The sequence below is a fragment of the Lethenteron reissneri genome, chromosome 15 (genome assembly GCF_015708825.2).
Source record: "Lethenteron reissneri isolate LAM-NWPU_2019-01 chromosome 15, ASM1570882v1, whole genome shotgun sequence".
NCBI lineage: Eukaryota > Metazoa > Chordata > Hyperoartia > Petromyzontiformes > Petromyzontidae > Lethenteron > Lethenteron reissneri.
Genome location: NC_083793.1, coordinates 12,175,126 through 12,377,043, shown reverse-complemented (window position 1 = coordinate 12,377,043; position 201,918 = coordinate 12,175,126). Strand labels below are relative to the sequence as shown.

The 201,918-nt window shown below is 54.7% G+C and overlaps 1 protein-coding gene and 1 long non-coding RNA gene across 3 annotated transcripts; one reads left to right on the top strand and one right to left on the bottom strand.

The window, feature by feature from the left end:
- Positions 1–33,470: 33,470 nt before the first annotated feature.
- On the top strand, positions 33,471–200,415 carry LOC133342730 (receptor-type tyrosine-protein phosphatase gamma-like). 2 transcript variants are annotated; one of them, XM_061552071.1, is made up of 24 exons: positions 33,471–33,693; positions 35,212–35,278; positions 79,127–79,284; positions 79,761–79,902; positions 91,963–92,156; positions 108,355–108,472; positions 126,337–126,469; positions 134,890–134,981; positions 135,297–135,382; positions 136,183–136,267; positions 138,736–138,818; positions 138,970–139,110; positions 162,014–162,142; positions 163,997–164,184; positions 165,061–165,153; positions 166,927–167,080; positions 168,084–168,233; positions 170,322–170,424; positions 173,843–173,919; positions 184,733–184,861; positions 185,856–186,005; positions 187,762–187,904; positions 189,963–190,098; positions 199,774–200,415. In XM_061552071.1, the coding sequence occupies exons 1-24, from the start codon at positions 33,574–33,576 to the stop codon at positions 199,918–199,920; spliced, it is 3,018 nt and encodes a 1,005-aa protein (XP_061408055.1). In that variant the 5' UTR covers positions 33,471–33,573; the 3' UTR covers positions 199,921–200,415. The 2 variants fall into 2 exon arrangements, with proteins under 2 accessions (XP_061408055.1, XP_061408054.1); XM_061552070.1 differs by having other exon boundaries at positions 135,294–135,382.
- Positions 168,104–174,128, bottom strand: LOC133342731 (uncharacterized). Its single transcript, XR_009755181.1, has 3 exons — positions 173,827–174,128; positions 171,311–171,453; positions 168,104–170,383 (listed from the first exon to the last, which is right to left on the bottom strand). It is a non-coding gene; the product is annotated as an uncharacterized LOC133342731 (long non-coding RNA).
- Positions 200,416–201,918: the final 1,503 nt, after the last annotated feature.

The window sequence follows — 201,918 nt, the reverse complement described above, 5'->3', positions numbered from 1 at the left end:
AACTCCAAATGTACAGCAGCAGGCGTCAGGGTCGGGATCGAACCCGTGACCTCCTGTAACCCAGGCGAGGTAGTTAACATATCCTTTTCACCCCTCCTCATCGCCTGCGCCGGGCACAAAGACAGCAGCAGGCACTCATTTTAGGCAGATAATCTCCCACTGGTTAACGTGAATCATACTCGGTTCTCCAGGTTGTACTTGGCCTACTCTTCCCATACGTTGACCAAACGTGTTTTTGGAAGAGGTGGGAGTCCCCCAACTTGACCCTACCGCCACTACTCGCCCTGTCGATCGCTCATCGGCGTTGCTCCGATGTACTGTATCGCAACACGACTGGAGATCTGTGTGTGAGAGAGAGAGATCTCTATCGCTCATCGGACTCCTCGGGTATAAATCCCTCCAATATGAACACACACACACTCTCTGTGATTCTGTATTACTGCTCCTGGGTGCGCAGAGGTAGTGTGATGCTGAGAGGAGGGAAAGGAGAGGGGGGGCGGATTTAACAAACTCGCCCCATTCCTTCGACTGCCGCGCCGAGAGATAGACTGGAACCGGCTGAGGCACGCCCGTGGGTTCGTGGTGGACAGTCCGCACCACGGGAGGGTGCCGGGCAGCTCGTGGGGGGCCAGGGGGGTGTCGGAGTGCAGGGGGTGGGGGTTCGTGAGGCCACATGGAACGCTGCTGTTGTTGTTGTGCGGAGCGACGAGCTCACGGCGAGTGAGACACTGAGACAGCGAGACAGCGAGACATTGAGACACTGGGACACTGGGACACTGGGGCACTGGGACACTGGGACACTGAGACAGCGAGACACTGAGACACTGAGACACTGGGATACTGGGACACTGAGACACTGAGACACTGGGACACTGGGACACTGAGATACTGGGACACTGGGACACTGAGACACTGAGACACTGAGACAGCGAGACACTGAGACACTGAGACAGATAGATAGATAGATCGAGACACTGGGACACTGAGACAACGAGACACTGAGACACTGACACACTGAGACACTGGGACACTGAGACACTGGGACACTGGGACACTGAGATACTGGGACAATGGGACACTGACACACTGAGACAGTGAGACAGCGAGACACTGGGACACTGAGACACTGAAACACTGGGACACTGAGACAGCGAGACACTGGGACACTGAGACAGTGAGACACTGAGACACTGAAACACTGAGACACTGGGATACTGAGACAGCGAGACACTGAGACACTGAGACAGCGACACACTGAGACACTGGGACACTGAGACACTGGGACACTGAGACACTGGGACACTGAGATACAGGAACACTGGGACACTGAGACACTGAGACAGCGAGACACTGAGACACTGAGACAGCGAGATATTGAGACACTGAGACACTGAGACACTGGGACACTGAGATATTGACACACTGAGACAGTGAGACAATGGGACACTGAGATACTGAGACAGCGAGACACTGACACACTGAGACACTGAGACGCTGAGACACTGAGACACTAAGACACTGAGACAGCGAGACACTGAGACACTGAGACACTGAGACAGCGAGACATCGAGACACTGAGACACTGAGACACTGAGACAGTGAGACACTGAGACACTGAGCCATTGAGACAATGAGACATTGGGACACTGGGACACTGGGACACTGAGACACTGGGACACAGAGACACTGACACACTGAGACACTGAGACACTGGGACACTGGGAGACTGAGACACTGGGACATTGACACACTGAGACACTGAGACGCTGAGACACTGAGACACTAAGACACTGAGACAGCGAGACACTGAGACACTGAGACACTGAGACAGCGAGACATCGAGACACTGAGACACTGAGACACTGAGACAGTGAGACACTGAGACACTGAGCCATTGAGACAATGAGACATTGGGACACTGGGACACTGGGACACTGAGACACTGGGACACAGAGACACTGACACACTGAGACACTGAGACACTGGGACACTGGGAGACTGAGACACTGGGACACTGGACACTGAGATACTGGGACACTGGACACTGAGACAGCGAGACACTGAGACACTGAGACAGCGAGACACTGAGACAGCGAGACAGCGAGACACTGGGACCCTGCGACACTGAGACACTGAAACACTGGGACACTGAGACATTGACACACTGAGACATTGAGACACTGGGACACTGAGACACTGAGACACTGAGACACTGGGACACTGGGATACTGAGACACTGGGACACTGGGAGACTGAGACACTGAGACACTGGGACACACTGAGACACTGAGACACTGGGACACTGAGACACTGGGACACTGAGACACTGGAACACTGGGACACTGAGACACTGGGACACTGAAACACTGGGACACCGAGACACTGAGACACTGAGACACTGAGCCACTGGGACACTGAGACACTGGGACACTGAGAGACTGAGACACTGAGACAGCGAGACAGCGAGACACTGGGACACTGAGACACTGAAACAGCGAGACACTGAGACACTGGGACACTGAGACATTGACACACTGAGACACTGGGACACTGGGACACTGAGACACTGGGACACTGAGACACTGAGACACTAAGACACTGACACAGCGAGACACTGAGACACTGAGACACTGAGACAGCGAGACATCGAGACACTGAGACACTGAGACACTGAGACAGCGAGACACTGAGCCACTGAGACACTGAGACATTGAGACACTGAGACACTGAGACATTGGGACACTGGGACACTGAGACACTGAGACAATGGGACACTGAGACATTGACACACTGAGACATTGAGACACTGGGACACTGAGACACTGAGACACTGAGACACTGGGACACTCGGACACTGGGACACTGAGACACTGGGACACTGGGAGACTGAGACACTGAGACACTGGGACACACTGAGACACTGAGACACTGAGACACTGAGACACTGGAACACTGGAACACTGAGACACTGGGACACTGAGACACTGGGACACTGATACACTGGGACACTGAGACAGCGAGACACTGGGACACTGAGACACTGGGAAACTGAGACATTGGGACACTGGGACACTGAGATACTGGGACACTGGGACACTGACACACTGAGACAGCGAGACACTGACACACTGAGACAGCGAGACACCGAGACACTGAGACACTGAGACAGCGAGACAGCGATACACTGGGACACTGAGACACTGAGACACTGGGACACTGAGACAGCGAGACACTGGGACTCTGAGACAGCGAGACACTGAGACACTGAAACACTGAGACACTGGGACACTGAGACACTGAGACAGCGAGACACTGAGACACTGAGACAGCGACACACTGAGACACTGAGACACTGAGACACTGGGACACTGAGACACTGGGACACTGGGACACTGAGACACTGGGACACTGGGACACTGAAATACTGGGACACTGAGACAGCGAGACACTGAGACACTGAGGCACTGCGACACTGGGACACTGGGACACTGGGACACTGAGACACTGAGACACTGAGACAGCGAGACACTGAGACACTGAGACACTGGGACACTGGGACACTGAGACAATGGGACACTGAGACACTGGGACACCGAGACACTGAGACACTGAGACACTGGGACAATGAGACACTGGGACACTGAGACACCGAGACACTGAGACAGCGAGACACTGAGACACTGGGACACTGGGACACTGATACACTGGGACACTGAGACACTAGGACACTGAGACACTGGGACACTGAGAGACTGGGACACTGAGAGACTGGGACACTGAGACAGCGAGACAGCGAGACAGTGAGACACTGATACACTGGGACACTGAGACACTGGGACACTGAGACACCGAGACACTGAGACAGCGAGACACTGAGACACTGGGACACTGGGACACTGATACACTGGGACACTGAGACACTAGGACACTGAGACACTGGGACACTGAGAGACTGGGACACTGAGAGACTGGGACACTGAGACAGCGAGACAGCGAGACAGTGAGACACTGAGACACTGGGACACTGGGACACTGATACACTGGGACACTGAGACACTGGGACACTGAGAGACTGGGACACTGAGAGACTGGGACACTGAGACACTGGGACACTGAGACACTGGGACACTGAGAGACTGGGACACTGAGACACTGGGACACTGAGACAGCGAGACAGCGAGACAGCGAGACACTGAGACACTGGGACACTGAGACACTGTCCCACGCGTGTTGGGCGATCACCGGGCGGAGAGCCCTGAGAGAAGACACCGGGCGCTGTTGTTGCTGGATAGCGGCACATCACGATGACGGAACACGTGTAAGTGTAATCGATGACGTATTATCTCTCACGACTTGGGGATTAGAGGCACGGACAGTGACGAATATAGAGCGGAGCGCACGCTGATGAGCAGGAGCTGCGCAGGGAGGCGCTGAGGAGGAGGGACGGCTGGGGTGGCTGGGCTGGCCTGGGATCGGTTGGGTGGGGTGACGCGGTTGGGTTTGCCGCTCACTCCATCATCGTATTAAGTTACCGGATAATGCGAACGTCGCCGGTTCCCATTACGCGTTCACCCACGACAGCATCTATCAGGGAGCTGCCTCGTGCCGCGATGTCGCGCGGATTTGATGGCCGCTGGCGTCATGTACGTGTGCCAGTAATTAGGAACGCGCCCTGCGCGCGGCGGGCAGCTCAGAGACGACAGCGTCGCGCCAACGGACACGGGGAGGTTCGTGTCGAGGTCACGGGGCAGCCGACATGCCGGTTCGAGACCCCCCCCCCCCATCCACCGAGAGAGCGTGCCAACGCGACACCGCGGGCACCTGACGAGCAAGCGCTGGCGCTAACCGCTGCGCCACCGCTCCCCTCCTCCTCCGCCCGCCCACGTTAGCGCGACGTCGCATTATCTCAGAGTCTTTGGCATAATTTCACGGTGGATTAGCTTCTAAATATTGAAATGCAATTATTCTCACGGGGGACGGGGAGGGTGGGGGTGTGTATCGACCATGTTCTGAAGCCCATTTAGCCGGCCGAGCAATTGTTAATTTTCGACGTTCAATTTGCGAACACGAGAATTATTGTAAACGTGTTTTGTTGATAACGCGAGATTACATCGGCAGCGCCGCTCCACTATCGCCAATTAGGTGGCGTGGGGGGGGGCGAGCACAACGAGGCGCTCGGGACTCGTGGCTCGACACGCAGCGGCCATTTAAGATGATGAGCGGCACTTTGATGCGTCGCAGGAGAAGGTGGTGGCGGTAGTGGGGGAGGGGGGAGAGAGGGAAGCTGACATGAGCTGAGCAGGTGCCGGACTCCTGCTGCGAGATACACGGGGCGAGAGCGACCCCATTACAAACGGGGCCAGGACATTTTGAGAAACGGGGGAGACAAAGGCGGCCGGACGTGGTGCTGGCCACCCACCCCCTCGTGTACCGTTCTGGCCTTCGTAGGTGCTCGCTAACGGCACTTGCCCCAACAGTCTGTTCCGGCTATACGGGGGATCTTTGTCTTTGGTTGTGTGCGTGTTCGGTTCGGAGAAGGGACGGGTGATGCTGTCAGCGACGTAAGTGCGGGGTAGTGGCGACGCCAATCAGGTCGCGGCATTAATAAAGTGACGACGTCATTGCGAAACGACGTAAAACGGGGAGACGTCAATCGGGGTATCGCTGTATTTAAAAAGGTAAGGTGGGGTGGGGGAGGGGGCACACGCAGTTCCGTCGAGCTGGTGGTGTGGTCAAGGCTCAGAGATGTTTTGCAGCGTGATGCGCGATGTTCAGCGCGGCCGCTCGCGGCGCGGAGAGAGACACGTAGCGCGCCTCGGTGTGGCGGCCCCCCGCTGGGGTCACGGGGGGTCGCGGGGGGTCGCGGGGGTCATGGGGGTCATGGGGGGTCACGGGGGGTCACGGGGGGTCGCGTGGCGTCGTTGCCGGGGGAACGAACGCGGCGCGGGAGATTAAACCCGGCGGCTCTTCAAGACGAGAGCTCGGCCAAATTAAACACAATTAAAGTTCGCGATGATTTATTCCTTTTTCCCCTCCCTTCTCAAGAACAGCGGGGGTCCGCGTAATTGCCACGCAGGGCCACGTTGTGGGCAATTCTGAAATATCGCGCTTAATTTGCACGTTTCCCTTGGAATGAAACTGTAGATTTGTATCTAATTGTGTTTATCAAATGAGTACCTGGTGTCGTGCTGAAACATCACCACTGGGGAGACAAAGGCGGCCGGGCGTGGTGTTGGGCACCCACCCTCTCGTGTGCCGTGCCGGCCTTCATAGGTGCTGCTCGCTAACAGCACTTGCCCCAACAGTCTGTCACAGGCTACACGGGGCATCTTTGTCGTTGCGTTCCCGTACACACACACATATTCATTGATGGATGATTCATTGATAGATGAATTTGTGTGTGTCCGGGAGTATGTGTGTGTGTGTCCGGGAGTATGTGTGTGTGTGTCCGGGAGTATGTGTGTGTGTGTCCGGGAGTATGTGTGTGTGTGTCCGGGAGTGTGTGTGTGTGTGTCCGGGAGTATGTGTGTGTGTGTGTGTCCGGGAGTATGTGTGTGTGTGTCCGGGAGTATGTGGTTATGTGTGTGTGTCCGGGTGTATGTGTGTGTGTGTCCGGGAGTATGTGTGTGTGTGTCCGGGAGTATGTGTGTGTGTGTCCGGGAGTATGTGTCTGTGTGTCCGGGAGTATGTGTTGTGTGTCCGGGAGTATGTGTGTGTGTCCGGGAGTATGTGTGTGTGTGTCCGGGAGTAGTGTGTGTGTGTGTCCGGGAGTATGTGTGTGTGTGTGTGTGTCCGGGAGTATGTGTGTGTGTGTGTGTCCGGGAGTATGTGTGTGTGTGTCCGGGAGTATGTGTGTGTGTATCCGGGAGTGTGTGTGTGTGTGTGTGTCCGGGAGTATGTGTGTGTGTGTGTGTCCGGGAGTATGTGTGTGTGTGTCCGGGAGTATGTGTGTGTGTGTCCGGGAGTGTGTGTGTGTGTGTGTCCGGGTGCTGCACACATTAACATATGCATGTGTGTGTGTGACGAGGGGGAGATGGAGTATTTTCGCTCACGGCCAACAACTGGGATCTTTGTTTTTGTACAAACACACGCGTGTTGATTTACACGTGCGCTCAGGGAGGTCGTTAGAATCCCCCACACCCCCACGACGTGACGCGTCGTACACTCTTCGTCGTTACAAACGTTTTGCCATCATCGGGTAAATTCCGAGCGCTCATTAGAATTCGGCAAATCCCCAAAATGAGTTTATACTTTGCATTGCCTATCGCGCCATTAGCGGCCGTGAGGGAGTTCTGTGTTTACACGGCACGGTTTGCGGTGGCAGCATCGACAGCTGCTGCCAGAGAGCGAGAGTTGGTGTCGTCTTGCTATTCCTCCTCGACGTCCGTTGAAGCAGGGAACAGAAGCTGGAGATGGACACAACGTACAGGCAGGGAGGTGCCGACGCACACATGCACCACGACGCACACATGCACCACGACGCACACATGCACCACGACGCACACATGCACCACGACGCACACATGCACCACGACGCACACATGCACCACGACGCACACATGCACCACGACGCACACATGCACCACGACGCACACATGCACCACGACGCACACATGCACCACGACGCACACACACATCGCGAACTGCTGTCAGAGAGACAAATAAACCCCCCGTGTAGCTTTCACAAACTTGTGGGGAACGTGCTGTTAGCGAGTAGCACCTATGATGGCTGGCACGGTACAAGAGCGGGTAAGTGGCCAGCACCACCACGCACGGCCGCCTTTGTCTCCCTGTGGCGATGATTACACGCCGCATCAGGTTCTCATTTGACCTAGGCGAGGCCCAGGGCCGGTTCAAATAATCGTCACCGGTATTGGCCGTGAGCAAGAATCGAACCTGGGCGGCCAGGCTCGTAGCATAGCGCTAACCGCTACACCACCGCTCCCCACCCGTAACAAGACGCGCACGCACACCTAGGGGCGGACTAGCTTCCGTGGCGAAACACGAGGCAAGATCGAGGCCACGGGACATGCAACTTGGTGAGTGAAGCCCGCAGTGAAATAGCAAAATGTGAGTAAATTAATTTCGCTCATCCTAGCCCAGCGCTGCCTTGGTCAGGGCCCCGGAATCCATGCGGCCGCTCCGACTCTCGCCTCGCGTCTAATTAGCCGGGTTTTGATTTTTGCCTTCCAGCCCCCCCGCCCCGCCCCCCGCCTTCAATAATAAACTCAACCAGGAATAAATAACAGCGACAAACAATGATAATTATAAGAAGACTCTTCTTATATAAAACTAATTCTATACCCTTTTTTTAATCCACTGCTGGATGAACACCCCTCCTCTTACTCATGCCGTAAGAGTTGTTTGTTATTTTTCGATTTAAAGCTTTCGTGACTTCAGGGATTCATCTTCTTGGTTCTTTCGTCACGTAGAAGGGAAATAATAAAATAATAAAAATAAAACATAATCAATTAATTCTCTAAAAGATGTGGTTCCAGACATACAGTACCCTGGCGTCTACAAACTAAGTTGCCTCTGTGGTAGCAGTTACATTGGAGAAACCAAACGACATGTCTCGGACCGCATCCGTGAACATAAAGCAGACCTGAAACACGGTAGGACAAACACCTCAGCCGTGGCAGATCACTGTTACAATTCAGTGGGCTCACATGACATTGACTTCTCCAAAACAGAGGTTCTCTGCAAGCCATCTGGCTACCATGAGAGATTCGTTCATGAGGCGATCCACATATACAAACACAGAGACAATTTCAACCGAGAAGATGGATTCTGGCTCAGCAATCATTGGAGGAACGTAATAAACCATTTCGGATCTTAACTGATTGTGTTCACGTTTACAGTGACTTTCAGACCGCAGGCCACTCACTGGCATTGACTATATATATTTTATTCTCCGCAGGGAATGGATTCTTTGCTCCGCTGCAAGTCTCCTACCACCACGCTCCCATTGACATATTTCGTTGCTTCCTCTTAGTACCTTTCACGCGACGGTCAATGGTATAGGGTATAGCAGATTGTATAATAATAAATAGTATTAAACTGTAATGGTTAATATAATGTATAAGGTAATATATAGTATCGTAATTGTATAGTGAATATACAGCAGTGTGGTATAAAGTAAGGTGGGTAGAATAATACATAGTGTAATATTGCAATGTATAGTCTAAGGTGGTGTATAGTAATGCAGTATATAATTTAATGTTGGGTTTGTCTATGGCAGTATATAGTACGGGGTAGACCCGTGTGATATAAGAGAAAAAAGTTTAGCTAGAGGCATATTATTATTTTTTGCGACATAGAATTGTAATGTATGACTTACTGTTAGTAGCTCAGCTTATTGGAGAGTATATTTAGTATATTGATGATACTGATGTAGTTTGTATTTTAGTTTTTTACGTGGTGGTTTAGCTGCTGCAGCTCCATACTATTAACATCCCTTCATTATGCTAACCCTACTCCCTCCCTTTGATGCTGCTAATCCTGCACAATGCACGGGCATAATATGACTTTGAAAACCCCCCGCCCACCTCCTACACATTCCACAAGTAATGACTAATCCCATATCTGCATTTCCCATAAATATGCTAAATTCCTCTTGATATACAAATTCCTTTGTCAAGGCGCTCTTCCCCCTCCAACCCAACTTAAAAATACGCTGCCAAGCCTGGTGGTGTTCATTCAGACGCTGTTTTTCCGACAGACCTGTTCTTCGCCTGAGGACGGCTGCTTGCGTTGTGGCCGAAACGTCGTGAGAATGAATGTATTATGTTTTCTTTTTGTTATTTTATTATTTCCATTTTATGTGACTTTACCGAAAGAACCAAGAAGTTGTTTGTTATTGTTGTTATGATGATGATCATACTTCACGCTGGTCAATGCAGTTGTGTGAAAGTGTGTCACGGGGGGGGGGGGTGGGGGGATGTTAGCCGTTAGCCGTGGTATGCTAACCACTGCGCCGATATTCGCTAAAGCGGATGGTGATTTGCTGTCATGATGACAACAATTTACAGCCAAATTCACATTGACGGCACTGCTCTGATGAAGGCGTGGGGGTTGAGTGAGCGACACGTTGACAACAGAGAGCCCAATGCGGCTCCACCCTTCTCTCTCCCTCTCTGAATCCGAAATCCGTTCCGTGTTTTACACCGCCGCTAACGAAGGGGCTGCCCGCGTGTCGATTTAACCCGCCCAGGGACTCCAGACAGCCGCGCGTGGGGGGGGGGGGCGGCGCTACCGCATGCCACTGGGGAGACAAAGGCGGCCGGGCGTGGTGCTGGCCACCCACCTGCTCGTGTGCCGTGCCGGCCTTCGTAGGTGCTCGCAAACAGCACTTGCCCAGACGGTCTGTTAAGGCTATACGGGGGATCTTTGTCTTTGTTCGGTGGTGGTGGTTGGTAGTGGCGCGAGAGGATCCGGGAGGTTGCCTGAGGAACAAACAAAGCGGAGAGGGAGATAACGACGGAGATAATGAGCGAGGAGGAGAGGCCGCCCGAGCGGGTGCACGCGCGCGCGTGCGTCTCCGAGTGCGGGTGGTGAAGTGGAAGTCTCGCGTGAGACGGCCGGGGTTAGCTCGTTGTGATACTCCTCATGCAGCAGCAGCAGCAACAACAACAAAAACCCCACCCCTGTCATTTATATTTTAGCGCTTTGGCCTTGAATGCCGCGTGCCAGGAATTGACAGCGGTGGCTGTGGCGGCGATGGGGAGAGAGAGGAGAGAGACAACCGCGGTGCTGCGCCGCGCGTGCCTAACGACTGACCACTCAGCCGGGAGATTGCTGGCTGTGATGTGATGATGTTTGCACAGCATTGAGACGGAGGGGAGGGTGGTGGAGGTGGGAGGGAGGGAGGGAGACGACGTGGATGGGCGGGGGGGAGATGGATAGAGGGATTCATTATCGAATTAATTTCATTTCAATAATTAATTATCGCCGCCACAATTGCGCCGAGCTAGGGACGCTGTGACATCTGGCAAACAGCAACAGCAGTCGCCACCACTGCATCCACGCCGTGTGGGGGGAGCCAGTGGCGCGCGAGGTCACGGGGAGTCGGTGGCGCGAGGGGTCACGGGGAGTCGGTGGCGCGCGAGGTCACGGGGAGTCGGTGGCGCGAGGGGTCACGGGGAGTCGGTGGCGCGCGAGGTCACGGGGAGTCGGTGGCGCGAGGGGTCACGGGGAGTCGGTGGTACGCGAGGTCACGGGGAGTCGGTGGCGCGAGGGGTCACGGGGAGTCGGTGGCACGAGAGGTCACGGGGAGCCGGTGGTACGCGAGGTCACGGGGAGTCGGTGGCGCGAGGTCACGGGGAGTCGGTGGCGCGAGGGGTCACGGGGAGTCGGTGGCGCGAGAGGTCACGGGGAGTCGGTGGTGCGCGAGGTCACGGGGAGTCGGTGGCGCGAGGGGTCACGGGGAGTCGGTGGTATGCAAGGTCACGGGGAGTCGGTGGCGTGAGGGGTCACGGGGAGTCGGTGGCGCGAGAGGTCACGGGGAGTCGGTGGCGTGAGGGGTCACGGGGAGTCGGTGGCGTGAGAGGTCACGGGGAGTCGGTGGCGTGAGGGGTCACGGGGAGTCGGTGGCGCGAGAGGTCACGGGGAGTCGGTGGCGTGAGGGGTCACGGGGAGTCGGTGGCGTGAGAGGTCACGGGGAGTCGGTGGCGCGAGAGGTCACGGGGAGTCGGTGGCATGAGGGGTCACGGGGAGTCGGTGGCGCGAGAGGTCATAGGGAGTCGGTGGCGCGAGGGGTCACGGGGAGTCGGTGGCGCGAGAGGTCACGGGGAGTCGGTGGCACGAGGGGTTACGGGGAGTCAGTGGCGCGAGGGGTCACGAGGAGTCGGTGGCGTGAGGGGTCACGGGGAGTCGGTGGCGCGAGGGGTCACGGGGAGTCGGTGGCGTGAGGGGTCACGGGGAGTTGGTGGCGCGAGGGGTCACGGGGAGTCGGTGGGGTGAGGGTCACCGGGAGTCGGTGGCGTGAGAGGTCACGGAGAGTCGGTGGCGCGCGAGGTCACGGGGAACCACCGACTCGAGTCTGCTGCGAGCCGAGCCGCCGAATTTGCCCCTGCGGTAATTGCGATTCGCGCTCGTCTTTCTCTACCTGCGCCTGTCATCAGTTTTAATTTGTGAGCCAATGTTAGCGGGGATTCATTTAATTTTCGGCGATACTGCAATTGGACTTCTGTCCCCCCCCGCCTCTCCACTCATCCACACCCCTCCCGTATTCAACTATAATTGATGAAAATCAATTGCTCTTTGTTGTAAATTATTCCGGCTCTGCCTCCGCGGCACGCGACGGTGGTGGTGGCGGTGGCGATGGTGGGGGCGGTGGCAGTGGTGGTGGCAGTGGTGGTGGTGGTGGCGGTAGTGATGGTGGTGGTGGGGGCGATGGTAGTGGTGGTGGCGGTGGTGGCAGTGGTGGTGGTGGCAGTGGCGATGGTGGGGGCGGTGGCAGTGGTGGTGGTGGTGGCAGGGGTGGTGGCGGCGATGGTGGTGGTGGGGACGATGGTAGTGGTGGTGGCGATGGTGGCAGTGGTGGTGGCGGCGATGGTGGTGGTGGGGGCGATGGTAGTGGTGGTGGTGGTGGCGGTAGTGATGGTGGCGGCGGTGGCGATGGTGGGGGCGGTGGCAGTGGTGGTGGTGGTGGCAGTGGTGGTGGCGGCGATGGTGGTGGTGGGGGCGATGGTAGTGGTGGTGGTGGTAGTGATGGTGGCGGCGGTGGCGATGGTGGGGGCGGTGGCAGTGGTGGTGGTGGTGGCAGTGGTGGTGGCGGCGATGGTGGTGGTGGTGGCGGTAGTGATGGTGGCAGCGGTGGCGATGGTGGGGGCGGTGGCAGTGGTGGTGGCGGTGGCGGTAGTGATGGTGGCGGCGGTGGCGATGGTGGTGGTGGGGGCGGTGGCGATGGTGGTGGTGGGGGCGGTGGCGATGGTGGTGGTGGGGGCGGTGGCAGTGGTGGTGGTGGTGGCGGTAGTGATGGTGGCGGCGGTGGCGATGGTGGTGGTGGGGGTGGTGGTAGTGGTGGTAGTGGTGGTGGTGGCGATGGTGGTGGTAGCGGTGGTGGTGGTAGTGGTGGTGGTAGTGGTGGTGGTGGTTGCATCGAGGCAGCCACGGCCCGGGATGCGGACTGCCGCCGGGGGGCGGGGGGGGTGGAGCGGGGGGGTTGGTGGACCACGAGGGCGAATTGGTCCTCCTAGTCGGTGACCTGTGAGGGAGTAGCGGGTCCACAACAACAACACAACAACAACACAACAACAACAGGGGCCCCACGGTGGTGAGATATTAACTTCCTCGCCTGGTAGGTAGGAGGTGGTGGGTTCGATCCCGACCCTGACGCCTGCTGCTGTATATTTGGAGTTACATGTCTCTCTCTCCCCGTGGTCGCGTGGATTTTTCTTCGGGTCCTCCGGTTTTCCCTCCACATTTAGAATCAACATCACGCACTTAAGAGTATTCGGCCTGCGACAAATGTCCACGCGATGATCGTGGTTCCGCATTGCATTGCGCTGCGCGTGCGGTCCTGGCCTCCTTGTGCCCTGCAGACCCCCGTGTCAACCCAGTCCGGCATCGTCATCAGCCGTGGATTCGTGGCAAATGCAAAGGGAAGCGGGAGGGGGGGGAAGGGAGGAACGCCACCCCCTCCTTTGTTTCCCACCCACCACCCGCCTCCCTTCACCCGCACCCTTCTTGTGCTTTTGGCACCGCATGTTGAACTTCTTTCGCACCCTACGTAGCCAACTGTGCTCATCAGAGGTGCGGCGGAAGTACAACAGACTTATGGGTCTCTGTGTGAGTCTAAGGGTCTCTGTGTGAGTCTATCGGTCTCTGTGTGAGTCTATGGGCCTCTGTGTGAGTCTATGGGTTTCTGTGTGAGTCTATGGGTCTCTGTGGGAGTCTATGGGTCTCTGTGGGAGTCTATGGGGCTCTGTGGGAGTCTATGGGTCTCTGTGGGAGTCTATAGGTCTCTCTGGGAGTCTATGGGTCTTTGTGTGAGTCTATGGGCCTCTGTGTGAATCTATGGGCCTCTTTATGAGTATATGGGTCTCTTTGTGAGTCTATGGGTCTCTGTGTGAGTACATGAGTCTCTGTGTGAGTCTATGGGTCTCTGTGTGAGTCTATGGGTCTCTGTGTGAGTCTATGAGTCTCTATGTGAGTCTCTGGGTCTCTGTGTAAGTCTATACGTTTCTGTGTGAGTCTATGGGTTACTGTGGTAGTCTATGGGTCTCTGTGGGAGTCTATGGGTCTCTGTGGGAGTCTATGGGTCTCTATGTGAGTCTATGGGCCTCTGTGTGAGTCTATGGATCTCTTTGTGAGTATATGGGTCTCTGCGTGAGTCTATGGGTCTCTGTGTGAGTCTATGGGTCTCTGTGGGAGTCTATGGGTCTCTGTGTGAGTCTATGGGCCTCTGTGTGAGTCTATGGGTCTCTGTGTCAGTCTATGGGTCTCTGTGTGAGTCTATGGGTCTTTGTGGTAGTCTATGGGTTTCTGTTGGAGTCTATGCGCCTCTGTGTGAGTTTATGGGGCCTCTGTGTGAGTATATAGGTCTCTGTGTGAGTCTATGGGTCTCTGTGTGAGTCTATGGGTCTTTGTGGTAGTCTATGGGTTTCTGTGGGAGTCTATGCGTCTCTGTGTGAGTTTATGGGGCCTCTGTGTGAGTCTATAGGTCTCTGTGTGAGTCTATGGGTCTCTGTGTAAGTCTATGGGTCTCTGTGTGAGTCTATGGGTTTATGTGTGAGTTTATGGGTCTCTGTGTGAGTCTATGAACGTATGTTGAATTTCTCTCGCACCGTACGTAGCCAACCGTACTCATCGGAGGTGCGGGTGAAGGACAACAAACTGAACACACAGAAGGCTGTTCTGAAGAAATGAAACTGCTTTTTGCGTTTCCTTTCGTGCTTGATTAAAGTCTCCCCCAAGACGAGCCTGCGATGTTATACAGAGACATTGTATCCCCCGTAAAAATTGAAATCTCAAATAGCGCTGCACAAACGGGACGGAAATTCGTGCTTTGGCGATTGGTGCCCTTTAAAACGCGCCAGGGCTCAGGTCGGCCAGAGCAGTGCGGTGTGTGGCACACGTCGAACTAAAGCAAAGACGCAGATCCCCGCACAGAGGAAAGAGGGAGGAGTAGAAACAAGCGCGGCGCTACCCGCTATTTTACAAACGGCGCCTCACTGCGAGAGTCCGCGGGCCCCCCCGGCAAGGTGGCCTCTGGATAGCGGCGGCCTCTCCTGTCGCCCCCCCCCCCTTTCTCATCCCTCCGGGAGGGGGGGGCGGCGCTCGGCGAAGCGAGCCACGGGCCCAAGAGGGAAAAGGAGCTGGGAGCAAGGCGAGAGAGAGAACCAGAGACTTTGACTTGTTAAACAACTTTTATTGCCGTAAGCAGCAAAAGCACCGGAGGCGATTTCAATATGAAATACACAGTCACCAGCAAACAAATGAAAATAAATGCTACAAATCGACGCGCTGTGGCGCTAAAAGCACCCCGCACAACACAAAATAAAAGTGACGGGGTTGTGGTGTCATCGCGCACGCCACGGTGAAGAGCGAGCGCTTCAGAAGGTGAACACGAGGGTGCCGTCCACGCTGGTACAGAGGGCTTTTCCGGCTCCCCAGCGTTCGAAGAAGACGTGCACATCACCAACATGTGTGTGGTACATGGCGTGCTCCAGCCGGAGCCGCGCCTTAAACAGGCCTCTGAACACTGGAAGCACAGAGCAGCCGTCAGTGTCACCTTCCAGCAGAGCCAGAGAGAGAGAGCCAGAGAGAGAGCCAGAGAGAGAGAGAGCCAGTGAGAGAGAGACAGAGAGAGATAGAGAGAGGTGGTACAGGGGAGAGAGCCAGTGAGAGAGAGACAGAGAGAGAGAGGTGGGAGAAAGAATTGGTTTGCGCGGAAGGAGAAGGGAGCGTCGAGCGAGCGAAGAGGAGAGGGGCTGGTGGGAAAGAAACGGAGAGTGGGACAGGGGGTTGGGTGGGGGTAGAGGATGAAGTAATCGAGAGGGGCAGTGATGGAACCGAGAGATGTAAAGACGAGTCGAGTGTGGCGCGCTCTAATACGAGCTCTCTGTGTGTGCGATGTTGCTGTCATTGCCGTCGGGTTTCTTGCTCCTCCTCTCCGGGCCGTGGCGGAGAAGGATGGCCGTTGTGGGCACCGGAGCGAAACGACAGCTGACATAAAACACTACGCCATAATCAGCGCGGTGAGGGAGGAGGGGTGGGAGCGGAGGAGTCGGTGACGGGGGGGGGGGGGGTCCAGAGGGAGTTGGGCAGACAGCTCCGCGGAGGGAGGAACTGAGAACGGGGTGAGCGAACCGTGAGTAGTCAACAAGAGGCGGCTGAGAGCGGTACTATTTGATGTGGAGGGCGAGAACGGGGAGAGAGACGGACACGCGATGGGGAGGATGGATGGGAATCGAAGGATGGTGGGGAGGGCGGGCGGCGGAGGGAGACGGAACAGAAATTGAGATGCAAAGGAGCCCCCGCGACAAATGGAACCGGCATCACGCGGCGCCGGGGAGGCCCACGCGGGCGGCACTGCGGTGCCGAGACGCCACCGCCGCACAGACGAAATGCCGCTGGCTCAACCACTTGGCCGCTCCTCTGGGGACTTGGTGGGGAGGTGAAAGGAGGGAGGTCCTCTCGTCCGGTCACCACGCAGAGCCGGAGTCTCGTGGATTAAGAGGAGGTTTAGGAAGACGAGGAGCGGGAAGAGGAGGAGGAATAGTAAGACTAGGAATAGGAAGAATAGGAAGAGGAGCTATTGAAATATAACTATAAAGAGGAGTAAAATGAGTAGGAATCGGAAGATTGGGAGGAGGAATAGGAGGCGCGATGCGAGAGCGAGCGAGCGAGAAAAATGCTGCGGCGTCGCTAATGGCGAGGCCGGTGGCAGACACGGGGAATTGGAAACGAGTTTAAGCGATAGATGCATGGATGCAACATGAACAGAGAGAACGAATGGTATTGGATACCGACAAAGAGCTAAAAAGGAAATTGATAAAGGGACCAGGAAGAGGCAAAGAGAATTAGAGTGGGAATGTAGCGGCCAAGATAGATATTTGAGGGGAGGAGGGGCGGGGCTGGGTGGGTGGGTGTGGGGGGGTCTCGGGCAATCACGGTGGTGATGTCAGAGCAAGTTTCCTGGCCCTGCCGCTTGGTATGAGCGTCACGCGCCGCCTCGCCCCCCCCCGCTCACCGCCCCCCCCTACAGCGCGGGGTGGGAGGCGTGGAGGGGCGGGGGCAAGGGGTCACAGGGCAATGGGACGCGACCGTGACCCCCTCGTGACCTCACCATTGCGCGCGCGTGCGTGTCGGGAGCGGCAGGCGGAGTGGTTTTCCCCACTGCACTGCGGAACCCGGCGACGCGAGTTTGATTCACAATTCACGACCTACCGACATCGGTGAGTGACGGATAGCTGAACTGATCCTCCACTAGGTCGACTTGGCCTTAAGTCAGTGCCTGGTGCAGTGTGGTGCTGGCCACCAGAACGCCTTTGTCGCCCTTAATAGGTGCTCGCTAACAGCACTTGACCCAGCAAGATGTTAGTCTATACGGGGGATTTTTGTCTTTTTTGGCAATTCTTCCAAAATCGACAATGTTCCTGCAAATGTCTCAATGGGGAGCAAGAAAAATATGAAAAAGATCTCCCGTCTAGCTGGAACAGACTGTTGGGGCAAGTGCTGTTAGCGAGCACCTATTAAGGGCGACAAAGGCACACGAGGGGGTGGGTGGCCAACACCAGGCCTGGCCGCCTTTGTCTCCCTAGCGGCGATGTTTACACACCAGGTCCTCATTTGAGGCTGAGTCGACGTAGGGGAGACCCATGACCGGTTCGGATAATCCCCACCGGCATTGGCCGTGAGCGAGAATCGAACTCGGGTCGCCGGGTTCATAACGCAGCGAGCGATCCGCTACACCACCCCTCCCCCCCACACACTGCCAGACTTAATCCCCGCCCGCAGGCCAGCTGCCGAGTCAGTCCGTGGCACATGGGGACAGCTGCCGCTTGGGGTGCCCTGTCAAAAGAGAAGCGCTGTTGAGATGCGATGCGAGTCGCCGACCGCGTGTGGAGCGCGCTGGGACTCCGCCGCGCGTGCCGGAGGAGGGAGCGCCGCTTGCCGCTGCCGCTGCTGCTGCATCTCAAACGCCGCCCGTTAGTCACGCGTCAATCACCCGGCACTGACGCGTGGATGACACGCACGTAATGTACACACGCGGCAGGGGGGGGGGGTGTCACGGGGTGGAAGGGACGCCAGAGTGAATTGACGAACGCGCGTGTGAGTGGCACGTGTGGGAATGGACACGCGCGCGCGTGTGTGTGTGAGTGACACACGTGTGTGAGAGTGGGTACAGATGCAGCAGTTGTCGTAAAAAATATTACAAATATTACATATAAAACAGAGGAACATAGACATAGCGTAGGGAGAGAGGGGGTAGAGAGAGAGGGGGGGTAGAGAGAGAGGGGGTAGAGAGAGAGAGAAGGGGTAAGAAGGAGGAGAGCAGAGCGTGAAATCTGTTGTGAAATATATTATTTAAAAAGGGGGGGGGCACATAAAGCAAAGCATTGAAAAAAAAACGACATGATGAACGAAGCAAAGTGCCGACTACACCGAGCATTTTCTTGTTTCCTCTGATCGTAAAAAAAGAGAGAGACACACGTGTGTGTGTGTGAGACACGCGTGTGCGAGAGAGATACACACACACACACACACGTGTGTGTGTGTATCTCTCTCACGTGTGTGTGTGCGTTATTTAAGTCTCCCCTCTCCGTCTTTACCCGGTGCGTCGTGCCGCGCTAAGTGAGGAGTCGGAGCGCTTTGTAACTTGGACTTTTGCAAAACGCGACGCTTTGTCTTCATCATCTCAGGGAGAGGATTCCTTCATGATTCACCGCCGAGCTCCGCCGCTGTTGGCGCTCGGCTCCGTCGCGACGTCGGGACACAAAGCCAGAGCCGCTGCCCGCGCTCGTAATGAACACGGGAGCCCGCACTCTCCTGCTGTTCCGCTCAAGAGCAATTAGTTTTAATTACTGAAAAACTCTCACTCTCTCTCTGTGTCCCGGGTGCAGTTAATTCTGGTGGCTGTTTGCTCCAAAGCCACGTTTGTTCCCCCCTCCTCCCGATGCGAGCCAAGGCATCGGTAGGAATACACAAGAACGTGAGGTTTTTATTTTATTTAGACTCTCTTCACGACGTGGTTGGTTATCGTGACCCAGGAATCCGCTTCGCTCGTCTCGCGGAGCGGCGCGAGCCCAAAGCCAAGAGAAGGGTGCCCGCGGAAGTGGACGCCGCAGAGCGACCCATCCCGCGACTCCGTCGAGTGCCGTCCGAGTCTTCTCGCACGGCGGTCGCTCCTAGCGGCGCGGGACGGTGCCGGCAGCGCACCGACGGAAGCGCCCGCTGCGACCGGGAGAGCGCGGACGGGGAAATGGAACAATTACGGCGGGCTAGAGGGGAGAAACAGAGCAGACGCGACATTTTTACTCGGGGAGGCTTCGAAGGCAACGAAGCGTCTCGCCGCGACAGTTCCCCCCTTCGCCGTTCATCTGCGGAACTCCCGCGCCTGCCGAGGCCCTCGTTGGTCTCGCGAACACTACCACACACTTCTCTGCGTGTGTTTGTGTGTTTCTTTGTGTGTGTGTTCGTGTATGTGTGGGGAGCGGTAGTGGAGCGGTTAGCGCGCTGCGCTACAAACCCAGCCACCCGGGTTCGATTCCCGCTCACGGCCAACGCCAGTGACGACTTTCTGAACCGGTCATGGGCCTCCCCTAGGTCGACTCCGCCTCAAATGAGTAGCACGTGTTGCGGTGTGTGGAAACAGCAGGCGGCTGGCGACACAACCTCCGTTGGCATTGACAGCCCCTTAGCCCCAACAGTCTGGCGAGGCTGTACGGGGGAGCTTTGTCTGTGTGCAGTAGCGTGTGGCTTCACCCGCCACTGCAACGGAGCTCGATAACTGCGCCTCTCATTGCTCTTACCCCTCCACACATACACCCCCCCCCACACCCCCCCCCCCCACACACACCCCCCCCCACACACACCCCCCACACACACACACCCCACACACACACACACCCCCCCCCACACACACCCCCCCCCCACACACATACCCCACACACACACACACCCCCCCCCTCACACACACACCCCCCACCACACACACACCCCACACACACACCCCCACACACCCCCCCCACACCACACACACACCCCCCCCACACACACCCCCCCCACACACACACCCCACACACACACCCCCACACACCCCCCCCACACCACACACACACACCCCACACACACACACCCCCCCCCACACACACCCCCCCCCACACACACACCCCACACACACACACACCCCCACACACCCTCCCACACCACACACACACACCCCCCCCACACACACCCCCCCACACACACACCCCACACACACACACACCCCACACACACACACACCCCCCCCCCCACACACCCCCCCCCACACACACACACCCCCACACACCCCCCCCACACCACACACACACACACCCCACACACACAAACACCCCCCTATTGCTGTTGTTATTGTCGCTATTGTTGTTGTTATTGGTAAATTGCGATGCGCGCGACAGAGACGGGGGGGAGCCGAGGGATGGGGGGGCCGAGGGAGGGGGGGGGGCCGAGGGAGGGGGGGCGAGGGAGGGGGGGGGCCGAAGGAGGGGGGGGGCCGAGGGAGGGGGGGGGCCGAGGGAGGGGGGGGGGCCGAGGGAGGGGGAGCTGGGGGAGGGGGGGGGAGCCGGGGGGGGGAGCCGAGGGAGGGGGGGGCCGAGGGAGGGGGGGGCCGAGGGAGGGGGGGGGCGAAGGAGGGGGGGGCCGAAGGAGGGGGGGGGCCGAGGGAGGGGGGGCCCGAGGGAGGGGGGGGGGCCGAGGGAGGGGGGGGGCCGAGGGAGGGGGGGGGAGCCGGGGGAGGGGGGGGGAGCCGAGGGAGGGGGGGGGGAGTCGAGGGAGGGGGGGGGGAGCCGGGGGGGGAGCCGAGGGAGGGGGGGGAGCCGAGGGAGGGGGGGGGGAGCCGAGGGAGGGGGGGGGGAGCCGAGGGAGGGGGGGGGGGGAGCCGGGGGTGGGAGCCGAGGGAGGGGGGGGGAGCCGGGGGAGGGGGGGGGGAGCCGGGGGGGGGAGCCGAGGGAGGGGGGGGAGCCGAGGGAGGGGGGGGGGAGCCGAGGGAGGGGGGGGGGGAGCCGAGGGAGGGGGGGGGGGAGCGAGGGAGGGGGGGGGAGCCGAGGGAGGGGGGGGGAGCCGAGGGAGGGGGGGGGAGCCGGGGGGGGGAGCCGAGGAGGGGGGGGGAGCCGGGGGAGGGGGGGGGGAGCCGGGGGAGGGGGGGGGAGCGGGGGGGGAGCCGAGGGAGGGGGGGGGGAGCCGAGGGAGGGGGGGGGGGAGCGAGGGAGGGGGGGGGAGCCGAGGGAGGGGGGGGGAGCCGCGGGGGGAGCCGAGGGAGGGGGGGGAGCCGGGGGAGGGGGGGGGAGCCGGGGGGGGGAGCCGAGGGAGGGGGGGGGAGCCGAGGGAGGGGGGGGGAGCCGAGGGAGGGGGGGGGAGCCGAGGGAGGGGGGGGAGCCGGGGGGGGAGCCGAGGGAGGGGGGGGAGCCGGGGGGAGGGGGGGGGGAGCCGGGGGGGGAGCCGAGGGAGGGGGGGGGAGCCGAGGGAGGGGGGGGGGGAGCCGAGGGAGGGGGGGGGGAGCGAGGGAGGGGGGGGGAGCCGAGGGAGGGGGGGGGAGCCGAGGGAGGGGGGGGGGAGCCGGGGGGGGGGAGCCGAGGGAGGGGGGGGGAGCCGGGGGAGGGGGGGGGAGCCGGGGGGGGGGGAGCCGAGGGAGGGGGGGGGGAGCCGAGGGAGGGGGGGGGAGCCGAGGGAGGGGGGGGGAGCCGGGAGGGGGAGCCGAGGGAGGGGGGGGGGAGCCGGGGGAGGGGGGGAGCCGGGGGAGGGGGGGGAGCCGAGGGAGGGGGGGGGAGCCGAGGGAGGGGGGTGGAGCCGAGGGAGGGGGGGGGGAGCGAGGAGAGGGGGGGGAGCCGGGGGGGGGAGCCGAGGAGGGGGGGAGCCGGGGGAGGGGGGGGGGAGACGGGGGAGGGGGGGGGAGCCGAGGGAGGGGGGGGGGAGCCGAGGGAGGGGGGGAACTGAGGGAGGGGGGGGAGCCGAGGGAGGGGGGGGGGAGCCGAGGGAGGGGGGGGGGAGCCGAGGGAGGGGGGGGGGGAGCCGAGGGAGGGGGGGGGAGCCGAGGGAGGGGGGGGGAGCGAGGGAGGGGGGGGGAGCCGGGGGGGGGAGCCGAGGGAGGGGGGGGAGCCGGGGGAGGGGGGGGAGCGGGGAGGGGGGGGAGCGGGGGGGGAGCGAGGGAGGGGGGGGGAGCCGAGGGAGGGGGGGGGAGCCGAGGAGGGGGGGGGAGCGAGGGAGGGGGGGGAGCCGCGGGGGAGCCGAGGGAGGGGGGGGAGCCGGGGGAGGGGGGGGGGAGCCGGGGGGGGGAGCCGAGGGAGGGGGGGGGAGCCGAGGGAGGGGGGGGGAGCCGAGGGAGGGGGGGGGAGCGAGGGAGGGGGGGGAGCCGGGGGGGGGAGCCGAGGGAGGGGGGGGAGCCGGGGGAGGGGGGGGGGGAGCCGGGGGGGAGCCGAGGGAGGGGGGGGAGCCGAGGGAGGGGGGGGGGGAGCCGAGGGAGGGGGGGGGAGCCGAGGGAGGGGGGGGGAGCCGAGGGAGGGGGGGGGAGCGAGGGAGGGGGGGGGGGAGCCGGGGGGGGGGAGCCGAGGGAGGGGGGGGGGAGCCGGGGAGGGGGGGGGAGCCGGGGGGGGGGGAGCGAGGGAGGGGGGGGGGAGCCGAGGGAGGGGGGGGAGCCGAGGGAGGGGGGGGGAGCCGGGAGGGGAGCCGAGGGAGGGGGGGGGGAGCGGGGGAGGGGGGGAGCCGGGGGAGGGGGGGGGAGCCGAGGGAGGGGGGGGGAGCCGAGGGAGGGGGGTGGAGCCGAGGAGGGGGGGGGGAGCCGAGGGAGAGGGGGGGAGCCGGGGGGGGGAGCCGAGGGAGGGGGGGGAGCCGGGGGAGGGGGGGGGGGAGCCGGGGGAGGGGGGGGGAGCCGAGGGAGGGGGGGGGGAGCCGAGGGAGGGGGGGAACTGAGGGAGGGGGGGTGAGGAGGTGGGTGAGGATGGCTCACTGTGTGTGTGTATGTGTGTATGTGTGCGTGTGTGTATGTGTGTGTATGTGTGTGTGTGTATGTGTGTGTATGTGTGTGTATGTGTGTGTGTATGTGTGTGTGTGTGAATGTGTGTGTATGTGTGTGTATGTGTGTGTGTATGTGCGTGTGTGTGTATGTGTGTGTATGTGTGTGTATGTGTGTGTGTATGTGTGTGTATGTGTGTGTATGTGTGTGTATGTGTGTGTATGTGTGTGTATGTGTGTGTATGTGTATGTGTGTGTATGTGTGTGTATGTGTGTGTATGTGTGTGTGTATGTGTGTGTGTGTGTATGTGTGTGTGTGTGTATGTGTGTGTGTATGTGTGTGTGTATGTGTGTGTATGTGTGTGTGTGTATGTGTGTGTGTGTATGTGTGTGTGTATGTGTGTGTATGTGTGTGTATGTGTGTGTATGTGTGTGTGTGGGGAGCGGTAGTGTAGCGGTTAGCGCGCTGCGCTATGAACCTGGCGACCCGGGTTCGATTCCCGCTCACGGCTAACACCAGTGACGATTATCTGAACCGGTCCTGGGCCTCCCCTAGGTCGACTCAGCCTTAAATGAGTACCTGGTGCGGTGTGTAAACATCGCCACTGGGGAGACAAAGGCGGTCGGGCGTGGTGCTGGCCACCCACCCCCTCGTGTACCGTTCCGGCCTTCATAGGTGCTCGCTAACAGCACTTGCCCCTACAGTCTGTTAAGGCTATACGGGGGATCTTTATCTTTATGTGTGTGTGTATGTGTGTGTATGTGTGTGTGTATGTGTGTGTGTGTGTATGTGTGTGTGTGTATGTGTGTGTGTGTATGTGTGTGTGTGTGTATGTGTGTGTGTGTATGTGTGTGTGTATGTGTGTGTATGTATGTGTGTATGTGTGTGTGCTTATGACCGGCTCCAGTTTATCAGCAGAGGTCTCACTCCGAATCAGTCGAGCGGCAATATCTTTTCATCGGTTGCGTAACGCTGTGTGGAAGCTACCTGGTCTGTCGCTCCGCACGAAGCTTCAGGTCTTCTCGGCCACGGTCATTCCCTCCCTTCTCTACGCTTGCGAAACGTGGACCCCCCTAGTGGAGCATCTTCGCCGGTTGGAAACATTTAGGCTGGCCTGCCTACGATCCATCTTGGGTTTAACCAGGCTGGATTGTGTGAGGAGCTCACAAATCCTTGAAAGATCTGGGCAAAGTCCCATCAGTGAGCTCCTCCGGCAGGCAAGGCTGCGTTGGCTGGGTCATGTAGCCCGCATGCCCAGCCACCGCATGCCTAAACAGCTTTTGTTCGGCCGGATCGAGGGGGCTAGACGGGCGCGGCACGGGCTGGAGAAGAGATGGAGTGATGTGGTACAGGAGGACGTGGAGCTGAGTGGACTTGCCGATGACTGGTACCAGCGGTGTCAAGATCGGCCTCAGTGGAGGAGGCTCGTGAAGGACGCTACTGGGCAGTTGGAGGCAGTCGCCCTCCAACAACAACGGAGGGCGGAGGAGCGACGCTCACAACAACGAGCGGAGCGCCGGGTGGCTAAAGCACAGCAAGTTGGTACAGTAGGGGGCACAGGTGGTGCATCAGCCAGTCATCTCGGTCATCTCGGTCAGTCGACCCGTGGCACCTGCTGGGTCTGCCCCGTGACCTCCTGCCAGCGGGCGTTCGACACTTCACGTGGCCTCAAGGTGCACTTGGCCTGGCACAAGCATCGTGGTGACGTCACCGCCACTTAGTGGCGAATGGCGGTTGTTGTTGTTGTTGTTGTGTGTATGTGTGTATGTGTTCGTGTGTGTATGTGTGTGTATGTGTGTGTGTGTATGTGTGTGTATGTGTGTGTATGTGTGTGTGTATGTGTATGTGTGTGTATGTGTGTGTGTGTGTATGTGTGTGTGTATGTGTGTGTGTATGTGTGTGTGTATGTGTGTGTGTATGTGTGCGTGTATGTGTGTGTATGTGCGTGTGTGCGTGTGTGTGTGCGTGTGTGCGTGTGTGTATGTGTATGTGCGTGTGTGTGTGTGCGTGTGTGCGTGTGTGTATGTGTATGTGCGTGTGTGTATGTGTATGTGCGTGTGTGTATGTGTGTGTGCGTGTGTGTATGTGTGCGTGTGTGTATGTGTGTGTGTGCGTGTGTGTATGTGTGTGTATGTGCGTGTGTGTATGTGTGCGTGTGTGTATGTGTGTGTGCGTGTGTGTATGTGTGTGTGTATGTGCGTGTGTGTGTGTATGTGCGTGTGTGAGCGTGTGCGTGTGTATTTGTGTGTATGTGATTGTGCATGTGTGTGTGTGCGTATATGTCTGTGTGTGTGTGCGTGTGTGTATTGGTAGATGTGTCCCCAGCTATATGAATGCATCTGTGTACCCGGCTGTGTGTACATACCCGTGTGTAAATAGAGACGAGTTGATAGCTCCGTGCATTGCAGATGTGTTTTGGTTGTGTGTATGAGTCGGCAAGTGCATTCCTATCTGTATGAGTCGGTGTGTACATGGATGTGTGTTAGAATGGGTGTCTGTGCACTTTGCTATGGAGTTGTGAAGTGACAGGAATTGTTTTAAGTTTGTTGTATTTTCCTCGCACCTCGGATTAGCACGGTTGACTTCGTACGATGCGAAAGAAGTGCAACATACATGCGGTACATTCATATCAATGATCTTCATGTGTGTCCAATGTAGCACCCTCCCGTTCGCCGGAGAGTCTACAAACCGACTTCCATCATCACATCTCAACGAATGTGAAAGGGGCACCCCCAGTGACAGCAGTCCCTTTGGGCACACGACATGACTCTGGCCAGTGAACGTTGGCATGAGTCTGCCAGCAGGGGGCGATGATTTTCTGTTGTGTGTAAATACGCTTGAGTGGATCGGTGCACCTGCCTGTACGAGTTGGTGTGTGTTCACCTGGATGTGTGACTGTCGGTGCGAGTGGCTCTGGTTTGTGTGTGTACGTGTGTACGCGTGTGTACGCGCGTGTGTGGTAGTGTAGTGGGTAGCGCGCTGCGCTACGCTACGAAAGCCGGCGACCCGAGTTCGATTCCCGCTCATAGCCAACACCAGAGACGATGATCTGGTCGACTGAGCCTCAAATGAGTACCTGGCACGATGTGTAAACATCGCCACCAAGGAGACAAAGGCGGTTGGGTCTGGTTTGGCCATCCGCCCCGTTGTGTGCTGTGCCGGCCTTCATAGGTGCTCGCTTAACAGCACTTGCCCCAAAAGTCTATCAAGTCTATCAAGGCTATACGGGGGATCTGTGTATTTGCAGTGGTTCGCACTCTGCACTATGAACCCCCGGCGACCTGCCTTCACAGAGACAGAAAATATGTTAACCGGTCCTGGGGCCTTACCTTGGTCGACTCAATTTAAAATGAGCACCTAGTGCGGTGTTTAAACATCAGCACTGAGGATATGAAGGAGGCCGGGTGGGGCGTTGCCCCCCACCCACCCCCCCTTCGTGTGCCGTGCCAGCCCTTAATAGGTGCTCGCTAACAGCACTAGTAATAACAACGCAAAAAGATGTGTCAATAACACCGTGGTCTTACAATACCGCATATCGCCATATATCATACAAGGTAACGTGTCCGACTCGAATGAGCCTTCTACATCGCACGTCAACCTAACCCGACAGTCTGTTCAAAGGCTATACGGGGGACCTTTGTCTTTTGTGTGGCAACTCCACGAGCTTGGGTGGTGGCGGTGGGCGCGGGCCGCGCGCATTGCGAATCGTGAGCAAGGCTCGCGAGGTGGCCCAGAGATCACCGATCTCCCCGCCGCTCACGAAGGAGTGCTGTTCCCTGCCCACCCTCCTCCTCCCACCTCCAACCTCCCTCCGCTCTCTCTCTCTCCCCTATCTCTGGGGAGCTGTGCGCCACTGGATGACGATGGGTCCCATTGTGTTCGCATGCCGCTTGCTCGCGCGCGCCTCTCCCCGTCGACGCCTAATCGGAGGCTGCGTCCGCGCGTTTATGTCCTCATCCATAATGTTTAGAGCCGCCACGTCCTCTGTCGGAAACACACGAAAATAAATGTATTGCTATCCCGCGGGACAACGAACGAGGATCACAGAGAGCCGTGGTCTATCCACTGCTGGTGTGAGGGCTCCCCAAGCCCTCGCCCACTCTCCCGTGGTCTCGCGACGCGACGATTTTTCTCGCTGGTGCACGGGAGGCGATGCCATCGCTCCGTCTCCGTGGCGGACGTCAACTGCCGGGCTGTGTTTCCCGCTGTCCGCTGACGCTCTGCTGTTGATCTCCCCACCCCACCCATCTCGACGACGACCCTTCCAACGACGTGTCGCTCACCGCACGGCAGGTCACAACAACCAACACACCCACTTCACTCAGACTCACCCAACCACCCACTCACTCACTACCCACTCACTAACTCACCCACCCACTCACCCACCCACTCGCTCACCGCACGGCAGGTCACAACAACCAACACACCCACTTCACTCAGACTCACCCAACCACCCACTCACTCACCCACCCACCCACTCACCCACCCACTCGCTCACCGCACGGCAGGTCACAACAACCAATACACCCACTTCACTCAGACTCACCCACCCACCCACTCACCCACCCACTCGCTCACCGCACGGCAGGTCACAACAACCAATACACCCACTTCACTCAGACTCACCCACCCACTCACTCACTCACCCACCCACCCACTCACCCACCCACTCGCTCACCCACTCACTCACTCACTCACCACCCACTCACTCACCCACCCACCTACTCACCCACCCACTCACTCACCACCCACTCACTCACCCACCCACTCATCTACCCACCCACTCACAACCCATTCACCATCCACTCACCAACCGCACTGCAAGCCACCTCTCTTCCTGCTGTTTTGCTCGCTCTGCTTTGGATTTCCATCCAATTTATTCCTTTCCCTAACTCAACTCTTCAGATACCGCCTCAAACTCAAGCCAGCGCCGCGAATCGCGGATAACCTTCGGAGAAGATGAACCTCCCCCCCCGCCACCAGCCCACCCGGCCCCCCCTGCCACCAGCCCACCCGCCCCCCCCCCGCCACCAGCCCACCTGCCCCCCCCCCCGCCACCAGCCCACCTGCCCCCCCCGCCACCAGCCCACCCGGCCCCCCGTTTTCTGTGCGAAATATCCAAGCGCGCGCCCACGTGAGGTGCAAACGAAGTGCGCGCGTCCTGTGGCTGGGCCAAGTGCGAGTGGGGGGGTGTCAGGGGAGTGGTGGTGCGTGGACGAGGGAGAGGGAGCGAGGTGTGGAGGGAAGAGCGGCTCTGAGAGCGAGAGAGAGCGAGCGTGACAGGGAGATTTGGGGGGGGGGGAGCGAGGATGAGGTAGGGGAGGCAGGGAGGGAGGGGCTGGGGGATTTAGTGAAGGATGCAGACCGAGCGAGCAGCCGAGAAGACGGACGAGGTGGCAGAGAGGAGCGATGCCACGGAACGGAGAATAGGCACGGGGACATGGGGGGGGGGGGGTGAGGATGCGAGGGAGAGCGCGGGGGAGAGCGCCGACGATGTAAATGCGTGAGGGGGGAGGGGAGAGGCCCACTTTGTCTGACTAAACACGTGCCGTGGGGCTGTACGTGCAGGCGGGAAGCGGGGGGGGGGGGGGGATTTAGACGCTCGCGCTCTCCGTGAATATTACTCTTTGTCTCGCCGTTTGATGTGTGAGTACCGGGGGAGGAGGGGGAGGGAGGAGGGATGGGGGTGGGGGGAGGCCGAGGCTGAGAGAGGCGGACTGGAGAAGAGGGAGGGTGGTGGGGTGGTGGTGGTTTGTCATAGCTACAGTCCATATGAGACGGAGGGAAAATGGGGGGGGGGGGGTAGGAGTGGGGGGGCTGAGCGGTTGAAGGGCGACGCGGCGGAGGTGGAGGAAGGGGGTGGTTGGGCGGTTCTGTGGGTGGTGGGGGGGTAGCAGCGGAGTGAGATAAATGGATGTAGATGGATGCTGCTGCGGTGGTGGTGGCAGTGTCTTCACGGAGATGTACACGCAGAGCGCGCAGATAAAGACACGCGGGCACGTGCACGCGGCACGACAAGATTGAGGGTGGCGCGACACCAAAGGCAAAGCTACCCCTGTGTAGCTTCGGCACACTTTTGGGGCAAGTGCCGTTAACGAGAAGCACATATGATGAGAGCCGGCACGACGGTGCGAGTGGCCAGCACCACCACGCACAGCCGCCTTTGTCTCCTCACAATGGCGGCGTTCACATATCGCACCACCTAGACACTCGTTTAAGGCTGAGTCGAGCTAGGGGCGGCGCTGGAGCGGTTCAGTGTGTTGTCGCTGGCGCTGGCCGTGAGCGGTAATCGGACTCGGGTCGCCGGGTTTGTAGCGCAGCGCGTTAACCGCTGCGACAAAGACGAAGATTTGCCATGGAGCCTATAACAGACTGTCGGGGCAAGTGCTGTTAGCGAGCACCTATGAAGACCGGCACAGCACACGAGGGGGTGGGTGGCCAGCACGACGCGCGGCCGCCTTTGTCTCCCCAGTGCTCCCGATATTTAATACACACCGCAGCGGGTACTTATTCAAGACCGAGTCGGGGGAGGGGAGCCCAGGGGCGGTTCAGATAACCCGCCGCCACTTGTTATTCGGTGGTCGTGAGCGGGGGGCATCCGAGACTCGAGTTGGCCCGATTCGTGACGCGGTGCGCTAACCACTGCGCCACCGCTCTGCTCCGCTCGCCCGTCGAAGGAAATCCGTTCGCGTGCCGTCATTAACGCGGCGCTCCGCGCTCAGCTCCGTTGTCAGGACGCTGCCTCGGTGCGGGAAGGCCGATCGCAAATGACATCGGAAAAAAACGCGGCGGTTAAGCAGCAACAGCAGCAGCCGCCGCTCGCGGAGACGTCGAAGCCGCCGGCGCGCGGCGGGGCGGTCGTGAGCCCCCCGTGACCCCCCTCCTCCCCGTGCCAGGGTCACGTGGAGTGGGCCTCCCGTGACCCCCCTCCTCCCCCTGCCGGGGTCACGTGGAGTGGGCCTCCCGGGGGGGATCCGGGGCCGCGTGTCCCACTTTGACCGGCGTCCCGTGCACGTGTGAGTGTGTGTGTGCTGTTGCGGCGACACGTGTGAGTGTGTGTGTGCTGTTGCGGCGACACGTGTGAGTGTGTGTGTGCTGTTGCGGCGACACGTGTGAGTGTGTGTGTGCTGTTGCGGCGACACGTGTGAGTGTGTGTGTGCTGTTGCGGCGACACGTGTGAGTGTGTGTGTGCTGTTGCGGCGGCACGTGTGAGTGTGTGTGTGCTGTTGCGGCGACACGTGTGAGTGTGTGTGTGCTGTTGCGGCGACACGTGTGAGTGTGTGTGTGCTGTTGCGGCGACACGTGAGTGTGTGTGTGCTGTTGCGGCGACCCCTGTGTGTGTGCTGTTGCGGCGACACGTGTGAGTGTGTGTGTGCTGTTGCGGCGACACGTGTGAGTGTGTGTGTGCTGTTGCGGCGACACGTGTGAGTGTGTGTGTGCTGTTGCGGCGACACGTGTGAGTGTGTGTGTGCTGTTGCGGCGACACGTGTGAGTGTGTGTGTGCTGTTGCGGCGACACGTGTGAGTGTGTGTGTGCTGTTGCGGCGACACGTGTGAGTGTGTGTGTGCTGTTGCGGCGACACGTGTGAGTGTGTGTGTGCTGTTGCGGCGACACGTGTGAGTGTGTGTGTGCTGTTGCGGCGACACGTGTGAGTGTGTGTGTGCTGTTGCGGCGACACGTATGAGTGTGTGTGTGCTGTTGCGGCGACACGTGTGAGTGTGTGTGTGCTGTTGCGGCGACACGTGTGAGTGTGTGTGTGCTGTTGCGGCGACCCCTGTGTGTGTGCTGTTGCGGCGACACGTGTGTGTGTCTATTCAAGGCCTATGACACCATCAGTAGGCCTGGGCTCTGGGTTGTTCTTCGTGCTTTCGGAGTCCCTGACCCTCTGTTCACAATCATTAAGGGACCTTCATGATGGTGAGCAGGCCAGGATAAAACTACGTGGCCGGGAGTCGGAACCATTCCCTGTACACCTTGGGGTGTGACAGAGATGTCCTATGGCTCCCACATTATTTAACATTTATTTCGACCACGTAGTTCGTGAATCCTTCGATGGCTGTACCGGAGGAATTTCCATCTGGTACAGATACAATGGGGGGCTGATCGATGCCCAGGTGCGGTCAAGGGATGGCTCCCTAATGGTCAACCATGATACGTATGCCGATGATCTGGTAATTGCCGCTCACTCAGAAGAAGAGTTGGAGGCGCTGCTACTGAACCTGGAACCTGCCACTAAGAGGTGGGGCCTTACCATCAGGCCCACTAAAACTGAACACCTGCCTTGGTATTTTGTACCATCGGACACTCCACCCCCACAACTCCCAATTGGTGATGGGACAGTAGTGGAGAGAGTGGAGAGATTCCCATACGTGGGCAGTGTGCTTGTGACCGGCTCCGGTTTGACAGCAGAGGTCTCACTCCTGAATCAGTCGAGCGGCATTATCTTTTCATCGGTTGTGTAACACTGTGTGGAAGCTACCTGATCTGTCGCTCCACACGAAGCTTCAGGTCTTCTCGGCCACGGTCATGCCCTCCCTTATCTACTCTTGCAAAACGTGGACCCCCCTAATGGAAGATCTTCGTCGGTTAAAAACATTTAGGCTGACGATCCATTCTGGGTTTAACCAGGCTGGATTGTGTGAGGAGCACATCAATCCTTGAAAAATCTGGACAAAGTCCCATCGGTGAACTACTCTGGCAGGCAAGGCTGCATTGGCTGGGTCATGTAGCCCGCATACCCAGCCACCACATGCCTAGAGAGATTTTGTTCGGCCGGATAGAGGGGGCTAAATGGGCGCGGCACGGGCTGGAGAAGAAATAGAGTGATGTGGTACAGGAGGATGTGGAGCTGAGTTGACTTGCCGATAACTGGTACCAGCAGTGTCAAGATCGGCCTCTGTGGAGGCTCGTGAAGGAAGCTGCTGGGCAGGTAGAGGCAGTCGCCCTCCAGAAACAACGGAGGGTGGGAGAGCGACGCTCACAACAACGAGCGGAGCGCTGGGTGGCTAAAACAGCAAGTTGGCACAGTAGGAAGCACAGGTGGTGCATCGGCCAGTCATCTCAGTCAGTCGACCCATGGCACCTGGGTCTGCCCCGTGACCTCCTGCCAGCAGGCGTTCTACACTTCACGTGGCCTTAACGTGCACGTAGCCTGGCACAAGCGTCATGGTGACGTCAGCGCCACTTAGTAGCGAATGGCGGTTGTTGTTGTTGCGGCATCCCGTCCCGGGCGTGTGCGTTGTGGCGACCCCGCGTGGCGTCGGAGATCGGCCACGAGACGGGGGGGTCCGTTCGCGAGTCGCGGGAAGAAATGCGTCGCCTCCCCCTGAGCTGGACAACGGCACCGTGGACGCAGCTATCACGGAATTGCTTCAGAGATCTCATCAACGGAAATGTTTTGTACATATATTAATTCGTACACACGCCGATGTTCGAGATGTCAAGCCAAGTATTGCGCATGTGCGGCTGAACGGGCGGTGATGGGCGGTGCTTGATGACGTCATCGACATAATTGGGGCGTGGCATGTGGTGGGTTTCCCACATTTGTAAATGTTTGACCGGAGCCCCCAGCGTGTCATCGAACACAGAGGAGCTCATCGTGACATTGTGTTCGTGATTTGACTCGGTCCACAAATGACCCACGTTGACCATCGCGATCTCAACGGTGTGGCGAGGGGTCTCATCCAGCAGTGGATTCATCACGGCCGATGATGTTGACTATGCGGGGGTCTCAGCGGTAGAGCGAGAGGCTCGCGATTGGAAAGTTGCGAGTTAAAATCCTGGTTTCGGAGGGTTGGGGTGGGAGGGGACACGGCCCATCACCCTTCCGGAGCCGATAAAGTAGGTACTACTGTGTAGGGAAGTCAACAGCGGTTGTCCTATAAACAGCCTCGCTCGTGCTATTGGAAGGTGGAATTGTCTCTACTCTCTCAAGAGTGTAAATAGTAAATACGTGATCAGTACCTCGTTCATAAACTAAACTTATTTTTATTTATTTTACCAGGCACGGCCCACTGAGCTATGCAGCTCTTTTTCAGAAGCGACCTGGCCACAAATGATAGCTCAGCGAAGTGGCTTATCATCGTCACGTGGAAATGTGTAGCAGTCAAATACTATAAACGCGTGACGTTGATTCTAAATTTGGAGGGAAAAACCGGAAGACCAAGAGAAAAATCCACGCGACCATGGGGTCAGGCGTCAGGGTCAGGATCGAACCCACCACCTCTTGTATACCAGGCGAGGTAGTTAACATGTTGCCACCATTTTGCTGCGTAGTGCTCATTTGAGCAATAAATCACGAACTTTATTCACAACGATGATGATGACGATGGTGATGACGATGGTGGCGATGATGACGATAAAATGATGATGATGACGATGGTGACGATGGTGTGTCACGTGTCTCCTCCTCGCAGATGCAGATCTTTCTCCACGACACGAACCGGACGGACGCGTGGGGGGTGCCCCCCGCCGCCCCCTCCGCTACTGGCGATGTGGGGGGCAACAACGCGCACGCCCTCGCCGTGCTCTTCCAGGTGAGAGGCGCCAACGTGGCGGTCGGTTTGGTGCTGCTGCTGCTACTGCGTTGGCAGCGGTGCACAGACACAGACAACAACAGCAACAACAACGCGCCCGGAACATTCATCAATAACAACAACAGACCCGTAATGGAGGGTTTTGGGTGAGGTCGCGTCGATATAATTGTGTCGTTAAACCCGCAACCACCCGACACAGCCAATCAGTAAGGGTTGTCACGTGAACAACACGTGGCAGTTCGTTACTGGTACAGCAAACCGGTGTGTTGGAGGATAAACCCACAACATTGACGAGTAACGAATTGGCCTGTTTTGTTTACGTGACAAACCTGACTAATTGGCTGTCGGGTGGTGGTGAGTTTAAAACAACATTATACAAGTGAAATGACATTTTCCTAAAGTAGAAAATCACATCGATGATCCTCATACCATGCGTGACACTGCTGCTCCACCGCGGCTCGTCTTGGTATTTTAAAGACATCGCGAACCGCCGACTGAATGCCACGGGGGTAAAATGTCCCTTCATTGTGCATCATGCACACGAAGAAGCGTCACCTACTACTACAACAGTATTACCACTACAATACGACTACTGCAGTATTTCCTGGTTTATTCACGAACTTGCTCTCCGCGATTGTTTGTTGTCTAAACCGCGAGTCACGTCTGGAACTCTGCAAGCGACGCGTCCCCGCTCACGCCCAGAGAGGGAGATGAGAGCCGTGGCGACCGCGTGGTCCGCACGCCGGACGCTGCCGCTGCGATTTCATTAGCGGGGCACAGCACGCGGGGGTCGGAGGTCAAAAGGGCTCCAGGGTCGGACGCGCAATCCGTACCCCCCCCGCCTTGCCCCCGGAACGCAGGCCGCACCTGCACCTCCTCAGATCTTCCATCCTCTTACCCCTCCTCCTGCTCCTCCTCCTACATCGCCTCATCCGCCTCCCTCGTCCTCCACTCCCTCGATATCGCGCAGCAGGTAGCGTGGCTGCAGCGGTAACGCTTCGCGCTGCGCAGCAAGAAGTTCCTCTGTTCGATTCCAGCCGCGGAACGCCTGCCTTTGTGTCTGGCGAACGTATGTCCTGCATCTTTTTTCAGCGGAGAGTGAGTGTGCGTGGTGTGTGTGTGTGTGGTGTGAGTGTATGTAGTGTTCTGAGAGTCTGGTGTGGTGTGCGGTGTGTGTGTGTGCAGAAGAGTGTGTCAGTGTGAGTGAGTGGAGGTTGTATCTTCTCTCCTGCTATTCTGAATGTGATTTATCCAGTTTCCTCCCACAACTAAACACACCACACACAGAGTGGATCTGGTACTGGCCACAACAATATCCCAATGCTGAACAATTCCCCTGCAAAGTACTTCATTGTTAATATTCACCAGAAACAAATACATGGATGTTTTTGTTTGTTATTGATGGACCTCCCCCACCGCTCTACACCCCGTACGAAGTTTCTAGATCTACCTTTGACCGTGTCTCACTCACCCTCATCGCTCACCCTCGCCGCTCACCCTCGCCGCCCCCCTCCCCAGGTCTCCAAGCAAGAGAACCCGGCCTACTCGGCGATCATCTCCGGCTTGGCGAGTGTGGCTCACCACGGTGAGTCTCCCACACCGGACCCCCCCCCCCACAACCCCCCCCCCCCCATGCCCCACAGCTACGTGTGGGATTCAGAGCCTCCCCACCATCGCCCCCTTCCTAACGGGATATCGCGTGAAGTCCTCTCCATATGGCAGCAGTAATGAACCGATGAGTCGAGTCGTGTTCGACATCCGCCCTCCTCCTTCATGCCGGGGCGAGCGCTCGCATCCAATCTGGAACCATTGGGAATTGTGCATCCCCCAGTGGCAGGTGGCGCTGTGCAGCGCAAGGTCACTCGGCGTGCTGCCCTGCAAGGGGGCATTTGTCTGCCAGCATTGGGGAATTATGGCTCTGTGCGATCCCAAGTGAGTCATTTGCGGTGTCGTTTTTTTGTTTCAAACACAGAACATGTTTTAAACCGTGACGCCAGCACACAATGGCCGACTCGCTTACGAATGACGTCACGGGATCTATACACACGTACTCTATATATACTATACTTATACACAGTATGTACTGTATATATATACAATGCAACGGCCGCTGTGAAGCAGACGTCCGGCAGTGGGAAGAGCGCAACGATGCCTCGAGCAGAGCGCGTGGAGGACCGTCGCGTCCAGGGAGGCACGGGTTCAGCCATCGTGTGAGTTGTTACGTCACGGGCTGGGGGCGTGGGGGGACGTGTTTACCAAACATCGGGTGCGCGCGACACGTCACGGCGGAGGGGGATCCGGCGGTCACTGCCGGAGGAGGTTGTGTCCGCCCGTGGCGGGCAGAGCGCGAGGCGCAGAATCTCCTGCGCGGAGGCGTCGCGTTCGCTCCTGCCACGTGGCCTGCCTAGCGCTCTCGCGTCTCTCCGTGTGTGAAGATCATAGCCTGGTGCTGAGTTCGGTTTGAGGGTGCTCGGCCCCGCTAGCAGTGACCCGTGGCCAGCTTCCCTGATGGAGACGGTGATCTGGTCAGATCTCAAAGCCATGGACGGGAGGTCGCTCAGGAACACCGCGAGTTGTTGCCTTGAGCTGTCAGCTACACGGGAGATGACAGTGGAGCAACGAGATCGTTGAATCCGTCCTGCGGAGCTTTGAGTTTCGCCAACCTCGTGTGCGTCCCGCGTTTTCCCCCAGGTTCTCCGGCTCCCTCCGACACGCAAATCCAAGCTCTCATGATTTTAATGAAATTGGCCGAACATCCGAATGCCGCAGCACCCCCCATTCTCCAGCGCTGAATAAGTAAACACCCTGACATTTTGAGAATCGGTGTCTTAAGACGGACGCACGGAATGTCGTGGCAGGATAAGAGCGAAAGAGGTGGGCGAGTGCTGTCGATGTGATTGGGGCAGCATGGAGGGGCCGGGGGGCGGTTGCCGACACGGGCATTGGAGTCGTCTTCACGAGTCCGGCAACCAAAGACTGGCAGTGGTGCACAATTCCACGCGTTCGTCGATCACTACACCGCGTGACCTTCACAGAGGAAAACATTAATACATAGAAGGGCGATTAGCCGAAACGTCATCCGTGATAAATATACGCTCCGTTTAAGGCGCACACGCCGTGTTATTGACGGACGTGTGAGAATGTTTATGACCTATTAAGTCGCCATTCCGGCGTCAAAAGGTGTTCGCTAACGGCACTTTCACGAGAATTCCGCATGCCGATGAGGTGAGGGGGAGGGAGGGGAGGGGTGAGGTGTCTCTGAGTGCGCGCGTGATGCGGCCACTCACGCCACCTTTGAGCTCTCCACCTGAAACTAAAACTACGAACTATTTTTTTTACCAGGTGAGGCCCCAATTACCTATGCAGCTCTGTTTTCAAAAGCGATCTGGCGACCACAAATGCTAGCTCAACAAATTGACTTATCGTGCGGAAATGTATAGCAGCCAAACATTATAAACGCATGTTGTTTCTAAATGTGGAGTGGAAAATCAGGAGGACCTGGATAAAAACATGCACTGCGACCACGGGGAGAATACGCAAACTCCAAATATATAGCAGGCGTCAAGGTCGGGATCGAATTCACGGCCTCATGTATACCAGGTGAGGGAGTTAACATCTCCTAGCCACCGTGGTGCCGTAATGAGCGATGGTCAGATTCTGTTTAAGTTGGAGGCTGCTCCTGCCGCTCCTGCTGCGTGTCTCAACTGTGCAGCAGCAGCGAGCAGTGGCGGGTTGTGGCGCAGTGCCAGGCGCGGTGGCACAGGCGTTCGGCGGCGAAGACATGAAACGGCCGCGGCCGTGATGACACGGGGAGCTGAGTCATTAGCGTCATCGTGATTATTCCTGTCACCGGGGTCGCCCGGGCTAAACTGCCACCGCCCCCTGCGGCCCCACTACGGAGCCCGCACCACGGCTGCGCCTGCACCCCCCCCCCCCCCCGCTGTTTAGCATTCCCAGGACGGTCGGCACGGCACGGCCCGTCTCCCGTACCGGCCGCCCTCTCCGGCGCCGCCCGCTTCGTAAATCTCTGATTAACGCGTTACGGGGGGGGGGGGGGGGCTAATGACGCATTCATATTTCACGAGGCGCCTCCCGCCGAACGTCGCCGCGCGCCGGCAATTAACGCGCAGCCGTCGCGAGCGTCGGGGCAAGCGCGGGGGGGGGGGCGGTGGAGGGGGGGCGAGCGCGGTGGGAGGGGGGGGCGCAGTGGAGGGGGAGCGAGCGCGGTGGGAGGGGGGGCGCAGTGGAGGGGGGGCGAGCGCGGTGGGAGGAGGGGGCGCAGTGGAGGGGGAGCGAGCGCGGTGGGAGGGGGGGGCGCAGTGGAGGGGGGGCGAGCGCGGGGGGAGGGGGGGGCGCAGTGGAGGGGGGGCGAGCGCGGTGGGAGGGGGGGGCGCAGTGGAGGGGGGGCGAGCGCGGGGGGAGGGGGGGGCGCAGTGGAGGGGGGGGGCGAAGGCCCAGAGTGGGGGTCGCGTGGGCCGCGGTCGCGCACGCGGGTGGCGAGTGCCCCCCCCACCCCCCTCCCTCCCGCCTACGTCGCGAGCGGGAAGAGAATTCTCGCGCGCGAAATGAAGGAATATGGCAAACGGATTCGAGGGGAAAAAAATGTGTAGTTATTGTCTTTTAGTAATTGCGTCAATTAGCGGCACACGGATTCAAATTCCCCCCCTCCCCCAAATTAATTGGGCCTGAGCAGCGCGGAATGAGAGAGCGACATGAAGCTGAATGTAGCTGTGTGGAGGAGCTGTAGCTGAGGGGACACGGGGAGGCTGAGTGTAGCTGTGTGGAGGAGCTGTAGCTGAGGGGACACGGGGAGGCTGAGTGTAGCTGTGTGGAGGAGCTGTAGCCCAGGGGACACGGGGAGGCTGAGTGTAGCTGTGTGGAGGAGCTGTAGCCGAGGGGACACGGGGAGGCTGAGTGTAGCTGTGTGGAAGAGCTGTAGCTGAGAGGACACGGGGAGGCTGAGTGTAGCTGTGTGGAGGAGCTGTAGCTGAGGGGACACGGGGAGGCTGAGTGTAGCTGTGTGGAGGAGCTGTAGCTGAGGGGACACGGGGAGGCTGAGTGTAGCTGTGTGGAGGAGCTGTAGCTGAGGGGACACGGGGAGGCTGAGTGTAGCTGTGTGGAGGAGCTGTAGCTGAGGGGACACGGGGAGGCTGAGTGTAGCTGTGTGGAGGAGCTGTAGCTGAGGGGACACGGGGAGGCTGAGTGTAGCTGTGTGGAGGAGCTGTAGCTGAGGGGACACGGGGAGGCTGAGTGTAGCTGTGTGGAGGAGCTGTAGCTGAGGGCAGGGTTGCGATTTCCGCATGGAAAATGCGGAAGGAGGGTTAAAATCTTCCCGCATTTTTGCTAAAGTCAACCGCAAACGGTGGAAAGACTACTCCTGTGACCGCGCGCTTTTAATAACACGTTAATGCGTTCTATTGGAAAGGATACATGCAAGGCCCAGCATCACGTAGGGCTTTGAGTTACTGATTGGAATGAATATATGATTTCCGCATTTCCGCACAAGAACCACATACTTTATTCAAATGCGGAGCCGTGATTACGAGCACATGTACATGATGTATCCTTTCCAATAGAACGCATTAACGTGTTGTTAAAAGCGCGCGGTCATAGGAGTAGTCTTTCCACCGTTTGCGGTTGACTTTAGCAAAAATGCGGGAAAATTTGAACCCTCCTTCCGCATTTTCCATGCGGAAATCGCAACCCTGGCTGAGGGGACACGGGGAGGCTGAGTGTAGCTGTGTGGAGGAGCTGTAGCTGAGGGGACACGGGGAGGCTGAGTGTAGCTGTGTGGAGGAGCTGTAGCTGAGGGGACACGGGGAGGCTGAATGTAGCTGTGTGGAGGAGCTGTAGCTGAGGGGACACGGGGAGGCTGAGTGTAGCTGTGTGGAGGAGCTGTAGCTGAGGGGACACGGGGGGGCTGAGTGTAGCTGTGTGGAGGAGCTGTAGCTGAGGGGACACGGTGAGGCTGAGTGTAGCTGTGTGGAGGAGCTGTAGCTGAGGGGACACGGGGAGGCTGAGTGTAGCTGTGTGGAGGAGCTGTAGCTGAGAGGACACGGGGAGGCTGAGTGTAGCTGTGTGGAGGATTACAATATCAATCCTTAAATCCCCATGGCACATCACAAGGGACACGTGGTCACGTGACTTAGGGCAATGGAAGCATGAGACACGGATGGACAGTGGCGACCCCCCGCCCTCCCGTAGCCGTTCACGACATCCAGATTATTGCTCCGTCTTTTGGAAGGTGCGTGCTCCGAAGAGACACGTCTCATGAAATTTTGATGAAGCTTTTCTCGAGGGGGGGGGGGGGGGGTGTGGATGGGCTTCATAAATAATAATTATTATAAATGGGCACTTCAGGCAGATCGTACGGATGAACGATCCTTCGCTCGCTCTTCAGCGTCACGTTTGGTGTGCGGACGACCCTCGTCGCGAATCTACGACTCGGGAGGAAAATCGCTCCGGTGGCTCCCGCGAGTGCCTCCGCTGTTGGTGGGGCGGCGCGCGCGTCAAAGATCCCCGCCGTGTCGCCTCGAACAGAGGTGTCGGGACGAGTGCTGGTCAGCGAGCACCCCCTTAAGGTCGGAACGGCACACGACGGGGTGGAGGCTGGACAGCACCACGCCCGTCGAGACCCCAGTGGCGATATTTACACACCACTGTACAGAGTTCTTCATTTGAGGCTGAGTCGACCTAGGAGAGTGCCTAGGACCGGTTCAGATAAATCGTCACTGGTGATCGCCCTTGAAGCGATAATCGAACTCGGGTTGCCGGGTTCGTAGCGCAGCGTGCTATGAAGATGGACTACTGCCCGGAACGTGGCCTCTTTATTATTATTTTTACGTAGGCTACGAAGTGTTATTGACGAACGCGTTCAGATTCTCAGTCGATGCATTGCTATCGACCCTTCAGCTCGAGGTGCTGCTCATCGAATCACGTGCATGATAAACATCGACACTCTCTCAGATCTGTGCGTGGTGTGCGACTGGACTGGGAACGGAGGCCAGGGAATGGCAGTGCGGCCACCTGATTATTGAATCCATCTGTGTGGAGCTTTCGGTATCGCCCACTCGTGTGCAGGTATTCTCTCCGGGTTCTTCCCATTTCTCATCGCTCATGCACGTTTGCCAAACATCCCAGTGTAGCGGGGTACCCTCCCGGAACGAAGTCTTGAGGCTCCGAATCACTCTCCTGTATAGATTACAATATTACCGGAGGAGCGGTAGCCACATTCGTTAATCGCACTGTGCTATGAGTTCGGCTACCTGGGTTCCATTCCCGCCCACGACTAACATTTAAAAACACTTAACTAGTTTTTATTTTACCGAGGTAAGGCCCACTGAGCGATTAATATATCTTTTTCAGAAGCAACTTGGCTGACACATATTACAGCTCAACAAAGTGGCTTATCACGTGGAAATGTATAGCAGCTAAATACGCTGAACGCTCGTTGATTCTAAATATAGAGGGGAAACCGTGGGACCCGGAGAAAAATCCTCGCGATCACGGTGAGAGAGAGAGCGAGAGAGAGACACGCAAACTCCAAATATACAGCAGCAGGCGTCAGGGTCGGGATCGAACCCACGACATCCTGTATACCAGGCGAGGTAGTTAACAGCTGCGAGTGAGTTCGTAGCCGATCCTAGGGCGGTCGCAATGCCACCTAAGCCGCAAAATCGTCCGATCAGCCACTGCCCCACTCCGCCGTGCGTCACAGAAGGGTATATAATCTGCCAGTCGGGGTGGGTGGGGCGCGATGTTGCCACGTGGGTTATTTATTTTCTTCTTCTCCGAATATAAATATCAAATGATTTGCGAGTACAGCCATCGAACGCGTTCCGGCTAAATTCGCGACGCCTCGCGATCTTTTGCGACGTCCACGGCTGCAGGCGCGTCGTGTGTCCACGTTTCGCTTTCGTGAGTACACCGCCCCCCGCAGCACGCGGCCATCTACCCCGGGGGCCTGCCGCTGGTCTCGAGCCGCGCAGAATCCGCGGGGCCGCTCCAGGGCCCTGAGCGTGGCCCACGCTCGCCACCGCCCCCTCCCCAGCCCCCATCGCTCGTCACGGGAGGGAGGCATCCTTCATCATCCTGTCACGGATTAAAAAGCGGCCCCGCGTGCTTTGGAACTCCGCGGCTCCGTAGCCCTCACATCCCAACTCCCCCCTCATTACCGCCGCCTCGCTGCGGATTTGGTTTCGATAGGAGAGGGATTATCGAGGAGGGACGCGGGGGGAGCGGCTGAGGTGACGGCAGAAGAGGAGGGACGCCGGGGTGGGGGGAAGGAGCGAGCGGCGGTGCTGACTGATGGACGGGCGGCTGGGGGAGGGAATGGTGGAGGAGACGCGTGGGGGGGTGGGGTGCGTGGGGGGGGGGGCGCGTGGGGGAGATGCGGGGGGGGGAGCCGTAGGAGAGACGCGTTTGGGGGGGGGTACGACGGGGAGACGTGAAAGAGGGGTATGTGGGGGGTAGCGGGGGGGCGAATGGGGGGGAAGGCGCGTAGGGGGCTAAGGCGAGCAGGTGTTTCGCAGCAGGGGGTGGACGCCAATCGGAGGTGGAGTCGCAGCATACATCACAAAATCCTCCCTCTCCACCCACCACGTAACACATCCTGAGCGCACGCACACACATCTGTGAATGCAAAGACAAAGATCCCCCGGATAGTTTGTAACAGACTGTTGGGGAAAGTGCTGTTAGCGAACACCTATGAAGGCCGGCACGGCGCTCGAGGGGGTGGGTGGTCGGCACCATCACGCCTGGCCGCCTTTGTCTCACTTGTGGCGATGTTTACACAGCGCCACCGCTGCACCACCGGTACTCCGTGAACATTCACACACAATCACATCCGCGCAGCGGTGACGCTGTGCGCAGCTGGGGTCTATGGATCTCTATGTCAGTGGATGGGTCTCTATGTCTATGGGTCTCTGAGGCTGTGTGCGTCTATGCATCTCCAGAGTCTTTGGGTCTGTGTCTGAGTCTATGGATCTATGGTGTGAGCCAGTACAGTACAACACGGTATGGCTTTATGCGGCATGAAAGAGTAACCGCATCTCAAGAGCGCTGTGCAGAAACATTGGGCGTACAGCAGAGTTTTTATTTTGTTGAGAGACAGGCAGTCAGAGGCAGAGGAAACATCTTAGGCCTGGATTTTAACAGAGACTGCATGGGAATACCAAGAGGTATTCAAAGCCTGGTGCCACGAGGTGGCCAGGATATCGCGGTAGCATAGCAATGTGATTGTTGCATCTATCTGTGCAGAGCTTTTTTCAATTGTCACTCTCCTCCGTATACACGCTGGGTTTTCTCCGATCTCAAGCACCCCCTCCCCCTTCCTGCGAATCCACTCACTGAGCCACTCGCAGAATCCAAACATCCCAGATATGGCAGCCATAATCCTGAAACCTCGCCACCCTGAAGCCTTTTTAGGCTTTTACATTGGTGGGAAAATCACTGCCAGGCCCCGCGCCCGAGAAACAACACCGCGGCGAAATTCGCGACGGCGCTCGTGATTTTGCTACGGAAAGGCAGCAAGAAGCCGGCCGCTCTCGGGGGGGTCGGGGGGCGCAAAGGCAGTGGAGGTGGAGGCACCACCCGAGCGGATTCTTGGTGGAACGAGACGGCGGCGGTGGCAGCGGTGGGCAGATCGCGAAGCATTAAGCAGCGCCGCTGCAGTTGAGCACGGCGCGGGGAGCCAGGGATGGGGATTTAAAGTGAGCGGAGGGGTGGTGGTGGGGGTGTGTGGGCGAGGTCAAACGGTGGCTCCGTGCTGCTCACTTAAGACGGATTGATTCCCATGTCCGCGTGTCTGCCACATCGTTTATTTAAGCCGACGTCGCGGGCACGGTGCCGCTGGTGGCGAGCCCGCCCGACTGCCCGACCGCCCGCGCGGCCCTCCCCACGCCGATCGTTTGGTTCGTTAGCCGGGACAGCCAACAGTCAGCAACAGCCGGTACAGGCAGTCACTTTTGAAGGTGTGATAGATAAGACTTTACTATGTACGCTTCCTGGATTGAGACAGGATGTTTTATGAGCTTTGGAGAGGGAAAAAATTGACGTTGAGGGAGGGAGCCGAGCAGTGGGGATGAATAAAAATAAGAATCTAAGACTGGAGGAGCAGGAATCCGATGAGTTTTGAAGCTCTTTATACACAGATGTCCAGCAGGGGATGGGTCAGAGTTACAACAACAGATGGTACAAAAAAACACACGACGTGAGAGAAAAATAGAGAAAGTGGTAAGAAAGTCACGAAATATAAATACGTTAAATAAATAAAGTTTATAAGTTACATTTTTCAACACTGAAGGCAAGCTTGGGGCAAGGCAACAAACCGACAACAGCAGTCCCAGACCACAGCAAAACAAAACAACACAGTCCCTCAATAAAATTGCACGTAGAAAATGTTAACTCTTGATCAGGATCAAATAATGAAGGAGACAGGTGTTGGGTGGGACCTGCTGCGGTGTGGCGAGTGGGCGAGCGAGTGGGCGAGCGAGTGGGGTGGAGTTGTTGCCGTCTGCGGTGTCGGTGGTTGAGACGACACAGTCGGTGTCTGGAGGAATTAATGAGTCAAGTGGACGGGAAAAGGTAGCCATGGGAGAGGGATATCTGCTGTCGTCTCGCTCGGCTGCCAGCTGGGTTTTTATCTGTCGAGCATGCGTCTCCTGCCTCGGAAAAGGAAATACATTTAAAAAAGAATTCGTGCCTACAGAAAGGTGGTTGGAGCGGTGGCGCATTGGTTAACGCACCGTCGGCCATCGACATGGTCACGAGTGTCCTCCAGCAATGTCCCCCCCCCCCCAATCCCTCTTCGCTGACCAGCGTGGTGAAGTATGGTCAAACGACGCCCCATGACACCAACTCGGCGTGGGGAATGCCTTCATCCCACAGTGGATGGGGAAATCCGGGCACCAGCCTTGCCCTCGATCGAGGTCTTCGCACGTGATTGGCTCACGAGTGACGACGTCACGTCTACCTCTCTATCTAAGAGCGAAACAGGCGGTTGCCTGGTGATGCTGCTTGTTGTCATTACCGGCGAAATGTCACGGTACTCGAATTGAAAATGTTGTGGTTTTACTCTCCAACTCAGCGGTGTGCTAAACTAGTAACGAATTGGCATGTTTTGTTTACATGACAGACCTTACTAATTGGCTGTATCGGGTGGGGGTGGCTTTAACGACACATTTATGTTTACGCGCTTTAACCCTAAAAAAAAACTCTTATGGGGGCGTCTGTCTTTGGCAGTTCATGCGAGGAGTGGTCCCACTCTCTGAGGCCCTGTCAATATCAAAGGAAAGGAGGCTTGGAGGTGTTGTGAAGTTTGCAGTGTACGGGGGGGGGGCAAAGGGGGGAAAAGTAGAACACAGCCCTTTAAAGATTATCTGCCCAAGAGGTCCGTGTGGGATTAGCCCCGGGTCCCTGTGCATTTTAACGCCATTGATTTTCACGTCGAGATGTGGGTGGGGAGAGACCGGTGCGTGCCGCGTTCGTGTATGCGCACACACGCACGCACACAAAGACAGAGATCCCCCGTGTAGCCTGAACAGACTGTTGGAGCAAGTGCTGTTAGCGAGTACCTATGAAGGCCGACACGGCACACGAGGGGGTGGGTGGCCAACACCACGACCGGCCACCTTTGTCTCCCCAGTGTTGATGTTTACACACCACGCCTGGTACTCATTTGAGGCTGAGTCGACCTAGATGAGGCCCATGACCGGTTCAGATAGTCATTGGTGTTGGCCGTAAGCGGGAATCGAACTCGGGTCGCCGGGTTGGTTAACGCAAAGCATGTTAACCGCTACACTACCGCTCACCACATGCACACGCCAACATACACACATACACACACCCCCTGCGCACTGGCACACGTGTGGAATATACACACACACCCGCACTCGTGCGGCGGTGTGCGTCTCGCCGTGCGCCGTCGCATAGAAATTGAATATAATTTAAATTGACTTGATAAAAGGCGCGGAGCAGGGAGGCGATGTTATTAAAGTGAGGGCGTGCAGATCACGACCCCGGGCGTCCTCTCCGGGTTAGCGATGGCAGCACCACCGCCACCGCCACCGCCACCGCCACCGCGCCGTGAATTGCTAATGCGCCCCGTGCGTTGGAGGCCATCGGATAACCCGGGGGTGGACGCCCCCCGAGTCGAATCAAACCGCCCGCCACTCTCCCAGCCCTGTTCTCAGATCTTGACGATTGTCTGAACTGGTCCTGGGCCTCCCCGTAGGTTGACGCAGCATTAAACGAGCACCCGTCACGGTGTGTAACAATAAGCACCGGGCAGACAAATGAGAGTCAGAATGTTTACTTGGACTGCAGGGGGAATCCGATGAGCTTTGAGGCTCGTTTTTGCAGATGTCCAGCAGGGGCGGGTAAGAGCGTTACAACAACAAACAGCACAAAAACACGATAGTCGTGCAAAGCACAAGAAAGGTAAACAGTCTGCTTCAGCAGCAGACCATGCTTTCCCACCTGATGACAGACGCTTGTGTTGCGCCCGAAACGTCGTGATTTATTTTATTTTATACCTACGTGACTTTACCGAAAGAACCAAAGAGTATGGATTCCTGCAGTCACGAAAGCTTCAAATCAAGATTAAATCACCCAAAACATCATGGAATCTCCTTTGCCAGTACCAAAATACAAACAAACAAAAACACTAAAGCATCCCCATCCTACCGGGCATGGCCCACTGAGGTATTGACTTATTTTTCAAAAGCGATCTGGCCACAAATGATAGCTCCACAAAGTGGCCCATCATTTGAATATTTATAGCACCAAATTTATCGAAATAATCCGAATGAATGTTTCTAAATGTGGAGGACCCGGAGAAAAAATCCACACGACCACAGGGAGAACATGCAAACTCCAAATATACAGGCATCAGGGTCGGGATCGACCTCCTGCACACCAGGCGAGGTGCCGGCCACTCACCCACCCACACGTGCGTCATGTCGGCCTTCATGTAGGTGCTGCTCGCTGAGAACACTTTCCCCAATAATCTGTTCTCTCGTCTTATTGGGCGCGATGGCAGCAGTGATGGCTTTTGGGAACTCGATGTCAATGTGGAGGTCTGCCAGCCACGACGAGAGGGCTTCAGCAGAGAGAGAGACTGAGGGTTCGTGTAGTTTTGCTGTTCCTGCTCGTACTCCGTTGAGGAAGCGCAGGACACATAGTTTGCGATACGGTGCATTGCTTTGGGTTGCATGGCCACAAGCGCACCACTGTGGCTTGTCTTTAATGGCTATGTATGTAACTTTATGGGACTCCATGTATGATTCTCTGTGTACATCTACGTATGTCTACGTGTCTCTATGGGTTTCCTCTTTGGTTCATAATTTGGGTTGCATGGCCACGTTCACATTACTGCGGCTTGTCTTTGAATTATCCATTCATCGAGGAGATGTGCGCATCGGCTTGGAGAAGCGATGTCAAAGGCATGAAGTTGCGACGATTTTTGGGTCTCGAATGAGGTGTTTCACCAGCAGCGCAGCTCCACTCCCTCCGACCTCATGGAGCCCGGCGCAGTTTAATTACCTGCACACAAGGTAGCCATGCCACTGCCACGCATTACGGATGCACGAAATGTAGATATGCATGGTCATTATATAATTGTTTTACTATTTTTATATTACCAGGTAAGGCCTATTGAGCTATATACAATGAGGGGGAAAAGTATTTGATCCCCTGCTGATTTTGTACGTTTGCCCACTGACAAAGAAATGATCAGTCTATAATTTTAATGGTAGGTTTATTTGAACAGTGAGAGACAGAATAACAACAACAAAAAATCCAGAAAACGCATGTCAAAAATGTTATAAATTGATTTGCATTTTAATGAGGAAATAAGTATTTGACCCCTCTGCAAAGCATGACTTAGTACTTGGTGGCAAAACCCTTGTTGGCAATCACATAGGTCAGGCGTTTCTTATAGTTGGCCACCAGGTTTGCACACATCTCAGGAGGGATTTTGTCCCACTCCTCTTTGCAGATCTTCTCCAAGTCATTAAGGGTTCGAGGCTGACGTTTGGAAACTCGAACCTTCAGCTCCCTCCACAGATTTTCTATGGGATTAAGGTCTGGAGACAGGCTAGGCCCCTCCAAAACCTTAATGTGCTTCTTCTTGAGCCACTCCTTTGTTGCCTTGGCCACGTGTTTTGGGTCATTGTCATGCTGGAATACCCATCCACGACCCATTTTCAATGCCCTGGCTGAGGGAAGGAGGTTCTCACCCAAGATTTGACGGTACATGGCCCCGTTCATCGTCCCTTTGATGCGGTGAAGTTGTCCTGTCCCCTTAGCAGAAAAACACCCCCAAAGCATAATGTTTCCACCTCCATGTTTGACGGTGGGGATGGTGTTCTTGGGGTCATAGGCAGCATTCCTCTTCCTCCAAACACGGCGAGTTGAGTTGATGCCAAAGAGCTCCATTTTGGTGTCATCTGACCACAACACTTTTACCCAGTTGTCCTCTGAATCATTCAGATGTTCATTGGCAAACTTCAGACGGGCATGTATATGTGCTTTCTTGAGCAGGGGGACCTTGCGGGCGCTGCAGGATTTCATTCCTTCACGGCGTAGTGTGTTACCAACTGTTTTCTTGGTGACTATGGTCCCAGCTGCCTTGAGATCATTGACAAGATCCTCCCGTGTAGTTCTGGGTTGATTCCTCAACGTTATCATGATCATTGCAACTCCACGAGGTGAGATCTTGCATGGGGCCCCAGGCCGAGGGAGATTGACAGTTCTTTTGTGTTTCTTCCATTTGTGAATAATCGCACCAACTGTTGTCACCTTCTCGCCAAGCTGCTTGGCGATGGTCTTGTAGCCCATTCCAGCCTTGTGTAGGTCTACAATCTTGTCCCTGACATCCTTGGAGAGCTCTTTGGTCTTGGCCATGGTGGAGAGTTTGAAATCTGATTGATTGATTGCTTCTGTGAACAGGTGTCTTTTATACAGGTAACAAGCTGAGATTAGGAGCACTCCCTTTAAGAGTGTGCTCCTAATCTCAGCTCGTTACCTGTATAAAAGACACCTGGGAGCCAGAAATCTTTATGATTGAGAGGGGGTCAAATACTTACTTCCCCCACTAAAATGCAAATAAATTTATAACATTTTTGACATGCGTTTTTATGGATTTTGTTGTTGTTATTCTGTCTCTCACTGTTCAAATAACCCTACCATTAAAATTATAGATTGATCATGTCTTTGTCAGTGGGCAAACGTACAAAATCAGCAGGGGATCAAATACTTTTTCCCCCACTGTAGCTCTTCTTTCAGAAGCGACTTGATCACAATCAATAGCCCAACGAAGTGGCTTATCATGTGGACATTTCTAGCAGCCAAACACTCTTAAACGCACGTTTCTAAATGTGGAGGGAAACCGGAGGACCTGGAGAAAAAAATCCATGCGACCATGAGGAGAACATGCAAACTCCAAATACACAGCAGGCGTCAGGGTCAGGATAAAACCCAACGACCTCCTGCATACGAGGCAAGGTAGTTAGCGTCTCGCCATCGCGGCGCCCATCAGCATCAGGAGTCATGAACAGTCCACCGCTGGATGAAGGCCTCCCTCTTAAGTCGTCGCCAACTCACACGAGCCTGCGATGCAGTAGTCCACCCAGGACCTGCGGCGCGAGACGATTTCGTCGTTCCAGCTCCCCCGGTGGAAGCACTCTCAGGTGGAATTCCAATCCCAACAACTTTCTAGCAGCGCAATATCGAGCGAAGATGGCAGCGACGATGGCGACGAGACGACAGCGACGATGGCGACGAGACGACAGCGACGATGGCGACGAGACGACAGCGACGATGGCGACGAGACGACAGCGACGATGGCGACGAGACGACAGCGACGATGGCGACGAGACGACAGCGACGATGGCGACGAGACGACAGCGACGAATGGCGACGAGACGACAGCGACGAAGGTGACGAGACGACAGCGACGATGGCGACGAGACGACAGCGACGATGGCGACGAGACGACAGCGACGATGGCGACGAGACGACAGCGACGATGGCGACGAGACGACAGCGACGAAGGTGACGAGACGACAGCGACGATGGCGACGAGACGACAGCGACGAAGGTGACGACGACTATCTTGAGCAACACGACGGGGAACCCACTACCAGCAACAGCCACGAGGTCCCGCACAGGGGCCCTCTTACACTCCCAGCGTCACCTCGCTGCGCCCCGACCACGCCCCCTTTCTGGAATCTACTAGCGGATTCCCGGGGCTTCCCGATGGGCCCCCCTCTGTGACCTTTCCCCTAGATGTCCCCCTCTCGTATATATCGTGGCCTGCTGCCATACACCGCAGTTACCCTTTTCTGCCAGCAGCCAGCGCTATGCCACTACATAGGTAAGAGTTGACACGCGTCTTAAATTGAGCAAGGTTATGATGACAAGAGCTTGGGGAACAGGGGTGATGATGGGGGGGGGGGGGTGATTCCAAAGTGTAGTTGAGCGAGGGAAGATGCAGAGAGAGAAGGGAGGTGGCCTGCAGTGTGGTGAGTGGGTGAGTGGGTGGGTTGTTATGAGATGCAGTGTGGTGAGTGGGTGGGTGAGTGGGTGGGTAAGTGGGTGGGTGGGTGAGTGGGTTGATGTGAGATGCAGTGTGGTGAGTGGGTGGGTGAGTGGGTGGGTGTGAGATGCAGTGTGGTGAGTGGGTGGGTTGTTGTGAGATGCAGTGTGGTGAGTGGGTGGGTGTGAGATGCAGTGTGGTGAGTGGGTGGGTTGTTGTGAGATGCAGTGTGGTGAGTGCGTGAGTGAGTGGGTTGTTGTGAGATGCAGTGTGGTGAGTGGGTGGGTGAGTGGGTGGGTGTGAGATGCAGTGTGGTGAGTGGGTGGGTTGTTGTGAGATGCAGTGTGGTGAGTGCGTGAGTGAGTGGGTTGTTGTGAGATGCAGTGTGGTGAGTGGGTGAGTGGGTGGGTTGTTGTGAGATGCAGTGTGGTGAGTGCGTGAGTGGGTGGGTTGTTGTGAGATGCAGTGTGGTGAGTGCGTGAGTGGGTGGGTGAGTGGGTGGGTGGGTGAGTGGGTGGGTGGGTGGGTGAGTGGGTGGGTGGTTGTTGTGAGATGCAGTGTGGTGAGTGGGTGGGTGAGTGGGTTGTTGTGAGATGCAGTGTGGTGAGTGCGTGAGTGGGTGGGTGAGTGGGTGGGTGGGTGAGTGGGTGGGTGGGTGAGTGGGTGGGTTGTTGTGAGATGCAGTGTGGTGAGTGGGTGGGTGAGTGGGTGGGTGAGTGGGTGGGTTGTTGTGAGATGCAGTGTGGTGAGTGGGTGGGTGAGTGGGTGGGTGAGTGGGTGGGTGAGTGGGTGGGTTGTTGTGAGATGCAGTGTGGTGAGTGCGTGAGTGGGTGGGTTGTTGTGAGATGCAGTGTGGTGAGTGCGTGAGTGGGTGGGTTGTTGTGAGATGCAGTGTGGTGAGTGCATGAGTGGGTGGGTTGTTGTGAGATGCAGTGTGGTGAGTGCGTGAGTGGGTGGGTTGTTGTGAGATGCAGTGTGGTGAGTGCGTGAGTGGGTGGGTTGTTGTGAGATGCAGTGTGGTGAGTGGGTGAGTGGGTGGGTGGGTTGTTGTGAGATGCAGTGTGGTGAGTGGGTGAGTGGGTGGGTTGTTGTGAGATGCAGTGTGGTGAGTGGGTGAGTGGGTGGGTTGTTGTGAGATGCAGTGTGGTGAGTGGGTGAGTGGGTGGGTGGGTTGTTGTGAGATGCAGTGTGGTGAGTGGGTAAGTGGGTGGGTTGTTGTGAGATGCAGTGTGGTGAGTGGGTGAGTGGGTGGGTGGGTTGTTGTGAGCTGCAGTGTGGTGAGTGGTGAGTGGGTGGGGTTGTTGTGAGATGCAGTGTGGTGAGTGGGTGAGTGGGTGGGTGGGTTGTTGTGAGATGCAGTGTGGTGAGTGGGTAAGTGGGTGGGTTGTTGTGAGATGCAGTGTGGTGAGTGGGTGAGTGGGTGGGTGGGTTGTTGTGAGATGCAGTGTGGTGAGTGCGTGAGTGGGCGGGTTGTTGTGAGATGCAGTGTGGTGAGTGCGTGAGTGGGTGGGTTGTTGTGAGATGCAGTGTGGTGAGTGGGTGGGTGGGTTGTTGTGAGCTGCAGTGTGGTGAGTGGGTGGGTGAGTGGGTTGTTGTGAGATGCAGTGTGGTGAGTGGGTGGGTTGTTGTGGGATGCAGTGTGGTGAGTGCGTGAGTGGGTGGGTGGGTGGGTGAGTGGGTGGGTTGTTGTGAGATGCAGTGTGGTGAGTGGGTGAGTGGGTGGGTGGGTGGGTGAGTGGGTGGGTTGTTGTGAGATGCAGTGTGGTGAGTGGGTGGGTGAGTGGGTTGTTGTGAGATGCAGTGTGGTGAGTGGGTGGGTGAGTGGGTGGGTGGGTGAGTGGGTGGGTTGTTGTGAGATGCAGTGTGGTGAGTGAGTGGGTGGGTGAGTGGGTGGGTGAGTGGGTTGTTGTGAGATGCAGTGTGGTGAGTGGGTGGGTGAGTGGGTGGGTTGTTGTGAGATGCAGTGTGGTGGGTGGGTGGGTTGTTGTGAGATGCAGTGTGGTGAGTGGGTGGGTGAGTGGGTTGTTGTGAGATGCAGTGTGGTGAGTGGGTGGGTGAGTGGTTTGTTGTGAGATGCAGTGTGGTGAGTGGGTGGGTGAGTGGGTTGTTATGAGATGCAATGTGGTGAGTGGGTGGGTGAGTGGGTGGGTGAGTGGGTGGGTTGTTGTGAGATGCAGTGTGGTGAGTGCGTGAGTGGGTGGGTTGTTGTGAGATGCAGTGTGGTGAGTGGGTGGGTGAGTGGGTTGTTGTGAGATGCAGTGTGGTGAGTGGGTGGGTGAGTGGGTGGGTGGGTGAGTGGGTGGGTTGTTGTGAGATGCAGTGTGGTGAGTGGGTGGGTGAGTGGGTGGGTTGTTGTGACCTGCAGTGTGGTGAGTGGGTGAGTGAGTGGGTGGGTTGTTGTGAGCTGCGGTGTGGTGGGTGAGTGGGTGGGTTGTTGTGCCAAAACAGTGTCTGGTAGATCCGAGTCTTCAACATGGGGTAGAGGAATCGATGAGTGAAGTTTACAGGAACGGTCACCATGGTACGTAGTAGCTATATACGAGTAATAAGGAGGCAACTGACCGACGTTGAGCGAGTGATTAGAGTGAAATAATGAGTGCTGGATCACCAGAGTGTTTGTGTGTGTATGTGTGCAAGTGAGGAGTAGTAGCACAGTGGTTGGCACATTGAGCTCTGAACCCGTTCGCCTAAATTAGATTGCCAGCCATGGCTAATATCGTTGACGATTCGGTCCCCGGCCTCCCCTAGGTCGACTCAGCCTCAAATGAGTACCTAGTGCGGTGTGAAAACATCGTCACTATGGAGCCAAAGGCGCCTGGGCGTGGTGTTGGCCAGCCACCCCCTTGCGTGCCATGGCGGTCTTCTTAGGTGCATGCTCGCTAACTGCACTTGCCCCAATAGTCTGCTAAGGCTATACGAAGGATTTTTGTCTTTGCAAGGGAGGAGTGGTAGCGCAGTGCCTGGCACACTGAGCTTTGAATCCGGTGTCCTGAGTTCGATTCATGGCCATGGCTAATATCAGTGGCGATTATCCGTACCGGTCCTGGTGGACCTCTCCTCGGTCGACTCAGCCTCAAATCAGTTCCCAGTGCAGCATGTCAACATCACTGGGGAGTGAAAGGCTGTCGGGCTTTGTGCTGGCCACACTCCACCGGAGTGGCGCATCGTGCCGGCCTTCATAGGCGCCCGCTAACAGCACTTGCCCCAACAAATCTGTTAAAGGTTATCCGGGGAGTCTTTGTCTTTGTGCACGAGAGAGAGGTAGAGAGAGGGTGGGATGGCGGGGTAGTGTGAGCACATGAACTATCGTTCTCTTTGGGAAGGGTCACACAGTGGCCAGTGTCATCCATCGCCCCCCTGCACTCCAGAGGCTCCCTCATCGTCGCTCACAACAGAGGGAATCTTTCGTCGCCCGCGCGGTGATGCGTGGGGAGCAGGGGGGGAGGGGACACGGTGGGTGGGGGGGCGGCGGTCTGTGCGGTGATCATGACTCCTGCGGGAAACCCAGCCGCTGCCGTGAAGACAGACGCTTCTCATGTCTCCAATGACCACACCAAAACAATCAAGCGTCGCGTACAATTTGCTCCCGCACTCAAGTTGGCTAAAATTCCGGCTGAGAATAATTAAAAATATCGCTTTGATTGCCGTGCAGCGAGCGTCAAACCGTCACCACTGGCCACTGTCGCTATTTTAGCCCGTAAATAGAAATTCTAAACTCTGCAGCTAATAGTGCATTACACCGCAGTCAGAGAACGGCCCCAGAACGTGACATCGCAGAGCACCTGCACCCAACCCTTTTGTTTTTGCTGGGCCCTCTTGCACTCTTCTTCGATATCTGTGGGAAAAAAGAGCGTCATAGCTCATCAGATTTCTCCAGTGTAAGTGAATATTCAGATTCCGAGACTGAAATACGCATGGAGCTTGCTTGCACCTGCGCCTAACCTTTTTCCCGGCTCTTCTTGCTCTCTCGAACTGGTGTTGTCGACGCGCGTGCGGTGCATTTCGTTTACGGTCGTCGAACGCCTCGTTTGTTAGTTCTCGCAATATTCCTTCAGGGCCCGTGTACTCGCCGCTCTCTGGAACGTTGAGGTGTTTTGTCTACGCACCGCGAATCTCCCCCTTGGAAAATAGCCAGGCAACTGGCTTAACGGCACCGTGCGTATAACAACAAAAATCGAAGAAACTTAAAGTCACTTTAGTTGACCTATTCTCCCCACACTCGGGAGGGGGGGGGGGGTCCAACATCTCCCAAAACCCGAGGATGATTGTTCATCGCTTGCCAATTGAGAAGGGTAATGTTTTCGAGGATCGAAGCTGTAATTCATAACAAATTAAGCGGGGAACCCAAATTAAACGCGATGGTGTTTTTTTTTATATTGGTCCGCTGAGCTGAGACCATCAATTCTGTACACTTGAGATGCCGGTTTAATCACGGACGGCCAAAACCTGGATTGAATCCCAGAACCTCAGCGGTGCTGGCTCCCTGTGCCTGACCTCTGAGCCACCCGGTCGCCTCCGCCCGGGAAAGTTTTAATCTTGCGCTTGGATTGTTTCCCCTTCCCCTGTCCGCTGCACTATGCCATTTGTGAGCCACGATAGTTCATGTGAGAACTCTCAGCATAATCATCATCATCATCATCAACAACGGTCTCGTGTACGTACATCGACCTTCTTTCGCGCCGCACGCAGCTAACCGGGGCATTTCACGGAGTTGAAAGTGTCCCGAGAGGCAGCGCGAGAGTGATCCAGCGCAGCGTCGGTTATCCAAACGTCGCGTATGCGCCCCGACCCCCACACCCAGCGCGGTATTTGCCCGATGGTGCGACTGCCACGTGCTTTGTGCGCTCACGAGCTCTGCGCTTCTTGTGCACAGTCGCGAGATTTGTTCGCTCTCGCTCGCCCGCCCGCCTGCCCGTGTGTATAAGGGCCGACTTCCGCTATTCGTGTCCCGGTGACCTGATTTTATTTCGCTTCCACATGCTCGGGAGCTTCTTCAGCCATTTGGAGCGAAACGTCGGGACATCGTAGTGCCAAAACGTATCGGAGAGATGAGTTTTGTCTGGAGTTGGCTCCACGCGATGGGACGGACGGACGGCTACCCCGTGCCAGGGGACGCGTTGTCATTTGGAGGCCGCTCCTCGCTGGGCAGAGGATGATTAATGCCGCCCTGCGAATCGCTCTCCTCCGGCTGCATCCGTGTTTTATATATATGGAGAGCGAGAGAGAGCCACAGGATTGCGCGCCTGCCTTGTACATCACACGCTTGACCCCATCCGCCGCTCCGGGTCGCCTGCACTCACGTGACCCTGGGCCACTTGAGGCTGCGATCTCGGCGAGAGCCACGTGGGAAGTTAGCCACCACCACTGTCGTCACAATCATTATGATGGTTATCGCCGTTATAATTATTGCCATCGTTACCACTTATTGCCGCGATCATTCTCATGGGGATTCCTATCCATGTCACCGTCGTCATTGTCAGCGTCGTCATCATAATTATCATCAATATCCGTCATCACCAGAACGATCATCATGGTCATCACCTTCGCATAATCACCATCACCCATTGCCGTTGCTTTCAACATCGCCATCACGATCGTTATCATTTTCGCCCCTTGTCACCATCGCCATCACCACCACCATCACCAGCACCACCACCATATTTGTGACGCGCGCACGTCTGGGGTGTTGTACACACAGTCGTTGCTGTGACAACCACCAACGCCCCCTCCTAAACCAACCCATCACCATCCCCTCACCACCCTCTCACCAAGCTCCTGATCACTCCCTCACCACCCTCTCACCAAGCTCCTGATCACTCCCTCACCACCCTCTCACCAAGCTCCTGATCACTCCCTCACCACCCTCTCACCAAGCTCCTGATCACTCCCTCACCACCCCATCCAACACGTCGCCACCGCCCACTCGACAGACGCTGCCAAATGAGAAAACCTCGCGCGCGGTTTGATTCACGCGGCACCACCCGCGTGTTGGCAAAACCGTAATCCATTCAACACGCGCCCCCGGGGCCACAGAGCAGGTGGGAGAGCAGGCCGGTGAGTAGGTGGGAGAGCAGGCCGGTGAGTAGGTGGGAGAGCAGGCCGGTGAGTAGGTGGGAGAGCAGGCCGGTGAGTAGGTGGGAGAGCAGGCCACAGAGCAGGTGGGAGAGCAGGCCGGTGAGTAGGTGGGAGAGCAGGCCGGTGAGTAGGTGGGAGAGCAGGCCGGTGAGTAGGTGGGAGAGCAGGCCACAGAGCAGGTGGGAGAGCAGGCCGGTGAGTAGGTGGGAGAGCAGGCCGGTGAGTAGGTGGGAGATCAGGCCGGTGAGTAGGTGGGAGAGCAGGCCGGTGAGTAGGTGGGAGATCAGGCCGGTGAGTAGGTGGGAGAGCAGGCCGGTGAGTAGGTGGGAGAGCAGGCCGGTGAGTAGGTGGGAGAGCAGGCCGGTGAGTAGGCGGGAGAGCAGGCCGGTGAGTAGGTGGGAGAGCAGGCCGGTGAGTAGGTGGGAGATCAGGCCGGTGAGTAGGTGGGAGAGCAGGCCGGTGAGTAGGTGGGAGAGCAGGCCGGTGAGTAGGTGGGAGAGCAGGCCGGTGAGTAGGTGGGAGAGCAGGCCGGTGAGTAGGTGGGAGATCAGGCCGGTGAGTAGGTGGGAGATCAGGCCGGTGAGTAGGTGGGAGAGCAGGCCGGTGAGTAGGTGGGAGAGCAGGCCGGTGAGTAGGTGGGAGATCAGGCCGGTGAGTAGGTGGGAGAGCAGGCCGGTGAGTAGGTGGGAGAGCAGGCCGGTGAGTAGGTGGGAGATCAGGCCGGTGAGTAGGTGGGAGAGCAGGCCGGTGAGTAGGTGGGAGAGCAGGCCGGCGAGTAGGTGGGAGAGCAGGCCGTTGAGTAGGCCACAGATCAGGCTCCGATTGCAAATTGACTGAAGCTATTCTGATATTATGGTTATCTTTTAATTAATTTATTTTCTTAAACACCTCCCCCCCTCTCTTTTTATTAACATTTACCGGATTGCTTTCATTAGTCATCGGGAGATTAATGCCAATTCCGGTACACTCGAGACTTCCCGGGACATTCCAGGAGGGGTTTGGCAATCCAAGATCAGGCCGTCAAAACAGGCCGGGAATGGGCCGGGATTCAGGCCAGCGAGGCCTCGGCCGCGTGTGTGCGGGGCCCAGCCGTCACCCCGCGCCTTGCGTGGTGTTCCCTCCCGTGATCATTACCGCGCTTGGTTTGTGTGTGTGTTGTATTGTTTATCGTTGTAACGTGCTTGCCATGCACCTACTGGACATCTGTGAAAAAAGAGCTTCATAGCTCATCGGATTACTCCAGTTTAAACGATTATGATTATTCGGGAAAGCCTCACTAAGTCTCAACGCACATCAGTAGAGGGTGGAGGGGGCGATGTGTAATCCTGATTCAGTAATTTGCAGGTCATTTGCCAAACATTCGGGTGTTATTTTGTGCCAATGACAGTTAAATTGTGAAGGGGGTTTATTTGTAATCTATGGGAGAAACCCCCACGCAGAACAGAGAGTGAATATACAATCTCCGCATAGCAAGGCGCCCGAGTCGGTAATCGAGCCGAGGCGCTTCTTGCTCCGAGGCGCTTCTTGCTGCGAGGCTCGAGTGTTGTGTTTTTTATTTGCACCGCCGCCCTCTCGGTCTTAATCCAACCTCTCCGTCCTCCCTCCCTCCCACCCCTCTCGAGCCGCTGCTTTATGTCGCGCCCCCATTACGGCTCATGCGTCACGAGTGGTGCTCCGTTCCCCACAAACCCTTGGCCGTGGCCTCTCCCTCCCCCTTCTCTCCCTCACCCTCTCCCTCCCCCTTCTCTCCCTCCCCCTTCTCTCCCTCACCCTCTCCCTCCCCCTTCTCTCTCTCACCCTTCTCCCTCTCACCCTCTCCCTCCTCTCTCTCTCCATCCCCCTGCTCCATCTCACCCTCTCCCTCCCCTTCTCTCCCTCACCCTCTCCCTCCCCCTTCTCTCTCTCACCCTCTCCCTCTCACCCTCTCCCTCCTCTCTCTCTCCATCCCCCTTCTCTCTTTCACCCTCTCCCTCCCCCTTCTCTCTCTCCACCCCCCTTCTCCCTCTCACCCTCTCCCTCCCCCTTCTCTCCATCCCCCTTCTCCCTCTCACCCTCTCCCTCCCCCTTCTCTCCATCCCCCTTCTCCCTCTCACCCTCTCCCTCCCCCTTCTCTCCATCCCCCTTCTCCCTCTCACCCTCTCCCTCCCCCTTCTCTCTCTCACCCTTCTCCCTCTCACCCTCTCCCTCCTCTCTCTCTCCACCCCCCTGCTCCATCTCACCCTCTCCCTCCCCCTTCTCTCCCTCCCCCTTCTCTCCCTCACCCTCTCACCCTCTCCCTCCTCTCTCTCTCCATCCCCCTTCTCCATCTCACCCTCTCCCTCTCACCCTCTCCCTCACCCATCTCCCTCCCACTTATCTCTCTCACCCATCTCCCCCGCAGCCTATTTTCCTCCCTCCCTCTACTGACTTCTCTCGCTCCGTCTTAATTAAATGGATGGAGTGCTGAGCCCCTCCTCCCATCTCCCCCTGTCCCCCTCGATGCCCGGCTGCTGCTGCTACTGCTGCTGCTTTATATCTGTCATCTGTCACGGCTCGGCCATGCCGCCAGCACACGGCTACCAAACCAGAGTCCAAAAGACAAAGATTCCCCCCGTAGAGCCACACGCACTGTTGAGGTCCAAGTGCTGTTGGGCAACACCCAGTGAAGGCTGGCACGGCCCACCTAATGAGGGGGTGCGGGTGTTGCCAGAATCCACGCTCGGCTGCCTTTGTCTCCCCGGAGCGGATGTTTACACACCGCAGCAGGGTTTTCACTTGAGGCTGAGTCGACCTCGGGCAGGCCCAGGACCGGTTCACGTGGATATATGCCGACCAATGTTAGCCGTGGCCGTGAATCGGTACGTTACACTCGAACCAGCGCTCTAACACAACCACGGCGCTACCGCTCCCCGCGAACCCCCCCCCCGAGTTCAATACAGGTTACTCGGGACAGGGGGCGGACTGCGTGGTCGGCGTGCGTGCGTCTCGGCCCCCCTTAAAGCGTACATGATGAGGCCAGAGAAAACTACTGGGTGGGTGGCACGGCGGAGCGGCTCCAGACGAGCGCGCCCCGGACGCGTTGGGGAGGAGGCGAGGCGGTGATTGGGGCCGGGGCGCTATTATTCTGCGTCCTCTTCCACGGCGAGCCAAAATTGCATGCTGTGGAATAAGGCGACGCACTTTATAGGCATCAGGGGGCTCGCTAAGATGGCTCCTATCGTTAACACTGACTCCCATCTCTATCTCTGACTCCCATCTCTAACACTGCCCCCATCTCTAACACAGACCCCCATCTCTAACACTGATCCCCATCTCTAACACTGACTTCCATCTCTAACACTGCCCCCATCTCTAACACCGACCCCCATCTCTAACACTGACTCCCATCTGTATTACTGACCCCCATCTCTAACACTGACTCCCATCTCTAACACTGACCCCCATCTCTAACACTGACTCCCATCTCTATCACTGACTCCCATCTCTAACACTGACTCCCATCTCTAACACTGACTCCCATCTCTATCACTGCACCCCATCTCTATCACTGACTCTCATCTCTAACACTGACCCCCATCTCTAACACTGACTCTCATCTCTAACACTGACCCCCATCTCTAACACGACTCCCATCTCTAACACTGACTCCCATCTCTAACACTGACTCCCATCTCTATCACTGCACCCCATCTCTATCACTGACTCTCATCTCTAACACTGACCCCCATCTCTAACACTGACTCCCATCTCTAACACTGACTCCCATCTCTAACACTGACTCCCATCTCTAACACTGACTCCCATCTCTATCACTGACTCCCATCTCTAACACTGACTCCCATCTCTAACACTGACCCCCATCTCTAACAGTGACTCCCATTTCTAACACTGACTCCCATCTCTAACACTGACCCCCATCTCTAACACTGACTCCCATCTCTAACACTGACCCCCATCTCTAACAGTGACTCCCATTTCTAACACTGACTCCCATCTCTAACACTGACCCCCATCTCTAACAGTGACTCCCATCTCTAACACTGACTCCCATCTCTAACACTGACCCCCATCTCTAACACTGACCCCCATCTCTATCACTGACCCCCATCTCTATCACTGATTCCCATCTCTAACACTGACCCCCATCTCTAACACTGACTCCCATCTCTATCACCGACCCCCATCTCTAACACAGACCCCCATCTCTAACACTGACTCCCATCTCTAACACTGACCCCCATCTCTATCACTGACCCCCATCTCTAACACTGACCCCCATCTCTAACACTGACTCCCATCTCTAACACTGACCCCCATCTCTAACACTGACTCCCATCTCTAACACTGACTCCCATCTCTAACACTGACTCCCATCTCTATCACTGACCCCCATCTCTAACACTGACTCCCATCTTTAACACTGACTCCCATCTCTAACACTGACTCCCATCTCTATCACTGACCCCCATCTCTAACACTGACCCCCATCTCTAACACTGACTCCCATCTCTATCACTGACCCCCATCTCTAACAGTGACTCCCATTTCTAACACTGACTCCCATCTCTAACACTGACCCCCATCTCTAACAGTGACTCCCATCTCTAACACTGACTCCCATCTCTAACACTGACCCCCATCTCTAACACTGACCCCTATCTCTATCACTGACCCCCATCTCTATCACTGATTCCCATCTCTAACACTGACCCCCATCTCTAACACTGACTCCCATCTCTATCACTGACCCCCATCTCTAACACAGACCCCCATCTCTAACACTGACTCCCATCTCTAACACTGACCCCCATCTCTATCACTGACCCCCATCTCTAACACTGACCCCCATCTCTAACACTGACTCCCATCTCTAACACTGACCCCCATCTCTAACACTGACTCCCATCTCTAACACTGACTCCCATCTCTAACACTGACTCCCATCTCTATCACTGACCCCCATCTCTAACACTGACTCCCATCTTTAACACTGACTCCCATCTCTAACACTGACTCCCATTTCTATCACTGACCCCCATCTCTAACACTGACCCCCATCTCTAACACTGACTCCCATCTCTAACACTGACCCCCATCTCTAACAGTGACTCCCATTTCTAACACTGACTCCCATCTCTAACACTGACCCCCATCTCTAACAGTGACTCCCATCTCTAACACTGACTCCCATCTCTATCACTGCACCCCATCTCTATCACTGACTCTCATCTCTAACACTGACCCCCATCTCTAACACTGACTCTCATCTCTAACACTGACCCCCATCTCTAACACGACTCCCATCTCTAACACTGACTCCCATCTCTAACACTGACTCCCATCTCTATCACTGCACCCCATCTCTATCACTGACTCTCATCTCTAACACTGACCCCCATCTCTAACACTGACTCCCATCTCTAACACTGACTCCCATCTCTAACACTGACTCCCATCTCTAACACTGACTCCCATCTCTATCACTGACTCCCATCTCTAACACTGACTCCCATCTCTAACACTGACCCCCATCTCTAACAGTGACTCCCATTTCTAACACTGACTCCCATCTCTAACACTGACCCCCATCTCTAACACTGACTCCCATCTCTAACACTGACCCCCATCTCTAACAGTGACTCCCATTTCTAACACTGACTCCCATCTCTAACACTGACCCCCATCTCTAACAGTGACTCCCATCTCTAACACTGACTCCCATCTCTAACACTGACCCCCATCTCTAACACTGACCCCCATCTCTATCACTGACCCCCATCTCTATCACTGATTCCCATCTCTAACACTGACCCCCATCTCTAACACTGACTCCCATCTCTATCACTGACCCCCATCTCTAACACAGACCCCCATCTCTAACACTGACTCCCATCTCTAACACTGACCCCCATCTCTATCACTGACCCCCATCTCTAACACTGACCCCCATCTCTAACACTGACTCCCATCTCTAACACTGACCCCCATCTCTAACACTGACTCCCATCTCTAACACTGACTCCCATCTCTAACACTGACTCCCATCTCTATCACTGACCCCCATCTCTAACACTGACTCCCATCTTTAACACTGACTCCCATCTCTAACACTGACTCCCATCTCTATCACTGACCCCCATCTCTAACACTGACCCCCATCTCTAACACTGACTCCCATCTCTATCACTGACCCCCATCTCTAACAGTGACTCCCATTTCTAACACTGACTCCCATCTCTAACACTGACCCCCATCTCTAACAGTGACTCCCATCTCTAACACTGACTCCCATCTCTAACACTGACCCCCATCTCTAACACTGACCCCCATCTCTATCACTGACCCCCATCTCTATCACTGATTCCCATCTCTAACACTGACCCCCATCTCTAACACTGACTCCCATCTCTATCACTGACCCCCATCTCTAACACAGACCCCCATCTCTAACACTGACTCCCATCTCTAACACTGACCCCCATCTCTATCACTGACCCCCATCTCTAACACTGACCCCCATCTCTAACACTGACTCCCATCTCTAACACTGACCCCCATCTCTAACACTGACTCCCATCTCTAACACTGACTCCCATCTCTAACACTGACTCCCATCTCTATCACTGACCCCCATCTCTAACACTGACTCCCATCTCTAACACTGACTCCCATCTCTAACACTGACTCCCATCTCTAACACTGACTCCCATCTCTATCACTGACCCCCATCTCTAACACTGACTCCCATCTTTAACACTGACTCCCATCTCTAACACTGACTCCCATCTCTATCACTGACCCCCATCTCTAACACTGACCCCCATCTCTAACACTGACTCCCATCTCTATCACTGACCCCCATCTCTAACAGTGACTCCCATTTCTAACACTGACTCCCATCTCTAACACTGACCCCCATCTCTAACAGTGACTCCCATCTCTAACACTGACTCCCATCTCTAACACTGACCCCCATCTCTAACACTGACCCCCATCTCTATCACTGACCCCCATCTCTATCACTGATTCCCATCTCTAACACTGACCCCCATCTCTAACACTGACTCCCATCTCTATCACTGACCCCCATCTCTAACACAGACCCCCATCTCTAACACTGACTCCCATCTCTAACACTGACCCCCATCTCTATCACTGACCCCCATCTCTAACACTGACCCCCATCTCTAACACTGACTCCCATCTCTAACACTGACCCCCATCTCTAACACTGACTCCCATCTCTAACACTGACTCCCATCTCTAACACTGACTCCCATCTCTATCACTGACCCCCATCTCTAACACTGACTCCCATCTTTAACACTGACTCCCATCTCTAACACTGACTCCCATCTCTATCACTGACCCCCATCTCTAACACTGACCCCCATCTCTAACACTGACTCCCATCTCTAACACTGACCCCCATCTCTAACAGTGACTCCCATTTCTAACACTGACTCCCATCTCTAACACTGACCCCCATCTCTAACAGTGACTCCAATCTCTAACACTGACTCCCATCTCTAACACTGACCCCCATCTCTAACACTGACCCCCATCTCTATCACTGACCCCCATCTCTATCACTGATTCCCATCTCTAACACTGACCCCCATCTCTAACACTGACTCCCATCTCTATCACTGACCCCCATCTCTAACACAGACCCCCATCTCTAACACTGACTCCCATCTCTAACACTGACCCCCATCTCTATCACAGACCCCCATCTCTAACACTGACCCCCATCTCTAACACTGACTCCCATCTTTAACACTGACCCCCATCTCTAACACTGACTCCCATCTCTAACACTGACTCCCATCTCTAACACTGACTCCCATCTCTATCACTGACCCCCATCTCTAACACTGACTCCCATCTTTAACACTGACTCCCATCTCTAACACTGACTCCCATCTCTATCACTGACCCCCATCTCTAACACTGACTCCCATCTCTAACACTGACTCCCATCTCTATCACTGACTCCCATCTCTAACACTGACTCCCATCTCTAACACTGACTCCCACCTCTAACACTGATCCCCATCTCTAACACTGACCCCGATCTCTAACACTGACTCCCATCTCTAACACAGACCCCCATCTCTAACACTGACTCCCATCTCTAACACTGACCCCCATCTCTATCACTGACCCCCATCTCTAACACTGACCCCCATCTCTATCACTGACCCCCATCTCTATCACTGACACCCATCTCTAACACTGACTCCCATCTCTAACACTGACCCCCATCTCTATCACTGACCCCCATCTCTAACACTGACTCCCATCTCTAACACTGACTCCCATCTCTAACACTGACTCCCATCTCTATCACTGACCCCCATCTCTAACACTGACTCCCATCTCTATCACTGACCCCCATCTCTAACACTGACTCCCATCTCTAACACTTACTCCCATCTCTAACACTGACCCCCATCTCTAACACTGACTCCCATCTCTAACACTGACTCCCATCTCTAACACTGACTCCCATCTCTATCACTGACCCCCATCTCTAACACTGACTCCCATCTCTAACACTGACTCCCATCTATAACACTGACTCCCATCTCTATCACTGACCCCCATCTCTAACACTGACTCCCATCTCTAACACTGACTCCCATCTCTATCACTGACTCCCATCTCTAACACTGACTCCCATCTCTAACACTGACTCCCACCTCTAACACTGATCCCCATCTCTAACACTGACCCCGATCTCTAACACTGACTCCCATCTCTAACACAGACCCCCATCTCTAACACTGACTCCCATCTCTAACACTGACCCCCATCTCTAACACTGACCCCCATCTCTAACACTGACCCCCATCTCTATCACTGACCCCCATCTCTATCACTGACCCCCATCTCTAACACTGACTCCCATCTCTAACACTGACCCCCATCTCTATCACTGACCCCCATCTCTAACACTGACTCCCATCTCTAACACTGACCCCCATCTCTAACACTGACTCCCATCTCTAACACTGACTCCCATCTCTAACACTGACTCCCATCTCTAACACAGACCCCCATCTCTAACACTGACTCCCATCTCTAACACTGACCCCCATCTCTATCACTGACCCCCATCTCTAACACTGACCCCCATCTCTATCACTGACCCCCATCTCTATCACTGACCCCCATCTCTAACACTGACTCCCATCTCTAACACTGACCCCCATCTCTATCACTGACCCCCATCTCTAACACTGACTCCCATCTCTAACACTGACTCCCATCTCTAACACTGACTCCCATCTCTATCACTGACTCCCATCTCTAACACTGACTCCCATCTCTAACACTGACTCCCACCTCTAACACTGATCCCCATCTCTAACACTGACCCCGATCTCTAACACTGACTCCCATCTCTATCACTGCCCCCCATCTCTAACACTGACTCTCATCTTTATCACTGACTCCCATCTCTAACACTGACTCCCATCTCTATCACTGACTCCCATCTCTAACACAGACCCCCATCTCTAACACTGACTCCCATCTCTAACACTGACCCCCATCTCTATCACTGACCCCCATCTCTAACACTGACCCCCATCTCTAACACTGACTCCCATCTTTAACACTGACCCCCATCTCTAACACTGACTCCCATCTCTAACACTGACTCCCATCTCTAACACTGACTCCCATCTCTATCACTGACCCCCATCTCTAACACTGACTCCCATCTTTAACACTGACTCCCATCTCTAACACTGACTCCCATCTCTATCACTGACCCCCATCTCTAACACTGACTCCCATCTCTAACACTGACTCCCATCTCTATCACTGACTCCCATCTCTAACACTGACTCCCATCTCTAACACTGACTCCCACCTCTAACACTGATCCCCATCTCTAACACTGACCCCGATCTCTAACACTGACTCCCATCTCTAACACAGACCCCCATCTCTAACACTGACTCCCATCTCTAACACTGACCCCCATCTCTATCACTGACCCCCATCTCTAACACTGACCCCCATCTCTATCACTGACCCCCATCTCTATCACTGACACCCATCTCTAACACTGACTCCCATCTCTAACACTGACCCCCATCTCTATCACTGACCCCCATCTCTAACACTGACTCCCATCTCTAACACTGACTCCCATCTCTAACACTGACTCCCATCTCTATCACTGACCCCCATCTCTAACACTGACTCCCATCTCTATCACTGACCCCCATCTCTAACACTGACTCCCATCTCTAACACTTACTCCCATCTCTAACACTGACCCCCATCTCTAACACTGACTCCCATCTCTAACACTGACTCCCATCTCTAACACTGACTCCCATCTCTATCACTGACCCCCATCTCTAACACTGACTCCCATCTCTAACACTGACTCCCATCTATAACACTGACTCCCATCTCTATCACTGACCCCCATCTCTAACACTGACTCCCATCTCTAACACTGACTCCCATCTCTATCACTGACTCCCATCTCTAACACTGACTCCCATCTCTAACACTGACTCCCACCTCTAACACTGATCCCCATCTCTAACACTGACCCCGATCTCTAACACTGACTCCCATCTCTAACACAGACCCCCATCTCTAACACTGACTCCCATCTCTAACACTGACCCCCATCTCTATCACTGACCCCCATCTCTAACACTGACCCCCATCTCTATCACTGACCCCCATCTCTATCACTGACCCCCATCTCTAACACTGACTCCCATCTCTAACACTGACCCCCATCTCTATCACTGACCCCCATCTCTAACACTGACTCCCATCTCTAACACTGACTCCCATCTCTAACACTGACTCCCATCTCTATCACTGACTCCCATCTCTAACACTGACTCCCATCTCTAACACTGACTCCCACCTCTAACACTGATCCCCATCTCTAACACTGACCCCGATCTCTAACACTGACTCCCATCTCTATCACTGCCCCCCATCTCTAACACTGACTCTCATTTTTATCACTGAATCCCATCTCTAATACTGACTCCCTTCTCTAACACAGACCCCCATCTCTAACACTGACCCCCATCTCTAACACTGACTCTCATCTCTAAGACTGACTCTCATCTCTAACACTGACCCCCATCTCTAAGACTGACTCCCATCTCTAACACTGACCCCCATCTCTAACACTGACCCCCATCTCTAACACTGACTCCCATCTATAACACTGACCCCCATCTCTAACACAGGACCCCCATCTCTAACACTGACTCCCATCTCTAACACTGACTCCCATCTGTAACACTGACTCCCATCTCTATCACTGACTCCCATCTCTATCAATAGCTCTTATCTCGAATACTGGCTCCTATATTTAACACTGACTGCTACACTCACCCACTCATAAACACACTCACCCACCACGGTTAACATTGTGGGTTCTTAGGCCCCCATGCCCAGCAATTTTCTTAAAACACAAACAATGGAGTGACGAGATCGGGAGCTGGAAGCATTGTTACATCAGGCTCACTGTGACAGATGGTGACAGCTTGGGGAGGTGTCATTCATACAGCAGTATATTCCTCATGGCTGGTGACGACGATGACGGTGGTGACGGTTATGATGATTGTCCTGCCAATCAGCAGCTAATTCTGCGTGAAGAGCTCTTAACCTTACCTTGGTCGAACGCGTGGCAAGCGCGAGTTCGACTCTCCGGCTGGCATTCAATAGTAATTAGTTATGTCCACCCCTTGGCTATAGCATCACAGCCAAAATGCTTCCGAAATAAATGTCGTCCAACTTGACTTATTCTGGGTCACTGAGAATTAAAACGATGCTTAAAATTGTTGATTGGCTCTAGTTTTCAAGATATGCTACTGGGTCAGTATTTTAGACCTTTAACTAGGAAATAGCGGAGGTTAAGTGAGTTATAAAGGGATCTCAATTTAAACCAGAAATTACTAAAATACATATTTAACTGGATCTATGAATACATCTATGGACAGTATTTGCTTTTTGAGCATAACAATGAATGCTGCAATCTGAACCTGGTATTGCCTCATACATGATATGAATTGCATCACGTTATTCCTAGAAGTCATGGATGATGCTATCATAACTAGGCTTACATCCATCTGCTAAACAAATTGCCCGATATCAGCTCTAGAAAATCATACAGTGTCGTGCTCACTTATTTGTCAGTGTTTGATTTTGCAAAGGGACACATTTCTGTTGAGCCAAAGTGAGCAGAGATGTCTCGTACTTGTGTGAACAAAGCCGATAACTTCTGTTAAGTTTGTGGTGGAGTGACTTTTGCATCACAAAAGCGCAGTATAACCACTATGGTTAAGAATTTATATCACCTTTATTTTGGCTGCAAAATTGGAGATCAGGACAAGATGTGGGCCCCAAACATATGCTGCAACACTTGTGCAACAAATCTTTGCCAGAGGTTGAACAGGAAAAGGAAATCTATGCCTTTTCCAGTGCAAATTATTTGGAGAGAGCCAACAGATCATATCATTGCTACAACGCTGTGGGCTCTCATGAAATTGTCTTTTCCGAGACCAAGGTGCTCTGCAAACCTCCTGGCTACCATCAAAGGTTTGTACACGAAGCCATACAAATATACAAACACAGACATAATTTCAACCGTGATGATGGGTACAAACTGAGTAATCATTGGAACGATGTTATTAACCATGCAAAAAAGATTTAACTACACATATTTGGACCATCTTATTTGACAGACAACTATTCTTTAGTTACTGTACAGTTTACTGATAGACAGCCAGTTTTGTTTTATCATGTTTAGCTTCTTTTTTCACACGCTGGTTTCCTGCTTTAAGTTTTACCCACCAAGCAACATATGCAGGAGGCTGTTTCTTCCTGACCTGCCTTTTTTGCTTTTACCATCTACATGGCAGGGGCTCGGTCCCATTAGAGGCAGTTGCACTTTAACAACTCTGGCACCCCCCCTTCTCAGCCAGTCTACATAACAAAGGCTCAGTCCTTTGTTATGTAGACTAGCCGTAGTTTCAGCCGCATCAACCTTACCATAATAATAAAAAGGGGGCCTGTCCTGGCTCCTCCCCCCTCAACCAGTATATATACGGGGTCGGATCTCTTGGAATTTCTCATATACTTGATACAGCAAGTGTACTGTGACGGTTCCACCTGAAAACGGAAGCTTGTGTTGCCTCCAAAACGTCGTGATTTTTATTTTATTTTAATTTTACTTTTATTAATTTTAATTTTTTACCTACGTGACTTTACCGAAAAAACCCAAGAATACATCAGCAAGTGTTACTTCTGCATGGCGCCTCCAGTTAGGAAAGGTTTGTCAAAGAAGAAAAAGTGGACTGCATTCTCCAAACATTCCATCAGCTATATGGCCAGTACCCCACGGAGAAGGACTGCCGGTTCCTGATGCACCAGAATCATTCTCACTTGTCAGACAAGGAAGAGGAAGAAACTTCTGGCCCTGAACCATCAAGGTCACATGACTGAGATGTTCTCCCATCCTTCTCCTCTGAACCACACCTCATAACACAAGGTGAACTGATGAAAGACCTTGTCAGGGATTTGGAACTACCCAAGAGGAAGGCAGAGCTGTTAGGCTCCAGACTGCAGCAGTGGAATCTCTTGGCAGGTGATGTTGGGTTTCTATGTTTCGTGACCATCAAAAGGATCTTGTCCCATTTGTATTCATGGAAGATGATCTTGTAGCCTGCAACAACGTCGATGGTGTGATGGCAGACCGCAACAGCGTTCATGTTCCAGATGAGTGGAGACTTCATTGATTCATCGAAGATGAGCGTTAAAACTGTTTTGCTGCATAATGGAAATGTTTTGCCATCAATTCCAGTTGGTCATACAATCTATATGAAGGAAACCTATGACAACATGAAACAACTTTTGAGGTGCATAAACTATGACCAACATCAGTGGCAGCTTTGTGGCGATTTGAAGGTTGTTGCTCTCTTGCTTGGTCTGCAGACTGGATACACAAAGTACTGCGAATGGGATAGTCGAGTGAGAGATTCCTACTACATCAAGATAGATTGGCCACTCTGATAGTCATTGGAGCCTGGGAGGAAACGTTTTCAGCATCCACCACTTGTTGTATCAAGGAAGATTTTGTTACCACCCTTACACGTCAAGCTGGATCTGATGAAGAACTTTGTCAAAGCCATGGACAAAACAAGCATCTTTCAACTACCTCCGTGGAAATTTTCCAAGGTTAAGTGAAGCTAAGATAAAGGAAGGTGTCTTTGTTGGTCCTCAGATTCGTGAACTTCTTTGAGATTATGCATTTGACAGTGCACTGCGTGGCAAGGAAAAGACGGCATGGAAAGCCTTCCAGTTAGTGGCAACACATTTTCTCGGAAACAACCAGGTAGACAACTACAGGGAGTTGGTGGGGAACTTCCTCAAGGCATACAAAAGCCTTGGTTGCAACATGTAAAAAAAAGACATTTTTTGCACTCTCATTTAGATTTTTTCCCCACCGAACTGCAGAGCAGTGAGCGACGAGCGTGGCGAGCAATGTCACCAGGACACTGCAACAATGGAGAAACGCTATCAGGGCCAATGGAGCCCATCAATGCTTGCAGACTATTTCTGGATAGTGGCAGGAGATGCTCCATTTAATGAATACAAGAGACAAGCTAAGAAGCGCTGAGTAGACACTGAATAAGGACTAAACTACATACTTATATATACATAATAGTTTTTTGCCTTTTGTTTCATGATACATTTTATTTATATTACCCTTTTAATGATTTTTAAAGTGTTACATGAACAGGACAGGTGACATGTTATCATGTAAAGCAACCGTAAACAAATGACAAGACCTAGGTTTGCAATTTATGAGTTAAACTCTACTATGTACCATATACATAGACGTAAAATGTGAAAACTTAAATATCTTGGGTTGTTTTAATTGCCACATTTGAATTCAGCACATCAAGATCCATAATAAACAGCACATTTCATCTGAAGCAGATGACGTCTAAAAAATTGTAGACCAGTGTAATGGACAGCACCGTTGCACGTGCCGTAGTCGCGTACGGTCGTCATACTTAGTAACAACGCAGACGTTTGGAGTTATTAAAACAATGATTCGGAGCGGTGGTTCGCGTGCAATCGTTAGAAAACCCCATAGTTAGATTCCTGACCAGGGTTAATGCCAATGGCGAGTGTTGCGTGAACCGGTCCTGCGCCCCATCCTCTTTAGCACCATGCGACACTGACCAGCGCGGTGAAGGGGTTATCCTAGTAGTCGCCGTTGACTAACACGGCTTATGGAGGAGGCCTTCACTCAGCGATGCATTCAACAAAAACTTAACGATTTTTATTTTACCAGGAAAAACCCACTGAGCACTATAGCTCTTTTTCAGAAGCGAGCTGGCCACATGATAACTCGACCAAGTGGCTTATCATGTGGCAATTAATAGCAGCCAGATACTGTTAAACGCACAATTCTAAATGTGGAGGGAAAACCGGAAAACCCGGAGAAAAATTCACACATCTACGGGGAGAACATGCAAATTCCAAATATACAGGCATCAGGGTCGGGATTGAAGGCACGACCTCCTGTATACCAGGCTAGGTAGTTAACATCTCCCCACCGTGGCACCCATTGGTATGGGAGGCATGCCTGTGCTTGTCACTATTATGTAAACAGTAATCGTCGAGTGTTAATAACAAGCGCACGTACGTTTTACTCTTGGAACAAGGTCCCCTCTCCACGGCGATGTTTGGTGGCTGGGATAAAATCTATTACTTTCTGCCCGTCTGCAAAAGTGTCAGCAAGTCGTGGGAGCTCCCCAGTGAAAAGTTTGCGAACGTGCAAATTTCTCTGGCTGCTTCCACTACATGGGACACGCAGGGCCCTCGTGTCAGTCCGCTTCTGGACGAGGGCCTCCCCAAGCTGCGCGGCTCGTCGGGGCGATTTTACCGCACTTCACCGAGCTGGTCGGTGCAGGATGGTGCAGGTGGGTGGGGGCATAGAAAGTTGAAACAATGGGATTTTGTGTTTCCACGAAGGATGCCACGTTTCTGGGCGGCTCGACCAGGACACATGGTGATGTGCTCGTCGCCCCTTCCCTCTCTGAGCAACAACCACTTTGCATCGCCACAAAGATAAAGACCTCCGTATAGCCTGAACAGACTGTAGGGGGAAGTGCTGTTAGCGAGCACCTATGAAGGCCGGGGTACACGAGTGGGTGGGTGGCCAGCACCACGTCCGACCGCCTTTGTCTCCCCAGTGGTGATGTTGACACTGCACCAGGTACTCATTTGAGGCTGAGTCGACCTAGGGGAGGCCCATGACCGGTTCAGATAATCGTCACTGGTGTTGGCCGTGAGTGGGAATCGAACCCGGGTCGCCGGGTTTATCGCGCAACTTGCACCGGCCACGCGGCGAACGGATTGGCTCTGTCCGAAGCTGGCCCTGCCCACTGCTCAGGTAGGCCCTCCTGCCGATCAGGTAGCCCTCGCCCACTGCCTGGGTAGCTCCGCCCTCTGCATGAATGGATCATGAAAACAGACAATTCATATTTTCTAAAAAGTTTTCTGACACCGAGACGGATTTTGTGCAGTCGGCGTGCAGCCGGCGTGCGAGCGGAGGCATCCCGCGCACTGCAGCAGCCACCACTCCAAGGCTGCCAAACTTCTCCGTGAGACGCGCGGGGAAAGAGATTGCTCGTAGCACAACGTGCCAAGGTCACACGTCAGGTTGTGTTGTTTTCTAATCGGCGGCAGAGTGCATTTAACCAGGGGCTGAGCTCGGGATATTGGTGATCCTAATTAAAAGTGACTCTATTTATTTAAGTGAGGCAGATAGGTCGGGCGCACACACGCGCACACGCACGCGCTCATATCGACGGTAATTTTCAGAAGTGCTGACGCAAGGCGCTTGTCGTGCATGCTGCGTCCCCTCCCTCGTCCGCTCCCTCCACATTCCCCCTCGAGTGCGAGCAAGAGCGACGTCCAATCCAAAGCAGTCTTGGCCATCGCCACCACCTGCGCCAACCCGCAGTGGCCAGTGTGGTGAAGTATGGTCAAAACAAGACGAGCCTGTGTGGTTGTGTGGGACGGAAGGCTTCACTCGACAGTGGGTTGCCGAGTAAAGCCCACTGAGCGATCGGTTCTTTTTCAGAGGCGACCTGGCCCCGCGTGATGATAGCTCATTGCAGTGGCTCACGTCATAATCACACGTGGTAATTTATAAGTGGCGGCCAAATAGTCCAAATGCATTTTTCTAAATGGGGAGTGGGGAGAGAGAGATGGCACGAACTCCAGTAACACAACAGGCATCACCAGGCTCCGGGATCGAACCCACGACCTCGTGCGTGCCAGGCGAGGGAGATCACATCTCTCCACCGTGCCAAACGGCTGCTTGTAGAACTCTCGGAGCAGAGTCAAAACCGGGTAAGCCACACTCCTCGCTCTGCCACGGTGGCTCCGCCGGAATAGAATCTTGAGTTTTTGGGGAACGGTGGAAAATTCCTCGCGGCTCGATCGATGGCACGCCGCGCAACTCCGGCAGGGCGAGGGAAGAGCGTTGCGGCGCCAGTTGGGAAGGGGGGGGGGGAGACACAAAGACGGCCTCGCTCGGGGAAGGAAGACGAGCAGCGTCCGCGTCAGATGGCATTCGATCGGCAATGGCTTTTGCGCCCCGTGGTCACGCACCTCTAGCGCATCGCCCCCCACCGGACAACCCCCCCCCACCCACCTGGACCATCCAAATTTAAAAAAAATTTACATCGATCCTCAATGGTTTTAAAAAATGTAGTTAACAAGAGCGGGGTTCGATCGAGCGTTGAGTTGGGCCGTTAGCCTGATCAGTTTAATGGGCCAAGAAAGGGAGGGAGACAGGATGAGAGATTGTGGCCACCACAGCCACGGCGTCTCTCGCGCCTCTCTTAATTTCACTTTCAAACCGCGCCGAGAGAAGACCGCGGTGCTGCCGAGGGGAACGGGATGTAGGTGTGGCGACGAGGCAACGAGGAGCCGGGATGATGATGGTGCCGATGATGGTGACGATGATGGTGACGATGATGGTGACGATGATGGTGCCGATGATTGGGGCGATGATTGGGGCGATGTGCAAATGTATAAAAGAGTAAAGGCTCCCACGTGTCGTTTTTTTCCCCCTTTACCGTAATTTGGATTTGGAACGAAGCGAGATGTTTATATATACAAACGAGAAATTGAAAAAATAAGTGTCAACTGGGTAAGACTGCAGTCGTACAAAGCGAGGCATGCGTGCGTGCCCGTGTGCGTGCGTGCGTGCGAGTACGTGCACGGGGGAGTGCGAGGGAGTGCGAGGGAGTGTGAAATTTATGGCGTGTTAAAGGCGGCATATGCAGCCACTCTCGCAACACCCCCCCCCCCCCCTGCGCTCCGCGTTATTGAGTGTGGGAAAAATTGGTCTCGAGCTCTCTCTCTTGGTAGACATCGGGGTGACACCACCGCCTTTGTCTTCTCGTGGGAGGTGGGGAGGTGCACCCCCCCTCCCCCATTGGTGTGCGAGCATGAGTGTGGCACAGCTGCCACTGGGGATGCCCCTAAGCTAGAACGCACAGCAGCAGCGATCATCACCCTCTCCTACTGTGAACATTTGTGGCAGGACCATCCCGAATAGTAGTCTTGAGACCCTCTCCTGGAAAAAAGAAGAGGATATTAGCGCCGTGGGGCTGAGTGTGTGTCGTAATAATGATGCCGCACATCTCTTGTGCCAACAAGCACTTGCAGAGCTGCACCTTTGCCTTGTATTAAACCCAGGCAAGCCTCCTGCTCAGAACTCCTTCACAAGGAGGGTGCTGCTACATTGGGATATTTTGACCCATTTCCTTCAATGAGGGAGCCACACGACCCCCGAGCAAACCCACCACGCATACGTGGGGGGCTGGCTGCTCACGCCTCTGCACAGTTGGATTCAATACTCCATTGCAGTTCTGCCACGTTGACCACCTCAAGCCTACAACACCTGGTATTCACCACGTCTACAACACCTGGTATTCACTACACCTACGACACCTGGTATTCACCACGTCTACGACACCTGGTATTCACTACACCTACAACACCTGGTATTCACCAAGCCTACAACACCTGGTATTCACCAAGCCTACAACACCTGGTATTCACCACGCCTACAACACCTGGTATTCACCAAGCCTACAACACCTGGTATTCACCAAGCCTACAACACCTGGTATTCACCACGCCTACAACACCTGGTATTCACCAAGCCTACGACACCTGGTATTCACCAAGCCTACAACACCTGGTATTCACCACGCCTACAACACCTGGTATTCACCAAGCCTACAACACCTGGTATTCACCAAGCCTACGACACCTGGTATTCACCACGCCTACAACACCTGGTATTCACCACGCCTACAACACCTGGTATTCACCAAGCCTACAACACCTGGTATTCACCACGCCTACAACACCTGGTATTCACCAACCCTACGACACCTGGTATTCACCAAGCCTACAACACCTGGTATTCACCACGCCTACAACACCTGGTATTCACTACGCCTACGACACCTGGTATTCACCACGCCTACAACACCTGGTATTCACCACGCCTACAACACCTGGTATTCACCACGCCTACGACACCTGGTATTCACCACGCCTACAACACCTGGTATTCACTACGCCTACGACACCTGGTATTCACCAACTCTACGACACCTGGTATTCACCAACCCTACAACACCTGGTATTCACCAACCTTACGACACCTGGTATTCACCACGCCTACGACACCTGGTATTCACCACGCCTACGACACCTGGTATTCACTACGCCTACGACACCTGGTATTCACCACGCCTACAACACCTGGTATTCACTACGCCTACGACACCTGGTATTCACCACGCCTACAACACCTGGTATTCACCAAGCCTACGACACCTGGTATTCACCACGCCTACAACACATGGTATTCAACCCGCCTACGACACCTGGTATTCACCAAGTCTACAACACCTGGTATTCACCAAGTCTACAACACCTGGTATTCACCACGCCTACAACACCTGGTATTCACCAAGCCTACAACACCTGGTATTCACCAAGCCTACAACACCTGGTATTCACTACGCCTACAACACCTGGTCTTCACCAAGCCTACAACACCTGGTATTCACCACGCCTACAACACCTGGTATTCACTACGCCTACAACACCTGGTATTCACCACGTCTACAACACCTGGTATTCACCACGCCTACAACACCTGGTATTCACCAAGCCTACAACACCTGGTATTCACCACGCCTACAACACCTGGTATTCACCACGCCTACAACACCTGGTATTCACCAAGCCTACAACACCTGGTATTCACCACGCCTACAACACCTGGTATTCACCACGCCTACAACACCTGGTATTCACCAAGCCTACAACACCTGGTATTCACCACGCCTACAACACCTGGTATTCACCACGCCTACAACACCTGGTATTCACCACGCCTACAACACCTGGTATTCACCAAGCCTACAACACCTGGTATTCACCACGCCTACAACACCTGGTATTCACCACGCCTACAACACCTGGTATTCACTACGCCTACAACACCTGGTATTCATCAAGCCTACAACACCTGGTATTCACCACGCCTACAACACCTGGTATTCACCACGCCTACAACACCTGGTATTCACCACGCCTACAACACCTGGTATTCACCACGCCTACAACACCTGGTATTCACCACGCCTACAACACCTGGTATTCACCACGCCTACAACACCTGGTATTCACCACGCCTACAACACCTGGTATTCACCACGCCTACAACACCTGGTATTCACCACGCCTACAACACCTGGTATTCACCACGCCTACAACACCTGGTATTCACCACGCCTACAACACCTGGTATTCACCAAGCCTACAACACCTGGTATTCACCAAGCCTACAACACCTGGTATTCACCACGCCTACAACACCTGGTATTCACCACGCCTACAACACCTGGTATTCACCACGCCTACAACACCTGGTATTCACCACGCCTACAACACCTGGTATTCACCAAGCCTACAACACCTGGTATTCACCACGCCTACAACACCTGGTATTCACCACGCCTACAACACCTGGTATTCACCACGCCTACAACACCTGGTATTCACCACGCCTACAACACCTGGTATTCACCACGCCTACAACACCTGGTATTCACCACGCCTACAACACCTGGTATTCACCACGCCTACAACACCTGGTATTCACCACGCCTACAACACCTGGTATTCACCACGCCTACAACACCTGGTATTCACCACGCCTACAACACCTGGTATTCACCACGCCTACATCACCTGGTATTCACCACGCCTACAACACCTGGTATTCACCACGCCTACAACACCTGGTATTCACCACGCCTACAACACCTGGTATTCACCACGCCTACAACACCTGGTATTCACCACGCCTACAACACCTGGTATTCACCACGCCTACAACACCTGGTATTCACCACGCCTACAACACCTGGTATTCACCACGCCTACAACACCTGGTATTCACCACGCCTACAACACCTGGTATTCACCACGCCTACAACACCTGGTATTCACCACGCCTACAACACCTGGTATTCACCACGCCTACAACACCTGGTATTCACCATGCCTACAACACCTGGTATTCACCACGCCTACAACACCTGGTATTCACCACGCCTGCAACACCTGGTATTCACCAAGCCTACAACACCTGGTATTCACCACGCCTACAACACCTGGTATCCCCCATGCAGTCAGTCTCCACGCAACAGTCGAACCGTGCTCGAATGCTGCTTAGCACTGTGAGATCTTCCGCGTCGGGCCGCATGCAGGGGTCACTTTCGCATCTTGAAACCGTCGCCTTATTTTGGATCGCGCGCTGGGCAGCAATCATCAGCCCCCGACTAGCTAGCCGAATACCCTATTCGCAGTTTGTGCCACACAGGGCAAGCTGCCGTTAGTAGGGGGTCTCTAGGCTCTGAGATGTTTCGTTGCATTTAATTACGTTGAGTTGTACATGGGGCTGTTCGTGCATGTGTGCGGGGGGGCTGATGGAGAGGGGTGAGGAGCGGGTGCGGGGGGGCAAGTGGGGGCAGGGGAGCGCAAGGGTGGGAGGCATGCTCGTGTGCGTGCAAGGCAGTGCACGTGTTGGCACAGGAGGAGGTATAGCTGGGGCATCTGCCAGTCATCTCAGTCAGTCAACCGATGGCACCTGGCTCTGTACCGTGACCTCCTGTTGGCGAGCCTTCAACACTTGACGTGATAGCCTGAAAGTGCACCGAGCCTGGCACAGGCGCCGTGGTGACGTCACCGTTACTTAGTGGCGAATGGCGCGTATTAGTATTATGTGTGCAGGACCGTACTGGTTACTGTTCATGTGATCGCTGTTCATGTGATCGTCATTCCACTCGTTCACCTGGGGAAAGCCTCGTTGAGCCTCAAGATTTTTTCCGGGAGGGTCCTGCCAAGTTTATGGCAGTAAGAAGAGGTCACGACTGCTGTGTGATCCCAATTGAGTGATCTGCAGTGTCATTTATTGCCATTGCGAAAGTGTTCTTTTCGCCCAAAAAACGGTTACATCGTTGTTCTTTTTCGTTTTCTTTTTGCTATGGGGAGGGAAACCGGAAAACCCAGGGGGGAGAGAACAAACAAACTCCACACACAGAAAGACAGTCGCCTGGAATCAGGAATCGAACCCAGGTAGTGCTTGCTGTACTGCACCGCCGTGGTGCAGGTGAGGTGACCGTGACCCCGTGTCCCTGTGGTGTCCTCGTGTCCCGTGCACAGAGAAGTCGAGCGCCATGTCGACGCTGGTGCCACGGGCTCTGCTGCCCGAGGACACGGGGGACTACTTTCGCTACGCGGGCTCGCTGACGGCGCCGCCGTGCCGCGAGGGACTCCTGTGGACTGTGCTGCGCATGCCCGTGCCCATCTCCCGAAGCCAGGTGCGTGCACGCCTTGTCGTCGCTCCACACACACACGCACGCGCGTGCGTGTGTCTGTGCGGGTCTTTGTGTGTCTGTTTGTGTCGGTAGTGCAACGGTTAACGCGCCGCGTTCCGAACTCGGCGACTCGAGTTCGATTCCCTCTCACGGCCAGCACTAGTGACGATTATCTGAACCGGTCCTGGGCCTCCCCTAGGTCGACTCAGCCTCAAATGAGTACTTGGTGCAATGTATAAACATCGCCACTGGGGAGACAAAGGTGGCCGGGCATGTTGCTGGCTACCCACCCCCTCGTGTGCCGTGCCGGCTTTCATAGGTGCGACTCGCTAACCGCACTGGCCCCAAAAGTCTGTTTCGGTGATACTTGTGTGTGTCCCATTTTACCTATGACCCCGTCTCTTCCTTCTGGCCCCATCTCCCCTCTCACCCCCCCACTCCTTCCTGGAACCCCGCCCCCCACGTCTCTGCCGTGGCAGCTGTCGCGCTTCTGCGGGATCTTCACGACGGAGCGCTTGGGCTTCAGCAAGGTGGTGGACTACTTGCGCGACAACTTCCGCCCGGTGCAGGCCGGCTTCTCGGGCGCCGTGTTCACCTCGCGCGCCAACCGCACCGGCCCCGGTGAGCGAGCGTCCTCCCCGGGTCCCCTCGGTTAGCCGATCCCACGCGGGTGGGGTACGGCGTCGGGTAGCTCGCATTCCCTCACGTAGACGTCCAGCAAAGTGCGGAAGAGGAGGCCGAGGTGCCGCTCCTCGGGTGGCGGCGGCAGCACCCCCAGGACGAGAAACATCGTGGCTTGACTGAGGTCGAACGATGTCTGCGGCGGAAAGCTACAATGGTCTCTCCCAGGAGTCACGCCGTGTTGCAGACGGAGAGGGGAAGCTCCAGATGTCTCACCTGGAGACGGAGAGTTTCCCCTGCTGAGCGGGGGGGGGGGGGGTTGGGGGCTCTCGCACGCTCCAGCGGCGCTCGTCCGGACCGCGTGGCGCCGTCGGAATTCCGCGATCGCCGGGCGAGACGGGAGGGGAGCACCAATCAAACACCATGCGGCACGCTCGGTGGGGCGGCCCCGTGGGTGGGGGGTGGGAACCATGCACCACCCCCCCCCCCCCCACCGCGATGCCCCGTGTCGCCGCGACTTCTGTCGTAAGAGACGCTTCTCGGCTGCGCTCGCGAGCGGAGATTATCCACGTGGGATGCATCGCGTCCTTCTCATCCTCCTGCTCGCAGGAGGCAACGCTCGCCGTGAGCCCGGATGGGCGCGCGTGTTGGGAGCGGCGGTGCGGCAGTGAGCGCACCGCGCCACGAACCTGCCAACATGAGACCCGTTCCCACTCGCGGCCACAAGCACCGGTGATGAATATCCTTACTGGACCTGGCCCTTCCCCCAGGTTGACTCAGCCTTAAAGCCGAGAAGCTCTTGCGGTGCGTAAACATCATCGCTGACTGGGGAGACAACTGGCACTTGCTCCAGCTGGCTGAATGTTTACACGGGGGATCTTTACCTTTAACTTTGCACACCCTTAACTGCCCCTCTCAGAGCCTGGACTCGTCAGAGAGTACACATTTGCCTTGGCAAGAAACTTTACCAATTAAAATTCAATTATATTTTCCTTTAAAGTTTTGACAAAAAAATATATCGACATGCCTCCTGCCCGCGTCCAATTTCTGTGACAAAACGGTACGTGATTTTTTTCTAAAGTGGCATGCGAAATGGAAAAACCCCCCACCCACAACTCGCACCGGGAGAGTTTGCGGGTCGTTGCTCCTTGCGCCGAGAGCGATGTGGTGCCAGCAATCATCGACAACATCGGCCGGCTGCAACTCAGTCCCGGAGTCCTCGGGGGGGCTGAGGGTGGGTTGGGGGGGGCCCTTCTTGTCCCCCATGGGCAAGGATGCAGCCTCGGTGGGTATCGGTGTGTGGGTGTCGGTGTACGGGTGTGTGGGTGTCGGTGTGCGGGTGGGCAGGTGTGTGGGTGTCGGTATACGGGTGTCGGTGTGCGTATGTGTGGGTGTCGGTGTGTCGGTGTGTCGGTGTGTGGGTGTGTGGGTGTCGGTGTGCGGGTGTGTGGGTGTCGGTGTGTCGGTGTGTCGGTGTGTGGGTGTGTGGGTGTCGGTGTGCGGGTGTGTGGGTGTCGGTGTGTCGGTGTGTCGGTGTGTGGGTGTGTGGGTGTCGGTGTGCGGGTGTGTGGGTGTGTGGGTGTCGGTGTGCGGGTATGCGGGTGTGCGGGTGTGTGGGTGTGTGGGTGTCGGTGTGCGGGTGTGTGGGTGTGTGGGTGTCGGTGTGCGGGTATGCGGGTGTGCGGGTGTGTGGGTGTGTGGGTGTGGGTGTCGGTGTGCGGGTGTATGGGTGTGTGGGTGTCGGTGTGCAGGTGTGTGTGTGGGGGTGTGCGGGTGTGTGGGTGTGCGGGAGTGTGGGTGTCAGTGTGCGGGAGTGTGGGTGTCGGTGTGCAGGTGTTGGGATGGTGGGTGTGTCGATGTACGGGTGTGCGTGTGTGTGGGTGTCGGTGAGCGGGTGTGCGGGTGTATGGGTGTGTGGGTGTCGGTGTTTTCGGGTTTGCGGATGTGTGGGTGTGCGGGTGTATGGGTGTGTGGGTGTGTCGGTGTATGGGTGTGTGGGTGCCAGTGTGCGTGTGTGTGGGTGTCGGTGTGCGGGTGTGTGGGTGTCGGTGTATGGGTGTGTGGGTGTCGGTGTGTGGGTGTCGGTGTGCGGGGGTGTGGGTGTCGGTGTGCTGGTGTCGCTGTGCGGGTGTCGATGTGCGGGTGTGCGGGTGTCGGTGTGTGGGTGTCGGTGTGCGGGTGTGTGGGTGTCGGTGTGCGTGTGTGTGGGTGTCGGTGTATGGGTGTGTGGGTGTCGGTGTGTGGGTGTCAGTGTATGGGTGTGTGGGTGCCAGTGTGCGTGTGTGTGGGTGTCGGTGTATGGGTGTGTGGGTGTCGGTGTGCGGGTGTGTGGGTGTCGAGATGTGGGTGTCGCTGTGCGGGTGTCGCTGTGCTGGTGTCGCTGTGCGGGTGTCGATGTGCGGGTGTGCGGGTGTCGGTGTAGGGGTGTCGGTGTGAGGGTCTCGGTGTGCAGGTGTCGGTGAGTTGGTGTCGGTGTGCGGGTGTCGCTGTGCGGGTGTCGGTGTGCGGGTGTCGGTGTGCGGGTGTCGGTATGAGGGTGTCGGTGTGAGGGTGTGAGGGTGTGCGGGTGTTGGTGTGCGGGTGTGAGTGTGATACCATCAGTAGGCCTGGGCTCTGGGTTGTTCTTCCTGCTTTCAGAGTCCCTGACCCGCTCCTCACAATCATTAAGGACCTTCATGATGGTGAGCGGGCCCGGGTAAAACTACATGGCCGGGAGTCAGAGCCATTCGCTGTACACCTTGGGGTACGACAGGGATGTCCTCTGGCTCCCACATTATTTAACATCTATTTCGGCCACGTAGTTCGGGAAGCCTTCAATAGCTGTATCGGAGGAATTTCCATCTGGTACAGATACAAAGGGAGGCTGATCGATGCCTGGGTGTGGTCAAGGGATGGCTCCCAATTGGTCAACCACGTTATATATGGTAATAGCTGCTCGTTCAGAGGAGGAGTTGGAGACGCTGCTGCTGAGACTGGAGCGGGCCACTAAGAGGTGGGGCCTTACCATCAGCCCCACCAAAACGAAGCACCTGCCTTGGTATTTTGTACCATCGGGCACTCCACCCCCACAACTCCCAATCGGTGATGGGGCAGTAGTGGAGAGAGTGGAGAGTTTCCCATACCTGGGCAGTGTGCTCATGAGCGGCTCCGGTTTAACAGCAGAGGTCTCACTCCGAATCAGTCAAGCGGCAATATCTTTTCATCGGTTGTGTAACGCTGTGTGGAAGCTACCTGGTCTGTCGCTCCGCACGAAGCTTCAGGTCTTCTCGGCCACGGTCATTTCCTCCCTTCTCTACGCTTGCGAAACGTGGACCCCCCTAATGGAACATCTTCGCCGGTTAGAAACATTTAGGCGGGCCTGCCTATGATCAATCCTGGGTTTAACAAGGCTGGATTGTGTGAGGAGCTCACAAATCCTCGAAAGATCTAGACAAAGTCAGATCGGTGAGCTCCTCCGGCAGGTAAGGCTGCGTTGGCTGGGCCATGTAGCCCGCATGCCCAATCACCGCATGCCCAAACAGCTTTTGTTCGGCCGGATCGAGGGGGCTAAACGGGCGCGGCACGGGCTAGAGAGGAGATGAAGTGATGTGGTACAGGAGGATGTGGAGCTGAGTGGACTTGCCGATGACTTGTACCAGCGGTGTCAAGATCGGTCTCTGTGGAGGAGGCTCGTGAAGGACGCTACTGGGCAGTTGGAGGCAGTCGCCCTCCAACAACAACGGAAGGCGGAGGAGCGACGCTCACAACAACGAGCTGAGCGCCGAGTGGCTAAAGCACAGCAAGTTGGCACAGTAGAGGGCACAGGTGGTGCATCAGCAAGTCATCTCAGTCAGTCGACCCCTGGCACCTGGGTCTGCCCCTTGACCTCTTGCCAGCGGGCATTTGACACTTCACGTGGCCTCAAAGTGCACGTCACTGCCACTTAGTGGCGAATGGCGGTTGTTGTTGTTGTCAGTGTGAGGGTGTGCGGGTGTCGGTGCGGGTGACGGTGTGCGGGTGACGGTGTGCGGGTGACGGTGTGCGGGTGACGGTGTGCGGGTGTCGGTGTGCGGGTGTGCGGGTGTCGGTGCGGGTGACGGTGTGCGGGTGTCGGTGTGCGGGTGTCGGTGTGCGGGTGACGGTGTGCAGGTGACGGTGTGCGGGTGTGCGGGTGTCGGTGTGCGGGTGTCGGTGTGCTGGTGTCGGTGTGCGGGTGTCGGTGTGCGGGTGTCGGTGTGCGGGTGTGCGGGTGACGGTGTGCGGGTGTCGGTGTGCTGGTGTCGGTGTGCGGGTGTCGGTGTGCGGGTGTCGGTGTGCGGGTGTCGGTGTGCGGGTGTCGGTGTGCGGGTGTGCGGGTGTCGGTGTGCGGGTGTGCGGGTGTGCGGGTGTCGGTGTGCGGGTGTCGGTGTGCGGGTGTCGGTGCGGGTGACGGTGTGCGGGTGACGGTGTGCTGGTGTCGGTGTGCGGGTGTCGGTGTGCGGGTGTGCGGGTGTCGGTGTGCGGGTGTCGGTGTGCGGGTGTCGGTGTGCGGGTGTGCGGGTGTCGGTGTGCGGGTGTGCGGGTGTCGGTGTGCGGGTGACGGTGTGCGGGTGACGGTGTGCTGGTGTCGGTGTGCGGGTGTGCTGGTGTCGGTGTGCGGGATGTGCGGGTGTCGGTGTGCGGGTGTGCGGGTGTCGGTGTGCGGGTGTGCGGGTGTGCGGGTGTCGGTGTGCTGGTGTCAGTGTGCGGGTGACAGTGCGGGTGTGCGGGTGTGCGGGTGTCGGTGTGTGGGTGACAGTGTGGGTGTGCGGGTGTCGGTGTGCGGGTGTCGGTGTGCGGGTGTCGGTGTGTGGGTGACAGTGTGCGGGTGACAGTGCGGGTGTGCGGGTGTGCGGGTGTCGGTGTGTGGGTGACAGTGCGGGTGTGAGGGTGTGCGGGTGTCGGTGTGCGGGTGTCGGTGTGCGGGTGTCAGTGTGCTGGTATTCTTGTGCAGAAAACGCCGTGATGTGGAGACCCTCGCAACATTTCGGATTAAAGATCCGGCGGAGTTCGACTCCGCCACAGTTCGACTCCGCCACGTGTTTTTCTCTCCCTTCATCTGGTGGACGTGCCTGTGTCCGTACCCACTCCCGAACCATAAACCCCCCCGCTCCCCCCCACCACTGTGAGCAAACAACCACAACGTTAGCATAGCTAACCCCCCGCCCCCGCCTACCCCGTCTACGCTGCTCCTTCTTCTTAGCACAGCACTCAACGTACGCGCCAGCTATTGGCCATCGATGGCCAAGCTGTGGGCCAAGCAGGGCCACACCCAGGCCCAGTCCCCCCATCCTAACAACCCCGACCGATCCCCAATCGCGACCCTCGCTGTGCCAATCCGTGAGCTGCTCGGGGCACCTTCGCCAATCGGCCCCCAGGGGGTGTGGAGGCCCGGCCGGCTCGCTACGCCAAATTGCTCACTTAATTTGATGTTATTTGATTTCGACTACGGCTCTCTCTCTCTGTGTATATATAGAAAGAAAAAAAGTACAAATGTATTTAAAAATATACACACGCAAATATATATTCCGTCTCTTTTACTGTTTATATCGTGGAATAATTCTGGAGGATTCATACATATTTAATAATGCCAGGGCAGAGCCCAATACATCATCGAGCAAACAGAAATGTCAGCTCATTTTCACATATTTAATGACTTGATGTAACGTAACCTTTTCCAATATTAATGTGCCGTCACCACTTCTGATATTAACGCCACTTTATATACAGCACAAACTTCCCGTTCGCCACACACACACAAATATATATTTATGAATTAGTTGTTTGGACAATCATGCGATTGTTATTACGATGATGGAAAAGGGCAAAATGGTTTCTTCCTTGGGCAAACGTCGCGGCCTGGTGAGTTCAACTCAGTGGATACTTGTAGCCTGCGTGTGGTGCGGTGTGTGCGGTGTGTGCGGTGTGTGCGGTGTGTGCGTGTGGTGCGGTGTGTGCGGTGTGTGCGGTGTGTGCGGTGTGTGCGTGTGGTGCGGTGTGTGCGGTGTGTGCGGTGTGTGCGGTGTGTGCGGTGTGGTGCGGTGTGTGCGTGTGGTGCGGCGTGTGCGGTGTATGCGGTGTGTGCGGTGTGGTGCGGTGTGTGCGGTGTGTGCGGTTTGTGCGGTGTGTGCGTGTGGTGCGGTGTGTGCGGTGTATGCGGTGTGTGCGGTGTGTGCGTGTGGTGCGGTGTGTGCGGTGTGTGCGTGTGGTGCAGTGTGTGCGGTGTGTGCGGTGTGTGCGGTGTGTGCGTGTGGTGCCGTGTGTGCGGTGTGTGCGGTGTGTAAACATCGCCACTCGCGAGACAAAGATGGCCAGGCGTGGTGGTTGCTGGCCACCAACCTCCCTCGTGCGCCGTGCCAGCCTCCATAGGTGCTACTTGCTGAGAGCACCTGCCCCAAAAGTCTGTTAAGGCTATACTTGGGTAGATCTTTGTCTGCGTGCTTTTGTGGGAAGTGGTTGTGTAGTTGGCGAGCTGCGCTATTAACCTGGTCACCCGAGTTCGATTCCCGCTCACGGCCATCAATGCCAGTGATGATTATCTGCACCAGTCCTGGGCCTCCCCGATGTCGACTCAGCCTCATATGAGTACAACACCAGGTGCGGTGTGTAGTAAACATCTTAGTTTTTCTGGTGAGCGGTCGTGTAGTTGTTTAGCCCACCATGCTACGAAGCCGTTCACGACCAATAACAGTGGCGAAAGTTTAAACCGCTGCTGGGCCTGGCCCTCGAGGTGCGGTGTGCAAACATCAGCACTGGGGAGACAATCGGCCGGACGTGGTGCTGGCCAGACCTCATCGGTCCTCACTAACCGCACTTGTCCCACACAGTCTGGTAAAGGCTATCCGGGGGATTTTAGTCTGTGTGTGTTGCGTGCCGCCTGTACGTTCAAGTACAACGTTTGGTTTACGAGCGGATGAAGGAAGGTGCCATTTGAAGGGACAGCATCGAAGAGCGTTACAGCTGATGATAATGGAGGATAGATGGAAGGGAAGATAGGAGAGGGGAAACGGTGGCAGAGCGGTGCTCTTCATGCGACGCGCTGAAGATAGGCGATAGATTGAGAGAGAAAAAAATCGGTCCTGGACATCGACCCAAGGGCAACGAGGACACGACGAGGCGGATGGGAGATTCTGTCGTCCCGCAGGGGTCATGAGGCACTGTGCACGGATCTCCCTCGTTGACCACGCGAATGCCGCATGACGAACGCTCACCCCTCCGGGGGGGCTAGTGCGCCTCTCTGTTTTTTGCGCGCCACGTGGATTCTTAAATCTTAAACTTCGCCTCGAGGTGGTGCAGGCCAGATGCGTCCAATTACGCGTCAAAGTTAGGGATTTAACACGGACGTTGTACACCGAACGCTGTCCGATTTTAATTATTTTTTTGCAGGCCATAACCGGGCCAAATTGAGGGGACGATGGCCGCCTCTGCAAGGCAACAGAGCCCCTCTCTCTCCCCCTCCCTCCCGCCCCCCCCCCCACCCCGGGCCATAGACCCGCCCCCCACTGATGAGGTTTTACCTCCCGACGCAAATGTGCGCACGTGTTTTTGTCGGGTTTGTTTTTAATTCAGGACGTGGCGCAGAGGTCAGAGAGAGCTTGGGTTCGAATCTGGGTTTCAGCCACTGCCCTTGATGTGACCGGGTTCGCAAGCATGGCGAGTGGTCTCAGCCTGGTCGCAGAGAGTCCACGGGAGAAAAAAATGCATCGCATTAATTTGGCTTTTCACTCACAGAATCAAAATATATCTGACTGCCGTTGCGACGAACATTTCCCGTACCGGGCGCCCGCACGCACGTGTACATGTGCCAGCAGCGTGTTGTTACAAAGAGGTCACGCAAAGGGATCTCAGGAGTAGTTCTGTGACACCTCCTTACGCGAGATGTTTCCGAACGAAACGGTAGCGGCGAACGTCGTGTGACCCTGGGCCCCTCTGTCCCGTGCCCCCCCCCCCCCCCCGCCCTGATGGCTATGCTCACGGCAACCTCCCAAGTGAAATTGGAGCGCCGAGGTCATCGTGGCGTGGAGCCCCGGCGGCGAAGGCAGCGGCGTAGCTGGCGAGTGCACAGGCCGGTGCAACTGTACCCCCCCCCCCCACCGCCGCCGCGTGGCCCACGGAAGGGCGCAGGTGCCGGGGCTGTGACGAGAGAGGGAGGGGGATGAGGTGGGGGATGAAATGAGGACATACATTATAATGAGGTCGCACTCATTACATGCAACGTGCTTGTTGCAAATTAAACACAATGCCTCGCTGATGTCGTCCAGGAACAGAAACCGTCATCACGCAAACTCCGGTCATCCTCGCAGCAGCGGCTTTTGGTTGGCCATCGAACAAAGACGGTCACTGCATTACCGCGTGCTTTCAGATGCGCTTCTGCGGCCGTCTGGAATGCCTCTTCCGATATTAGGAAGCCACTGAAGCTACGCACTTTTAAATAATCTGTATTGAACACTCATTTCGTTACAACAGCTTTTTGTGTTTAGTTTGTTGTGCTTCCCCATGCACCTCCAATTAGCAAGGTTGTCTACGTACGGTGCGAAAGAAGTTCAAAATACATAGCACGGTTGGCGGCACCAGTTGTAGTGGATTCAACTGAGTCGCAGGCGTACACCAACACATAACACAAATGGGTTACTGCCCCTGTACCAGATAACCTATGGTGGTGGACCACCAGGCTAACTACGCTAGTTACTGGGAGTAGCTACAATGGACAGGACCCGAGCTGGGGTCCTCGTCCACATGTTGGTGACTTCTTCTTGGACGTAGAACGTAGATCGTAGATCTTCAGATGACGGCAGCAACACTGAACCCCGGTCCCTGTGGGGACCCGGTTGATCTGCTCCCGGGTCGTGGCTGGCCCCGCCCCTGGCCACGCCCACCTTCGAGAAACCTCTTGTTGTTTCTCGGATCTCACCCTGACACGTGACCACCCCCTAGCCCCCACCTGGGGCCCTAGTGTAGATCTTACTGGTCACGTGCCTTCCGGGGTCAACCAGAGTGCCACGGCCCGGGGTAGCCTCACCCCATGGCTGACACTCTCACACTCCCTCCCGTAGGGGTCGGCACTGCACGCCACGCGTGGTGCCACTGAGCGCTATCCCACCCACCTACGGGGTGTCCGCGATGGCGATGCATCGCACGTCGTGCCTCGCTAGGACAGGCATTACCCAGTGACATCCACGATGTCGCTACACATACGGTGCGAAAGAAGTTGAACATGCGTACATAGCAAGGTTGGCTACGTATGGTGTGAAAGAAGTTCAACATATTTAAATATCACTGTTGGCTACGTACGTCGTGAAAGAAGTTCAACATATGTACATAGCATGGTTATCTACGTACGGTGTGAAAGAAATGTAACATGTACATAGCACGGTTGGCTAAGTACGGTGCGAAAGAAGTTCAACACACGTACATAGCAAGGTTGGCTACGCACGGTGCGAAAGAAGTTCAACACACGTACATAGCACGGCTGGGTACGTAGGGTGCGAAAGAAGTTCAACACACGTACATAGCACGGTTGGGTACGTAGGGTGCGAAAGAAGTTCAACACACGTACATAGCACGGTTGGGTACGTAGGGTGCGAAAGAAGTTCAACACACGTACATAGCACGGTTGGGTACGTAGGGTGCGAAAGAAGTTCAACATGCGTACATAGCACGGCTGGGTACGTAGGGTGCGAAAGAAGTTCAACATGCGTACATAGCACGGTTGGGTACGTAGGGTGCAAAAGAAGTTCAACACACGTACATAGCACGGTTGGGTACGTAGGGTGCGAAAGAAGTTCAACACACGTACATAGCACGGTTGGGTACGTAGGGTGCGAAAGAAGTTCAACACACGTACATAGCACGGCTGGGTACGTAGGGTGCGAAAGAAGTTCAACACACGTACATAGCACGGCTGGGTACGTAGGGTGCGAAAGAAGTTCAACACACGTACATAGCACGGTTGGGTACGTAGGGTGCGAAAGAAGTTCATCACACGTACATAGCACGGTTGGGTACGTAGGGTGCGAAAGAAGTTCAACACACGTACATAGCACGGCTGGGTACGTAGGGTGCGAAAGAAGTTCATCACACGTACATAGCACGGCTGGGTACGTAGGGTGCGAAAGAAGTTCAACACACGTACATAGCACGGCTGGGTACGTAGGGTGCAAAAGAAGTTCAACATACGTACATAGCACGGCTGGGTACGTAGGGTGCGAAAGAAGTTCATCACACGTACATAGCACGGCTGGGTACGTAGGGTGCGAAAGAAGTTCATCACACGTACAGGAAGCGGCCCCACTCCGCTTGACTCCTCTTCGCGCCGGGGCCCGTGCCGAGCGCGCGGCACCCCGGGGCGACGAGCAGGAGTTTCTCTGTGAGAGGATCCGTCACCGCACCTGTGCGGTGACGTTGTGGTGGTGGCGGTGGTGACGGTGGCGGCGATGGGGAACGGAGCGAATAATCAACGGGGGAGAGAGAGAACTCCGGTCGCGCTGGCGGTGGTCCGTGCGGGGTGGGGGGCAGCTGTTATGAGAATGGGGGGCGTGGGGTGATGAAGGTGGTGGTTGTTGGGCGGGGGGGGGGCGGTGGTGGTGGTAGGAGCGGTGGCTGTAGCGGTCGGCGTGGACTGGGCTCAGGAGGCAACCCGGCGACAGTTTAATTTCCGCTCGCGATCAACACGATCATCTGAGCAGATCGTGGACCCGGTGCGGCGGTGTGTAAACATCGTCACTGGGGAGACAAAGGTGGCCAGGGGTGGTGCTTGGCCACCCACCCCTCGTGCATCGTGCCGGCCTTCATAGGCGTTCGCTAACAACACTTATCTGTCGAAGGTTTTACCGGGGACATCTTTGGGGGCGAGGGGCAGCGGTGGTGCGGGCGAGGGGGTATTTGGTTTTGTGGGGGCCGTTGTGGTAAGAGGGGACGATGTGGTAAGTCTGTGTGTGTGTTGACCTTGTTTCTCACCGTACAAATCAATTTATAACATTTTTGACATGCGTTTTTCTGGATTTTATTGTTGTTATTATGTCTCTCACTGTTCAAATAAACCTACCATTAAAATTATAGACTGATCATTTCTTTGTCAGTGGGCAAACGTACAAAATCAGCAGGGCATGAAATACTTTTTTCCCTCACTGTATGTGGTAAGTGGGGGGCGATGTGGTAAATGGGGGGCTATGGGGTCTGCGTAGAGATGGGTACCAGGATGGAGTCTCGCTGCTGTGGTGGCCCCTCCGCGTCCGTTGATCGCACCGTGGATTCATCGATGGCGCTGATTGACGGGCGGCACTGGCAGGAGGCTGATAGAGGCATTGATGAGTGCGATGATGTGAGCGATGGAGTCTTGAGATGGCGATGGTGAGCACTGTGACAATATTTGTTTATTTATGATGATGATGTTGACATGATGATGCATTCAAGGACGATGTCCCGTAGATGATAATAATTTAGTTGATGTATTATCCAAATAATTATTTGGATAATCATGATTTTGATGCTGAGTGACACGATTATGTCGATGATGATGAGTGAGATGATGATGATGGTGATTGAGATGATGATGATGATGGTGGTGGCAATGATGATGGTGAGTGAGATAATGATGGTGGCGATGGTCGTGACGTAGACGACGTGGCTTGGATAGTAGATGAGGACCGTGAGTTTAGGCACGTGAGCGAGCAGCTCTCGATTGAAAGGTCGCGACTTTGAACGCTGCCCATTGGTCGACTCATCGTCCCTCTGGGGGTCAATGCAATGAGCACCACTTGTGGGGAGGTCATCAGTGGTTGTCCTGCAGATGGACTCGCCATTGCCACATTAATGTGGAATTTCCATCAATGGCTCAGGGTTGTTAATGGGGGAGAATTACCACCTCAATGCTAATTGGGGGAGGAAATCAGCTGTATGTATTATGGCGATTATGATTTAAATAATAATGATGACGATGGTGATACTGGGTACAATTATCATGATGATAATGATGATAGTGATGATGATGTAGATGACGGTGGCAAGGCTGATGGTGATGGTGACGATGGTGGCGAGGATGATGATGACGATGTGTCTCCGCAGTCTGCACGGCCGTGCCGCAGCGCGTGTGGGTCGAGGAGTCCGATTGGTCCACGGTGCGGGTGCGCTGGGGACGAGCACGTGTCGTTGCCGGTGGCGACGCCGCCTCCGTCGCTGTGGTGATGTACGCCGTGTCCATGGAGCGCTCCGGGGAGGGACGGAGACTTACGCGGCGCACCCACGGAGAGACCGATACGGTGAGACACACGCACAGGCACACTCACGTGCAGGCACACAAACTGTCTAACACGTAGGCTTTCGTGACCAATATCATCCATTATACAGGTTTTTTGGGTGAAATCTCGTAAATAAAAATATGTCGTTAAACCCGTCACCACCCGACACAGCCAACTAGTAAGGTTTGTCACATAAACACAACGTGCCAATTCGTCACTAGTACAGCACCGCACCGGTTGTGTGTTGGGGGGCAAAGCCACAACATTGACAATCTGAGTGCCGTGACGTGTCGCCAGTAATTGCAACGAGCTTCATCAGGCGACAGCCAGAGTTGTGGAGAAGTCCTCCTTTTTCGTTCCTTAAATAAAGGCGCAGGTTTGATGACAACACGTTTGTGCTCTTCTTGCGCGAAGTGGGGGAGGGAGTTAGTGAATGCATGAAGATGACTTTGGGCATCCATTGCCGTTTGGGTTATTTATGGTAATCGGCGAACATTATGCGAGCCCATTGTTCTTGTACTTCCTGTTGATTGTGTGAACTAAAATAGCAGTACCAACGGCAATCCCTGTTGAAGTATGGTGACCTGTATAGACATGCATTTAAATAATGTATTATTTGATGATTCGCTTCCAAGCAGCACTTATCCTGTAGCTATCCGAATGGTTAAAAATATATATTTCTCTCAATTTCGATACAGTAAATCCTCTAATTAGTCTTGGCCAATAGTAACTAGTTTTGCACAGAACTTCAACATTATCAAAACCAATTGAGTGTCCTTGTTGGCGCACAAGTGTTGTCATTACATCTACGCAATGGCGGAGCCAGGATTTTCAGGTAGGGGGGGCAACCCCTCCAGCAATGACAAATGACAGAGGAGTTGTTAGTAAGTAAGGACTTGTCCCTTGCTTTTTATTCGACGCGTGTGCGGCGATGGCGCAGCCATCGATCGAGGGTCGAATTCGAACCACGTCGTGTGATCGGCATCGCGCTCGCTGAAGGTGTTTGCCTTCAGGGAAGTCGTGTACTGTATACACAACTGTGCACAATTATATGAGTCACATAGAACTGCTTTGCCGCTACTTATTGCCAGTTATGGACTCAGACTATTGTCCTATGATCTCATAGAGTCCCTGGCATGTAATAATATGCTACACAGTGGCAGTGGGTGTCGCAAGATGCCGATTTATTACTAATAAACCTCATGGGGGGGGCACGTGCCACCCCACCCCCCACTGCAGTACATCTACGCCTCTATTTGAGGAACGAAACAGGTGGACTTCTCCACAAATCTGGCTGTCGCCTGATGCTGCTCGTTGTAATTACTGGCGAAACGTCACGGTCCTCAGATTGTAAACGTTGTGGCTTGGCTCTCCAACACACAAGCGGCTAGTGCTGTACTAGTACACTACACTATACACTAGTGCTGTACTAGTACACTACACTATACACTACTATACACTACATTATACACTAGTGCTGTACTAGTGACGAATTGGCACGTTCTGTTTACGTGACAACCCTTACTAGCTGGCTGTGTCGGGTGGTGGCGGGTTTAACGACACATTTTATATATTTTCGCGATCTAACCCAAACAACCTGTATAATAGAGGCACACACGCACGCACGGAGAGACAGAGACCGTACGACGCACACACGCGCGCTTGCACTCACTCACGTACAGACGCACACACGTACGGAGAGATGGACACGGTGAGATGCACACACCGCGCACTCACTCATGTACAGGCACACACACACAGGCACACTCACGGATTCATGTACAGACACACGTACACACGCACTCACGTACAGACACACACGCACTCACGTGCAGAGACACTTACACAGACGCACTCAGGTACAGACGCACACAAACACACGCGTGCACGGAGAGACGGACACGGTGAGGCGCATACACACACACATGCACTGACTCGCGTACAGATTAACGTACACACACGCGTACCCACGCATTCACATTCGCGCTGGGTTAGGATAAGTGTCGCGAACACATAGCTATGAGGACACTGAGACATGTGGGATTAGTGTTGGGAGGGAGGGGAGCTGCCGTTTGGAAATGTGTGAACGAACAGAGGAGAGTGGAGCTGCCACCTTTGCGGTGTGAACTCGTAGCCAGAGGGCAGAGGGAGGGAGAGGGCTTGTGTTGTCAAGACCCTCCACCGCCCCGACGCAGCCACACACGTGTTCGTTGTCGCTCGCTCACCGGGTGAGGTGAAGAGCGACCCTCACCGCCGGAATTGGGCAGCGATGAGATCCGCAACGTTTCACTTGAAACCCGCGCTAAGCGTCCTCCAGGAAATCCGAATCACCAAGTGGGAACGAGGTATCTTAACGGCAAGGATTTGCCTGGATACCTACGTGGCCTGACCCAAAATCCAACGATGAAACGCACAACATTGGCCCAGAAAACGTACGCGTCAAACGAGGTGCCAACACGTGTAAGATGCACACACATCCTCCAGGGCGTGCGACGTTTTGCCAACGAGGAACCGTCAGGCAAACTTTGGCTCAACGTTGGTCCAACGTTCCACGTGAACTGGCACAGCATTTCCTGACAATGTGCATTGTCGTCCTCTTGCGCTGCCTGTCAGTTGGCAACATTTGCTTTGTTTAAAATTTGATGTGAACGCGGTGCCGTTTTCCAGGATGATTTTGGGCACCATGGTGGCTAGGAGATGTTAACTACCTCGCCTTGTATACAGGAGGTCGTGGGTTCAAGCCCGACTCTTACGCATGTTTATTTGGAGTTTGCATGTGTTTCTCTCTGTGGTCGCATGGATTTTTCTCCGGGTCCTCCGGTTTTCCCTCCACATCTAAAATCAACGGCACACGTTGAGAGTATTTGGCTGCTATCAATTTCCATGTGATGATAAGCCACTTCGTTGAGCTATTATTTGTGGCCTGAAAAAGCGCTACGTAGCTCAGTGGGCTTTATCTGGAAAAAATACATCGTTTTTCGCATAATACACAGAGGCAGTGTGCTGTTTACACGCATTTCCAGCCTGCGCTATCATTCACGTGTGATGATAGGATTTTTTCTTCATTAACAGTCTTGATTTTTGAACCATACATTTAGTTAGTGTTCCCTGTGTTTGTGTTTGTATGCAGTGCCAGATTATCCTAGTAGCAAAAGCAGCATTTTCAAGGGCCCCGCGCTAAATGCTTTCAAGCTATCAATTCCGGTTCAGTGGTTCTGCACTTGCTCTATTACTATAGTACTATACGGCCTTCAACTTTTATGAACGACTGGGTGTTTAAGTTTAGCGATTTGTCGTATTATATGGCTGTATAGCAAATACAAAAAATACAATTACTTTACTGTGCAAGTAAAAAATGTGTTAAAATGAAAATTTTATTTATTTATTTAGGGCCCTTTTATAACATATGCTACAGGCCCCTCCCTAGCTTAATCTGGCAGTGTGCATGTGTACGTGTGTGTGTGCGTGCAAACACAACCTCCTACCTCCTCGTGGTGCTGGACGGCAACGCTGTGGTGGGCAGTGCCTTGGGGGGAGGGCCAATTTAAATTGGCCTTTCCCCTCATGGCGTTTGTAACTACCACAGCGGCCAAATGGGGGCTCTAGATGGGTGCGAGGGGCTGATAACCCCTCCACCTTCAATTAATTACCACTAAACCACGTCTGAAAAATGTAATTAATAAGCTTTTGCCGGAGGCCCCGGGGGTACAGGCGTCTATGACGTCTCTTGGCCAAACCCCATTTGGCGGAGCCAGGAGACTGAATCCTTATCCTCGGGGCTCCTCCAGAAACAACAAAAAACCACTACGTGTGGCCATGTGGAATGTTCGAACGCTCACTGCGGAGGAGAGGCTGCCACTCCTCTGTCGGGAGCTGGACCGGTACTGCCTGGATCTCTGTGGTATTCAGGAGGTCCTGGACCTCCCTAATGGAGCATCTTCGCCGGTTGGAAACATTTAGGCTGGCCTGCCTACGATCCATCCTGAGTTTAACCAGGCTGGATTGTGTGAGGAGCTCACAAATCCTTGCAAGATCTGGGCAAAGTCCCATCGGTGAGCTCCTCCGGCAGGCAAGGCTGCATTGGCTGGGTCATGTAGCCCGCATGCCCAGCCACCGCATGCCTAAACAGCTTTTGTTCGGCCGGATCGAGGGGGCTAAACGGGCGCGGTATGGGCTAGAGAAGAGATGGCGTGATGTGGTACAGGAGGACGTGGAGCTGAGTGGACTTGCCAATGACTGGTACCAGCAGTGTCAAGATCGGCCTCTGTGGAGGAGGCTCGTGAAGGACGCTACTGGGCAGTTGGAGGCAGTCGCCCTCCAACAACAATGGAGGGCGGAGGAGCGATGCTCACAACAACGAGCGGAGCGCCAGGTGGCTAAAGCACAGCAAGTTGGTACAGTAGGGGGCACAGGTGGTGCATCAGCCAGTCATCTCGGTCATCTCGGTCAGTCGACCCGTAGTACCTGGGTCTGCCCCGTGACCTACCAGCGGGCGTTCGACACTTCACGTGGCCTCAAGGTGCACATGGCCTGGCACAAGCGTCGTGGTGACATCACCGCCACTTAGTGGCGAATGGCGGGTTGTTGTTGTATGTGCGGAGAGGTAGTGCAGTGGTTAGTGCACTGTGCTACGAACCGGGCGATCTAATTTCGATTCCCGCTCACGGCCAATACCAGTGACGATTATCTGAACCGGTCATGGGCCTCCCCTAGGTCGACTCAGCCTCAAATGAGGACCTGTTGCGGTGTGTAAACATCGCCACTGGGAAGACAAGATGTCTGGGCATATTTGCTGGCCACCCACCCCATTGTGTGCCATGCTGGCCTTCATAGGTGCTCGCCAACAGCACTTGCCCCAACAGTCGGTTAAGGCTACACAGGGGATCTTTCTCTTTGTATGTGCATGTGCGCCGTTACTTGTGTGTTTTACGCGTGACATTTCACCACATGGGAGTCAGCCGAAGGTTTTGCTTTGCTCTACCCTCTCCTCTCACCTCTGCCTCTCTCCCTTTTATCATCCTCGGCTCTGCACTCACAGTCCCTGCGTGTGCGTGTGTGTGAGTCAGTGTGTTTGTTTTGTGTGTGTGAGTGTATGTGAGTGTGTGTCTGGGGAGCGGTAGTGTAGCGGTTAGTGCTGCGCTACGATCCCGGCGAGTTTGATTCCCGCTCACAGTCAACAGCAGTGACGAGTATCTGAACCGGTACTGGGCCTCCCCGAGGTCGACTCAGCCTCAAATGAGTACCTGTTTTAGTGTGTGAAAACATCTCCACTAGGGAGACAAAGGCAGTCGGGCATGGTGCTGGCCACCCACCCCCTCGTGTGCTGTGCCGGCCTTCATAGCTGCTACTTGCTAACGGCCCTTTCCCCAACAGGCTGTTAAGGCTATATGGGGGGGGAGGATCTTTGTCTTTGCAAATGTTTTGTTCACGGTGAGCATTCTTTGTTGAGGGTCTGCGTGGGAATGCGTGCGTGAGTGAGCGCCGCCAGTGTAAATGAGTGTAAATGAGTGTGAATGCGGGAGAGTGTGAGTCGACGGTGAGTGCAAGTGTGAGTGTGCGAGCGACACTCCGTGTGGTGTGGCATACATTGTGTGCGAGCATCCTCTGGCGCTAAGGGCTCCCTCTTGGGCCGAGCTCCTATTCACAATCCCTCGAGTGGATGTTAGCTCGCCGATGGCAACATCACCCACCCCCTCCCCCGCTATGCGCGGATCTCCCAAGCTAAGAGGTTTCGAGGCCGGTCACCGCTTGAATGGGCGGCCACCGCCATGCATAAAGAACATGCGTTAGCGGTGTTACAGCTGCTGTGTACAGGCCGCTGTGGCCGCGACACTGCTGCCATCGGATGGCGGTGCAGCAAAATCCATCGTTGTCCAGCGCTATGCTCCCCCACCTTCGCTCACCAGCGGTGAGCAGCGCGGTGAAGGACGGTGAGATCACACCCCACGGCCAGCGGGGGGGGGGGGGGGGGGGGGGAGGAGGGCTGTACGCTGTGAGTCTCGTTCATTTTTCACTCCAGTTGTGCGTTTTTTTTACCGTGACCTCTGTTTGGTTAAAATGGCGAACGGCGGTTTAAGCGAGGCCCTTAAGCAAAAAAATTAACGATTTTAATTTCTTATTTTATCGCACGCTTGGAATTTACGCCAAGAAGCAGAGAGAGGAGCACACAGATTGGAGAAGGGATGCTGGGTTCGCTACGCAGCTCTGAGCGCGTGTAAAAGCTGAGCGGGACTTGCCCCGAGGGACGCCGGTCGAGACGTACAACGGAGTGGCAGCCAAGGAACGGAGCACATCCATCAAAGGATGTGCACCGAGGAGACGGAGCGATTAAAGCCACGTGAGCATCACGGGCTATGTGGACCATACCCTCGCATGCAGGATCAAACAGATTACTATTATTGTACCAGGTAAGGCCCACTGAGCTACATAGCTCTTTTTTAGAAACGACCTGGCCACAAATGATAGCTCAACAAAGTGGCTCATCATGTGGACGTTTATAGAACCAAATACTCCAAACGCATGATTCTAAATTTGGAGGGAAAAACCAGAGGACCCGGAAAAAAATCCATGCGACCTCGGGGAGAGTATGCAAACTCCAAATATACAGTAGGCGTCAGGGTCGGAATCCAAGCCACGACCTCCTGGATACCAGGCGAGGCCTTCATCCAGCAATGGATTGATCGTCGCTGACAATGATGATGATGTCGGTGCTAATTTCATCTTCGTGACCACCGTTGCGTGTTTTATTCGCCCTTGAATACGTTATCTTTCTTGCACAATACTTATGAACTAACGAGCTCGAGATTTAAAGTTGTAAGTAGACAGCTATTTAGCATCCAATCGGTGCTTTGCTCGATGGCATTTTTGAGGAGTAATTGACAGCGCGATGGATGTGCGAGGTCGTCGCGCTCGCCGTGCGGTCGATGAGTGAGCTGCTTATCGTGTGGGTCGCGGAGCTACGGGGTTCGTAAAACTCGCGCTGCAAGGGTAGGTACCTTGCGTCGGGTGACACTGAAAGCCTAAGAACCTGCAAGGCATCGCGGCTCGAGATTTAAAGAGGAACAAAAAGCGCGCCAGCTGTGCGATTCAACCATAAAGGTGATCAAGTCAACCCCGTTGGCACGCTCGGCTTTCTGCGCCACGGGACGGCACCGCGGTTCCCGGGCGGTGGGCCGTTGATGGCTGTGCGTCTCCCCCATTGAGTGGTCGGTAGGCACCCTGCTTGAATCAGAATCGTAGTCAGAAGTTGTATTCCCCACCGAGGAAAGTCCGTAGAGCTAAGAAGCTCTTTTTTTGTCAAGGGCGACCCGGCCAGCAGACGACGTCGCGGCGTTGAGCGTGACGCTGACGCGGGGGGGGGGGGGGGGGGGGATTCCGCTCTCATGCGGATGCCGACCAACGGGATTCGCTAACGTCCACCGCTGCGAAGCGGACGCGGCACTCACTAGGCGCGTTGACACGCACGCCGCGGAAGTCATTCACCGGGGCGGCCACTCGCCCTGAACCGCGAGCCTCTACAACGATCAGCGACCTCCCGGACAAGCCCAGGCTCGGCTGGGCTGGGCATGGTAGATTTATTATTTATATAAATTTTAATTAATATTATTTAAACTAAACTAAGCCATTTCTATTTTACCATGTAAGGCCCGCTGAACTACAAAGCTCTTTTTATGAAGCGACCTGGCTTGTCAGGTGGAAATTTATTGGAGCCAAATATTCTAAACACATGATTCTAAACGTAGAAAGAAAAAACGGAGGACCCGAAGAAAATCCATGCGACCACGGGGAGAGATACACGCACACTCCAAATATACAGCAGCAGCAGGGTCAGGGTCAAGATCCAACCCACGACCTCCTGTAGAGCAGGCCACAGTGGCACCCTGACCTGCCCCTTATTTTACCCAGGAAAGCCTCAGTGAGCCTCAAGACTCATTTGTGTAATCAAAATTGAGTAATATACATCTACTTTTTCAGGATTTGGTTTGTTTGGTTGATACCAGTTACTACACAATAATTACACATTCAGGACCGCACCGTGGACGTGCCAAGATTTTCTCTCTCTTACGACGGCTGTGGACCACACTGGACCGTGCTTGCACGCAGCATGGCAGATATGTCTCGTACATGTTCCATACATTTAAAATTGAAGATTCACCAATCTGCGACTGTGGTAAAGCCCAAACCATCAAACGCGTCAACGCCATCCACGCACACCCTGGCGATATCGCTGCAATCCGTACAGCATCTAAATGCAAAGGAAACTCTTGCAGGATATTACGAAAGCACCCGAATCAAGAATCATACCCAGGTGCTTCCTGCTTCGAGGCACGAGTGCCGCCACTGTGCCATCACCTTGTCACCCCAGTGTGGCCACAGAACGTTTCAGTTGTTAGGAGTCAGGCGGGCGGGCTGAATGGCAGGTGGGCTGGCTGGTGCGCTGGTGGACTGGGGGGATTGGCTGACTGGTGGGCTGCGGGGACGGCTGAATGGTGGGAAGGAGGGCTGGTGGGGGGCAGCGGTAAGCCCACACAACATCCCACAGCTGGGCTGGGATCGCTTTCATCTCGGCACGCATCTCTGCGTAAATGCGGCTCCGCTGTGCATTTCACTCGGACCATTAGCATGCCCTCCGAAAACAACCCGTACACAAGTGAAAGGGCTGTACAGAATGCTTTGTGTGTATTACAAGCAAACAGCGAAATGCATTTCATGTCCGGGGCTTTTTTGAGACATCACAAAAATTAAAGCGTTTGTGTTTGACATAAGGACTTTCAATCAACAATGAAACCGAGCAGCATTTGATTTATTGATGAATATTCATACGCTCTTGATTGAACATTCATGCACGGGCCTCTTAATATTCATGAGGTGATATTAATAATAACTATGAATATGTATGGGACATTGCACTCCCATCACAGCCGCTGTCGTCTGGTCGGCTTAATGAACACCGGGGAGTGTTTCATAGCGAGAGGTGGGAGGAGCGGGGGGATGTGGGTCACGGGGTAAACTGCAGTGCCAGTCATGAGAAGAACAGAACAACACAACACACGTACACACACACACAGATCCCCGGTGTGATGCCTCAACAGACTGTTTGGGGCAAGTGCTGTTAGCGAGTAGCACCTATGAAGACCGGCACCGCCTTTGTCTCCCCAGTGCTGGTATTTACACACCACACCAGATAATTAATTTAAGGTTGAGTCGACCTAGTTTGAGGCCCAGTACCGGATCAAATATTCGCCATCGCTCTTATTGGTCGTGGGTGGGAATCGAACCCGGGGTGGCCGGCTTCGCAGCACAGCGCACGGACAACAGTGCCACGCCGCTCCAAACCACGGAGGCGGAGAAAGATCGCGACGGATCGCGATGGCTCGGAGTGTATTCCTCCATCCAACAGTGTATAGACCATGGCTGATGACGACGACGATGATGACCCAGTTAGATTTGGTCGACTTTTTTTTATCCCATTAGTTTCTTTTGTTTCCCCACACTCTGTGCTTACTGCGAAGCCGCTATGTGTGTGTGCACGCGTGTGTTCCCGAGTGTGTACACACACAGAAGGATGCGATTAGAAAGTCAATAATCATCATTAATTGTGGCCTTAGACGGGGGGGGGGGGGGGGGGGCGGGCATGATGAGCGCTAATCCGGATTACGAATGTTCTCATTAGGAGCGGCCCGCAGCACCTGGCGCTGAGAGACCCGGCCACACCACGGCTTCCACTCCCGCTCCATTAATTAATAATCGTCGAAATTGTCGTACTGAGACATGGTCTATCCACTGCCAGATGAAGGCCTCTGCAAGCCGCAACGCGGCAATGCATGTACGTTGAACTTCTGTCGCACCGTGCGTAGCCGACCGTGCCAATCGGAGGGGCGCTGCGTCTGATCTTCTTCCGCACACGCAAGCTGATTCCATCACTCCATCTCTGCAGTGGGGACGTCGCATCAGGCCTTCCTTCCCTCTTTTGGCTGCCGCTAAATAATTCGTCTCGACCACCAACAAACATCTCCTCTCACGTCGCGTCCTGCGAAGCCCACTCACCCTTCCTAGGCGGTCAACGCGATGTCTCGAACTTGCTCGCGTTGTCTCAACCCATCATCACCACCACCACCATTGTGAGACATGGTCTGTCCACTGCTGGATGATTGGCCTCTCCATGCCACCACGCACAAACCCTGCTGGTGGCTTCCGTGATGGCCTCTTCATCGTCGTTGTCATCTTGACAATTGGTCTATCAGCTGCTGGATTCCAGGTAATTCGCTCAAAGCTCAGTCATCAAATAGGTTTCATTTTGTATGTCATTCAGCGTAGCTTTGGCTCTGACACTCCGACCCTGTAGCCGTAACCTAGTCGCGTGAGCACGAGATGGGTCACAGAGGCGGCAGGGTGGCTCTGTCTCTGACAAGTCACATGACCTGTGCTTCGCGTGGCTGTGCCTGTGTGTGTGTGTTTGATATAGCGGAGAGCTGGGGAGCTGCGGTTAGTGCATTGCGCTACGAACCCGGCCAACCCACTCACGGCCATCACCAGTGACGATTATGTGAACCGGTCCTGGGACTCCCCTATGTCGACTCAGGCTCAAATGAGTACCTAGTGTGGTGTGTAAACATCGCCACTGGGGAGACAAAGACGGCCGGGCGTGGTGCTGGCTACCCACACCCTTGTGTGCCATGCCGGCCTTCAAAGATGCTGACAGTACTTGCCCAACAGTCTGTTTAAGGCGATATTGGGGGTCTTTGTCTTTGGAGCGGAGGTGGAGCGGTTAGTGCGCTGCGCTACGAACCCGGCGAACCAAGTTCAATTACCACTTACGGCCAATGTCAGCGACGATGATCTGAACCGGTCCTGGGCCTCCCATAGGTCGACTCAGCCTCAAATAAGTACCTGCTGCTGCGTGCCGTGCCGGCCTTCATGAGTTGCTCGCTAACAGCACTTGCCCCCACCGGTCTGTTCAGGAGATCAGGGCGGCATCTTTGTCTTTCGATGGGAAACACGCAACAGATGTATTGGCTTCTCGAAGAAGGCCAGTCAACATACGCATAGATTCTGCAGTGCCTTCGACCGTGCGTATGTCCTTTTAGCACTGTTGTTTTTTTATTTCCCCTTTCTCTCAGCACTGGGTTCTATATTTCACCAAGTTTCCGCAGGTGATCCTTTGGTCAACATTTGTATTTTTTTTACACATCGCAAGTCCCTAATAGTGGCAAATCTCTACAGCGAAGTCCCCATTCGTTTCGGATCATCTGTTGCAAGAGTCACTGTGACCGCCTGCTCCTGACGGACGAGCGGGCGGGCAGACACAGCTGATGCATTCACACACGTCCAACTTTACTCTGAGAGTGAAAAATAACCTAGCAGGAGTTTTGTTTCCTGAGCAAGGACCAGCTGGCTTGTAAGACTCTAAATCCCTCCTTGTCTACACAAGTAAATATTCTCCTTTAAAAAAAGTAAACTCTTTTTCAATCGGCCTTGGCTCAAATCTCCAGAGCAGCGGTGGCGGTCTAGTTACACACAATGCCTCCACGCGTGGGCGGCCTCGCCGTGATGCCTCCCGTCATCACCTGCACGACCCAAAACAGCCGTGCGCGAATCATCTTCCCCCCTAGCGGCTCCCCTCCACCCCCCCCACCACCATTCCCCTCCCTCCAGATTGTGGGCTCGCGCGGGGTCATCGGCACGACGCACAGAGCGCTCGGGGGCGACTTGCCGACCCCGGAGACGTGAGGTCACTCGTCCTCGTGGACGGGACGGGCGCTGGTTGTTGCTCCGTGCGGGACGGGACAGCGGCGAGTTGGATGGGCGCGGCGGTGGCGAGATGTTATCTCCCTCGCCTGGTATGCAGGAGGTCGTGAGTTCGATGCCGACCCTGACACCTGCTGTGACAGCCCTTACTAGTTGGCTGTGTCGGGTGGTGGCGGGTTTTAATGACACATTTATATATTTACGTGATCTAACCCAAAAACACCTCTATTATGGATGTATATTTGGAGTTTGCGGTGTTTCTCTCTCTTCCCGTGGTAACGTGGATTTTTCTCTGGGTCCTCCGGTTTTCCCCTCCATATTTAGAATCAACATCGCGCTTTTGGAGTAAGGTATTTGGTTGATGCTATACATTTCCACGTGATGATGACAAGCCACTTCGTTGAGCTATCATTTGTGGCCAGGTCGCTTCTGAAAAAGAGCTATATAGTTCAGTGGGCCTTGCCTGGTAAAATAGAAAATAGCTTAGCTTAGATTAAAACATGATCATATAAATAATTTTCATAATAAATTATACAAATAATAAATCTACCATGCCCAGCCCAGCCGAGCCTGGGCTTGTCCGGGAGGTCGCTGCTCGTTGTAGAGGCTCGCGGTTCAGGGCGAGTGGCCGCCCCGGTGAATGACTGCCGCGGCGTGCGTGTCAACGCGCCTAGTGAGTGCCGCGTCCGCTTCGCAGCGGTGGACGTTAGCGAATCCCGTTGGTCGGCATCCGCAAAAGAGCGGAATGCCCTCCCCCCCCGCGTCAGCGTCACGCTCAACGCCGCGACGTCGTCTGCTGGCCGGGTCGCCCTTGACAAAAAAAGAGCTTCTTAGCTCTACGGACTTTCCTCGGTGGGGAATACAACTTCTGACTACGATTCTGATTCAAGCAGGGTGCCTACCGACCACTCAATGGGGGAGACGCACAGCCATCAACGGCCCACCGATCACTGGACTCTGCTACCCGCCACGGCGCTGTCCCACCGTGCGGAACGCCGAGCGTGTCAACAGGGTTGACTTGATCACCGGGCAATAGCCGCCTTCGTTGTCAGCTTAGAAATGTTTTATTAAGGTTACAACTCCCACCCCTCCCACTACCCCGCTTAAGCGGAGACCTGGGCTACACCACACGCGGCCGCACGCGTCACGAGAGGCATCAGAACGCCGGCCAACCCCGCGCTCGATGGGAAACAGACGAGTTGCGCGGGTTCAATTTAATCGCAAATGTTTTTTTATATATTTTTTTTATTTCAAACCCGGGTTGACAGCTGTGCCTTTGTGACATCTTGACGATAATAACTTCCCATTATTTTTATTTATTTATTGCCTGCAATTGCAATAAAATAACCTAATTGCTTTGAAAGGCAGGCGTCAGCGCGGAGAGACAGCGTGCGAACGCGGACGGGGAGCGGCCCCGACGGAGAGACGTGAGGGACGGTTTAAGACTCGGGGCAGCCCTCCCCACACCCCCTTCCATCCCCCCTCACCCCCCCTACCCCCCACCCCCTCCACCGCCCCACACACAGCACCGCGTTACCCGTGCTTTATTGGATCTTTGTGACATTTTTAATGATTCGTGCGGGATTTACACGCGATTCTTTTTTTTACATGGTTGTGGAATATTTCAGGTCGGGGGGTGGGCGGGGGGAAGCGGTGGGGCAGCGGCTAGTGCACTGCGCTGTGAACCCAGTGACCCGTGTCCGCTTTCCGTCCACGGCCTAACATCAGTGGCCCAGTAAGATCAGAAGCGGTCCTGCCCTTCCACCCCCTTCACCAACTCGCGCTAACCAGCGGTGTGGTTGAAACTCCTCTCGCCGTGCTGCGACGTGGCGCGGAGATGGAGAACGGCTGGCATTCTTAACGTTTCGTTTCCTGAATTTTTTTAGGGAGGCAGTTTAAGCACCGTGGAATTTGCGTTATGACCTCCTGCCACTTGAATGATGGAGCGACGGTCTGGGCGAGGGGGGAGGGCGGGAGGAGGAGGAGGTGGTGGTGGTGTGGAGGCAGCGGAGCAGCAGCACTGTTGAATACAATAATGCGGTGCCCGTAGTGGATTAAATTAAACCAGCTTTAAAATGCAAGCAGGCAAACCTGTCAGATTAGTGAGCTTCGCCATCATGACAATTGCGGGCCGGGTTCATGCGGTTGAATAACGTCCTCGAGCTAACTTTGCGAGCGGAGCCGCCGCGCTACTCCAACGCCGCATAATTCGATTCGCGCCGCGTTGTTCACAGCCGCCGTGTCCGCGGCGTTTCTCCTCCTCCGTGCCGCTGTCCGTGCTTTTTGTGCGGTCATCAGAAATGAGGCCGCGGCTGTCAGACCCGTTATCGCGTGAGAATCTGGGGCGGCGGTGGGGGGGCTGTTAGTGGGTGTGAGGGAACGAAGCTGGTGGCTGACACGGTGTGGGGAGGTTGGCGCGCTGTGCTATGAACCCGGCGAACCGAGTTGGATTCCTGCTCACGGTTGCCAACACCAGTGACGATAACCTGAACCGGTCCTGGGCCTGGTGTGTAAACATCGTCACTGGGGAGCCAAAGGGGTCGGGTGTGGTGCTGGCCACCGCCCCCTCGTGTGCCGTGCCAACATTCACAGGTGCTACTCGCTAACAGCACTTGGCCCAACAGTCTGTTAAGACTATACGGGGGATCTTTGTCTTGGGTGGTGGGGGTGCCCGGGTTGGGGGGGGGTCGTAGCGGGCGATCCAAGCCTCAGCGGCCGTCCTGGCCCCGAGAGTTCTCTTCCAATATTTCACTCGACCCGCACATTCGTTCGGACAGCAAATTTTGTAAATTTGATTCACAGCAGCGGAAGCCATGAGATCAGCCATTTTATTTTGTTACGCTGGGTTAGGGTTTATTTTCTCTCTCTCTCTCTTCGGCGTGTTTGCGAAGGAAATAAAAACGGAGTGGGGGAAAAAAAAACTTAATTTAGTGCCTTGGAGCACTTGCTGGCAACCCCCCCACCACCACACCCAACCAGTAGAAAGTGAATTAGGTGTAAATATTTAATATTTCTCTCAAGAGTTATTTGGTTTTTGCCTTCTGTTTGTTTTCCCACCGCCAGCAGGGGAGGTGGCCGCCTCACCCTGCGCCCCGAACCCTCGTGCGTCGCTCCACTACAGCTCTCCGTCCCGCCAGTAAACGGAGCGCAACGCGGATGACTTGAAGGGGCAGTCATTAGAGTTTTCGTGTTTGATAGAACGCCCTTCACGCCAGGCTGTCCCCAGGGCACTTTGCACGCAATGCAATGAAATATGGGTTGGAAAAACATTTTATTCTAAGGGTGGCTTAAAATAGAGAAACAAAAATACGCGGGCCCGACGCGTCTCCTGAATGGGAACGAGCCTCCCGGTGCGACACCCCTCGCCTGGACGCGACGCTGTGTGCCAAACCGCGGTGACGTGGAAACGTTCGATGGACCCCTGACGATGACAGCGACGATCACGGTCGCTTTAAATCCCGAAAAGGACACAAACACACAACATGGACAAAGATTCCCCGTGTAGCCTTAACAGACTGTAGGAGCAAGTGCTGCTAGCGAGCACTGAATGAAGGCCGGCACGGCACACGAGGGGGTGGGTGGCCAGCACCACGCCCGATCGCCTTTGTCTCCCCAGTGGCAATGTTTACACACCGCATCGGGTACTCATTTGAGACTGAGTTGAAGTTGGGGAGGAGGCCCAGGACCGGTTCAGATAATCGTTACCGGTGTTGGCCGTGAGTGGGAATCGAACTCGGGTCGCCGGGTTCGTAGCGCAGCGCGCTAACCGCTACGCCACCACTCACGCAGCACGCGTGCACTGCCAGTGCCAGCGGAACGTCATACATTTGTGGAAATAAATAAAAACGTAGGTGACATTATGCAGCACTAAACCAACACGGGCGGACCCCACGCAGGGAAGCTGTCGCGCTGTGATGGAGGGGGAGAGTGGCGGCGCTGAGTGCGCCGGGCATGCGGGGGAAGTCGCCCGGCGCGGCCATAGCAGAGCGTGGCGCCTCGCGGCCTCCATCGGCCGCTCGGGGTCCTGGCCTTGATCCACACGTCACTCTACGTGTCACTCCACGCGTCACTCCGTGTGTCGCTCCACGCGTCACTCCACACATCACTCCACGCGTCACTCCGTGTGTCGCTCCACACATCGCACCACGCGTCCCCATTTCACTTTCCTGGTGTCCCCAGGGTCCGTCCTCTTGCTGCCATCCTGGGAATCTGGGATTCTTGCTGGGACGTTAAAAGCTCAGTTTTTTGTCGTTGCTTAGTCGTAAGAATTATACTCCGGTCGCGTGTGTACCCTAGTCCTCCCAACTTCCGCGAGATTGAGATATTCTTCCTCTCCACATGAAGTGTCATCCGAGCTCCAGTGACGGTGGTTTTGCGGATAGGAATGGCTCGGCCGTTCGCGCCGTGGGTAGCGTGCGCGAGTGCTTACGAGACGCTGTCGCTGACTACTTCTGTGTGGTGTGTGGCGCAGAGCCTGCTGTGGCAGAACGTGTCGGCCGGCATCACCTACCTGGTGAGGGTGCAGGCTGTGTGCCAGGGCGACCTGCTGGGCCCCTCCACTCGGCCAATCCGCTTCCACCTCGGCTCAGGTAAGAAATACAACAGCTGATTCACAACAGCTGTCACACTACAGCTGTCACACTACAGCTGTCACACAGCAGCTGTCACACTACAGCTGTCACCACTACAGCTGTCACACTACAGCTGTCACCACTACAGCTGTCACATTATAGCTGTCACACTACAGCTGTCACACAGCAGCTGTCACCACAACAGTTGTCACACTATAGCTGTCACCACTACAGTTGTCACACTACAGCTGTCACCACTACAGCTGTCACCACAACAGTTGTCACACTATAGCTGTCACCACTACAGTTGTCACACTACAGCTGTCACCACTACAGCTGTCACAACTACAGCTGTCACGCAGCAGCTGTCACACAGCAGCTGTCACACAGCAGCTGTCACACTACAGCTGTCACACAGCAGCTGTCACACTACAGCTGTCACACTACAGCTGTCACACAGCAGCTGTCACCACTACAGCTGTCACCACTACAGCTGTCACACTACTGCTGTCACACTACAGCTGTCACCACTACAGCTGTCACACAGCAGCTGTCAAACTACAGCTGTCACACTACAGCTGTCACCACTACAACTGTCACACTACTGCTGTCACACTATAGCTGTCACACTACAGCTGTCACACAGCAGCTGTCACACTACAGCTGTCACACTACAGCTGTCACCACTACAACTGTCACACTACAACTGTCACACTACAGCTGTCACCACAATAGCTGTCACACTATTGCTGTCACACTACAGCTGTCACCACTACAGTTGTCACCACTACAGTTGTCACACTACAGCTGTCACACTACAGTTGTCACACTACAGCTGTCACACTACAGCTGTCACCACTACAACTGTCACACTACAACTGTCACACTACAGCTGTCACCACAACAGCTGTCACACTATTGCTGTCACACTACAGCTGTCACCACTACAGTTGTCACCACTACAGTTGTCACACTACAGCTGTCACACTACAGCTGTCACACAGCAGCTGTCACACTACAGCTGTCACCACTACAGCTGTCACCACTACAGCTGTCACACTACAGCTGTCACACAGCAGCTGTCACACTACAACTGTCACCACTACAGCTGTCACACTACTGCTGTCACCACTACAGCTGTCACACTATAGCTGTCACACTACAGCTGTCACCACTACAGCTGTCACCACTACAGCCGTCACACTACAGCTGTCACCACTACAGCTGTCACCACAACAGCTGTCACACTACAGCTGTCACCCTACAGCAGTCACCACTACAGCTGTCACACTACAGCTGTCACACAGCAGCTGTCACACTACAGCTGTCACACTACAGCTGTCACCACTACAGCTGTCACCACTACAGCTGTCACACTACAGCTGTCACCACAACAGCTGTCACACTATAGCTGTCACACTACAGCTGTCACCACTACAACTGTCACCACTACAGCTGTCACACTACAGATGTCACCACAACAGCTGTCACACTATAGCTGTCACACTACAGCTGTCACCACTACAGCTGTCACCACTACAGCTGTCACACTACAGCTGTCACCACTACAGCTGTCACCACAACAGCTGTCACACTACAGCTGTCACACTACAGCTGTCACCCTACAGCAGTCACCACTACAGCTGTCACACTGCAGCTGTTAGGCAGCTGTTGACAATATCTAGAACACAACAGCAGGCAGAGACTAAACTAAACGATGATTATTTTACCAGGTAAGGCCCACTGAGCTATGTAGCTCTTTTTCAGAAGCGACCTGGCCCCAACTGATAGCTCAACAAAGTGGCTTATCTCGTGCAAATTTATAGCAGCCAAATACTCTAAACGCGTGTTGATTCTAAATATGGGGGGGGGGGGGGGGACCGGAGGACCCGTCGTTTCAACTCTGCCTCGCCCGGAAATGGATCAAACCGGCGGGACCTCTGGACTTATACCGATAAACGCGCAGTGATCGCACCGCGCGTTGTTCAGCACGATTATCCGACGTTTCGCTCTGCATGCTGGGAGCTGAATTCTCCAAGTCCCCCCCCCCCCCCCCCGCTGAAGAAGCTCCGGGGCCCGTGGAGCGGAATGTCGGAACATCGATGCTGAACAACACCGAGCGCCACGACTCGAACGCACGCAATCGGCGAGCTGACACACAGCGGCAGCAACAGCAGCGGTACCCACAGAACAAGCACCATCAGCTGCACAACCACCAGCAGCAGCACCAGCAGCAGCACAACCACCAGCAGCAGCATCAGCAGCACCAGCAGCAACAGTAGCACCAGCAGCAGCAACAGTAGCAGCACAACCAGCAGCACCAGCAGCAGCAACAGCAGCACCAGCAGCAGCAACAGTAGCACCAGCAGCAGCAACAGCAGCACCAGCAGCAGCAACAGTAGCAGCACAACCAGCAGCACCAGCAGCAGCAACAGTAGCACCAGCAGCAGCAACAGCAGCAACAGCAGCAGCAACAGTAGCACCAGCAGCAGCAACAGTAGCACCAGCAGCAGCAACAGTAGCAGCACAACCAGCAGCAACAGTAGCAGCAACAGCAGCAGCAGTAATAGTAGCAACACAACCAGCAGCATCAGCAGCAGCAACAGTAGCAGCACAACCAGCAGCAACAGTAGTAGCAACAGCAGCAGCAGTAATAGTAGCAACACAACCAGCAGCATCAGCAGCAGCAACAGTAGCAGCACAACCAGCAGCAACAGTAGCAGCAACAGCAGCAGCAGTAATAGTAGCAACACAACCAGCAGCATCAGCAGCAGCAACAGTAGCAGCACAACCAGCAGCAACAGTAGCACCAGCAGCAGCAGTAATAGTAGCACCACAACCAGCAGCAACAGCAGCAGCAACAGTAGCACCAGCAGCAGCAACAGTAGCAGCACAACCAGCAGCAACAGCAGCACCAGCAATAACAGTAGCAACAGTAGCAGCACAACCAGCAGCACCAGCAGCAACGGTACAACCAGAAGCAGCAGCACCAGCAGCAACAGTAGCACCAGCAGCAGCAGCAACAGTAGAAGCACAACCAGTAGCACTAGCAGCAACAGCAGCACCAGCAATAACAGTAGCAACAGTAGCAGCACAAACAGCAGCACCAGCAGCAACGGTACAACCAGAAGCAGCAGCAACAGCTCGGTGCTGCCAGCTCGACGCTACCAGAGCGTCGCTGCGAGGGTTAACGCCGCGTATTCAAGCGCTCGTCGCTACGCAGCTGGAGAGCGTTTCATGGTGATGGCTTGTGCAATGTTTGTTGGTTTTATGAATCCTCTTGGAAGTGGTGGCATCAGCCACTTCCCTGGTTGTTGTTGTTTTCATGTTATAATTGGTTATGTATTTAAGCGTTGTTTTATCGCGAGGAAGTGGCAGCGCCGATAATTGTTTTGCATTAAAAGGCTCTTTCTTCCTCTTACACTTGCTGCGTTTGTACGGATTCCTCTTTAGCTCCTTTAACTAGGCTCCAGGGACCAGTCAAGCAATGTATCTCGTCCCATACAGTAGTTATCAAAATTCATTACAAAGAGAGGGAGAGTGCCTGAAGAGAGAGAGAGAGGAGACATGACCAAAATCACCCAAGGGACAGGGCCCCGATGTTGTCAAGTCTCAGAAACCGGGCAGACGCGAGCCCGCCGGATGGCGCCTGCACGGGGCGATCGCCGTGTGTGAAGCACGTGACGCACCGCACGCTCTCTCCACGTATCGATGTATGACGTGGAGAGAGTGCGCGTAGGTTTCAGCCGGAGTGGCGTGGGGCATGCACGAGGTTCAACCCCGCGCTGCTGTCCACGTCGGGGCACATTCGAAGAAGTCGTCAGGCGCGTGCGAGCGTGTGACGGACTCGCCGAAGAATCGGCGAAAAACTCCGGTCGGCGGGTGGGGGGCCGCGAGCGCCGGCATGCGCGCGTTCACCAAAAATCACACGGGTCGTTGAGCGAGCGGCACGGACGAGAGAGAATCGGTTAAACCCGGGAGAGAGGTGGCGCGGGGGGGCGGAAACACGGGTAGCGGGCCGTGTAAACAGGAGAGGCCTATTGCAAGCCGCCGCTAAACGGCGAGACGCGAACAGGCAGCGCCATGAGTGCTGTAATGAGCCCCACGAGAGAGAGACACCTTCGCTGCCAGCCGCTCCCCGGCAATATTTAATTGGGCGCCGTGATGGTGGGCGCACGGCTGGGGGCCGCACGGTACCCCACGATCGGCGTACGAGCATCGCTCGTGTTCGTGGCGTATGTCGCTGCTTCCTCCTCCCCCCCACCCCCCCGGTAGCGACAGATGAAACATTTGTGTGGATTTTCCCGCGGCTTATTTCGGATTTGAGATTCGTGTGTTTTGTTTTCAGGGGTTATTTTTGTGTGTCAGCTGGAGTCGTGTAAATCTGTGATGTTTTTTTTTCTTTTCCCGTGCCGCTGCGATGGCTTTGATCTCCGAATCGTAGGCCGAATAATTTGTCGGTGACAACGCCGGAGCCATTGTACGTCCGCCTCTGCCCACCTCTGTCTATCACAGCAAAAGCTCCGAGCGTCTCCAACCCCATCGCCACCCGTCGCATTGCCGGAGCCCCCGTGCGTTAACTTTGGCGGCGATGGCACTTTGCGCCCACGCCAGAGTCAGTCTCCGGCGGCTCTTACGTATGGCCGGTGTCGCCCGGGCCCACGGGAATCGTTGGCTCCACACGCTCCGAGTCGGCCTCGCAGGGCACAGGATGCAGCCCACGCTCGCCGCTAGAGAGAGTGGGCAGGTGGCAGAGCAGTCGCCTCGTATGAGTCTCGAGCATTCGCACCCGCTCTGTGGACGGAGTGGCCACGATCTGTCCGGGAGCCCTTTGCTCTGTGCGGCCAATGCTTTTGAAGGCTGTGAAGCGGCCGTGCGATGCGGCGTTGACGACTCTGGTGATCTGTCGCTGCCTCTTGATGAGCTCGTTATGAGCGAGTGATTTCCACGTCTCACGGTGCTTCGACACGAACCATTTTTTTCCGTTTTCCTCTGATGCCACCATTTACTCATGGTCGATTTATTTATTTAACGCTTCCGCACAAGCGCCTGGAGGAGAACCTTTTGGTGAAGGGTGCCGTACAAAGCGAGGATCGATTGAGCGAACGAGCGCGTGAGGTGGTAGACACCAAGCACTCACTCATTCATCAAGTTTTTGTATTAACGAGCCGAGGGGTCACCAGGAGTGCAACGTCTCTCTCACGCTCGCCGATAACGGTGACTCGCGTGAGATTGTACCTAACGCTTAAACCTCAGATATGTATAATGCGTGTGTGTGTTAAACTTCTTTCGCACCGCATGTAGCCAACTGTGCTAATCTCCCTGTGGTGCAGGGGTGGAGCGGCAGGGCAGCGCTTAGCGCATTGCGCTCCGAGCCCAGCATTCCCAAGTTCGATTCCTGGCCACGTCCACCGTCGGTGGGGAACGATATCTGAGCCGGTCTCCTTGATTCTCCAGTCATTAACCCACACTGAACCAGCGGGAGTGAAGTACGGTCAAACAGCCTCCACGACCAGAAAGCCGTAAGGGAGACCTTCATCCGGGAGTGGATTGCATGACACGGGGAAAGAGCGCAGTAGCACACGCCCAGCCCACGCCGTGCCACATTCACACCGCCACAGGCCGACGGATGCAGGGCTGCGAGCTCCCTTTCCAGAGCCCTGAACCCAGATCCTAATCCCACATCCCAGGTCCCAGATCACCAATCTCCGATCCCAGATCCCATACCCCTGATCACAAATGCCCAATCTTTGATTCCAAAATCCCAGATCACTGATTCCACATCCCAGATTCCTGATCCCCAATTCCAGGTCCCAGACCACCAATCTCTGATCCCAGATCCCACATCCAAGACTCCCGATCCCCAATCCCAGGTCCCAGATCACCAATTTCCGATCCCATATCCCCAGATCCCTCATCTTAAAAATCCCATATCACGGCTCCCATATCACTGATATCAGATCCCAGATACTCGATCCGCAATCTCTGGTCCCACATCACCAATCTCTGATCCCATACCCCTGATCCCAATTACCCAGTCCCTGATCTCAGATCCCCAGATCCCACTCTAGCTCCAAGAGATTCCTCTCACACCCAAATTCCGAGCCCATGAAATTCTGCCCGCGAATGTGGACGCTTCTCAAGGTGGAAACTATAAACTTTTTTCTTTATCAGGAAAAGCGCACTGACCTATACAGCTCTTTTTCAGAAGCGACCTGACCATAAATGATAGCTCAACAAAGTGGCTTATCATGTGGAAATTAATACCAGCCAAATACTCTAAATGCATGTTTCTAAATGTGAACGAAAAACCAGAGGACCCGGAGAAGAATCCACATGACCACGGGGAGAGAGACCATGCAAATTCCAAATATACAGCAGGTGTCATTGTCGGTATCGAACTCATGTCTTCCTGTATACCAGGCGAGGCAGTTAACATCTCGCCACCGTGGCGACTCAACTGAAGAGAGGCAGGTGGCAGTGTAGTGTTTACACTCGCAGCAAGCAGGGCCTGGGCGCGATTCCCGACTGGGGTGCCTTTGTGGAGTATCTATGGTCTCCCCCTGTTTTGCAATGGGTTTCTTCGGGGTCCTGTAGTTTCTCCCATCGCAAAAAAAAACATGCATTATAATTGGCATCGGCCATACATCCCAAAGTAGCAAGACCCTCGTAAAAAAGGCTTCAATCAACGTGGATTTCCTGGATAAATATATGAGTATGATGAATTGTAATATTATCCACAGTGACTTACAGAGATTGCAGGCCTCCCACGTGGGCTGCCAATGGCATATACTTGGTATGAAGTGGTGTGAGTTGATAGCTCTCCCTTGACATCATAGATCCCAAGGGGTGCGCCATTGATATCAGATGAGGCAGACTAAACTCAACTAGAGGAGACAATCTAAGCGCATGTTTCTAATTGAGGAGGGAAAAACCGGAGGGACCGGGAGAAAAATCCACGTGACCACAGGGAGAACACGCAAACTCCTAATATATATATACAGGCGGCAGGGTCGGTATCGAACGCACGACCTCCTGCAGTCCTGGTGGGGTAGTTAACATCTCCTAGCCACCGTGGCGCCCAGACATCTCTAACAATCAACCTGGCGGAGACCTCACGGTCGAACCCCTCACCAATCCTGGAGGCGTCAACATCGGCCGTGACTCTGCGCCCGCTACTGCAGGGGGGAGACGAGGGAACACACAGCAGCGCATCTTGAGGAGCCGTCCAAGCGAGCTTCGTGAAAATTGATGAATTCCACCGACACCCAGGAGATTCCTTCTTCTCCCAAATTGACGTCCCAAGGGGGGTTTCTCAGCCCGGGAGTTCCACCGCTCTCCTCCGAATTCCCAGCGCCCACGGCATAATTAATGAGCGAGCTTGCCTCCACGAATCTATCCGTCCGCCCCGTCTCGGCCCGGTCCAAACAAATTCGCCATCAATAACGCACAACGCCTTTCACAGACCCCCCCCTCATCCCCGAGAGACACCACCACCACAACGAATGGGCCATGGGGGTGAGCGGTGGGTTGGGGAGGGAGTGGCGAGGGCTGCTGTGCTGGAAGCCACTGGAGTTGTCAGTGGATACTGCGGTCAGTGTCAGCGTGGCCATGGATTTGGCGAGGTGTGGTGGGCGAGGTGTGGTGGGTGAGGTGTGGTTTTCCAGACTTAGGTGCAGTGCTTATATTATGGTAGTTTCCGTGTGCCACCTGCGGTGTGGTGAGGCATGGTCCCGGTCATACTGCATTCATTGTGATGCGGTGGTCGCAGTTTGACAACTCATTGTGCCACGGCCATGGCGTGGAAAATATAGCATGATTCTCCCAGTGTGGTGCGCGTGCGGTGTTGTGCTAAGTGCCGTGTGCGGTGATACTCGTGAGACAGGTGAGGTACAGGTATTACGCAATGCGGTGCGGTACGCGCGGTGTCCGCTGTGTGATGCCGGGCACTCGCCGCGCCAGCCCAGTCGCGCCAACTCCACTTGGCACATCTCCGTGTTTCCATTGCGGGCCCCCACGCAGGTCACGGCGCGTTCGACTGCGCCGAGCCGTCTCCACGACAGGACGATTACAATCCCGCGCAGATTACGGGCGGCCTCTGGCCCTGCGCCAGAAGGCTTTACCGCCACCCCCACCCCTCTTAAGCCAAGTACATCTGCTGTTGATTTTTCAAAGCCCCCCGCGCTAACGCAGCTCTCAGGCCTGTTTTGTGAATAGACGCCAAATTAAAACGCGATGAATAAACGCGACAAACCGCGGCACGGTGCCCGCGCGCATGCGCTGCGGCCCATGGCGGCACGAGCGGCGCTCCCTTCCCTCGGGCGCCGCGTTCCCTCCGCCCGTCGGCCATCTGCCGCAGCTCCCCGTGGTCCCGGGAATGTCGCTCGGCGGCGGGGAGAGTGCTGGTGGCGCAGTTTTGGACGAGCGCTGCTCTCGCACGACGAGGGCAGGCGAGTTGGGAAGAAGTACCCCCAGACCCTCTTTTATGTCTGGCCCAGAAGTCACTTGGAGGAGGAGATCTCGGGCCTAGCTCTGTGACAGAAGCCTTTCTATCCCCCCCACCTCCCCGACCCGTTAATTTTCTCCATAATGTTAAGGTTTTACATTTTGATGCCTTTAAATGTTCTCTTAAGCCATCAATCCGCTGCACTCGAGAAACGCGTTTTGAAAATAGAGAATGCAATCCATATTCGAACCCAGGTTTTCAGCGGTGCCAGGCTCAGTGCTCGGGGCCACCTCCTCCTCTGCCTGTGGCTCTCCCTAACACACCCAGCGCCCCCATCGAGTTGGCCCCGGCCGGGCCACGTCGGGTAGAATGCCGCACTCGAGTCTTGTGTGTGCCGTTGCTCGAGATCGAATGCAAAGGCGGGGCCCTGCAAGTGCTCTGTTCATGCCGGCTGGAGGGCCTCCACTCGAGGGATCCCGTCTCTGTCAAGGGTACTTGGCCTCCTCTTTCACGCTGGCCAGATGGCTTGGAAGAGGGGGGAATACCCACACTTTACCCCACCACACGTGAGCTGCCGATTGACTAATCGTGCTGTGTTATCATGGATACAGCTGGGTGAGCAGACGCAGTATGGTTGTGGAGATTTTCAGAAACTTCCATCGTTTTTACTCCACGAGCTTAAATACCTTGACCGTATTATTTGCATTAACATACGCTGATCATCATAGCCTCAATCCTGCGATCATTGCATTGCTGGCCAGTGCGAGATGGCGGAAGCACGTTTGCCACTCAATTCAAGGGTTCGTGGTTCAAATCTGGGCGAGCTGCCCTGGTTACTCCCGCGGATGTTTTAACCGTGCATTACTACTACGCTGCCGCCGTCTGCTTCACAGGGGACGTTAAAGAGCCCGTGACGTTCGAAAAGAGTGGGCCGTTCTGTGCGCCTGCGTCACCATCTACGTTTGGCAAAAAAAGTTATTTTTTATTACACCGCAATTATAATTGTTTTAATTATTAGTTATAATTAAAACGATAAAAAATACCGTACATTGCAGCAGTAACTGATAAACTCACCAGATGTTTGGAAAAACAAAACATCTCAGTCAGATTTGGCACGGTACATAAAATACAGAATTTAATATCTGGTACAAAAGATGTTTTACCGAAGCTATCAACAGAAGGTGTGTACAGGATTAACTGCACGTGTGGTAAATGTTATGTTGGGCAAACAGGACGAATGATCAGCACGAGACTAAAAGAACATCAGAGAAATATTAAATTCTCCCAAATACAACTATCAGCAGTAGCAGAACACGCGAGCCAACAAGGACACTGAATACATTTTGATAATGTTGAAGTGCTGTACAAAACTAGCTACTACTGGCCAAGACTAATTAGAGAATCAATCGAAATTGAAAGAAATAAAAAATAATTTTAATCGTTCGGATAGCTATCGCCTTAGTGCTGCGTGGGAGCGAATCATCAAATAAGACATTATCAATTGGGATTACCGTTGGTAAGACTATTTTAATACACACAATAGACAGGAAGGACAAGATCAAAGGGTTCACATAATGCACATGCATAATGTACGTTGCCTCAGTAATCCCCCCCCCCCCCCACATGGTGCAAGAGCGCAGAAGCATGGTCACCACATCTACGCCTCTATATAAGAAACGAAACCGTTAGACTTCTCCACAAATCTGGCTGTCGCCTGATGAAGCTAGTTGTAATTACTGGCGAAACGTCGTACTCAGATTGTAAATGTGGTGGCTTGGCTCTCCAACACACCGGTGTGCTGTACTAGTGACGAATTGGCACATTCTGTTTACGTGACAACCCTTACTAGTTGGCTGTGTCGGGTGGTGGTGGGTATTAACGACACTTTTATATATTTACGCGATCTAACCCAAACAAACTTCTATTATGGGCAATTATAATCGTTGGCAGTCGTGACATAACACCCTACTTGCTCATAACCTGGCAGGACCCTCCTGGAAGTGAGGGTCTCGAGCCCGAACGAGGCTTTCCTGGGTAGACAAGCAACATAAGAATGATGATGATCGTGAACCTGTCCACACTGGCTGCACAACGCTGCAGTCAGACACAGGGTGGCCTCTCATCAGCCGTGGTCGAGACGTCTGCAGCATCTGACCAGGCCCGAGGCGACGAAAAGCGCAACAACGGCACTCAGCCGCTTTCTCAAAATTATGCATGCTGCTGGCACGGGGCGGCTCGTGACGTCTCATTATTCATGCCCTGAGAGGTGCGGAGGGAAGCCACGGGATTATTCAAGTTTTTGGGTCCATGGGTGGGGGCCTTCCCAGTTTTCACTCCGTGTTTGGGGGGGGGGGGGGGGAAGTAAGGGGTGATCGGCCGGCCGGCAGCTGTGAAGTTCTTTAATAAGTAATGTTTAATAAAAGTACGAAAGAATAATTCAAACGAAATGAAAATGTTTGCAAAAGTGCTGAGCTGCGTGTGAGAGTTTGCGAGTGAGGCAATAGCGGTGTAGATATCTTCTGATTTCCACGTGTGTCTCCAAGTGACACTGTGGGCCACTGAGCAACAGTATGGGCCAATAAATAATGTCATTGACTTTATTGACAGTTAGACCGCGTCGTGAGCACTATAGGCCTGGGACAATTAGCAACATCACGGGCAATCGAATGACATCACAGGCCACTGAGTGACACCATTGGCCACTTAGCAATACCACAGGTCAAGTTCGAGACATCACGCACCAGTTGGCAAGGTGAGTAACTTATCGGCAATGGACCAATTGGCGACATCACGGGCCATGCAGCGGCATCACGGGCAACCGATGCTACATTTTTTATGAGCAGAAACCAGACCGGATCTGGCTCGCTCGGCCAACAGGGCCACGATGCTTGTGGGCGGATGGACAGCGGGCGTCGTACGCACGAGACGGCAGTGACGGCTCGCGGTCAAGCTGGGTTCTCGAGCGGGGTTCTCGAGCGGGGTTCTCAAGCGGGGTTCTCCAGTGGGGTTCTCGAGTGGGGTTCGTGAGCCAGGTTGTCGCGAACGGGGTTCTCCAGCGGGGTTTTCGAGTGGGGTTCGTGAGCCGGGTTATCGCCAACGGGGTTCTCCAGCGGGGTTCTCCAGTGGGGTTTGTGAGCCGGGTTGTCGCGAACGGGGTTCTCCAGCGGGGTTCTCCAGCGGAGTTCGTGACTTTAGCAGGGGCCCGGTTGCTAAGCGGCGGCGAGACCGTCGTCGAGGAGACGAAGGTCGCGGAAACCTCACCGGGGTGCGTCTGGCGGGCCCGGCCGCGTTCTGACGGAGACTCCCGCGGGCATCGGCTGTCACGCGCTTGTCGGCTTAGACATTTTTTACATTTTTTTCCCTCGTTATATTTTTTGTGTTGTGGCGCAGTTTTATTTATTTCCGACAGAGTGGCATCACAAGCCACTCCGCGCAAGGGGCGGCGGGCGTGCGGTGCCCTCGGGAAAACGGGGGCGTCTGGCCGATCTCGACCGCTAAACTATTATTTGTTCCCTGTAAAAGGGCCGCCGGGGATGGTCGTGGTTTTTTACAAAAATAAACAATGCATAAATAGAGCGCGCCGCCCGACGATTTATTGGCAGCGGCGCGCACGGACGCACGTGCACACTCACGGAGCGGCGCAATGAGGCGGTGCCAAGCGATCGCATGGTCGCCGCTCGTTGCGGAGATTCAAATACCGCAGGCCGCCCTGGTTATTCTTGCAGATAAGAATATTAGCCTCTATTTTCATCAAGTGGCTTTCACATTGATGTATCTCAAAATTAAGGTCGGCGCAGAAAAGTTTACGTCCATTCACAATCATAGGGCGGGCAGGGGGGCTCAGATGTTCGGAGTGAGGAGCAGCCGCGATGGACGTGGGGAGAGGAGGAAACAGAATCGGAGGGGTGAGACGGAGGAGGAAGCTCCGCCCATGATATTAATCCTCTCAGCTCATCGTGGCCAGGGCGCCGGGCCAGAGATCAAGTTAGATGGGAGGTGGGAGCGCTCTTTGTATAACAGCGCAAGCTGTTATGTATTTGTATTATGTATTTGTATTATGCTATGTATTTGTATTATGTTACGTTCTTACCTGCCCCTACTGGACATCTGTGAAAAAGAGCTTTATAGCTCTTCGGATTCCTCCAGTATAAATACATATCCTGATTGATTCTGATTCTGTAAAATCAACTCCTCTCCCTTGACCGTAATACCACCACCCACTCCCGACACTGCTCAACACGCCTCTCGGTGTCGTCCACCGTGGTTATACAGCCCAGCTGGCTTCGATTTTCAGCGGCAACCGCGTCAGAAGCAGCGGAGTAGTGTCTCATCGCTGCGATGTCTCCTTCATATTTGCCGATTGGGGATTGCGTCGTTACACGTTGTACGATCTGTTCTGGATGACTACGGTCGCATACCGGAGAGTTTGTAAATTTCTATTTGTGCATCAGGTGTCACGCATCTACTGCCATGGTTTGTGCAGTGGTTGCGGTTTAGGGTGGACCATGAGCCTTGGGTCGTTCACAACAAGATGTTTGCTCACGAGTTCTTTTGAACTCAATTCAGCTTTCCAAGCTCCATCGGCGTTCAACTTGCATTGTTAAAGGTTAAGCGCAATGGTACAAAAGGACTTCAAGCGTTATTAAAGTACTCTTATGTTTTTTCGGTAAAGTTACGTAGGTAAAAAAAATAAAAATAAATGAACAATATCTAAATTCATTTATGATTATTTTATCATAATTTTATTACCCACGTGACTTTACCGAAAAAACCTAAGAGTATGAATCCTTGCAGTCACGAAAGCTTCAAATCTAGAATACGTTATTAGTCCCGATGAATGTGAAGGCGACTGTTTCCCTCGATTTGCAGGACTTCCCGGAGAGTTGCAACGTTGCGGCGGATGGGTCGGGGGAGAGATTTGTGACGGCACAGGCAGCCAAGGTGTTGGGCGTCGACTTGAGGGTTCCAGTACCTCACCGGTGACATGCAGGGTGAACGCCGTGGCTTGCCGTACGGGGATGTAATTGCGTTGCGGCGGAGTGGCGCTTTAACCGTTGTGATGCACCGAGTGAGATTGTCGTGAGCTGCAACCGGGGTGCCGATTGTTCTCGTGTCAGCTCGCTCGCCAGCCAGGGCTGAAGACCAATCCTCGCAAGGGGAACCTATCGATTAGATACGCAGCAGCGTTTCGCATGCAACTGCGTCGGACGTCGCCAGGACAAGACGCAGGATGTCAGAATAGCCGTGTCACCTGACCTTTATTCCTTAAACAGGTCGACGTAGCCCTTAAGGGTTTGGGACACATTCCTGCAGACGTGGCAAGATCGGAAATCGCTGCAATCCTCAAAAACGCTAAGACACCCATTAGCAACATCAGCGAGGATGAGCACTTTGAGCTTTCTCAACTAAAAGAGAGAGATGACATCGTCATCCTCTCAGCCGACAAGGGCAATGCCACTGTCATCATGGACAAAACCACAAACAATAACACAATTCAGGACTTACTAAATGATGGCAGCTATACCAAAATCAATAGAGATCCGACCAGCCGCCTGGTTACGAAAACCAACAATATCACTGATTCGACATCTTTAATCGAACCAACCATGCGGCTTTCCTTCAAACCCTAGACCGCCCAGATTTTATGGCTTACCAAAAATCCACGAAGAAGGTACACCACTCCGTCCTATCGTCTCCACCATTGACTCACCCACCTACAAACTGGCCCGATTTCTGTCTGAGCCCTTACAACCAATCACTGATAAGACCTCCTCAGCTGTACTTAACTCAGCTCACTTGGTATCGCTAATTAAGGACTTCTCCCTATCTCCAGGTGATTTGCTTGTCAGTTTCGATGTAGTGTCTTTGTTTACCAAATAATTGAATAACTGGTTCCAACAAGGACTGAATGCTGATGTACCGGTCCTGGCTAGACACTGCCTCACCAACACTTACTTCACCTGGAATGGAACATTCTACAAACAAGTTGAAGATACCCAAATGGGTTCTCTCTTATCTCCAGTTGTAGCCAATGTTTTCATGGAAAAAGTTGAGACAGATGCCATCCAGGCATCCACCCTACATCCTTCCTTGTGGAAGAGATACGTAGATGGCACGTTCATCATCTGGCCACATGGCCTACCAGTGCTGGGCCAATTTTTCAACCACATCAATTCCATACACCCAGCCATCAAATTAACTATGGAGGTAGAAAAGGATGGCAAGATACCATTCTTGGATGTGTTAATCGAAAAGAGACCAGATGGCTCAATGGGACACTGTCTACAGGAAAGCCACCCATACAGATGCCCACTTAAAACCTGACTCCCACCACCATTCATCCCAGAAGAATTCCTTCATCAAAACTCTACACCATAGAGCTCGATGTATTTCCGACCATCACCACCTAGCCAGTGAACTGGAGCACGTACACAACGCCCTCAAGTTTAATGTATATTCGGACTACACAATCCATAAAGCCATCACCCCAACCTTTGGGAAAGAACCATCTGATGACCCAATCAAAACCATCACCTTGCCATACATAGCAGGTGTTACCAAAAAGATTTCCAAAATCATGAGCAAACACAAGATCCAGGTTCGATTCAACACAGTACGTAAAATTCGTGATCTGATCCCATCTGTGAAGGATGTGATCCCTGACATGCAATACCCGGGTGTCTACAACTAAGCTTTGGCTGCAGCAGTAGTTACATTGGGGAAACTAAGCGACATGTTTCGGACCATGTTCGTGAACACAAGGCAGATCTGAAACACGGTAGGATCAATACCTCAGCCGTGGCTGATCATTGATTCAATCTTGTGGGCACACATGTCATTGATTTTTTGAAGACAAAGGAACTCTGCAAGCCCACTGGCTATCAAGAAAGATTCGTTTATGAAGCCATCCAGATATATAAACACAGACACAATTTCAACCGAGAAGATGGATACAAACTGAGCAATCATTAGAAGGACGTTATCAACCGGTTTAAGTCATAACTGGCTGCGATGTTTCCATCCTACCTGCCGATGCTAGCGGTTATTTCCGCCTCTCTGAGTCACATAAACGCTAAATGTCTCACTAACACAGGCACCGTTGCTCCTTTTTCTCGATGTGGTGTTGTCCCTCGTTATTTTTGTTTTAACAAGCTGAATGTCTCGCTAATCTCTCGCAGTACAATGGCCACCTCCACAGCTGCGTCTTCGTCGTGGAGGGTCATCACCGATCTTACATTGACATGCAAATTCCACCTCTAGCCCCGCCCACCTACCCTTGGGCTGAGCCCATCTCAAGCCTCTATCACTTCGTGTTTCAGCAGCTCTCGCGCTGTATTTTCTCCTGCCTCGGCAGCTCTCTCGCTATATTTTTTCACCTGATGACGATTGCTTGTGTTGCGATCGAAAAGTCGTGATAATTGTATTATTTTTCTATCTACGTGGCTTTACCGAAAGACCCAAAGAATATAGGTGTCGGGTGGTGGAGGGCTTTAACGACACAATTTTGGCCAAATCGTTCGCCGGTGGTGATGGTGGTGATGCTGCATTGGCAGTGGCGCACCAGCGCAGCCAGCAATGCCGACAACAAAACTCGACACACACGCAATCGGCAACGTTAAATTTATTTTAATGATAGCGGTGAAGAGTTTTGTCAGTCGTTCAGATCTCTTAATATTTTCTGCAATGACCTATGTGTTAAACGTCATCAACCTGAATATATATAGTTTATATATATACATTGGGGGAGCCCTCATAATCTTGCGATGGCACCATCTGGAAAGCGAATTATAGATTTACCTGAAAAAAATCCAGAAAACAACAACAACCACCACCACCACGCGACGACCGCGTCGTGTCATGGTGCCCCGTGAGGGTTCATGCCAAAGTGAATCGAGCAGCACGTGACCATCATCAGTGACATTTTTTACGATGTCGCGCTCGTTACACACAAAGTGCTTTCCGCAAGTGCACCACAATAGGAGCATTGACCGTCACGCAAAGTCCCGGTCATTCTCGCAGCAGCCCGTCAAACAAAGACGGTCGCATGCATCGCGTGACGTTTTCAGGTGCGCTTCTGTGGCTCTTCTTTCCGATATTAGGAAGCCACTGGACCTATGCACTTTTTAATGTAAATTGAAAACTAATTTCTTTAAAAAAAATTCATTTCTATTTAGTTTGTTGTCCATCCCCCCCACCTCAGATTAAGATAGTTGGCTACGTAAGGTGCAAAAGAAGGTACACCAATTCCCGCCTTTCACCACTAGGTGACGTCACCAGGGCGCCTGTGCCAGGCCAGGTGCACTTTGAGGCCTCGTGAAGTGTTGAAGACTCGCTGACGGGAGGTCCTGGGACAGACCCAGGTGCCATGGATTGACTGACTGAGATGACTGGCACCAGCTGTACCCACGACTCTGCTAACTTACACACATACATATGATCGGACAACCGTGAACTGCGGCCGGTCTCGGGTGCTAAACAGGTGTCGAGGCTGGATAACACCTCGACGTGCGGCCGCCACACTGGGCATCCATGAAAAAGAGCTTCATAGCTCATCGGATTCTTCTCGCATAAATGACACACGTCGTTGTCGTCACAGGGCTTGGGGGAGAGAGGTTTTGGGGGGGTCACTCATTTGCAAGAGTGACCCTGGGGAATTGGTTTGCCAGTAGGGGGGCGATGATTGATGGCGTGTGTAGAATCTCAATTTGAGTAATTTGTGCGGGATGATTTTTGGAATTCGGTAAATTTGGACCCTGACCCCGGCACACGATGACGTCCGGGGATCTCCCGTGTCCAATGTGAAGCGGACTGTGACTAGTATTACCGTAGTTGTTACAGCTACGGTATTAACCAGGGCAGCCGCTGGAGATTCGAACCGCGAACCTCTACGCGCTACCTCACCACCGCTCTCAAGAGCAGCAAAGCGCAACGCTCTAACGCGCCGCGCTTCCAAGTCTACGCTCCGTACCTTCAGCAAGCCGCACCGAGTTGGACAGAGAGGTCGGGTCTCATGGAGGCAGCGTAGAGTAGGGCTGTGTCATGATGGTTGATGTTGAAGCTGGTTCTGATAGTTTTGTCAGGAGGGAGAGCGTGGGGGTGGGGGGGCGACGATGCAGCACTCGAGGGACACCGCGCAGCGCAGGAGGTGACATGGATACCGCTTTTTCCACCGCACAGCTGAACCCGAAAACTGCTGCCGATGTCGCGCAGATCGGGGACGCTGCCCCGCGTGTACTGACCACCGATGCAAAAGTGCTTCGAGAACGGTGAATACCGGCGCTGGCCCTGCTTGGCTCCGAGCCAGATTCAGACGTCTTTTTGGTTCTGACACAGCTCGGCAAAGTACCCGTAACCGCGAGGGAGCCCCGCCGCGTCGGCACGGCTCGGGTGTGGTGGTTCGCGAGTTGACCGTGCCGCACTCGCCATGTTCCCGTAGATGGCACGGAGCAGCAGACGCGCGACCGGCAGACGGGGAGCGACGTCACGGACTGGCGGCTGCCCCTCGCTGTGGTATCGTCGCTCACCTGCCTCTGCGTCATCCTCCTCATCGCTCTGCTCATCTACTGGAGGTGCATCCGCTCACTTGCCCCCCCCCCCACACCTGGCATGCGGAGCTCAGCGTTGAGCTCGTGCCGGCGGGCGTGGTGGCCTGGGTTCGATTCCCAACTTGGGCAGCCGCCCTTTCTGTGTGGAGTCTGTGTATTTTCCCCCTGTTCTGCAGAGTGATGTGTGTGCGATAGTGCGGAGGAGTGGTAGTGCAGCGGTGAGCGCGCTGCGCTACGAATCCGGCGGCCCGTGTTCAAATTCCTCTCACGACCAGCACCAGTGATGATTATCTGAACCAGTCCTGGACCTCCCTTAGGTCGCGACATGAGTACCTGGTGTGGTGTATAAACATCACCACTGGGGAGACTAATGTGGTCGGCCGTGGTGCTGGCCACCCACCCTCTCATGTGCCATGGCGGCCTTCATAGGTGCTCGCTTACAGCAGTTTGTTAAGGCTATACGAGGAATCTCTCTCTGTGTGTCGGTAAGAGTGAGTGTGTGTGAGTGATGTTTGCATGTTCTCCCCCTGTTCTGCATGGAATTCCTCGAGGTTCTCTGGTTTAAACCCATAGCTAAACACACAACCACTGAATAACTGGTATTAGCCAAAACATCCCATTACTGAAAAATTACCTGCTAATGACCCAATTGGGATCACACACAACTTGGCAGGACCCCCTTGAATAACAGTCTTGCGACTCAGTGAGACTTTTCCTGAGTAAACAAGCGGAGTAGTAAACAAAAACAAATATCATCCGCAAACTCACTGCGGGGGGTCTGGGTGGACACAGAGGCCAGTGACGGTTGTGCAGCCCTCTCGAGTGTACAGGCCGTGCAACTGCACCGCTGGCCCAGGGGGAGGAGGAGGGCCCAGGCAATGGGGAGAGTGGCCCATCTTCATTCCTGGCACCGGGCGAGCGGTCCTTTCTTTCTCTCGCCGTGTGTGGCAGGCACACGCACGCACTCGCGCGCACACACGTGTGTGCGTGGAGCGACAACCATCATTGCGTGAGTAAAACACACAGGGAGTGTGCGTGGTGAGGACACGCCATGGGTTCGCCACGTACTTCCACGGAAAGGGCAATTCCTCGCACGGATGTCCGCGGTGCCGCTTATTCATTCCTCCTCCTCCTTTGTCCCTTCTCGCACCTCAATTGAGGCTGCGCCAAGGGATGCGGGCTGGCTCCCGCAATCTAAAGGTTAAGAGATCACTTATTTGCGTTGTTAATATTCCCCACATAGATCACACTGTGAAGTGCAATTTCTTCGCTAGTTTTATTGCCCCGTGTTTGCCCGGCGTGACGAGTGAGCAACGCCTCCTTCCCCCCACAATAAAACAGGGAGCCTTGCGTCCCCCCATTGCCCGCCAGATGCCCCCAAATTTATTGTTTTTGGTGGGGGGGGGGGCACAAGGAGGGAGTTGGGCTGGGGGGCCCCGCTATAACTACCCCTCCCAATTCGCAATGTTTAGAATCAAAATATTTCTTTAGACTGGAAGAATCCCATGAGCTAAGAGGCTCTTTTTCACACAAGTCCTGTAGGGGCGGATTAGAAAGCCACAACAATGAATAATAACAAAAACTGATGGGAGTGCACAGTATAGGAAGTCTGAGGAAGTCACGAAATGAAAATAAATAAATCGATACATAATTAAATGCTAATTGCATAAGTGCATCAATTCCTGTTCCAACACCAAAATGCAATCTTGGGCAAGGCAGCAAAACAAAATCAGTCCGAAACCACACCAAGACAACACTCAGTCGTCCCCACAATGACATTGCACTAAAAAATTAGAACTATCGATATGTGGGTAAGGATCAAAGTTACAAATCACATTAGCAAATGTGGATGTATCCAGGACTAATCTTCTGCTTCAGAATATGATGTTGAGGGAGGAAACCAGGTTGTCCCTCAACGTTCTTGGGATAAGTTTAAAGGCAATTAGATGGACGCTGTATTGGTTTATTGGGTTTGACAATTTGGTTAATGAATGAGTGAAGTATAGCACAGATTTGTCAACTGGGATGTTATGGATGAACAGGGCCCAATGGAGGTTTCATCTCGCATCTATTAGTATGTGATTGGATTTTAAGTAGAGGTCACAATGGTGAGTCCTGTATGGTACATCCAGTGCAAATCGAATAACAGAATGATAGTTCAGTGATTCAATAGGAGCAGATCTGTGAGCAGTGTCACAGTAGTCAAACTGGTAGAGCGATAGCTTCAACAATTTGCAGGTGCAATCGAAAGAGAAAACAATGTTTCTTTCAGTATAAAACCCTATTTTTTTTATTAGATTTTCTTTGAGATGTGATCAATATGGGGTTGGAATGTAAGTTTTTAATCAATCAGTAAAACCCAAGCATTTGAAGCACTCTGTGTTTTTAATGATATTGTTGCTGATATCCGTAATAGGTGAAGAGAATGAAACTCGATTTTTGTCTTCAGAAAAGAGCATGGTCTTATTTTTGGGGAGATTTAGGAGCAATTGTCGTGATGGCAATCGATGTGGAATTAGTTTGAAATCCTGTTGGAGATTCGGTTTGACTTTGGAGATGTTCCTTATACTAGCATGACAGTGTCATTCGCAAAGAGATTTAATTCTGAGTGATTCAACTTTAGTCCAAGATTGTTTAAATATAATAACAGATTTGGACCCAGCATGAAACCTTGAGAGAACACCCTTTGTTATTTTAATATTTCTTGACGAGATGTTATCACTATGCACCGTTTGAGAATGTCTCGAGAGGTTGCTCTTAAACCATTTCATCGTACTGTCTGAAAATGGTCATTGACCAAGTCTTGTGAGTAGAATGTAGTGGTCAACAGTATCACGGGCTCTTGACAAGTCGAGGAATACTGCACAGCAGCAGTGGCCTTTATCCAGGTTTCTGAAGAGAAAATGTAATAATACATCCATCATCGCTGTGGTGGCGCAGTGATGCTCTCAAACACCAGACGGTTTACTGTGCATGAGATTGTGACTTCTTAGGTCGCAGTTTATTCATGATATAAGTATTTTTTCGAATAGTTTAGTAACTGTGAAAGAATAGAGATTGGTCTGATTATTAGGGTCTTCTCCGGAGCCATTTTTATATACCGGACGAATACGAGCGGATTTCCACTCTTGGGGAAATGAGCGGTTGACAATTTGTGTGTGGGTGGTTAATAATTGGGACGTGCCACAGCCACACGTGCAAATGCAGGTAACTAATCCTCTCCCGTGGATGTCGATGTCTTCATTGATAGTAGCTTTTGCAGTACATCCAGTTCAGATATGGGACTAAGCTAAAAGTATGGTCGATGACTTTCACTAAAACATTTTAAGTTGGTGTGTGCAGAGGTGAGTGATGTGAACGGTGGTGAATTTGGAGAAGGATAATGCCCTGCCGATTCAAAATGTGAATTAAATCCATTGTCTTTTGAACAAATCGTCCCCCACTGCAGAGGGGGGGGGCATCAAGCCCAGCTGCCTCCCCCCCCCCCCTGGGGCGGGAGGAGGGGAGGACAGAAAGGAAATAAAAATGTCAGGCGCGTAGTTTTATGGAGGGGTGGTGGGGGAGCGGTGACACCACGGCGTTCCGGGGCGCCGGAGCGGTTGGCAGCGACGGCGCCGATGCCCTCATTCCCGAAGCGGGAAATCTCTGCCGTGAGGACCGTGGGGGCCGTGGCGGCCGTGGGGGCAGCGTTGTTGCTCGGCTTCAGCGCCGCAGGGAGGGCCACGTGGAGACGTTTGTCTGTCCATTCAAATATTTCACGTGGACAATCCCTTGGGATGGAACATCTCCTGTGCAAGGGTGTCGATTGTGACACACACACAGCCAACACGCATACTGACACATACACACACAGCCAACATGCGTACTGACATGTGCACACACACACACAGCCAACACGCGTAGTGACACGTACACACACACAGCCAACACGTATACTAACGCGTGTACACACACACACACACAGTGTACACCCTCTGCAAATCTGTAACTTACACGGTCCGCATTCGTACAATGAACGTCGCACCTTATCAGATGCACAAATGAGTGAACGATGATGCGCTTGTTATTAATCGGCGTGCACATGCCGCTGGTTCTTGCCGACTCGAGCTGCCGGCGTTTAGGGCTCAACGATTTGGGGAAAATATCTAATTGCGATTTTTCTGACAGATATTGCGATTTGATTTGCGATTAGATTTTTTAAAGTCAAGCTTCAGTTCAATATTCACTGTGTAATAGATTTAAAACATGTGATGGAGCATTACCACATGATACCATCAAAATATGAACTGCTCTATATATTATAATGCACGGATGAGAACTTAAAATAATTTAATTGCTTCCAACATGTATTTATTAACATGTTTTAATTGAAATAGAACAATCAAACATAGAACAATTGTAAACAATTCCAAGAAGAAAGTAATAGGACTTTTCAAATCGCAAAACATCGCAGCCTTTGCGATTTGCTAATCGCATTGTTTCAAATTTCGATTTCGATTTGAAATCGATGAATCGTTCAGCCCTGCCGGCGTTGCCCACGTTGGGTGTCGCGCGAGAGAGCTTTGATGGGAGCGTCGAGACGAGCAGAGACTGGCGGAGGGGGGGCGCCACGCCGGAGAAGAAGAAGCGGCTTTGTGAGTGAGCGGGGGGTGGGGGGGGCATCGTTTTGGATTTTGGGCCCAGAGGGGAGTAAAACAAGCCGTCCAGCAACCCGGACAGGAGATCCACACATCGGCACACCACATCCACAATACCTCTCACGCTGGCCACGAGTAGCGTGCCACCTGTTCCGGTACTCCAGCGACCCGGTAGAGTACCCAGTGAGAGATGAATCCCCCGGGGGGTAACGGCTTCACTCCGCCCGACCAGGTGATGTTTTGTGCGTCCCAGAGCCACGACGTGGTCCAGGAATCCGTTCTCTTTTGCAGCGAACGCCGTCGCGACTGCAGCGGCCACCAGCGCGCACGCCGACTCTGCCGATCTGGGCAGCAGGCACGCGATTTGGTCAAACCCTGCCACTGCGCCCCGATGTTAATAGAGCAGACATTTCATCTGAGCGTATATTGTCGTGTCTACAATTGTGTCGTTCTAGGATCGTGTCGTTTTAGAATGCTGTGCAATGGCACGATTAGCTCTGACGCTTGTTACACGGTAGCTAGGGGGATACAAACAAAAATGTTGGCCTGCCGGATAGGTCGGCGGAGTCAGCAAGTCCGAGGTCGCGACCGCAGAGGTCACGTGAACCCATCGGCACGAGGAGTCCGGCAGGCCACCCTGGTCATTACTACGGGTGCTTTAACCACAGACTACTACGCGTCGTCTGCTTCACAGTGGATGTGAATGATTCCGTAAGGTCGTTCGAAAAGAGGCAGCCGTTGTGTGTGCCGGCAACAACGTTGCCCCCTAAGACAGTCAGTGTCTGCGGCGGCTTCTTTCGCGATGATCGCCCCCTGCACTACGGGGAACTACGGCGCCAATGATAACGTGCGCGCAATTATCGAACAGCGTTGTTACGCGCACTGAAGGAGCGGCATTGAAGTGGTGCCTCGTCACGGCGGCGGCACCGCTCCGCTCTCCCCCCCACCTCTAATTGGCAAAACACCTCAAAGCCAGCGCTGAATCAGCGCTAATCTGCTGCCCGAGAGTGATCGAGCCGTCGAGTCCGGAAGACCCAACAGGGGGCGGTCGTTGTGATAAAAAAAACGAATAAAACTCTTTTTTATTTTACCAGGTATGGCCCCACTGAGCTATATAATAATTTTTCAAGAAGCGACCTGGCTATCACAAATGGTAGCTCAACTCAAGTGGCTTATCATCGCGTGGACATTTACAGCAGCCAAATACTCCCTAAACGCGTGACGTTGATTCTAAACGTGGAGGGGAAACCCAGAGGATCTGGAAAAAAAATCCACACGAACACGGAGAGAAACACCGCAAACTCCAACTCACAACCTCCTGTATACCAGGCGAGGTAGTTAACATCTCTCCACCGTGGCGCATCGTTTCTATTAGCGCGGCCGGACTTACACCCTCCCAGCTTCACAGCAGCACCTCCCCCCCCTTTGTTCTCCCCTCCCCCCCGCCCCCGCCTATTCTTTCTCTATTCGTCCCGGGCGGGAATGAACCCCGAAATCAATCACCCGGGAAATGTCATTCTGCAGATCGGCACCACCTGCTCTCCGCGAGGAGCTCGCAGAAGCGATGAGCCGGCGGTTCTGGGCGCGCGGCGCGAGGGGGGGGGGGGGCCGAATTAGGCGGCGGTGGGAGCTGCGAGGTCACGGGCGGGAGGCGGGGGGAAGGGTACCGCCTCCCGCCCCCTTCCCGCCTCACCTCATTACCCTCCTCGCAGATTACCGGCAGCGCCGCCCCCACGAGGCACCCGCGCTGAACATGCCCGCGCGGTCGCAACAGGTTTTTTTTTTTTCGGAGGGGCGAGCAAGGGGTTGAGCTTGGCTGGTACTTGGACGGCCGACTGCTACCAACACCACGAGGGCTTGCCAGGCGTCGCAGGCGTGCGGGGGGTGCGAGGAGTGGCCAGGAAGCGGCGCTGCCGAGTGTCATCACCCGCTCACGTGCAACAGCAGCGCGGCGCTGGGTTTTCCCCGGGTTCTCCGGGTTCTTCCTCCTCCCCACGTGAAGCCAAACGCTCACCGCTCGTGGAATTCACGACCAATTGTCCCAGCGTGGCAGCAGCCCTCTTACATCCTGTCTTGCAGAGTCAGCGGTTGAAATTCCCCCATTCTTATGATGGGTGGGTGAGGGGCAACCTATCCATCGTACGACCACTTTCCCCACCAAGTGGTACTCATGTCACAGTGAAGATGGGCCGATTCACCCACCCGATCCGGATCTGACCTCACGACCTTCTCATTGTGAGCCACTCACTCTCCCTTCGAGCCGCGGTCCTGGCTTAGCGGCACTGAAGCTGAGAGAGGTCACCATGAGTCGGGGTCGTTGTCGATTATGAAGAATGCCCCCCCTCGGGGTCAGAGACTGGGCGACCCCGCCCCCCCCCCCCCAGGGCAAGGGAAGGGAGCTGGCGGCAGGATGGCTCACCGCCCGTTTTCCACTCTACCGCCCCCCCCCCCCCCCCCCCCCCGAGCGACGCGGGCAAGCGACCTCCTGGACCTTGCGGGGCGCTCCAGGAGGACGGCGCCAGGGCCGGCAGCACCGTGCGGATTTACACTCCCCTTCTATTTGCAGATGGCGGCTTAATTAGGGCAATTACGCCTAACGATCGCCAATTTGTTTCCGATTTGCGGTGTTGTCCTGCAAGCGACGGTGGGAAATACATCGGGGGGAGGCGTGGCACGAGCGGAGTGAGGTAAAAAAAGGACAGGGAGAAATGGGCCCCGCTACCGGCGTCGCGCTCCTGTCGCGACGCAGGGGGATGGCGCGCACCGTGCCGCGATTGCCGAGAGGGCTCCGGCCTCCAAGGCCTCCGCGAGCGCTCCTGCTACGCGCGTGGCTTGCGTCGGGTCTGGCGGTGGCCCGTCCGGAGACAGCCGCCCGCTTCCTCCGCACCGCCCGCTTCGTCCGTCCGCACGAACGAAGCTCGTTGAACAACGTTCTAGCGACGTCGCGATTTTCCTTCCCGCTCATGCCCTCTCACCACCACCATCTGCCCATTAACCTCCTTCGGCTCAATTCCCTTCACTCTGGCAGCAGTAGCAGAGCGGTCCTCGTGCGCTGCGTTGTTGACGTTTCTCCTCGTTTTTATCGGGGATGGTAGTGTAGCGATTAGTGCGCTGCGCTGCAAATCCGGCGTCAATTTCCGCTCTTGGCCAACACCAGTGACGATTATCTGAATCGGTAATGGGCCTCCCCTAGGTCGACTCAGCCTCAAAATGAGTACCTGGTGCAGTGTATAAACATGGCCACTAGGCTGACAAAGGCGGTCGCGTGTGGTGCAAACAGCACTTGCCCCAACAGCCTGTGAAGGGCCACAAGGGGGATCTTTGTCTATGTGTGTGTGTGTACGCATGTTACGTCTAATCCGGTGTGCCAGCGAGTGCCTCCTGGCCTCTCATGGCTTCACACGATTCTCTCCGCTCATTGACTAACAGCTGCGCTGTGCTGATGAGACACATTAACGTCGTTGCCATTACGAGCATATGCCACTGAGGTACGTGCGGCATGTCCACGGGAGATGCGGCGCGCGCATGTGTGTGTGTGTGCGTGCGCGTTCTTGAGTTTCATCCCTGGTGTGTGTTGATGAGTTTCAACTCTGGTCACCAATCCCGGGCCTCGCCTAGGTTGAGCACCTGGTACGGTGTGTAACCGTCACCACTGGGGAGACAAAGGCGGCCGGATGTGGTGCTGGTCACGCTGCCCCCCTCGACCGCGGCACGCGTCTCAATAGGCGCTACTCGCGAACAGTACTTGCCCCATCGGTCCGAATGTCTACACGGGGTGTCTTTGTCTTTATGTGCCGGCGATTGCAGGAAGTGTTTCCAGACGGCTCACCTCTACATCGACGACATCAACTCCCCCCGCGTCGTCCCCCCATCCTCCCTGCCCTTTCTCCCCTTCCCAGGTACACCACACACATGCACACAAACACACAAACGCACATTGACACACACGGATGCACACGCACACACGCACAGCAACGCTATTTATCCTCTCTGCTCCCTCTACTCTCTGCTCTCTCCTCTCTGTTGCTCCCTCTCCTCTCTACTCTCCCCCCTCTCTCTGTGCTCCCTCTCCTCTCTGCTCCCTCCCCCTCTCTCTTGGCTCTCTTCTCTCTCACCCTCTCTCTGTGCTCCCTCTCGACTCTGCTCCCTCCCCTGCCACTCGCTCCCCCCCATCGCCCTCCCTGATCCCTCTCCGTCTGTCTCTCCCTCAGAAGAGGTGGATGGAATCCCAGTCAAGCAGTTTCCAAAACACGTGGCAGAGCTCCAAGCCAGTGGATCAGGATTTGCATCTGAATTCGAGGTTTTTGTTATTCTCCGTATTTTTTTCCTGAGGAAACATTGTTCGACCGTAAAGCATGTGCATTTTTTTTTATTTGGCACACGCAATACTGCATTTAAAATGATACACTTGCCAGTGTGTGTGTGTGTGCGCGCGTGGGAGAGATCTGGACACAGTCCCATCAGTGAGCTCCTCCGGCAAGCGAGGCTACGTTGGCTGGGTCGCGTAGCCTTCATGCCCATCCACCGCATGCCCAAGCCGGATACAGGAGGGGGGCATTGTACGGGTTAGAGACAAGATGGGCTGATGCGGTACAGTGGGATGTGGAGCTGAGTGGACATGCTGATGACTGGTCCCAGAGATGTCAAGATCGGCCTTTGTGGAGGAGACTCGTTGAAGGACGCTCCTGGGAAGTGCCAAGCACAGGTGCACTATGACTCTCCTGGCCAAATGCACGCAGTCGCCCTCCCGAAAGAACGGAGGGCAGAGGAGTGACCTTCACAGCAGTGAGTGGAAAAAAAAACGGCGTGGCACAGTGGGGAGCACAGGGGGTGCATCTACCAGTCATCCAAGTCGGTCAACTCATGGCACCTGGGTCTGTCCCTTCATCTGCCAACAGCGAGCCGTCCACACTTCACGTGACGGCCTAACACTGCACCTCGCATGGCACAAGCGCCGTGATGATGTCGGCGTCACTTAGTGGCGAAGGGCAGCTGCTCTTGTGTTGTCCGTGTGTCTGGATCTGTTGTGTCTCCGTGTCTTTGCGTTGCTTAGCGGCTGCTGTTGCCATGCGCGTGTGCCCGTGTTGCCGTGCGCTGCAGGAGATCGAGCGTAGCACTCTGGACTTCGGGATCCCCACCGACGACGGGAAACAAAAACCTCGCTACATCAGCAACATGGCCGCCTGTGAGCTCTGCCACTCTCCCTCACTTCCCCAAGGGCGTCTTGGGAGCAGCGCCACGGGTGCCTGGCACGTGGGATAGATCTGACGCAATAGCACTCTATAAAATCATTGTCATCAGCAGCAGCAGTAGCAGCAGCAGCGATAACAACATCATCGAACAGCATCAGTATCATCAGCAGTAGCAGCATCATCATTGTCTTTGCCGTCATCATCGCCGTGCAGCCATATCACGTTTTTATCCTCCCCGTTGAAGTATGGTCATCACGGCCCCACGGCCCACGTGGCATATAGGAGGTCTTCATCCTGCAGTGAATTGACAGTAGGACTGTATATGTACCTATATAACAATTAAACCAAATGATGGTGGTGGAGAAGATGACAATCTTCCCGTGTTCTCCACTTGGTACATGGAGAAGAGTAGGGAGAGGTGCATAGGAAAGTCTTGAGCCTGGACCTGAACAGGGGCCAGGGAGTAAGGAGACAGCACAGATGGCTGGGTGACGGTTGTTGCAAACCATGGGAGCAGCAGAGGAGAAGAAGGAGCGACCCCACCACACAGAGTCAAGGTCGAGGGCCTTCCAGAGATTCCTGAAGACTCTGGACAGCCTCCAGATTCATCAGTGACAACAACAACAAAAAGCAGGCCCAGTGTGGGGCGCCCTGTTTTGTGTGAGCACTTGCGGAGGGAGTTATTTATTTGCGGAAGATCCTTCCCAGCTCGACTGAGCTGTGTGTGGGGGGGTGTGGGGTGCGGGCGGAGGGCAGGGGCGGGTGAGCTGGGGGGCCGAGTGATTGCAAAATAAATCTTTTACAATTCTGCCCGCGACACCAGCGCAAAACGCACGGAGAGTCCCCCGACCTCGAAGCCAGCGACAGCGCACCCACGGGGGGGGGGGGGGGGGGGGGGGTTGGGTCGTTCAAGGCCGCAGAGAAGATGCATCCTTGAAGAAGATGCATCCTCGCCAAACCCGGCCGCGCGTCATCCCCGCGCGGCGCTCGGCGCGCGACGACGGCGGAGGGCGAGGACCGGAACGGAATCTCCCCCCCACGCGAGCGCCGCGCGTCAACCCGCACGGGTGGCTCGGCTGCCATGTAAATCCGAGCGCGCCCACGCACGTGAGCGCGCGTGCGCTGAGTTTAATCGCATTAACGAGCGCTCCGCTCCAGTGATCGCACACAATAAATAGCGCGGAATATCACTCCGCGCGCGGCTTTTATCGCCGTACATTTTAGCTGCGGCTGTTAATCACGGAGCGGTCTCGCGGATGCGGGGCGGAAAGCCGACAGTTGGCAGTGCAGCAGTGGATTCTCACAACCGTCTGCGTGGTTATCCCCTTCGTATGGGCATCGGGTTTTCTCCGAGTTTTCCGCTTTCCTCCGACTTACGAAGCAAAACTCTCAGTCATGGAATTCGTCAAACATACCAATGTAGCAGGACCATCCTGAAAACGAGACTGTGTTGTACTCAGATGCAAGCAAGGACTGTGAATAATGGAGACAAGCGTGGAGAGGCAGTGCATTGGTCATGGCTGATGATGATGATATACTCTTAGTGTTTGCGGGACAAATTCTGGTCACCGCCATAGGAATGTAGAATTTTCAGCACCGACTCAGGACCATCACTTCCAATGCTCGTTCGAGCAGAGGGAAGCTCCGGAGTAAATAAGGATGAGACAACGGCCTAAGACGATGATAACGACGTTGATGATGACGACGACAATGGATGATTGATGATTCAGGGCGGTGAGTCAGCCCAGCGGTAGCACGTTTGCCGCTCGTGGCAGGCCGCCCTGGTTACTACTGTGGGTGTACGAATCGCAAAGTACTGCATGCCTCCTGCTTCACGGTGGACGTTACAGATCCTCCTTGACGCCATCCGAAATGAGCCGGCCATCGCGTGCCGGCGTCATGGTCCAAACGACCTGCAGACTTGATCCCACCGGGATTTTGCGCAGCGAAACAACCGCAGACTTGCAAAATCCAGCACGGCCTTCCCTCTTGGTGACGGAGACCTATGCTGCTGTGAGATTGACACAAATATCAGATTCACAAACTCGTTGTTCAATGGTCATTATTGACAACAACAGATGCGTTCAGATAAGTGGAAGGCAAGCTGGCAGGACTCGGGGGCCGTATTTAGGAGTGTGCTTCGCTCCTGTCCGTGGGCAACGCTTACATCACTTGCCCAAAAACTATGATAAGGTTTACGAGGGATCTTTGTGTGTCTATCGTGGTGGGCGGTCGTGTCATGGATAGTGCACCGCGCTACTAGTCCAGTGACCTCAGTTAAATTCTCGGTCGCTGCCATCACCACTGACATTTTTCTGATGCAGTGCTGGGCCTCCCCTAGGTCGAATCAGCTGATGTGATGCGTAAATATCGCCACTGGGGAGACAAAGGTGGCCATCAGTGCTCGCGAAAGGGCATTGGATACATGTGGTTTCTTTGTCTTTCTCTTTGTGTGTCGCAGATGACCACACACGCGTGCGTCTACGCACCCCGCCGGGCCGCGATGGCAAAAGCACGGAGCTCATCTGCGCCAACTACATCGATGTACGACGCACGCACGGACAGACGCACGCACGGACAGACGCCGCGTTGCATAAGACACGCGCACGCGCACACACACACACAATGCGTGGAGCGCTGTTATCTGTTCGCAAGCTGAGGGTGTGTGACCCTGGCCTTCCACGCTCTGCGGCAGGGGTTTAACCGCCCGCGAGCGTACATCGCCACGCAGGGACCCGCGCGTCCCGCCTTCGCCGACTTCTGGCAGATGGTGTGGGAGCAAAACGTGGGCACCATCGTGATGCTGTCCGGCCCGGGCGAGAGCTTCGCCGGCAAGGTGAGAGAGGCTCGCGACACCACGCCCGCCCGAGTTGGCCGCACCCAGAGGACACGGGGCGGCCACTACCCACGCCGGCAGCACCCAGGCACGCGGGGGCCCCCGGCCACACCCGTTCACCCAGACACACAGGGCCTGGCCACATCTGCCCCAGCCACACCCAGATGCACATCTCGACCGGGCACACCTTGTGACCAGCACACCAAATCCCGCCACACACACACACAGGGGGTATGTGACCCGGGGGTCACTGGCCACACCCAACGCAGCCCGGTCGTGTGGCCCGCACCCTTCCTTGCACAAGCAAGGGTGCCGCTCGCCAGCTAAGAGGCGGTGCGACGCGGTCAATGCTAAATTTTACCGAGCGGCTGAGTAACGGCGCGGTCCGCTTTTGTGCGTCGTGTTCGTCAATAACGCCGTTCTCGGTGAGAAGGAGAAAAGGGACAAGAAAAAAAACAAAAAGAGCAATGGCCCTTCGTGAGCGCGAGGGCCATTGCTTGAAATGCCATCCATTGTGCGTTTTGTCTATTTCCCTTTTAGGGCCACGGGGCGCTATCGCCCGAGTGTGTTTTTGTTGTCCGCATGCCACTGCCCACGCAATGACAAAAAAAAAAATCGTCCGCTTTGTTTATCGCGCATTCTGCTTCAGCTATTGTCTGGGGTTGAACCCACGACCACTTGCACACCAGGTGAGAGAGTTGACATCTTCTCGCGACCGTGGTAGCGCGGCTAACCGCCCGCTGCACTACCGCTTCCCATCGCAAACACACACCGACGTACGAAGCTGATGCAGACTCACCGTGGAAGCTGAGGGTGTCAGCCACTCGGCAGCAGTTCCCGGTGGCTGCTGGGTAGATTACAGACAGGATCCGCGAAGTCCTCCCAGCTCTCCATCGTGGGTGAGAGGCGTTCCCTTGCTCTGTGGCTCCACCTAACCCACGCCGACCACCGTTCTGCTCCCGGCTCGCGACCGAGCCCCGCTGACCGTGCAGTGACGGCCGCCATGCGTCGGCAACGATCGGCCCGGATGGAGAAAAAAAAACACGGACTCGAGTATTTCAGGATCTTTTGGTCCAAAATGTTTCCAGGGGTCTCTTCTCCACATCCAAACGTCGTGGGGGTGCCCAGATAGCCCGCGATAGCAGCTGCTCACACCCCCATCATCACGCTCCGAGTCTCTCGAACCCCCCCTCACCCACCTAAAGAAGTAAAACACACTGCAAGGTCAGGTTTTGGATTTTACAAAGGTGGTGGGGTAGGCTTAGCGAGAAAAGGGCGCGCCATTGTGTGCCGTGAAATCCGATGTGGCAAGTTTATTATCGGCTTAGGGGCGGCCTTGCTGCGGAGTGAAGGGCGGGCCACGGTGGGGGCCGTGGGGGAGGCCCCCTCCCCCGGCGACGCCACGTGCCAAGCGCTCGCCGCCACTAGAAGAGTTCCTGCCGTCCGCGCCCGGAGCGGAGAGAGGATTCACGTGCGCGGCGAATGTGTGCCCCTGGGGTGCCTCTGTGTGTGGGTTCGCCTCTGTGTGTGGGTGCGCCTCTGTGTGTGTCCCCACGTCAGTGTGTGTGTGTGCGTGCGATGGGGAGAGGTAGTGCAGCTGTTTGCGGAGGGACGCCACGGTGGCTAGGTGATGTTATCTCCCTCGCCTGCTATCCAGGAGATCGTGGGTTCGATCCCAGCCCTGAAGCCTGTATAATTGGATACTCTTAGATTAACATAATGTTCGTACATTATGTACGTACATGATGTGCATACATTATGTATCTTGATTACCTGTGAATAACCCAACCAATAATAGATATCCATTGTAATTTTTATGACTTTATTAACCCCTCCTCTGGTCTTCACACCTCATTGGGTCACAGTGACGGCATCAGATTTACCCCCTCTATTTAACATCAAAACAGGAGGATTTCTCCATGTCTGGCTGTCCGCCTGGTGATGCTGGTTGTTTTAATTACCGGCGAAACGTCACGGTACTCTAATTGTAAATGTCGTTTGTTTGCTCTCCAACACACAAGCGGTGTGCTGAATAGTAACTAATCGGCAGGTTCTGTTCACGTGACAACCCTTACTAATTGGCTGTGTCAGGTGGTGGCGGGTATAACGACACATTTTTATTTACATGTTCTAATCCAAAAAACCTGCATGTTCTCTCTGTCGTCACGTGGATTTTTTTCCGGTCCTCCGGTTTTTCCTTCTACATTTAGAATCAACATACGTTTAGAGTATTTGGCTGCTATAAATTCCCACGTGATAAGCCACTTTGTTGGCGCTATCATTTGTTGCCAGGTTGCTTATGAAAAAAAGCTGTATAGCTCAGTGGGCCTGGTAAAATAAATGTAGTTTTAGTTTTTCGATTTTCACGCTACGCTACAAACCCAGCGACCCAAGTTCGATTCCCGCTCACGGTCAACACCGGTGACGACTATCTGAACCGGTTCTGGGCTTCCCCTTAGTCGATTTAGCCTCAAATGAGTAGCTGGTGCGATGTGTAAACATCGCCGCTGGGGAGACAAAGGTGGCCGGCCATGGTATTGGCCACCCACCCCCTCATTTGCCGTGCTGGCCCTTCAAATGTGCTACTCGCTAACAGCACTTGCTCCCACAGTTCGTTAAGGACTATACGGGGGCGTGTTTGTCTTTGTGTTTGCAATCCTAAATCCGCGTGGTGCTGCCACAAGATGCGAAGTCAAAGCGTCTAAAGTGATTTCCTGCTCAAATGAGCGTTAAGTCGCTTAGTTCACAGTTGATTGCGCTAATCACTCTGCCACCGCTCCACCCCTGCACTCCTGCGTTTCGATATATGGGCTTGTGGCCTTGGGAAGCTGCTCTTGGAGCAGAGCGTTCCTTTCTTCTCCACGCGAGATTTCAATCGAAAAGATATGATGGGAGGGAATTCCAAAGTGTAGCGGTGAGAGAGAAGAGACAGCGGAGAGAGAAAGAGAAGTGACTTGCAGTGCGGTGATTGAGTTCATAAATGAGTATGTGAGTGGGTGGGTGAGTGAATGGGTGGGTGGGTGGATGAGTGAATAGATGAGCAAATGGGTGGGTGAGTGAATGGGTGGGTGGATGAGCGTGTTGTTGTGACCTGCAGTGTGTGATGGTGGCGGTGGTGGTTGAAAGATGGTGTCGATTATGAGACGGAACAGTCGGTGTCTGGTACACCTGGCGAGGAAACAACCAGTGAAAGTTCACGGTAGTAGCGATAGAAGAGTGATAAGGAGGCGAGTGACCGCGAGTGACTCAGCAACAAGGCAAACGCTCGGTGTCCCAGGGGGGCGGTCCAGCGCTGGGAAGGAACTGCAAATTCCCGTTCGCTAATTTATGGTGATATTTAATGATTTAGTCTGATGAAAGCGGCCTTTGTCCTGCGGGCGCCTTCCTCGCTCGCCGCTGCGTGGTCACATGACTCCCACATAGTGGCATTTCACCCCCTCCCGGCCGGCCGGCATGGAGCGGCAGTGTTTAATTCTTCACGGCGTGCTGTCCTAATTAAATTACGTTTTCATTTTTTGCAACCTCGGTTGCGGTCGAGAGTCGCGGGACACTTTTTGCCTGGGCTCCCCACGGTTGTTTTTTGCCTCTCAGTGTCACTTCGCCGCTCGGTCTGCTGCGAAGCGCTTCTGGGTGAGAGGCCGTCCTCCTGACCTCTGATCCCACCTTGAACCTCACCCCCTCTGCTCACACCTTGAACCTCGCCCGGGCTCATTCAGTCCAGCGACGACGTATCCAGTTATTTGAGCAATCGGTTGCTCTACCGATTGTTCGAGCGATCGTCAGTTCGATTGCTCGACAAATCAGGGAAACGAAGAAAAGTCTTGCCTCTGCTGGACGGAACGTGCTGGGCAGGAGTCGGTGGAGGTTTCCCACCTTCAATAGGCAGGCTATCAGGGGCGTCCACCATTTTCACATTGTAACCTTCACTCGAACAATGGACTGAATCGTCCCGGGTGAACGCTTGGTACGACCAAGCCACAACGGGGCACTTTGTGGGCAGTGACTCACAAACCGCCGCCATTAAATAACGACGCTCCATTGGCGCTCCGCTCTTCAGCGCCGCTGCGGTGTCTGCGGGAGCCATGTCGCCAGGGCCGCCACTGCCACCAACGACACCGCCACCGCCACCACTGCCACCACCACCATGGCCGTCACCACCTCCGCCACCACCACCACCGCCACAACAACCACAGCCACCACCACAGCCGCCACCACCTCTGCCACCACCACCGCCGCCACCACAACCACCACCACCGCCACCACCCTCACCACCGCCACCACCGCCGCCTCCTCCACACCATCATAATTCATATTTCACCAGATCATTTTCGTTGAGATTTCCCATCGCAACTCCGGCTGTCCCCCCACCGCTCGCCACGGTAACGCGCGGCGATGGCATCTCTCTCTCTCTCTCACGTGTTGGCCCTTCGCGTGCGCGTCCCTTGGCCCGTCGAATCATTGGGCGTTATTGAACAAAAACGGCTGAATTAACGCCGTCGCTCGCGCTCAACTTTTTTTTTATGCAATTTCCTTTATTTATTTTATAGCTGCCGGCAAAATAAAGCACGAGCGCTCACTCGGGGCCCCGCTGCGCCGTCTAACGGTCTCACTAACGCTGTTTTATTTTCGAATGCGCTCGCCGCGCTAGGTTGTTGTTTGTTGGTTTTTTTGGCACGAATACCTTGACGTTTGCGTTTGCGCATGGGGAATTGTTCCCACAGCTGGGCCCTTCTTGGCGACGTTAGATTAATGCAAATTTTAATAAATTGCGTTAACGCAGCCTCGCTCCCGTGACCGCACACGGCGTGCTACGCCGGGGCGACGCGCGCGCAGCCCGACAGAAATCTGTGGCAGCACTCGCTCCGAGAATCCTCGGAAGCTCCTACCAGCTACTCGCAAATGCACAAACCTGCCGTTCGGTGACCGCGCATCATCACCGCCACCACCGTCATCATCACTCAATGTTTCTTTTTACCGCGCCTCCCAAAAGCAATACGCCCTGCGGCGGGGCGACCCCCTGGTGGGCTCTGTCCCTGTGTGGCACAGAAATGCACGCAGCGCCGGCCGGCAAGCAAGCCTGCCGGTAAGGGGCGATGCTGCTATGTGGCGTGGCAGAAATTGACCGCGAGGCCGGGGCACACGTGGTCTGCCCTCTTTTTATTTGCGAACGCCGTCATGGCAACTTATTTAACGTCCTCCGTGAAGCGGACGGCGCGTAATTATTTTTGACGGAGCCCACACACCGCAGAGTTTATTTGCCTTGCCTACCGAGAAGTCAAGAGACCAGGGTGTGGAGCCTCATTTTGCGAGAGTGACCCTTAAGTTGCCCCCTTCGAAACGTGTCTTTTTCCGCTCAATGGGCCTGGGGCCCTACACCGGCCGAAAGAAACAAACCAAGTGTTAACCAGGGCGGCCCACCGCATCGAACCGCGAAGCTCTGCAACGAACGGTGAACGCCACCCCACGCGGGTGCAGGCGCACGCTGCTGCCCCTTCCCCGAAATAGCTCCGTTTATTCTTCTCATCTCAGCCGCTCGGTATCCATCAAGTGCAGCCTCGTGGACCCTGCCGCGGGGATGGATGCGCGGGGGCCGCAATGATGATCGATGCTCGTTTGCGGCGATCGCAGCCCGGGTGGAGGGTCTGGCCGGGGCGAGCAGCTGGGAGCTTTTGTTTGTGTTTTTCCCAGGCGAACGCAGAAAAAAACTACAACAACACGCAATACACGCGCACACGTAGAACTGCGTTATTTTATTATGGTCCCCTCGAGCAACGTTGGGTATAATTCATCGTGGTAATGTCCTGTAGAAGATGCCTGTTTTTGTTTTTTGGAAATCTGATTCCGACTGCGCCAACGGCGTCACGGCGCGACACTCGGTGTCCATCCACCCCCACTTTGAGAGAAACGACCCGCAGAAGCAGATGTCACAGGGCTACCTCTGAGATCCCTTCGAGTGACATTGTTATATTCGCGCACGGGACCACGCTGCCCTTCCGCACGCACCCTGCGGCGGGGAGAGATGTCACGTTTGCAAGTCGAGCCAATGTCATTTTTCATTACCTTTGCCAGATTAAGATCGATGAAGATCAGATGACAGCCCTGAGTGTCGCTACCCTCTCGTGTACACAGCATCCAAATACACGAAATACATGTAGCTTCTAAATGTGGAGGGAAAACCGGAGAACCCCCCACTGAGCTGTATAGTTATTTTCAGGAGCGACCTGGGCAAATGATAGCTCAATGCAGTGGCTCATCATCACGTGTAAATGTATAGCAGCCAAACACTCTAAACACGTGATGTTGATTCTAAATGCTGAGGGAGAAAAATTCCACACGACCACGGGGGGAGAGACATGCACACTCCAAATACACAAATGTTAGGATCGGGATCGAACGCAGGACCTCCTGCATACCAGGCGAGGTAGTTAACATCTCGCCACCCCGCAGGAATGATGGGGGCTGAGCCAACACCCAACCAAGACTTAAACACCCTCAAGTCTTGGTTGGGTGTTGGGATGCTTGCCCCGTGGTCGGAGACGGAGGGCAGGCAAAATGTGACGGTACGGCCCGGCTAGCCCTGGCACCCAGAACGCGTCCCAAACAAAGCACCCCTCCTAGTTACAATACACGGCCTTCATATGGACCCAGGGAATCCTCGCTGAACCTCAAGTGCCCCTTCCCTCTTTGCAAGAGGGGCCCACATGCTGCTGGCGGCCAATTCGGTTGATGAGAGGCGGGCCTCCATGTGGGGAAGAAACCGCAGAGGCCCGCGGAGGACTCCCCCGCGCATCGCGAGCGGGAGCGACGCTCGTTTCACGGAGGTGGATTCAAGAATCCCCCGCTGCCGTGATGCCACCTAGTGGGCCACGCCGCCTCCCATCCGAAAGGTCGCAGCCCTGGCTGGCCTGTGAGATCGACGAGGTCGGACGCGGTCGGGAGGGGCGATTTTGTCGCCGTAGCGACGCTGCCGCCCCGGTTCTCACCGCCAAAGTGCTCACCGGTTGCGTGATCGTAGCTCTACGCTCATCACCACCATATCGTCCGTCGTTGCAGGAAGCGCTTCAGCACAAAGCCACGCTTTACCCCACCACCAAAAGACAAAGATCCCCTGTGTAGCCTCAACAGACTGCTGGGGCAAGTGCTATTAGCGAGTAGCACCTTTAAAGGCCAGCCCGGCACACGAAGGGTGAGTCGACAGCACCACGCCTGAACGCCTTTGTCTCCCCAGCGGCGATGTTTACACACCGCACCTGGTAGTTATTTGAGGCTGAGTCGACCTAGGGGAAGAGGCCCGGGACCGGTTCATATAGTCGTCACTCGTGTTGGCCGTGAGCGAGAATCGAACTCGGGTCGCCGCGTTCGTAGCGCTAACCCCTACTACACTACCGCTCCCCACGCTCTCCCACCACCACTGCCACACGCGACCTACCGACCACAGCCTCTGGTGCACCCATTCACAGTACACCACTGAACCGGGTGGGCAGAGTTTGACGAGGGGCGGGTTCACGGAAGTTGCACCGTGCCGCGCCGGGGAATCGGATCGAACCGCAAGTCCTGCCCGCCAGCTACGGCACCGCCACGGGTGGCCTTCGCGAACCCGACGCACGCCCCCCAACAGCAGCCCCCCAACAGCAGCCCCCCAACAGCAGCCCCCCAACAGCAGCCCCCCTCCCTCATTTGCATCCCACCCGTCGTCCCGGCGGCAGCGGCGGCGTTGCCGGTGAGGATCGGAGTGTTAATGAGACCCGGTGGGGGGTGTGGGTGCGGTGGTGTGGGGGTGCTTTCATACCTCCTCGAGTCGACCGCACAGACACACGGGATTACACAGCTGCCCCCCCCCACCCCCCTTTGTAAAGATGCTGTACGCAGCTTAATATCGCGCCAGGGTAAGGAAGGAGGGGGGGGGCTCTCGTCGCTGATTGATGGCCGCGTTTGTAAATTCTCTTCTCCTCTTGCGCACGATCGCTGCAGGAGCAGCAGCAGCAGCAGGAAGACGTTCCGGCGGTAAACGCCACTGCGTGGAGGTCCGCTACCGGCCACGTCGAGAGGGCTTCAGCAGAGAGTTCGTTCGTGTGGTGTTGCTATTCCTCCTCGTCGTCTGTTCAAGGAGCGTAGACCGCAGCGGTTTGCTGTACGGTCCATAAGTTTGGGTTGCACGTCCACCATCGCAGTGCAGGAATGTATTTTGCCTTGCCGTTAACGTATCTCTGTGTATCTTATTGGGTCACTATCTATCTCTGTGGGTCCCAAAGGTATCCGTTTATGGTGTGGGTTGTATGGCCTCAATCGCACTGCTTCTGTGACTTGTCTTTAATGTATATCTATGTCTCTGTATGGGTCACTCTAGCAGAGTCTATCTGTCTCTGTGGGTCTCAATATATTCTCTGTTTACTTGTGTTTAATGTACATCTATGTCTCTGTATGGGTCGCTAGCTGAGTCCGTGCCTCTTTGGGTCTCTCTGTATTCTCTATGGTGTCTCTGTGGTGTCTCTATGGTGTCTCTGTGGTGTCTCTGTGGTGTCTCTGTGGTGTCTCTGTGGTGTCTCTATGGTGTCTCTATGGTGTCTCTGTGGTGTCTCTGTGGGCTTAACGGCATGGTCCATGGCGTGGGTTGCATGGCCACAATTGCGCTGCTGCTGCTGCTGTGGCCGGTGCCGTCAGGCGGCCCCGTCTACAGAGCAGTGGACGTGGCGCAGCAGCAGCGGCAGCGGCGGCAGCGGCGGCAGCGGCAGCAGCCCGAGTGAGTGAGAGAGTCGGCTCGGGACGCGCACGCAGAGCCTCCGTGCATGCGCGTGTGTGTGTGTGCACGCGTGCATGTGTGCACGCGTGTGTGTGTGCGTGCGTGCGTATGTGTGTGTGTCACGGCGACGGTGCCATTAGCCACGGTTTGTTACGGTTATTTAGCGGTAATTAATTTCGAGGAAAAAAATATGATTTATATAATTTTTTCGGGTTTAACAGAAAATGTTCGGCACTTGTTTGTGAAGGTTGCGTGTAATTTCCTCCAAGGTCGAACAAGGTAATGAATTCTATAAATTAACATGGGAGCGTGGGAGGGGTGAAGAGAGGAGGGAGGGGGGAAGTTGTAATGGGGGAGATGATGATGATGGTGATGATAAAATGAACCCCGTGATGACTCACGGTTCTGTACGCGCGCGTTCATGCAGGAACGGGGGGGGGGGGGGAATGTGCTTCACAGTTTGAGAGCGCGGAGCGCAAAGCGCCGGGCTCACAGAGCATGACGTTAGTGACTCGTGATGGTAATGATGGTGGTGGTGGTGGTGACTCGTGATGATGGTGTTGGTGGTAATGTGCATGGTGGTGGTGTTGACTCGCGATGGTGATGATGGTGGTGACGGTAATTATGATGGTGGTAACTCGTGATGGTGATGAGTCGTGATGGTAATATAATGTGCGTGGTGGTGATGAGTCGTGATGGTGATGGTTTTAGTGATGGCGGTGATGGATGGCGGTGAATGGGGAGGGGACTATCCAGCCTCCGCATCGCTGGACGTGTGAGCGGCCTTTGCCAGAGACTTGTGACACTTCATCGAGTCTGTCCATGTGCGTGTGTGTCCGTGTATCCCTGTGCCTTGTGGGGAGCGGTAGTGTAGCGGTTCGTAAGCTGCGCTACGAACGCGAGTCGCCGCCCCACATGAGTGAACCGGTCCTGGGCCTCCCAGGACCAAACACTGGGGAGACAAAGGCGGCAGGGCGTGGTGCTGCCCACCCACCTCCTCGTGTATCGTGTTGGCCTTCATAGGTGCTCGCGAACAGCACTTGCCCCAACAGGCTGTCAAAGGCTATATGGGGGATCTTTGACTTTGCATTGTGGGGGGCGGTGATGCAGTGGTTAGAGCTGAGAGCTTCCAACCCAGAATCAGTGGCATTTCTGAACCAGTCCTGGGGCCTCCGCTACATCGGAAATGAGCACTCGCTGCAGTGTGTGCATATCAACCAGCGGGGAGACAAAGGTGGCCGGGGAACAGTTCTTTTTTCCGGCCACAGAACCCCGTCATCTGTGGAGCCTCTCGGATCTTCATGGACGCTACTCGCCAGGCAGCACTTGCCCCGGACAGCGTGTGTAGGCTATACGGGGGATCTTTGCGAGGCACCGCCAGTCATCTGTGGCCAATCGCTCATGAATCCATTTCGCCCAGTAGCCTCTTGAAGCCCAGTTGGGGTTTTCAAAGCCGGGGTTTTTTTCCCCCTTCTGCCTGAGATACAGAAAGTAAATCCTGGTGATTATGAATCTTCCGCCATTCATACAAAGCGTGTCTCCAGCTTTGCATATGTTAGTGGGAGGGAGGGAGGGGAGGAGGGAGGGAGGGAGGGGAGGGGAGGAGGGAGATAAATTGTAAAAATGCGTGAAAGGAGAAGGGAGAGAGGAGAACGAGAAGAAGAAAGCGACTTTAATGTCTCGCCTGTGGAGGCTGAGTAGGGCTCCCTGACCTGCTCGCGGGGTACAGATGGCCTACGACTAATCCGATTGGACGACGCGGACTTAACCCCCCACCCCTGTCCCCGTGATGTGCGAGAAAAGAGTACGCGTGTGTGTGAGAGAGTACGCGTGTGTGTGAGAGAGTACGCGTGTGTGTGAGAGAGTACGCGTGTGTGTGAGAGAGTACGCGTGTGTGTGAGAGAGTACGCGTGTGTGTGAGAGAGTACGCGTGTGTGTGAGAGAGTACGCGTGTGTGTGAGAGAGTACGCGTGTGTGTGAGAGAGTACGCGTGTGTGTGAGAGAGTACGCGTGTGTGTGAGAGAGTACGCGTGTGTGTGAGAGAGTACGCGTGTGTGTGAGAGAGTACGCGTGTGTGTGAGAGAGTACGCGTGTGTGTGAGAGAGTACGCGTGTGTGTGAGAGAGTACGCGTGTGTGTGAGAGAGTACGCGTGTGTGTGAGAGAGTACGCGTGTGTGTGAGAGAGTACGCGTGTGTGTGAGAGAGTACGCGTGTGTGTGAGAGAGTACGCGTGTGTGTGAGAGAGTACGCGTGTGTGTGAGAGAGTACGCGTGTGTGTGAGAGAGTACGCGTGTGTGTGAGAGAGTACGCGTGTGTGTGAGAGCGGTAGTGTAGCGGTTAGCGCGCTGCGATACGAACCCGGCGACACGAGTTCGATTCCCGCTCGCAGCTAACACCAGTCATGATTATCTGAACCGGACCTGGGCTTCCCCTCGGTCGACTCAGCCTTAAACGAGCACTGGGGAGACAAAGGCGGCCGTGCATGGTGTTGGCCACCCACCCCCTGTGTGCCATGCCGGCGTTCATAAGTGCTCGTTAATAGCACTTGCTCCCAAAGTCTGTTAAGGCTACACGGGGGAGCTTTGTATTTGTGTGTATTGCTACCTACAAACATTCACCTGGGACTATTAATTTGTGGCCTCTCTCCGTGCTGGCGAAAGAAGGGCCCTAGCCTGAAACGTCACCTGTCACATAAACTTTACTTTTGAGGCCAAACTGTTCTTATTGACAAGCGTGTACAGTGTGTTGTTGTTTGTTGTTGTTGGCTGTACTTGTGCACCACTGCCCGCATCGCCAGACAAATACCTTGGGCAATCGATCGAAACAGATATTTGTAATTGGCTACTTCTATTTACGTGTCGATTTCACGGGCCCTTTTGAAAATTACTCGCGCCCCTCCCCCCCAAATCCCCCCCCAAACCATCCCCCCCCCCCCCCCTCGTGAAGGCGGGAAACCCTGGAGGCCACGGCCAGCACAGGTAAGGGCTGATGATGCCCATGTCACCAAAACCCCGCGGCTCCATTAATTTAATTGGTAATCGGTAAAGTGATGGCACAGAGTCACGGTGAACCTTCTCGAGTGAGCATTGAGCCCCCCCCCCCCTCGTCTACAGCCCGGAGCCTGCGGTGGGAATTCCACATTCGTGTAGCCGGGGCGCGAGGGGGTTGAGTCTATCCATCGAACAAGCGGTGATGCTGATTATATCTTTGACCCCCCCACCCCCGGCATCGATGATTGGGCAGCATTAACACCCCCCCCCCCCAAAAACATAATTTAAACTTGGTTATTTAAATCACTGGATATCGCGTGCCTTGCCGTGCCTTGCCGTGCCTTGCCGTGCCTCGCCGTGCCTCGCCGTGCCTTGCCGTGCCTCGCCGTGCCTTGCCGTGCCTTGCCGTGCCTTGCCGTGCCTTGCCGTGCCGTCTCGGGGGGCAGGGGGTTAATCCCGGCCACGCTTTCTCTCCGGGGCTTCAGAAGCCGCTCTCCTTTTATTTATTTATTTCTCTAAGAGTTTTAAAGCATTGCTGCCAAAGTCTTCAAGGACATCATTGAATATGTATGTATTCTATCTTATATTCGAGTACCCTTTATAATGTAATATCCCCCTCCCTTTCTCTATTATATTTTTATTTTGCGTTCCATTATAGTTGTGAGTTTTATGCTTGACTGCTGTTTACATAAATTTATACATATATATTGTTACATATTATATTAAAAACCACAACGCTGTTCTGCCATGGCCCTCCGCTCGTGTTGCTTTTTATAAGCAATTGGGACCGTGAGCGATTCTGTGATGTCGGCGGTCGTAGACACCCGACGGTTGTTGACGCCCGGCATCCACGCGGCCACAGTCGTGGCCACGACCGTGGCGGTCTACGGTCCAGCGGGCCGAGGAGCGTGCTCCGCCACTCCCGCCGCTGCCTCTCGCCCCGAATGTCAACGACGCCACGGGTCGTGTGAGAACGATTATCCAGCTGCCCGGCGGGGTTTGCACTTGAATTTTGGTTTTGTTTCTCGTTTTTGGTTGGCAATTGTTTAGGATGTTTTGACTTCTACACCCCAACTGACTTCCCACTCACTAACTCACCTAACTCTCTCACACACACCACTCACTAACTCACCCACCTAACTCACACACACCACTCAATAACTCACCCACCTAACTCTCACACACCTCACTCACTAACTCACCCACCTAACTCACACCTCACTCACTAACTCACCCACCTAACTCACACACCACTCACTAACTCATCCACCTAACTCACACACCACTCACTAACTCATCCACCTAATTCACACACCACTAACCAACTCACCCACCTAACTCTCACCTCACTCACTAACTCACCCACCTAACTCACTAACTCACCCACCTAACTCACACCTTACTCACTAACTAACCCACCTAACTCACACCACTCACTAACTCACCCACCTAACTCACACCACTCACTAACTCCCCCACCTAACTCACACCTCACTCACTAACTCACCCACCTTACTCACACACCACTCACTAACTCATCCACTTAACTCACACACCACTCACTCAGTCACCCACCTAATTCACACACCACTCACTAACTCACCCACCTAACTCACACACCACTCACTAACTCACCCACCTAACTCACACCACTCACTAACTCACCCACCTAACTCACACACCACTCACTAACTCACCCACCTAACTCACACACCACTCACTAACTCACCCACCTAACTCACACACCACTCACTCAGTCACCCACCTAACACACACCACTCACTCAGTCACCCACCTAACTCACACACCACTCACTAACTCACCCACCTAACTCACACCTCACTCACTAACTCACCCACCTAACTCACACACCACTCACTAACTCATCCACCTAACTCACACACCACTCACTAACTCATCCACCTAACTCACACACCACTCAACAACTCACCCATCTAACTCTCATCTCACTCACTAACTCACCCACCTAACTCACATTACTCACCAACTCACCCACCTAACTCTCACCTCACTCACTAACTCACCCACCTAACTCACACCTCACTCACTAACTTACCCACCTAACTCACACCACTCACTAACTCACCCACCTAACTCACACCTCACTCACTAACTCCCCCACCTAACTCACACCTCACTCACTAACTCACCCACCTAACTCACACACCACTCACTAACTCATCCACTTAACTCACACACCACTCACTCAGTCACCCACCTAATTCACACACCACTCACTAACTCACCACCTAACTAACACACCACTCACCAACTCACCCACCTAACTCTCACCTCACTAACTCACCCACCTAACTCACACACCACTCACTCACCCACCTAACTCACACACCACTCACTCACCCACCTAACTCACACACCACTCACTAACTCACCCACCTAACTCACACACCACTCACTAACTCACCCACCTAACTCACACACCACTCACTAACTCACCGACCTAACTCACACACCACTCACTAACTCACACACCTAACTCACACACCACTCACTAACTCACACACCACTCACTAACTCACCCACCTAACCCTCACACCACTCACTAACTCACGCACCTAACTCACACACCACTCACTCACTCACTCACCCACCTAACTCTCACACCACTCACCAACTCACCCACCTAACTCTAACCTCACTCACTAACTCTCCCACCTAACTCGCACACCACTCACTCACCCACCTAACTCACACACCACTCACTAACTCTCCCACCTAACTCACACACCACTCACTAACTCACCCACCTAACTCACACCACTCACCAACTCACCCACCTAACTCTCACCTCACTCACTAACTCACCCACCTAACTCACACCTCACTCACTAACTCACCCACCTAACTCACACACCACTCACTAACTCCCCCACCTAACTCACACACCACTCACTCACCCACCTAACTCACACACCACTCACTCACCCACCTAACTCACACACCACTCACTAACTCACCCACCTAACTCACACCACTCACCAACTCACCCACCTAACTCTCACCTCACTCACTAACTCACCCACCTAACTCACACACAACTCACTCACCCACCTAACTCACACACCACTCACTCACTCACTCACCCACCTAACTCACACACCACTCACTCACTCACCCACCTAACTCACACACCACTCACTAACTCACACACCTAACTCACACACCACTCACTCACTCACTCACCCACCTAACTCACACACCACTCACTCACTCACCCACCTAACTCACACACCACTCACTCACCCACCTAACTCACACACCACTCACTCACTCACCCACCTAACTCACACACCACTCACCAACTTAACCACATAACTGACACACCGCTTATGTAACTCACACACACGCATACACCACCTCCACACTCCAAGTTACTCGTGGATAAATCCATCCATTAGAGGCACTCACTTATGCGTCATCTGCTGCCGACATTAGTACGCGTGCACACACACACAACGCATTCAGAAGGAATCCACTTGTCTCTGCACTCGTCTCTGCACTCACACACACACCGACCACTTATTTACATACACACAAACACATACAAGACAAAGACAAAGATTACCAGTATAGTCGAACAGACTGTTGGTGCAAGTGTGGTAGTGTAGCGGTTAGCGCAGCACGCTGACCGCAGGTGGCTAGCACTATGCCAGTGGCGATGTTTACACACCGCACCAGGTACTCATTTGAGGCTGCGTCGACCTAGGGGAGGCCCAGAACCGGTTCAGATAATCGTCACTGGTGTTGGCCGTAAGCAGGAATCAAACTGGCGTCGTCGGGTTCGTAGTGCAGCGCGCTAAGCGCTATACTACCACTTCTCACACACATGGTCACACAACAACAATAACAGTGCCGGTCGACTCAGCCTTAAATGAGCACTGGGGAGACAAAGGCGGCCGTGCATGGTGTTGGCCACCCACCCCCTGTGTGCCGTGCCAGGCTATGTGCACGTTGAGGCCACGTGAAGTGTCGAACGCCCGCTGGCAGGAGGTCACAGGGCAGACCCACGTGCCACGGGTCGACTGACTGAGATGACTGGCTGATACACCACCTGTGTCCCCTACTGTGCCAACTTACTGTGCTTTAGCCACCCGGCGCTTCGTTCGTTGTTATGAGCGTCGCTCCTCCCCCCTCCGTTGTTGTTGGAGGGCGACTGCCTCCAACTGCCCAGTAGCATCCTTCATGAGCCTCCTCCACAGAGGCCGATCTTGACACCGCTGGTACTAGTCATCGGCAAGTCCAATCGGCTCCACATCCTCCTGTACCACATCACTCCATCTCTTCTCTAGCCCGTGCCACGCCCGTTTAGCCCCCTCTATCCGGCCGAACAAAAGCTGTTTAGGTATGCGGTGACTGGGCATGCGGGCTACATGACCCAGCCAACGCAGCCTTGCCTGCCGGAGGAGCTCACCGATGGGACTTTGCCCAGAGTCTTTCAAGGATTCGTGAGCTCCTCACACAATTCAGCCTGGTTAAACCCAGGATGGATCGTAGGCAGGCCAGCCTAAATGTTTCTAACTGGCGAAGATGTTCCATGAGGGGAGTCCACATTTCGCAAGCGTAGAGAAGGGAGGGAATAATTGTGGCCGACAAGACCTGAAGCTTTGTGCAGAACGACAGACCAGGTAGCTTCCATACAGCTTTACGCAACTGATTGAAAGATAATGACGCTCAACTGATTCGGAATGAGACCTCCGCTGTCAAACCGGAGCCGGTCATGAGCACACTGCTCAGGTATGGAAAACTCTCCACTCTCTCCACAACTGCCCTATCATCCATTGGGAGTTGTGGGGGTGGAGTGTCCAATGGTACAAAATACCCAGGCAGGTGCTTAGTTTTGGTGGGGCTGATGGTAAGGCCCCACCTCTTAGTGGCACGCTCCAGGTTCAGCAACAGCGCCTCCAACTCCTCTTCTGAGTGAGCGGCAATTACCAGATCATTGGCATATATAACGTGTTTGACCAATAGGGAGCCATCCCTCGATCAGCCTCCCATTGTATCTGTACCAGATGGAAATTCCTCCAGTACAGCCATCAAAGGCTTCACGAACTACGTGGTCAAAAAATATGTTAAATAATGTGGGAGCCAGAGGACATCCCTGTTGCACCCCAAGGTGAACAGGGAATGGCTCCGACTCCCGGCCACGTAGTTTTACCCGGGCCCGCTCACCATCATGAAGGTCCTTATTGATCGTGAGCAGGGGGTCAGGGACTCCGAAAGTACGAAGAATAACCCAGAGCCCAGGCCTACTGATGGTATCATAGGCCTTGACCAGGTCGATAAAGCAGTGATGTAGGTCTTGTTGGAAATCCCTACACCTCTGCTGTAGCAGACGGACAGAAAATATGGCATCTGTGCAGGACCGCCCTTTCCTGAAACCGCACTGGGGCTCCGCAAGCCTCTCCTCAGCGTGCCTGGCAAGGCGATGTTGAATAATCTTTGCCAAGACCTTTCCCGGCACACTGAGGAATGAGATACCCCTGTAGTTATTACAGTCTACCAGGGAATCCTTCCAATCCTGCAGAACCCGTCCAGTGGTCCAGACTATTGTTATGATGTCATGTAGGGCAGTCTGTGCACAAACACCACCCTCCCACAGCATTTCGCTTGGGAGATCATCTCTGCCCGGTGCCTTTTCTGGTCTCAGACTCTGGATCGCGCTTAGTACTTCCTTAACAGATGGCACCTCAGCCAGCCACTCACAAGGGGTGACGTTTTAATATTTGAGACATCACAGCCCCAGCAGGGTCATCCCCGCTTTGTCCCACGATGTTTTCCATGCCCAGAGATTTCCCCTCCCCCAGGACTTCACAGAAATGGTCAGCAAATCTGCAAACCTGTTCCCCTAATGATGGTAATAGGTGTGGCACTGCAGGTTACTTTTTTGATGGAGTTAAATAGTAATTTGTGATCGCGGGCCATTGAGGCAGACTCCATCTCCTCAGCAACCCGCGACCACCACCCATCCTTGCAGTGCCTCATGGCTCTCTGAACCTCCGAGCGAAGGCTGCGGTAAGCCTCATTCTCTGACGTGAGATGCTGTAGACGATGAGAGTGGGGTGCACGGTCTTGACCGTGTACCCAAAGCAGCCATTGCAGCTGCATGAGTCACAGTCCTAAACGTCGCCCATTTCCCCTCGACATCTGGAGGAGTGGGGGACGATGCCAACCCCAGCCGCAAGTGATTAAATTCTCGCTTGCAACTTTCATCAGCTAGCTGACACCAGGCCACCTTGGGCGTGAATGGGGTCCTGGGTGTACAAACACCACCGGAGTGGAAGAATGGCAGGCGCATCTTACCGATGACAAGTCGATGGTCAGTGGGCAGATCAGCTCCACGGTAAGTTCTGGTGTCAAGTACATGGGCCCGCATTCGCTGTTCCATCACTACGTAGTCCAGTAGATGTTCTTGCTTGGACCCGGCATGCATCCATGATGTTGTGTGGATGTGCCGATGCCGGAACCACGTGTTAGTAATTACAAGCCCATGGGCTGCACAAAAATCTAGCAGCCTCCTACCGTTGTTATTGAGCTGATCTGGCCCATGCCTTCCAATCACTCCAGACCAGGTGCCAGCATCATGACCAACTCGGGCATTGAATTCACCCAACACGATGACTCTATCCCGAGGGGCCACTTTAGCTAGCAGCTGTGACAGGAGGTCATAGAAGCCATCTGACTCATTGGCCTTGCCTGCATCCCTCCACGGATGTTCGTTTTCGGTGGGGGCATAAGTATCCACGACCACCACTCCTCACCTCCAGTTGATGGGAAGGCGAGCCCAAAGTAATCTGGGGGTTACCGCTTCCCACACCTCACTCCCACGCCCCCTTGATTTTTTTGTTCAGAAGAAGAGCGACTCCCTGTTGTTTGGCAGTCTCCTGCCCCGAGTCGAGGACTGTCCACCCCTCATGGTGGCAGGAGCCAGAGCCGGTCCACCAGACCTCCTGAATACCACAGAGAACCAGGCGGTACCAGTCCAGCTCCCGACAGAGGAGTAGCAGCCTCTCCTCCGCAGTGAGCGTTCGAACATTCCACGTGGCCATCCGAAGTGGCTTTTTGTTTTTTCTGGAGGAGGCCCGATGGTAAAGATTCAATCTCCTGGCTCCGCCAAATGGGATTTGGCCAGTAGATGTCATAGACGTCTGTCCCCCTGGGGCCTCCGGCACAAGCTTATTAAGTAGATATTTTCAAGGTGGTTTTGTGGTAATTAATTGAAGATGGAGGGGTTACCAGCCCCTCGCACCCATCCAGAGCCCCCATTTGGCCGCTGTGGTGGTTACAAACGCCATGAGGGGAATGGTCAATCTAAATTGGCCCTCCCCCCACGGCACTGCCCACCACAACATTACCATCCGGCACCACGAGGAGGTAGGGGGTTGTTTTTGCCGGACACATGTACACACACACACATGTGCACACACACATACGTTCACGTGCGCACACAAACTCGCCTGATCTCATGCCACTCTTTCTTAGACCATCTCACTTGCATTAAAATCCACTTCCATCAATTAGTCCGGCTCGTTAGTCTGCACGCTGGAATAATAATTACTCATCATTTTCATAGACCCGGTCAGGCCAAATTAAGGGCACCGTACAATAATGCAATTTAGTTAATGTTAAATTTTATTTAATGAGAATTACATTTTTTTGTCAACTCTGATATGCGGTCATGCGTGCGTGGCCCCAAGTGTGGATGAGTGAGCAGCAACTGTCCTGTGCCTATGTGTACGTGTCATTGTGTATTTGTGCATGTCTGTGTTTGATTGATGACTTGTGCGTTATGTGTACATGTGCGTGATCTTTGCCTTTGCTTATGTGGTGCATATGTGTGTGTATCGGGAGCGGTAGTGTAGCGGGTAGCGCGCTGCGATACGAACCCGGCGACACAAGTTCGATTCCCGCTCGCAGCAAACACCAGTCATGATTATCTGAACCGGACCTGGGCTTCCCCTCGGTCGACTTAGCCTTAAATGAGCACTTGGTGCGGTGTGTAAACATCGCCACTGGGAAGACAAAGGCGGCGGTGCATGGGGTTGGCCACCCACCCCCTCGTTTGCCGTGCCGGCCTTCGTAGGTGCTCGCTAACAGCACTTGTCCCAACAGTCTGTTCAGGATATATGGGAGGATCTTTGTCTTTTGAATGTGTGTGTGTCTATGGAGCCCACGAAAGAAAAATCTGCGCCAGTTTGAAATATTCAGTCTGGCCTGCCTACTATCCATCCTCGGTTTAATCAGGCTGGATTTGTGTGAGCTCACAGATTCTTAAAAGATCTGGACACAGTCCCCATCATTTGTAAGTTCCTCGGACAGGCAAGGCTGTGTTGGCTCGGTCATATAGCCAGCATACCCAGCCACCTCATGCCCAAGCAGCTTCCATTTGGCCAGATATTAGCTAAACGGATCGCAGCACAGGCAGGCTAGCAAAGAGATTGGCTGATGTGGTACAGGATGATGTGTTGTTGAGTGGCGGATGACTTGTTCCAATGGTGTGATGGTTGACTTCTGTGGAGGAAGCTCGTGAAGGATGCTGCTGGGCAGTTGGAGGCAATCACCCTCCAACAACAACGAGCAAAGCACCGGGAGGCTAAAACACTGCAATTTGTCTCAGTGAGGAGCACATGTGGTCCTTTTGCCAGTCATCTCAGTCAACTCATGGCACCTGGGACTGTCCTGTGACTTTGTACCAGCGAGCCTTTAACACTTCACGTGGCTTCAAAGTGCACCTAGCCTGGCACAAGCATCGTGGTGACATCACCGCCACTTAGTGGTGAACGCCGGTTGTCGTTGCCTATAGGGAGCGGTGGCGCAGTGGTTAGCGCACGGGGCTATCGACGCATGACCCGAGTTAGATTTTCACAAAGAGCCAACATCGGTGACGAATATCTGGAACGGTCTTTGGCTTCTGCTAGGTTGACTCAGCCTCAAATGAGTACCTGCTGCGGTGTGTAAGCATCAGCACCGGGGAGACACGGATGTCCAGGTGTGGTTTTGGCCACATCACCCCCCTCAAAGGCGCGCCGTGCCGATCTTCGTAGGTGCTCGCTTAACAGCACTTGCCCTAACAGCCTATTTGGGGGACCTTTGTCTCACGTCCACGCCCTTTACACGGCTGGGCCGTGTCCGCGTGCGACGCACGTTTCCAGCTGATTCTGTGTGACCAGGGTGAGAACTCACGAGGTCAAGATAGGAGTCTCATTCGCAATAGTGACCTGGGCCGTCACTCTGCCAGTTAGAGTGGCGATGATCGCTACTGCTTCTGCTGTATAATCTCGATTGGGAAAATGTGGACCCTGGCACACGACGGTCCAACTTTTGCGAACTACTTCGCAGCATCTTTAACGTCCGTCGTGAGCGGAGCATCATTTGTACTCCGGCTAATAACCAGGGCGGCCTGCTCGATTAAAACCAGGAACTTCGGCAACTTCGAAGTCGTGTCGGCGTTGGCAAACGGCTCGCGCACTACCCCTCTACGTCAGTCGGGAGGCTTCCCCCGCGCGGTGTCCAGACTTTCGTTTCCTTTCATCTTTCGTGGTCTGACACAGAAGAATGGGACGGAGCGGAGGGGGGGAGAAGGATTCTGAATTAATAAGGGCGAGCTGACAAGCACGACAAACTGTGAGATCGTTTGAAGATCCCAACGCCGCCCGCCCCCCTTGGGGCACTTTGCAGCTCCTGTGCAAAAAGAAAGGTGACAAAGCGAAGATGCATTTACATACAGTCATTGAGAATCTTTATTGAGGACGTAGGAATCTGATGAGCTATGAAGCTCTTTTTTCACCGACGCCCAACAGGGAGCGAGGTCAGCACGCCCTCTGGGGCTCATCGCTCTTCAACCTCCGCCCCCTCTGTTCGATTCGACATCGCAGTTGTCATGACTGCAGGCACCAGCGTCAACGTCGGTTTTCGTGGCTCGCATCTTCATTGCGCCGCGTGGATTAGAGCGCGCGTGCGTAGGTGTGTGTTAAGGACGCTGCTGGGCAGTGGGAGGCAGTCGCCCTCCAACAGCAATGGAGGGCAGAGGAGTGACGCTTACAACAACGAGCGGAGCGCCGGGCGGCTAAAATACAGCAATTATGATGCCAGTAGTAATTACTGGCAAACGTCATACTCTAATTGTAAATGTTGTGGGTTTACTCTCCAACACAGCGGTGTGCTAAACTAATAACGAATTGGCATGTTCTGTTTACGTGACAAACCTTACTAATTGTCTGTGCCGAGTGTTGGCGGATTTAACGACACATTTATATTTACGCGATCTAACTCAAAAACCTCTATTATGGATAATATTGGTCGTGAAAGCCTACGTGTTAAACCAAAATGCAGCAAGTTGGCACAGTACGGGTACAGCTGCTACATCTGCCAGTCATCTCAGTCAGCCAACCCATGGCACCTGGGTCTGTCCCGTGACCTGTTAGCGAGCCTTCAACACTTCACGTGTCCTCAAAGTGCACCCGGCCTGGAACATAAGCCGTGGTGACACCACCGTCACTTAGTGGTGAATGGCTGGTATTGGTATTGGTACGTACCTAGGTGTGTGTACGTACCTCTGTGTGCATACACATACGTACGTACGTAGGTGTGTATGTACCTTGATGTGTGTATGTACCTCGGTGTGTGTACGTACGTCTATATGCAATGGAGGTTACTTGGCCTCAAATGAACATCATCACTGGAAATGCACAGGCGGCCGGGCATGCGTGGTGCTGGCCACTCGCCCCTTTGTGCGCCTTGCCGGCCTTCGTATTAAACTATTAAAATGAAAAACGATTTAACTTTTATTTTTATTTTACTAGGTAAGGCCCCACTGAGCTGTGTAGCTATTTTCAGGAGCGACCTGGGCAAATGATAGCTCAACGCAGTGGCTCATCATCACGTGTAAATGTATAGCAGCCAAACACTCTAAACACGTGATGTTGATTCTAAATGCGGAGGGAGAAAAATTCCACGCGACCACGGGGGGAGAGGCATGCAAACTCAAAACACACGGGCGTCGCGGTCGGGATCGAACCCACAACCTGCCGTATACCAGGCGAGGTAGTTAACATCTCGGCACTCACTAACAGCACTTGCCCCAACAGCGTTAAAGGATGGACGGAGGGAGGATCTTTGTGTTTGTGTGCTTCAGGCGGAGAAGTACTGGCCGGCGGAGGGCAGCGAGGAGTACGGCTCCGTGCTGGTCACCCTCAAGTCGTCGCGTGCGCGAGCCTTCTACACCGCACGCCGCTTCCACATCCGCAACAGCAAGTTCAAGAAGGCACGGCCAACGCAGCAGCTGTCGGAGTGTGCAGGCGGTGCAATCGCACCGGGCACCCACCCCCACCCCGCCCCTCCCCCTTGCTGGCTGGGGTTGCCCAGACACCAGGCTGGCTATGGGGGTGGGGGACACACCAATGGGAATGGGCAAGTGGTAGAGGGGTCAATTTGATGTCTTGAACCCGGGGTCCGTGCCCAACTGTGCCACTGGCAGAGCGATCCGTAGGCTCACGTACAGAGACCCAGAGACCAGAGGTCGCAAACGGGTTTTGTTTCCTTACCCGTACCCGGCCGCACCAGTGTCGCAAATGGGTACCCGTACCCGGCCGGGTACAGGTACCCTACCTGTACCCGTACCCTACCCGAAATGAGTGACAAACGGTGACTCACCAGTGACTCACGGCCTACCCGTACCCGGCCCCGGCCACACCAGGGTCGCATACGGGTACCCGTACCCGGTCGGGTACGGGTAGCCGGGAATCGGGTAGGGTACGGGTATCGGGTTCCCGATTGCGACCTCTGCCAGAGACTCAGAGACTCGTGTCGGACCCAAAGGCTCCTGCAGGACCCAGTGGTGTTGCTTTCGGAGTGTGCAGGCGGTGAGATTGCACTGGGGTCCCATCAGCCGCAGGGGCCCAGGCACCGGGAATACGAAGAGCCGGGGGGGGGGGGCAAATTATACAAGGGCCGCCCCCCCTATAAATATTTTACACCGGGGCCTATGCCAGCCACGCTATGCTACTGCTGATGATGCTTATTGTGATGGTCCCACTGGCGATGCCGATGATGCTTTGCATGTAAATTGGACACCGGGTTGAATGTGCACACAGACATGGACAGTGAATATGGCAATGCTGCTGACTGTGACAATGACAGTTCAACTTGTGTTTGTGTGTCTGCGACTGTGTGTGTGTGTGTGCGGTATTGTGTGTGTGTGTATGTTGGGGCAGTTGTGTTTTACGTACCTGGGCAGTGTGCTCATGACCGGCTCCGGTTTGACAGCAGAGGTCTCGCTCCGAATTAGCCGAGCAGCATTTTGTCATCGGCTGCGTAACGCTGTGTGGAAGCTACCTGGTCTTCCTCTCTACATGAAGCTTCAGGTCTTCTCGGCCACGGTCATGCCCTCCCTTCTCTATCCTTGCGAAATGTGGACCCCCCTAATAGAACATCTTCGCTGGTTAGAAACATTTAGGCTGGCCTGCCTACAATCCATCCGAGATGTAACCAGACTGGATTGTGTGAGGAGCTCACAAATCCTTGAAAGATCTGGACAAAGCCCCATCGGTGAGCTCCTCCGGCAGGCAAGGCTGCGTTGGTTGGGTCATGTAGCCCGAATGCCCGGCCACTCCATGCCTAAACAGCTATTGTTCGGCCGGATAGAGGGGGCTAAACGGGCACGGCACGGGCTAGAGAAGAGATGGAGTGATGTGTTACAGGAGGATGTGGAGCTGAGTGGACTTGCCGATGACCGGTACCAGCGGTGTGAATATCGGCCTCTGTGGAGGAGGCTCGTGAAGGAAGCTACTGGGCAGTTGGAGGCAGTCGCCCTCCAACAACAACATAGGGCGGAGGAGTGACGCTCACAACAACGAGCAGAGCGTCGGGTGGCTAAAGCACAGCAAGTTGGCACAGTAGGGGGCACAGGTGGTGCAACAGCCAATCATCTCAGGCAACCCATGGCACTTGGGTCTGTCCCGTGACCTGCCAGCGGGAGGTCACGGGGCCTTAACGTGCACATAGCCTGGCACAAGCGTTGTGATGACGTCACCACGACTTCGTGGAAAATGGTGGTTGTAGTCTTTTTGTGCGACTCTGCTTGTGTGCGTGCGTGTGTGGTGCCGCATCGCCACCACAGGGCTCCCAGCGGTGTCGCGTGCCGGAGCGCGTCGTGTGCCACTGGGCGTTCTCGGCGCGCCACGCCACGGAGGGCCCCCCAACCCCCCTGGGGGGCCCCTCCGTGGCCTGGCCCCTCCTGGCGTTCGTGCGCAAAGCGTCGGCCGGGACGCGCGCGCAGGGTGCCGGCCCGACACTCGTGCACTGCGGGTAAGTGCGTGCGTGTGTGCAAGCGTGCGTGTGCACCGTTTGCATGGGGAACATTGGCACAGCGGTTAGCGCTCAACGCTCCGAGTCCGGTAACCCGAGTTCGATTCCCGCTCACGGCCAACACCAGTGAAAATTATCTGAACTGGTCCTTGGCCTCCGCGAGGTCGACTCGGCGTCAAATGAGTACCTGGCGCAGCGTGTGAACGTCAGCACTGTGGAGACAAAGGTGGCAGGGCATGGTGCTGGCCACCCACCCCCTCGTGTACCGTGGTGGCCTTGATAGGTGCTACTCGCTTATTGTACTTGTCTCACCAGTCCGTTAAGGCTACACGGGGGCTCTTTGTGTGTGTACCATGAGCCATAACAGACACACGGCAGTTCACGTTCTCTGTGCAACATTTGGCAAAACCTTTCAACAAATCATAAAATCATTACTTGCTAAACATTCAAAACTTGACGGTGTGGTAAAGCATTTATGGGTTAACCAAAAATAATAAAAGTTTGCCCAGAGTGAACACGAGACGTGAGATGCAAATTACAAACCGAGAAGCAAACAAAGCACCCTCCGGTACACGAATAGCATTGCGCCCAGGATTAAAATAGCAGAGGCAATGATGAGGAAGGAGGGCACTGGCAGATTGCGCCATCACGCACGGGGCACCTTGTGTAATGTCCTCTCTGAGGTTCATAGTCATTGTCATGAACAGCAGCAGCCATGCTCTATCCACTGCTGGGTGCAGGTGTCCCCACACCGTACACCGATGTGCCCGTCTCTCGGGAGACAGGAGGGTCCTCACGCCACAGCGAGTCGGGATGCAGGGGTCGGCGTGTGTAGACACTTGACGTTCGCCCCTACTGACCTCTGGTCGCGTGCAGGGGACCCTCGCGCCCCTCCCTGCTGGAGCTGTCCGTGTCCGCCGACCCCGTGACCCCTGCGGCCCCGCCGTCCAGCAACGCCCCCACCTCCGGGTACGCGACCTCCGACCCCTCCACCCCCATCCCTTGTTGACGCCTCCACTGGGCCGCCTTGTGCGAGGCGTTAACGCCGTCATCGTCGCCCGCGTCGCCGTCGGCCACGATCGACCCACCACCGGATGAAGGGCTGCCCAAACCGTTAGTCATCGCTCGTCGTCCCGCGATGCAACAACGGTTGACTGTCACGTGCAGCCAACACGCAAGGGCGCAAACCGGCTTTATCGCTCCATCTCTTCGACTGACGAACTCCCGCGTGCGCACGTTCCCCCCCACCTTTAGCCGCAGCTCTGTCTTTAGTCTCGCCCCGGCGATCGTGCGCAGGGCCTCGCGTTCGGCCACGAACGCAGCGATCGGGTTTTGTTTTTGCGCCTATGTTCGCCGCGTGAGCCTGGCTGTGATGACTCTAGCGCAAAATCCACAGGGATTGTAATATAAACGTGTATACATATTCTCACAGGCGATTCTTTGTGTGTTTAGATGCCTGGGCCAGGAGCCGGCAGCATCGCTCAGTATGTATGCGCGTGGTCAGAGGCGGCCCGGTGGCTCAGGGGTCAGACGCTGACCCCTCAGCTGAGTTCCTGGGTTCAAATCCGGATCTCAGCCGCCGCCCACCGTGATTAAACAATGGCTCCTTCCCCATCTCTCAAGCGTAGCGAGTCGATGCTCTAATGCCGGTCGCATGTGACTGCACAAAAAAAAAACCCATCACATTCAATTGGTTTTTCACTTAATTTGGATAAATTCCACCTCTGAGACACATAGAGACGGCGTGATTGGCAGGCGATGAACACTCTTTGCAGGTTATTAAAACGAACGTCCCCAGCGTGAGGGTCACGGGGCTCTGGTTTAAGTGGCTTCGGCAGCAGATCGGCGGTGTCGGCTTCGCTACGAAAGGGACAGCAACAGCAGCAGTGGCGGTAATGATAATAATAACTAGAAAATCAAGATGATAAAACAGTGCCAAAAAAAATGAAAATGCTGGGGTGCCGCAGTAGCGAGATGTTAAGTGCCTGGTATGCAGGACATCGTGGTGGGTTCGATCCCGACCCTGACGTTTCTATCTTTGGAGTTTGCACATCCTTCCCGTGGTCTTATGGATTTTTCTCTGGGTCCTCTGGCTTTTCCCTCCACATTTAGAATCACGCGTTTAGAGTATTTGGCTGTGATGAATGTCCACGCAATAAGCCACTCCATCGAGCTATTATGTGTGATGGCCAGGTCGCTTCTGAAAAAAGAGCTACTGTGTAGCTCAGTGGGGCCTTAGCTGGTAAAATATTGTGCCAAACCCGAATCGTGCCAAACCCGAATCGTGTCAAACCCGAATCGTGAAGAGACATCGGATCGCTGGTAGAAATGGGGGGAAAGGGGGGGCGGTGGCATGTGTGTGGCGGTATTGGTAGCAGTGGTGACGGTAGTGGAATCATTGCGCACACCGCATGCTTGATGCGGGTGGGCGGTCGCGAATCATTCCACCAGAATAATCGGTCGCTCGAACGTTTGCCGGCTCATGCACGCCAAGAACATTGCCTTACTCTTGACCACCTCCTATCCAGCGGCACACGTGGGAACAGAAACTATTTCCCCCCCCCCAACTATTTTCGTGCTGTCCAATCAGTTGAGTGATCAAATCACTAATCGGTGTAGGAATCAGTCAATCGAATAATCGGCACGGTAACTGATCTCTCGAGTAATCGGCACGGTAACCGATCGCTCGAATAACCGTGCTGGCCGCTTATGATTGGTTGTCCCCCCCCACGCCCCTCCCAGGTGCGGCATGCGTGGCTGTGCCGGGGGCTGCGCGGTGGGCACCTTCGTGGTGCTGGACTCGATGCTGCAGCAGGTGCGGGAGCGCGGTGCCCTCAACGTCCCGGCGTTCCTGCGGCACGCTCGCACGCAGCGGGCGCACCTCGTGCACAGCCCGGTGAGGCGGCGTGGTGCCGTGTGGTGCGGTGAGATTGCGTGGTGATGTGTGGTGCGGTGAGAAGGTGTGGTGATGTGTGGTGCGGTGAGAAGGTGTGGTGCCGTGTGCCATCGCTGTGGTGACGAGGGGCGACGAGAGGCGGCGAGGGGAGACGATGGGAGATGAGGGGAAGCGAGGGGAGGGGAGACGAGGGGAGGGGAGACGAGGGGAGGCGATGGGGAGGGGAGGGGAGACGAGGGGAGGGGAGGGGAGACGAGGGGAGGCGATGGGGAGGGGAGGGGAGACGAGGGGAGGGGAGGGGAGACGAGGGGAGGGGAGGGGAGACGAGGGGAGGGGAGGGGAGACGAGGGGAGGGGAGGGGAGACGAGGGAAGGGGAGGGGAGGGGATGGGGAGGGGAGGCGATGGGGAGGGGAGGGGAGACGAGGGGAGGGGAGGGGAGACGAGGGGAGGGGAGGGGAGACGAGGGGAGACGAGGGGAGGGGAGGGGAGACGAGGGAAGGGGAGGGGAGGGGATGGGGAGGGGAGGGGAGACGAGGGGAGGGGAGGGGAGACGAGGGGAGACGAGGGGAGGGGAGGGGAGACGAGGGAAGGGGAGGGGAGGGGATGGGGAGACGAGGGGAGACGAGGGGAGGGGAGGGGAGACGAGGGAAGGGGAGACGAGGGGAGGCGATGGGGAGGGGAGGGGAGACGAGGGGAGGGGAGGGGAGACGAGGGGAGGGGAGACGAGGGGAGGCGATGGGGAGGGGAGGGGAGACGAGGGGAGGGGAGGGGAGACGAGGGGAGACGAGGGGAGGGGAGGGGAGACGAGGGAAGGGGAGGGGAGGGGAGGGGGAGGGGAGGGGAGGGGGAGGGGAGGGGAGACGCGTGCCACTTACAGCCACCCGATGAACGCGGTGTATAAAATATTGGCTCACGGCTCCAATCATCTCCCCCCTTGCTCCCCCTTACTTCCCCTTGCTCGCCCTTGCTCTCGCGTGTTCCCCCGTGCTCCCACACGAGCAGGAGCAGTACGCGTTCATCCACGAGGCGCTGGTGGGTGCGGTGACGTGCCGCGACACCGAGGTGCCGGCCGGCAGCCTGCACGCCTACGTGAACCGCATCCTCACGCCGCACGCCAAGACCGGCCACACTGCCATGCACAAGCAGAGTCGTGTGAGTGACTCTCATCCGTATTTTAAACAACAAATGCGTTTTTTACGGGTGTGTTGGTGCAAGTGTGTGCGCATGCGTGTGCACGTGTGTATGTGTGCATGTGTGCGTACACACGTGTGTGTGTGTGCATGTGTGCGTACACACGTGTGTGTGTTTGTGTGCATGTGTGCGTACACACGTGTGTGCACGTGTGTCTTTGGCCTTAACATGGGGAATATTTTTGATTTGAAGCTTTTGTGACTGCAGGAATCCATACTCTTTGGTTCTTTCGGTAAAGTCACGTGGGTAGAAAATAAAATGAATCACGACGTTTCGGGTGCAACACAAGCGTCCGTCATCAGGTGGGAAAGCATGGTCTGCTGCTGCTGCTGCTGCTGAGGCAGTCTGGGGGGTATATAAGGGGCGACGTTCCGGACGACGTGGCGCCCAATCACATTTCTGAAATGTTTTGTGGTGAGCGGTCTTTAGATTGTGGCGCCGTGATGGCCGGGATGTTCACCGCCTCTCCTGGCAGTGTCTCTCTCCCTGTGGTCGCTTGGATTTTTGTCCGGGTCTTCCGGTTTTTCCCTCCACATTTAGAAACAACATGATGCGTTTATCTGCTATAAATTTCCACGTGATAAGCCACTTTGTTGAGCCATCATTTATGGCCAGGACGCATTTGAAAAAGATCCATATCGCACAGTGGGCCTTAGCTATGAAAACAATTGTTAAGTTTAGTTTGGAGTAACCAAGCCTACATGTTAAACTGATCTCTAATCTCACAGCAAGCTCCCAGCATGCACCTCACCGCGCTCATCCGCAGCTTTTGTTCCGTTTCCTGCGCTTGTCTCCCACGTCGCGCGCCGACCCGGAGGCGCTCTCTCCACCGGGCGCGCCGCTGCCCCTCGACCCCCGGGGTCGCGACGACTTTTTGCGGCCCCCCGCCCGGCCTCTTACATTCAGCAGAGGGAATTATTGTGCCAAGCCCCCCCCTCCACCCCCGGGAGCTGGAACGCTGGACCCGAACCTTGTTATTTTCACCGCGACGTATCGTCGTACGTGGAGCAGCGATCCAAACGGTTCTCTATTCCAGCCGACCCCGAATGGGCGAGCGGGCCACTTTGTTATTTGCTCACCGTCGGATAATTGCTTTTTTAATCATTTGCATTCCCTGTACTTCGGGCATTACTGGGAAAGTCTATTTTCAAACCTCGCGCTGGCCCCCGTCGCTAATCGCGGTTGAACGTGCTGGTGCGAATGCCGTTAATCGTCGCGAGCTCTTTACTCGTGAACGCGAATTTGCACGTGCAGACGTCTTCAGGGGCGTTCGTGACGGATCTCGTCGCTCAGCTTTGCCAGGTTTCCGCAAAGCGGATAGTGCCGCATCGCTCCAAATTTGCGACGTCTCTCCTCCAGTGAAAATCTCTCGTTCTCAAATGGTCTTCGGTGAAAAACACCGCCAATGTCGGCGGCAGGGTGATGGTGGGTTAGATCTCCCGATGCGGGCGCCTTTCTGCGCGCAGCTTTATGATCTCTGGGTTCTCCGGTTTCCTCCAACTGCCAAAACGAACGGCACACAATGTACCTGGTACTGGCTGTTCACGGCCACTAACACCAGTGACGTTTATCTAAACCAGTCCTGGGCCTCTCCTAGGTCGACTCAGCCTCAAATAGGTACTCGGTGTGATGTGTAAACATCGCCACTCGGGATACAGAAGCGGACGGGCGTGGTGCTGGCCACCTACCACCCCACGTATAGGGGGGGTTTTTTTCTTTGTGTGGCCTTCATAGTTGCTTCTCGCTAACAGCGTGGGTTCTCCTGTGGCCCCTGCTTCCACCCAACCTGCCACCACTGTGCCTTGAAATTCCACTCGATTCCTTCCGTTGATTAAAATACGAAATTTAATTATCGCGACGTGAGGGTTTGCTTTATTTATTTCCTTCCAGAGCCATGCGGCGGCTGCAGCGGAGAGGAACTTTTGCGAGGGATTCAATTTGTCTGAGAGGGTTTAACGATGAGCGCGCCATGGCCCCGGTTGCTCGTGCCGTTGACGTTTTACGGCCGCGACGATGTGCGATGACGTCGCTCTGGCGCTCCCCTGACAGCTGCTGACGGGGACAGGAGGAGGAGGATCCCGACATGGCGAATGCACGAGCGCCGGCAAGGCCTGCAACCGAGTCAAGAACCGCGCCAACGCGGTGCTCCCAGGCACGCACATTTGCGCATGCACGCACGTTCGTGGCGTACGCACACGCAGTGCGCACAGCACGCACGGAGCACACACGCAGCACGCACGTTCATGGCACACACGCATGTACGCAGCACTCATGTTCATAGTACAAACACACAGCACGCACGCAGCAGACACGTTCGTAGCACACACACATGCACCTGCACGCCGCACACACTTGCGCACCTGCGTACAAACATAACAAGTGATAATTTTGCACATTTGATATTTGCGCCATTCTCGTAGCGCCGGGCTCTAATGAAGATGCTACGTTTCACAGCCAATTATGGTCGGCTTACAGCAGGGGTGCGCTGATTGCCGCGCGTGATCCCAGTTTGGGTAATTCGCGGTGCGTCATTTTCCAAATTTGCACCGCGACTACCGACACACGCAGCGGGCCTTGCTCACGGCAACGTCACGGCATCGTTAACGTCCCGCTGTGAACGAAGCGGGCGGCGCACGCACCATCTCAAGGTGACCGCGCCACGCCGCGGCATTGGCCGGCGTAGCCGCCGGGCTCGGGCCGCCGCTGGCCCTAAACCACCGGCGTTAATTCCACATTCGTATGGCGGGGGTCGAGTCTACGTGGAGGACAACCGCTGTTGACTTCCCCCCCCCCCCCCGCAAAGTGGGACGACGATCCCTCGTGAACCGGCAGGGGGTTACGTTGCATTTCTGAAAACCGCCGCAGTTGGCAATGCCAAGGCCTTTTGGGAAATAGGGGGTCAGGGCAACCGCGGCCGCGGTGGTCACACTCGTCAAAGCTTAAGTTGCCCGTTCCCTCACTAAACACAAATAAAATACACAATAACATAAAAAAAGTTCAATTAACATAATTAAAAACAATAACATCACGTTCTTTACCTTTAATGCTGAGGGTTGAAGTCCGTGGTGATGAGGGAGGTTCTAATGGTGGACTTGTTGGACCCCATGAAGCGGACCACCCACGCCGCACTCTTTTCCTGGACCTTTTGGCACTCGCTTCACCTTCTCGCACCGGTCGCGCGCTCACGGGCCACGATTTAGGGGCACAATTCGTGCAAACAAACAACGATTAAAGGTCAGGAAATGCAGAATATTGCAAAGCGATGCGACAACGTTCACGCGCTACAACGGTCGCTGTGCGAGCAGCGTCGGCAGGTGGTGGGAAGGGAGCGGTGGTGGGAGCTGGGGGATGAGACGATGCACGGAGGGAACGCCGCTTGCAGGGTGATTTGAAGTCCTGCCGGTCGCCGCGCTGAACCGCGGGATACGCAATACCCCGTGCCCACGCAGTTTGCAAATCGGTACGCCGAAAGAGAACCGTGGATGCGTAAATACCGCGGATGCAAAAATGTTGTGAAATCAACCCCCCAACCGGGAGTTGAACTCATGTTCCTCCCAATCGCGAGCCGCTCGCTCTGCCCCAGAGCCACCCGGTGCCGCACGTTTGTTATTTATTGACACGTTGGTATGAATTTACATATTGCTATTTTCTTCAACATTGTTACGTATTTACATTAAGCACTGCATTTCAACGAAAGGCGTCTGTACATAAACGTTACACAAATAATCAGCATGATAAAAGAGGTGTTCAATATATAAACAAAGCAATGTTTCCTGAGCAAAACAATGAGGGATTCAATAATAATTAAACCCAATTACTGGAAGCGAGGGCGAACGTGCTGCAAGCGGAGGGATAGCCACCACCCATCAATTGCAATCAGCCAATTAATGGCTGATTGCAATTGATGTTTTTGTGTCGGGCCGCTACGTAATGACCTGACCGAATTTGTTGTTGTCAAGAGCCTCCGCCACCTGACACGGCCAAATTAAATTGTCACGCGGTCACGGAGTGTTCAGCAATGCGCCGATTGCGATCGTGTCAGCTCAGCTCACCTGGTGAGGTGCAGAATGATTGTCACAGCCAAATTCATCAACACTCTCTCGCTCACCCGCTCGCTCACCCGGTGAGTTCGAGAACGATCTTCGCAACCAAATCCAAAAATCATTTACGAATCACGGCATTGGCTGTGGGAATCTTCCATGGTAAGTTAAGGGTTAATGGTGAAGTTCAGGGTTAAAGGTGAAGTTCAGGGTTAATGGTGAAGTTCAGGGTTAAAGGTGAAGTTCAGGGTTAATGGTGAAGTTCAGGGTTAAAGGTGAAGTTCAGGGTTAAAGGTGAAGTTCAGGAAGTTCCTGTCATCAAGTGCAGGCTCAAGGCCTTCTTCATATCTCTCTGAATCACCGCCTCGCCAACTCTTTGTAGGGGAAATAAATAACTCATTCTGTCCTCAAGGGCGTCAAAAAATATTCCCGCCGAATAGTTTCTGAGCCACTGTTAGACCGGAGTTAGAGCGGCCAGGGTGATGGGAGGTTGGGGGGAGTACTGGATGTGGTGTGCCGGGAGCCGAAGGCCGCGCCGCTCCTCGGCAACATCGGCGGCGGCACCGGGGATGGCGCCACCGTTGCCCGTTCGCACGCGAGCTGTCCGGGCGCATCGCACAGTGCCAGCTCGGCACACCACATCCAGACTGCACCCCCCCCCCCCCACTGTCACCGTACCAGCGGCCGTGCGCCAAGTGGCGGCGTGCCTGGGCAGCAGAATACAGATCGGCCAATCGCAGCAGCAGCAGCGTGTGGGCAATTGCAGCCTCCTTGCCTCCCCTCACTTCATGGATGATTACCCTCCCTCGCTCCCTGCCTCCCCTCCTCCCTCCCTTACCACTTTCCTGTCGGCCCCCCTTCCCCGCTCTGCCCCAGATATTTCGCACTCTCTCTCCCTGCCTCTCCCCTCTCTCTCCCTCTCTCTCCCTGCCTCTCCCTCTCCCCGCCTCTCCCTGCCTCTCCCTCTCCCCGCCTCTCCCTGCCTCTCCCTCTCCCTGCCTCTCCCTGGCTCTCCCCTCTCTCTCCCTCTCTTTCCCTCTCTCTCCCTCTCCCTGCCTCTCCCTGCCTCTCCCTGCCTCTCCCCTCTCTCTCCCTCTCTCTCCCTGCCTCTCCCTCTCCCCGCCTCTCCCTGCCTCTCCCTCTCCCCGCCTCTCCCTGCCTCTCCCTCTCCCTGCCTCTCCCTGCCTCTCCCCTCTCTCTCCCTCTCTCTCTCCCTCTCTCTCCCTGCCTCTCCCTCTCCCTGCCTCTCCCTCTCCCTGCCTCTCCCTCTCCCTGCCTCTCCCCGCCTCTCCCTCTCTCCGCCTCTCCCTCTCCCTGCCTCTCCCTCTCCCTGCCTCTCCCTGGCTCTCTCTCTCCCTGCCTCTCCCCGCCTCTCCCTGCCTCTCCCTGCCTCTCTCTCTCCCTGCCTGCCTCTCCCTCTCTCTCCCTCTCTCTCCCTCCCTCTCCCCGCCTCTACTTGTCTCTCCCTACCTCTTTCTCCCTGCCTCATCCCCCCCTCCCCAACCCGTTCTCACCTCTTCTCTCCCACAGCCGAGCACTCCCGCGTGCTGCTCTCCCCGATTCCCGGCGTGGAGGGGTCGGACTACATCAACGCTTCGTACGTAACGGTACGACCCCCGTCGGCTTCGGCCACTCGCGCTGGCGAGCATGAAAGCCACCCGGCTACCACGGGGCTGCTGCCGTTAGGCCCACGCCAGATAAATAAATAAATATATAACGCTGAATGTTTTATTATTCCCAATTTCATGCCGATGGTGCTCTCGGCTCGCCGCGTCAGAACGAGGCGTCCGTCCAAATCTCTCGCTGCGAGCGCCACGCCGCCTGTCCGTGCTGGAGAATGGCACGCGGAAGCGGATATTGCAGAACCACCCCTTGAGATCCCCTTCGAGTGACCTCTGGTCCGTTACGTGCTCTGCATGTGAGAAGAATGTTCATCACGTGAGAGAGCAAAGCCGAAATGTAATTCCCAGGGCTGAAATTTTGCCCAAGTGCAGAAGGAAATTATGACGCGTTGTTTCGTGCAATTGTTGGTGATACGGCTGAGACCATCAACTCGCTACACTTGAGAAGCTGGTTTAATCACGGACAGCGGCTTAAAAAAATTATTCAACTTTTTATTTTATCAGGTAAGGCCCACTGGGCTATATTGCTCTTTTTCAGAAGCGACCTGGCCACTAATGATAGGTCAGCAAAGTTGTATATCACGTGGCAATTTAGAGCAGCCAAATACTTTAAACGGCATGTTGATTCTAAATATGGAGGGAAAAACCGGAGGGCCTGGAGAACGAACCACATGACCACGGGGAGAACATGCAAACTCAAAATATAGAGCAGGCATGAAGGTCGGGATTGAATCCACAACCTCTTGTATTCCAGTCGAGGTAGTTAAGATCTCACCACAGCAGCGCCCCACCAGAATTTTGGCAGTGCCAGGCTCAGCACTCTCACCTGTGACCTCTGACCCCTGATCCCACCCGGGAGATTCAACTTTGTGGCGGCTCTGACCTTCCATAGTCAGGTCCAATTGAGTCGCTCAGCCGGACGAGAGCTCAAAGAGCACCGGGATGAGTCTCATTTGCACGAGTGACCCAGGTCACCTATAGCGACAGAGCTGAAAGTAACATAACGGTGAATGAGTGGAGCGCGAGCGACAAAGCGAATACGAATCAGAGGCCGAAACAATCGGAACATAGATTCGGGCCAAAGCAGTCGAGTTACGGGATGGGGGAGCAAAAACAATTTTTTTTACGAAGAGATTCGGCGTCGACGTTTGGGCCGTTTGATTAATGTCGTCATCAATGATCGTAGCCGCAACGGCACCGTTGCGTGTCGCTGGCGCCATGGGAAGTTTTTGCCGAAATGAGTTGGGTACAATTATTGCGATTACTGTTATCGCCTTCGTCGTTGCTGTTGTTGTTGTCGTCATCATCGTCATCAGTGATGCACCCAGCTGCACAGTTCGGGGAGGGGGTGGGAAGGGGGAGGCAAAATTGTTACCCCTGTAATGCAGAAGTCATTTCCAGAAACGGAATTGATTGCATGTTAATTAAGTTTTCACTCTACGTGAAATTAAGTGTATCTGAAATGGAATAAGCATTGAGAATACTCTAATTTCCTTGCAGGGGCTTCGGGAGGGTGTCGCGGGGTCTGGGAAGAGTGTCGTGGGTGCTGGGTAGACGAGTTGGTTGGCGAGTTAGGGTCAGGGTCTAGTTGCTTGCTAGCCCCATTCTCAAGAGGAGGAGGAGGAGAAGGAGATTAAGCGAGCGTGCAGGAGAGTGACTTTGCTCCATTCAACAACCGCCTGCACCGGATTTGCGCCGATCCATGCCAGATGCAACAGCCAAGCCTCCCAGAAATCCCAAACAAAACAGCAGCAGCAGTGTCACTGCTCCTGCGTCCGTGTCAGTGGGATTTATTTTGCCGGACAGGCACACGGGTGCACAATTAGCGGGGCCGGAAGAACTGGTGACGGCGATTTGAACACACGAGCCGCTGGCGCCTCGATGGAGGAGGCCTCTCTGCCACGAAGCCGCTCGCCCCGTGTAAGCTCCGGCACTGCGCTGCCGCTGGTGACGGCTGTCTCTCCGCTGCCGCCAACCTCGCGAGTCCTGACATCTCCCCCCCGCGGAGTACGGGGGAGCTGAGGGGGTGACAGGGAGGGAGGGAGCCTAGTGATCAGCTGCAAACGTGCAAAACAAAAACCCACACCCGACGCAAAGTGAAGCTAACAAATGAGCGATCCACATTCCAGGGGTTTGTCCGGTGTGGGGCGGGGGGGTAAGGAGAGGGCGGGGTGGAGGGGGTAGAGTGGGGGGTGGAATGGAAGATCGATGGCCGAGAGGAGGCGCGTTGCCGTGGAGCTGTTGGGACGTAATGGCCGGCCAAGATTAAACGAATTGATCGGCGGCTCAGATTGAAACGCGATGATCGATGATTTCTGAGATTTTTACCGGCTGATTTAGCCAAGATTTATGGATCCTATTGATGATCGTGGAGGGAACCGTGAGGCCAGAGGCCGACGAGGAGATTCAGAGGTGGCTCGTGAGGTGATTGTTGAGGCGTGTCTGGTACGGTTGGTGAGATGTGAGCAGTGAGAGGTGATTGAGTGTGTGGTGGTGTGATGGTGAATGTGGTGATTGGTGGTGTCTGTGTGGTGGTGAGTGGTGATTGGTGGTGTTTGTGTGGTGGTGAGTGTGGTAATTGGTGGTGTCTGTGTGGTGGTGAGTGGTGATTGGTGGTGTCTGTGTGGTGGTGAGTGTGGTGATTGGTGGTGTCTGTGTGGTGGTGAGTGTGGTGATTGGTGGTGTCTGTGTGGTGGTGAGTGTGGTGATTGGTGGTGTCTGTGTGGTGGTGAGTGTGGTGATTGGTGGTGTCTTTGTGGTGGTGAGTGTGGTGATTGGTGGTGTCTGTGTGGTGGTGAGTGTGGTGATTGGTGGTGTGTGTGGTGGTGAGTGTGGTGATTGGTGGTGTCTGTGTGGTGGTGAGTGTAGTGATTGGTGGTGTCTTTGTGGTGGTGAGTGTGGTGATTGGTGGTGTGTGTGGTGGTGAGTGTGGTGATTGGTGGTGTCTGTGTGGTGGTGAGTGTGGTGATTGGTGGTATCTGTGTGTTGGTGAGTGGTGATTGGTGGTGTCTGTGTGGTGGTGAGTGTAGTGATTGGTGGTGTCTTTGTGGTGGTGAGTGTGGTGATTGGTGGTGTGTGTGGTGGTGAGTGTGGTGATTGGTGGTGTCTGTGTGGTGGTGAGTGTAGTGATTGGTGGTGTCTTTGTGGTGGTGAGTGTGGCGATTGGTGGTGTCTTTGTGGTGGTGAGTGTGGTGATTGGTGGTGTGTGTGGTGGTGAGTGTGGTGATTGGTGGTGTCTTTGTGGTAGTGAGTGTGGTGATTGGTGGTGTCTGTGTGTTGGTGAGTGGTGATTGGTGGTGTCTGTGTGTTGGTGAGTGGTGATTGGTGGTGTCTGTGTGGTGGTGAGTGTGGTGATTGGTGGTGTCTGTGTGGTGGTGAGTGTGGTGATTGGTGGTGTCTGTGTGTTGGTGAGTGGTGATTGGTGGTGTCTGTGTGGTGGTGAGTGTGGTGATTGGTGGTGTCTGTGTGTTTGTGAGTGGTGATTGGTGGTGTCTGTGTGGTGGTGAGTGTAGTGATTGGTGGTGTCTGTGTGATGGTGAGTGGTGATTGGTGGTGTCTGTGTGATGGTGAGTGGTGATTGGTGGTGAGTGTGGTGATTGGTGGTGTCTGTGTGATGGTGAGTGGTGATTGGTGGTGTCTGTGTGGTGGTGAGTGTGGTGATTGGTGGTGTCTGTGTGGTGGTGAGTGGTGATTGGTGGTGTCTGTGTGGTGGTGAGTGGTGATTGGTGGTGTCTGTGTGGTGGTGAGTGGTGATTGGTGGTGTCTGTGTGGTGGTGAGTGTGGTGATTGGTGGTGTCTGTGTGGTGGTGAGTGGTGATTGGTGGTGTCTGCGTGGTGGTGAGTGGTGATTGGTGGTGTCTGTGTGGTGGTGAGTGTGGTGGTGATTGGTGGTGTCTGTGTGATGGTGAGTGGTGATTGGTGGTGTCTGTGTGGTGGTGAGTGTGGTGATTCGTGGTGTCTGTGTGTTGGTGAGTGGTGATTGGTGGTGTCTGTGTGATGGTGAGTGGTGATTGGTGGTGTCTGTGTGGTGGTGAGTGGTGATTGTGGTGTCTGTGTGTTGGTGAGTGGTGATTGGTGGTGTCTGTGTGGTGGTGAGTGGTGATTGGTGGTGTCTGTGTGTTGGTGAGTGGTGATTGGTGGTGTCTGTGTGATGGTGAGTGGTGATTGGTGGTGTCTGTGTGGTGGTGAGTGTGGTGATTCGTGGTGTCTGTGTGTTGGTGAGTGGTGATTGGTGGTGTCTTTGTGGTGGTGAGTGTGGTGATTGGTGGTGTGTGTGGTGGTTAGTGTGGTGATTGGTGGTGTCTGTGTGATGGTGAGTGGTGATTGGTGGTGTCTGTGTCGTGGTGAGTGGTGATTGGTGGTGTCTGTGTGATGGTGAGTGGTGATTGGTGGTGTCTGTGTGATGGTGAGTGTAGTGATTGGTGGTGTCTGTGTGATAGTGAGTGGTGATTGGTGGTGTCTGTGTGATGGTGAGTGTGGTGATTGGTGGTGTCTGTGTGGTGGTGAGTGGTGATTGGTGGTGTCTGTGTCGTGGTGAGTGGTGATTGGTGGTGTCTGTGTGGTGGTGAGTGGTGATTGGTGGTGTCTGTGTGGTGGTGAGTGTGGTGATTGGTGGTGTCTGTGTGGTGGTGAGTGGTGATTGGTGGTGTCTGTGTCGTGGTGAGTGGTGATTGGTGGTGTCTGTGTGGTGGTGAGTGGTGATTGGTGGTGTCTGTGTGGTGGTGAGTGGTGATTGGTGGTGTCTGTGTCGTGGTGAGTGGTGATTGGTGGTGTCTGTGTCGTGGTGAGTGGTGATTGGTGGTGTCTGTGTCGTGGTGAGTGGTGATTGGTGGTGTCTGTGTGATGGTGAGTGTGGTGATTGGTGGTGTCTGTGTGGTGGTGAGTGGTGATTGGTGGTGTCTGTGTCGTGGTGAGTGGTGATTGGTGGTGTCTGTGTCGTGGTGAGTGGTGATTGGTGGTGTCTGTGTCGTGGTGAGTGTGGTGATTGGTGGTGTCTGTGTGATGGTGAGTGGTGATTGGTGGTGTCTGTGTGATGGTGAGTGGTGATTGGTGGTGAGTGTGGTGATTGGTGGTGTCTGTGTGATGGTGAGTGGTGATTGGTGGTGTCTGTGTGGTGGTGAGTGTGGTGATTGGTGGTGTCTGTGTGGTGGTGAGTGGTGATTGGTGGTGTCTGTGTGGTGGTGAGTGGTGATTGGTGGTGTCTGTGTGGTGGTGAGTGGTGATTGGTGGTGTCTGTGTGGTGGTGAGTGTGGTGATTGGTGGTGTCTGTGTGGTGGTGAGTGGTGATTGGTGGTGTCTGCGTGGTGGTGAGTGGTGATTGGTGGTGTCTGTGTGGTGGTGAGTGTGGTGATTGGTGGTGTCTGTGTGATGGTGAGTGGTGATTGGTGGTGTCTGTGTGGTGGTGAGTGTGGTGATTCGTGGTGTCTGTGTGTTGGTGAGTGGTGATTGGTGGTGTCTGTGTGATGGTGAGTGGTGATTGGTGGTGTCTGTGTGGTGGTGAGTGGTGATTGGTGGTGTCTGTGTGTTGGTGAGTGGTGATTGGTGGTGTCTGTGTGGTGGTGAGTGGTGATTGGTGGTGTCTGTGTGTTGGTGAGTGGTGATTGGTGGTGTCTGTGTGATGGTGAGTGGTGATTGGTGGTGTCTGTGTGGTGGTGAGTGTGGTGATTCGTGGTGTCTGTGTGTTGGTGAGTGGTGATTGGTGGTGTCTTTGTGGTGGTGAGTGTGGTGATTGGTGGTGTGTGTGGTGGTGAGTGTGGTGATTGGTGGTGTCTGTGTGATGGTGAGTGGTGATTGGTGGTGTCTGTGTCGTGGTGAGTGGTGATTGGTGGTGTCTGTGTGATGGTGAGTGGTGATTGGTGGTGTCTGTGTGATGGTGAGTGTAGTGATTGGTGGTGTCTGTGTGATAGTGAGTGGTGATTGGTGGTGTCTGTGTGATGGTGAGTGTGGTGATTGGTGGTGTCTGTGTGGTGGTGAGTGGTGATTGGTGGTGTCTGTGTCGTGGTGAGTGGTGATTGGTGGTGTCTGTGTGGTGGTGAGTGGTGATTGGTGGTGTCTGTGTGGTGGTGAGTGTGGTGATTGGTGGTGTCTGTGTGGTGGTGAGTGGTGATTGGTGGTGTCTGTGTCGTGGTGAGTGGTGATTGGTGGTGTCTGTGTGGTGGTGAGTGGTGATTGGTGGTGTCTGTGTGGTGGTGAGTGGTGATTGGTGGTGTCTGTGTCGTGGTGAGTGGTGATTGGTGGTGTCTGTGTCGTGGTGAGTGGTGATTGGTGGTGTCTGTGTCGTGGTGAGTGGTGATTGGTGGTGTCTGTGTGATGGTGAGTGTGGTGATTGGTGGTGTCTGTGTGGTGGTGAGTGGTGATTGGTGGTGTCTGTGTCGTGGTGAGTGGTGATTGGTGGTGTCTGTGTCGTGGTGAGTGGTGATTGGTGGTGTCTGTGTCGTGGTGAGTGGTGATTGGTGGTGTCTGTGTGATGGTGAGTGTGGTGATTGGTGGTGTCTGTGTCGTGGTGAGTGGTGATTGGTGGTGTCTGTGTCGTGGTGAGTGGTGATTGGTGGTGTCTGTGTCGTGGTGAGTGGTGATTGGTGGTGTCTGTGTGGTGGTGAGTGGTGATTGGTGGTGTCTGTGTCGTGGTGAGTGGTGATTGGTGGTGTCTGTGTCGTGGTGAGTGGTGATTGGTGGTGTCTGTGTCGTGGTGAGTGGTGATTGGTGGTGTCTGTGTGGTGGTGAGTGGTGATTGGTGGTGTCTGTGTGGTGGTGAGTGGTGATTGGTAGTGTCTGTGTGGTGGTGAGTGTGGTGATTGGTGGTGTCTGTGTGATGGTGAGTGGTGATTGGTGGTGTCTGTGTGGTGGTGAGTGGTGATTGGTGGTGTCTGTGTGGTGGTGAGTGTGGTGATTGGTGGTGTCTGTGTGGTGGTGAGTGGTGATTGGTGGTGTCTGTGTCGTGGTGAGTGTGGTGATTGGTGGTGTCTGTGTGATGGTGAGTGGTGATTGGTGGTGTCTGTGTGGTGGTGAGTGTGGTGATTCGTGGTGTCTGTGTGTTGGTGAGTGGTGATTGGTGGTGTCTGTGTGATGGTGAGTGGTGATTGGTGGTGTCTGTGTCGTGGTGAGTGGTGATTGGTGGTGTCTGTGTGGTGGTGAGTGGTGATTGGTGGTGTCTGTGTGGTGGTGAGTGTGGTGATTCGTGGTGTCTGTGTGTTGGTGAGTGGTGATTGGTGGTGTCTGTGTGATGGTGAGTGGTGATTGGTGGTGTCTGTGTCGTGGTGAGTGGTGATTGGTGGTGTCTGTGTGGTGGTGAGTGTGGTGATTGGTGGTGTCTGTGTGGTGGTGAGTGGTGATTGGTGGTGTCTGTGTCGTGGTGAGTGGTGATTGGTGGTGTTTGTGTGGTGGTGAGTGTGGTGATTGGTGGTGTCTGTGTGATGGTGAGTGTGGTGATTGGTGGTGTCTGTGTGATGGTGAGTGGTGATTGGTGGTGTCTGTGTCGTGGTGAGTGGTGATTGGTGGTGTCTGTGTGATGGTGAGTGTGGTGATTGGTGGTGTCTGTGTGGTGGTGAGTGGTGATTGGTGGTGTCTGTGTGGTGGTGAGTGTGGTGATTGGTGGTGTCTGTGTGGTGGTGAGTGGTGATTGGTGGTGTCTGTGTCGTGGTGAGTGGTGATTGGTGGTGTTTGTGTGGTGGTGAGTGTGGTGATTGGTGGTGTCTGTGTGATGGTGAGTGTGGTGATTGGTGGTGTCTGTGTGATGGTGAGTGGTGATTGGTGGTGTCTGTGTGGTGGTGAGTGTAGTGATTGGTGGTGTCTGTGTGATGGTGAGTGGTGATTGGTGGTGTCTATGTGATGGTGAGTGGTGATTGGTTGTGTCTGTGTGATGGTGAGTGGTGATTGGTGGTGTCTGTGTGGTGGTGAGTGTGGTGATTGGTGGTGTCTGTGTGTTGGTGAGTGGTGATTGGTGGTGTCTGTGTGGTGGTGAGTGTGGTGATTGGTGGTGTCTTTGTGGTGGTGAGTGTGGTGATTGGTGGTGTCTGTGTGATGGTGAGTGGTGATTGGTGGTGTCTGTGTGGTGGTGTGTGTGGTGATTGGTGGTGCCTGTGTGGTGGTGAGTGTGGTGATTGGTGGTCTCTTTGTGGTGGTGAGTGTGTGATTGGTGGTGTCTGTGTGGTGGTGAGTGGTGATTGGTGGTGTCTGTGTGATGGTGAGTGGTGATTGGTGGTGTCTGCGTGGTGGTGAGTGGTGATTGGTGGTGTCTGTGTGGTGGTGAGTGTGGTGATTGGTGGTGTCTGTGTGATGGTGAGTGGTGATTGGTGGTGTCTGTGTGGTGGTGAGTGGTGATTGGTGGTGTCTGTGTGATGGTGAGTGGTGATTGGTGGTGTCTGCGTGGTGGTGAGTGGTGATTGGTGGTGTCTGTGTGGTGGTGAGTGGTGATTGGTGGTGTCTGTGTGGTGGTGAGTGGTGATTGGTGGTGTCTGTGTGATGGTGAGTGGTGATTGGTGGTGTCTGTGTGGTGGTGAGTGTGGTGATTGGTGGTGTCTGTGTGGTGGTGAGTGGTGGTGTCTGTGTGGTGGTGAGTGTGGTGATTGGTGGTGTCTGTGTGGTGGTGAGTGTGGTGATTGGTGGTGTCTGTGTGATGGTGAGTGGTGATTGGTGGTGTCTGTGTGGTGGTGAGTGTGGTGATTGGTGGTGTCTGTGTGGTGGTGAGTGTGGTGATTGGTGGTGTCTGTGTGGTGGTGAGTGTGGTGATTGGTGGTGTCTGTGTGATGGTGAGTGGTGATTGGTGGTGTCTGTGTGGTGGTGAGTGTGGTGATTGGTGGTGTCTGTGTGATGGTGAGTGTGGTGATTGGTGGTGTCTGTGTGGTGGTGAGTGTGGTGATTGGTGGTGTCTGTGTGGTGGTGAGTGTGGTGATTGGTGGTGTCTGTGTGGTGGTGAGTGTGGTGATTGGTGGTGTCTGTGTGATGGTGAGTGGTGATTGGTGGTGTCTGTGTGGTGGTGAGTGTGGTGATTGGTGGTGTCTGTGTGGTGGTGAGTGGTGATTGGTGGTGTCTGTGTGGTGGTGAGTGGTGATTGGTGGTGTCTGTGTGGTGGTGAGTGTGGTGATTGGTGGTGTCTGTGTCGTGGTGAGTGGTGATTGGTGGTGTCTGTGTGGTGGTGAGTGGTGATTGGTGGTGTCTGTGTGGTGGTGAGTGGTGATTGGTGGTGTCTGTGTGATGGTGAGTGGTGATTGGTGGTGTCTGTGTGGTGGTGAGTGGTGATTGGTGGTGTCTGTGTGGTGGTGAGTGGTGATTGGTGGTGTCTGTGTGGTGGTGATTGGTGGTGTCTGTGTGGTGGTGAGTGGTGATTGGTGGTGTCTGTGTGATGGTGAGTGGTGGTGTCTGTGTGGTGGTGAGTGGTGATTGGTGGTGTCTGTGTGCTGATGAGTGCGGTGATTGGTGGTGTCTGTGTGGTGGTGAGTGGTGATTGGTGGTGTCTTTGTGGTGGTTAGTGGTGATTGGTGGTGTCTGTGTGGTGGTGAGTGCGGTGGTGTATCTGGCGTGTATCGTGGCGCTTGCATAAATGCCTCAGCATCGCATCCTCATCTCAGCCTTTTGAAGGGCACCCCCAGTGGCAGCTGTCCTTGCGCCATGCGACTCGGCACCCGGCCTGCGAGGGGGCGTCAAGTCTGCCGCTGGGGGGCGTGGCGATGATTAGCGCCGTAATGCTGTGAAATCGGACACCCGACGAAATCACCGATTAGAGATTTGCCCATACAGTGATCCCTCGTTTTTCGCGGTTAATGGGACCGGAACCCCTCGCGATAGGTGAAAATCCGCAATGTAGGATTGGCCCCCCCAGGAATTTCCGTGTGTGTGTGTGTATGTGTGTGTGTGTATGTGTGTGTATGTGTGTGTGTGTATGTGTGTGTATGTGTGTGTGTATGTGTGTGTATGTGTGTGTGTATGTGTGGTCATCTCGGTCAGTCGACCCGTGGCACCTGGGTCTGCCCCGTGACCTCCTGCCAGCGGGCTTTCGACACTTCACGTGGCCTCAAGGTGCACTTGGCCTGGCACAAGCATCGTGGTGACGTCACCGCCACTTAGTGGCGAATGGCGGTTGTTGTTGTTGTTGTGGGTGTGGGAAGAAGCTGGGAGAGGATGCGTTGATGCGCAGCCAATCATCTCACGGGATACTGTATATCCTCTCGTGCTCTCATTCGTCGATCTCGCGCCGGGAACCAATCACGTGCCTTGTCTGAGTGCCCGTGGGTGCAGTATGTACAAAGCCTCTGAGAGAGTTTCTCTCTTTGTCTGGCATCCTGGGAAACCGTTTCTCTCGCGCATCACAATGAAACAACGCTGCTTTCCACAATACGGCTGCCGATATGGCGGTATTTTTTTTTTATTTTTCGATGAATATTTTTGAAAAATCCGCGATGCACTGAGGCCGCCAAACTTGAACCGCGAAGTGGCGAGGGATTATTGTATATGGAAGAAAATAGGCATTGGTGTTGGCCGAAGGGGCGTTTCTTTGCCCATAGATGGTCATTGTGAGATTAATTGTATAGATTCAGCTCAGTCGAATCAGCAGCCGTTCAAAGTTGGTCTGGCAGCTATCTTGAAAATGTCTATTAATTGTCAATTGCTTCGTTGGCAATCGATTACGTCGTCAATAATTGTTTGTATCGAGTAGTCGTGTGACACTCCCCCCCGTAATTTATCTGATTGGCTAACATCAGCAAGATTGGTGATTCCGTCGCAGTCCGCTTCTATTGTACCACAGCACCACGTGTGATCCCCCGATCGTCCCGGCGCGGGACCGTGTGCCGCGCGACCGCAGGGCTTCAACAAGCAGCGCGAGTTCATCATCACGCAGAGGCCGCTGGCGCACACGGCGCAGGATTTCTGGAGGATGACGTGGGAGGTCAACGCTCGCTTCATCGTCATGCTGCAGGGAAACGACGCGTCCGTACGTACCGTCATCGGCACTGTCGCCCTCATGGTCGTCGTCGAGATGATGATGATTATTTTGTTTTTGAGAGAGCCGCCCTCCTCCTTCATGCCAGAGCGAGCGCTGTGCGCACTGGGATTGAGGCACATTCGAAAGGGAGGCGCCCCCAGTGGCAGCTCTCCCTGCGCGACACGGTGACTCGGTGTGCGATGATCGCCACTTCTGTGCCTAATCCCAAATGAGTAATTTGCGTGTAAGTCTTTCAAATTTGGTGAATGTTTACAATGACATCGGCACAGTGGCCTACTCTTGCGAATAATGTCAGAGGATATTTTGCGTCCGCTGTGAGTGAAGCAGACAGCACGTTGTATCATTATGGTGAATATAACCACCCGGCAGTATTAACCAGGGCAGCCTGCCTGAGTCCAACCCAGAACCTCTTCTGCAACAAGCGGCGAACGTCCTGCCCCTCGGCTGTGTCACCACCCTGATCATTTTGGCCATCATCATTTATCATGATCATCATTGTCTGTCATTCTCATCACCATCACCATTAAAATCTTTTTCAGTTTTTGTAATTCATTATCGTTGCAATAATCAGTCATCAGTCACTACAATTACAATCATATTGCCCATCATAATCTCCATCACCATGACCATCATCACCAATATCATCATTACCACTTCCACCACCATTATCATTATAATCTTCATCAACACCATCGTCTGTTACGATCACCACGGTAGTTGAGTAATGGACAGTTGTCGTTGCTTTAGGAGGGTGATGGCTGGTGGGTGATTTTGGTCCTGGTGGGTGTCGGTCATGGTGAGTAATTGCCGGTCGTCGTGGGTGACGGTCGTCGTGGGCGATGGTCGCCGTCGGTGATTTCCGGTCACCATGGGTGATAGCCGATCGTTGTGGGCGATAGCCGGTCACCGTGGGTTCCGATCGCCATGGGTGACGGTCTCCGTGGGTGACGGTCGCTGTGGGGCGGTGTTGTTGTTGTTGCAGGCGGACGCGGAGGCCCCGTACTGGCCGGCGCGGGAGGGCAGTTCGGTGCCGTGCGACGGCTTCACGGTGCTGCTGCGTAGCGAGCGCCGTCTCACGCTCGCCAATGAGGGACCTTTCGTCATCGCCGACCTGCTGCTCAGGGCCGACAAGGCACGTGCGCCCGCAGCGGATTCGATCCTGGGTCAACGCATCAATACAGCTTAACAAGAACACCAAGGACAGAGATCCCCTGTATAACCTTAACAGACCTGTTAACACGTAGCACCTATAAAGGCTGGCACGGCACACGTGGGTATGATGTGGCCATTGTAACACCCAGCCGCCTTTGTGTCCCTCGTGGTGATGTTTTTACACACCGCACCGGGTACTCATTTAAGGCTAAGTCTACCTAGGAGAGGCCCAGGACCAGTTCAGATAATCGTCAATGGCGTTGCCCATGAGCGGGAATTGAATTCGAGCTGCCAGGTTCGTAGCGCAGCGCGCACTAGCCCTACACTACCGCTTCCCACCACACACACAACTCAATAATTCTCTCCGAGTCCTCCGAGCGATGATGGAAATGCCTTCCGGGTAATTAACCGATTACAGGGAATTGATCGCGGCAATGCCCTGTGGAGGATGCCTGTTGACTTTTGTCCATTTCCCAGCCCTGTGTTGACAATGCCGCCGCAGTCTTGACGTGAGACCGAGCATCAACGTTTTGGCAGCGAGCAAGGCAGCTCCCTGCTGTGCTGGAGAATGGCCCGTGAAAGGAGATACCACAGAACTGCTTCTGAGATATCTCCAAGTGGCCTTTTGATATTCACGTACAGTCAGCCAATCTGTGTTAGTTCTCAGTACCAGGTTTAATCAAGGCCAGCTGAAACCCGGATTCATACCCAGCATCTCAGCCAGCTCCGTGCTGTGAGCCCGATCCATCATCAGTCTATGGTTCGTCCGCTGCTGGATGGAGGCTTCCCCATTATGTCGCCATCCCTCTGGGTTTCACAAGCAATCGATCTTACTCCTAAACATGAAAGATTCTCATTGCTCGATCTCAAACGTAAGCAATTATGAGATAAACCAATTATATAAATGTAACGATGGTGGGGCGGCAGTGGTGGTGTAGTTGGTGAAGGAGGCACACCTGGGTTTGATTCCAGGCCACGGCTAATGTCATTGGGCGAGTGATATCTGAACCAACCCTGGACGGCCCTTTCAAACACACCTGCATTGACCACCGTGGCGAAGTATGATCAAGCAGCTCATTGACCGGCATGGCATTTCGGAAGCTTTCGTCCAGCAGTGGCTTGACATAAGGCTGTAAATTAAACCAAAACAATAGCAGTGACAGCAACTTTTAGTTATTTAACAATCTCCAGGAATTGCGACGTTTGACGATTTCCTGCGAACAAGTTCACCCAATGCGTAGGTTTCGGACTTTGCGGATGGCGTCCTGATGATTGTTCGACCTAGCTTCGAGCAGAACGCCGTTGAGCTCATTGCCCCGTGGGATTGTTCGTGAACTTCTACCAGTGAGTAAGCTCGAACGATCGTCATCGCGTTAAACGCTCGGACGCCACCACGTGGACGATTCATTCGTTTGGCTGTGTCGGCTGGTGGAGGGTTTTTTTCTTTTCAGATTCTTTATCCTGAAGAAATTCGATGAGCTGTGAAGCTTTTTTTCACATATGTCCAGGAGGGGCGGGTCAGAAAGTTATTGGTGGTAGTGGGATCTTAAGGATGCGCAATTCAGTCAGATCGTTTACGTCGGAGACCTAACCCACAAATGTATTCCGAGTCCACTAATTTAGCATTTTGCTTCACGTGAGTGGTGACCACGGCACTTGCACAGAGGGGATGACCCTCAGGAGGTCCGCACGGACATGTTCACGAGCCCGCTGCGCTACCCCCCTCCCCCGCGCAGGGTGATCGTGAGGTGGAGGTGCGGCACCTGCGCTGTCCGCCGTGGCCCAACCCGGACGCTCCAATCAGCAGCTGCTTCGAGCTGGTGGGCGTGGCCAGGGACGAGGGGGCGGCCCGTGACGGACCAATCATCATCCACGACCAGTGGGTGCCGCACGCGCGTACTCGGCGGACCGTGACGCAGGCCGGCGCTCGGTGGCTACATTTTTGCGAACGACGTTACGACGTCTACGCCGTCCGTGGCGAATCGCACGGCCGGGCAGTAGTCGTACGCATGAACACGCACAGTGGCCACCGGGGCTCAAACCGCGAGCCTCGGCCGCGAACGCCGTACCGCTCGACCGTGCCCACCCGTCTGAAGACGAGGCACCTTGCGTGCTTGGTGAGACTCGTCCATACCTCGCAGCCATCTTTGCCACCGAGACCGGGGGGGATTTTTGCCGAGCAGCCCCCCCCCCCCCGCCCCCGCACTGTACGGGGACAAATTTGGCGGCGCCTCAGGGCGATAAAAACAAATTAAAGCACTTTGCGCAGCTTAAGAGGCAATTCCGCTGCCAGGAGCGATGCATGCGGGCAGGGAACTAATGATCGTGCGCACACAACAACGACGACAACGACAACAACAGCGCATGTTCAACAGCGACACACGCGCGCACTCACACACAGGGCACAGAAAGACAAAGATCCCCCATACACCCTTAACAGACTATCGTGGAAATTTCCATTAGTGAGCACCTATTAAGGCCGGAACGGCACGTGAGGATGCGGTGTGGCCAGCACCATGCCCGGCCGCCTTTGTCTTCCCAGTGAAATTTACACATTCCACCAAGTACTCATTTGAGGATGAGTAGACCTAGGGGATGGCCAGGACCAGTTCAGGTTCGCCGGATTCGTAGCGAAGTGCACTAACCACTTGACGACCATTTCCGACTCATAGAAACACACACGCACATGCCATGGGTGGGTGGGTGAGTTGGTGGGTGGGTGGGTAGATGGGTGTGTGAGTGAGTGCATGGGTCGGTGGGTGAATTAGTGAGTTGGTGACGGGGTGAGTACGTGCGTGAGAGTGAGTGTGAGAGAGGGTGGGAGAATGAGTGAGTTGGTGTGTGAGTGAGCAGGTGGGTGAGGGGGTGGGTGAGTGAGAGTGAGTGGGTGGGTGGGTGAGTTAGTGGGTATCATTGAGCGAGTGGATGGGTGGGTGTGTGAGTTCATTGGTGGGCGGGTGACTGAGTGAATGTTGTTGTCTGCAGTATGGTGGTTGGATGAGATGAAACAGTGGGTGTCTGCTTCACTGAGACATCAACATGGGTCGAGGAATCAATGAGGAATCGAGTTCACAGGAAAACGGGAACTATTGCAGCAGCTATAGAAGAGTGATAACGTGGCGAACGGCGACTGGAGAGTGATGAATACATTCGGTATTGGTGCTATCATTCCGACAGAGCAAGGCGATCAACACGGAGGAAGGCGCTGCTTGCTGTGTTTCACAGAAACAGTCTGCGGTGGCTTCACGGGAGAGGGTGATGTTTGTTACTGCTGTGTGGAGGATCCCGATCGAGTGATTTGCAGTGTTACATATGCCAAGTTTGGGCCATGTCTCTGGCACTAAATGGCTTCCTCATTTCGAGTGACATCAGGGGAATCTGTAACGTCCGCTGTGAGTCAATCAGACACGCCGCGTAGGAGTACCGCCACGGTGGCGAGAAGTTAACTACCTCGCCAGGTGTGCAGGAGGTCGTGGGTTCTATCCCGACCCTAACACCTTTATATTTGGAGTTTGCAAATCTCTCTCCCCGTGGTCGCGTGGATTTTTTATCTGGCTCCTCCGGTTTTGCCCTCCACATTTATAATCAACGTCACGCGTTCAGAGTTTTTTGGCTACGGCTATAAATGTCTACGTGATGATGATAAGCCACTTCGTGGAGCTATCATTTGTGATGGTCATGTCACTTGTGAAAAAGAGCTACACAGCAGCTCATTGGGGCCTTACTTTGGTGAGATAAAATACTGTGAATACTCACACCCAGAGCAATAACTGGGGCAGCCCGGCGGATCCGAAATGGCACGAACCTCCACCATCACCGAGTGTTGTGACCGACGCCCCCCCGTTGTGTGGCGCGCGTCGCGGCGAGCGGTGCGGTGACGGCGTTGCCCCCACCGAGCGGCTGCGTGTGTGCGGTGTGTGCGGCGGCGGTGGTGCAGGTGTGGGGGCAATGCGGCCGGCACGCTGGTGGCGCTCGCCACGCTCTGGCACCAGCTGGAGGAGGACGGCTCGGCTGACGTGTTCCTCGCCGCCAAGATGGTGTCGCTGGCACGGCCCGGCACGTTCACTGATGCGGTACGTACCCGCCGATACACGCCCTCACGTGCTCACAAAGAAAAAGATCCCCCATATAGCCTTAACAGACTGGGTGGCCAACACCATGCCCGGCTGCCTTTGTCTCCCCAGTGGCGATATATACGCACCATACCGAGTAATCATTTGAGGCTGAGTCAACCTAGGGAAGGAAGCCCAGGACCGGTTCAGATAATCGGCACTGGTGTTGACCGTGAACGGGAATCGAACTCGGGTCGCCGGGTTCATACCGCAGCGGGCTAACCACTAGACTTCACGTCCCACTCATGCGCTCGCTCACGCACGCACACACACACACGTACGTACGCACGCCGCCAAACCAGGGACGAGTTTCGCTGCCGCGCAAGGCTATAACACTGACGGTTTTATTCGTATCATATTGTTTTTTTTACCGCCCGTATCAGCACTGTCGGTGTATAAATAATATGTCCGAGAGGACGTACCACCACCAGATGAGGAGTGATGAAATCGGTTCCATGTCCGGGTGCTGGGTGCATTTTTACATCGGACGATCGTGATGAGTGGTGGCAGTAGTGCCATGGGGAGGCCTTCACCCAGCAGTGGATTGACCATGGCCGGCGATGGTCATGATAATGGTGTGTACACCTGTGTGTAATCTGTGTGCTACGAACCCGATGACCCGAGTTCGATTCCCGCTCATGGCCAACACCAGTGATGATTATCAGTACCGGTCCTGGGCTTCCTCTAGCTTGACTCAGCCTCAAATTAGTACCTGGTGCAGTGTGTAAACATCGTCACTGGGGAGACAAAGGCGGCTGGCCACCCACCCCCTCGTGTGCCGTGTCAGCCTTGATAGGTGCTACTCGTTAACAGCACTTGCCCCAACAGTCTGTTGAGGCTGTGCACCTGAGTACTCTCATACAGGGCCCAGTGACGGGCCGACTCCCATTCCTGGCCAACCGCTGCCCGTTAGCAGAGTGGTCGCACGTCACATGAGCACTGATTACTGTTCACTCCGAGACGCTCTAATTGTGTTGATTTTCTTTCAATTGAAGGCATCCTCGAGTTTAAGTGCATTTAATCTCGCACAATTAAAACGACAACAAACCAAAAAAAAACCTCATCCGTTTAATTTTACTCCATTTCAATTATAAGTACACGGGGAGCGCTTAATGGATCATTGCAACGAGCGGCGCCAGCATTTAGCCAGACAGCCGCCACCACCGCCACGCGCAGTGTTCCGCCGGTGCTGCAAGCGCAGATGATCGGTAATGACGAAAGCGACCGCTGGCCACTACGGTGGAAACGAGAACAAACGGCGGCGACCTTTGCTGCTGCGCCGCCCGCCGCCCTCCACTGCCACCATCGCCACTTCCCGCAATTCCTTCATCGCGATTCCTTACCTCTGGCACTCGGCCCGCCGATGATGAACCGCGTTCAACGTTCGGATATCGGATCTGTCATCAGCCATGTTTGATCTTCTGCTGGATGAAGGCCCCCCCTCCGCGCCACCCAAAGCCATCGCCATCTACAATCATGTTTTTTTTGTCGGGTTAAATCGCGTAAATATAAATGTGTCGTTAAACCCGACACCACCCGACACAGCCAATTAGTAAGGTTTGTCACTTGAACAAAGCGCGCCAATTAATGACAGCTTCAGCACACTGGTGTGTTGTAGAGTAAACCCACAACATTGACAATTGTTGGTTGTGAGTCGCAGATGTACTCCTTGGAGGCAACACATTTATTGATACCAACACAAAGGGGTGACTGCCCCTTTACCAGATAACAACCTATGGTGGTGGACCACCAGGCTAACTACACTAGTTACACTGGGAGTATCTACAATGGACAGGACCCCGGCCTGAGTCCAGGTCCACATGTTGGTGACTCTTCTCGGATGTAGAACGTAGATCTCCAGGATAACAACAGCAACGCTGAACCCCGGTCCCCCTGGGGACCCGGTTTATATCCTGACTGGTCGTGGCTGGCTCCGCCCTTGGCCACGACCACCTTCTCGAATCCTCTAGCAGGATCTCGCCCTGACATGTAACCACCCCTAGCCCCCACTTGGGGCCACTGTGTAGACTTTACCGTCACGTGCCTTCAAGGGTCAACCAGAATGCCATGGCCTACAGTAACCCCATTCATGGCCGGCACCCTCAGACCATTGAGGAATGCCTCAGTGATCGTCGCTGCCGACTGGTTGGGGAGTGGCCAGGCCACAGGCCATCATGAAAAATACTCGACTCTCACTAGCAAGTACTTATTCCCACGAGGGGTAGTGGGATGTCCAGAGCAACTAGTTAATTTACATGGGAGACCTGAATCGATTGCAACGGTGGACAACAGGGTTTCGCCGGCGACTTCCGCCGCGCACACTGCACACACCCCTTCAACAAATTAGCGACATCCTCAGCCATGCCAGGCCAGAAGAAGTCCAACTTAAGTGTGGCCAACGTCTTCTGCACACCCAGGTGCAGGAGGCGCACATTTACCGCCCAAATGACCTTACCCAGCAGAGCAGTGGGCACAACAATGTTATAACGGCGCAATCTTCCGTCCCAATGCATGAGCCTCTAAGAATGACAGAGGCGACACCCAGTCGATCCTCGCCCCCATCAGTCTCTCTCACACGGCATCGCAATTTAAGCAGGGAAGTGTCTTCAACCTGGAGGCGCCCCCATTCTTCGTGGTCCAACCCAATGACAGCGTCACGCGCCATCAGACCCTCGGCCACCTCAGATGTTACAACCTCGGCCGACGCCGCAAGGGGAGGGGGCGAGTGCTCGTTGGGCGGCTTACAGCGCCCGGAGCCCGATAAACACGTGCACCCGCCGCTCGTTTGTAATCGCGACAGGGCATCAGCGTTCGTGTGACAGGAGCCTTTGCGATAGGTTACCTTAAAAGAGTAGTCCTGGAGGACCCCTCCAACCAGCGTGAAAGTTGGCCAGATGGCTGTTCAACACGCAGCGCGTACTGTAGCGCTGCGTGGTCCGAGTGCACCTCAAAGCGTCTACCATACAAATAGGGGCGATAATGTTGCACAAAAACCACAATAGCTAACAATTCCCGGCATGTGACACAATACCGTTGTTCGGCCGGAGACAGCACTCTGCTTCCGTATGCGACAATACTCTCGACGCCATTGAAAACTTTGGACAGAACAGCTCCAATTCCAGGTGTTACAAGCGTCTGTATCAAGGACGAACGGTGAGGAAAAGTCGGGGTAGCGGAGGGGAGGGGCGTTCACCAAGCCATCCCGGAGTGCAACAAATGTGGCCTCCTCCTCCTCCCCCCAATGGAATTCATGACCCTTTGCCGTCAAGGCGTGGAGAGGTTTAGCGATGGTAGCGAACCTGACGACAAAACGGCGGTAATAGGATGCGAATCCTATGAAACTGCACACCTTCTCCACCGACGTGGAGGTCGGCCAAGTTCGAACACACGCGGTTTTGTCTGGGTCAGTCGCAATACCCAATTCACTTACTATGTGGCCAAGATACCGAACCGATTTCTGGAGGAAGTGACACTTCTGTGGTTTAAATTTCAGGTATGGCCGCACGTATTTTGAGAAGGACAGCGCGTCGCCGTTCCAAGTGTTCGTCAAACGTACGGCTGAAAACGATAACATCGTCGAGATATATCAAGCACGAATCCCACTGGAGACCAGCCAGAACCAGTTCCATTAATCGCTGGTACGTAGCCAGCGCGGAATGTAGACCAATCGGAAGCCGATTGAATTTGAACAAGCCCTGTGGCGTACAAAAGGCTGTTTTGGGCTTAGAGGCTTCGTCTCGCGACAACTGCCAAGACCCGGATAGGAGATCAAGAGTAGAGAAGAACCGCGCCCCTTTCGAGGTAGAGGGTACGCTTCAGCAACAGAGACCTTATTAAGCTTATGGAAGTCATCACAAAAACACAAGCTACCATCGTGCTTTTTAACGATTACAATTGGTGTTCCCCATGGGCTGGTGGATGGTGAAATAATGTCCGTGGCTAACATTTCGCCAACTACCAGCCATGTTATTTTTCCGTAGGTCTCAGCCGGTAGGGATTCTGCCGGATGGGAGCAGCGTTACCCGTATCAATGTGATGACTCAAAAGCGTAGTGCGGCTGATATCAAATTTCCCTTTGCTAAAAACATCCGAAAATTCGCGCAAAAACACTCTCAGTTTCCCCCTCTGGACCTCGGACAATTCCTCATTCTCCGAACAAAGCGTATCCATCCCCCCTCATCAGGATTCTAGTGCGGCCACGTATTTGACGCGGCACCCACACTGCCAACAATGCTTCCCTCATGAAGCGCTGGCCACGCATGAGCCAGCACGGTACCTTCCTGGATGACCGATGTGTCTAACCCTGCGTTAAGGAACTGAATGAAGGGTTCCTGATTGTTGGGTACCAACATCTGGGCCCCTACTAACGTCAATCCACGGCTGGCTTTATTAGAAGGTCGCAAGAGGATTCCTTCCGCCGTCGCCCCCTGGTCTAGCGGCTTTCACAATCGTAGAGGGACTAACCGTCCTACGCACAAGCGCTTGTACAGTAGCGTTAGCTGTGCATAAGCGAGCGGGACAAGGCAAGAATGTCATTGGATGGTCGGATGGTAATTGCAGGCACCCCTGGTGAATCAAAATTTTCAGGGGTATCCTTCCCAGAAGATCAGTCCCGAGCAAGCAAGGAATAGCAAGGAATGTTGAAACAAGAACCTGTCCCGTCAATTTGACATCCAAATTGCACACCTCCACTGTTATTTCTCCCAATAATGCCCAATGAGCCACCATTTGCGGCGACGCATGGAGCTTCGACAGGGCATAAGGAACGACAATTATGGGGCAAGATATTATAAATCAACTCTGAAATGATGGTCTCTGATGCACCGGTGTCAACGAGCATCCTAATTTCTACCCCTTCTATAAATCCAATAACAGTGGACGAACCTGCGGTCGTGACCACCACTCGATGGGTCAGCTCCGTCCACTGACCCAGTCGGAGCGGCCGGCCGGCCCGATCAAAATCAAAATCCTCCCGCACACGACTGGGCTGCTCACGGGACAAGGAGATGTCTTCCGCCGTCGCTGGTCGTCCGCCCTTCGCACCATGCCGTCCCCTCGCCCGCCTCCGCTCTGGGTCGATGCGCAGGCTGGGACGGGCTCCACGTCTTCAGGTGTATCTGGCCCCTCAGGGGCGCGGTGCATGCTGCCAACCCCTTGTACCGTTGCAAGAGCTGTTGAGCCTAAATGCATCTTGCAACCTTGATAGACGAAAGATTGTCGTCGTCTACACCTGGCAGAACGATGTTGAGGTCCTTAGCCAAAGCCAGCAGTCTTTCGAGGACCAACGAGTCAACTCCTCGGAAAGGCAGCCTTCGCGTATGCCAAAAGTACGCTACGGAACGCGAGGGGCCTCTCGGTTTCCCCTCTCTTTCGCGTAGCGAACTTGTGGTGCACGTTCGACGGTGGCTAATTTGGTCAAAAGCTTGAGTCAGCGTGGCCCTCTCTGATGGCAGATGATAAGAAACACCGCCATGGCGTCATTATCAAGGGTGGCATCCACCCCGCCAAGTCGGTGTTCGTCAGGAACCACCGCTTGAAGGCGATCCAGTCGCCTCCGATGGCTGTAAATTCTTTCACGAAGGGAAGTCGTTGCCGGAGAGATGGAACGTCCACCAGCGATTTTGACACAGCTTCGGATTTGGCGGGCCCCACGCTCCACTCTTCTGAAAAGATGGCAGTCGCAAGCACGGGATGCGCCACAGAGGTTTCCGCTTGGCGGGAAATGGCGGCGGGAATTTCGTCCCCGCACGGCTCCGTTGCTCCCTTTTCTACCGCTGGCTTCGCGGGGTGGAGCTCCGCGAAGATGGACGCCATGGCTTGGAGGAGCTCTGCGAGGCGGGCGTGTGTGGTCTGTCACCGGCAGTGAGCCTTCGCGTGCCCGGTCGGTGCTGTGCTCCGCCGACAACACTTCACCTCCATCCTCCGGGGTCGCCATCCCCGGGGCTGTTTGCGGGATGAGATCTTCATCTTCGTCGTCCGACATCCTGGTACGTAGTCTGTGGCGCGTAGACATAGTCTAAACGGCTAGCTCAGTAAAATAGCGTTTGGCCACTTCTGACACCAGTTGTAGTTGATGCAACTGAGTCACAGACGTACTCCTTGGAGGTAACACATGTATTGATACCAACACAAAGGGGTGACTGCCCCTTTACCAGATAACAACCTATGGTGGTGGACCACCAGGCCAACTACACTAATTAATCTGGGAGTATCTACAATGGACAGGACCCCGGCTTGAGTCCAGGTCCACGTGTTGGTGACTCTTCTCAGACGTAGAACGTAGATCTCCAGGATAACAACAGCAACGCTGAACCCCGGTCCCTCTGGGGACCCGGTTTATATCCTGACTGGTCGTGGCTGGCTCCGCCCTTGGCCACGACCACCTTCTCAAATCCTCTAGCAAGATCTCGCCCCGACATGTGACCACCCCGAGCCCACACTTGGAGCCCCCCTGTGTAGACTTTACCGTCACGTGCCTTCCAGGGTCAACCAGAGTGCCATGGCACCCTCACACCCCCTCCTATAGGGGACAGCACTGCACGCCGAGTGTGGTGCCACTCAGCGCTCTCTATCAGCGCTCACCGAGCCCCTCTAGGGCTGGTACTACACCCACATGTATGGGGTGTCCGCGATGTCAATACATTGCACGCCGTGCCTCGCAAGAGCTGGCATTACACAGTGACTTCCACGATGTCGCTACGCACGTGATGTCCGTGATGTGAGTACATCGCGCGCCATGCCTCTCTAGGGCCGGCACCGCACAATGACGTCCGCGATGTCACTACAGTTGTAATCACCAGCGACTTTATTAGGGATCATATTGCTTGCAACTCGTTAAACTCATCGCCGTCCGTCACGATCCGCCGAGACAATTTGACGAGTTCAAGTGGAATGCTTCTGATCCTTGTTTATATGAATCGCTATCACCATTATTAGTTTTACTGCTATGCTTGTTTATGCAGGAGAGCCTCACCGAGTTTCAATACTCTCATTCAGGAGGGTCCTGCTGTTTGATTTTTCTCGGTTTGGAGGCGATGATGCTGCTACTGTGATCCCAATTGAGTACTTTGCAGGTATTTTTATTTTTTTCATGAGCAAATTTGGCCAATGCTAGTCACTTTTCGAAATTGCTCAGTGGGCTTTACCTCGTAAAATGAAAATAGTAGTAGTCACAGTCTATAGAGAGAGAGACCATTAGTCTCGAGTGGCTCCTGCATGGTCCACAAGTAAATATTCTCCGTCTGGCTTCTTAGGAGACAAAGGCAGAAAAAGCTGCCTGGCCGTGCTGAGTCATCTTCTCTCTCCGCGGCGATCATTGAGGCTCCCGGGAAAAAGCAAAAACATTTATTCTCTGCGGGCGGCAGTGGCAGCAGCATCAACAACAGTCGCAGCAGAAGTGTGCGTCGCTGAGTTTTTTTTGTAAAAACTAACCGCGTCCCTTTGTCGCTGCCTCGTTTACATTCTGTCTTTCTCTCTAAACGGAATTTAATTTATTTAAAGTAAATTTCGTCTCTCCAACTGGATTTCTTATTTGCGTCACGAGGTAAAGAATCCTCACGAACAACTCATGCTACAGTGCTGGCATTGCCCTGCTCCGGAGAACGTCACGGCCCCATGGAAGGGGATATCATATAACTGCTTTTTAAGATGCCACCAAGTGAACGTTTTAGTCATAAATTATTTGGTGATGCTGCTAATGCCGCTGGTGCTAATGCCGCTGCTGCTATGTTGGCAGTGGTGCACACGCACGGTTAAAACATAAACTCAACGGTGCTTGTCAAGAACACCATGGTCTTAAAAGGGAATATAAATAATCGTAGACGTTTCGGGCAGCTGCGCCGACTTCATAAGAGAGGTGGCCAATGCAGTCTCCAGCTCTTATCGTCCACTCCGTCTCTCTGGCTTCTCTACGTGTTATGAAGAAGGGCCATTACCCAAAATGTTAACCGATTATATATTTTTAGTTCGTTCAAGGCCACACGGTGTGACTGAAGAACGTACGTTGCCAACCATGACGAACGTCGGTTAAACTTTTCATGCGCCACGCAATCATGGCACATTGTCGCACTGATGTTTTGAATTCTTGCAGCTGGAATGTTGATAAATTACGTGAAGGGCAACATTTTACTTCCGGGCATTCTTGCGCGGCCGCCGGCGACCGGGCTGAGGCCCACTGCCTCGCCGCAATGGCGAGCGCCCAGGTTCTGATCCCGACTCGGCCTCCGTGAGGCTATCATCGGTCATCCGCGTTACATCCACGGATCTCGATATCATTCTATGGGTCGCCAGGCGAGTCTATGGACCTCTCTGTGAGCGAGTCATTTGTGGCCCGGCTGAGACCGTCTGCTCGCTACGCTCGAGGACCCGGTTTAATCTCTGTGTGGCTGGGCGGCTGAAATCCAGATTTATTACCCGGCCTCGCGGTGGTGGCGGCTCGGTGCTGTGACCCCCGCACAACCAGGCCTTTGTTGTCCTTTTCCCACACTTCCGATTAGCACGGTTGGCTACGTACGGTGCGAAAGAAGTTCAACACGCATCCGGGCCACTTCCGTGCCGCTTAATTGCTCGGCACCCAAATCTCTCGCACCTCGAGCGGGCCCTTCGCTGCAGAAATGGACAACCACAGAGACCCCCCCGTTCGTTCGTCGGCGTCACTGGCGTTAAATTATTGAGACGGTGCTCAGCCACCCCCCACTTCCCCCCTCCACCCAGATCACGGCACTCATCGCTCCGAAAAGGCCACCCCCACAGCTCCGCGCGGGTTGCACGGAGCACGCCTGCTTTTTTCTATGGTGGCGCGGACGACGAGTGGTTAACGACGAAAAATAAATGAGCGGCTAGCTGAAATTGACGCGCTTTTTTTTTTGTCGGCGGCCCCGTTCATAATGCCAGCGAGCTGGCGTGCAAGTCCAATTTCGCGTCGGATGGCAGATTGCGGGGGGGCGCCTTCGCGTGGCTCGTTAGGGGGCTTGTAGACCCACTTAAAACGAGCCTCCAGAGCTGCAATTTCGTGCAAAACGAGAAGACATTTTAGCTTAATGGACCCGATTTCTTAGGCTTGCGGCATCGCGGCTCCATCGTGCATTCAATTACATCTTGCGGCGGATGCGCGCGGTGCGTTCCATGCGGCCATGCCTCCTCTTAGAAGCCGTGAAAAATGCCCCGCGATCTCTAATCTGACAGAAAACGAGAAGCGCACCGGCTTTATGAACCACGCAGAGATGCGTTCACGTACATGGGCGAGGTGCATGTTGGAGGAATTACAAAACGACACGCTTGCGTGCGTAGTGTGTGTCTGTGCGTGGAAACGTGTGAGCGGTGGCGCAGCGATTAACGTGCCTGCGCCGCCAATTAGGCGACCCGAGCTCGAATCCCGCTCACGGTCAACACCGGTGACGATTTTATTAACCGGTGCTGGGCCTCCCTCTAGGTCGACTCAGCCTCAAATCAGTACCCGGTGTGGTGTGTGAACATCGCCACTGGGGAGACGAAGGCGGCCGGGCGTGGGGTGCTGGCCACCCGTCCGCTCGTACGGAGGACCGGCTGTAATAGGTGCTGCTCGCTGACAGCACTCGTTTCAACAGTCTGTTAAGATTACACGCGGTGGGATCTTTGTCTTTGTCTGCCGTTGCACAGGAGCAGTACCAGTTCCTTTACAAGGCGGTGCTGAGCCTGGTGGCGAGCAGGGAAACCCGGAACGGATGTGCCGCACCAGACCGAAATGGAGCAGCCGTCCTGCCCGACGAACCGGACCCCGCCGAGAGCATGGAGTCGCTCGTCTGAGGCGACGGAACGAAGAGGGTGGAGAGAGAGGAGAAAGAAAGCAAGAAGGATTGAATATTTTACCCGGGCCAATTAAAAACGTATTTATTTTTTAAACGAAACGAATCCACCTGCAGAGCGGGGAGCCGGGGTGACTGTGGAGGCGGAGGGGATGAGAAATGGAAGGCGGGAGGTGAAGGTGGCGTAGGAATCGTTAATTACTCGCAGTCGATCGGAGGGGGGGGGTGCAAAGGCCGTGTTTGTTAATGGCCAGAGGGTCAGCGGCACACCGGCACGAGTCGCGCTGATGTACGACCTCCACCGCCACCACTCCCGGCCCCCCTTCACTTTTATCCCCCGCCTCCCCCCCCCCAAGACCATCGGGGTGGCATCAGGAGCTCCCCCCACCCACTCGGCCCCCGTCGCCTGCCCAACCACAACCAACACGTTCCGCGAGCTTAGGGAGATGTATTATCTATTATAGATGACGATATTTAATATATGCTGTTCACGAGACGGGAGCTGTCGTGTGATGTTTGATGTTTGTTTGTTTTTTGGGAATGGAAGTTGTAGATATTTGTAGGTAAACTGCCCCCCCCTCCCCCTAGCTGTAGAACTCGGCTGCCCCCCTTCTAGTCTTAGACCCCCCCCCCCCCCGCGGTCCGCTCTTTTCCTTTGTCTCGAGCTAGCGAGTACCCGCGTTTATTTTGCTCGACGTCGCAAGACGCCGAGGACGGACATGGGGACGTTGTCGCGTTACATCGCGGGAAAAGATGAACGCAACGAGAGGCACGCGGCAGAAACCGAAACAGACGTGATTGATAGTCTTGTAATAATCATCATAAACACTCTCATAATGATAATAATAAGTAGTGACTCAAATCCCACGTAGGAAGATGAACCCATGTGGAGTCGTATACTGACCTAGGGCTTTGTTAGACGTGCGCGCGTGTTCGCGCGTTATGTAAAGTGTGAACTCTGCTCTTCTCCTGGCTCTGTAGGGACGTCCGTGTCCACGTGCGTACCCCTGTCCATGCCCACGTGCGTGCCTGCCCGGTGAAACAGCTGTGCGCTCGGTGGTGTGATGTTTGCAAACGCTCATGTCGCTGTAGTCTCAAGGTGCGCGTACTCAGTGTTGGGCTACGGGCCATGGCTGTTGGGTTCATTTTTTATTGGAGCTGCCCGCGAGACTCGCACACACGAGGTTTGTCGCGTGTGCGAAAATGAAACGGGGTGACCATGGACATTTTGACCACTCTGGGGGGCGGTTCGCTCAGTGGCTCGCTCAGTGGCTTGGTGGCTCGCTCAGTTGCTCGGATCGTGGATTGGTCATTGGCTTGACCCCGCGTCTACCACCCTCGTTCGTCCCTGTTGGAATAGCTGAACAGGGTCAGGGTCGATTGCCGTTGAGTCTGCGACCACAGTGGAAGTCGTGCGTGGGTGGTGGTGCAGTGCTGTCTGATGGGGCGTGCAGAGAGTAGGACGACGAGGGATACTGTGGCTGCTGTTCGTCGTTCTCGCGCGTATCCGTGTCCCGCAGTGGAAGTGGCCTGCGTCTGCGTCCGTGCGTCTGTATGGGTGCGGCTGCGTGCGTACGTCTGTGTATGTATACACATCTGTGTGTGCGCGTCTGTGTGCATCTCTGTGTGTGGGGAGCGGTGTGGTTAGCGCACCACGCTACAAACCTGCCGAACCTAGTTCGATTCTCGCCCATCGCAGCTAACATCAGTGACGAATTTCTGAACTGGTCCTGGGTCTCCCCTAGGTCGACAGAGCCTGAAATGAGTACAGCGGTGTTGTAAACATCAGCGCTGGGCAATCGAAGGCCTCCGGACGCACATGAGGAGGTCGTCGTCGTGTGCCGTGCCGACCTTCATAGGCGCTCGCTAAAAGCATTTGCCCCAACAGTCTGTACAGGCTATATGGGGGGGGGGGGGGGGTTATTTGTGTACGTCTACGTCTGTGTGTATTTGTAGGTGTGTGCGTGTCCTCGTCTGCGTGCACATGTATTTATATCTT

Excerpts from the sequence above, each read along its gene's own strand:
- LOC133342730 (XM_061552070.1), top strand. The coding sequence starts at position 33,574 with ATGCAGATCTTTCTCCACGACACGAACCGGACGGACGCGTGGGGGGTG. Across the intron at positions 164,185-165,060 it reads CCGACACTCGTGCACTGCGG|GGGACCCTCGCGCCCCTCCC; the intron begins GTAAGTGCGTGC and ends GGTCGCGTGCAG. Across the intron at positions 184,862-185,855 it reads TGCAGGGAAACGACGCGTCC|GCGGACGCGGAGGCCCCGTA; the intron begins GTACGTACCGTC and ends TTGTTGTTGCAG.